The sequence below is a fragment of the Drosophila mauritiana genome, chromosome 3R, assembly GCF_004382145.1.
Source record: "Drosophila mauritiana strain mau12 chromosome 3R, ASM438214v1, whole genome shotgun sequence".
In the NCBI taxonomy this organism is placed as follows: Eukaryota; Metazoa; Arthropoda; class Insecta; order Diptera; family Drosophilidae; genus Drosophila; species Drosophila mauritiana.
In genome coordinates this window covers 3,877,758-4,137,314 of record NC_046670.1, presented here as the reverse complement: position 1 = coordinate 4,137,314, position 259,557 = coordinate 3,877,758, and the positions used below count along the sequence as shown (strand labels likewise).

The 259,557-nt window shown below is 42.2% G+C and overlaps 26 protein-coding genes and 5 non-coding genes across 41 annotated transcripts; 17 read left to right on the top strand and 14 right to left on the bottom strand.

The window, feature by feature from the left end:
- The first annotated feature begins 13,350 nt into the window (after positions 1-13,350).
- Positions 13,351-38,051, top strand: LOC117144860 (homeotic protein Sex combs reduced). Of its 2 annotated transcripts, none has more exons than XM_033310263.1 (3): positions 13,351-13,763; positions 21,181-22,160; positions 37,719-38,051. In XM_033310263.1, exons 2-3 carry the CDS (start codon positions 21,215-21,217, stop codon positions 38,024-38,026), a joined length of 1,254 nt encoding a protein of 417 aa, XP_033166154.1. In that variant the 5' UTR covers positions 13,351-13,763; positions 21,181-21,214; the 3' UTR covers positions 38,027-38,051. The 2 variants fall into 2 exon arrangements, with proteins under 2 accessions (XP_033166154.1, XP_033166155.1); XM_033310264.1 differs by lacking the exon at positions 13,351-13,763 and adding an exon at positions 14,915-15,496.
- A 2,329-nt stretch (positions 38,052-40,380) lies between these two features.
- Trnak-uuu lies at positions 40,381-40,453 on the top strand. Its single transcript has one exon. It is a non-coding gene; the product is annotated as a tRNA-Lys (tRNA).
- A 922-nt stretch (positions 40,454-41,375) lies between these two features.
- On the bottom strand, positions 41,376-41,448 carry Trnak-uuu. Its single transcript has one exon. It is a non-coding gene; the product is annotated as a tRNA-Lys (tRNA).
- A 303-nt stretch (positions 41,449-41,751) lies between these two features.
- Trnak-uuu lies at positions 41,752-41,824 on the bottom strand. Its single transcript has one exon. It is a non-coding gene; the product is annotated as a tRNA-Lys (tRNA).
- Positions 41,825-43,579: 1,755 nt separating this feature from the next.
- On the bottom strand, positions 43,580-43,652 carry Trnak-uuu. Its single transcript has one exon. It is a non-coding gene; the product is annotated as a tRNA-Lys (tRNA).
- Positions 43,653-45,376: 1,724 nt separating this feature from the next.
- Trnak-uuu lies at positions 45,377-45,449 on the bottom strand. The gene has a single exon. It is a non-coding gene; the product is annotated as a tRNA-Lys (tRNA).
- A 17,318-nt stretch (positions 45,450-62,767) lies between these two features.
- LOC117144209 (homeotic protein deformed) lies at positions 62,768-73,359 on the bottom strand. Its single transcript, XM_033309259.1, has 5 exons — positions 72,108-73,359; positions 71,503-71,603; positions 71,260-71,437; positions 63,841-64,220; positions 62,768-63,555 (listed from the first exon to the last, which is right to left on the bottom strand). Exons 1-5 carry the CDS (start codon positions 72,892-72,894, stop codon positions 63,253-63,255), a joined length of 1,749 nt encoding a protein of 582 aa, XP_033165150.1. The 5' UTR covers positions 72,895-73,359; the 3' UTR covers positions 62,768-63,252.
- Positions 73,360-100,636: 27,277 nt separating this feature from the next.
- On the bottom strand, positions 100,637-102,348 carry LOC117144701 (protein amalgam). Of its 2 annotated transcripts, none has more exons than XM_033310029.1 (2): positions 102,251-102,348; positions 100,637-101,927 (listed from the first exon to the last, which is right to left on the bottom strand). In XM_033310029.1, the coding sequence occupies exon 2, from the start codon at positions 101,918-101,920 to the stop codon at positions 100,919-100,921; it is 1,002 nt and encodes a 333-aa protein (XP_033165920.1). In that variant the 5' UTR covers positions 101,921-101,927; positions 102,251-102,348; the 3' UTR covers positions 100,637-100,918. The 2 variants fall into 2 exon arrangements, with proteins under 2 accessions (XP_033165920.1, XP_033165919.1); XM_033310028.1 differs by having other exon boundaries at positions 102,235-102,347.
- Positions 102,349-106,169: 3,821 nt separating this feature from the next.
- Positions 106,170-109,616, top strand: LOC117145164 (homeotic protein bicoid). Of its 3 annotated transcripts, none has more exons than XM_033310711.1 (4): positions 106,170-106,528; positions 107,065-107,140; positions 107,196-108,142; positions 108,525-109,616. In XM_033310711.1, exons 1-4 carry the CDS (start codon positions 106,364-106,366, stop codon positions 108,807-108,809), a joined length of 1,473 nt encoding a protein of 490 aa, XP_033166602.1. In that variant the 5' UTR covers positions 106,170-106,363; the 3' UTR covers positions 108,810-109,616. The 3 variants fall into 3 exon arrangements, with proteins under 3 accessions (XP_033166602.1, XP_033166601.1, XP_033166603.1); XM_033310710.1 differs by having other exon boundaries at positions 107,181-108,142; XM_033310712.1 differs by having other exon boundaries at positions 106,454-106,528; positions 107,043-107,140; positions 107,181-108,142.
- Positions 109,617-111,249: 1,633 nt separating this feature from the next.
- Positions 111,250-112,700, top strand: LOC117145467 (protein zerknuellt 1). The gene is made up of 2 exons (XM_033311140.1): positions 111,250-111,482; positions 111,547-112,700. The coding sequence occupies exons 1-2, from the start codon at positions 111,396-111,398 to the stop codon at positions 112,513-112,515; spliced, it is 1,056 nt and encodes a 351-aa protein (XP_033167031.1). The 5' UTR covers positions 111,250-111,395; the 3' UTR covers positions 112,516-112,700.
- Positions 112,701-117,699: 4,999 nt separating this feature from the next.
- Positions 117,700-118,567, top strand: LOC117145979 (tetratricopeptide repeat protein 12). Its single transcript, XM_033311885.1, has 4 exons — positions 117,700-117,803; positions 117,851-118,117; positions 118,170-118,292; positions 118,360-118,567. The coding sequence occupies exons 1-4, from the start codon at positions 117,700-117,702 to the stop codon at positions 118,565-118,567; spliced, it is 702 nt and encodes a 233-aa protein (XP_033167776.1).
- Positions 118,568-121,799: 3,232 nt separating this feature from the next.
- LOC117143653 (protein zerknuellt 2) lies at positions 121,800-122,767 on the top strand. The gene is made up of 2 exons (XM_033308432.1): positions 121,800-121,903; positions 121,971-122,767. The coding sequence occupies exons 1-2, from the start codon at positions 121,844-121,846 to the stop codon at positions 122,667-122,669; spliced, it is 759 nt and encodes a 252-aa protein (XP_033164323.1). The 5' UTR covers positions 121,800-121,843; the 3' UTR covers positions 122,670-122,767.
- A 1,908-nt stretch (positions 122,768-124,675) lies between these two features.
- On the top strand, positions 124,676-155,870 carry LOC117143349 (homeotic protein proboscipedia). The gene is made up of 9 exons (XM_033308020.1): positions 124,676-124,734; positions 125,686-126,306; positions 136,648-136,662; positions 151,917-152,074; positions 152,249-152,363; positions 152,825-152,956; positions 153,013-153,185; positions 153,411-154,165; positions 154,998-155,870. The coding sequence occupies exons 2-9, from the start codon at positions 125,766-125,768 to the stop codon at positions 155,443-155,445; spliced, it is 2,337 nt and encodes a 778-aa protein (XP_033163911.1). The 5' UTR covers positions 124,676-124,734; positions 125,686-125,765; the 3' UTR covers positions 155,446-155,870.
- A 3,873-nt stretch (positions 155,871-159,743) lies between these two features.
- On the bottom strand, positions 159,744-160,573 carry LOC117144385 (larval cuticle protein A2B-like). Its single transcript, XM_033309519.1, has 2 exons — positions 160,510-160,573; positions 159,744-160,454 (listed from the first exon to the last, which is right to left on the bottom strand). The coding sequence occupies exons 1-2, from the start codon at positions 160,519-160,521 to the stop codon at positions 159,831-159,833; spliced, it is 636 nt and encodes a 211-aa protein (XP_033165410.1). The 5' UTR covers positions 160,522-160,573; the 3' UTR covers positions 159,744-159,830.
- Positions 160,574-161,882: 1,309 nt separating this feature from the next.
- Positions 161,883-168,722, top strand: LOC117145079 (cuticle protein-like). Its single transcript, XM_033310596.1, has 4 exons — positions 161,883-161,955; positions 162,032-162,726; positions 167,890-167,965; positions 168,030-168,722. The coding sequence occupies exons 1-4, from the start codon at positions 161,944-161,946 to the stop codon at positions 168,669-168,671; spliced, it is 1,425 nt and encodes a 474-aa protein (XP_033166487.1). The 5' UTR covers positions 161,883-161,943; the 3' UTR covers positions 168,672-168,722.
- A 2,015-nt stretch (positions 168,723-170,737) lies between these two features.
- LOC117144387 (larval cuticle protein A2B) lies at positions 170,738-171,492 on the bottom strand. Its single transcript, XM_033309521.1, has 2 exons — positions 171,448-171,492; positions 170,738-171,385 (listed from the first exon to the last, which is right to left on the bottom strand). Exons 1-2 carry the CDS (start codon positions 171,457-171,459, stop codon positions 170,798-170,800), a joined length of 600 nt encoding a protein of 199 aa, XP_033165412.1. The 5' UTR covers positions 171,460-171,492; the 3' UTR covers positions 170,738-170,797.
- Positions 171,493-172,534: 1,042 nt separating this feature from the next.
- LOC117144386 (larval cuticle protein A2B) lies at positions 172,535-173,282 on the top strand. Its single transcript, XM_033309520.1, has 2 exons — positions 172,535-172,546; positions 172,668-173,282. Exons 1-2 carry the CDS (start codon positions 172,535-172,537, stop codon positions 173,280-173,282), a joined length of 627 nt encoding a protein of 208 aa, XP_033165411.1.
- Positions 173,283-174,108: 826 nt separating this feature from the next.
- LOC117143719 (larval cuticle protein A2B) lies at positions 174,109-174,737 on the top strand. The gene is made up of 2 exons (XM_033308517.1): positions 174,109-174,172; positions 174,231-174,737. The coding sequence occupies exons 1-2, from the start codon at positions 174,161-174,163 to the stop codon at positions 174,672-174,674; spliced, it is 456 nt and encodes a 151-aa protein (XP_033164408.1). The 5' UTR covers positions 174,109-174,160; the 3' UTR covers positions 174,675-174,737.
- Positions 174,738-176,818: 2,081 nt separating this feature from the next.
- Positions 176,819-177,671, bottom strand: LOC117143928 (larval cuticle protein A2B). The gene is made up of 2 exons (XM_033308845.1): positions 177,621-177,671; positions 176,819-177,421 (listed from the first exon to the last, which is right to left on the bottom strand). The coding sequence occupies exons 1-2, from the start codon at positions 177,630-177,632 to the stop codon at positions 176,867-176,869; spliced, it is 567 nt and encodes a 188-aa protein (XP_033164736.1). The 5' UTR covers positions 177,633-177,671; the 3' UTR covers positions 176,819-176,866.
- Positions 177,672-178,653: 982 nt separating this feature from the next.
- Positions 178,654-179,318, bottom strand: LOC117144740 (pupal cuticle protein Edg-84A; the record flags this gene model as incomplete). The annotated part of the gene is made up of 2 exons (XM_033310093.1): positions 178,654-179,208; positions 179,259-179,318. Coding segments are annotated over 2 exons (615 nt in total), but the record flags the coding sequence as incomplete, so codon positions are not given.
- Positions 179,319-185,563: 6,245 nt separating this feature from the next.
- On the top strand, positions 185,564-202,522 carry LOC117144991 (homeotic protein labial). 2 transcript variants are annotated; one of them, XM_033310462.1, is made up of 3 exons: positions 185,564-187,018; positions 200,909-201,327; positions 201,575-202,522. In XM_033310462.1, the coding sequence occupies exons 1-3, from the start codon at positions 185,794-185,796 to the stop codon at positions 201,842-201,844; spliced, it is 1,914 nt and encodes a 637-aa protein (XP_033166353.1). In that variant the 5' UTR covers positions 185,564-185,793; the 3' UTR covers positions 201,845-202,522. The 2 variants fall into 2 exon arrangements, with proteins under 2 accessions (XP_033166353.1, XP_033166354.1); XM_033310463.1 differs by lacking the exon at positions 185,564-187,018 and adding an exon at positions 200,479-200,780.
- Positions 202,523-203,929: 1,407 nt separating this feature from the next.
- LOC117145722 (methylated-DNA--protein-cysteine methyltransferase) lies at positions 203,930-204,614 on the top strand. The gene has a single exon (XM_033311471.1). The coding sequence runs from the start codon at positions 204,011-204,013 to the stop codon at positions 204,590-204,592; it is 582 nt and encodes a 193-aa protein (XP_033167362.1). The 5' UTR covers positions 203,930-204,010; the 3' UTR covers positions 204,593-204,614.
- LOC117145724 (signal peptidase complex catalytic subunit SEC11A) lies at positions 204,590-206,191 on the bottom strand. Its single transcript, XM_033311473.1, has 4 exons — positions 205,980-206,191; positions 205,650-205,909; positions 204,853-205,030; positions 204,590-204,791 (listed from the first exon to the last, which is right to left on the bottom strand). The coding sequence occupies exons 1-4, from the start codon at positions 206,046-206,048 to the stop codon at positions 204,741-204,743; spliced, it is 558 nt and encodes a 185-aa protein (XP_033167364.1). The 5' UTR covers positions 206,049-206,191; the 3' UTR covers positions 204,590-204,740.
- Positions 206,192-206,671: 480 nt separating this feature from the next.
- On the top strand, positions 206,672-207,863 carry LOC117145723 (probable peptidyl-tRNA hydrolase 2). The gene is made up of 2 exons (XM_033311472.1): positions 206,672-206,964; positions 207,242-207,863. Exons 1-2 carry the CDS (start codon positions 206,776-206,778, stop codon positions 207,611-207,613), a joined length of 561 nt encoding a protein of 186 aa, XP_033167363.1. The 5' UTR covers positions 206,672-206,775; the 3' UTR covers positions 207,614-207,863.
- A 201-nt stretch (positions 207,864-208,064) lies between these two features.
- Positions 208,065-217,255, bottom strand: LOC117145721 (transcription initiation factor TFIID subunit 1). 4 transcript variants are annotated; one of them, XM_033311466.1, is made up of 16 exons: positions 216,969-217,255; positions 216,507-216,814; positions 216,196-216,330; positions 215,929-216,140; positions 215,232-215,863; positions 214,792-215,172; positions 214,022-214,736; positions 213,692-213,964; positions 213,388-213,609; positions 211,431-213,318; positions 211,213-211,355; positions 210,821-211,151; positions 209,963-210,061; positions 209,412-209,606; positions 208,994-209,086; positions 208,065-208,867 (listed from the first exon to the last, which is right to left on the bottom strand). In XM_033311466.1, the coding sequence occupies exons 1-16, from the start codon at positions 217,148-217,150 to the stop codon at positions 208,281-208,283; spliced, it is 6,396 nt and encodes a 2,131-aa protein (XP_033167357.1). In that variant the 5' UTR covers positions 217,151-217,255; the 3' UTR covers positions 208,065-208,280. The 4 variants fall into 4 exon arrangements, with proteins under 4 accessions (XP_033167357.1, XP_033167359.1, XP_033167360.1 ...); XM_033311468.1 differs by lacking the exon at positions 208,994-209,086; XM_033311469.1 differs by lacking the exon at positions 209,963-210,061.
- Positions 217,256-218,452: 1,197 nt separating this feature from the next.
- LOC117145417 (argininosuccinate synthase) lies at positions 218,453-220,515 on the top strand. The gene is made up of 3 exons (XM_033311062.1): positions 218,453-218,661; positions 218,762-219,007; positions 219,643-220,515. The coding sequence occupies exons 1-3, from the start codon at positions 218,491-218,493 to the stop codon at positions 220,483-220,485; spliced, it is 1,260 nt and encodes a 419-aa protein (XP_033166953.1). The 5' UTR covers positions 218,453-218,490; the 3' UTR covers positions 220,486-220,515.
- On the bottom strand, positions 220,370-221,635 carry LOC117145418 (Golgi-associated plant pathogenesis-related protein 1). 3 transcript variants are annotated; one of them, XR_004459722.1, is made up of 6 exons: positions 221,470-221,635; positions 221,277-221,414; positions 221,001-221,221; positions 220,827-220,952; positions 220,640-220,775; positions 220,370-220,457 (listed from the first exon to the last, which is right to left on the bottom strand). XR_004459722.1 is itself a non-coding variant. In XM_033311063.1 (5 exons), the coding sequence occupies exons 1-5, from the start codon at positions 221,518-221,520 to the stop codon at positions 220,694-220,696; spliced, it is 618 nt and encodes a 205-aa protein (XP_033166954.1). In that variant the 5' UTR covers positions 221,521-221,635; the 3' UTR covers positions 220,584-220,693. The 3 variants fall into 3 exon arrangements, 1 of the variants encoding a protein (XP_033166954.1); XR_004459721.1 differs by having other exon boundaries at positions 220,391-220,481; positions 221,470-221,634; XM_033311063.1 differs by lacking the exon at positions 220,370-220,457 and having other exon boundaries at positions 220,584-220,775.
- Positions 221,636-231,516: 9,881 nt separating this feature from the next.
- Positions 231,517-232,541, bottom strand: LOC117144217 (EF-hand calcium-binding domain-containing protein 1). The gene is made up of 3 exons (XM_033309271.1): positions 232,107-232,541; positions 231,944-232,051; positions 231,517-231,884 (listed from the first exon to the last, which is right to left on the bottom strand). The coding sequence occupies exons 1-3, from the start codon at positions 232,458-232,460 to the stop codon at positions 231,684-231,686; spliced, it is 663 nt and encodes a 220-aa protein (XP_033165162.1). The 5' UTR covers positions 232,461-232,541; the 3' UTR covers positions 231,517-231,683.
- Positions 232,542-233,409: 868 nt separating this feature from the next.
- LOC117143990 lies at positions 233,410-234,470 on the top strand. The gene is made up of 3 exons (XM_033308933.1): positions 233,410-233,865; positions 233,922-234,032; positions 234,086-234,470. Exons 1-3 carry the CDS (start codon positions 233,506-233,508, stop codon positions 234,290-234,292), a joined length of 678 nt encoding a protein of 225 aa, XP_033164824.1. The 5' UTR covers positions 233,410-233,505; the 3' UTR covers positions 234,293-234,470.
- Positions 234,471-234,891: 421 nt separating this feature from the next.
- On the top strand, positions 234,892-235,760 carry LOC117144271 (guanylyl cyclase-activating protein 1). The gene is made up of 3 exons (XM_033309372.1): positions 234,892-235,297; positions 235,359-235,466; positions 235,551-235,760. The coding sequence occupies exons 1-3, from the start codon at positions 234,938-234,940 to the stop codon at positions 235,734-235,736; spliced, it is 654 nt and encodes a 217-aa protein (XP_033165263.1). The 5' UTR covers positions 234,892-234,937; the 3' UTR covers positions 235,737-235,760.
- An 18,735-nt stretch (positions 235,761-254,495) lies between these two features.
- On the top strand, positions 254,496-255,495 carry LOC117144193. The gene is made up of 3 exons (XM_033309241.1): positions 254,496-254,819; positions 254,872-255,079; positions 255,216-255,495. Exons 1-3 carry the CDS (start codon positions 254,575-254,577, stop codon positions 255,429-255,431), a joined length of 669 nt encoding a protein of 222 aa, XP_033165132.1. The 5' UTR covers positions 254,496-254,574; the 3' UTR covers positions 255,432-255,495.
- The last annotated feature ends 4,062 nt before the right edge of the window (positions 255,496-259,557 follow it).

Sequence of the window (259,557 nt, the reverse complement as noted above, 5' to 3'; positions counted from 1 at the left end):
AATACTAGTTTATTTTATTTTTCGAGTTATACCTTTAAAAATGATTTTATAATGGCAAAACACCAGAAACATTTTAAAAGCATAATATTGTTGAGAATATAAAACTTGTATGATTTTTTTCGGTAGCTCTATGATATAACCCTCACGTTTTTATATTTTTTTTTAATTTGTAGTAGGAAGCTATAATTTTTAATGGCGAAATGATACAAATAATATATTGGGACATTTTATAAATGTGCGGTTGTGAAAGTGTTCAACTTCAGTTAAATTTGTGGCACAAAACTTGCACAGCTTAGAATCTACATGCTTAATTTCAACATTATATCTCTTATACGGATCAAGAATATATAGTAGGATATATATAGCGTAGGAATCGCTTTCTGTACCTGTTACATTCATTTCAACGAATCTTTTACTCTACAAGTAACGGGTAAAAATACCACAGGCTTTACGATATACTATTCGTCATTCTTTTAGAAACTGAAGGTTATTTCTGGTAATCTACAATTCTACTCCCATCTTAGATTTGCGTAGAACCGATTTCAGGTTTAACTCAGCTAAATTGACTGGTAAAAAAACAATCACTTCGCAGCCACTTTTTTGTTTACATGACTTTCTGATCGGCTTACGCGGCCTCGATAAATTTTATTAGCCACCCCCGTTGAACACCCCTAACATATCGATACTCCTGACATATGTGTGCATGTGCGAATTCTACCCTTACCCCATCCGCATCCTCTGGCAGATTCCATTGTTCCACAAAATTTATGGCGTTTTTCAGTTTGACAGAAGAGACTGCAGTTCGCATCTCTACGATGTCCTCTGATTGCTATATTGCCAGTGAGTGTTAGCCTCCTTTCTGGTTTTGGAGTAAACTTAACAATAAGGGTGTAAAAACTATCCGACCACTTATGTTTAAATATATCAATCAAAGAAAGGAAAAACAGCTCCCCAAAAAATAAAATTCTTAACTTAAATATTTTCTTCTCGTTTTATTAAAATATTGTTAGGATCCCTTTTTAACGCTATAAATAAGGGCGAGAGCTACCATTTTTGACTACGTCTTTGATTTTAGATACCTATTGAATTATACTTTAAAAAGATTAATTAATTAAATTATATTACATGAACTTGGCCTAAGAGTATAAACTATCTTTACTAGCTGTTAATGAATGGTTTGTTTTTGTAAATATTCAATGTTGGGTTTGCGTGGCACAAAGTCACTTAACTTTTTCACTTTCGACCAATTGGATTTCACAAATTTCTCTGTTAAGCTTAATCCAAACCTAGCACATGGTCATATAATACTTTGCCCACCCGGTTCTCCATGGAAATGCAGCGGGCTCAGGTCCAGGACCCGGGCAACTTTAATTGAGTTGTAAGGCCCACATGCGAGTGTCCGACCACAACACACACCCCATCGCAAGTCTGCACCCAAACCCAACATTGAATGCGAATCCGGAGCGCTCGGCCCAAGAACTCGTGCGATTTTATTGTCGAATTAATAAATTACCTTGACAGTGAATCGGGACCATCCCATTGTGCCCGACTAGCTGCATGTCCCTTGTCCCTTATATCCTTTGGAGTTCGAACCCCTCCCCGATTCCTACCATCTTTCCTGCCGTTCTTTCGCTGACGCCGTTGCACATTTTTGGCACTTCCACAGGGGTTACCAGCCAGATACCCATCTACTCGTATAGAGCTAGACAGCCGACGGTTCGGTGGGTCGGTCCGGCAGACTTTTGATAAATGCACGGGAAGGTGAAACAGGCACGCGCCTGGAGGAGGCCAATGTGTTAATTCCCAGCCCTCACATATATTCTGGCTGCTGTTGCAGTCAATCTCATCGTTATTTTCCCCGAAGCAGCGTTATCAGCTGCCGTGGGTCAAGCGAATCCAAAGTGACCAAGATCATTAGGAAACTAAGCTGTCATTTCTTGCCAAAAAGTTGTATACTATTATCCACAATCATTATTAATTATTGAGTTGTCGCCATATAAAACATTATCTGATTAAATTATGCTCAAAATATAAGTATAATATATATATATATGCATATTATAGTAGTTAAAGTAATTCAAACCATTTTAACATTTTTAGAAGTTTATAATTATCTTTTTATTGGGTAATCATTCTTCTGATTGCAACACATTAATATTTCAAGCTTCAAAGGATTGTTATAAATGGCCCAATACAGCACCTGCCAATAATAGAAAAGCTGACTTTTTACATTTTGTTTATACAGATAATGGGGTATTGTTTTTTATTGGCCCATCGATTGGTTATGGTTATCCTGCTGCCTACAGCCGATTAATATTTGAAACTTCAAAAGCCCATTAGAAATGGGCCAATGCAGCACCTGCCAGCCAGTGGGGCATTACATAAGTTATCCCAATAGGATACTCCAGTGTCAGTTGGTCTCGGGAATTGTTTGTTTTCCTAGCTTGAGAAAAATTACGATGATCACATGCTGGGGCCAGTTTCCTTTGAAGTTGCTGCTGATCTCCTCCGGCGGTTTTCTCATTATATACCGAATACCACGTAAATGGGGAAGGGGTGATAAAAACAATCGAGTATATCACACTCATTATCAGAATGAAACAGGCGACGACCCGCTGGGATTAAAATAGTAAAGGGCCGAGAAAAATTATCAACAAACAAAACAAACAAACTGGAGATTGGTGTAAATTCCCCGACTATTCCGATACACCGTCTATATATAGTATCAGCGTCAATCGGTCTAAGGTGGGTTCGGGGATCCCAGCGTGAGGTTTTCTTTGGTTCGGATCGCAGGCAATCAATTTGATTGCCTCAATCGGCGGCTAATTAGTAGCGATGCTCGAGAATTATTCAAAATTTCGTTTGCGTTATGGGATTTGTTTGAGTTAACCATCAAACTGCACGCAGATCGGATCGAGTCGTTAAGTCTGCGCTGGGGAAATCATTTTGATGAATTTGCCAGATGTCTAGATAAATTAAGTAATCTTCAGTTTCCAAAATTCACTTTAGACTGAAGAGAAAGCTAGACAGGATGCATTTCTGAGTGACCTTCGATCGGAGGCCCACCGAGGACTCCTCCGGAGGTCATCTCAATGGGTGGATATAGCGTTTCGTCCTTGGATCGGCACCAATCAAAGTCAAGGATGCCGAGACGCTGTGCTGCTTTTCAGATTTCCTCAATGTTTTGTACAAATATTTTCCCAATGCGTCACGCGTCGCCTGTGTCCTTGGCTTCTGTTCGAGGTCCTGTGCGTCCTACATATCCCTGAATTGCCTGCGATGTCTTGAGCACTGTTGTGTTGACATCGAAGACATCAGGATCAGGCTGTAATTGCTCCTGTCACACTTATTCGAACTGTCCTGCCGCTTTTAAATAGCAATAATGACCCCGTAAGCTGAATGAAATGTAAACTATGCATCGCAATAGTACTGCTAATGGCCCCTAGATATAAATTTCGAACTGTTCAAATCTCAGCTAGGACCTCGTTAACACCTTCTGTTACGGACGCTCCAACTGAGCTCAAAGATTGATGGCTTTTTGCAAAATGTCAGAGTGTCATCACTTAAAATCTATTGATAAATAATGTTATTAAACTTTGTTTATTCTGTGTTTATTTAACCAGGCTCGAAGGTTTTTAATAGTTTAAAAGAAAATTTAGGAGATAATACAATTTGGCCTATAAAATGCAAAGTGATTTTTTTAAAACGGAAATCACAAAATTCACATAACTTTAATCTACAATTTATTGAAGATGAACAACAACTGAATCACATCTTAATGCCCAAGATGGGGTACGCATAAGCATTTCTTTTCCTTTGCAGGGCAGATATGCCCCGTAGCTATTCGACATCGTGGGACATCAACAGCTAATAAGGATAACGTCCATTAACAATGATCGGAACGGAGGTCTCCGGGGAGTTCGACGTAGGCTGTCAATGCGATTCCGCTGACGAGTCGTACGCCGGGGAATCGAAGTCGCGCGCGCTGCTCGGAATTCGGCGAATTCGCTGATGGCATTGGATGGTCTCAGTTTGAATCTCAGAGCTCGCAATCCGAGGTGAAGAACTCAACTGAACTGGACATGAAAGCGAAGGAAGGAGGAAGGGGGCCCCCTGCGGCCTGTTTTATAGTTTTATGATGTGCCAATAATATTTCCGCCTTGGAAACCAATTGCGCTGCTTCTCGGCGAAGGATACGCGGGCAATTAAGACGCTTAAGGACCCATGACACGGTGCATTTACTATCCATAAACAGACGACTCAAGTCGGTCCAAGTCGAGTCGCGCGAGCCTCGTCCTCGATTCGGCCAAGCATTTCCAGTCGCGTCCTTCAACAGAACATCAGTCTAATGCGAGACACACGCGTCTTCCCTTACCAGGTAGGCCTTGATTCGTCCGTGGAAATCAGAGAAATCAGAGGTGGAAATGGCTGGTTCGTGGGCGGGGGCGGTGGAAGGGATTTTCGCTCTGTTTACCCAAAACAGACTTTCCTTCAGCCAACACCCCCGTCTCGCAAGAAATTGAACTGTAATGGCAGTAATGGTTAGGAAAAGGATTAAGATGTCTGACTCCAAGCGTAAAAGACATTTTGTCTGGAAAAAACCATTGAAAAATTGTTTATAACTATATTATAAATTAAGATTATTTCTTAAGTTAACATAAATAAAGTAAAATAAATTAAAAAGATAATCAAAAAACTAAAAACACAACAAAGTATTGCAGGGCAAGTTTTTCTCTTTGATTGAATAATAAGCATTGCATATATATACATATATAGTAACATAATTAATAATAATTTATCACTTAAGTCAATATTTCATATTAACTTTTTTGGAAGAGAGATAAAATATTATATTATCGTGTTTTGAATTGCTTGTACAGCGGAAATATTGGTTTTGTTAATTTATTTTTTGCAAAAAAAATACAATTATAAGATAAACTTAAAAATATATATAATATATATATATATAAATATGTTAATAAAAAATGTTCTTAGTTACTATTTGTTAAAAAAAAATTGTTTTCAATTAAAATCTAAAATTACACTCTAAACCAAAGCATTGCCTACTGCTATTTTAATCCGTCTGATCCGACTTCTTCCGCGAAGCATATTTCCATTTCCCGATTTCGGAATTCGCAACATCTATTCAAAAAATCATAACATCATAAAAATGTTTAAATTCGCGGAAACTTTCACCATTTTTAGGTCATAAAAACGAAAGACTTGTAACGAAAAGTGTGTGGCGTAAATTAGGTCAGTTTTTAGGAAACATTCCAAAACAATGCAGAATGGTGATTTAAATTAGAGCAAACGGCGACTGCGGAAGGGCATGATGCCCAAAACCTTTTGAGAACGCCGGAATTGTTCCTAATCCCCGGATTTGCAATAACGTTGTGAAATATTGTGTAAGAGGTGAAGGTGACGTTTTATTGACTGTCTTCCCGGCTCGTGGGCGGTACCGGGTGAGGGCAGGAACAATGCCACCAGGACAATGCTAACTAGAGCAGTTCCCAGTTAAACAAACATTTACCTCTATTATGCAAACCCATACGTTGCATAGACTTGCATAACCCGGCGCGTCCTTGGGCTTGCTTAATTCGCATGATACGCGCTTATCCCGAGGAACCTGACCCTGCTACAGTTTTGAGTTTTGAGGCTACCAAAGGAGGCCTACTACGGTAAGAAACTCGAGCAGAACTCCTACGACCGCCGGCAGCCTCAATAAATTTTTATTAGGACCTCCGGTCGTAAAGCGATAAAATCATAAATTCGTGTAAAAACTTTTGTGCGTCGCGCATTTTAAATGGAAAACGAGGCCAGGGCCTGAGAACGAGGCCAGGATCTAGAGGAATCCTGGAGGCACTACGGCAAAAAATTGTGTCGCGACCCAAAAAAATGCTCGATTTTTTTAACAATGACGAAAATGCGCGAAACACAAAGGTGAATTCGGTCTAAAACGTTTTTACAGCGCGTCGTTTTTTTTATTGTCCCGCGTATTCTAGTTTCCATTTTTTCCCTCCGAGCGAACAGAGAATTTCTCGAAACCAAACTAGAACTGAGGCACATTTTTTGTGTTCTTTATTTTTTCTAGTTCACGGGAGTATATTTCGACGATTTTTAGCGGAACTGACTTTATGGCAGTCAAGGACGGGTCTGTGGGCCAGGTTCCAGAGATCAGTGTAAATTGTCACAATTTTTTGTAGCAGTTCCGGCGAAGACATCGACAATGGCCTCAAGCGGCGTAGATAACTTGACAACCCTAGGAGGATAATGGAAGTACAGCTACGGACAGTCAACACCCGATGGGAGGCCTATATTAGATGTAGAGCAGGACATAATGACCGGGGGATTTTAATTAAACATTTTGACTAGAAAATCAAGTCAAGTAATCATTTGTTGAACTGCAGTAAGTGGGAGTAGTGTATGAACATTTCCAACAATTACTCCCGTTCCTCATAGAATAAAAGGGTTTTATACATTCATTGAAAAGTATATATCTAAGGAAGGAAGCGTATATATATTCAGCATCGGGATTACTAGCCAATTCGTTCTGGCCATGGCCGTCATGGTCAGTAAGAACGCTGTGATCTCGGGAACTATAAAAGCTAGAAAGTTGTAATTAATCAAATAATAATATCACCAATAAAACCATCAAAAATTGTTACCAATAATTTTTAAATGTGTACTACATGCATATGCTTAATAGACATATTGTCATTTAAGAAACTCGTATGACAGCTTTCAAGGTTTTTAAGAATACTTTTTTTATTTTCTAACGGTTCAGAGAGATTGTAAAATTGTCTTTGGGCACACAAAATTACAATAAAATGCAATGTATCGTATCAAAATCATTATGGATATTAGGTGTTTTCTTTTAACAATCTTTTAAGGGAAATAAAATATATCAATCCAGCCAAAAAGAACTGAGTAACTCACAGAAGAGGGAAAGCTGTCGCATAGAAGCATTGGTGGTTGTTACAAAAAATTGAAAAAGTGCTTAAACTTTTTCAACTTTCTGATGGCAAGATAAGTATTGCTATCATTGTGTTGCCAGGCTTTTGTTGCTGCACATTCGGGTCTCGGCAAAATGTGGCTGCAATTAAAAACTGTTACGCCTCATGCTAATCAGCCCGGGAAATTTTCTGGCGGAGATGGGTGAAACGAAGGCCAATCCCTTCACCAGCAAGGCAGCCAACCAGCCAACTCCGACTCCGAATTCAACTCCAACCTCGAACGAGAAACATGCCAGAGACTGGCGAATGAAAGAATTCATTATTTCAGTTTTAATTGCTTTTTTCATACTTTCGAAATTTCAGCGCCAGGCCGGATTTCCCATCCTATACCCTTCAGCCCCGTATTTCTGCGATTTTGCATGTTCGGGCCACATCTTTCACAACCAACAACTGTTTACAAGAAATTCAATTATGACTTTTAATAACCGACAGCTCGGGTCAAAAAGAGCGTTTAGCTCGGAATGATGGCAAATTGCATGTGACGCTAAACGGCTGCAAAAGAGTCCGCGAAATGATATTTGCACATGGGCGGTGCAGATACGATCGTTGGGTGGTTTGCTTTTGGGGCTGTCTGCAATCCCACCTTTCATGCTGATTTCAGGAATTATTGAGCTTTGTGATGCAGAGAAGCTTACTTAGGTCGTTGTTTCCCACAACCATAACCAAACCGTTTACATACAATTATATGCAATATACAATGAGAGTGATGAATTAAAGTTGTAATGTTCATTGCAAAAGAACTTAACTAAAGAGCTCTTGTCGCTTTTTCTTATAATTCTTCCTTTTTAAAAAGACTGGGATACATACGTCAAAATTCAGTTTAAGTTATTACTTTGTCCACAATTATTATATGTAGCTTGTAAAATGTATTGTAATAGAAACAAGACTAGTTAATTTTACATTTGAAGAAAACTTACGTTTCAGAAACAAGATTCACCGAAAAAAAACGTGAGCCATACCTTCATTGACCCATATTCAGTTCGTATGTTGCATCAGGCTAGTGTGTGTGCCAAGGTGTCTCCGTGCTCGAGTTTATGGGCCTATATGAGTGCTGGGTCATTAATTTTGATCATGCCCAAATATGTGTCAGTCAGTCAGTGAGCGAATCGCACACAGAATTTCCATTTTCAGACACACTGAAAATCCTCCTCCTTCACTGGGTTCTCGTGCACATGTGTCGGCGGGTGCGGAGGAATTTTCTAATTTATTTTTTAGCGTCGGTTCAAGGCTTTTCGTGTTTTGTGTGCTTCACGTTTCAAGTTCGCCAAAGCAAATTGTTAATGGAAATTCACGCGTTCGGAATTATTGATTTTTCTGCTGACGCGTCGGAGGCTGGCTGAAAACTTTCTCCATTGACATTCGAATTGTCCAAATTTGACATGAATGGGACGATTAATGGCCAAGGTCGGTGTTCGATTTGACAGCTCAGATGGGGAATTCCGCCGCCTTGAAACATTTAAATATGTTTGGAGTTGGCATTTGTTTCAAATTTATATCGTACTTTAATGGTTTTGCCGGGAAAACGCTACGTACTTCACTACAAAATAGCGGCACCTGTGAACAGGAGGCTGAAAGAAATGCACGGATATATATTTACAGTTAGATCTGTAAATATATATACAGTGAAAATAGAGTTAAGTGAAAATAGAGTTAATCAGATTAGAACAAATTATTGTTTACATTCTACAAACTAGATTTTGCGAAACCACATGTATTAGTCTGCCCTGGACACAAACCCACCCCTCTATAACTATGGTAGCGCAGACCAGGATGCACTGCTTGCAGCGGTCCTTACAGCAACACTGTTTCAGATACATTGCAGGCAATGTTGCAAATGCAATGTAATGTTGCAATACTTCGCAACATTGTTAAGATGTTCTTTAAAAAAATATTGTGTTCGATATTTAGTTTTCAAGAAATCATTTTTCCTGAAATAACTCCACAATTTCCGCATTACTCTATATTCTGTAAGCAAATAGCTTCACATCAACATTGATGTTGAAGTATATACATATATAGTAAAATTAAAAGACTTTATTAAAATTATTAATTAATTTTTTTTGGCTTAAAAACGCCTGGTATAGTATTAAGTAAGTAAGAAATAAATATTTAAACCATTAAAGGATTTGATAACATGACAGATGAAAAATTGTTTTAGTTCGAATCATTTCCGCAGTTCAGACGAAGGTTGAGTATCTTGAAACCGTGACGAAACTGTCTCATTTGCTAATTCCAAACTCTGCTGCAATCCTTCTTTCCCTTTAATGTGGCCTTGATGAGGTGGACTAATTAAAGCGACGCTGATTAGCGACGGCAGGAGGCCAAAAGTAGAGCAAAAGGACACAATAGAGACACATGTAGCTTAGTCCTGCGTACAAGTGAACGCCCGCATTGTTCACACGCATAGTGTGGGTGAATAAGGATGAAGCTAGGGAACTGCAATAGAAGGATTCCGTTGGCGGCGCGCCGCAGGACGATAATGAACACAAATGAGCCCTGGCTTCGAAAACCGAATTCGAATCGGGCGAAAGGAGTTTCGGCTAAGAAATTGGCAAGCATTTGCTAAAAACTGCTAAACTACATGTTGAACAATGCCAAAAACCTGTTAGAAGGACATTCAGCTGAGAGTTCGACCTTGGCGCAGTATTTCAAGAGCAGCCAGTCGGGAATTTATAGATTTTTTGGTTCCTTCTCTTTTTTTCTGACTATGTATCTTTTGTTGCGATCTGATTGATTGCTGTCAGGATTTTAGCTGGGAACGAATCCTAGGGGCTGCTTGAGAATGAGCAGCTGCACTCCATCCCTTGCCGGCCATTTTAAATATTTCACTACTTAGTTTTCACTTTAAGGATACTTTAAAGTTACTTATAGGTTCGTGGCAACTTTCGCCGCTGTCCTGGAGAATTAATCATTGCACAAGTACGCAGCTTGTGGCTAAAGACATGCGCAACAATCCTCGCCCCCTTCCCCGAGTCCCATTCTCCCACTTTCCCCCCTCCGAAAATCATCTCGTCCTGCAGCAGCTGCTGCCAAAGCGAGAGCAATATACAGTTAAAGCTTTTCCCACTGCGGAAAAAGCTTGGTTATCTGGCTGGCTGGCGATGTGTCCTGATGTTCCTTGTATATGTATTTCGGGGGATGTGTGTATGCGAATAAAAATTCAATCAAAATGGCGTTTGCACGACGTCGGATGCTGTATTGTTTTTACTGTTTTTTGTTGATTTATTTATGCATTCACAGAATGGCTTGGAAATATTGAAAATGGAATCTTTAAAGATCAGATTTAATGCTTTAGCACTTGCATTTTGTATAAATTGAATGTATAATCATTATGTATACAATAGTGTATGTTACATGTTGCAGTAAATTGCAGTTTAAGTAATATAGTGACCTCAAGATATATTCTCATACAGTCTTGAAAAAGCCCAAGCACTTTTAATTGCAAGCTGTTGAATAATTATCTCATGTATCGTTTTAGGTAAGTGTATTACTTTGCATAAAATATATTATTCTGGGGTAAGTGTAAATTTGGGGATTATAACTTTAACAAAGTTGATGTTAATAGTTGTCATATGACTTTAACAAAGTTGATGTCAATAGTTGTTATATGAATGAATCAGGTGGTAAATATTTATATTGAGTTCCTTTTAAAGCTGATTAAAGCCATTTTACACGCATTACATAAAAGCTACATAACAAATTTTAAAATATGCGCGTAAAGATCACATAGTCATAATCTCGTGCCTTACTGCTTCTTTCGTGTACACCAGTGCCTCCTGCCCTGGCTCATTGCTTAAGCTCAGCTGTTGTCTCCTCCTAATGACCTCCAAGGCCCTTCTCCGCAGAACCACTTACCCAGTCTCAAGACCAAGAAGTCCTCCTCCACCCCTAACAACTTGGCCAGCCATCTTGTTCAACTAAGTAGCTCGCCTGACAGCTGAGCAACGTTTGTCATAATCAAATGTGAATGGACTGACACTGACACAGGGGATCTGAGGACCGAGGACTGAAAACTGGTAGCTGCCAAAAAGCAGAGAGAGGAAATTAATTTAAATTGGCCTTTAATGTAAATGCATCTCTCAATGCATCGCCAAGTGCAGTTGGTTCTGTAGGAGTTTGCTCCGCTCCAGATACAGCGTATATCCCGACTAACACCGACTTGTGTTTGCCCCCAAATGGAGGGTATTTATCAACTACTCGTAGACACGGACTACCCATCCTACAACCAATTTCGAGAACCCCCATTTCCATTACGGATGCGTGAAGAACTCAAATGGCAAGGTATTAACGAATTGTCGTGAGTTTGGTTCGGGGAGGGGTATTCATTTTTCTTGGATCGTTTAATTGGAAACTGTTGCTTTTGCAGTTCCGTTGATGCACTGAGGCAAAATCATACTAAAATTAATTTTAGCCTATCTTGTTATTCAAATATAGAAACTGAAAATATTTGATTTAATAAATATTTTGAAGTTTGGAAAAGTAAATATAAAAACTGTCACAAATTGAGTTTTAAAGATGTTACATTGATTTCTATAAGTTTATATAAGTGACTTACAAAAGTTACAAAATTTTTCTTCGTGTTTTTCTATGTTCAGATTTAATTTAAAAATTCCAACTTCGCGTTACGCGCTGTTTTAACTAAAAACAAACTACAAACTCTGCTGATTGTTTCATATTAAAAATTGAGCGAGTGTGTGCGAGGGGCAACATTTACAATCGGAGGCAACATGCAAGCGATGATGAAAAATCGCCTGCAACATGTTGGATGCTGCTGGGGACCCTCCATGGATCTAGAATGGAATGGGATCCGAGCGGATGGTATGCTATGCTATGGATTGGGATACGAAAGTCTGGCTCTGGCTGCCCGCTGGCATCGCCAACATCAACTCCAATTACAGAAGTACACGCAGGCGTCTCTCTTATGATTTCTTTTTTTAGTTTTTCATTTATTTTCCATCTTTTGTTTTTTCTATACTTTATATGCTTTGTGGATGATGCGGGCTAACCATAAAGAGCTGACATGTGTGTTTCAAAAACACAGCGGAAAACATATGGCAAAAATATACGACTCTTTCCTATAAGAAGAACAAATCGCATTGGTTCAGAAACCTAAGCTATAAACTCCGAAATACGTATGTTTAAAATTTGTTTTTTTTTTATAAACTTATATTCGCCGAAATTGCCGATTTAAGTTTCTTGGCTTGGAAAGTAACCGTAAAGTATCACATACATATATTTTTAAGACACTCACTAGAAATACTTAGGCACTGCTCACAATTTAATAAAACAAACTTCTGCTTTTTACATATATTACGAACATACTCGTATGACCTATGCCATTTATGTGTATTTGCATAAAGGTATGTTTGTGGTTTCGCAACATAAACATTTGAATCCAAAAATAAAAATCTAAACAATAATCTCATTCAAAATCTTTCTTGGGTGTGTCTTAACCAGCAACTCATTTTTATGATAAAAATAGCTAATCAACCTTTAAAACTTCGAGACAAACTAATCAATTGAATTCAAATTCAAATGACGCCGAAATCAAACCATATGTTTGTTTAGCTCTGAATGTGATGCTGGATTGTTGGTAGCAAATATGAAATCGACTTTTAATTAAGGCATTTAGCCAAACAAATCAAAATCGTTAAGCCCCGATGCTGAATGAATCATGAGAACTTGAACTTGGCTACGGCCCAAAGAGAACCCGATCCGCAGCCCCGAAACAGACCGATAAATTTAAATTCAGAGACAACTGCCAACGAGCTCGTTTTAAAGGAGGAATAACTTAAGCTTCAGCAGGAGACTTTGCATTTTGCCAGGCCAATAAAAATGGAAATGAACGCGGAGCGGAGCGGAACGTTTATAAAATAATAATGCGAAATAATAATGTGGCGGTGATTTAGCGGAACAGTGCCACGATTGAATACAAATAAAGTGGGGGAGACGCCTAATCTAGGATGATTTCGGCCTAATCTGGAGCGTGAACCGGGGGCAGATGTGTCCTGGAGTGGCTGCCAACTACCTGTTTTTTCTCGCTTTTCTCGTATTTCTCGCTTTTCACGGGAGCGCGCTTTTCCCCAAATCGAGGGAAAAGCTGGAGCGCCATAGGCCGGTTGCCGTGGCACCCTCGTCGCATAAATCAAGGCTGGGGGCGGAGTCTGCCGTGGGAGCAAGTGGGACAGCACGATTTTCGAAAATGCGCACTGTCCGTCCTCTCTCTCGCACTCGCTGGCCGGGTCCTCAAATGATTTACAGTGTTCGAAACGCACACAAAGGCAACGCACTAGAGGGTCGTTTTGTCGGTTTTTATGGCTCAAACGTGAATCGAACGTGGCGCACTTCAGTCGCCAAGCAGCGCGCTCGGTCTTCTGCAAACATAAAAAGATACAGATACACGTTCTCGTGTTCGTACGCGTAGCAATCCGCGAAGTTTCCGCTCGAAAGCCAGTCTTGCGATTCCATGGAAAGCTCTTTGGCGACGGCAAGGTGCCATGGTCTCCCCATAGCGGATACTCTACCGATAAACTCCTTTACATAGGAGCGGAATTACCTACCCACTTGAAATAATTTCTCAAAGTGCTCATTATCGCAAAGAACTAGGATATCAAAGTGCAGTGCTAAAGGCAAATACAATTAATACGAAAATAAAAAATATACAGTGAAGTGCTGGCTAAGAAAACTTATTGAATTTCAACGACTTGTTCGTAGCTTCTGATTGGATTTCCCCAAATCGTTCACATAAAGGTAAGAAAATAGCAAACGTAGAAAAACTAAGCTCTGGATGTAAGAAGAAAATTAAAGAAAGTTTTGCCCTTAAAGGCTTAAATGACACCATCGATATAACATTAAATGGTACTCCAAATGGTTCCTTTTAACCTTTATAAACTTCTTTTCCAGATAATGATTTTTATTTATTGAAACTCAAATCATTCCGAACTAAAACCGCACTGTTATATGTTTTTTAGAAGAATGATGATTTTAGAGTCACATTAACATGCGTTTCAGTTGTCTTCATTTAAACTTCATTTTCATAATTCAAACATATATTTTACCCCAAAAAAATAGAAAACATGACAAGGGGTCAATTATAATAAAATCAATATAGATTATATATTTATACATTTTATATATATATTTTTGTTCAACAAGTTCAGAAAGAAATCGTATCATTTTACATCTTTCCAATACCTCAAAATGTTGTATAAACTAACTGCACATTTAACTAAAATATATGGACAACATTTTAAATATATGTATATTGAATCTTCAGAGACTGTTTTTACTTTTGCGAAGGGCCAAAATGAGTCCTCTTGATTTTATCCCAACTAGCCCAAAAGTACGGAGTTCGAATGTTTATGATTTGGTCCACCGAAATCGATCTCACACGGACAGTGTCGGTGAGAACAATAAGACTTTAGTCGCAGTTCGAAACATGATTTTCGAACTCCCAAATAACGATCTCTCTCAATAAGAACTTGTTCGAAACACGCGAGAGCGGTGTTTTTCGAACTGCCGCTCTTTCGAACTCACACACACACCGATTTGTCGTATTCGTATCCGTGAGATACAATTTGTGGGAACGAATTTCTGGTTTGGCGGTTGATTCGAAACGTTCTTCGCGTCCGCAAAGGTAGTTTCAGCACATGCCTAAGAGCGAGCGAGACGGCGGAGCGGCGCAATGCCCGTTGTCTCTCTCGCACACTTTTCGAATAATGAACGCTGCACTTGGACGACGATATGGAGCTGTATAGCCATATAGCCCTACTTGCTCGTACTCGCAGATACAATTGGACGGGGGAAATGGAGCAGTGTGAGTGAGCCAGAGCGCTGGCGTATCTGTGTTTTTTATTGATGCTCAGAAATTTGAATTATGCCCGAGCAGTCAAAGTGAGACATTGGCGCTTCGAGCACGTATCCGCGGATACACCGGAATAACAAAAAAAAACACAAATAAAAAAAGCTCAAACAGCTCAAACAATCCAACACTCAGCTGTTCCGCGTGTAAAGACCCTCGAATACTGTTCGATTTTAGCGAAAGATGGATGGACTGCAAAGTGCTTGCATCGATGCTGGCGCTGATGGACAGTCATAAATTCGGCGTGAAATTCGCGCAGATACTTAGATACTCGGCCATAGCGCAAATACTTATCGTGATCTGTGACAAATTGCTCGTGTGCGTGTGTGTTTGTGATACCAAAAGCCGTCCAAATCCGTCGCTTAGCCCTTTGCGGCCAATTACCCATTAGAACCATCCAAAACATTCGTCTGCAGGTAGAACGCAAAAGTCTAGCCAGTTTGCCCTCAGGATGCCATCGGATTAATTTCCCAGATATCCGGATGGTTGTGACAATTTTACCTTTGTAATTGTGCACTTTGATTTCCGTACTCAGCATAAGTGAAAATCGTAGTTCAGTGCAGTGAAAATCAGAATACAAACTCACTTCAACGGAGGTGAACGCCGTCGGCTAACTAAAATTGTGAGTAAACGAGTTTAACGGCTGAAGATATTTTAAGCACTTTCGAGCAGGTGAAAACAGTCATGGAAAGGATATTTATACGTTGTCAGTTTTTGTTTTGTATTTTTGGTGTTTTTTTTTTTATGTGTTAAAAACTTGTGTAGAAATATTTGGTTTAAAGCGAATTTTTATTATATTTTTTCTTAACATTTTGATACTATTTTATTTATGAAATAATAAAATTATTATTATTATTATTAAATTATTATTAACAACAAAAAAGTGTTTTGTTCGTATGTACATATTTTTTGAAGTAAAAATATTTTTACCACCTTAGATTTTATTTTTAAGCATGGTTATAATGATTGTCTTCGAATTTCATTGTAATTAGATTTTTTTATTGAAGCAAGAATACTAACAATAGCTCGTTTTCAAAATAAGAAAATACAAATTTTCAAATTGCTTTTATACCTCAATTAAATATTCTTAAAAGCAATCAATTCTTTAAAAAATCAATGAAATATATTTTCATACTTAGTAACCGAACCCCGAAACTACATTTTATATATTTCCCTATATCTGGGCTTTGTTTCTGTATTCTGTTGAAGCAATTTTTCATAAGGTTGCGTGTGCGGTATCAACGCAAGGAATTTTCACTTCATTAAAGCGAAATGCAGCCGCTTTTGAAATAATTAAGAGGCACAAAGGCGAAATGTCACAGCGAATGAAAAATGCCTAACAAGCGCCGCATATAGAAGGTTAATCCAGACACATAGCGTTATATACCGAGCCCAAGTAGGGATAGGGATGAAGAAATGCCCACGATATAGGCTTGGCTACTATCCAGGGAACTCGAACTCATGCTGGCCAAGACGCCATGGGGCGAACCTGAAATTATGTAAAATAAAAGAAGACGCACTGGGCTGGAACTTCATGGGACTTTGCCAATGACCGAGTAAAGACGATGCTCCTGGGCAGTATTCCGCATCCCGGCATGGCATCCCACATGTGCTCTAGTCGTAAGTGGATGAAATTCCACTTGATGTAGGTCACTTTCATTCGCCCATCTCGCCGAGGGTGGGCCAAGATCAAAGAGAGCTGGCTGCATCGATTGCATAATGTGGGCACAACACTGAGACAGTTGCAGGCCCAGTAACAATTCCACTCCGAATTGCAGTCTATACGGCTAATTGAAGGGAAGAGGCCAGTCCAAAGTTCTACGAGTGTCTTCAGCAGCGCTGTAATTTATTTGGCCTGCGCCTGGCGGAGACATTCATCATGGCCTAACCCCGGCTCTTCCTGACGCCCCCCTCAAATATTTCAACTATACTCGTTCATATTTATAAATCAAAATCGCAAGCACGCAAGCTGAAAATTTGTGCTATAGTCGTTGATCTATTGGCCGCAAAAATGGCAGGCTAGAGTAACAAAATGAAAAGACACAAAACCTCCAGACAAATAATAAATACAAAAGAGGTTGGAACAGCATATATTTAATGCCGATTGTTTAAACTTGAAATGAATGTATTGAACCAAACTATTTTACTTCTCATGAATGCAGCGAACAAATACAACTAATACTTGTTATAATAAATCTTAAAGCCCCGCCTCTACCTAAATATATGCTAATAGATGTCCGACAGAACTGCTTTCCAAAAATATGACTACAAATTAAGTTGGCCAAGGATTACCCATAAACAGTGGCAAGACCATGATACATTACACAGTTGAAATGTCCTTGACCAGAAACAGGACTACTGTAAGGATAATTCAGACTCGACCATTGCGCAAAAGATCATAAATTATCGCAGTGGAGAGGCGAGGAGATGACAAGCTGAACCACAAATGGCCGCTTGCAGCGAGGATCGCCATCGATGATTGGTTTTGAGTTGGGAAAACAATTGGAGAACTCATAAAAATTATGAGAGCCATGACAAACAAACAAACAAACCACAAACAGCAACTGTGACGAGGGTTGCCACGGCAGAAGAAGATGCATGTTTGGGGAGTGAGAATAAAGACACAAAAAGATGAAGAGGAATAATATTTATGACTATTTTTATGAGGTGCTTACAAATTTTTATGACTTTTTAATGGGTCCGCACACAGTGTCTGACCCTCTCGCTTCCTCGTGAGCCACCGCATGGGTAGCGTGAGCGGGACAACAAGTGTTGCCAATGAGTGTGACTGCGCGTGCGCAAATACCTTTTATTTATCTTTTTTGTTGTTCTTTTTTTAAGAGTTGAACTCGTGCGTACCGCAGATTGAGGTTCTAGAGCGGCGTGTTTACATGCACACAAGCTACGCCCCTGTTGACAACAAATGCTAAAAATTATGATTTATGGCCAGGGCTCGTTTGGGTAGAAAATCCGTAATGGTGACGACAAACAGCTCGGTGACATTCGTAGGAGAAATAACTGCTTTGGGCGCTTTGTTCGCCCCATAATTAAGATGGTGGCCTCAGGGCCGGTGACGTAGATGATGACGATGACGGAGTGCTAAGGAATGAATGACGGTTCCACGATAGTTGGTTAGGAGAGTCTTTAGGCCAAAACGGATTTGGATACGCTTGAAACTAGATGATGTGAGTAGAACTTGTAAGAGTGGCTAAGCATCTGGATAAAGTACAAAAGATTGTTTAGTTGCACTCAATACTCAATACAATCGGAAAGTTTTAATAACGAAATTATTAGTAATAAACAATTGTGCACTATACTTTACATGCTTCTCATTTTAAATGCTCCTAAGTTGCCTTTTTTTATTTTTCACTTCTGGCATTACTCAAATGAAAATCCTTTTTATAATAAGCTCATATGCTAATCCCAACGACATCTATTGATTATTCAAAAGTTAATCATCTTAATTGGGCAGATGCTCAGCGGCTTGCTCACAAAAAGTTCGAATAGAAGAGTCGAACATACCGTCAATGTCTTGAATGAGGGCCGGGAAAGAAAACCCTTTTCAGCTGTCGCCCGGAAATATTCCCCCAATTGATTTATGGCATCGGCAGACGCATGTGCAACTCAATTGCTGTTTATTTACTCTCACTCTGGCTGACTCCTACCCTCCTCTGTAGTTCAGATAGGGTCTGATCCTACCTGTGGCAATGTGAGATGAAAACGCTGAGGACGGGAAAAGGAAATTCGTTCTGCGGTTTAAGTATCGGGGCAAAAGAGAAATTTCACTCCCATTTGGAGGCATATTAAAAGTGTTTATCTATATAACAAAGGAGGAACAAAAGAAAACTCTGTTGCCCGAGTCCAAAATGTCGCTGAGTTCGATCCCGAAAGAATTGCCATAATTTATGGGTTTCTTATGAGCTCGACCGACGATCGCCAATCTAAGACAACGTCTGTCCCTCCCGCTCTTTCTCTTCTCCTCTCCTCTTCTCTTCACCGTCTCTTTCGTTGCCCGCAAAATTCGCCTGCGTTTTTTATTATTCATGGATTTAATTAACACCAATTGAACCGCTTGTCGCCTCAGCGCCGTTTTAAACTATTTGGAAAACAATTTTCGAACTCGTTTAATTTATGGCTTCTGCGTGTCTTCCCCTCTCACAGTTTTTGGATTTTTTAATTTGCTCAAAATTGAACAGTAAATCGGAGATGGCTCTAGTTATGTTTTCAAAAATGCATCTGGAGAGAAAGTCAATAAATTTGACTATAGCAAGAATGGTATGAAATGAATAGGTAATACTCTAGCACGTTCCTCTGGTAAATTTGTTTACTTATAATTAATAAATTTGTATTAAACTATGACATCGTTAGTGAAATGAAATAAATATTTGATGAAAACTTTGAAAATTCATGTAAGATCGAAAACTTTTGCTGCTCTCAGTACGTTTGCCATCCAATCAATTGCCACCAAATCGATTCGACCCCAGGTTGTTCAAATATCTGCCTGTCAAAGGTTCAAAGTCAGCCAAGACGCTGATCCTATAATTTCGCTGATTTCGGCCTTGTTCGGCTTAAACACGGGCGCTTGTCTACAACTATAATTCTCATATTGCCAGGTCGAAATGGTTTTCTCCAAAGCACCGTTACCGGGGCCTTAAAGCCTATAATCGCTGGAGATCGAACCAAGCCGTGAGGAGGGGGCAGAGACCTGAGGGCAAGTTTACAATATTTCCTTAATTTTTATTTTTTGTTGTGTTTTCCCCGAGAACCCTGCTCATCAAATAAATCTCTGTCCAAAGTTGAGCATTCGCTCCTTGGGTTCTCGGCCAGTTTCGAATGGCGTACGGCGTTTTAATTTAAGCCCAAGTTGAGAGCTCCTTTCATTTGGCCAACATGCTAAAGGGTTAAATTGCCCACTGAATCAAAATTATTGGTTTCAAGCCTCTAAAAAGGGCAGGGAAGTGAGGGGCTTGCATTTGCTGCATTGTTTTTAGCCAATGTTCTCCGTTCTCTGCTGTTTTTGCTTATTTCAATACCCTTTAAGGTGGGTATTATCTACTCACATATACAGATAATTACAAGAGTTTTCCGACTCTCAATACAATTTTCTCAGCCATTCTCAGCCAAGTTTATCTTCAAGTTCCACATATATTGGGTAAATGTAATATTTGGATCGGATCGAAAGGGTATTTTGTAATATATTGAAGCGTATTTTAAATTCGGCTCTTAAACGTAATTTTGCCATCTTCGTTTTTAGTTTTGGGCATGTTCATGTGCAGCGGCCTCGCTTGGCCTCTTTTGCCTTATTGCCTTTTTGCACTTTTTCGGCTCTGGGGCGATTCGAGAGCTCCTTTCCTTCAGCTCCTTTGGAAGCGGAGGGTCAATGCTTTTGTTTGCTATCTGCGCAGCGGAGAATACGAGTTTTCCGCCATTGAACAAACATGCCCAAGACCAAAGCAAAACTGCAATATCTGCGATGGTTGCACCGAGAGGACTGGGTCTGGCCAGCAAGTGCAGCCGCAAGAAGTTTCCGCCAAGTGTGTCCAGAAGAGTGGGCGGTCCCTCGGCATTCTTCGGCCAACAGCTCCAGTACGCCACTTCGGCGGCTGAAATTGCATGCTTAGGCAGCCCCAGCTCTCTCCACCAGCGGAAAATAAGCTCAAAAAAAAAAAACCGACTCTTTACCGTTCTCAAAGAAATAATAATAATAACCAAGTAAAAGGCAAGTGAAATTATCAGCGGTTAAGGAAACACTTTGAGGGAGTAACCAATCAAGAGGCCTGAGTGGGAAAGAGGATTTTGGGTTAAGTTTCTTTAAAATCTTGAAAAAAGCTTGCTTAGCTCGTTTGTTCAACAGGTATTACTATTCTGTTGCTCAAAATCTTAAAGAAGTTTCATTATATTTTATAAGAAAATTCTGTTAAAAATGGATCATGCAAATAAATATACATGCGAATTTATAACCTCGGGGCTCGTATAGCGATCCCTTTCAAATAAGTTGGAGCCAGGAACTGGCTTCCACTCGGGGTATCTTTACTTAAATGGAAATGCTTAATCCCCCGCAGCTTTTCCAATACAATGTTGCCAATCGCAAAGTGAGATCTCAACGCAAAAGTGAACTGCAAGAAAAATGTATTTGTATTTTCTGAGTCTCTTATCAACTTCTGATCAGTTTATTCAATTTGATGTACGCTACAAAAATATGGCAAAGGTATATTAGCCATCAAAAAGTGTACAATTGCATTATAATTTGTGTTAAGAATTTAAAAAATGCTGGCTCTATTTAATACCCCATCCTCTCATTTCCAGACTCCAATCCACGACTACGACCCCTGGCTTCAGAATGGATCCCGACTGCTTTGCGATGTCCTCGTATCAGTTCGTCAACTCGCTGGCCTCCTGTTATCCGCAGCAGATGAATCCGCAGCAGAATCACCCGGGAGCGGGCAATTCGAGCACGGGTGGTAGCGGAGGAGGGGCGGGCGGTAGCGGGGGCGTGGTGCCCAGCGGCGGGGCGAACGGTGGTCAGGGCAGTGCGGGGGCGGCCACTCCGGGTGCGAACGATTACTTCCCAGCCGCGGCGGCCTATACGCCTAACCTATACCCAAACACTCCGCAGGCCCACTACGCCAATCAGGCGGCATACGGCGGACAGGGAAACCCGGATATGGTGGACTACACCCAGCTGCAGCCGCAGCGACTGCTCCTACAGCAGCAGCAGCAACAGCAGCAGCAGCAACATGCCCATGCAGCGGCAGCAGTTGCTGCCCAGCAGCAGCAGCAACTCGCCCAGCAGCAACACCCGCAACAGCAGCAACAGCAGCAGCAGGCGAACATCAGTTGCAAGTACGCCAACGATCCAGTGACGCCGGGCGGAAGTGGGGGCGGGGGTGTTTCCGGTAGCAACAACAACAACAATAGCGCCAACAGCAACAACAACAACAGCCAGTCTCTAGCCAGTCCACAGGATCTGTCCACCAGGGACATATCGCCCAAGCTGTCGCCCAGCTCAGTGGTGGAGAGTGTGGCCCGATCGCTGAACAAGGGCGTCCTGGGCGGAAGCTTGGCGGCCGCCGCTGCCGCCGCCGGTTTGAACAACAACCACAGCGGATCGGGAGTGTCCGGAGGTCCTGGGAACGTCAATGTTCCCATGCACAGTCCTGGGGGCGGGGAATCGGACTCCGAGAGCGATAGCGGCAATGAGGCGGGCAGTAGCCAGAACAGCGGCAACGGAAAGAAGAACCCGCCGCAGATATATCCGTGGATGAAGCGAGTGCATCTCGGAACGAGTGAGTACTATTTAAATTACGTTAATAAGTGGCAAAACAATTCCTTATCTGAAAATCTTAGAATATGTTCATGTAGATGAGATCCGTAATTCCTAAGTAAAATGTTTTTTTATGTACTTATCACTTTACTGACGGCAACTTAATATCGAATTAGTTAGAAATGAGCTCTATAAATCAACATCCATCCACCGATAGCTTACCTCAATCGGTGCGTCATTGAGTGCTCATTACCACTTCTGCGAGACACTTGCCTCACTCACTGGGACTAGGTGTTGCAACTGCCAACCAGCAATCTTCATTGGGCAGAAAATCTTGCCTAGTGCTTAGCACCAAATTGTCTGGCAAACTGTGCCCGCGGTGAATCTTGTCAAAATACATAAACAATAACAACATTTCCCTCGCACTTACGCTCTCCGGATTTTCTCCAGATCGAAGGGGGGTGGGGAACGAAGGAACGCTGCGTGAAAACTCGACCGCGAAAATCGTAGCTCGTGAAAATTGTAAACAAACGTGAAGCGATCCGATCCCGCAGCTAAGGCCGGCCGACTCCCACAATAACTCATAATACCGCCGTAGATACAAATACAGATGCCGATACAGATACGGATATATATATAGGTATCAGGGCAGACAGATACTGCGGCTTGATATAAATCTCAGCACCTCGCTCGGTTTATATTTAAATTTAACAGAACAAATTTCCACCCGAAACTTGTTGGGCTGGAAAATTGTGAACGAAAAATTGTTCGGTGATTTTTCATCATGTCTCTGGCGCGCACACAGATTTTTCTTTCTGCCATCCCCGCCTCCGTCGGATTCCCCCATATTTCCACCTTTTCTGACCCATCGACAGGGCAACTCACGAAGTTGTTTTGGGGATCCAAAGTATAATCAAATTATTGAGAAAATTCTTTAAATTCGCCGTTGGTTGGGGGAGATTAATTGGATTGCAAATAGTTTGACATTTGCATGGATCTGACTGGCTGCAATCTTACCTGCAGCTCGTTTATTATTTTAGTTAAAAAATAATTAAATATTTCTGTTCGGGTATAAATCATTACAATCAGGTTGTGGGAAATATTTTGGCGAGTCTCGGCGGGTGTCCCATAAATCAAATAGCGCACTCATTAGCTCATCGAATGACACGTGAATTTATTCTATAATCGAATTAAATATAGGGGATTTCTCCCGCTGAAAGGGTTAATTGCTAATTGCTGGCCAGTATTTTGCATTTCCATATATGTATGCTTATTCAACCAGCTCTTGACAACCCGAAATCACAACATGTCAGCCAATTAAAGAGTCGCTGAAGTGCTGCCACATGTACTGCATATTTATAGATAGTCGCAACGCCAACAAGTCAACAGATACAGATTCATATTGACTAACAACTTGGCTGATTTTCCATTCCGATTCGCGGGAAAACTCGTTCTCCATTCGGCTCCAATCAATGGGGCACATTGTTATTATTTATGTATCTGTTACTCATGGCAGCCGGGCAATAACAACAAGAACGGCGCGCATTTGTTATGCAAATTGCAGCAAGTGGAAGCGTGGAAGGAATTGATTGCAGCGGGGTGCAGTAATGAAGAGCATGAACTTCAAGAGACATGAATGAAGTAGGCTCAGTTGCAGATACATTTGCAGATCATATGTATGGCAGAAGCACTCAGAGATCTGAACGCAGGAAATCGTGTATTTCTGCCGGGGGAGAGCTCGTGTATCTGGGCATCTCCGTCTGGCTCTGCCATTTTCCCTGAGTTTTCATGCATCGCCGAGATTTAATTACTTTCTTAATCATATTCGGTTGAGGGCAATGTGAAAGGCAGCCATCTATACAACTATGTGCAGCTATATCTTTTAATATATAATTATATCTCCTGGAAACAGAAACAACTGTAATTGATCTTTGAGTCTATTATGTTAAAGATACATTGAAGCCGTGCAATTAAGTGTAAATATATCGTCGGATTTAATTTTAATTCTACTTGTTTCTCTATGGAATATAGAACTATGTGCAGTTATACCTTTCGGTAACCCTGCACTTAATTGCCCTCTTCTTTAGGAACACAAAAGTCAACAGCCTGGTGGACAATTAGGCTAGGCTCTTTTATCGTCCCAGAGCACAACTTAATTTTCGACAGCAAATGTCTTTATTAGAATTTATTGCAGGGTGTGTTGGCATGTGCAGGATGTTCTATAATTGCCGCCGAACTAAAAATCCCTATTAAAAAACGCTGTTGCAGGTGCCAAGCAGCGCAAATGCCAATAATAAAGGGCAATCTTGAGGGTAGCATCTAAAAAACAGGCGCTGATTAAAGTCCAGTGAATATAACAGCAGCAGCAGCAGCAGCAAAGGCAACAACCAACATCATGTTAACAATTATGCAAATTTCGAGTGCATGTTGCTCTTGTGGGGAGAAGGGGCCGAGGCCCAGGGGGAGTGGCAGGGGCCCGGCTGATTGCATATAATCACGTCAAGTTGTTACTGTGGCAACCATTTTATAATGCAAAGAAAAAACGCCAGTTCAGACGCCATCTTCAGAGCGAGGAGATCGAGGCGAGGCTGTCTGAATTCTGCGAAACACTTTTCGCAACTATACTTTTTAAGAGCTCCTGGCATCAAGTATCTGCCAATAAGCAGAAGAAGCTGCATGTTTGGTTAATATCGCATGCAGCCTTGTGAAGTCGTTTGGCATTCATTTGGGAAATTCATTCCCTAATTGACAAGACCAAAGCTGGCAGACCTCCAAGCAGATCATCAAAAGATGTCAGCCAGCGGATACCTGCCGCACATTTAGATTCAGATACAGATTCAACGATACTCATGCTGCCTGCCGAAATGTCAAAAGCTTTTTTATCCGCCGCTCCCACTTTCCATATGCATATTGACAATTTGTTGACATTTCTATCTGAACTTTTTTTATTCAAGCAGGCCGCTCCCCAATTAGTGGGCTGCTTTATATTTATACAATCTGCCAGGCTATACATTTAAATTATTCCCCCCATAGTGGCCCCAGCAGAGCCTTAAGTTGGCGGCTAATTGCACATAAAAATATATTCAGGCTTGCATGCAAGTTTTTCTTTAGAAATTTCCATAAATTGCACACAATTCGTGTAATTACCGAATATCGTGTCAATAATGGTAACCAAACAGTAGAATGAAAACAGAAGCTGTACCAAAAATGGAGAGTCCAGAAAAATAAATATAATGCGCTGGAAAACGCAACGCTAAAAGTCTATTTTATAAATCTAAATTGCAAATATCTGTAGTTCTATTTCGCTTGCCGATCGTGCCGTTCATCCCGAAGGCTTTGGCCACTCGATGCCGCAGATGCCAGGATGCTGCACAAAATTAATAGTTTGCAAACGAGTTGAATGCCAGATACAAGATACACGACGGTCGCTGCCAGGCAGCAGAATGCATCAGCCTCTCAGACTGCAAATACACTGATCCAAAAAACCAAATTGAAGCTTAATCCAGATTCAAGACTGGTTTCGTTGAGGAAATGGAGCTTCGACATTAGAAATATCCTTCCATTCTAGAGATGGAAACAAGTTAGATATTCTTAATTCAATTTAGTTTGTTTAGGGGGCAGTCCGAAATTCTGAATTTGTTAGGTATCTTTTAAGATGCCTGTACATAATTATGCTTTATAGTTACAGCTTATAACAGAGCTCCATGATCTGCCTTCATCCTGTGCGAAATTAATTGAAAGCAATGAAATTAAAGCTAATTCGCATAGCAAAGATCTGCATCACATAAAGTGATTGTTTTAAAAAGTTCTTGAATGGGGACTGCGTTTTTCTCTGTATGGGAACTGGGGTTGAGTTCCCGATCTCGGAAATGGTCTGGGGTGTCGCTGTCTGCTGGTGGACCTGCTGTTGCAGATCCAGCTCCTGCCGCCATGCTGCTTTTGCGCCTGCCAGTCGGAATCCGGAGATGGAGAAGCTGAAGCTGCAGATGCAGAGCCAGAGCCAGCGCCCGGCACTCGCTGCTCAATTACATTTTCATTAACTTGGGACACGACTTTTCAAATAGCTACGTTTAATCATAATGATTGTTATTACTTTTATTTCGGTGCTCTGCGCGCTGCGTTCTAAGGTCCACGAAAATGAAAATGATTTTTATAATGCCCACCGCGCGAGGTGAATGCAAAATGCCAGACATCGGCGCAAGGTGCTGAAAGTGCAGTAGAACATAAATTTATTTCGCCGCTCCTCCGGCTCCCAGATGACGATGATGGCTCTTGCCCAAGCCAAAGCCCATTATTAGCCAACTCTGCGTTATTCTGGGCCGCTATTAGGAGCCTGAAAACAGAAGTGCCTGTCGAATTGTTTCGCACCAAGCGTCACATTTTGGCACACGAAATACAGAGTGTATTTCGCTGGCGATTGTTCTTAATGAATTCGGTGCCCAATTCAGTTTTCGGGGGATGCTGCTAAGCGAACTCATCACTCTGCTTGAATTGAAATTCATTCGGCTTTAAGTTGGCCAGATACGGGCACTGACAGAGAAGAAAAGCCGCACAACACAGGGCTACATAAAAATTGTAATAACATTGATTAAGATTACCTCGCCGGAAGAGATCATTTCTGTAGAGAAAATGTTTTATTTGAATTTAAAAAATTTGATTTTATTTGTGTAAGCAATGCTAAAAAATATTCATTTTACTGTAGTGGTTAATAGAATGTCAACCAAATGATCTTTTTTAAAATATTCAAATTATAATAAAATAAAAATATTGTATATATATTTGTTATTAAAGATTGTGTATAGTTAATGAATATGTAGTACAGTGTGATTAAAATGAGCTGCTCATTAGCGACTAGATTCAGCTAGATATCCCCCACATTTTTTAATTTGTTTGTAGGTCAACTCTAGTGCAGTTCTATATATACATACCTAGTTCGTTCCCGAAGGCATTGTCTGCCTTAAAAATATCACTCATCGGATGGCTCAAATCAGTCTGTGAAGAAAACGCTTTTAAAGCGTCTTCAACTCGACACACACAAAAAAAAGATGAATGATGGCCCGAAGAGCTTGTTGTTTATGAAACTTAGTTGTCCATTGATGCCTTCAAGTGGCAGTCGGCCACATTTTGGCCAAAGTTAATAAAAGCGCATAGAAAGGGGAGAGGGTCTAGAATTCGAGGGAGACAGTAACAATGGGGGCCACTCGCCGCAACAAAGACGGCAATATTTAAGGAGCCAACAATGGCGCCACTAATGACTGATGATGTGCCAGCGCTGATAGATACAGATACATCTGTGGATGCAGCTCGGGAACATACAAACACATATAGATACGGCTTTTACAGAACCATTTTACTTTGATAAGACATTCTAATGGACTTGCACAGCATCCGAAAACTGTTTACTCTTACTTCATTGTTTAGAGAACCACTGGATCGGTCAGTGCATATATCCATATCTGCCAGATACTCGATTGCCGGCTGGGTAGGGGGAATCTTAAATTGCGAATCAAGCAAAGTAATTGCGATTTGAATGGTGAAAAAGTGCGAGCCATAAATTCAACGGAGTGTCACGGCAGCGCTGCAATGCGAATTTATCAAATTCAGTCGCAAATTGGCGCACATCTGCAGATGGCCACGGATTCCCGGATCCCCATCTCTCCAGTATCCACTTCTCACCCAGTTACCGTTTTCCCCTTTTTCTTGGCCTTCTTTGCCGAGATACGCATAGAATATTAATCTCTTTGCGCATTAACTTAAATGAAATGACGCAATGGCGATAAGCGAACCGGACACAGTGGGTCGCAGCGGGAAATTCAGTGATCAAATCTGGGAAATCCCACAAAATCAAGTTAATTTCCTATCTCACTTATCCTGTGATTTCCGAAATTAGGCAACGGTATTTATCTTAATTTGCAGACTTGTTAATAATATTGTTTGACATATTAGATAATTGATCAATTTAAATTTGTAAATTTGAGCAGATAAACGAAGTTTAGATAACATAATATATATTGCGGTGCTCGAATAAACTATTTCAAGTAATTTTATATTTATTAAAACTTTTCAGAACGTTTAAGGCACCTTCTTATTTATTTTTTTAACGCTTTAAGTTATCCACATCGCAACTCAGATGCCCACTGTCCCAAAGCTTAACCAGGAACTGGTACAGTGGGACCTGGTCTCGAGCGCAGACCATTGCTGGGCAGCAAGCAAAACCAAAGTTAAACGAAAACCATCGCAAATCGCATACAATCCGAGATGAAATTGTGAATTATTAATGCAGGCGGCAAAACTATTTGGCTGAGTAGACAAACCCACAAGTGAGCCGGGTTTTTGGATCCCCTCCCCGGATTTTGCCGACTGCGGCCTGAGCAGCGTGTGCTGCCACCTCCTCCATTGAAAATTGAGTTACACGCGTGGTACGGGTGTGTGCGAATGTATCTGGCAGATACATATGTATCTGCTGTCTGCGGCTACGTGCCCCACGAACTGGCTTACATTTCGCAGATTAAAACCGGGCTGCCCGTTGTGTGCCACCTGAAGCCAATTCGATTTAAATGTCTGGCACTTCCACTTGGCTTTTCCTGGCCATATTTCGTACCAGGCATTGAATTGGGGCTTTCTTCCTGTGCATGGCATACTAAAATCGCCGGGGTTCAAGGGTCAGCTCCACGGCTTTACCGCGCCTGTGTGTGTGTGTGTGTTGTCTCCCTTTCGCAGTGACAGCTCGAATGCAATGGCAACAATTGCAATTTGTTGGCAACGTTCTGCCCTGAGGCCCAGGACCACTTCAGCTTGGGCTGGCTTTACTTTCAATACGCTCAAGGTTGCACCGAAAAAAAGAAACTAAAGTTTTTATAAATTTAATTATTAAATTATACGTATGTTTATGCGTATGTTTACAAAATTTATTTAGATCAAAAAGAAAATGAAAAAGTGGCACAAACACACCTGCTTTTTTATGCGATGCTGCCTTCCTTATAGAGTCAAAGTGAACCAACTCGTGAGATATTTCTTCTTGTGCAGTAACAGATACAGATACATTTGCTGCACTTCGCGCTTCATTAAAAGGCGGGCGGCGACTCCCAGCTCCCAGGCCCTTTGGAGCTCCTTCTCCAGCTCCATTTTCAGTTGCCCACTGACGACAGCAAATTTGCACTTTGCTCGAACGGGCAAAAAAGAAGGGTGAGCCGTCGGGGGGAAGGAGTCGAAATTAAAAGATTTTTAAAGACACCTTTGTAGCAAGTTTTGAAAACTTGTTCCGCGCCCAGACTTCACCATCTTCATCTTCATCACCGCAGCCTCGGCTTCAGCCTCCGCCGCTGACTCGTTTCCTCGGGTTTTAATTTTGTTTCTTTTTCACTTTTGTATGCTTTTTTCGTGTTCACATCTTCTCTGACATGTTTGCTGGGCAGCCATGTTGAATACTTTTGTTTTCTAAAAACGAAGCTTGCAAATACATCACTTTTTCCGACAAGTTAGGTTTCAAGATAATTTGGCAGCGCCTGCTGTGTATCTTGTATTTCCATTTAATTAACTAAGCGGCAATTTTTAGACGTGGGCTTGGAACTTATTTATACAAGAACCGGTAGAAAGAATCAATATATACAAATATATGAATTTAATGAATGGCAGAAATCAAGAGACGCTTGACGAAAAAACACCACACAATCTACAGCTCTATTAACAGAAATTCGAATACAACTTTCCGCTTGATTAATGGATCTAAGTAGATCGGCTAATGCCTTGTGTAGTATACTCAATCTCAGCCAATTGACCTGGGCCACCTTTAATGCCTCAATTTCAAATCTGTTTGCTTAGGTTTGCTGTTATGCAACCCAGAGCCAATCAGATAGCTGGATTTAAATGCATCATTAAAACCACATTAACTAGCAAATTAAGTAGTAGTGGAGAATCCGGGGGGCAATACCTCAAACTCGAATGCAAATTGTTTGCCATCCATCTGACGAATCGCAAATGAATTGCCCTGCCTGTGGGGCTCAAGAAATATGGAAGATAATTGAACCTAACGCCATTGACAGTAGCTTTTAGCCCGCTCCCGCCGCACTTTGCATTAATAAAGAATTCATCACAATTACAACAATTGCCACAGGATGCAATTTACAAAGGAAATTATTAATGGAAAGTCAATGAGTGCGACGCGAGTAAATCAAAATCGCGGAGCAAAAAATTCTTCAACGTGCCCGTGATTGATTACAGATCTCCGGTCGGATGTCTGGGGGCCTGGACCTGGACCAGAACCAGAACCAGACCTAAAAGCAGGACCTGTGGTCATCAGCGCCAGTCAAAGACCCCGAGCAGTTAATCATGGGGCTGCGGGAAAATGAAAATGAGCGAGAACTCCAGAAGCCAGACGACGACAATGCCGCATTTTGTAGCGCGTTCATTCAACTGCAGACGACAGGACACTCATTAAAAATGGGTGCACCGCTACCGAGCGCAGGGTATCTCGATCCAGAGGGGTATCTCGGTTGACGCGGTCTTTTCACGGGGGGAGAGCACTCGAAAACACAGAACAGGTTTTCCGCGCAGCTCGGCTAATTTATGTGCGCATGCGCGACGCTCGCTCCCTACTCGGGAGCCCCATAATTAACTGAGGTAGTCATTTTGGATTCGAACACGAACACACTCCCCATCTCGGATGTGTATGGTGTGTGTATGGTGGTCAGCATCTCCTTCTGCCGGGAGAGAACTCTTTAAATCAGAGATAAACGATAATTATCTGAGCGAAAATGCGCGCATAAATAATTTGCAAGAAGTCACATTAAAATTGTATCTAAAAGATACGCCAGGCCTGATAACCACGCCGCTTGGTGGTTCCTCGTTGAGTTTTATGTGGCTCTCGGTCCATTTGCCTGCTCGGACCCTGGGAGCCTGCGCCGCGCCATTAAAAATTAAAAGCTCATTAATTATGCAGATAATTCATTTATTATATTTTCAACACAATACAAGCTACAAGCGGCATAATTTGTTACCCAGCTCATTATGCCAGCGCAGGATTGAGGAATGGTCTTCGGCGGGGCTGGCAACTGTCTCGAATTGAAAACAATTATGGAAAGCTCTCCAAGGGTTGATTGTCTATTGCCGGGGATATACATAACAGCTCAAGGGGCGGGGACAGGTGAAGGGGGTTGGTCGGGGCGTCACGTGTCTCCCGGGGGCGTTTGCTTGGCTTAATCCCCGAAAAGCACTTAAGTCCTGAGTGTCCAATCAACAGGTTGATTTCGATGGTAAGCTTAATTGGCTTTTGATTCGCTGGAGGGAGGTACTTCGAGTTCAAGACAGAATGGGATTAATTATGCAGTTAAAAGTTTGACAGCGCTACGCCGCTACATTTTAAACTTTTAATTTTAAACAAATATTGAACCCTTACACTTAGTACTTAGTAAGTAACTACTTGAAAATCAACTAATTACGTGAATTAAATAAAACAAAACACAAAAATTCGAACATCCTTTAAATTTATGAAGCAAGTCATCGTTTAATTTTCTCTTATATAAAAGCCAATTTCATTTGTTGTTCTTCCAGTTTTATATTGCATAATTTGTAAAAAGATTACCCTAATATAAATATAGTTTTAAGGCTTTTAAGGCTTATTCTTATATTATATTTTTTATGGCCTTGAAATATCGAAGAAGTCTATGCCACCGAAAACCATATGCTTCACTATCTGGACAAAGCTCTCCCCATTCCCTCGGTATACCTCCAAGGTTCGGATCGTTCAATTTGCCAACGAACCGCATCAGCTGTTGGCCAAAAAGTCGAGAACTAGAGCCTGTGGCACATGATGTCATTTCAGTTGAATGGCTTTGAGTAAGTGGAGAAAACGGCGAAAAAGAGCTGGAAATGAAATGCTGGGCATTGTGGCGGCTGTCGGGCTGACGAAACTGAATGTGTTCGTGTTGACAACAAACACGGAATATAAATTGAAAAATGCTTTAAAGCGAAATAATCAATTTACGTCTTGACATAATTTCCATTTTTCACGAAACCAAGCCAAAAGCAGCCACGCGAATGCCCAAAAGCATGGGGGCGGGTTGGGTGGTAAGTGGGAGGGCGCAGGGCAAGGCCACGCACAATTCGCACCACAAAACAAGAAACAATAAACCAAAAAACAATACAAAAAGTTCCCCCCAGGGTCACCAGAAATTGGCTGCATCCCATTTCCTGGAGTGTTTTTAATATTCTTGCCATTTCTCTGACCGCCATCCTGCGACTGCAGCGCTTCCTTTATTTGAATTGTGATTAATGATCAAGCTGGGCTGCTATTCTGCTGTTCTGCTCCTTTTTGCTTGGGAATTCCCACACTATCCATCCCTCATTCCCAGCCAGGTTGTGACAAATATATCCAGACAGAGGCAGACAGTAGTTCTGACTACGATTTAATAGTGCTTTAATGGTCTGTGGACATCGATGGACCCCGAAACACCTGTTGTCCAGCACGTGCTGAATGCCACAAAGTGGGTGGAGTTAGCGGTGGAGGGGGGTAACACTTTCATTATCACAAATGTCACATCATTTGTCGCCTGCCCCCAAAAATAACACACACAAAATGACTCAAGCCTCCGGGCAGCATCATTTATCACCTAAGGAATGCAACGCGCAGCGCAAGATACAGCCTGCCGAATAGAGGGCCAGATACATGCTCAGATAGCCCGGCGACCGCATACTTGATTAATTTTCTTTTTCCGAAAGAAATTAACCCGAGCACTGCACATGTCCCTTCGCGACCCCGCGGCGGCCCCTTTGACTCCTCCATCTGCCTTCTATATCCCTCCGATCGGGTCGGCCGCAGGGTCCAAGATTTATCTCTTCCAGCAGACCTCAAGCGTGGCACCTCCGGCTCTGCGTCTGATTTATTTCTGGAACTGTTCGAGTTCGAAACATATTTTTGAGGCAATTTCAACTTTCAGGGAGCCGCAAAATAGCTCGGAATTCTTTGTCAATTCGAGCGATCTTGGCCGAGATCACTTGTTGTCTTTAATTAGTTCAATTTGTGACAGAATTCTTCTCTGACTCGCTCGCCTCTTATGAGTAATGACCCGCGGCTGGAATTGTGACATTGATAATGGTTTTCGGTTAAACGACTCATTAGCCAGGGGTTCCTGAGTAGCCAACGATGATCGGAAGTGCGTTGATTTATGAACCTGTCGCTTGGACACCAACCTGACTCAACCGATCTGCACAGGGAGTGAACTTGTGTGTTTTTGTAAATACTTTTAGTATATGTTTCTTATCAAGAAATTCGTACTGCCAGTCAATTCATAAATAGGGGGACTCGCGATAATACTGCCATGTTTAAAGTTTACAATTCGCTGTAAAAAGTACAACAAGTTCAAAGTTGTTTTTGCATGATAAGATCAAAACTGAGGCCGCCAGATGATCATGCTCCCGCCGCTCCCCTCGCATCCAAGCACTACCATTCCGTCGGATCCCAGGTGCTGGGATCTTGGAGTGCCGCACACGTTGCTGACTACGATGACGATGTTGAAGCGAAGTGTTTTTTTTTTCGACTGACCAGACGCCGGAGCGTTGACAAATGACCAGTACAAGTGTTTGTGACAAGCCGCAAGTATGTTTTTGTCGTATTTTTTTAATTCTATTTGCGCCACGGATAGCAGAAAACAATTAAACTTCGGCTCGAAAGGCCCTGGTGTCTGACCTACGCCAAAGGTTTTCAGCTTAACTTTGAACCTGGCAGAGACGAGCCGTATGCTAATCCCGTGTCAATCACAGAACTATCGGGGAGTATGCAAAGATACACTGGCGAAACATCGAAGGAACATCCCGAACATCCCGGCCAGACAATGGCAATTTGAATTGCAGAATCGATCCCGATGACACTGCGATCGACAGAGCTCTGGCCGATCGTCACTTAATAAATTCTGAAACAGATTTTGCATGCAGGCCCAAATGGGATGCACCAAAAATTTCAAATTTCCAACTGATATGTTAAGCGGCTGTCAGCCGAAGTTCTCTTAGCCAAGTACACTTGACGTCATCTTACGCGAAATGCAAATGAAGTGACCAACAACGCAGGGATCTTCCAGTCAATACGAAGTGTTGATACTCTGTAAAGCAACGCGTACAAATATGAAACTATGCGTTCATGGTAAAAATTCTATTAAAATAAACGATCCGCAGATACCATTTTACTTATTTTAGATTTCATAGGCTCAACTCCGTTCAACTTTGCATATAACGTCCCTACCCAGAAATAGGGTATTAGTACAAAGGCAACGCCACAAATTCACACACAAGCCGATTCTTCATTCTTGGGGCGATCTGTTTGGGAAATATGTGCACATATATGTTTGTACATGCAAAATCCAATATGTCTATATAGTATTTCACAAATGCCCAGACACAGACAAAGATACAGCGCGAGTCTGAGGCGCTGGCATCCCGATCCGAATCCGAATCCATACCATCCCATCCCATTGAGGTGGCAGGGAAATGGGAACAAACTTGTAAAACGCTTCGAATGTTCGCTCATTGGCGCTGTCAAGAGATCTGGCCCCCTTGGATGCTCCCCCTGCAAGTGATATAAGCACCAGTGATATGACATGCCAGGTGCCGTTGGATCCGAATGCGATGGGGCTGCTTTCGGATGATGCTCTGCCCTGTCAACTCGTTGGGGGCTTTCGCCTTAGATATTGCGCCTGGCCATGACGACAGCGATGCGCTACTTACTCGCATGTAGTTAACCAAAAAATAAAGAAAAACATATACAGAGGTGGTCAAAAGTATTTACACAACGAGCTTTTTTTTCAATTGTCAACTAATTGAAAAAAAAGCTCGTTGTGTAAATACTTTTGACCACCTCTGTATACACATACGTAGTCCGAAGAACACGAGAGAAGGGCCAACAGAGATCGCAGTGTTGACATTCGGCTGGGACTTAACGGGTTGCGGATGTGTGCTGATCTTTAGTCGGAAATCAACAAAATCTGAGTGGGAATTAGTGGCTGATGATGCCTGTGATGGTGATCTTCTATGGAAGGAGGATGATTTGGCATGATGGGGTTAATTTAGATATAATGAGCAAAGGCAATTTTGCTAAAGAAATCTTAACGGTTCCTTGGAAAATACTCTCGTAAAAGATTATAATTTTCAAGAACTATTTTAACATGCACAAATAATAATTATGCATATTATATTCCCTTCAGATGTATGTTTTTATTTAATAGCTATAAAGTTAGGATTTGCAAGTATCCTAAAAGTATCTAAATATATTGTAACATGCCAATTTGCGAGGTACTTTCATAAGACTTTGGGCGACCAAAAGTCTTGAAGATAGCGGCACGCATCCGAAAGATACATTTCGCCATGCTGATACTTTCCCCTCCATTCAGCCTTTGAGTGGTGTAAACAAATTGCTACATATGACAGAAGCATTTGACAATTGTAAATGGTTGGCGGCAGTGCAAGTGTTCAGCTTGTCTTTTGTAGTCTCCCTGCCAGGCAGACTAAAGAAAAAAGATTAAAAAAGAAAGGATGTCGGCGACCCTTGTGGAGAACTATGGCCACAGGATATATTGATTTGGCAGGACGCGTGGGCAAGGTCAGGATTCTTGCTTATCAAATAGTAAAGGGCACTCAAAAACGTCTGCACATCATGCATCAGTCGGAAGTCTGCCAAGTTTTGGGAAAAGTTTGCACCAAAATACAGAAGACGAAGTCCTCTAATGGTAAAGTAGAAATATTACTTGCGGTATCAATTTTGATGGCCTGACTGACAGTTGCAGCATATCGAAATGGGTCAAGACTAGTGCAATTCAATTTGTGGCCACGGACACAACAGTTGACCAAGTAGAAAGAGTCCCTCTCTATTGCCGGCTGATCCGGATGACTGATGGAGCCGATGCCGGTTGTCTGGTTACTGTCTGCTCGCTGTTTACTTGGTCATTAGTTTAAGCCCGTTCAGGATGGCAGCCAGCTGGGGAAGTGCAGGAGCTTTGATGTTGGCGCTATCCCTGCGCTTTGGCCACACTCGCCACACCTAAACTCGCTTTAATTAAATGAGCGGTAATTAATTTCAACTTTAATCAGAAATTCCATTTAGATTTTGGCCGCTGATTGATGTGGCCCGACATCTTCCGCCAACGTCACATCGTAGACCACTAAACTGTGACAGCGGCAACAACGGGGGAAAACTTTTGGAAGTGTGTGGGCGGTTTTCTTTTTTGCGTGTGTGTGTTTTAGTTTTGTTTTTGTTAAATCGGCAACAGTTTGTATCTTTAAGTAGGCAACATGAATGATAAACTTACGTACAACATCAGTTTTATAGGAGACTAAGCTCTACGAAAGAGAATTGCACGATGGGTCTTTTGAATATCAGTTGCACAAATATAGAAATATACTACATAGAGTCAATGAGAGTCAAAACCATTGACTTGAACTCTGATTAAGAATAAACAGCCTGTCCTAAGCCAAACTGCCTTTCATTTAGCAAGTATTCCGTGACCCATATAAACTATGAACCAAGCGAGACAACAATACCCCAAAATCAAAGAGGGACGCACCAGCAGCAAGTCAGCGGTTGCCGTCTATCACATTGACTGACTGCCACACATTTTGCAGATATAAATACTAGAGATACAGATACAGTGTCTATGGCAGAACTGCCGCCGTCTCAGCTCAACTCTTTATTGGAAATCCAAAACAAAGCGGGCGGGCCAATTGAGTTGGCCGTAATAACACGCCACGGTAAATGGCTTTTAAAAGTCTACTTTGCCACAGCACGCCCCCTCATTACGAACGACGCGCTTCGAACGCCCTCGTGCGGTGGTTCCCTCGAATAAAAAAGGAAAACCCGATACAGATGACAGAATAGTTTTCGGGGGCGACTTGCAAAGAACGGTAAATTGTCATTATCTACCGACGATTGCAGATACAAGGATACAAGTTTTCAGCAAGCGACAAACATCTGTCCGGGGTGAGATACCTTCGCTGAACTCCTCGGGCCAAACACAATTCCAGGCATGAACTTTTTCGGGTGCCACCAAATGGCAGTTTGGCACGTCATATTTATGAAAATGAAATGCGCAACGTTGCAGAAAATCACAATATAAATGAGAAAATTAACTGCCTCGAAGCGGTGAGAAACATAGGGGGATTGGGGATATGATGGTGGTGTCCACTTGAACGTTTGACGATTGCCTAGAAACGCCTTGAAATAGTTTACTGCAGAATCAAATGACTTTCGGGTATTCGCAGGTACATAAAAAAGTTTGGAAGGAGTATTTCAACGAAAAGTTTATTCAAAATTAGTTTATTTAATATATATTTATTTAATTCAATTGATTTCAGTTTATATATCATGTTTGAATTTCCTGTTAATCAATAGGTATTCCGATATAAGCCAAGTACTGTTGAAAAGAAAACGACTTAAGAGACCCAAATACTTTATTGAAGCGTTTACTACGTTATTCAGAAACTTTCTTTCTAATTGTTTCTTTTATATAATCAATGTATTGTTTTGCTTTAATATTTAATAAGCACCTCCATTCTTGTATTCCAACTGCAACTTACAAAACTATTCCGGTTTTTCTTCCAGGTACTGTGAATGCCAATGGCGAGACGAAACGACAACGGACCTCATACACCCGCTACCAGACGCTGGAGCTGGAGAAGGAGTTCCACTTCAACCGCTACCTGACCCGCCGCCGCAGGATCGAGATCGCGCATGCCCTGTGTCTCACGGAGCGGCAGATCAAGATCTGGTTCCAGAACCGGCGCATGAAGTGGAAGAAGGAGCACAAGATGGCCTCGATGAACATCGTACCCTACCACATGGGTCCATATGGCCACCCGTACCACCAGTTCGATATCCATCCGTCGCAGTTCGCGCACCTGAGCGCATAGGACGCGTGGCACTTTTCGGGTACTGGTTAGAGACTCAATCAGTTGTATCAGGAACCATATCAGACGGCGGCGGCGGCCTCGGCGGCCAGTGGTTATCAGTCGCAGGACGGCGGTCCAATTGGTGGCGGCTCGGTGGGAGTGGGTGGTGGTGCGGGAGGGCCGGGCACGCTGGCCAACGGTGGCAGCAATGGCAGCGGTCCCAACTCTCTCTTCGCCTCCGCCGCCTCCAGCTCCCAGGCTCCCGACTGCATAAAGTATCCGCAGGAGTTCTGATCTCAGGTTATCATCAGGCAGCAGCATCAGCAGCAGCAGGATAACTCCATGGATCGGAATCAGGAGCGGGACCTCAAACAGCTTTTGGAAACGGACTGTGAGCCCGATCCAGAGATGCAACTGGAGTTCAAGGCGGACATTGTCGAATGCAACTTGTTCTGCTGCTGAGCTTTGTCCGCCTGCCACGCCCCTGCCGCCTCTTGCCTGCCGCCTACCGCCCATCGCCTACCGCCTGTCGCCGCCCGTCGATCAACCAACATCCAGTGATGTTTCTTGTTTGCAACTGATTCGTGTTAAGCTAAGAAACGAGCCATATCCGCATGGTTCGTTTGGGTTTATGATACTGGAGATGGAACCACGAGCAATCGACGTCACTCTTTAAGAAATTAATCATCAACCTTTTACTAGTATTTGTGATACGCTGAGTCTAACATATCAAGATCATATTATTCACGTCGATTTGAATCAATGACATGAGTATGTGATGTTAGTTTGCTGTTGAATGATATGCATATGATTGATATTACTTGTATATGTCCAAGTAAAGTGTTATCCCTCACTCACTTTCTACACCTTTCTATGCGAGTGCTCGAGGGTCCTGCCAGTATGATGAATCTCTTTCTCTAAGCAGTATTCGAAAAGCCGTTAGTTTGTAAGCCTAGCATAATTTTAGCACGTAAGCTGCACGATGAGCAGACAAAGCTGTCGAGTTGAACAAATCTAATATCTGCAATAATTTCAAAGTGATTTCTAATTAACATTAGGTCTTCGTTTGTATCGCCCAATCCCCAACCTTGATCCCAACCAAACCCCCACCCAGCACCCTCCAGGGAGTCCTAAAGAGTGTACTTAATTCCTAGCTAGTAGAGAATATAACTCTAGTTACCCACATAAGGCTTTGTTTAGTTTGTAAATAGCAGAGCGCCCCAGATCGGGGATCGCCTTTTTATGTTTGTGTTTCGTCTTGAAGAGAAAATTTGAAAGTATCTGCAACTGTTTAATTCAATTTATTTTGAGTGTTTGCGTTTATGTTGTTGAAATTGCTCTAGCAGCTTGGAAAATGCTTTACTAATTTTATCAAAAATCAATCGTTTTATTGCCACTGAAGAACAAATTCGGAAGATAAACAGGAAGTAAAATATTTCAAAATTAGCATAGACCTTGCTATAGTAAATCAGAGTTTTCTTTAGAACAGCAGCCGATCCTTCCTCTTTATTTATTCAAAGGCCTCTCAACAATGTCTATAAATTTAATTCGGTAGTTAATCGATACAGTAAGCCAACGAAATTTGATTAAAGCGTGAATTGTTAAAGCCTAAAGCTAAAGGAAACCCATAACCGTAATGTAAAGTAATTATTTATGCTGTACTTTTCGCTAAGCTAAGGTTAGTGCATTCTAGAACTATCGGTAGTATATGTCAACCTAGATCGTAAGCCTAAATTATGTATATCGAATAGCAAGACAAATTTTAGAGAAAACAAATCAGATTGAGCAAGGCAAAGCAAAACGAACAAAACTATGGAAATGAGAGAATCAAAAAAAGTATACCTAGCACAAATTAATTAATCGTTTTTTGTTTCCCCATTTTGTATATTTGTTCAATCTTAGTTTGTACATTTTCGATTGTGTGTTCAATGCAATTGGTCGTAACCACACTGATTTTCGCAATCAATTGAAATAAAAAACCATTTGAAGTTTTGGGTTAAGGGGCACTCACAGTCCGCCAGGACAAAGTGGGCGCAAAATGTTTAACTGCATTCCATGTAAATTAAAATTACGCTACTAATTTTTAATGAAATTCGCATGTATGTATACCTTAATCTGGGTTCGATTGCAATGGCAATTATTAAACAAAAAATGGAATCGAAAACGAAAACAGATAAAACTTCAAGTATAAAACCACAAATCCATTCAAATATAAAAAATAAAAAGTATGTAAACATGTATGAATGAATATGGCATAAAAAATAAAAACTATTTTAAACTGTACACATTTGCGTTCTTTATTTTACGACCATAGATTTAAAATGACTTACCCTGCAGTCTTGTTGGCAATATTTTTTGGCGGATGACGTTTACATGCCCGGATAGCTCAGTCGGTAGAGCATTGGACTTTTAATCCAAGGGTCCAGGGTTCAAGTCCCTGTTCGGGCGGCAATCTTTTTGCCTTTTTTGGAAGTGTCGATTCGAAAGGCAATATCGAAGTTATTATTATCACTTCCTTTTTTATTTTAGAAGCCATTTTATTTATATTGACAAAAATAATTAGCGATAATTTAATAAAAAACAAAAAAAAGGATACTATAAAAGCAAGAAAAAGAAATGTAGCAAAAGATTGTGGTCCAACCGTATCGGTTGGGCTGATAACGGCAGTTCACTCCGGTACGCTGTCCCACTACTGCCTACCACGGGAACTCTTGGCTGCTGGTTTTCACCCCTGGCCCGGTTCATCCCTCCTTAGCCAACCTGAATGCCACGGACTCCTCCATGGCACCCATATTGATGGCAAGCTTAGTGCGGACGTTCCGTCAACATGAGCTAGTCCGCTACACAGTAGATCCCAGCCTCAGGCCATCCCACAATCAGACCTCACAGAAGCGTGATTACAGAAGCTGCCAACCTTCCAGTCGAAAAACGTTCGGCTAAAACTCAGTCACACGCCTCTGGCTTCTATTCGGTTTGGAGGGAACTGCTTTATCGGCGCACCACTCCATCGACACGAAGCAGTCTCGGCGACCGCGTTGCCAACTTCGGTTGATAGAAGCATTTGCAAAATACCTACTTGCTGAAATGGTCGGTACATTCTTAACTATTATAGCTCCAATTTTGAAGTACGGGTGTCAAATTCACTGGGAAATGGCTTACGACAGCCAAATTAATAGGATCCAGGTTATCCAGAATAGGGCTAAGAAATTGGTCACTGGTTGCGAGTTGTATGTGAGAGACACCACCCTGCACAAGGTTTTTAAACTGCACAGATTAAGATAAAGACTTCCTCTGGGAATTAATTGATTATTATTTCCATCTTGTTAACAAAATAATAAAATGTATAAATTTTTTAAATAAAAAATCTGATCGCCCGAACAGGGACTTGAACCCTGGACCCTTGGATTAAAAGTCCAATGCTCTACCGACTGAGCTATCCGGGCTTGGCAGCAGGCGTCGGCGAATTGCCCTGGTATCTATAGGGAAGTACAAGCGAAAAATTGAAATTGGATCCTTATTCAAATCTGTCCGGACAATTTTTGAAGGAACCCTGGCACTTTCACAAGTCTTGCCGTTTTGGCATGAATATCCAGAATCCTTTTTCTCTCTTTGTCTATAGCAAATAAATTATGCCTATTTATATTGCTTAAATCATTCTAAATAAAATAGTTTTTAAATAAAAAAGATATTGATAATTTCGATATTGCCATTCGAATCGATACTTCCAAAAAAGGCAAAAAGATTGCCGCCCGAACAGGGACTTGAACCCTGGACCCTTGGATTAAAAGTCCAATGCTCTACCGACTGAGCTATCCGGGCATATGATCGTCATCCGCAAAAAAACATTACTAATAAGAATATATGTTACGCCAATTTAGATCTATGATTGTAAAATTAAGAACACAAATGTGTTTAAAATATTTTTTTTTTGCCATATTCATTCATCTGTTTTCGTTTTCGATTCCATTTTTTGTTTAATAATTGAATTTCATTAAAAATTAAATTAAATATAAATAAATTGAATTAAACAGTTGCAGATACTTTCAAATTTTCTCTTCAAGACGAAACTTATGCTATACTTACAAACTACTGGCTCGTTTCTTAGCGAGCCATTTCTTGCAGAACAAGTTGCATTCGACAATGTCCGCCTTGAACTCCAGTTGCAGCTCTGGATCGGGCTCACAGTCCGTTTCCAAAAGTTGTTTAAAGTCCCGCTCCTGATTCCGATCCATGGAGTTATCCTGCTGCTGCCTGATGATAACCTGAGATCAAAACTCCTGCGGATACTTGATGCAGTCGGGAGCCTGTTAGCTGGAGGCGGCGGAGGCGAAGAGAGTGTTGCGACCGCCGCCATTGCTGCCACCGTTGGCCAGCGTGCCCAGTTTTGTAAGTTTTGTAAGTTGAAAGTTGCAATACAGGATGGGAGGTGCTTATTAAATATTGTAGCAAAACAATACATTAATAACAAATAACTGCTAACTAAAGTTAGCTGTATCTAAAAATATGAATTACAACAATAACAAAAAAGGACAATGACAGATAACACGTTGTATAAATGTTAGTGTCTACTGACCCTCCTTGAAGGAGATCGAAGAATAAGGACCCTCGGTTGCCTTCTAATATCTCTCATTGGTGGGCGAGTACTGTACAGGGCATATGTGTAGCCGATTCCTGAGGTGCGGTGCCTTAGCCTTTCATGGTAGCGACTTGAGTGCTAAGTTATTTCATCAAATACCGTGGGCAGTTTCAAATCCTTGTGCTTGTGGTGGTGTTTCTCACATACAACTCGCAACCAGTGACCAATCTCGTAGCCCTATTCTTGATAACCTGGATCCTATTGATTTTGCTGTCGCAAGCCAAGCCACAGTTAATTTGACACCCGTACTTCAAAATAGGTGCTAAATAATAGTCACAGAGTGAACCGACCATTTCGGCCAGTAGGTGTATTTTGCTTTGGTCAAATGCTTCTATCAACCGCAATTGGCAACGCGGTCGCCGAGACTGCTTCGTGTCGATGGAGTGGTGCGCCGATAAAGCAGTTCCCTCCAAACCGAATAGAAGCCGGAGGCGTGTGCTTGAGTTTTAGCCGAACGCTTTTCGACTGGAAGGTTGGCAGCTTCTGTAATCACGCTTCTGTGAGGTCTGATTGTGGGATGGCCTGAGGCTGGGATCTACTGTGTAGCGGACTAGCTCATGTTGACGGAACGTCCGCACTAAGCTTGCCATCAATATGGGTGCCATGGAGGAGTCCGTGGCATTCAGGTTGGCTAAGGAGGGATGAACCGGGCCAGGGGTGAAAACCAGCAGCCAAGAGTTCCCGTGGTAGGCAGTAGTGGGACAGCGTACCGGAGTGAACTGCCGTTATCAGCCCAACCGATACGGTTGGACCACAATCTTTTGCTACATTTCTTTTTCTTGCTTTTATAGTATCCTTTTTTTTGTTTTTTATTAAATTATCGCTAATTATTTTTGTCAATATAAATAAAATGGCTTCTAAAATAAAAAAGGAAGTGATAATAATAACTTCGATATTGCCTTTCGAATCGATACTTCCAAAAAAGGCAAAAAGATTGCCGCCCGAACAGGGACTTGAACCCTGGACCCTTGGATTAAAAGTCCAATGCTCTACCGACTGAGCTATCCGGGCATATGATCGTCATCCGCAAAAAAACATTACTAATAAGAATATATGTTACGCCAATTTAGATCTATGATTGTAAAATTAAGAACACAAATGTGTTTAAAATATTTTTTTTTTGCCATATTCATTCATCTGTTTTCGTTTTCGATTCCATTTTTTGTTTAATAATTGAATTTCATTAAAAATTAAATTAAATATAAATAAATTGAATTAAACAGTTGCAGATACTTTCAAATTTTCTCTTCAAGACGAAACTTATGCTATACTTACAAACTACTGGCTCGTTTCTTAGCGAGCCATTTCTTGCAGAACAAGTTGCATTCGACAATGTCCGCCTTGAACTCCAGTTGCAGCTCTGGATCGGGCTCACAGTCCGTTTCCAAAAGTTGTTTAAAGTCCCGCTCCTGATTCCGATCCATGGAGTTATCCTGCTGCTGCCTGATGATAACCTGAGATCAAAACTCCTGCGGATACTTGATGCAGTCGGGAGCCTGTTAGCTGGAGGCGGCGGAGGCGAAGAGAGTGTTGCGACCGCCGCCATTGCTGCCACCGTTGGCCAGCGTGCCCAGTTTTGTAAGTTTTGTAAGTTGAAAGTTGCAATACAGGATGGGAGGTGCTTATTAAATATTGTAGCAAAACAATACATTAATAACAAATAACTGCTAACTAAAGTTAGCTGTATCTAAAAATATGAATTACAACAATAACAAAAAAGGACAATGACAGATAACACGTTGTATAAATGTTAGTGTCTACTGACCCTCCTTGAAGGAGATCGAAGAATAAGGACCCTCGGTTGCCTTCTAATATCTCTCATTGGTGGGCGAGTACTGTACAGGGCATATGTGTAGCCGATTCCTGAGGTGCGGTGCCTTAGCCTTTCATGGTAGCGACTTGAGTGCTAAGTTATTTCATCAAATACCGTGGGCAGTTTCAAATCCTTGTGCTTGTGGTGGTGTTTCTCACATACAACTCGCAACCAGTGACCAATCTCGTAGCCCTATTCTTGATAACCTGGATCCTATTGATTTTGCTGTCGCAAGCCAAGCCACAGTTAATTTGACACCCGTACTTCAAAATAGGTGCTAAATAATAGTCACAGAGTGAACCGACCATTTCGGCCAGTAGGTGTATTTTGCTTTGGTCAAATGCTTCTATCAACCGCAATTGGCAACGCGGTCGCCGAGACTGCTTCGTGTCGATGGAGTGGTGCGCCGATAAAGCAGTTCCCTCCAAACCGAATAGAAGCCGGAGGCGTGTGCTTGAGTTTTAGCCGAACGCTTTTCGACTGGAAGGTTGGCAGCTTCTGTAATCACGCTTCTGTGAGGTCTGATTGTGGGATGGCCTGAGGCTGGGATCTACTGTGTAGCGGACTAGCTCATGTTGACGGAACGTCCGCACTAAGCTTGCCATCAATATGGGTGCCATGGAGGAGTCCGTGGCATTCAGGTTGGCTAAGGAGGGATGAACCGGGCCAGGGGTGAAAACCAGCAGCCAAGAGTTCCCGTGGTAGGCAGTAGTGGGACAGCGTACCGGAGTGAACTGCCGTTATCAGCCCAACCGATACGGTTGGACCACAATCTTTTGCTACATTTCTTTTTCTTGCTTTTATAGTATCCTTTTTTTTGTTTTTTATTAAATTATCGCTTCTAAAATAAAAAAGGAAGTGATAATAATAATTTCGATATTGCCTTTCGAATCGACACTTCCAAAAAAGGCAAAAAGATTGCCGCCCGAACAGGGACTTGAACCCTGGACCCTTGGATTAAAAGTCCAATGCTCTACCGACTGAGCTATCCGGGCATTCAAACGTTAGCCGTCAGAATACGTTTATAAGGTAAACGGCAAGTATTGTTCTTGCAATCATGCATCACCTAAAGAATATTTATAATTGTTCAAATAATATATTTTATTTTTTTCATATGTTGTCTGTTTCATTCTGTTGTCCGCTTTTATTATTTATTTTTTATTATGGTAAATTTGATTCATCAATTATTATATGGGGACTGATGTAATTAAGTATGTATATCCCTCCTTTAATAACATTAATACTTTAAATTACGATTTCTTAGCTCACCGGTAAGTGTGTTGATTAGTTGTCCCTCAATAAAACTACAAAACATTCAGAAAGTATTCGCCTTGGGACTGGAGAATCACCTGTTATATGTCACCACTAACAATGAATCTGCAATTAAGACCCAAATGGTATTAAAAAAAAACATAGTTACAAGAAAATAAATATTTTTGATTAAATATATTATAAAAAGTTTTAAAATGCTTAAAACAAAAACCGTGCGGTGAAAGCTTTGTGTACTGCTTTAAACTGGTTTGTACTGCTTTGCACTAAAACGTGTACGTTCTATCTCTTCCGTATAAATGGAACATTTTCAAATAATGCGCGCTCTGCGCTTGAGTAGCTTAGTTGGTAAAGCGTTGGATTCTTAAATCATAGGTACAATGTTCAAGTCCATGCTCAGATGAACCTCTGTAAAATATGAGATTTAAAATAAAATCACCTTTTTGGCAATACTTTTTGGTAAATGTTCTGTACTAGTAAGTCGTGCATAGCATAAAACGAAACTCGCAACTCGTAGAGAAATCGTACAGTAGTCAGAGCAACATCTAATTGAACCCTCAGGAAATTAGCACCTTTTATTTGTGCTACCATTTACTGTTGACATCGTGGATACACCCAAATTGTGCGACTAACATCGTTGCCTCTGCATTCGGTATCTATAGACACTGCCATATCTTTTACTCCACGGATGTGTGACTGAGAGTTTTCTTAGAGAGTCCGATGTTTGCTAAACTCCGGCGGCAAAACGGAGAGCCCGGGTTTTTATTGTTGGAACTCTTTAAGGTACAGAGAAAAAAACGAATTAGCTTTCCCGAAGTTAATATATGTACGTATCTTATGTATGCATTTGGATGGACTACTTATCAAATTAAATGCTTTACATATATAAGGCGCACGTGGGAATCAAGCGTTAATTTATTTTTTCTCCCTGCGATTGGATACGCTCAAGAATTTTTGACACACTTTCCTGTCCCGCCGAAGACAATGGAGACGGGTGCATATAGTATGTACCGATACCAAATCGTGGCCGCTCTGGTCGATTTAGCAACGGACTTGGATGGATGCTGGCTGTTTGTTACCGCCTGCCAAGTGAACTAGAAAACGAATGCGTTTAATTAGCATTCATTACGACGAATCATCAAATTGCCCCACCGCTCACGATGCAACAATAAAAGCAGGGACGAAAGGCCCGAGAGGAGAAAACGTTTGGTGTACATGCTAATCTACAAAATAAACGCAAATATTTAGATGATAAACCAAAGTCAAGAAACGTTTTCCAAACTGTTCCATGACGTTGGGTGATGTGCCAGGGAGAAATTCCACCAAGGCTGCGACCATTAGCAACCATTTACCATTTACCTGTTGTTGGGCCGGAGGTTCGGGCCATTTCAGGTAGCCATTGCCTAAAAAAGAAAATCCGAAGGGAAATATGGGTCATAAATTAAAAATGGCAAACAAGAATGGGACAATGGCTTTTCCTCGTTAGAGTCGCAGAACTGTTTCGTTCCTCTTTTCATATTTTTCTCGACCGTTTATGACAGATTCTGAAAAAACAAATGGCGAACGTAAAAAATGCATCGGTATTTTTTTTGATTGCATCTGCCTAATGCTGGTACAAAAACTCCTTATGACATTATGTCTTATATATTTATATTTCCTTATATAATGAGATGAAAAATTAATTGTATAGTTAAACGCAGCCAATACTGGTTAATTACAAACGTTATATCAATAATTTGTTAATAAGGAAGGTATTAATAAAATATATAAAGAATAATATACTTTTGGCCAAATTCGGGATTTCAGATTGTTTTAAAATGATTTTGTATTTTTATTACTCCAAATTCAAGACTAACCCGATTCTTTATTGGCCAAAGAGATCCAAATAAAAATCAAAGGCCTCTTCGCATTTAAAAGAAGCTAATTGAAATGTTTGTTATATCGGCTTTCATAACGAAGTTGGCAAATGACTGGACTTAACGTAGCCCCCTTCGATGGCTAACTGTAATTATCAGTGCAACAAATTTGAATTTAACGAGCGCATCAACACCCGACTCCGCCCACAACTTCCCCTCCCCGGTGAATGGGGGCTTGCAGGACCTCTTGAGGACCTCGAGTCTCCCTAGCGAGGATTTTCCTCCGCAAAGCGACGGTCTGATTAATGAGGCTTTAAATATCCCACTTTGATTTCATTCTGAAAACACGCGGAGCGTTCTACTCGCCGCTCCTTCGACGAAGAAGTTTCATTGACTCTCAGCTCGTTGGAGAGTACGAAAGGGAGCAGGGGAGTTCTGCAGGGATACAGATATGTGTATATACATACATGTGTAAGGAGAGCTACGCTGGCCTCGTAAATCGCCGAGTAAACTGAGGACCTCCTCCGCACACACACATACACAAATCTATTGGGCAACTGAGAGCTCTGGAAATAGAGTCCTGGAAAACTTAGAACAGGAGATGCCAACACTTACTGAAACAGTCGAAGAAAAATAAAAAATTCGTTTACGAAAACATCATCATCAACATTATCATATTTATATTATTACTTAATTGTTTTACTTACAGGCCAGGTCTAGAAGTTTAACACTATACATCTACACATCTTAGAATGATTTTAAGTATATCCACTTACTGCAAAAAATACAATTGTTTTTTGTTTAATTAAACAAGGTGCATAATTAAAAACAGCTTATAATTAGACTCTAAGCTGAAACATTTTACAGCTTACAATACACTTGGCATAAACGAAACACGGAAATCGTATCAGTTGCACTGTTTCTCATTGATTCGGAACATTTTTAAATTGCTATTAAATATGGATATAACATTTAAAGCTTTTCTAAAAATTTACATTTGGTAAAGGGGAGAGAAAAAAGGCAAAAAACTTTAACAGTGGAAGAAGGTCTTAACAAATATATTGAAATATTTACTCAAATTTGGAAACAGACAAATATGGGTTATTAAATATATTATATGTAAGTAAAAATCTTTTTATTACCTAACCAGCTAAACTACTAAACGACTGAACTCAAATAGTGTGGTGTAAATGTATTAAACTCTAATGATATATACATATTAAAATAATACAAACTTTTATGTAAAAAAAATACATACATTTTTCTTCAAGTGTGGTCGCGCGGCTCTCTTCTGCAGCCTGGTTCTCTTCGTGGTTGCTCCATACAACGTTCCTGGCCCGATTCTCTCCCTGGAGTTACGTACTTGGGCCACACACAACCCAGATCCAGACCCAGATTCAGATCCCGACGAAGGGCGGGAAGGTGGAAGCGGGAGAGCGGGCATTATGGCTGTTGGCAAAAACACCGCTTACCGCTCGGCGGACGTCGACTGCGCTGAAATGGTGAGCTGAGCTCACTTCAGTTTCAGTTTGAAATTTGACGCCGAGCGCGGCGGAACGTAGAGCGTTCTGCTCACAGACCAAATAAGAAAATGCGGCCATCGCCCGCCGCTGCTTCTGCTGGCGTCGCAGCAGCAATGCGGCCATTATCCTGCAGGAGGCTGCGACCTGATCCCTGGGCCATCCGATTAATAACTCGGCGAAATAAACGAAAAAAAGAACTTGCAATCCAGTGCAGAAACACTCCAGAAACTCGGTGCAAAAGTGTTGAAAATACAGACGAGAAATACCGTCGCATCAATAAATTAATTATCAACCCAGCGCAAATTTTAATAAAGCGGATTTAATTCTGAACTGCAAAGCACATTCCAACCAGGTATGTTCCGAAACTTTACATTTAAACTATAAATTTTCTAAAATAAAAGCTGAGCAAAAGTCACCGTGTCACTACGCATGTGCACTAAAAGGGGCTGAGTGGGTGGCTTGGGGAGGTGGGTTGGTGGGTGGGAAGGTTTGGTAGCTGGATGGCCATAGTCAATTGCCATTTCCAAAGCCTGCGCCTGTCCTCGTTCTGACTCGTCGTCGCCTCTGCGTCAGTGTGTCTGTGTGGGCTCCGGTTCGAGAGTGTGGTGGTGTCGCGAGCGCCCGGAAATGTGCTCCTTTCATCCACTTTTCATTTGCGCAGAGCACACACCGAAAAGCGACCTAACCTCTCACCCCTGCAGTCCCAAAAGTCGGGCGCAGAAAGAACGAACAAAAAAAAAACACGAAACTGAATTTCAACCTCGTTGTCGCGCTATCAGCAGCAACAACAACCCCCTGGCAAAGCGGCCCAACCCCCTTTCCATTCTCCCATTTCCCACTTCCAACTTCCCGCTTAGCAATTTCAATTTCCCCGCTCCTGGTGCAAAACACTTGTCCCGCCATTTAGTGCATGGGTTAAGTAGTATACCGAAATATTAGTGGCTGTGCCCAAGAAGCGGCGACAGCTGCTGCAGGCCACCCACCCACCGTGTTCCCGCAGTGGAATCGGTACCGGGAGGCCAAGACGACGATTATCGGGTCCAGATACGTCGAGTGGCAAAGTGTTAAGCCGCGGGATGGGAGCGGGTTGCGGATGCGGATGAGGCTGATGGCGATGAAGATGGTGACCCAACCCCAAGATTGCTGCGGCGGCTGCATTTGATGCGAGTGCGTACATAGCGAGTTGCAATACATTAAATGCACCGCGAGAAAATGCAAGCTTGATAATATTTCAAAGTCTAAATCGGGTTTGTTAAAATTATACATACATGCACTTTTCCAAGAACTTTTTGAAGCCTTATATTTGGTTTTAAAATGGTGTAAAAGTTTCGCTCTAAACTCTAAATATTAATAGTTAACTGAGACACAGCTGCTTATTAAATGTTTAGAAATACATAATCTACTTTAAAATGTATATGGGCAATCATAACACTGTGGGTTCTTCGAAAACGATACTTACAAAAAGTATACGTATACTTTATAAAAGTATACGTATAAAAGTATGCGTATACGTCATCCTCTTTCCATTTCGCTTTGCTCAGCGGTTAAACTTACTTATTCTCCTGACCAATAAAGCTCAGTGTATTGACTTCTCACTGGGGATAATACAGATGACCAAACATTTGTTTTCCATGTGGCTGCATATAACCCTTTACATAGAGCTGCTGTGCAAATTTCGAGTGGGGCTGCGCGTAAGGTGCGTGCCATTCGATTTCTGGCCAGGGATGCGCAGCAATATGGCACTGCTTTCGCTTCTTGGGGGAAGCCCCTCGGAAGGCCTCTCTTTTCGTAGGAGAAAGCGGCTGCACTCAAACCCAAATAGTTTTATAGACCGTTTTCCGTTTTACCAATTGTTTCTTTGCTCATTTAGTATGCAAATGGTTCGAACTAAAACCGGCTACTGACTAATAAGCAAATGAGCAGGTTACGGCTAACCAAGCTCGCTAGGTCACAGGCTTTATAGGAAAGGCACAACAAATAAGAGTTTATGGCTATTTTATGCATTCGCTGACGTTGGCTATTGAAACCATGGACCGCGGGCCAGCTTTTTTTGACAAATTCGGAGACCTGTTCGTCTCAGAGTTTGGGTGATATCTTTATGAAGGCACTGGCTGTGCCAACAAGTTCGTTTCTTTTCTGTTGGGCTTTGACCTGAATCTGAATCATAAATTTGCCTGGCCTGTTGTATAATTATTCGGATTGTCCACATGGCCCACAAACTGCATGCAATGTTGTCTCAAATTCCTCTGGGCAATTAAACCTTTTACAACGGAGCTAAGCTGGGAAATGTTTGGTGAGAGGGAGTGCCCGAGATTAGATATGAATTTTGAAAAGTTTGCATAGGAAATGTGCTTATAAATATGAAAGAGCTAAGGAAAGTGTCAAGCGTTCTAAGATTCAAATCTGTTGACTGTTAACGAGAAGTCTCTTCCAGTGTTCTGGGTCATTGGGTCAACAAATAATTGAGGCCATGTTGCATAAGTTAAAAGTGCAAGTAGGCAAGCGAATACATAAAGAAGAAGCTTTAATATACTGCTTAATAATTTGTAAGATTTACTATTGTATTTAAATTAAAATTTCGATACGCAGTAAGCAATTTGAAAAAAAATCCCCCAAAAACTAGTAGTGGTCTTAAATTCCAACTTTAAAATTAATGATTCCCAGCCGGGCACTCTGTTAGTTTTTACAAGTTAGCTCCAACGACAGAACAAGACACTGTTGGCGGTCAAAATAAGTCAACCATTTTGGAAACCCCAAAAAACCCCCTGAGAAAAACAGTCACCCCAAAGTTGACCTTGCCACATGCTGTTATTTTTTTATGAGCATATTCCCTTATCGAGTTTCTGATATTAACATACCCTTAGTATCCCTTATCAAACAACCCAATCAACCCCATGACTACTTAGAACCAAAAGGAGCTGGGCTGGGAACTTCTTCCACCTAAATTGGGGTAACTGCAGTATGACATATTTATTGGAATTTCATGCAAATTTTCAAACAATCAGCCAGTCGAGGGGAATCCAGCTGGCCTGCAAACTTGCACTTCATGAAGTGCACAGTGAAGAAAACTTGACGGTATTTGCACCAAAGCTATGCAAATATCTTGCGCTATTAAGTAAAAGCAACGATTTATCGAGAGAAGTTCGAATAATTGTGATTATATTTTATAATATACACTTCATAGTCCTCTGTTCCACAGAACAAACGTACTCCGCCACCTAGTAGCGCATTTCTGTTGCCCGCGCATTTTCATTAAGCCCACTAAAAGATAAATTAAGACACTAAGAATAAATAAAATGCACAAAGAGAAGAAAACAACCGGAGTCGCGAGAGGAAGGCGCGTATTTTTGTAAACAACAAACAGACACCGACAAAATCGGGATAGAATAAAACGGACACGCAGACCGGTATGCGAGCCCCATACGATGCATATGGGGTAGAGATGCGGATACCTACCTATACAGATTCGGATACAGATGTACAGATACAAAATGCCGCAAGCCAGGGCAGGTTCAAAATAAATGCAAAAAAAAAATCGCGGGCCGCGAACCGTTTTCGGAATTTCTTTCTTAGTTCTCTTTTAGCATTTCTACCTGCCTCTCGATATTCGCGGCGAATGGCAGGAAGGTGAAGCAGCAATAATAATATTATTCAGTAAACTGAAACAACCTTGGCCTCCGAAGCTCCCCGCTCTCGATGCATACAACTCAACATGGCAGAGTGCACAGTGGGCCAACGCTGATTGAATAGTGACGTGCAAGCACAATGAACAGTGACACTTGGCACCGAACTGACCAAGGTAAATGATCTGCTACCTTTCCCCTCACCTCACCCCGCCGCAAGACGGCGACTTTGATTTATGTGCGAAGTTGTCTTCTTCATGTGCTAAAAGCAACATTGCAAAAATGTAGCCAGTCATTGCCCCTTTGTGCCGCCGTAACTGTTGCTGGAGGGTCGATGGTTTATGGGTCTGGTCAGGGAATAGGTTAGCAGATGGTGAGGGGGGACACACTGAGGAAAATGACCTAGGTCCTGTGCCGCGTATAGTTCTCATGCGGATAATCAAAATTATTCGAAATGCAAATGAAAGAATGAAAATTAAAATGGTGTAGAGAGTATCCTTACAAAGGAGTACTCACCAATTCCGCCCAGCATCTTGGTTACATTCTTTTTTTCGGTGCACATTCTTTTCTCGCCTTTTCTGCACTTTTCGCGGTACTTCCGGAGGGGATTGCTCTGGGGTTTCTCCTTGTATCTTCCCAGTGTTATTGCATCTTACAGCCGAATATATCCGCTGTGGAGCTACATACTGCCATACAAAGAGAACAAATTGATTGAGTGATTCATTTGGCTTACAGAACTGAGTTATTAGGTTAGTCAAAAGTAATTAATGGACTTCCAAAGCATGCGGTTCGATTGAAAATCGTTTCGGTGTATCTATCAGCGAGTACAAATAGCAAAGGAATTTTCTAAGACTGCCGAAATTATATCTGACTCGCTCGTACATCATACTTATCGGTACAGATAGGGCGGAGTTATCGGGGAAATACTTTGTAAATTAATTAATCAATATGTTTAGCTAACAATGAAAAGGCGATTAAATTTGTCGAATTAAACATGAGAGGCATAACTTACGTTTGTTGTGAGTGTGGACTCAAGTTTTAGTTGTTTGAATTGTATATTGTCATATTGTCTTGCTCAAAAGCAAAAACTTAAGTTTTGTATTTTTAAAACGAAAAGGGGTGACACATATGTATAAAAATATAACTTTACAACACCCGAGTATAAGTGCATTTTCTATCATTAGCATCTCGGCATGACTGTACACAAAGACTGTGAATTGTCGGTTTGGATAACTATACGCTCCCAACCGAAAAATCCTTCGCTCGCTTGAGTGCAAAAAATTAACGACAGATCTATTATTTCCATAATATATTTAATGTTGCCAAATATTTGCGCTGCATTAGCGAGTTTTGGGAGGCCGTCGTGAATGTGTATTTCCTGACGATTTCGCGTTAACTTTTGCTTCTGGCCACGTGAAATCAATTAGCATTTCTGATTCGGGGGTGCTGTTGGGCTGAGGTGATGTAATATATTTTGCGGACTTCGATTTGGCAAGACGGCGATAATTTGGCAAAGGTGCTGAAAAGTGGAGCACTTCGCAGCGAGCTTCAGCTGGATGATCACAAAGGCAAAAGCGCGACTTTGTCCCAGCTGCCTTTCGCCAGCCTGGTCCTTCACCCTTATATTACTCTTTATTCGCTTCCAAAGTCCTTGCTACCCCTTGTGTGTGTACACATAGGAGAGCCCTGTCTCTCGCTCTCTCTCTCTCTCACTCTCTCTCGCTCGCTCTCTGAGAGGCAGGGGTAAAATAAAATCCCGAGCAGCCATGTTGAGGCTGCAAAAAGGACAACAGGGGCTGCAGACAAAGAGGCACCGCAGGCAGACAGAAAGAGAGGGAGCACTAGAGGGTGTGCAAAGTCAAGCGATTCGTCCTCCTTCCTTTGTTTACGCAAGATTTGTTGCCATTACGGTCCTAATCCGGGGATTTCTAGGGTAACCGTAACCCGCCGGCCCCGAAAGGTTTTTGACTTTGCCAGCTTAGTACTGCCGCTTAGTGCTAATGAATCCTGCTAAAAAGTCATTAATTAATTGAAATTTGATTACAGGACAGCCGAACTACATCGGAGCATCTGCCGGAGCGCCGTCCTCCTCCACCCCTGGCCATTACTCAGCAGTCTTAGCAGGGCTTAGTGCTGAATCATCGGCCACGTCGTTACCAATTCACCAATTTTCCGATTTGGAGCACGAACGAGAAGGCTTAAAGAAGTGGCGCCGAGTGCTGGGAACCTCGACTGGCGACAGCGATCCAGGTCGGGAGCTTAGCAAGGCGACTCACTGATTGATTTCAGTGCAAACAGAAGACTTCGCAGCTAGCACCTCGCCCATGGGCAGATCTATCATTCATTAAATGGGTGTCGTGTCTATCCAACTTTCAGGCCTCGCACCCATTTTATCGACGTGAAGAAAGTGCTGTAATCCGCCGGCAATCAATTAGATACAAGCGCTCTAAGCACTCCCGAAGACATCGCGCCGTATCTTATCTTATCGCCGCTTCTTCCGATAAGGTCTGGCATTACCTTTCCGCACTACGTATTTCGGACGGCCTCCTAATCTCGAGTCACTCGGTGAGGTCTTGGCTTCAGTTGGTTTCCAGCGGCGAGGGCGAAGACAACGCGGAGCTGGCTTCTCCGGCGAAAGGCTTCCGTGACTTTCCGGACAGGAACCCCGACTCGAACACGGACACGGAGAGCCCGCGAATGCCTCGATTTAATTGGCAGGCCACGGCGGGCTTTGTAATCACATTTATGGGTCATTCCATAATTTCGAAAGGACTACAGGAAACTGCTAGCCACCGCCGCATCACGTGTGGCACGATAAATATAATTTACCCGAGGCGCATGTAATTGCGGCGCTGCCTAAATTACCCCGCCTTGAACACACACATTGTATATGTTTATTAACATTTTCACTTTTTTTTGCAGCCGCGATTGCCCAGCGGAGTTCATTTCGCCCCAGCGACTGTTCCTCATCAGTTTGCTCCACGTCTACCCTGTAGATCCGAATTTGTTTTATACTAGCTTTAAGGACAAATTCGGTTCTAGAGAGGTTTGTGTGGTTCAATATCCATCGAAAAAGTGTAGCTGATGGCAAGCGATAAAGTGATTTTACAAATAAGTTTTAAGGCCAGAAATGCTGATGTGAACAAATTCGTGCATATGTATTACTCTATTGATAAGATTGCGTTTATTTGTTTAATTAAATTACTCAGCATTCGAAAGAAACTAGAAAGTACAAATCGTGAGAATCCATAAATAATTTCACTGATGCTCCCTCATATAGGCGGTGAAATTTTAATCATTAACACAGAAGATAATAAAATTGTTATACCTTTTTTGGGATGACTCATTTCAATCAAATAATAACAATTACTGTTGCCAACTAACACATTCTTAGTGCTTACCATAAAATCCATGATAATGAATTGCTGTCTTGGCACAATTTTCTTTGGCTTACATTTATAGATAAGAAAACGATGTATTAAAGTTTCACTTTTCAATGCCAGTGATTCAATGGCGAACGAATTTTAAAGAACTTATCACTCATGCTCACCGATAATTAATGTTTTACTTTTAATTTTAGAGTGTTTATCAAATTAATGAACTTAATAATCAAAAATATTTAAGCCTCAGTGTTTAATGTCAATAATTTCTAATAAGCAAACAAGATTTTGCACATGTATTTATGCTGGGAAATAAAACAAACACAGTCGACTGCTGATATGATAAGATGTAATCTATTTTAGAGCTTATTCAAAAATGATGAAGATGAATGTGCGACTTTTTTTTTTTAAATAAGACATATTTTGTCAAAATAAATTTGTATTTTAAAATTTCCTAATTAGGGAAATCTATAATTTAATCTTTGTAGTCATAAGAAAAATATAATATGTTCGACGTATTTAAAATGTTTTATGCAGGCATTAAACTGTAGTTCTTATTATTAAAATCATCAAAGAATACACTGTGCAATCTGCTGACACCAGGAATATTCACATCCTTCAATTGATTAAGCAGCACTTTTCAAATTTCTTGTTACCGGACATGGGACACTTCGTTGTTATTGCTGAATTCTTTGGGTTTCATTTATATTCCTGCCGGCTTCAATTTATTCGATGTGTTGCATGAAATTTACATTCTGACAATTTTGCATACAAATTGCCATTACAATTTCGCAAATGGGTGTGGATGGGCGGTTCTTGGCTACTTGGCTGTATGTGTGTGGAGTATCTGTGTCTGCCCCTCAACAAGGCATTTGGGTCAAGTCAATTGTGTGGCGTCGATTTCTGGTCGTGTTCGTGAGGGGAGGATTGTCAAAGTTTGCAGTTCGGCTAAAATGTCCATGCACTTTGCCCAATTTGCATAGAACGCCACTTGAATCACATCCTTGCCCATTATGTACGGATACCTTTTCGTTGCCGGCAGCAGTTCGAAAGTTCAGTCTGAGTAAGCAGGACACATACAGTAGCGACAGAAAATGGAACACATTCAATGAATATAGCTATAATTTGTTATCTTTTGGCAAACTTTAGCGAAATCAATTTAGATATTAATAACAGCAGTAGCCAACAGTCAACTATGACTCGACAAGGTTCTACGCAACGTTTTGCTGGCATATACACCTAAGAACCTAACTTATTTGAAAATAATATAAGAAGTTATTCTTTTGTTCGACTAATCACTTTAAAACATTCTACATTATAATTGTAAATAAAATCTTCTGAAATAAAAAATATTTTACAAGGGCATATTACAAAGTATATTATTATTCTCGACTGCAAGTCGTATGATGCATATGGTATACATGGTATTCCTTTTCATATCATTTATTGATGGTCTATAAGCTTTTGACATTACGAAAATGTCACGAACAAGTCAATACAGACGGTGCAATCTTCTTTTTGGACGAGGAAGTTCAACGTACACGAAAATGCTCGGTAAAACTTAAAACTCTTAATTAATTTTGCTAAGTTTGTCATCTGGAAATAAAGAGTATTCTACATAAATTTGACCCTTGGTCAGGATCACTACGCAAGAATAACCATGTCTGTATATAAATATGGTAGTCAAGTTTTCGGAAACGATGATTTTATAGGAACTTGTCATTAAGGAATAATCTACATTTTCTTGTTTTTGATTTTTCTCTGTGAGGTCACTGTAAAAAATGATCCAATTTCAAGAATTTTTAATTTAAGTAAATTAAAGGCGTATAATCTTAACAAATTAATTAATTTAGAAAAAACGTAACTTTTTGTGGGTTTTCTTTTAGCGAAAAGGTCGCTGTAAAATAAAATGCTCTTCTGATTGAAAGTTGGTTCATAGAACATGTAGTTAGTCGTGAGCCATATAACAATCAGTCACAAAATAAAACTTTTTCGGTAGCAGAATTTGTTATTTGTAGAGCCACCCGTTTCAAACATGTTTTTCTGTTTTTCTTTGGACTTTGTCCAAATTGTAAATAAATTTGAAAAAGAATTTCATGATTACGTTAACATAGATCAGCGCCATTGTACATTACTGTTGAAAAGCAAGCAGTGCTTTTTTTTCGTTTCCTGTACCTAATTTTGAAAATATTGAACTTTTGTGCCAGTCGCTGGTTTTTATCAGGGGTTGTTTTTCTAGGAATGTTGAGCTCTGTTATTTTGATTATCCAAATTGTAAAATTGTGCAGGTTTGTGTATTAGCTGAATGTGTAAAATTTGCTGATACATTCTACATTTTACAATCAAGTTCGAATAAAAACGAAGCGAATTTGTAGGACCGTACGAGTTCGAATGATTGTAAGCAAGCTCGAAAATGTCATTATGCATTCGAACGAAATTAATATTTAATTATTGACCACAATGTAAATAAACAGCGATTTTAACTTGTTTTCTCAGTAAATTAAAGAATGATATATAAGAAATAACGAATAACATCCTATAAGCTGTCAAGCTAAAACAACAGTTGGGAGCATTAAATATTGTGTAAGAGCTCGTAAAGTGAATATATCTGCTCAAATAAAAATACAAAAAAGTCAAGGCTTGCAAAATAACATAGAAAATATAAGAATCTGTTAGGAAAAACATGTTTTCAAGTGTGTGTACGCATCTATGTATATATTTTTTAGTTGAGCCTGAGACAATGCACGTCAACGAAATAATCAGGAAAGGACATAAAAAATAACATCGTGGCAAAGAACTAAGCGAGCGACTGAAATGACATTGACGGCTATGTGAACGGAATAAAATTTCATCAAAAATGCCACTGTCACAGACACACTTACTCCGCAACGAGGGTAAGAATTGCAAATGGTTGGAATTGCTACTTTCATCTGGGTCCTTTTTGGATTCCGTTCAAGGGGAACTTTCACTCTGGCGCCGTGGTGGTACGAAATCAGAGGGTGAGGGTGGCTGACGAGCGAGTGAGTGTGGATGTGGCCGATGAGGGTGAGAGCACACATCATATATGGGGATTTGCGGACCCTTCAGGTCTTCTCCAGCTGCCATAGCCTTGTCAAGGGGCTGTCAGTAGCAAAAACAATGCCTTCAGATGGCAGCCATGATAGGTACACAGTAAAAGAAACCGCTCCAAAACAGAAATGGTTTCTGTAACATCAGCTTTTCAACTACAGTCTTACAACTAATACAAAAAAGCTAAGGTGTAAAAATAAAATAATTAAAATTAAGATCGGCTATTACCTTAAAATTATTATCTTTCTTACAGTTAAATTCTAAATATTCTCTCTTCAGAGTAGCATCATTCATAAATTGTAGTGTGCCAAAAGGGGATAGAACATATACAAAAAGAAAGTTTAGTATCGTAAAAAGGTGTTGACAATAGTATCGCTGGCTAAGTCTTGTAAGTTCGGAAGGAATAATGTAAAAAATGTGTCTTTCAATTCGAGTATTTTTCTTTCAACGCGAATGAAAATTTAGAAACAGAACGAAAGAAAAAGTCTGAAATAAAGTGAAAAGAAGAGCGTGCTGCTGCATTGTGCAGTTTGATTAATGATCAAATGTCAATTACCGCAGATACTTTTGCTTCTCGGCATTAAAAAAAAAGCTCGCAAAAACAAATGAAATAAGTTTTAGAATGTTTGCTATAGGTCTTATATGTAGAATGTGAGAATAAAATTATATAATATAATATATAATAATATAATATAATATAATATTTGGTTGTATTTGCTTCGTTGACATTTTTTGTTAACATAATTGACTATTGTACTTTTTAATTAGTTTGTAAGCTTATATTCTCAATTTCATTAATATTTCTCAATTTTCATTATAGGCTTAGCGGCAAGATTTCTATCTTCACAATATTCCTAACTTTTGACTTTACGCAGCGGTAGTCAAGGCATATTTTACCTTTGGGATAATCCAGTCTCATCCTCTTTCATCCAGGATTATCCCAACAGAAGTCAAGGGACACGGCCCGGCCCACTGTCTCAACCCTTTGATTAGAGCCTAAAACGATGCCCACATTTTTCGTGAGGCCCTTGCAGGCAGAAAAGGACGAAACAAAGCGGAACAATTAACTGCGTCTACTGTTGCTAATTTCATTTTTGCATACGGAAACAGCGACACGCCCACCGAAAACGCCCACGCGCCTTCGGGCGGCACAAGTGAAGGGATTAGAACGGTAAAGGATTCTCAGCCCCCTCACTGGGTTATGGGACATAGGATACTGGATTTCCAGTTTGAGTTCTCTCCGTACTCCGATTGATGAATGCCGCAGGACATTTTTGGTCTTGCCTGCTACTGTTTTTGCTTCGCTCTCTGTTGACTATTCCAAGAAATGACAGCTAATTGTTTTCACCTTGCCAATTAGTAGGCCATTTAATGCCAAAACAACCCGAAGCCAAAACAAACAACGAGTGGTATCAAAAAGCTGAAGAGGCATCAATTCTCATTAAGTTTGAATTGGAAACAAATTCCAGGGGACAAAGGAGTGCAGCCGCATAAATAAATCAATGTGCAGCCAAGGCCAGAGCCACAATTATGTGCAACAATGCACCTCAAGTGTGGCCCTCGGCAGGAATCAATCAAGTCTCATCACTCAAGTCGCAACTCCAGTCCTCCCTCCCTTTTTCTTGTGTGTTCCCTCTCCTTTTCGATTTAATTAATGCTTGGCCATTTATTAAATTGGCAGCTTAGTCTCCTTCCTCAAACACCCTGGGTAAGCACACTAGCAATGGATATGGTTTTTTAAATAATCGATTTTTCGATCTTTTAGCCAAATGTTCCAATTCACTTATACTGTTTATACAATATATATTCATAATTTTGAAATAATGTTGTTTTAATAATTATTAACCACATAATCCACAATTCTCCATACAATTTTCTTGAGTAGTCTGTAAATTAAAATAAGCTGAGAACTACTTTTTCAACACAGACTGTGATTCCTGTCCGCCTCGAAGGATGCCTGCGGTTGGTCCACCTTGCCACTCCCCTCCACTTGCGTGTTGGCTGCCTGCAACCGATCCAGCCTAATTTGTAACCATTAACCCATGTATTATGTTGGGCATGCGAGTGGCCAGGCAATGGATTGGCTCTTTGAAGCCGCCCTGGGATATAAATGGCCACATGAATGGCTGCGCTGAGTTTTGTCTATTAAAAATCATTTAGAACAAATGGATGCAGGATTTGTGATCTCCTCCAGCTGTTACCAGTAGGTGTGATTTCGTTTCGTTGGAGTAAATGGATTAAATTTCCTAGAAACATACGTATTACCTAAGCGGATTCCGGTTTATATGATGAGGAAACATGCTTCATATTTATGTAGTTTTAGAGTATTATGGTTAAATTTAACTTTTAAAGTGGGGAAAATGTTTCTTTATATGACAGTAAAGGTTATATTATACTAGGACTAAACATTCTCAAACTTTCAATGTGTAAATGGAGCTAAAATGGAATAAAGTTTAACAAAATAAACTAGTTCTTATGAAGCCACATTTTTAAGAGAACTGCCTGCGGTGGGTCCTTGGTAAGGATAAGTGACAAGTGAAGCTTCCGTTGGTCATAATTACGAGTTCCCTTTTCAGGCCTTTTCTCCCTCTCTGAGGAACCCTAAAGTCCCTGTCAAAGTGTTAAATTATTCCCCTAACACGTGCTCATGCTCTCGTAATCACTTTGAGCTGCTAATTTCGACTTCGGCCCAGTCCTCGAGGCAATCTCCCACTTATTTGGCCTGCTCCCTGGACAAGTTCTTGGGTCGTTCCGGTCTATAAGTAGGTCTTAAGCCTTTTATCGCCGGGGGAAGAGTGCGCGCAATTTCCAGTTTCGGGTCCCGGGGCCCAAGGAGCACTACTGATCATTTCGCAATGATAAATTAAGAGCTAAGAGTGTTTCCATGTACCCGGCCGACAATCCACTGCCAAGGATCGGGGGTAGATTGATTATGTCCCCATGTCGGTGGACACTCTCCCGGCGACGCGGGCTTGGGTCATTGTCAACGCAGGCCACGCCTGACTAACCAGCCACAATTTGCAATAGGACCTCGCCTCGAGCCGATTCGGGCGAAGTGAGCTAAGACCAGTTTATCGCACACACTCCCCCGGCAGAGGATCTCCAGTCTCGGAGACGATTTCTTGTTGAACATATTTCCAGAAGCCAACAGGTGCCAATGGGCAGTGATCAATCATTGGCGAATCGATTTTTAATTAAGAACTCTTGTTAGCATTTGGAGAGCCAGCTCCTCTTGGCCTCCTTGGCCACGTTGATTGCCAACAAAGGCCTGTTGAATTCTTTAGCGCGAAATTCCCCCAACAAAGGAGCTCATCTCAAATCGACTCTGAATTTGGCTACCCAGCAGCGTTTGGGCCATGATGTTTAAATTTGTCCTAATTAGTTGACAATGAGCGATGATGAATCAGCGGATTATAGTAGAGCGCACAAGGGTGCACATCTTCATCTGGGATTCATGTAGGTGGGTTAAGAATTTTATATTTGGGGTTTGTTTAACTCATTCAGAAACAATAATTTTCGAGTTATTGGTTTATAAATTAGTTTAAATGCTTTATATGCCACATAAAAAATAATGTTTTTCATTTTGTTTCCATATACAATATATTCTCTTTATTTTGATATACTTCTCGTTAGCGGTTTTATTTGTATCAATAAAATATAAGTACGAACTTACATACATCTAGAGACGCACAACAGATGCCAACTACATTCTTTAATAATAATTATAGTTATCGTAGTTATACAAATAATCAATTATAATGCTAAGTTTATGCCACTTATCTGCTATGACGAATCGTTCTAGGCTTTATACAAACTCTTAAACCTGAATCCTAGGGTGCTTAAGTAAAACTCATATACAACACTTGTGGGGAATTGGGACTACAACATTATAAAATGGGAGTCGTCTACCTAATGGTCGGTCCTTAACTAACTACGTTCACTGTATACTCCGATTTGTCTTTAACCTTGCCTGAAGTTCAAGGTTATCGATTCGAAATGAAAAACAAAAATCTACAAAGAATGATAGGGGTATTTAATTTACAATGCTGAAGTCATCTTGAAGATATTCCTGCTGATTCTACAGGGCCGTCAGATCGTAGTCCTGCTTGATGTGTAGCTGAAGATTGGTCATGAGATCGGATTGTTGCTGCTGTTGATGGTGTCCATGCAGATTCGTGTGACCCATTTGATTGTTATTGTTATTGAGGTTGCTGTTGTTGTTGTTATTGTTATTGCCGCTGCCATTGTTGTTGTTATTGCTGAGGTGCTGCTGAGATCCAGGATAAGAGCTGGTCGTCTCAGGTGCCGCCGGTATATAGGGCGGATTGCCCAGGGACGAGCTGACGTCACCGATACTCTCCAAACTGTCCGAACGAATGCACTGAAACGAGGGATGTATAGGAAATCGATTAAAATGGCGATCATTTGGACCATTATCTATATTTCCCAATAGCAAAGGCATTCATTTCTTAAATTGATTCTTGTATTCATACTTTAATTGATAATATTTAAATGTTAACTTGTTTTAGCACCGCGTTCTAGGCTAAATACAGACTTTTCATTACACTGTTCATTATCAATAAATGCACTCGCAAGAGGGCCGATTCTGGGCAGTAGACGGCCCTTAAGTGCCTGTTCCTGTTGACTTTCAGCACGCTCCACTCACCTCATTCATCACAGGAGTCTGCTGCGCCTGCTGCTGCTGCGACTGCTGCTGCTGCTGCGCTTGCTGCTGCTTTTTGGAGGCGGCCCGCTTGGTGGGTTTCTTGGCTACTGGTGTTGGGTTGCCGTTGGCGTCCACCGTCTTCTTGCGCACGTTCTTGGTGTTGGGCAGCTTGTTGTCCTTCTTCCACTTCATGCGCCTGTTCTGAAACCAGATCTTGATCTGCCGCTCCGACAGAACTAGCGTATGGGCGATCTCGATGCGCCGCCGACGCGTCAGGTAGCGGTTGTAGTGGAACTCCTTTTCCAGCTCCAGGATCTGATGGCGTGTGTAGGCGGTGCGCTGGCGTTTTGGCTCCATTCCCGGCTGATAAGACCCGTTTGCTGCACATAAAAAGACGCAAGTGAATTTTGGTCAGTAAAAACTCCAAATTTTAAATCAATATCAATGCATTATATTCAATAGGTCTTAAATGATACTTAAAAAAAAAAATTAAAAACAAGACTGCCACAACGTTGCAAGTTATTTTCATTTTCCATAAAACCTCCAAAAGTTTAATATATTCGCCGTGTATATCTCGCAGAAGATGCTGGATTTTCATAATTAATGATCGGATGATATTAACAATATTGGGGGTGGGTATGGGGCACCACAATTAATACACTTCAAATTGCGTTCCATAACAGGCCAAGTTCTCAATAAATCTCCGAGATAAGTTGACAACCCTTAAAAGGCCCCCGCCGAAGTTTTCTCGCTTTCACCTTGGAACTGGACAAGTCAATGGAATGGTGGAGCGGGTGGTGCCGCAAGTGGACGGGGCGGTTACGGGTCACAGGACTAGCCCGCGGGCACAGGAAAGAGCCGTGTCAGTTGGGACTAGGATAATTAATCAAAATCAAATGGCGCGCAACTGTTAGGATGTCAGGGCTTGTCCTTGGGCCTCCCGAAAAATTACGCGGCCACAGTTAGTTTTTCCGGCTGGAAAATTAAACACATCTGAGGGTTGCATCCTTCCGCTTCCCCTTTCACTTTCTTACTCAGTTTTCTTTCATTTTTATCGCCGCCAGATAAATGCCTCGCACCTGCCACCCGTCCGAGATGGACATCCAAAATTATACGCGCTCCATCAATTTCAATTTGCTGCCATCTCCGCTGATGTTTCTATCAGAGTTACAGTCCCTCGCACTTCCCGTTCGGAGTTGTGCATTTATAAAAATTTCATTGCTCTGTGACAGACAGCTTTCGATTTGATAGAAATATTTCAATCCCAGCTCGGCCGCCCGAAACTTAGATTAATGATATGTGTCCAGCCAACCGTTGACAGGCCCCCAAAACAGGGGAATGGGGCGTCCGTTGGTCGGGGTGGTCCATCAGAAAAAAGTGAACTAACATGGGTCAGGTCACTGCAGATGTACTGAAGTATAGAGGGAACTGGACAAATGGTCTGAAGAGCTGCTGACAAGTTTTTATTTTGTTTTCTTGTGCCGGAGTGGCATGTCAAAAGTTTGAGTTGGGAGGTGAAAAGACAGCATGAAATTTTTAATAACCTCACAGACGACATCTACGTTTTTCTGTATGAATAAAAGATTTGACTGCAAGGTGTATCAAAACAAGAAGTTTTTTAAGAACATCGCAGAAGCCTAAGACTTAACTTGGACAAAATGTCTGAGATGATGACAAGGTTAAAATGTTTTGTGTATAAATATAAATAAGACTAACATGTAACACTAATCCATCAATTACTGATTTGGGTTGCTAGTGAAAACCCAAAATAACTCGAATATAAAATCAAAAGAAACCCTAGAAGGACAGCAATAAAAACGAACCAAGCCAACTGCAATATCAATTACAAAAACCCCAAAGGAGCAGGGAAGTTAAACAGATAACGAAACAACACCGATCCCAATGTCAGCTGCTCGAAAATGTAGGCGCTGGCGGCGGCGGCATGCTGCGTTAATTCGTTTTTAATAAGTGCGTATCATTTCATTTCAACATTTCAACGAAACTGCCAGGCCGCGCGAAGCGGAAGAACTTCGGTACAGGCCAAAGGAAATCGCAGTGTCATGGCTTAAGACGAAAAACGAAAACGAGAAAGAGTGCCAATTGCATTTAAAACCGGCAAGAATGGCAGCCAATTTAACGAAAATGCCACATCATACAAGGCCAAGGAAATCAAGATTGCACAAGCCCCAGGGGAGACGTTCCTCAAAGGGGATGTTAGGTGGAAAAGTGCTAAAGAGCTGCGAAAAGGAATTGGCGCCCGCGGGTGGACTCGCTGCGTAGGCAGCAGCTGCTGTCCCTTTCGATCCCACACTTTCGTTCGGCGGTCTGAGTCAGTCTGTCGGCATGTTTGTCCCATCCAAAATTTCATATGATTTATCATGCGTTTGTGACTCTACATTTTCATTCAGCCAGAGCGAGGGAGAGCGGATAAAAACTATGTCAGGCATTATTTCATAATCTGCTGTTGTCTGGCGGCCTCATTTGTGGGCTTAAACCAACCCGATTTTGAGGTGCGGTGGCCACCAGACAACTTCCGGGCTTCGGTTCTTTACTTCATTCATTTTGCATTCGAATCGAGAAGATGCCTGAATATAAATGATTAATTGCCAAGCCGATAAGCAGAGAGTGCGTAAATATCTTTGGTTAATCCGAAAAAGAAATTTGACTCGTGCCAACCCGAAACGAACAACAAAATTTGTAATGAAAAATAGAAAGAAATCCACCAAAAATATTTAACGGCTGTCATAATTCATTTATATAAACATTCATCAAAAACATTTATAGCCAGCGTAGAAAAAACGACGAAAACCTGTTCACCTATTAGAGGAAATCGCATTTCGAATGCAGCTAACAAATGCCAAGAAATTAATTTTCGGTCTTCACTAATGAATGCCCAAACGGAGATTGCGCATACGCCGTGTTATCCAGCTGGGTTCTAAGTTTAAAACTTTACTTCGAGCTCGGGGATTTGTTTTTTATTTCTGATATTAAAGTGTGTGAGCTCATGGCAACAACAACAACGAGCTGGGGAAAAAGGCAAGTCAACATTTCAACAACAGCGGGAGCTGCATCAGCAGCTTGTCAAGTGACTTGCAATTTGTGGCAGGCAAATAATAAAAATAAACATGAGCTCATGCTACTTACACATGTACGGGCAGAACACCCAAACCCTCGTGTACATATCACATAAATATATATATACGTTTACATATGTGTAGAATCGTGTTCCAAAGTAAAGTACCCGCAGCACTTGAACTGGTTGCCGAGCTGTGGGAGAATCGTTCTCCAACTCGAATTTTGTTAATTTAAACGCAAATACTTTGCGCGCTTTTCAACTGCTTAGGCCAAGTGAACAACTAAATGGTAAAATATGTTAATTTAAGTAGAGTCGAACGAGCAAAAGTAAAATATAAACTAATTGCACAGGAAGAGCTGAAGATTTACGCGGTTCATGCTTAAAATTGTAGTGCGTTAAAAATTGATTTGAATTTAACACATGGGTTTTGTAATCCACTGAATATACTTTTGTAATCCAAAAATGACTTAAGGTAGATAACTTTAATGTAAATAGTTGTATTTATATATTGACAAAAGCCCTTAAAGCAAAGATTTTTTACTTATTAATTAATTCAAGTAACTGTTTAAAAATCGTTATATTATAGTAGGACATCTTGTGAACTTTTATTTGGACTTTCATTTAAATATAGAAATATTGTTTTTAATACTTTTATAAGATCTACCTTATTTGAGCACAACATTCTTTAAAAAAAAGAAAGTAAAATCCATTCTATTTGAAACGTTTTCTAATCTTGCTATCGATTTCCCATTTGTTAAAAGTATTCGTTTCACTTTCGATTCTGGTACTGAACACTCGAATGACCATCAACAATGTTATTCAACTAAGTCGAAAATCAGCACTTGTCCCAAGATGAATTTGCTTTGTTGTGCTAACGAAATGGAAATAGAATGGATCCGTAAAATCGAGCGAAACCGAAACCGAAAAGACGCCAAAGTGCAGAGTACCAGAAGAAAGACAAGACAAGCTAAGAAGCTCACGACTCAAACTCGAAGACCGACGAACAATGGAGAACGCGTAAGACGACCTTGGAGATTCGTTGCTTTCGAGACAAGAACCCACGAAAACCCCACCGGGTTCGTTTATATTTTTCGTATATGTGCATAGCCCGGTGGACAATGGGCAGAGTGCGGCAGCAGCAATAAAAGCTCCGCTAATTAAAGCCAATTTCAATAATTTGCACAGCTCCAGAGAACTTTATTGGCGTAAATTGCCGAACCAAAACAGAGACGGCAATAAGGGGAGTCAAACATAAATAGAAAAAGAGAGAGAGAGACAGAGTGAGCTAGCGAACAGGGATCGCTAATTATGCTTTGTGAAGAATCCAGCTGAGTCTCAGCTGTTCGTGCCCCATCTGTCATAAAGGCGAACTTCTTAATTTTTACTGCGTCATTTTCATCATTGTCGTGCCCTGCGCCGCCGGTGATTACTCCCCTGATTCCTCGCCCAATGCCACCCCCTTTCCCTTCAATTCGCACTCTTGCGAAGGCGCAATTCCAGCTGAGTTTTTACAGCATCTGCGGCTGAGACTCATGTATCTGAATCCGAATCTGTATCTGTATCTGCGGCTTGCACTTTTTTGCCCGTCTCGGAGGCTTTTCCGCAAGTCATCGGGTAACTGTGACTCTCAGGCCAACTCTGCCTCATGGTGGAAACTTAATCGTGGACTTGCCATTGAAATTCAGGTACAAGGCTGTTCACGTTCCACTGTTCATTGAAAGCGACTATACCGTGTCTATAGCTCAGTGTCTCCCCCTCTATAAACACGAAACTTGTACGAGTTTTTAGCCGCCTCATCTTGAGCCGCCATCGTGCATGAAATCAATATTATTCAGTCAAGACTTCGCACAGAATTTATTCCGTTCAGTTTTGGCATTAGCATGTGGTCAACAAAATCACTTTATGGTATAATTTCATTAAAGTATTGCGTAACTACATATTTAAATATAATTTTACCGATCTAGTGAACCATAATACAGTTCGTCGACTTTACCAATATATGTTTACTTTCCCAATGTTGCATAAAATTGTAATTGTAATTCGATTTGTCCAATCGAATAGACTTACTGAAGTCTGTAAATTATCTAATCAAATAGACTCGAATATTAATATAAGCGCTCTGTTTATTTTGGTCCATCACATCAATCTTAAGAGTTTCAACTGCAACCTGATGCAGACCGATTCCATTAACTTTTCACAACCTTTCAACACTTTTAATGGCACCTATTAAATAATCCACAAATTGCTCTCCAAATGCGATTCACACCTAGCTCCGCTTCTTTCATTCGACGGAGGCACAAGTTTGAAACAAGTTTTAGGCCGCCGCAGGGCCAAAGCAAATTAAATTGGGCAAGAGACCACACGCCACATCAGCGGCATTCATAGTTTGGGCCTTAGTTTCGGGCAAGTGCTAAGCGAGTGTAAGTCATTTGTAAAGGGAACAACATGACACCGGCGGGAACCCGGGGTCACGGGTCTGAGTTTTGGGGCACAACGAGACGACGAAGGAGACGGATGCCAAGACGCTGGATAAGATGATGCACTGGCGATAATCAAGCCCCGTCTTGTTCTCGTGGTCGTGCGCTCATGATAAATGTCACAACATTAACATCAAATGACACGGACCATCCGTCACTCAGTCGGAGTTATACCCTACCGATGGAGGGGCGGGGGCTTGGAATCGGAATCCGAGCATGAGCCCGAAGATAAGTTGGTATGGTGTACCTTGCGACTGTGTCAAATATGCCCCCGAGCGATCGTTTGCTTGTCTGTCTCACTGCGCGCCGCACTACTTCGATATTTCGTTTTTGTTTTTGATTTTTGATGCTGACACTAAGAAAAACTTTCCAAAACAAAGAAAAACAAATGCGGGCTTTGTTGTTTTAATTTAAATATCCCTATATTAGAAATAGCATCTTAGAAACTGTATATTAAAATATAGTTATACCATTGCTTTTATATTTCAGACACTCGATTCCTGCCGTTAAGCTAAATATCATCTTGAAAAAACATGATTCAAACTCCTTTAGTTAGTATTATGTATATTTAGTATATTTACTATTATGTACTATATATTTTTTTCAGTGAAACGACAAATTTCCAGAGTGAAGTAAATCGGGAGTGGGTAGTGGGAACCCGATGAACCGATGAGGCATTTGACAATGAGCGAGTCGGAGTGGCGTTAAGCGAAACGTTATAATTACCCATTTGGGTCAAGGTTATGGTCGAACTGGAGTATCCCTGTGTGCTGTGCTGTGCTAATTAAAAAGCAATCTATCAGTAGTTTCAGACCTCCATCCGATCCTCTGGGAAACGCATTCGTCACCTACTTGCCGCCCCGAGCCATCCCCATTTTGGTTTTATTAAAACAATAAGCGACGACAATCTACAGTTGGCCGTCAGATATTGTTGGTAACACACTCGACACATGGCTGAATGAATTCCCCGTTTGGGGTGTGACAATTAATTAGTAATTATTTCTGCCAGGTCAACACTGTCCACTCAACTCGACTGAGCCCATTCAGTCGGTCTCTGGATCTGGTGAATGAAACCAAGCCAGAAACCTGTTCTCCATGCCCAAGTTGCATTCAGCTTTTGTGCCAAGAATGAGTCGAAAAAGTTTTCGTTGTAGGCCTTAGAAAATTACTGTGAATAGTTCAGAGAGCCTGGAAATTATTTTCTGGGGGCTAAGCATATGAATGGATATTGTCGTATAGATTATTTGTATACATACATATTTTTCAGAAGAGTATTGAAATGATTACGAGTGCTCACTAAAATATCTTCGAGGTTTAGTTTAACGATTGTTTCTTCTTCGACAATACATAGAAGACCATATACGCCGCTATATACAACATTCTCAGGATGATTCTTTACGATGTATCAATTGGCACCGTACCATTCAGCAGTGATTTTATGTCAGTTCAAGTGCTGAAAGAACATCTGAAGAGGCCTAATAACCAGGAGCAGCTTGAAGTGCTGATTGCTGCGAGTGGAACTCACTCAACGTTATGTGCATTATATTATATAGGAGTAGTATGTACAGGAACTTGTCGTTTGGTGAAAACGGTTCGCCCCCCGCCACAAGGCGTGGTACTCTTGATTTTGATTAATGAGCTTGGAGTTGCAGTTTTCTTTTTTAAGTTACTCGGTTGGCTGGTGTCTTTGGCTTTTATTTTGTTTATTTTCATTTTGGATTTCGCCCAGGAACGAACATTACAGGGGCCTGTCAGTGAATCAAGTGGGTGTTGGCAGCTAAGTAATTTAATTAGCATACCCCGAATAATGGGACACGACATGGGCGCGAAGGGAGAGCAGGAGACGAAGAGAAGCTTTCAACTTACCCACTCCCGCCACATGGATCTTCTTCATCCAGGGGTATATGATCCGTTCGCCATCGGTCGTCTCCGCCATCAGATCCTCATCGCTGTCTGAGTCCCCGAGGTCGTCGTCGTTGTCGTTGGAGCCCAGCTCGTCTGGAGACCTATCCAGCATGAGCCGATCCTCCTCTGACATATCGTCCTAAACAAGTCAATCAAGGCCTCGATTAAGCATTCTCTTTTGGCACATCTGCTGCAAGTACTTACGTTTTCGGATCCCATATCATCACACCGCAATCGCATCCCCAGCTCTTGCAGTTGTTGTCCGGCAGGTACAGCTTCTTCTATGCGTTTTTCTAGTTTTAGGCCTGCATGGAATGAAAGTCACTTTAGTTTTGTACAGTGTAATAGGAGTATCGAATTGAAGGGCTTATATATGTACAAAATATAAGAAAATAATATAATATAAGATCTTTTTTAATATTACTATTTGGCACAACAATCTTGCGGGGTTGTTTTAAAAGGTTTTTCTCCATTTGCTCCTTAGGCATATGCCTTAACCCTTGCTTAAGTCATTTTAAAAGGGTTGGATCTACAAATGTAACATGACTTTACTGTGGCACTGATATATAATAAAATAATAACACTATTATAACTTTTAACGAGGCACTTTTACGTAAAATTGGCTGGAATTTTTTAATTGAATATAATGTTGCCAGTTTTAAACATATTAAGGCAATGGCTTTGTTATTTCGATACTAATAAGGATCAATTTATAATCTTCAGATTATTGAAGTGGTACTAAGTATATCCTCCTAACAAATCTCAACGGATTCGAAGTGGCAACAGCAATTCTATAATTATGGTCTCACCTAATTCCTGCAGTCCCAGCGCCGTGTTCGTCGGTGGTTCCGTGGAGGTGCACTGAAGGGGCAAATCCATCATCTGGGAGTGCGGCGAGTGTCCTTGCGAGTGGGTGCTGCCCACACTTCCGTTCGCCGTCCCATAGCCCCCACCATACCCGCCGTAGTATCCATTTGCCGATCCACCCACTGCGCCACCTCCGAGCACTGCCCCACTTCCTCCGCCACCACCGCCATTGCTCGTATTTGGAACGTTTGCCGCCGGGCCGTATCCGTTCGTGGGATCGGAGTGCACCGCTCCTGCGGATATGAATTCGGGGGCGTGGTGCACGTAATAGCCGAGGCTCTGGTGCGGATGGGAGTGTGGATGCGAGTGCGGATGTGAGGGCGGAGTGGCATTGGCATAATTGGAACTGTAACCGCCGGCGGATGCCTGGTGGTGTCCAGATATAGCACTGTTGCTATGGTGGTGCGGTAGTGAGTGGGTGTGCGAATGGGAGTGGCTGTGCGGATTGTGGTGATGCGCCATATAGTCGCTGACCATGTCCGCGGGGTGCATGGAATGCGGATGACCCGTCATCCCACCTGCTCCACCACCTCCGACAGACCCAACACCTGCACCACCGCCGACGGCACCACTCATATGGCCCGTAGAAGCGGTCATCGAATAGTGTCCATTGTAGTGATGATAATCATCGGCCACCGGCGGAAACTTTGGGTCCAAGCCATTGCCCATGGACATGGGACTCTGGACATGATGTGGTGCATGCGGATAACCCATGAGAAAAGAGCTCATGACGGAAGATCTGTTGGATCGGTGTTTACCGTATGCGATTTCCTGGCTATTTCTTTGTCGTTAGATTTTTTCTTGGACACTATCACTTGGTTTGCACATACTCCGAACCTTTTGCTTTTAGTACATTAACTATTGATTAAAGGTGCTGCTTTTATAAGTAGTAATTACTTTTAAGATTGTATTGGTTAAAATAAATCTCGGATTTTTTAATTTTAATAACCAAACATAGGGGTTAGAAGGCTCCCGTTGTCTTCATATTTTCACTTTTATTGTTTTGATTAAACTTTGGTGGCACTTTTTTGTCACTTCTAAAAGCCGTGGGACCTTGCAATTCTAAGAAACTTGATTATGGTGCTATTTTCCGGTTATAAAAAACGTTTTCACTATAAATTTCAATCCCACACAGGGAGAAAAGTCGGACGTTTCGGTCTTACGAGTGCGCTGCGAACACGAACCGTTCCATTCGAGCCGATTTTTTGTTATGCTCGCTGGCAATAACTCTCCGTGCGAGCGAACCTGTTTCGCCACTCTTCGCTCTCGTTTGTTCGCGCTCTCGCTCGCTCTCTCTCACCGCCATTGCCATCAAAACGGGTTTTCACTGCCGAAGCAATCGAAGGACGGCCCACACACACACACAAACAAAGCCATTCATATGTAGCAGCCATGCCGGTTCGCTTTTTCTCACCCTTCGCCTCGTACGCCATTTTCCACCACTGACCACAGTTCTCTCGCAAGCGCGACTGAGAGGGAGCATTGAGGTTAAAGCGGGACGGCCAGATTTTTGGTCACACCCATTGTGAGTTGCGAGAACAGTCAAGGCATACAATATTGAACTAGTTCAAATAAGTATTCTCTAGGAAAATAAAAAGCCATTGCTTAAAACTTTAAAATTTTATTTCCGAGAATGTCACCCTTACTTTACAGTGTATATTTTAATTTTATATTTTAGTAATGTTTTATTTATTTATTTTACAAAATAAGTTTTTGTTACTTTCCAAGGATTAAAAAATTGAAATGACAGTAAGTCGAATAGATAATTAAAAAAAAAAAATTAAAATTAAAGAAAAATTTTGGATATTGCCATAGATAAATAGGACTTCTGAATTGATTCAATGTTATATTTATATCTTGAACAGCACTGTTTAACTATTTACCTACCCTCGACTGTGCGGCCCTCAGACTTACTATTTTGGTTTTATTTTTGCTGTCAGTGTGTGTGCTGGCACCTTCAAAGTCATGGCGCACGCTCGAAAATTGAACTCGGCGAAAAAGTTGTCTGGACCCAAGAAACTCCGCCCATTTTCAGAAGGCTTTCATCGATCCCGGACAAGACGTAAGTGTGGATATGGAGCACACCATTTATTTTCCACTTTCAGAAATGGATTCTGTACGAACGATGCAGAGAACGCGTGGGTAACAACAGTATTGATCGTAAAGAGGGGACGGAACTATTGGATGCCGATTTCTCCGTCTGAATTCAGCTACCGAGTTGGAGAGTCCGAGCTGACTTGCAACAATTTCAATTGAACAACCAACGAATATCACTTTGGCATAATGTTCTCCTCTGTGATTATTGTTGTGGTCTGGCTGGGGTTAAGGCTGTTATTATTGTTGTCATTACTACCGTGATTTTTCCTCCGATGTTGTTGTTATGGCGATGACGAGCACATATTCAAATGAAGCAAGCAAAACGTGGAAAATCAATAGAATGATTGTTGTATAATGCACGTCGAGAAGGTCGGATATTTAACGCTTTAATATTGTTTTTAGTAAATATTTAGACTGATTCATAACAATTCATAATGCGGGTAAATGAAAATATTGTTTGTACTTTTAATTTCGTACTTGCTGCTATGTGGAATATTAATAATTTATTTATTGGTAATGTCGTACAAACTGCTAGTAACTTGTGATTACTTCGCATAACGAATACAACAGCTTTTGAATTTTTCCGAAATATATTTTATATATATTTATATATATTAGAAGGCTGCTGACCCTATAGAGCAAGCCTCCCTAACTCACTTCAAATAAAAGTTAAATTGAGCATAAATTCGTGTCACACTTCTGGAGTGTGTTTCTGAAAGTGACTCTGTCTAATTGCCGAATAATTGGACCGCCCGTAAAACCCACCAAAAATATCTTAACCCCCTCACAATCAGGTCCACGTGCTGTGCCACCTCCGTCACCAGTTCCATATGTGAGCGGTATAGGGGCATGGCCACTAATTAATCGACTTCCAACTGATTCGATTTTGATGGTCACCATCAAAACGTCATTAGGCTAGTTAAGTTTATAAAACTTAAATTTAGTCCGTGGTCCGTCGGTCAGACTCATAGGAGTAAATGTTGGTTTAGGTCTTCATTCCACGTTAAAGTGTTCGAATTAATTGACCAGCGAGTGTTAACTAATGGGAGTTGCATGTTTACTAATTTTACTGTGTGGTTCATTACGCATATTTGTTTACAAATAAGTTTGGTCAAAAACCAAATATATTACATTTCTCGAAATTTTAGAATTCGAAAACTGTCATTTAATTTTGTATTTATTAGAATTTTTTAAGATACAGTGTAGTTCCATATATTTAGTGTGGTAAAAACTTTACAAATATTAAAATCCAAGCAAATTTAACTTTTTAGCAGATAAAATTTCTTTTTATTGTGATTGTATTTTATTTCAAATTTTACTCTTAGCTTCACTTTTCCTTGCGCAATTGGATTCCATCCTTAGCATACTACACTCCTGAATAACCGCTGCCTGAGGACCTTTAAAACTCAGTTGCATTAGCGACTGCTACATCGAATTTTCTCAGTTCTGACGTAGCTCCTTAGGTGGATGGAAGCACTATGTGGGAGGTTTGGGAAAGTAACAGAATGCGCAGGGATAAGGGCTCCGTGAGCCAGCAGGGAGGATGTGGTACAACGAGGATGGCTCGGTTGGGGGACAGTGGGTGTTTGTTGCTATTGCTTGCTCTTTGTCCGGGGCATTTGAGTCCAAATCCCAATTCAGATCCAGCAATCAGTTGCGACTGTCAGGCGGCGGCAGAAGGAAGTTCACTTGCTGCACGAGGCAACACACTGAAACGTGATTAATGATGTCGCATCCACATCCACCGAGGCACATTACGACCACCAATGCGAATACATATAGAGAACCACCATGCTTTGAGTATGGGACTTTCTTTGTTTTCAGCTCGCTTCTTTAAGCCAGCCATCAAAAGTTTGTGATATAAAATTAAGAAGCACTCTACGGCGATCGAATAATATTATGCAAAATGGGTGGAATCCACAGCCACTGATAAGTTCACTAATATTTGCAATTATGTATATGCTAATCATTGGAATGGTAGAAGAGACGCTTAAAACAATTTGTATATTTTGAAAAATTAGGCTTAACTTTAAATTCTTAAAGTTTTTTGAAGTTATTTTGTATTTTTTTTTATTTTTAACCTATGCACTAATGATCGAATTGAAGATAATAATATTAATATATTTATTACACAATAATCATATGGGTATGGGTATATCGTACAGTTTAGTGGTTATGAGTAAAGTATACAGAATATATTGTCTTGATCAGAATCACTTGCTGACCCTTTCTCGACATGACCGTCCACCTATTAGCCCATCTTAAAGGATCAAGAGACTTCAGATTCAACATGGAGATTTTGGAAACACATAACATAACATGCGGCCCAAGTTTGTTTTTTGGCGTTGCCAAAGCGTCATGACTCCCAGCGGTTTTGATACCACTGCAGAGTGTTGTAATTTGATATTTTCACATAGCTGCTAAAGAAATAGTCTGTAATGTGAAACATCACTGAAACCAAAGTCAATACTTTTATATTATATATATTACATATATTTGCCAATCTTAATTAAGTCTTATTTCTGTTGATATAAATTCAATGTAATTTATTTGGTCTTTAAGCCCCATTTTTTAATAAAGCAAAATGAGACAAGTTTTCTTTTCCGTTACATGTCGAGATCTTATAAAACATACGACAAAAAATTTATATTACGAACACACATTCTAATGCCTCTAACGCAGCGATATTTGTTTTAAAAACATTGCAGCTCTCGATTTTTGACAAAACATTAATTAATTCTAAAAGAATATTTTCTTTACAGCGCAAATTTTACCAAAAAAAATTTTGGAATCTTACCATTCAATAGCTTAATAACCGGTATCTTTTTGCCGAGGCATCCGACTAAAGTTCTCTTTTGGTTTAAGCAAACTGCGTGTAGTAACTACATTTAATTAAAAAGAAAAAAACTTGTAGTGTCAAAATACAAACTTATTTTAAACCTAAATTTTTTAAAAGGCGATAGCTTTTTCCCTACTTCTTGTTTCCCATAACCCACCCATTTCCTCCACATAGACAGCCTTCAGTTAGAGGCTGGCATTCCAATCAATCTGGTATGGAAATTGTGTTAACGACATGTTGACAAGTCGACGTAGATTCAGCCTAACCAGGGGAACTCTGGGGATATGGAATGGGTCTGGGGGATTCAGGGATGTTGATTAGCTCGAGACGGAGTGAAAAGCTGGAGGTTCTTCCAGCGAAAACAAGAGGACAATGAAGGCTGCCAGGAATCGTTTGCCAAATGATTGATTGAGTGATTAATGATTGACTGACTAGCTTACTGAACGCCTCTAGAGTGTGTGTCTCTCAGAATTAAAGCCAGTTTTGACTTTTATAGTCATTAAAGTCATATTTACAATACCAATCGAAAGTTTTGCATTCACCTTCCCTCCTCCCCAGAGACCCGAAACAATTAAATGTGGTTCAAAATATCTCAGGCTATTTATCACCGGTTTCAACTGTTTACCTGTCATATTATGCCCAATTCGGGCCTAGATGAACTCCAAGTCTAAGCGGAGATGAATGTTTAACGAAATTTACACTGCGGCTGCTTAAAATAATTACACGAATCACTTAAATGAGTCGAAGTCGATCGCTTTGGGGCTTAAACAAAAAACCTGAGACTGGGACTGGACAGGCACCCATTACCATGACAGATTATCTCTGATTGATTTAATTTTGCTGCACAACTCACCATAATGAAGCCTCCGATGGGGACTCGGAATATCGCGGCGATATATGTTGCATGTGGACCATTTAAAAGCTTCGGGCCAAAAGCGAACCATCGATCGCTTTTTGCCGCCAATCGGTTGGAAAAAATGAACCCCTAATTGCCACGCATTAGCTCCAAAAACTTAAGAAATCTCCTCAAAATTATGCTTAATGATGTTGGCTGTTTACGCATTTTTGTAGCAAAACCATGTCTTCGAGTTCTCTCAAGAAAGTGAGAAGATCTCTGGGAAGATGCCCTTTAGATCGAATAACTTAAAGTGCCATTAAAATATTAACATATCACTGGAAATTTGTCATTCCGAATGCCGTAATTAAGTCATCAAATTAGCAACAATAAAAGGATAATTGTTTTCAAGAACCTCATCTTTCATAAGCTCGCCACAATTATCCATAATTTTGTGAATGACTGTAATAAAATTTCAAAGAAAACGAAAATGAAAATCATCTAATGATGGGATTGATTGAGAAAATTGAATTGATTGAATCATTTGGTAAGTTGTAAACAATGTTACCTATCATATTTTTGCAGTAAGAAATTTATAAATACTTAGTTGACAATCTAACAGGCTTAACGATAGAACAAACGGAAAACTTAGTGTTCTTAAAGTATATATGGTGTATACTTTTTGTCAACCCCTTTCAATAATTCAGCTTTGTTTAGCTTAACTTAAATATAGTTCTAGTAAACTATTTAAGAAATGTAGGGCACTTTTTAAAAGCCTCTTATTGCCCTACATTTCTTATATATTTCTACTTAGTCACGATTTTTTTATTTCAAATAAGTCTCAGTTAAAAGTTTAGAGATTTAGAAAATTCGATAAGTTATATCTTACACCACGAGTTTTTATCGAGTGACCCAATTATACCGTCCAGGAAGTGACTAAACTTTCTTTAAATATTTTTCACACCATGCTTGATAAATCCCCTCAAAACTTGCGCTTATCCATCAAAGAAAGTTTTTCTTTTCGGCTAGTTTGAGCTAAAAACCTTTAATTTAGTGAAACTTTTTGAAGACTGCCGAAGTCGAAGACGAAATGCCAGAAGTGGCTCAGATGGAAGCGGTAGGGCCGACAAGCTTTGCTCAAATTTCCAATTACGTCTGTGTCAATCATAATTAGTAACAACGGCGATTTTTCATTAAAGGGCCAGGGAAATATCGAACGGCAGCTACGGAGAAGAAACCGGAGACCGTAGACCGGAGAATTCAGTTTCTCACACATATCAACCCGCGGGTCGGGAGCATCTAGTAAAATCTGATGGAAACGGGGAGGAGCATAAACATGGCTAAAAGCGAGGCTCAGTTTGTTGTAACATGTAATTTGGTACGGCTAGCTGCCTGGCGGTCTGTTATGAATGTGACTAATTAAATTTAAAGATATCCCAGAGATTATCAATCTTTGAAGCGCATCGAAGATGGCCAGCGAAAAGGAGGAGCTGGGGATGGGTATGGGGATTTCGGATGGTGGTTGGGATTGGGATTATGGATGCGGGGCTGGCAGAACACCAACAAAATTTCACAAGATACAACGCAACGGGAACAACAACAACAAGCATCAGCACCAAGCGAGCACATTTGTTTCATGATTGAAATAATGATTAATGAACGCGCCGCCAAAATTCAATTCGAATTTACTATGTATATGGCCCGGGAGGGATTGGAACCTGGGACTCGCCGAAAAAACCGAATCCACACTTGAAGAACAAGATTGAATGAAGAGTCCTCATTGGAGTCATATGGAAAAAGTGAAATAAAAACAAATTTTAGAATAATTATCAAATTTCTATACTATATTTTATCTGAAACCTATTTCAAGATTTGTTTATATTTTTATAATTTTGTATACTAATATCTATAGAACATAATTTGCTTATGGTTGTTTACCTTTTTTTTTTTATTTATTTACACTTTGTAACCGGATATTATAAACTTTTCTCATAGTGTAAAGCAAGCCAGACGGGACGCCGACCGAGTTCCATGCGTGAAATCCAGTCAGGAGTGGGACGATACGCCCAGAAAGAGAGAGGGCGACTGCAAATGCATGTGGGCTCCATGCTGGTCGAAAGCAACAACTGCACTCGCCGTCCTGGCCAAGACCATCAATTACCGCTTTTTTCAGGTCCAGAGACACAGAGACACTCTCGGTCGCAGTTGCTGGCCCCTCGACGCCCCCTTCATCAACTAACTCACGAACACCTTTTGAGAACGTTTTCATTTTCTGAAATGGCCAAATGGCTTTGTTAACAGCTTTTGTGCAGTGGCTCGGTTAATAAATGTTTATTTAATTGACTGCATATGTTCACGACGCGACTTTCGGACCGCTCCTCTCTAGAAATCCGATTAAGTTCGGGCTCCGTTCGTTCAAACACTCGTAATTATCATCGCGCCTCGCAATTGAGCAATTCATTTGGCTCCTCATGGCGATAAGTACTTGTCTGTAATGCACAGATTAGAAGCCCGCAACAGCACTTGCAATTGCAGCCCGGAATTCGCCGTCTAAATTAATGAACAAAGCCTAATTGTCTGATGATCAGGTTGCACTTTTTCGTTTCGGTTTCTCAAGTCACGCAGCTCGGATTTTATGCGCGGTTTCAATGCCCCTTGTAAAAAGTGAACTCTGGGGAGTATAGAAGTATTGAGAACAGAATATCGCATTTCAAATCCACGAAATATATTATGCATTTTTTTTAACATGTTAGAAGTTGTAATATTCTGCCTAAAATGACTTATTCGTAATACATAACTACTTTTATAAACTTGTATAACTCAGATTTCGTAACCTATTTCTTAACAAATATGTTAATAAAAGAATAAAAAAGAATAATAAAAGATTTAAAAGTAAATATCGTTGCTAAAGGTTCTTATAAATGTAATAAGATGTGTATTTTTTTATCCGTTAATAGTTAAAGATTTGTTGAAAAGTATATAGCAGGCATAAGCGCTTCCGACCCTATAAAGTATATATACTTTTGTTCAGGCTCACTAGTCGACCCGCTTTGGCCATGACCGCCACCCTGTATGACCGCCGTGATGTTTTGTTGGCATTGATCCGGAATTTATTATTATATAATTTATTTTATTTTTATTTGTTTTATTGTCAATTGCTATCGATAGATGAGTAAAAGGTATGTGGTAGTTGAGGAACTCAACTAAAGATTTTTTTCTATTAATCTTAATACAATTTTTGCTACTGTGTTGTTTACTTAAAGCAATAGTTTTTATAGCAAAGGGATTAACAGTTTAGTTCGGGACTTTCTAAAGAGTTGTTTTATAGTCCTTTCTTCGTAGTGAAATCATCTTCAAGAGATGTCATTAAAAACAGCTCAATTTGGCGAAAATTCTCAGCGGTGCCTTAATAAAGTCCTAGAACCAAATCCAATTGATCTCCCTCGGATAAATGCACTCTGCATTTTCCATCCGGAGGAGTAACTTTTGTAAGTGCTTGTCCAAGGGTCCAGGCATGTGTGTCGCCAGGAAAACAAATGATCTCCGCTCGCCAGAGGAACCCAAGCGGGTGAAATTCCTTTATTTTTGTTGGTAAGAAATCCACAGGAAGAGCGGCCAAGGAACGGAGAACTTTTCAATACCAAAAAATGTCAGATAAGTCGGCTCAGCGGCAAACGCAGGCCCATGGGCATAATTAATGATGTGCTCCATATTTACGCATTGGTGTAGGTCTCATGTCTCCCTGAAACTGAAACTTGGACCGCCTGCATGTCCATCGACTGCATGATTTTGGAATTCACCATCTTTCTTTTTTCTACTCCTGGCAAACTGTCACTTTTCTGTATCCGTATCTTTTCTCCGGCGACAAAAGTGACGTGCGTACGTCAGAAACACGTGAGAGAAAGACTTTCCCCGCACCCTGAAGATCAAGGTTCCGATTCCGTTTCCATTTCCATTTCGCAGATGCATCTGCTGGCGACTGCATCGGAGCAGATGCCTGGCATATCTTTTATCTGTCTGGAAACTGGAGAGCCCGCTCCCCAGACCATCACTCATCCGCCCCACCAAAACCCAAAACTTCCCCATTTCCCCACCCGAAACGTAAGACTCCAAGTTGACAGACAGGTGAAGCTTAGTTGTGAGATTTCCGTGCCGCTTTAGTATACTTTATAAGTTTAAGAAATAATATAAAAGTTGGAAGATTAGGAAAAGTTAAAAGAGTTGGCAACATTCACCGAAAAAGTATCTTTTAAAATGAAAGTGTATACCATTTATACCTATAAGGGTATACCATATTTTTAAATATTAAATCAATTAATTTTTTTAATTACTCAACTTTAATTATTATCACAATTAAAATGTTAAAACAGGTTAAGATCAACTCATGTTTTCTTTAACTTAACCATATCTAAGGGCAAGTGAAATTCGTGATGTTAAAATAAAATATTATTTCCTTTATTCTTATCACTTTAATTCCATTTCCTATTGCTGCATTGTGGATGGGGCTGAGGGAAGGAGTGGTTGGTGGGTGGCATTTCTGGGGGGTGCCACCCGCACTCAGCTAATCAACGCGACCTCAAAATGTAAATAAGGCCGAAACCATCGTCGAGGGCTCGGTGGTTCTGGGCAAACATTGTCGCCATTTTCTTGATGCTTTTTTTGGGTTTCCTTCTTGCCCAACCCTGATCCCTTGTATCCTGTTCATCCACTTGGACTTTGCTGCCTGCGTAGCTGTCAGTCAAACCCATGCAAAAGATACTTTTCTTTTCTTTCTCCCTCTGGCTCGCTCCCATTTCGCTTTCTCTGTCGGTTTTCATTTCCCCCACTGTTTTATTTTATTTCTTTCTCTCACTCGGTGTTTTTTCTTCTTTTTTTTTTTGACACATAAAAGGACACGCACCGCGTCACATCATGAAAGGATTGATTAATGATTCGTTGATTTTCGCCCTTATTCTCTTTAGTTACACTTGGGCACATAATCCGCCTCGTCTTCATCGCTTCTATTCTATTTTTGCGGCAGGCAGCAGCAGTTCTCGTGGGTCCGATGTAAAGACTCTGCTGCTAGTCCAATTTTGCGTAAAGTGAGTTTTCAAGAGGAAGTAACCTAGTTTGAGAGTACTGACAGAATCCTCAATTAGAAACTACACGTATAGCATATATCATATGCGGCAAATAGTACTTTGAAAATAATCATGACACAATACGCACCAAAACGTTTTTGCAATAGCTTTGGTCCAGATAAGTCCTTTAAAAACTTCTGCCATTTTTGTTGCCATTTTTACAGCAAGATAGACCATAATCGTCAAGTTCTCAACTAGCGGGATTGCGAACGAGACTTTTCAGCATTTTGGCATATCGATTTGGATTTGTAAAAAATTCAATAGAGCGTGACAGTTTTTTTTTTGTGTACCGATTAAACTATTTAAATTATTTCATAATTTGGAGCGTAGCAGTTTTCGGAGGATTGTTGGAAGGGTTGGCTTAAACATCAGGAATCAAACTTGCTCTTGGTCTATGCCCCTGGAATCTGCATTCTTAATCTTAATATCGTTATATCTTTTATAGTTCCTGAGATCTTCACGTTCATATATCCGACAGACATGGACGTGGTCAGATCGACTCGGCTAGTGATCCTGGCCCAGAATATATATACTTTTTACGGTGTGATGGTATATAGGTCATTCTACCTGCTACATACTTTTAAATGAATGTAGTATGCCCAATTGTTCTACTCGTAACGGGTAACGGGTGCAAATGTATTTGCATTGTCGAAATTTTCACACTATCCTGTGACTAAGCGTTTTTAATAAAAATCAAATGCATTTTCCGCGCTCATTAGCAAACCAAATTTAGGTCAGTCAGCCCCTCAACTTTGCGACTTTTCAAGGAAAAACCATTAAACGAAAACAAATTTTAGCTGAGTGCTGCTCATGAATAAAACAAGAGAAAGAAAGTAATTATCACCGGCCATTTCACACGTGTGAGCCACAAAACCCACATTGAATTCTGGGGCGCAGGATAGTGACAATTAAAAAGGAGAGATGGAATTGGTCTGCTGGGGCGGTGTGGGCTAATGGCCACCCCATTCGAGAAGCCACCCACAGACACCTTAATGAATAGCGCACTTTGACAAAGTGTTGATATTCCAAGTAATTAAAAGGGACTTGGGTAAAGGACACCCACATCCGCACTGACCAATTCCTGGCCTGTGTCCATTCGTTATTAGCAGCTTAGGCAGCTGTTGAGAGCTTTTCATGGGGGATTGTATTTGTGGAAAGTTCGGGGATGGTTTCCGACGTGACATGTGCCCTGTGTGAGTTTCACTTTGTGGGAGTTTCACTAAAGTAAATCAGTTTGGCATTCCACAAACATCAGCAGATTGTGGGCAGTGGCCATTCCTTTGAGAGCCAAACAAACATCAATGTCTACTGTAACGAAAAGGAAATATAAATTCTTCATCGAATTAATTTATTCGATTCGATTCTTATTCTATATACGACAAATATTATAAATTGGTGGTTAAATAGTTTGTGTTTTCATATATTTAAAAATAAGCTTCATATATTAATTAACAATTATAATTGTTTGGTTTGTTAAAACTATGATGATAGTTCTTGTTAGTCTACTTACTTATTTTTTGGAGTGTAGTTCCTTATTTTGGGCCGGCCATTTCTTGTTTTCAGGGGCGGGTCTTGGTGTTTAAAGTGTCGAGTTTAGCGTCTTAAAACTAGAAAAATTACTCGACTCGACATTCATTCCCTTTCTCTACCTACCGGTAATTTTAAAATTCTCTTCTTCGTATCCGTAAAGCGCAGAAGGATGGCCCAAAACGGCGGACAGCGTGGGCAATGGCATCAGCATAACGAAATAAGTCCAGAAGGGGAAGAACTGAAACATTTAAAAGGCGAGTTGCGAAGAAACCTTCATCAACTGTGACTGACAGGTTTTTAAGATGTTCGCACTACCAAACCATTTTTGGATGGAGGGGGCATAACACGATTGCTTAAAAGAAATGAAGACAGCTGTTTTTGTCATGAGAGAGACTTCCAAAAGTTTAAATAATTCTAAAATGTAACAATGACATGTTACCATCTTTAAATATAACAAATCTTTATGGGCTTGGCTTTACCAAAAGCTACTAAAATATTTCTGGGAATGTTATTTTTAACATACTTGTTAAAATTTGTGTTTATTTATTTTGCAACATTTTTAGCATACCTTCAATGATTAGGTCAATAGAAACCTCCATTTTCATCTCAATTTTCCTAATCCGAATTTAAATTCGCTTAATTTTTTTCGAAGTCAATCAAGTACCCTCGAATTCGCTTAGAGTCTTAATGTCGGTTGTAAAATGTAGAATGTAAGTTTTACACTTAAGTTGGTACAAGAACCAGCACTTTTGTCAAATGTAACAAATGTAAACTGCTTGCTTAACTGCTTGTGAGAAAAAACTTTGGTTGGTATACTTGCTAGTATGAAGATTTGATTATTTATAAAAATGAACAAAATTAAGTAAAGTAAATAAATTATTCTCTAACACGAACCACTTTTGCATGTCTAGTTAAATATGGGTAGAAGTGCCATTTATCAGGAGAACTTGGACCTATTGCATAAAATCTCTTCGTATCTATTGTGGAAAATCTATAAGTAAAACAAATATATTTTGTGGGGATCCCACAATATGCGACAAAACTTGTCTTAAGCATTAGCCATTTATCTGAGATTACTAAAATGTTTTGATCAGAAAAATATATAATTAAATATCTTTATAATATGTATAAGAATATTGGTAAAACAATATTTTGATTTATATACTTGCAAGTGATCCACTTTCCTCATTCCAATGGTAAAGAAATTAAAAAAGATTAATTTTTGCAAAGTTTAATTATATGCTGTGATTTATTGGCATAGTTTTATAACATTCACAATTAAAACCCTTAAAAAATACAGTATGCAGCGAGTTCAATATGCCTGACCGAAATAATGAACAACGACAGATGCGACCGAATTCAGAGTAGAATCCGATTCCGAAGTCATAAATCCAGGCATTCAGTTTATGTTAATCCAATAAATATTTTGAACCCCGCACTTGCTGGTGCGGGTAATCAATTTTGTTTGCAAAACAATTTGTATTTATTTGACTGGCTATCGTCCCGAACGGGGGTCCTTCTCAGACTCAGATTCCTTCTTTTACTGTTGCCGTGCTAGTCCATCCTGGGACAAATTTAAAAGCTCAATTTGTCCATTTATGTCAACTTGTCACGCGAAGCAAAATAAAACGAATTAATAAAATGGACAGCGTCGAAGCAGAGAAAGAAATAAAGGACGGACAACCTTGTGGAGGAGGAGAAGGAAGAGGAGCAGGATAAGTACACTGAAAAAGAAATTAAATAAGTTACAAAGTCTTATTAATGCCAAGCAATAGTTGTAATTATATTTATTCTTACATCGCAAATGTTTCCTTTATTGATAACAAATTGGAATACATGTCACATCTTTTAATTACATTTTCACAATTCATAATATACTAATCTTATTTTGGAAGTCTTTCTGAAATGTCAGAAAATATTTGGTATATTGTATAGCAATCGTTGTTTACCTTGAAATTTTCTGCTCTCTGTATGGAGATCCAGGAAGGAAACTAAACGCGTAAAATATATTCAGCAATTGTGTGTCGCGCAGCGCACCAGATACAAAGATACTTCAGCGCGAAGATACGGATACACCATCATTCATCGCTTATGTTAGCTTCGCCGCCCGTTACGCCCCTTTCCCTGGGTTTCCCATCTGAATTTTCCCGCCTGCCTCCGCCGTTGTCCTTTCCCTCCTGCGCTGTTGGCACTGCAGACAAATGGCAAAAACTGTCGCTCATTCGCATAAATCCTGACGAATGATTTCAACGCGCTGGTGAAATGGCTGTGGGTGTTGAACGCGAAAAAGGGGGTGAACGGCGCCGTGAGGAGTTCCACAACAAAAGCAATTATATGTGCGAATCACTTTACGAGGGTCCCACATCTCCCACCCACTTTTCCCTTCCACCCACCGACAATGTGCTGAGGGCTGCAGCGCAAAGCTCAACAAAGGCGAAAAAACAAAGGACATTTCAAAGCGGGTAAAACAAGGAATGGCAACAAGCGAACAACAACAGTTCAAATGACAAAGAAATAGCCAACTCCATAAAAACAACAAGATCTGAGAAAAAACAGAAACCATCCGCATTTTGCAAGCCACCCACACGCTGGATCGTAAAATGGGGGAACGCAGCGAAAATCAAACGATTGTCAATGCGAAAATAAATCGCATTCTTTCATTTTCGTTATTTTGCCAGCACTCGAACCCTGTCATTCCTCCCCAAGGACAACAGCTGCCATAAAAGCAACTTTCGTCCTGACATCCTTGATGAGACGTGAGGCAGTTTTATATCGCTCGGTCTCTGGCATTTGGAAAAGCTAATTCGATTTAAGTTTGCGGTTTAAATCAGAAATATCAGGAGTCATCAATAAAGGAAAATGTGACTTTGTGTCCAGATAAACACATTTATTTTCCACTCCATTTACTGAGATAGTTGTACGCGATAGATGCTCGATATTATAATTGATGTCACACTTGATTTAGCCAGTTTACATAAGAAATTTAGAACTTTGCTGAGATTTTACTGAATGTTTAAATATTTGCCTTTATTTAAACTTATTTCTGGGGGCAATATCCACAATGCTGGAGCTGTGAGCCAACTTAAATATATTAATGTATAGAATATACACAAGTATTTTATATATTCTATCTTTTGTATGTAATTGTCTTAATTTACAGACCTCAAACGAAAATATTTTAAGATAGATATTGCTTAGAATAGGCTGTTAGAATGCGTCTTTGTATGCACTTCCACCACGCCATTTATATCTCAGACTGATAACCAAATAACTGACGTTAAATATGTAATAAACTAGCAACTCATCGCCAAGCTTTAAAATTCTTTTGGCCAACAGAGCGATGACAAATGATATCAAAGTTGTTTCTTCGAAAGTGGAAAGGCTGTAGGAAAAACCAGATGAGGAGGAAGAAAAGCCAAGGAAGCATTAAGCTTTCAGCCAACTTGTCGCAGGTGACTTACCAACTACTTAGCACATAAAACATCAACTCAACTACGGCACGGGAAACGAGAGAACTAGCGGAAGAACCTGTGGAAAACGGAGGGAAAATGCTGCTGGTGTCTGAGCGCTGGCTCAGCAATTGGCGTTGCCTTTTAACGTTTATTAATAATTCAGGCCCACGTAAAAGTTGCGCTTCACTTAGCCGAACTCCCCCGTAAAGTGCTGGAAAACGGTGGAAAATCAGAGGCGAAAATCACAACACGACACGCAGAGGAAGTGAAACCACATACACAAACACGCGGAAGCTATTGTCTGCAGATGCTGTCGGGAAAAGAGAGAAAATTCCGAAAGGAGCTGGGTCAGCTCGCCACGTTTTCCTACATAAATAATTATTTCGATGGGCCTGACGTGGTTCTTTTTTCCTCATTTCCGCGTCCCCGTTGTTTGCTGGGTTATGATGACGTTTATAGGTGGGTCCTGGTACTGGTCCTGCGCCTGATATTATGTATACGCCGCATGGTGTTTGCCTTGTTTATGTCTGGTATTTGCTTTGGGGTTTGATGTCTTTTCCCTTGCCTCGCAATCCATGCTCTTCGCTTTTGTATTTCTGCGGCATAAAAAGGAAAATCAGAGACGCTGAAAGCTAATGTTGAACTTCTGCCAAAAATGGGGTGAAAAATCATATAAAGTGTTAATGGGTAGTGATGTGCAAAATAAACGAGAACTACACTCGTGCGTGTACTAAATCAAAAAATCCTCTTAAAATCAAAAAATCATCGAAAAATTATCTAAAATTTCAGTTTGAAAGTTTTTAAATTGCACTTACACTTTATCTTCATCGAAAAAATATCAGTATCGGAAGTAAAAACAAGAAGAATGCACTACGCTCACGTTTTCGGTTCACTTTTTATTGAGGTTTCTTTCTATCCTGTGAGATACCTGTAGAGACGAGCTTCTGATAATCGAGCCAGCAATCCGACAATGCGCCGAACGCCATTTAAACAAAAGCCCGGAACTACAGGGTAGGTCACGGGAGCGTTACAATTGGAGATCCCATCCGGCGGGCGAGATAGCCGGAAGCAGCCATTCCGCAGTGAAGAAGAACTGCCATAAATATGGTGGAGGAAAACTTTTGGCAGCATATCTGCCTTCGGGGCGTTGAGAAATTTTGTAGAAAAAGTAAAATAACAATTTGGAAAAACACGACAAACTTCGCGCACAGAAACAGAAGCCAGCAAAACGGCAGACAGCCAAGTGTACTTGGGCCAAAAGTTGGTCGTTGGGCGATTTAGTTACTTCTGCGCGGTTCTGGACGTGGGCAGTCGAGCAGATGTCCTGTCGCCCTGGAAGGACACTAAACAAACCCGCTGCCGACCAGCAGCATTCACCTCTAAATACCTACCTTTGTCCTCCGCTCACGTCGCATTTAATATTTAAATTTGTTTGCATTCTTAACCCGTTCCAGGAAATTGTGGGTCTTCACTGGCGTCCTGACGTCCTTGTGTCCTGGAAGGAGGAAAGGTTTGCACAAACTTTATAAGCAGAAATCATAATTTCGAATTCGTATCTACGCTGACCCTGCAATTTACGATTTTGTGTGCGCAAATGTGCAATTAAATGAAAATGAACTTGTTATTTATGTCTTCAGAAACAGGGCGGCCCAAACATCCGCCTGCCACGCCCTGCTCCATTTTAGCTAGCATTTTAATCTGTAATTTACAGCAAAATTGCGTTTATTTATGACGTCGGGCGAAGTGTGCATAATGGGCTTTGGCTTTGGCCCCACCATAACAATAACAGAACTGCGAGTCTATATACTCCACTATCTGATGCATATTCCTCATAAAAACATATGTATTTGCGTTAATTATGTCCCTTTTTGCCGTTGCACTGTGCTTCGCATTAAAAGCAGGCAGCAAAAAGCGGTTTGCTCACATGTGTCCGCCGCAACACCATAAATTAATGGAAGGACAATGGAATGTCCTGGCCAAATTGTTTTCAGATTCAGATTACAACATACACGATAGTTAGTTTCATTAATTGCAACCTCGGCGCATAAATCACAGCCAGCTGAAAGGCATAAACTTTATGATATCTCCCGTGAGATAGCATTTTCGCTCTTGGGTGCATTGCGGATTTAGACAAGCCAATTTAATATAAATTCTTGGGGCGTCTCAGCTGCTTGCAATTCTCGACCCACTTTAATGAAATATTTATTTAACTATGCAACTTTGTTGTTTGATTTAGAACATTCAGATTATTTTTATTTTCATTGAAACAATATATTTTATTCAAAGTCCTCTTTGCATTTAACACATCTTCATAAAGATAAAGCAAAAAAGCTATTCAAATTTAAAATATTTAAATGGATTCATTCCCTGCTCTTTCATTGGTATAGAAAATTGCTTTCTTAACTTTACGATTTCCCATTTTATTAGTCGTTCTCGTAGAATGCACCTGCATAAAATGTGTATTTCCATAATTGAAACCCTTTATCGTGCAATGTATCTGCAACTGCAGTCTGCTGTGGCATTGCATTGCTGCCAAGAAGTCAGGGACTTGGCCAGAGTTGCCGTAAACTTTAATTAAATTAGTTCCACGATTTATCATGGCCCGGCAATCGCTTAAAATGCCCAACGAGCTCGGAATCCTTACCCACTTTTTCCCGGCCCTCATATTTCTTTCCTTCGTTCTCTGTTTTTTCGGTGGTGTTGCATCCTTGTACTGGAATTAAAAGGTCTGCCAGTTCCCATCCCTTATACACATTCCGTTCGGATCCGCTCTTCGTCCTCTGACCCTTTCCGGCTTTTTTCGACTGCACCAGAAGGTCATTCGCTGTGAGTTATGGCCAAAGCGGTTTGGACCACGTACCTCTCTAATGGGCGCGTTTCGACGCAGGCAAAAAAGGCCGCAATATGAACTAATATCAACGGACTGACTGGGGTGCCCAAAAAGTGGTGCACTTAAGTGAAATGTAAGCAAAGTAACTTTAATAATATTTAAAAAAAGAAAGTACAATTTTAAAAAATTACCCATTTTGAATTGTTTAAAATAAGGATATTGCATGGCATATCTCAGTTCTAGTTTGATAGTTAAAGACGCTGACTGGCAGATTCCATGGCTTTGTGGTGAAGTAGATAGAAACTTTACTTCTAATTATAATTCCCCAATTTCAGTATTTTGATTTTTAACGATATTTTCTAAAATTTTGGTTGTGCTTTAAGAATTTAGCTCGCGAAATTTCGCAGTTCCGCCGTTTAATTTTCCATGGAAGTATGTTGCGGAACGTGCCAAAAAAAGTACTTAATGAAAGCCTGGCCAAGAAAAGCGTTGAAATTCGAACGAGGAATGTGGCGAGGCATAAAAAACGGAGGAAAACGAGGGAAAATAATTCGTAGCAGGGCCTGTGCCATTTGTTTTCAATTTGTGCGCTGCACTGAGCACTCGCATTTGATGTTTGCTTTTCCTACTGCGCTTTTCCCGCCCCGCTTTTCCAGCATCCAGCTGTGCTTCCGCTAGCTCACATTTTCACTTAGCCGAGTGCTCCGCCCGTGCTTATATACTCGGTAGTTTTCGGGGGCCGAAAGCAAAATGGCTTCATCGGAAGGCGACTGTAAAAATTCGCCATGAAACTAACGCTTTGAGGTTTGCGAACGGACCTTGCGGGGCATTTCGCACCGAAATGCACCGGATGCAAAAGTAATTTCAGCAGCAGCGTGAGCTCAAGAGTTCTCCGACCAAATCTCCCCCAGAAACCCCCGAAAGCCCCAATCTGAAGCTTTTACGAGAGTAAAATGTTTAAGGTCGCGCTGCGTGTGGCATGGCCAAAGTTTCCCTGGCTGTTGCAAACTTGTAGCAAGAATTCGCGCATAAATTTGGTTAAAATTAAACAGGCATAATTGCATGCCCGATTTGATGGTGCCACTTGGTGATGCACATTGTAAGCGGACATTTCGCGTGGCACTCGCGCAGATAAAGATACATTCTGTAGACGGGCAAGCGCAGATACGGATACATGGCGCAGGGGCCACATTTGCCAGATGCGCCGACTACATACTCAAATATGAATTAGCATAAATTCAAAAGGTAATTAAAATCTCCGACTCGCCTTCCCCACGACCCTTAGCCCCTGCGTGCCCTTTTGGCCGAAAGCGACCCCCATTAGCCATTATCCTGTGCGTGTGAGCCGCATTTATGCAAACGGCCATTTTGGAAAACGCACTGCAAAAGTCCAGACGAATGCATCGAATGGAGTGGAACACGAGCCGGAGTGCATTAAACAATTAATTAGTCGGGGAATTGGAGATTTGTAATTGGTGCATATAAAAGATACTTAAATTAAACGGTTGGCAGACTGATAAGGTTGTGCTCATTGTGGATTCACACATAAAAACAGGGAAAACATATGAGATTTACAGATATCGAGTATCCGAGATGGGATAGTTTAAATAAGTATTAAAAAATCTATGCATACTTAATATTATAGATACTAAAAATATATGGATGCAGTCAAAATAAATATTATGTTTAAGTATTAAAGTATCTAAAGTTTTCAATTGGTTTTTTTTTATTGATTTAAGTTGCAATGCCTTAGTATTTCACTTAGATAAATTTGTACCTGTATTCGTATGATGCTGTTCTATCTCAAGGACTGTGTTATTGAGTCCACGATATTCCGGTTCCCACCATTACCATTTCTCAACAAATATTTACAATGTTCGAGGCGTCACGCCTCCATTCCGTTCCGCTCGAATTTCCAAAACAAGCTGAGCACATAAAATAGAAATGCGCCAACAGCAAATAAAATAGAAACAACAAAAATATACTGAAATTATATGCAAATTTTATGCGACTAGCCTCGGGTTAGACAAAAGTCAGACTAAAGCTTGAATGGAAAAGGGGGCGATGGGAGAAAGTGGCGCAAGAAAGCATCACAAGTGGAAAGTCCAGACACACCTCTTCCTCCTGGCGTTGAATCTTGATACATATATGGGAAAATAAAAATACACGAAATTTTGTGAGGTTGAGGTTAAGAAGCGGGTTGATTCCTCATGTTCTTGTTCAGGAGTAGGACTTTGAATCTGTATTCCCATTTTCACTTTTGCCAGGGCATACAAACAAACCAATATAGAAATAAGTATAAATTGTTGTCATCTTTAAGCCCCTAAATATTAAAATATAGGAAAGAAAACAAAATATTCAACTGCAAATAGTTCTAAACCCCGACTAATTTCCGGTGCAAAGAGATACAGAAATAAATGATACAGAAGCGAAAACCTGTAGCAGATGCCAATTCGTGTTCAGAAGCAGGCTGAGAGCGGATCTAAGGACCCAGCTCCTGGCTGGTGGTCCTGCGGAGTAAAAGTTATGGGCGGCATCAACTGCAGAGCTAGAAGGCTCCTTCTGGCTGGGCCCAATTCAGACAGTAAATTCCGACCGTTCCGCCCCTGCTCGCAGATACGCAATTGCAGATGCGACGATGATGCTGGCGATTGCGGCAGTTTATTTATACCCCCTGGTAAAAGTCAGGGGCGTGCAGAGGGGTCTTTGTGCGCAGGGGCGGGGGGTGGTTGGCAGAAGGGGCACCGCCAGCAGGAGGAGGTTGCTGATGTTTGTCGGCGGAGTCGGTTGCCTGGATGGCAACATTTTAATGTAACCCATGATGCTGCCTCTGCCAACCCAAACCATGAATCTCATCTCCGGGTGTGGGCGTGGCTGCTGGAATAGGGGGCGGTCGGTGTTGGTCGGTGCAGAGTGTGGGATGTGTCCTTGCCGCAGTGTGTGTTTTTTGCTGATAGATATAGATACACGGGTTCCAGCAGCTCGATGTTGCCAAGCGATAGCGATAAAGACGAGCGCGGCGTGCGATGCATGTTATAATGAAAACCCCTTAAACCAAATAATGCGCGCCACCAGTCGCCCACTTGGCCAACCACCCAGCATACCACCCCTCTCTAGTGGATTTACGGGAAGGGCTGGGGAATCCGAAGGATGAGTCGGGGGACGGAGCACCCTATCTGGGACATTCATTACACAGCAGATTCTTCCAGATTCCGCGCAGATAAATTGCTCATCATTTCACATCGGATTTTGGCTTTCTGGCAACAAACAACAGACAGATTCCACCATCAAAAATGCTGCGAAATCTCTCTGAAGCTATGCGGCAGAGTGTGCAAGAAGGTACATAGTTGGCAGAACGTATAAATGAATATGAATGGCATTCCATTCAGGCAAAAAATGAATTTATTATAATCATTGCTGGAAAATTATTCGGGCCCAAGTGTTTATGTTACAGCGACTGGGAAATATAAATGAGCAGTACTTAAAGGCATTTGAAAAAGTAAATGAATTGGAAGAAAAGGGCATTACTCAAATACATAGATAGGTAGTGTTCTTCAATCAATTTAATTTACAAGTACCTAGATAAAAAACTAGCTAACATTAAAGGTGATTATTTAACTTAAAATGCCAAGCAAATATAAACAAGTCTCTGATAGTTATATATAAATAATGGAACTGGGTACCGTACTGGGTACTGACCCACTATAAATCGTGTTCTCCTTTTACCTCACAGAGTTTTAGCCCTATCAAAGACCCCTCATTTTCCTCTGGCTCATTTTGTCATCGAGCACTTAAGTTAGCTGCAGCAAAAACATAATTTAAATGTCAAAAACATAAATATTTTCGAAGCCACGCAGAAACCCAAAAGCTTCTGCTGGCTTCCCCTTCCTGGCCGAAAGCCTCATCCTGTTGGCCCGTTCGCCATTCTGCCAGAAATTGCGGTGGCCCAGAACTTCCGCCAGAAAGCGCCAAAAGAAAAGGAACCACCAAACCACGGAACACATCAGCAGTATCACTGGGTGGCGATGGCGAATAAAGTGCCAGCAGTGCGAAAACTTTTAACATGCAAATGCGTCGCTGGCTTCGCTCTTTGTCTTTTCGTTCATTTTTCCAGGCTGTCCGTCCCTTTTTATTTTAATTTTATTTCGTTTTTAATTTTCACAAAAGGGGACGACCAGAAGCGAACGTGATATCGAAGTTGGCTGAGATAAGTGCCGACAGTTATCTGCCGCACGACCACGCCCCCCCTGGCCACGCCCAACGCGGCCGTCAAGGAAAAGTTTTAATTTCAGTTTGGGCACAGAAATTTTTAACGGCCAGACGCGCCCCGTTTGCATCTGCATCCGTGAGTTTCTCCCGTATCTGTATCTGCATTTTGCATTTTAATTGCAAATGGAAACAGTTATCTAAATTGGTCGAAATATTAAAACGGCGCATCGAGCGGGCTGCCCTTTTTTACGGGCGTGGCCCGCAACGAATCCACCAGATGCGGCCCAACGTGGGACACAAAAAACATTCCGGCGCATTCGAATGCGAACTGCGAAATGCGTTACACATTTTTGGCGCAAGGCCAGCATTCATATTCATAAAAAAGGGTCCATTTAAGCCCTTTTGCGGTGGGGCGCCATCCTGGTCGCCAAATCCGCACCTCATACTGCCTCGGAGTCGTTGGGTGCCACTCGCTGCCCATAAAGAGTTACATATGGTCTTAACTCTTTAAGGCGGATTTAAACAATGGCACAGCCCAAGCAAGCATCAGCTAATTTCATGATGAAGATGTTATAAATACTTTTAATATTATTAATAACTTGTCTTTATTATATGAGCTCTTGACGATACTGCAAGTTCTTAATCTGGCAAATAAGTTTCTGATTAAAATTCGCAGTCCTGACTTGTTCAAATTTATTTAATGTCGGCAAGCATCTAAGCAAGCCCACGCCCTCGATTAATTCGGGTGTCAATGAATCATCAATAGCAGACTCTATAAGCTCCCAAGTTAAGCCGTTCGAAGAATTTGACCAATCCATTTCCGACTTCCGCCTGACTTTGACACTGACCACGCCCCTCGTCGAAAGTTTCCGATCCAAGTTTTGCCATTTAAGGAGATTAAGGATGCCAAATTCGGAGAGAGACGCACACTCTTTGGCAATGCAAATCGTAAATTGAGCTTGTTCCTTTTGTGCACTTGGCTTGGTTTGTTTGGCCAATCGCTCGGGCAATTAGTTAAATTTATTATTTGAGCACGCACCGCAACCGCATCTGCAGGATCCCAGGGGGCGTGGCCGGGCGGCGAGGGCGGGAACAAGGCAGTTTGCATTTGTCTCCGCATGAAAGGATTAATGACAGGCAACAAACAAGCAAACCGAAATCCCACCAAGGCCCCTTCCGTTTCCCGCGCAACCGATGTATGTATGCAATCTTGTCACTCACATTTACTACACTGCGGAAAATAACCTGGAAATTGGGTCATTATGTTTTGAGCAAGAGGCTAGACACTAGTTATACTAGATGCGACTAACAGTTTTTGTTGAAATATTATTTTTCTTCTGAGTAGAAATATAAAAAAGTAAATAATCATTGGGTCTAATCCCAAATAATATAAATTCAGGAACCAACTCACTAACAAAACTCCCACTGTAACATCCATATTTTATTCTCTGCGTACGGACTTTCATTCCGTCGCCATTGTAAATATTTGGCTTTAAGGCACCGCGAGGCTAATTCGTTTTTATGCCCGGACCATGAAATATTTAAATTATTATTTATGGCACAGTTTTTCCCATTTGCATTTGCCATTTTCCATTTTTCCACTCGTGCATCTCCGTCGCTTGCCGCATGTTAACGGATATTGGGGAAAATGGTTATGCATTCGTCCATAAATTGCGCGGGACTTATAAATCAAGCGCGCAAGACTTCAATTAATGCCCCACTATTGCCAGCGATAATTCATTTACTAATTTATCTTTTGCAAACAGAGAGCGGCGTGCCAGCATTAATTACAATGCAATTACTTATGGCGCGCTCTGCGAACATGCTCATAATTATCTGATTGGGGGCGTGACCCTCATTCATTTGCATCTTCTCCGCCCATATTACAACCTCCTTTTGAGAGCCCCATCATAATATGTAAATTTGTGCAGTTACAATCTTCAGAGGGCAATAAAATGGATCTCGTTTGAACATGGCGCGCTACTGCAGACAAGCAGTTTGTGGTGAATTTCGTTTGCAAAACTGCTTGACCAGTGATCTATTGATCGGTTGGCGCAGTTGGCGTCAATTAAATTATATGCTTGTACATTTTTGTACATTTTTTAGCTGAAAACAATAATTATTTTGCAATAAAAATAAAAACAATGTAATCCTGGCTCATACAAATTTATGTCTTTTTCAATCCCAAAAATTTGTCTGTTATTTAATGAAAATATTGGAATGATTAAACCGGATAGAGAAAATTTCGAAGGTGATATCAATTAGAATATGTTTCTGTTCGAGCCTCTTTGTATTATTAAAAAATAATGCAATCTTGATTCATATAATTTTATTACCAAGTCAGCATTATTGTAAAGAACTTTTCGTTACATTGATAAACAAAATTGTATATACAAGGTTTTAAATATGATTCACGTTACGAATCTTAAAACATTGAACAAATTTAATTTAAGGAATCAGTGAGGATTTTAGCATTCCGCTCTTGTGCTTATACCTCCCAAAATATCAAGATGTGTAACGGATAGACGGAAATGGCTAGGGAGACTTGGCTAATGATCATGATCGAGTGTATAATAGAAGAAACTACTTTCGATACTGCTAAATACTTTCATCGAATTTAGATAACCTTTATTTTAGCTATTTTTTATTATACTAGGTCTGAAATTCTTTGGTGTCTAGGTATATAGTTCTAATAGGGTGGAAATCAGAAATGGTGACACCTGCGAATTTTAATCAACTAACTAACTAATACTGAATGTATCTAACGCAGTATTGGATAAATAGTTAAAAGCTACATTAAGTTTTGAATTATCTACCAAAAAGCATTTTGATTATGTACCCTCTTGGTATTAACAATTTTAAAACAGAAAGCAATCGAAATTATTCATCAAAGTAAATTGTTTTTACCGATAAGCCACTTAAATTAATAAATTTAAATTGCCACCATAAACAGAATGGATCACATAATTCGTTCCTGGCAAATTACCAGATACATTTTAGACTTACATTTCTGGCGTCATGCCAAATACAAAGTTGCCAAAAAACCTTTACTTGACAATATAGTCAATATTCACTCAGCTCAAACAAAACTTTTTTTATAAATGAATTTGAGATTTTTAAGAATTTAGATACAAATGATATTATGGACACGTGGTTCATCTTATCCAAGTCAAGGTCCGATCATAATTTTTTCGAATTAGCAAACATTTCATGATAATTTTCAAACACTCCGCACTAGAAACACAGTCTTAAAACACCAAAATCTTGTTTCACTTCAGCACACAATTTGGTGGCTTTGTCAAATCTTCAACGAGATACTCACCCAATCGAATTTCACGTGCCGCTGCCCGCGTTTTATTGTGATGACAGCTCCTTGGCAGTGCATATAGAGTCACAGAGCCGAGCATCATCATCACCAGCCATCATCAACTCGTAAAACCAACACCACGGCCTTTGTTTACAACCGCGTTCGTCGTTGAGGATGTGGAAACAGTGGGAAAATGGGCGCTGGAGCCGCGGAATCTGGGCCACTGCATCCTGGCCAAAAGATCCCAGCCGAATGACCGTCCGTCTGTGGAGGCGGCTCGTTTTGGAATCCAGAGATTGTCGGCGGATTCTGATTCCAGGTTCCAGTAACAGCATCCAATAAAAGTGCAAGTCGGAAGCAGTGTTGACGTTTTTCTAGATTTATTAGCTGAATATGTACGAATATTAGCTAAAAAATATAGCTAGGGTTGAAATGATTTAATAATAAGATGTATGTATACTTTAACTTTATATTGCATATTCGTTTTTGGCAAGCGACCCATATTCAAGACATTCAAGATGTTTTGATCCTACCTTATCCTGCTTAAAGACTAAGTTCGTCATATTCGGATATCCAAAATGAACGGATTTTACAAAATTGTTTATAAATGTTTTGTTTCTAACACGGTATTCTGAATATTTTATATTTTATTTCGCTTATAATATTGTATTTTTTCAATATTTTTATATTATTTTAAGGTCAGAGGATGCGGAAAAGTGTCTAGGATGGCATCACTGGTCCTAAGGTAACCATTTGAGGGAACTGCGCAGGCGTTAACTCTGGCTTCACATCCGCCTCCATCGGGCTGGAATTCGCTGGTGGAGGAGGAACTGAAAGTGGGCTCTCTTTGAAGCCTTTGTCGGGCTCCTTAGCCAGGCCTTACTGTTGCCATTTTCTGTGGCAGGGTGGCGGCAAGGAAAAACATGATTTCCACCCCTAAATTGGCCAGAGTCTCACGTCTGGCGTTCCAATCGACTTTTGCCGACTCTCTCTCAGGGGAGGTTTTGGTCCGAAAATCAATAAAAGTCACGTCGACGTCCATGTTGCTCTGCTCCTGCCGCTGAGGCCTCAACCTCCGACTCCGGCTCCGGCAGACAATGAAATGATGTCCTGGCCAAAGGACGACGGAATGGGATGTCGGATGCGGGGCTGGGAGTTTCAGACGAGGACGCACGTGTTGTCCCTGGACTTCAGGCTCGAATGCGTGCGAGTAGCAGCAACAATACCAATTACAATAAAGACAGACATTTAGCCAGGATTCATTCCGAGGGGTGTCCGCAGGAAGGGAAGCCAGCAGGACATGTGAAAAAAGGAGCTAGGAGCGAGGATGAAAAATTTGCCAAATGTATTCCAGCAACGGGTTTCTAATGGAAACAATTAAGTCATTAGCAAGTGTTGATTTTAGTGAGCGATGAGCCGGGTTGGGGATTTAGTTAAACTAATGTGCTCCGGCCATAATGGAGTCCTTTGGGGACTCCGGCTGGATCCCCGCACAAGCTCCCGAATAGTTAATGTACCAGTGGCAGACCCAGCTCGTTGGGCCGCCTTACAAATGCCTCGTATTTTTCTCAATTACAATGAACAACTTACATTCGGGCTCACTTTTCGCCACACAACCCACTCCGCATTTTGGCCATGTGAGTGTTTACGTCAAGAGGTGAACTGACTGCCATTTTTTAACCATGATTGAAGAGTTAAACGCTGTGGCACTTTGAGCGGGCTCGGTTAACTTTTTGGCAAATGACTTTCGGCAGAGTTAACCGTTGGAATACCAGCTCAGAATGGAGGTTACATGCTGTTTTTGGTGTCAAGGTGGGACCTTTGTGGCTCAGATGGGAGCTTTAAGGAAGTTTTACGCGACTTATCTTGAAAGATCTTTTATTTAGGGCTTGGAAAGTTGAAGCAAAAAAGTTAATGGATTTTTAGGACATTAAGATATATATATTAGCCATCATTCTAACGAAAGTGTGGCTCTTAAAGTGTAAAGTGTGAATGGTTTATTGCTATAAATTTATAAGATCCATGGAGCATTGTGTGTTGTTTAAAAGTGATTAATTTTTCATTTACATCTGCATTTACCATGATTCCTTCTCGATAAAACAATGAAATACTTTTGGCAATGCCTTCTCTCCTTGCTTAGTTTTATTGAATGACGAACCCTTTAGTTTTGTGGCTTTAAGAGGTGTTTATTCTCTCGTGGTATCTAACTTACCCCGTATACAAGCCAACCCAACCACATAGGAAAAGACCGATTAAACTTTATCAGAGAACTTCTTTTATTTACTTAAGCATATTAATGTGTGTTTGCACAAGCCGACGGATGCAGAGCAAAATTCATAAGGCACAAGCGGTGGCTCGATCTCAAGTGTGTCCGAAAATAATGAAGTCTGAATGGGAGCTAATTGAATGAATCATTAATAATATAAACACAGGCCGCATCCGGACTGGCGAATTGCCGAAAAAGCGAGTCGAGAGGCGAAAGTGAGGGTTCCAGTCTTGTTGCGTGGGAATGGAAATCAGACGTTGAGGGCTTATTACGACAAGGAGGGCACTGGAATGACGGTCTGGAAGAGATGCAGTCGCGCATCGGCGTGTCCCAGCTTATTGGTGGCATTGCAGTAGTAGTCCCCGAAGTCCTCCTCGCCCACGCTGTCGATGCGCAGCACAGAGGTTGTGGTTCCCGAGGAGGAGGCGGTGTTGGCCACCTCGTGGTGCCGGCTAGACTGCAGGGGCACTCCGTTCTTGTGCCAAACTACAGTCGGAGCCGGGTAGCCCTGCACGGAGCACTCCAGCTCCGCGGAGTGGGACACCATCTGGGCGATCTTGGGCCTCTGGACGGCAATCTGTGGACGGAACTCCACCTCGACCCGGATCAACCTCTTGTCCGGCTGGCCCTCTCCGTTCTGGGCGATGCAGTAGTAGCCGCCGCGATCCATTCGGTGCACGGCACGAATCCGGAGAGTTGGTTCCGCCAGCAAATGGCCTCCGGCTGGCATCACGGCATTATGTTCGCGAGCCCAGGAGATCGTGGGCTTGGGAAAGCCATTGGCATGGCAGGTCAGCTCCAGATTCTGCCCCTCCGTCACCAGGGTGCTCTTGGGGGTGTTCTCCGCAATCACCGGCGGGGTCTTGATCTGCAGGCTCAGCTTCTTGGTCACCTTCTCCGTGGCCGAAACGAGCACCTGGCACTCGTACGGACCCATGTCACTGACTTCGATGTTCTGAATGCGGAAGGTGTAGATGGCACTTCCGGTCTTGGGTCCTTCGGTGACCGTTACGTTGTACCGCTGGTCGGGCAGACTGAGGATATTCCGCATTGAGAGCACCACCGAGTTGGTGTCCGACTCGCTGGGACGCTTGGCCCAGCTCACGGAGAGCTGTCCCACCTCCTCCACGGTGCAGTTGAACTCCACAGAGTCGCCCACACTGGCCACCACGTCCTTGCTGATCTGGCTGATCACTGGGGCACCAAGCACCGATTCCATGCTGATCGCAAGGCAGATTATAAGACCGATATGAAGCCGCAGACGCGCCATGTCTGGTCTGTAAGAAATCAAAATAGATTTGAGATTTAAAAGTGAATCACTTTATGTTGAGTCTTTTCATCGCCTTAGCCATTCTAAATATTTCGTATGTAATGGAGAACTGCACTTTCAATCCATCTTATATTCTTCGAATTTAAAATAATAAACTAAAACTTCAAATATAGAATAATAATTTAAAGTTCACAAGTATATATTTTACTTTTAAATAAGAAAGAAAGAATTCTGCACACACACTCGCTTTGAGACATTTATAATGCTTGCACACACTTATCAGTTTTATCGTCTTATTTTAATATAATTCATACATTTCTGTTTATTTACAGGATGTTGCTGTTGATTTTGTGACTCTTTTTCCTCGACTATCTCGGTTGTTGTGGGTTCAATGCGCTTCACTTCGCGTTCGGGACTCGACTGAATTGAAAGAGGCGACCGAGCTCGGCTCAAAAATCCGTATCTCTGCTGAGGTTCTGAGTATCTCTATCTGAGAATCGAGTTCTTCTTTTCGTATTCTTCCTGACGCGCCGACGTCGAGGGCTCGGTTTCTCAAGGAAAGTCCCGAAATTTGTACACCGCGAGAATGAGGCAGATAGACATCATTATGATTGATTACCGCGGCTGTGTCTAGACAACGTTGCTTCCTAATCGTTACACTCAAAAAAAGAGAGATAACCTTTGTTTTCTGATATATCAATACTTCTCTTTTTTAATGAATAGGCAGGTAAACGTTAAGGATGTGAAAAAAGATTTTAAATGGCAGTGTTTAGCAAATCAAAATAATTTACATATTATTATTTTACATATTTTTTAACAATCAGTAACAGTTTCTTTCAGTGTATTTGCCGATGAAGAAGTCATCGACGTTTTGGATCTTATCACCCCTCGGTGTACTTTGTCGCCTTCACAGTATTTGTATCTGTGTTTGTTCAGTATCTCTATCTGTATTTTGTATCTGTGTTTGCATTTCAGCTCGTATTTAAATTGTTTACTTGTGCGTGAGTTTGACTTCGGGCTCAGTTATCAATGCACTTTCCTTCTGGCCTTTAATTGATTTGTTTTGCTGCTCGCTGCTGTTGTTTTTGCCTCTGCCTCTGGCCCCCCTGCTCCACCCACTTGACAGCCCCCGCCCCCAAGATAAGCGGTCAGTTGCAAAAACAAAGCTCCAGCTCAAGCGGCGGCAGGCGAACTGAAAGACCGCGTGCGAAATTCAAATTCAAATTTGTGCCGCCATTTGGCCGTAAACGTTTCGGGGTTCGTGGAAGGACAACAAAAGGAGCGGCGGCGGGGTGGGAAAGTTGGAACTCTACCCATTTGGGTGATTTATGGCATGGCGCGCTACTTTCCGCTGGCGGCTAACAACAACATCAATGAGGACGAGCGGTCCCTGGAATATCCTGGCCGCTCTGGAAATGCCAGCGATCCCAGCGCCGTCTCTTTAGTGCTGTCTCTTTTGCGCCGGAGCAGGGGCGCATGCGCGAAAAGGCAAAAACAAGGGGGTGGTGCACAACGCATTGGGTGGGACTTGAATCGAATCCTGCTTCAGCCATGCTGGGAAATTCTGAGGGATATTTAAAGAGCAGCATTCGGGAAATTTAGGCACCTTTAACTTGGCTGTTCATAGAAATTCTTTTATACGGCTGATGGTTAATATGTGTGTGTACTCGAAATATATCATATCATGTTGATTATAGTTGCACTGAAATGAAAAATCATTCCATTATGTAATACAAATTATATTATATCCACTCAGGTTAAATATTTGATACTTGTCTGTATCTCGATCAATTAGTTCCTATGGAAGCTGATTTAAAGATTAAAATTGTCAAATGCCGCTTTATTTGTCAAATTCACTTGTTGTATATAAGCACCGAACCATTCGGAAACTTTCTGCTGCCCAAACGCATTTAATTTTCATATTTCCAGCCCGACTCCTGATCAGCCCCGGGCCAAGTCTCCCCCTAAAACCCATCGAGGTTAACCCGGCTTTACTCTGCGAGATGATTGATGACGACGCTGTCTGTCTGGCGAAGAAATTCCCCCGAAGAGCGACGAAACTATGGCCACAGTTTCTGGAAAATTAAATCACATCTTAAATCGTTTCGGTGACTTCTGCTGAAATGAGGCCGTTCCCATGGGAGAGCAACTGCATCTGTCGTCCGAGCTCGGACCCGCACTCTCACTCGTACTCGTACTCCCCATCTGCCGGAATCCTCGTCTCTGAGTGCACATTCGAATCAGATAATTGTAAATTGTGTAAAATAATAAATTTCCAGTTAACTATCTGCGGACCGCATAGGGTGCTTCTATTCCGTCCCTTTCCCGCTCCCCACAGCCGGCTCTCCTTGGCCTCAGCTGCATCCCGGCAGCGTCATTATGACCATTGCGGCGATGCCTTTTGGATGCAGGTTCAGGTCCTGGTCCAGGTCCTGGCAGGTCCGGCTGCTTCATGCAACGCTCGACTTGGCCCGCCCGAACTGGACACACACCGAAACCGAACGAAAGAGACGGCTAGACGGCGTGCGACAGAGAGGGCTGCCGCTCGCATTCAGGCGCAAGCGGATCCAAAACAGAAAATGTCAAATTTTGTAATTTATTACCCGAATCCTGTTTCTGTCAGTGACTCTTTGGGTGTTTCGCTTCGGCAGCGGCACACACGGGGGCATTCAGCATTCAGGGTCGCCGAGCGGGGAAGGGAGAAGTCCTTTGTCACACACTGCGTGTGAATTTGTGGCCCAGTTCCGCACAGTGGTATCTAGCAGAAACTTTTTTAATATTTCAAAAAAAGCAGGATATTTTAAGGATGCAGTTTTATTTACTATGCGCCCAATAAATACTTTTCTTTTTCTTTCTTTTCTTTAATATATTCCTAAAATGTCAGCTTATACAGAGCTTATTGCTTAGATACGAGTTTAACATAAACAAAGGTATACAATTGGTAAACAGGACCAGAGCTTATATTGTCCTGTTTAATTTGTATTTGTAGTCAGAGTAACCACTGTACCTTTGTGTGTATCCTTGGGCTTTGCCTATGTGAGCGTATTTTGTTTGCCTTTTGGCTGCAGTCCGACTCCGTCGACTGGAGTGTCTGTGAATTGACTTTTGTTGCCAGTTGGCAGCGGCAGAAGCAGCAAAGCCCGGCCAACAGCAACAAGCTCCTGCCAGATCCCAAAAGCAAACACGACAATTATTTGGTAAATGTCATTAAAAAATATTTCACTTAAGGCCTTGTGACACTTGCTTAAAGGTCAACTGGCTCGTTGGGTGTGTTTTAAAATATTAAAGCTTAAGCCAATGCACTGAGCAACTTAATGGTTGTTGTACATCATATTCTTATACGCTAATACATATGTCGAATTTTCCAAATATAGAGCCTTAAAGTAATAATGGCCAATCCTAGCTTAAAATCAAAAATTAGTAGAGTAGAATGATCAAAAGAATAGAACGCTGTAGTTAAGTAACTCGACAACTGATTACCTTTTATTTTTATAATTTTATAATTCACTGTCCTGCAGGTAAAGATAACTATAAGCTATTTTACAATCGATTATATGATATTTTATGTATATATTGAGTGAGAGTTTTCTTTCGTATGTAGTCGTTAGAGATTCCTTGGCAAAACAAACTTAAGCTCCATCATCCTTATTCTTTGTCCCGCGATACAATAGCGAAAAGTATGTAACAGAATAAACTACAAAGTGCACATGTTGTTCAATTCAGGCAACTGAAGCATATTAATATTATTATATTAATTAAAATAAAAATTAAGTGGCACATTCGAGACTTTTCCAAATTATTCCTATATTTGCGATGCCTATTTGTTTATTGTAATATTATGAAGTTCCGAGCAGAGCAAAGGAAGTTTAATTGGCTTTACTTAATTGTTAAAATACGCAAGCTTTTTAATTATTATCTCAAATGCAAATATCTTCTAATAAATAAACCGCCGACCGAATAGAACGTTCACCTTTCGTCAGCGAGCACAACCTTCCAATCCAATCCGACAGAGGGCTCGACAGTGCTATGTTCGAGCGCCCTCTGGCGAATACTCTTTGTACTTATGCAACTTGCAGCGCTGCCGTACTGTTCGACTACGAACTTTTAAATAAGAGGCGAACATTTTAAAATAAAACATCCTAATATTTCTAAATAATATATTGTAGACGTTTATTGATTTTCAAATTACTCAAAAGAAGGTACATCGATGAAAGGCCGCCAATTGTGTCATCTCTACATCTCTTCGCTCATCCCTAAATAACGGCACTCTGCAGATGCGAAGCAGTGGATCGCAAAAACGCAAAATGTGGGCGAAATAAATTCGTGAGCGTCTCAAAAGTAACCGGTTACTGAAAATATAAGAACGTTTCCACACTCCTTTGCCACTTTCCCGAGCGGCGCTAGGAAATACGTAAAAATAACGCGGCGGAGTGTTTGGGGAATATGGCGCAACCACCGCCAGATCAAAACTTTTACCATCATCCGCTGCCCCACTCGCACACACATCCGCATCCGCACTCCCATCCGCATCCGCACTCGCATCCGCACCCACATCACCAACATCCGCAGCTCCAGTTGCCGCCACAATTCCGAAATCCCTTCGATCTGGTGAGTTCCCATCGCCGCAGAGAAGGGTTCTAGTCCCAGGAAAGCTACAGTACAGATTCCCTATGGCGAACAGCCGCAGTCACCCAGTGTGATCAGTGATGACCATAAACATTTATAAATGTGTTTTCAGTGTCTTGTTTGTGATAGCACCTACTTTTAAAGTATCGTAGCCACTCACTGCAGAATCTAAATAACAATTGATATTATCAATCGTTACAGTTATTATATTAATTGTGGGGCTCGTGTGACATATGCTCTTAGTAATTTTCCGAAATGTTCTAAAAGCATAAGGATGTTTCAAACTAAAAGGATGTTTTGGTGCATTGGACGAATGTTGAACCTGTTGCACTTACAGCTTTTTTCATGATCATATCAGTAATGTCTATTTAACAAAAGCCCAACCTATAGTCATTGTGTTTACATTATTGTTATCCTGCATTGCATTGGTGAAAGTAATATTGCAAGCTTCGGTCCCCGAAGCGAATCGTCCTTTCACGTTTTTATATGAAGACAGTGTACCCTTTGATTCTTTGAAGCTTTTCGATGAGCGAACGGGAGCGATAAACTACAACTACATACGCCCGTATCTGCCCAACCAGATGCCCAAGCCAGGTGAGCTCAAAGCCAACAATGTCAGCCATCGTCTTATCAGATGTCTATCCCCCAGAGGAGCTGCCCGACTCCCTGGTGATGCGGCGACCACGTCGCACCCGCACCACCTTTACCAGCTCTCAAATAGCAGAGCTGGAGCAGCACTTTTTGCAGGGACGATACCTCACAGCACCCCGACTGGCGGATCTGTCAGCGAAACTGGCACTGGGCACAGCCCAGGTGAAGATCTGGTTCAAGAACCGTCGGCGTCGTCACAAGATCCAATCGGATCAGCACAAGGACCAGTCCTACGAGGGGATGCCTCTCTCGCCGGGTATGAAACAAAGCGATGGTGATCCCCCCAGCTTGCAGACTCTTAGCTTGGGCGGAGGAGCCACACCCAACGCATTGACTCCGTCGCCCACGCCCTCGACGCCCACTGCACACATGACGGAGCACTACAGCGAGTCCTTCAACGCCTACTACAACTACAATGGAGGCCACAATCACGCCCAGGCCAATCGTCACATGCACATGCAGTATCCCTCCGGAGGGGGACCAGGACCTGGGTCGACCAATGCCAATGGCGGCCAGTTCTTCCAGCAGCAGCAGGTCCATCACCACCAGCAGCAACTACACCACCAGAGCAACCACGTGCCGCACCAGATGCAGCAGCAGCAGCAACAGCAGGCTCAGCAGCAGCAATACCATCACTTTGACTTCCAGCAAAAGCAAGCCAGCGCCTGCCGCGTCCTGGTCAAGGACGAACCGGAGGCCGACTACAACTTCAACAGCTCGTACTACATGCGATCGGCCATGTCTGGCGCCACTGCATCGGCATCCGCTGTGGCCCGAGGCGCTGCCTCGCCGGGCTCCGAGGTCTACGAGCCATTAACACCCAAGAATGACGAAAGTCCGAGTCTGTGTGGCATCGGCATCGGCGGACCCTGCGCCATCGCCGTTGGCGAGACGGAGGCGGCCGACGACATGGACGACGGAACGAGCAAGAAGACAACGCTACAGGTCAGGCATAACCTTATCTGATATTTTTATACTGAGTGTGGCGTTTTTAAATCGAAGCTTTAAGCTTTGTAAAGTGTCTTGTTAGAGATGTTAGTATATTGTCCACCGGTTCTGAAAGTACTACTCTTTCTGATTGATGAGATTTGGGAGCAATCCAATATTTAACATTTTACTTATAAAGTTTTTGTTTTCTAAATTAGACATAGCCTATTTAAAAGTTTTAAAGATATAGCATTTCTTTGATCAGAAAAATGATTTATACATTTTAATAGTGAAAACAGACTCATAGGCTGATGAACATTTGTAGCTATAAATTGTAACTATAATTTAGCAATTTCAATTGAATGTATTTATGTTCTAAGTACGTCATCTCTCTCCTTAGATCTTGGAGCCTTTGAAGGGTCTGGACAAGAGCTGCGACGATGGCAGCAGCGACGACATGAGCACCGGAATAAGAGCCTTAGCAGGAACCGGAAATCGTGGAGCGGCATTTGCCAAATTTGGCAAGCCTTCGCCCCCACAAGGCCCTCAGCTGCCCCTCGGGATGGGGGGCGTGTCCATGGGCGAATCGAACCAATATCAATGCACGATGGATACGATAATGCAAGCGTATAATCCCCATCGGAACGCCGCGGGCAACTCGCAGTTTGCCTACTGCTTCAATTAGCCTGGACGAGAGGCGTGTTAGAGAGTTTCATTAGCTTTAGGTTAACCACTGTTGTTCCTGATTGTACAAATACCAAGCGATTGTAGATATCTACGCGTAGAAAGTTAGGTCTAGTCCTAAGATCCGTGTAAATGGTTCCCAGGGAAGTTTTATGTACTAGCCTAGTCAGCAGGCGACACGGATTCCAGTGCATATCTTAGTGATACTCCAGTTAACTCCATACTTTCCCTGCAATACGCTATTCGCCTCAGATGTATCTGGGTGGTTGCTCCACTAAAGCCCACGAATATCCAGCCAGTTACATTTGAGGCCATTTGGGCTTAAGCGTATTCCATGGAAAGTTTTCGCCCCATATTTCGGAAATTAAATTCCGAGCCAGCAAGAAAATCTTCTCTGTTACAATTTGACATAGCTAAAAACTGTACTAATCAAAATGAAAAATGTTTCTCTTGGGCGTAATCTCATACAATGATTACCCTTAAAGATCGAACATTTAAACAATAATATTTGATATGATATTTTCAATTTCTATGCTATGCCAAAGTGTCTGACATAATCAAACATTTGCACATTCTTTGACCAAGAATAGTCAGCAAATTGTATTTTCAATCAATGCAGACCATATGTTCCAGTTTCGGAGATTTTTTGCTGCCAAACGGAATACTTATAAAAACCCACATTCTATTTACATCACTAAGAAGAGCATTGCAATCTGTTTAGCCTCAAGTTTAATTTTAAAATGGTGCACCTTTGACGTCTCTTTAAGCTTTGTATTTTTAATTACGAAAATATATAAGAACTACTCCACTCGGGTAAATTGTGACTAACTACACAACTTAACAAATTCCGAAGGATACTTAGCCCATATTTCCGTCCCTTTCTAGAATGAACGAAAACAGTATCTGGTTTTCCCGAAAATCTTATGAATTTAAAAATGCACTTTATGGCACATACTCACACATGCCTGCCATAAAATGTGATTCGCGATTTTTCCGCGAACACCCGCGGATCATAAAACTTTTGCACCAGCTGCCTGTGTGTACTCAGCTACCTGAATCCATACTCTTATCGCCTGATCCTCGAGCGGTCGCACTATTTAGGTAGGCACTGTACAGGCAGCTCTTGCGGAGCGCCGCCAGGCAACTTGTTGCCCCTATTTTCTTTGATATAAGTTTTGGAAAATCCAGAAGTCCAATAACGCGGCCTACATGAACGAATGTTGATTGGGTTTCTCCCAGTTCTAGAGTTTTTATTGATCTTGGGCGCGTTTTAGTAGGTGGATTATGGATGTACTGGAAAAACCAAGCTCAGAATCCATTCTTACTTATCACGATGCTTGTTTTCATATGCCCTTCATCACACCTAGTTCAACAACTATAATTAATAAACTACTTTTTAATGCGCCCTTTAAGAACATATATCATATTTCGTCTTTCAAATATCGCGAGATATCGCAAAGTATACATCATTTCGTTTTTTATTAATATTGAAAAGCCTTTTAATTTTGTTCAAGTTTTGTATATTGTAATGAAAATGAAAAACACCCTTCATATTAAATTATTGTAAATACTTTTCGCAATTGCCAAAAATATTTAATACTTTTTTGTTCACAGCGATGTATTAACTTGGTTGTAATTTTCACTTAGGATTTAAATAAGTTAACTAGGTCAACTTAAGTTCAAAAAATTATGTGAATTATAATTTTTAATGAATCTTTTCGACAATTCAAAAAATATTATTTCAAAAATGTTAATATTCATATATAACCTAAGTTAAGATCTTTTCAACTGTACCTCACTCTCGCCGCGACATTTCCACACGGTTATCCCGTTATGACTTTTCCTTTGTTCCAGAGTATTTTTAGCGAATTCTCGGAAGGAGCAAATCCGATAGCGCCAGTAATAAAATTTGCGAACAATTCCCAAGTTCGAGGACTGAGGATAGGAAGGCCCAGGGACCGGAGAACCGAGACAGATTCGCATTCGCCGCGACGAGACTTGAGCATATACTCCTTGGAAGCAAGCAGAGTCATAAACTGTCCAAATCGAGCATGAAACCCCGAGGAGCATCCTTTCTCACAGCGCTGCTTTCATTGCATTATGAGGATAATTGCGGACGGCGAGCGACCAAAAGCCGCGACAACAGCCTCGGTTTCACTTTCAGCGCCGCCACCGGAGTCTCTTTTAACAGGTGCTACAAGTTGGACAACAATCGCCTCGGATCTCCGATCATCATCAGCCCGTCTACCTGGCGAGACTCCGGCTCTTGCGGCCCAGGAACCCTGGAACTGTCTCTCACGCAACGCCAGATCCTGGCAGGATTTCGATCAAAACAAGCCTCTAGATTGCCCATTGCCAATGGCCGGGAGTCGTCGGACTTGGCTAGTCTCCGAGGTGCCAGTCGGGCAGTCCAGCGACGAAGGGATTTACGACTCGCGGGCTTAGGCAAATTTTTTCGCAACGATGCCTCGGCGGAATTGACCTGCTTATGTCGTCTACCTACAGGCCCTCCTATATAAGCATGATGTTTGCTTAGGACGACAGATCATTCCACTTTTGACAGCTCACTCGGCAGTACCAGAAAAAAATGTCATCCGTCATGCACTACTATCCAGTTCACCAGGCTAAAGTCGGCCCCTATCCAGCAGATCCTTCCGAGGTTAAATACAGTGATGTGAGTACTCAGATCAAAAATCGAATATCAGCAATAAACTAATTTTTTGTTTAACCGCTTCCAGTTGATCTATGGTCATCATCACGACGTGAACCCCATCGGTCTGCCTCCCAACTACAACCAGATGAACTCCAACCCCACCACCCTCAACGATCACTGCTCCCCGCAGCAGTTGCATCAGCAGCAGGTGTCCTCCGACGAGAATCTGCCATCCCAGCCCAACCACGACTCGCAGAGGGTGAAGCTGAAGCGATCCCGGACTGCCTTCACCAGTGTCCAACTGGTGGAACTTGAGAACGAGTTCAAGAGCAACATGTATTTGTACAGGACGCGCAGGATTGAGATTGCTCAGCGCTTGTCCCTGTGCGAACGCCAGGTGAAGATCTGGTTCCAGAACCGCCGAATGAAGTTCAAGAAGGACATACAAGGTCACCGCGAGCCCAAGGCCAACACCAAATTGGCTCAACCCCAGGCAGAGCAGAGTGCCCACCGAGGCATAGTAAAGCGCCTCATGTCCTACTCCCAGGATCCCAGGGAGGGCACCGCGGCAGCAGAAAAGCGTCCTATGTTGGCAGTGGCTCCTGTGAATCCCCAGCCAGACTATCAACCCAGCCAGAAAATTAAGACCGAAGCATCAACCAACAACAGCATGTGCTCCAGCGCCGATCTCAGCGAGATCTTGGAGCATCTGGCTCAAACTACAGCTGCACCACAGATCAGCACTGCCACTCCAGGAACATCTGCCAACTCCAGTTCTAGCTCCTCTTCCGGGCACTATTCCTACAACGTGGATTTGGTTCTGCAAAGCATCAAGCAGGATTTGGAGGCAGCGGCCCAGGCTTGGTCCAAGTCGAAATCCGCGCCTATCCTGGCCACTCAATCCTGGCATCCCAGCTCCCAAAGTCAGATCCCCACGAGCGTGCATGCGGCTCCCTCAATGAATCTGTCGTGGGGCGAGCCTGCTGCCAAGTCGAGAAAGCTGAGCGTTAATCACATGAACCCGTGCGTTACCACCTACAATTATCCCAACTAATTTGGAGTTAAATAAGTTATACTAAGTTTTACTATACATTTTTGTTGGAGCTAAGCAACCGTCTCTGGCCCTTGGACGCAAAATTCTAACCCAACTCAGTGACAAAAGCCATGAATATTCTTAGATTATCGTGAAGTTTAACCCTTTTTTTTAATAAATATATATATAAATGCCTCTGTATTGGAATCATAGTTAATAAACTAAAATTCAAATAATACAAAGCAATATTTTCTCAATTTAAAATAATCCTAGCGTCTGCTTGGTTGCCGTACAACTTTTATAAAACTTTGCTTTAGTTACAATCCATTTAGTATCCATAAGCCCACTCCACTCCAAAGTGAACACTTGGCTTCTGAAAAGGAGAAACAAAGGAATGAAGGTGGGGAGGAGAGGAGGAGGGTTAATTTTTAGCATTTAGCTAGTGTCCCAGTTGTCTTCGGTTTCACTTTTGCATTTAATGTCCCATTGCGGGCGACTTGAGGTCAAGTCGAGGAATTTCCATTGCATCGCCCATCTATTAGGGCCCAGAAAAGTGTCAACCGCATTAACTCGGACAGGTCCAGCCCATTCCCCTTCTCCATTCCCAATCCGGATTCGGATCCGGATCCAGGTTCAGTTTCAGTTACAGCGGGTTCCGTTGGTCATCTTGAGCGGCGGACGTGGAGTGTTTGGATTTGATTTATGGACATTTAACCGCACACATTACTTGCTACTGGCTGCGGCGGCTGTCCAGCGTCTTGCAGCGCGGAAATGCGGCACTCAGCCTCAGCTCCAAGGAATTTCCACCAGCCCATCCATCCCTTTGGTCCTTGGTCCGGGCCCTTAGGTGTGGAGTGCTGTGTGTGTGGCAAATTGCTTCCCCTGGGAGGAAATTGTCGCTCGCACTTGCCACGGCCAAAGGACTCGCAGGAAGTGCACTTAGAAAAATAATAGTGCGAATAGTGAGAGCTATTTGCAAATTTTCACATAATCAAAAACATCTAGTATTGTTCAAAAATAATATTTTGCTATACAATTGAACTAGAACTAAACTTGTGTATTTTAATATATGGAAAAAATCGATTTAGTTACAATTCATCAGTTGGGTCACTTTTTAGGAATTACACATTTTCTTATGACAAGTTTAAATTACTTTTATTTTGGAGCTGACGCGGAACACATTTCATGACATGCTTGGGGCCATCCTAGAATATTGAATAAATTTTTTAAAGTGTACCCATGTGGAAGTCACGGGTCAATGCGGAGGACCTTGCACAGGGGGTGAATCCTTGGAATTTTCATGCGCGTTGTTGACATTTCCTGACATGTGGTCCGGTTCGCCTTGGTCCTGGTCTGGTTCTGGTTTGGTTTTGGATCGACCTGCCCTCGCCGGGAGCATGTCCTACACATGTTTGGGTGCTGCCATAATGAATATAGATGCCGCATTGGAGGAGCGTGGGCGTGGCTAATCGCCCGGCAATCAGAGGCAGCTAATCAAACTCGCATAAAAAGCGAACAGCAGGAACAAGTAAACAACTCAGCGCGGCCAGCTTCAATTACGCGAAATGCCAATGTAATAAACATGTCCGACAGCACAGCGCAGATTGTTCCCATTGCTCGAGTGGCCAATTCCTGAGCTCAATCACTCGCTCAGCAGCGGCAACATTGCGGTTTTATTAGCCGGAATAGCGAATTGGCAGCCGGAGCCCTTGGCCCGGAGGCGGGAATCCGGAGCCTTGATGACAACGACATGGCCGCAGTCGCTGCCTGGTCATAACAATAAATTCAGCGGCCGCAACGGAGGCTGGGCGAAAAACATTTCAAATTGTTTCTTGTTAATTAAATTAAATATTCACTTGGGAGTCGCACGCCCACTCCCTATGCCCAACCGCAGCGTTTTGTAATTAGATTGAATCTATAATTTTTATGGCTAATCGCTTCTCGGAAGCTCTTGGCTCTCAACCAAGCTCACCCCACTCCTAAGCAATGAAATTTGGATTCGCGACCAGGACGCGAAATCCAAGTGCTTGAGCTTGGACTCCTTGCGTCAGCCGAGCGAAATGTATTTTGTGTGCAAATGAAATGTCTTCGCTGAGGAATCCCTGCGGTGAAAGTTAATTAAGCGGGTAAAATAAGTTTAATGCATCGTTTTGAGTCCTACATCGAACAGTTTTAACTTACATTTTTTGAGTTGATCTCACAAATTATTAAAATATATTTGCCTATGAACATTTTTGCTTTCCAAATTCATTTGAACCCGGTGCAGCATCATTCGTAAATAATAAAAACCCACCCAAAAGCTACCCATCTGCATTTGACTCATCCTTTTCGGCAATCCTCAGCCCAACGGTTTTGGCTCCAATTTGGATATTTTTGGCACGTTTAAACGTTATGACATTTCACAGACGTGTTAGTCCCTCAACGCCAGCGGCATGGCCAACACCTGTCGTATAAACAAATCGTGCTGGGCCAGAAAAACTTTGCGTCCATTCCACACATGCCGGTGTGTACTGTTGGCCCAAAAAATGTGCACATACTCGTATAGTGAACAGCAGGCATGGGAAGCGCTTCTTATTCTATATTCCACGACAGATTGTGAAAGCGTGAAAAAAAATCACTTCAAAATTTGAATGCCAATTGCCAAGGAGAGGGTCGAGGGTAGTGGAGCATCCTGTGCCCCAAACTGAGATTGTTGGGCTTACAATAGGATTTTCGTTGCCCCAACCGTGATGTTGCAAGCATCTGTTGCTTAATTTATTTCACCTCTACAAAGGGTCTATAATTTTGTATAAAATGGGTTTCTCACTTAAAGGTCAGCCTAACTATTTATGTTTTATCAGTTTAAACGTACTGTGTACCTAAGATCAAGCATCCATTCATTTTATTAAATCCCCTCCCCTCCCTTCTGCCAAAAGGTTGTGGCTTGCAATGATTTTTATCAGTGAATATATTGATTTAGTTGCATAAATGATCAATTAGTATTGTGGTGACTATTGACCCAAATTAAATTTGTTATCATACTATAAAATAAACTCTATTGGATAGTGTGACAGATTTGCTTCTAGGCAATCAAACGGACTCGGTGGGACTTATTTTCCCATAATTTGTAACTGAGGCGGATACTCAATCCCCATCCCGGCGAGCTGTGCCCATTTCACGGATAATTCGGGCATTTCCTCAACCCTCTCCCTCTCAACAGCTGATACGCATACGCAGCATATTCAAGTGACCGCCCATCTGTAGGGTTGGCCGTATTTATGGCCCGTTGGCTGGTGTATTTTTCATCGGTCTAAAACCCATAATTAAATTACGTGGAATTCATTTATAACAATTACGTCGAAATGGCAATCTATGCTGATGATGCCGCCAGGCGGCGAGTTGCTGCCGCAAGGAGCGTACCAACTTTTGCTAACCAACAACGAAATTCGTGCGCAATAAAAAATGCGGTGCGTCATGTGAGCAATTTGGTGTCGTTGTCGTTTGTCCATTTGCTGCTTGCTGGTTTGGTGGCAGGAGCGAAATGGTGCCACAACCAGTTCAGGCTCCTTCTGCCGCACTGCAATTATTTATCCCCGTGCACTCTGCCCCGCCCCTTCCCAGCTAACGTGGCCAAAAGAGCCCGGCGCCTAAGCATGTCCATGTCCGATTGCCGCGTGTGTGCCAGTGTGTACCGGTGTGTCTGAACCGGCTCCTAAATGCCTGGCCCACACGACACAGACACATATCCGCCACCCAGTTCTCGCTCGCCAGGATCCTTTTCGCCACCCCGCCACCCCGCCACCCCACACCCCATGCACCAATGCATGTAATGTGCCAGCGACATGCACTTCCAGGTGAACCATGGGTGCGGGAGCAGGGGGTTGCACATGCACTGGGAGAAGATTATTCAAAATGAGTTTAATAAATATTGCCATGTTCGGAACAGTATAAAATGTCACCATTTGAATTGCGTTTTCTGTTTTCAAAGGAAAAATAAACAATTTAACGCCCTTGACCTCAGAGTTCGGTAAACCCCTCATTGTAGGTACATAGCATCATTAGCAAAATGCCTTTATTTTTTGATTACCTACTGTTTATCTTTAGCATGAATAAAATAATTATAAACCATTTAAAGAATTACCTAATATCGCTTCGTATTGCTTGCTTCGTTTTATACAGTTCTCAAATTTATTGGAAAAATGTACTATTTATATGTATAACAATAAACAATATATTTATGTTGTTATTGCAAATGTTCATATTTTATAACACTATGAAGTGCAATTTTAAAATTTTTCTCACATTTTGGAATGGGCGATTGATATAAAATTTTGATAAAAACATACATATGTATAAAATATATTAAAAGATTAAAATTAAATAAGTAAAAAAGTGTTCTGAAAAACGTAATGTAAACTTTAAAAGTGTAGCGTAAATTCTAAAAGTATTTAAATTTATGTCAAAAACAATTTTTATTGAAATAACTTTATTATACTATAACTTTGTTTTTTTAAGCTAGTTTTGTTAAGTGTAAAGCCTTTTTGATCGGTGAAGGGAGGATTGAGGGGGTAAGTTTCAGTTGTGTTGAGATTGCGGCTCTACTATTATTAGACGCCATTATGTTTTATAGACTATAATTGATCCTTTGAGCCATGCTGAGCTCAACATGCATTTGCGCATTTCTTTATCTTACAAATTGTATGAGATTAAATGAAAAGTAATGTGAGCGTGAGTACGAGTATGACTATCAGCCAGAGTGCTAGTAACAGGGTGTGCAGGTGTGTGTTTCTATGCACCCATAATCATGTAAACGATTCAACGCAAATTACTGGCAAAACCAAAAAAATCAAAGTCGTTATAATTCTGCTTTCGCTACAATAAAAATAAATAAAATAGTTAAATTTTTTTTTTTAATTCAGTACCAATCTGTAGAATAAAGCTATACAAGTTGTTTAATGTTATTTAAAGACTTCTACAAAAAATGTGATAAAAATCTGCTTGCATTTTAATCCATCTCGTAATACTATCGATATTTTTTCCAATGCCCAAAAACATAATGTTGCCACGCAACCAATTGGTTATAAGCCATAAATAGTACAACCCCGAGTTGCCACGCGATTCGTTTGCCCAGCTGGTAAATATTCAGAGTAAACAAACTGCCACAACGGTCAAATCAAAAACAAATATTTATTTGAATCCGAGGGTCATTATTTAATATTTGGGAACATGTACTCCTTGCAACACCCGCAAATCGATGAATGCTTTTTAGATTCCGAATCAACAGTTGAGGAAGTGGTCAGGTTACTCGAAAACCTTCAAGTGCCCAACGAGTAAGTAAGAAACACCAGTGATAAAAATTAGAATACTTTTTATTTAGAGAGGAGGCGGAGGGCCAGGAAAAAGCTGAACGGATTCCCAAATCTCCCACTGAAACAGAGGAGAGTTTTATAATCACAGGGAGGAAATCTCCCATTCCAGTTATTTCCGCACCTACTTCTTCCAAAGAGAAATCAAAGCCCAGAACTTTCACCCGCATAGATCGAAGTAAGGATCGCTTTCCCTTCATGCGCCAGGTGGAAATGGATCTTGATCAGCGCTCAAAAGCTCGCTTGGAAAGGGAACGAGTGGCTCAAAACTTTCGAAAGTGGGTCTGGCTTATTGTATTATAAACTTAATCTACATAACTGCATCTTTAGATTGGGAAACGCAGAGTATCGGAAGGGTAACTACGAGTCTGCTATGAAGATGTACACCGAAGCCATCGAAAATATCCGCGACAGTCACATCCTGTACATAAATCGGGCTCTTTGTTTCATCAAGTGAGCAAACGATATTTGAATTCTATTGGATACTCCTCGACTGACGGCTCCCCTTTTATCCCCATAGATCGGGCAAATTCAAACGAGGCATAGTCGATTGTGATTTTGTTCTGAACAAATTGGACGAGAAGAACCTGAGGGCGTGGATGTATCGCGCCATGGCCTACAAAGGCCTTAACGATGAGTCCAATTTTGAGAACTGTGTAAAATATGCCCGCAAATTCAATTCGAAGCAGATGGATTTCATTGATGATTTCCTGGAAAAGCTAAAATAAAATTGGGGATTGGATGATGGATATCTCGTTGTCTTGAATTTTTGGGAATGACCCAGGCGAATTGAGGTAAAGGTTGCTTTTAACTCCATTCGAGTGGATAGCCACTTGAAATGTTTATTTAAATATAAGACGGCTGTCAAAACGAAGATTAAAGAATTTCGAAATATGCATGTTTCTAGCACTACTATTATACCAACATTAAGCCTAATTCACAGCTTTAAGCAGGAGCAGCACCCGTCTGCGATTTAAAACGCAACCCTATCCCTTGAATGCTTCAAGTGTTGTTTACATATGACAGCAGGAGTATCGTGTTTGGTAGCTCCTCAACTCTTTCGATTCCATTCCGATGTGCCATTCAATCGAAGTCAGGCAGGCACACAGGGCACATCCTCCGCTCCCCCCATCCCGTGGCAACCACCCCGGATGAGGGCAAACAATTCGATGGCGGTAATCAATCTTCCTACACTCTCTGCCAGCTGACAGCTCCGTGGTGTAGAGTCAAATTGCGATCTTTGTTTGTGCCGGGTCCGGGTCTCGGCCAGGACAGCGGACCGGAGAACGGAGACCGGAGACCGTACTGCGAGAAGCTGACACTCGGCGGTGAAATGCCAGTACACTCGAAGAAATATCGAACGAAGGGGTTGCTCGCATAAATAGGAAAGGTGTTACCTATTTACTATTTTCACTTATGTTAAATCTTGTATTCGGAAATATTTTTATATATCAACAATACAGACAAATAAAATACATAACAAGCCAGCAATTAGTTAGCAAATTAGATATTAACTAAATTAAGATATAATAACATTGTAAATAAATATAGCTGTAAGCCCCGTAGCCAATGCTATACTATTTAAGTTAGTCTAGTTTTGTAAACTATTCTACCTATCATGATAAATAAATAAAAATAAAATAAATCGCAATACTCAATGTTATACTAACTTCTTAAATTAAACAATACAACGGTGGTTATTTATGTAATGTAATTCGTTGGGCATGCATATAAGTAACTCAACAAAAGGATGGCCCACTTTATTGATATGTGTTTTTAAGCTTAACTAAGCTTAATATATAACTTTCAGTGCAGATACGGAAGCAGGGGCTTCCAGAGGGTGGAGCACAAACTGGGGGTTGACTGTTCCATTTATGCGTGTCAAAGGTTGCGTGGCACAGCGGAGGGCGACAGATTGAAGCCGAGGCAGGCGACACAAATGTTGTACTTGTCACGGTTGTTGCGGTAGTTGCATCTTGTTCTTGGGTGGGTGTGGGTGTTTTGGGGCAAGGTGTGGGTGTGGGTCATGGGGGAACGCAAAACGGGTCGTCCCAAAATACGTATACACTCATTAATCCCTTCCATTTAACGCCATTATCTGACAGTTATGTCTCCGTTTTATTGCATCTGAACAATAGGAAAAGGCTAAATATATATAAGCATATAGCGCATCAATCAATTGTTTTCCGCAACTCATGGAATGTTTTTACTGCTGGTTTTATGTCAAGCAATCGAGTAAAAATATTTCAATTAGAAATACATTAAGCGACAGTTGATCACGATAAGATCGAAATAATTATCTATTATGGCCATGACAGTCTATACGAAAATAAAAATAATTATTTATGTGTACCAATCGTTGAAGGCCGTTCTTATATATTCAATTCACATGCTCGACATTATTTGATGATACCCAAGTTGTTTATGAGATTTTGCACTCCGGAAATAGCAAAACTTTATCGATAACGAAATTCTACAAGTTTCTATTATTGGCATAATCAAATAACTAATAAAAAGACACGACTCTGTGACAGCTGACGATGAAATATTGTTCCCAAAACAGGGCAAATCTAATATGATCCGAGTGTCCTCATCTCCTTTCCATGTGACACAACACGCCGGCCAAGATGGAAAAGCTGCAGAAAATTTCAATATGCTGGAAATCACTTTATGATGTGATGACACCAATTTATCTGAGCTCACTAAGGAGCAGAGGGGCCTGTCGTTGTGACCACAAAATTGTTCGACCAAATGGCTTGCAAGTTGGCTTCACATCTTAACCATGAATAGGAGCTCTGACTAAATTAAAGATAACCTGGCTTGCAGTCTAGAATTATGAAATGAAATTTAAAGTAAAATCTACAATTTGCTCTTTCTGTAAAGATTGTCTTAGATTGTGCCAAAATGGAGAATGTAGAATCTTACGGATCATCTGATAGGCTCCTCAGGGCTACAATCTCGTCTAAGAGATTTGTTTTCGGGTGGACTTATGCTATTCCCTCCCAGAAGACCTAGTTTTAGTTTACATAAACCCGGGCGATCGTAAATCTGTGCTATATAGCACGTAGCTCGGGGGATATGCCCGATTTTATAGCGGGCGATTGGATTAGTTTGAAGTGACACTCTTTTTACAATCAGGGATCAGGGTCGGATCGGATAGGATCGCTTACCCATGCTAAGCAGGTAGCTCAACCCTTAGATATTCATAACTGACGCGGAAAACCCCGGGAAAAACCAAGGCCTTTCCCGTTCATGACCAAAAGATACCTGGCCGGGGGATTGGGGTCTCCAAGGCATGCAAAATTGCTGGGCTGATCCGTAGGTACGAGTATCAGTGGATATTTTGGATGATTCTAGACAAAGTGAACTTATAACACACTTATTTTCAAATTAAAGTCAGTTTATATTTTTATATATTATTCATCTATATATTATTCATCTATCTCGTACGTCTAAAGCTGATTTACAATTAAAATAATATTTATCTAAGACTTAACTTTTAGGTCATACCTTTAGGTGCCTTGAAAATTTAGATGTACTTTAATTTTTTCATCACAAAATGCTTCAGATCTTAAAATATATTATATTTGACTTTTTGCAAGCATTTATTTAACGAAATATATAAGATTATATAAATAAAATAAATAGATCCAGCCGTAACATTAATATCCCCTGAATAATAGTTCCAGACTAGCCCATTTTAAAGAAGGCTCAAAACGCGACTCACACCGCCAAGTGTGACGCTACTTAGAAGTACGTCCCTTTCTCTGGAGCCTGGAACTCACCTTGATTCGGAGCCAGGCTCAAAAGGACGCGACATCTACCAGCCCAGACCAGCCGTCTGGGAATTCGAAAGTATCGCAGGCGGGACAGGTAGGAACCAATCCGATCCGTCACGACTGGCTTCTGGGGTATATAAGCAAATAAGGAGATTCCAGAGGTATCTAGTTAAAAAACATAGTTCACAGCGAACAGAAGTCAGCAAATCGCGCTCTTCAAGAAAAATGTTTGGAATTCAAAGCGAAAACTATTTTGTGGACAACTACTCAGTCAGTGATTTAATGGTAGGATTTAGAAAAATACTGCTTATTTAAATAAAAACTAATCTTAAATTGATCAACATATTTATAGATGTATCCTTGCGTCGAGTTCAACGTAGAAGCTGCTCCCGTGGCAACAACAAGATCCTCGGAGAAATCGAAGAGGTCTCGCACGGCATTCAGTAGCCATCAGCTAATCGAACTAGAAAGGGAGTTCCATCTCAACAAATATTTAGCCCGAACCAGGCGAATCGAGATATCCCAGCGTTTGGCACTCACAGAGAGACAGGTTAAGATCTGGTTCCAAAATCGTCGCATGAAACTCAAGAAGTCGACCAATAGGAAAGGTGTCATTGGAGAGCTGACCACGTCTATTCCACCTTCTTCCCAGTCGAGCGAAGATCGCCAAAAGGACGAGCAGATCGTGGAGCGTCTCCTTCGATATGCCAGCACAAATGTGGAAACAGCTGCACTCCGGCAGGTTCATAACGGTGTCCTGGAGGAGGGTCAAATTACACCACCCTATCAGAGCTACGACTACCTCCATGAAATTTGTCCTGAGCCCATGGCTCTTCCCCAACTGCCTTTCAATGAATTCGACGAAAACTGGGCGAGTTCTTGGCTGGGTCTTGAGTCAACGATTCCTGTCGCAGAACATGTAATTAAACCCAATACACAGGATCAGCAAATGCTACAGAATTTCTGCTGGGACTCGAATAGCTCTTCTGCTTCATCGGCGGATATTTTGGATGTTGACTATGACTTTATTCAAAATTTGTTAAACTTTTAAATATATCTTTGACTATATGTTTAGGCAACTGTATGTACATATATAATAATTGTATTATACTAGCAATATCTTTCTGTGACTACCTTATTATTACTTATTTTGGAGGAAATAAAATATGTTTTATAATAATTATGTGCATTAATTTTTTCAAATAAAAAAATGCTGCATCATTTGGGAATATATTTTGCGAACTCGATTTTCAAAAATTGCTCCATCAGACAAATCAAATATATTTTAACAATATCAATTTTTGTGGACGATACAGTTGACAAACTAAATTATCTTGACTTGTTTTGTTTTAACATATTTCTAATGACACTGGCTTGTTTTTTTACGCAATGCTTCCATAAAGTTTCTTTCTTTTTACACATACATATTTTTCACAGTTTTAAACAATCTCATGGTGCGCTTCGTCACTACGTAGGCTGCTGATCACATAGCTCCCTTTTATATCTATATCTGTCAGGCAACTTGTCCGCCAGAGCGTCCAAGTCCGAACACCCCCAGCTGCAGTGGAATAATGTGGCAATATTTTTACACCTGTAGTGACACCCGTGTGCATTAAAATCCGCACATAATTACGAACTCTGTGCGGAGTGGATTGGAGAATGTGGCAAAAAGAGGGCGAAAAAGCGGCCAAAAGGCAAAAAGCAATGCCACCAAGATTGACAGGAGAAGAGGCGCCCAAAACAAAAAGAGCGATGAGCGAAGCGAAATGTCAAAAATACCCATACCGAAAGCCAAAAAAGCCGGAGAGCGAGAAACTCGCTACTGTGGCTTTTTCTTCTCATTTTTTAGCTGATGCGGAATGTATAAATAACAAAAACCAAATAAATTCCGTCACAAGCAACACGTTCGCGTTGGAAGTGAAAAAAAGCGAGTGAGGCAAGAAAACGCCGCGGAAATGATGGCCCAAGATACAGGGGTTCCCGAGCTACACGACCGCAAAGATACAAAACAAACTGCCGAGCCGGCCAATCAGAGGGCCGGAGACTTGTGCGCCGGTGTGCGTGAACTCCACCCCCTGGGCTCTGCGCGTAATGGCTATGGTAACCAGTTTCCAGATGGTAGCGCGCATGTGCCGACCAGGAAAAAGCGTGATGGATGCGGTGGCTGTCGCTTAGGCCACTCCTTGATACTGGGTCCCAAAATCCCAGTTCAGTGCGTTCGGTGCTATTGGATGGAATGGTTGTTGGCTGCTCTCTAGCTCTCGGGAACCGCACGAAGCTCCCCAAAAGCCCTCTTTCTCGCTCTCGCTCTGAAACGGTTCGGTGTCTAAAAAATAATATTTAATAAAATGACAGCTACAAAAATAGTTCAAAAATTTTTAAAACTAAAAAGTGATATTATTTAAACTTGAGTTGAAACCAAAAGTTTAAAGATACGGTTGAGAAGCACTTTAGGAACCCCTGGAAAACCGGTTCTGCGCACCTCTTGAAGGCCAGAGAGGGACAGCTAGTGCCCACACGTGTATGAGTGCGAGTGGAGAAAACTATCTCAGACGAATTGCAACGACTGATTGTGTGTCCGTGTGTGGCCATTGCAGCGATCGCAGCGACTCTACACAACTCTACAAAATCAACACATTCCGCATACGCACCGTTGTACAGCGCGTACTCGCACTATCGTCGTTATCGCCGTTTTTTCGTCGGTTGTGTTGGCCTTTCGCGTCGCCATGGCTGCCAAAAGGTGTGTGTAGATGTCGACCTGAAAGCGAAAAACCAACTCCAAACACCACTTGACGGTTGAGCAAACACAACGGTGGCCATATTTACATTCGGATCTGGGTTCCCTCGCCGTCGTCGCGGTTGTCGCCTCTTTTCGCGGCCCACAGATAAGCCCTGACACACTAAAGTTCTACGCAAAACCCGCATCGCGAAAGTTGTGCCGGTTGAAACCAAAAAAAAATAAACAAAAAGTTAAGCCAGTTACTATGAGCGAGTGCAGACAATAGTGAAAACTGTGACCCAAGTGATACAGGTGAAATTTTCCACAAAGAACGCATATGTCAACGTAAGAGGAGAAACATGGAATACAGTGGTCTGTAAATGATCAACTTAATATGGTACGAAATTCCCTTACACATATTTCTTGCCTACATTTAAAAATAGGTGTTTCCTTCAAAATCACGAGAAAATCAATGCGTGTCGTTATTTCGAGTTCAAAACAACATATTAGTATAAAATACGAGTCTCTTAAGTCGTCAAAAAGTGTTTACACCAAACATTTTTTTCTATAATTGCCGGAATTGCGAAATTAGCTATGCGGCGTTTCTTATGTGCTGAGGATATGTTACAGCAATATAACTTTTTCTGTTCAAAATATGTTAAATTACTTACTGACTATCAATCCTTAAAAATAATATACTATCTGCGAACCAAGCCAAGTAACTCTGTTAAATTTTTGTTAAATTGAATATTAAAATATTGTTATGTTAGGCTTTACATTCTTATTGTTAATAGCAGACAAATCTTAATCGGAATTAGGTGGACCAAAATTTAAAATACAGGCGCAACAATCAATACAAGAGCAATAGTAAAAATGCAGACAATAAATACGAAGGCGATAATGATGAATTTCTGGCACAGAACGCTGACAGACTTATTGAAATATAAATTGGAATATGCAATTTAAAAATGGTCAAGTTTTTGACATTTACAATGTGAAAAATTGGATCGCTAATTTTTGAGTAATTCCTAAATCTGCTTTATAACATATTATAAATTCTTGGTAAAAATATTAGAAATAAATCAATTCTTTTTTCAAAGTTTTTGGAATGATTAATGTTCTATGTGATAATCTTATTCTTATTACAATGGTTAATTCGCTAATTTACGTATTTGTATTAAATCTATATGAAATAAACATTGGCGTAATTTAAGTAACGATGCCAGTATTTCTTAAAAGGATAATGAAAAAATTTACGTATTTCGATAATATATATACTTTATATTAAACGTATATACATATATTAATTACATTATTATGAAATTACAAAAATGCCTCTCATTTCCAGGTTCCCAAGCTGAGGAATATCTAATACACTCAGGAATTGAAATAGAAAGAATCTAAATTCAGAAAAAATATATCTAAGCTATGCAAGAAGTCTGCAGCTCCTTGGACACGACCTCGATGGGCACCCAAATCAAATCGGAATCTCCACTGAACCCGCTGCAGGTGCAAACTGGGCAGACGTCCATGCCAGTGGTTGGTTGCGGTGGTGCGGGCGTCGTGGGTGGAGTGGGAGTGGGTGTTGGTCAGCCCGGAATCGGCCAGCAGGGGGTGCCACCTGTGCCGGCGGTGCTCATGGTCAACAAGATGACCCCGAACTGTGATAAACGGAGCGCGGACACGGCCTATTGGATGACAGCATCCGAGGGCGGGTTCATCAATTCGCAGCCGTCGATGGCCGAATTTCTCAACCACCTGAGTCCAGAGAGTCCCAAAATCGGAACACCTGTTGGATCCGGCGCCATCGGCGGAGTAGGCGTCAACGTTAATGTCAATGTCGGCGTCGGAGTCGGATATCCGGTTGGCGTTGTCCCTCAAACGCCGGATGGAATGGACTCGGTGCCGGAGTATCCCTGGATGAAGGAGAAGAAGACATCCCGCAAGAGCAGCAACAACAACAATCAGGGTGAGTCCACATGCACCTTACACTGGGGGAATCACAAAGTATTTAATTTGGCGATCAAACATGTAAAATTTATAAACCATTTTTTGAAGAATAAGCGTCCTCAGTCAATCTAAAACTATTGAATTTCAAAAATTAAATGAAAAGTCAGCTATATTCATAGACATTTTTCCATATTAAACTGATGACCTCAATCAATTGGGTTATCTTATCACGACCACTTTTTCTTGCCGTGTACTGGCTGGTGAAATGCGAAACTCTCATTAATCACGAAATCAATGCAATTTACCTTGCATCAAATGAGGCGCAGCATGGCGGCGCCTTCGCCACTTCCCGTCCAGAAAAACAGGGCCAGAACTCTATGTCCGTACTGCCCGATCCCGATCCCACTCCCAATCCTCCCTGCACCTTTACATCGCCACTCGATCACGCACCGAGAGGGTTCGGCTCCTTTGATGGACAGCTCGGTCTGTGCCGGCAAAGATCTGTTATTTGCGATCATTTGTAACAATTTTCGAGAGCAGAGCGGACCAAGCTGGAAATGTTTCATTTATTTCCCTTCGCTTCGACTCGAGTCGAATGTGTCGATTTCATTTGCGCAAGAAATACGAAAAGCGACGAGCAGAGTACAAAATATAAAAAAAATACAGAAAACTACGGCTGGGCCAGGGATCGAGGCAGCCGCATTTAAAATAAATGAGGTATCAAGGTTGTCCGACCATACGTTTTCCTGTCCGACTTGCCCAAAACCCGAGCCCCTTTCCTCAGAGCGATTGCAACCTGTTATTTGGGTTCATTTGTCAAAATATTTTTTCCTGTCCCCCTTTTTTGCTTTCGATCGAAGGGGACTGCGGATGCGGAGGGAATGCCGCGTTGCACGTTGCAATTGCAAGCCTGTGCGCCGCTGGCGATGTTGCAGCACAGAAAATACGAATTTCATGTCTGCTGCTGCACCATATTAAACCAGTGCCTCCAATCCGCCATCTCTGCGTTCTCCTGGCAACTGAGGCAGGAAAAGTCTGCAAAAGGGACAAAATAGTTTCAATTTATCATTTAATTCTGACACAAGTCGAGAAAATGCTTTAAAGTAACACTTTTTAAGCAAGTCGTACATTTAGGCAAATATTTACTATGACATTTACTGCACGATTAGAACTAATTATTGTAATAATAACGTTCCTTGTATCACAAAAAATGTTGCGTTTATGACAAATTTAGCCATTAGTTTCAAAAACTGATTTAATATGAGAATGATGGAGCTAAATCTTTTATATTAATTTTATCTGTTACTTTTTTAAATCTGCAGTTAATACTTCGTAGCCAATATCTGAAATTCTTGTTGTTAACATAAAATCAAGAAAACAAGTCCATTATAATTAACCTGACCAAACGAAACCAAATGTTTGTGGAGCAGAGAGTGTTCACCGACTTAAACTAATACATTGCCAATTAATATTGACCGCACTCAGCAACCACACATCCTGTTGACAAATGAGCAGGACTAATCCCCTGGATAGTGTGTGTAAGAGTGTGTTTAACCGCCAAATCCCAACACGTGGCCAGTGCGGAGTGGCAAATGGAACCGTCAAGGAACTCCCCAGAGGGGAGAAATCTTTCTCCGGGTCCGGGTCTCCGCTTGCCTCTGGTTTCCCGGAGTGAAAGTGAGCCAATAAATAGCGTGAAGCATTCCGAAGCGCCGCTGAATGGTCAATACATCTTTCACCCACTCCCGGGCACACTATACGAGTATATCTGGATGTGTATGCACGCCGGGTCGAAGGGACGACATGCTGAGCGATATGGATTACAAATGATGTTGTAAATGTCCGTCCGTCGACCATTTGTTTATCTCAGTGTGCGAGCGGACTAGTGTGTTTGTGTTGGTTTAACAGTTTAATTTGTTAACGTTGTCAAATTAATTCCTTGTCAAGTGGTAATCGATCTAAATGATTCTCAGGTGGGCGGATCTGTGAATGGGAAACGGGTAATTCGTTGCCAAAAAATCGCGATTGTAACTATTGGAAGAAGTTAAATATTTTTTATCCATTATTAGGGTAATGGTTCCTTTTATATTTATTCCTATTTCGCATGTAATAACTTCAAGATACTCCAAACAAAATAGGGCCTGTTGAGCCATATCATTAAATGCCGCATTTTGTAAATTCCGTTTCCTGGCTGAAATAACAATTTGAACCGCGCACCTCCACCCCCTTTGCAATCGCACATTGTTTACCGCAAATTGTTCGCAACGCATCCTGAATTTTAATGTGTGCGGCTGAAGTCACATCGCTGAATGGGTTGCACGAGTGGAAAGATGGGTATTTCGCCTCAGAAATTGTTTTGTTAGCCTTTTTACATGAACATGAAGGGGAAGCAATAAAACTTCCGCTCAGTATCAAGTGTTAATTAGGCGTAATGAACTGCAAGAAAAGTTTGTAACTGCCGAGCAACATGTTCGCGTTCTCCCAAGTATCTGCTAGATACGCGAACGGATCTCCCCAGGACACTGCGATACGTTCACTGAAAGGAGCGGCTTTGGGGGTAAACCAATAAAAAACAATTTGACTTCGTTGGCCCTGGCTATTGAGAGGCGGCAATCCATTCGAAGCGCCATCTGTATCATCCACCCCGCGACCATATGTTGCTCCATTGAGAGGAGTAGCAGTTCATCCTGGTCCTGGATGGTTTCGTGGGTGGAAGGGCGGAAGAGCATAAAAAATGCGTGCGGCACGACTCAAAACTTACCCCCCGAGGATTACGATTATAACAAACCATTTATCATAATATTTATGTTGATGCGATGTACTTTTTCTCAATGAAGGTCTCAAAGTCCGCCAGGGTCAGAAAAAAGCGGAGGACAGGGCCAGGTTCGCGGTGCCTTTTATTAATTTTATTTATGATGAGTCATTCGCACATTTATAATTTTAACCTTTACAGTTGAATTCATTCAAAACGAATTCGGCGCGAATGCGAAAAAAGCTGGGGAGCGATAAATATTCAGCGATATTCCTTCATTCAGAATACTCTAAGAAAATCAAAGAGATTTTTGGAAAATCGCATATTCAGAGGGATGAAATGTTTTCATGGTACTCTGATACTGATATCCCATGATTATGTGGCTGACATTAACAAGCTCATATTAACAGAAAAAATATATGGTTGAAAATTATAAAATTTCACAAAGAGTAAATATTTGTTTTGCAACAAATATTGGGGATTTAAATGGAGCGTATCAACAATGCGATGTTTATTTCCACTATCAAATATATAATGCTTTAAAGATTTATCTGATGAATGATAGCTTAGCATGCCACTGGTTTTTTAACGCACAACTCGCTAGATTTTCTATCTTTCGAGAACATCCAAATCAGAATTTAAGTCCTTTTAACGAGAGAACTTCCCGTGGATAACTGCTTTTAAAAGGTAAAATCATGTCGCCGAGCATTAAATTAATTGGCGGTCGTCAAATAATTTTTGAGCACTAATTACGCGTCAAACGATGAAAAACTTCCAGGGCCACGGAAAAGGCTCCAGGAAGGCTCAAGGACTTCCATCTTTTGGGTAAGGAGACCCGTTTTCGGGTCGCTCAATTAATTGTTACGACTTTATTATGGAGATAAGTGCACGGCGTCTTGGCCAGAACAAACAAAGGGTTCTAATTGGCCCACCGCAGCCAGGATAATGCCGGCCAGACGTTTACGCCCCAGAGGGTTTTTCCATATTTTTCTTTCGCTTTTCTTGGCCTATCCCTTTCCAACATGACTCTGAAAAAATCTGTTACAATTAGTTAAGCCTGAGCCGGCGGCTGGCCCAAGTAAATTTTAAGATTATTATTTTCTGCCACATTTTTTGGTAGCTTTTTTCTGCGGTTTTATCTGCAAACTGATTTGTCATTATTTTTAAAGGGAAAAAGGCCCGCGAAATTATTAGAGTTTCTCACGATTTTCGGTGAGTTAAAAATAAAATGTATCTGTTTTATGTTCTTAAGTTTTATCTTTAATGGCAACGTTATAACAAAATTCTTAAAAAAGATTTTTTAAAACTAATATATACCCTGTGAGTTACCAAGAGAGAGTTTTGTAACTTAATCCTGGATTATAGACCACATAATCATTTAGGCAAATCGGCTTCCTGCATTAGGACACTACCCAACTCACTGCCGTTGTCCTTTAATTTTCCCCCAATTTGGTCATTTGAGGTTTTCCCTAAAAACTTTGACGTTAACCAATATCGATTTAATTTTATTTCCACTCATTTAGCTAAAAGCGTTTCAGTAAGAATGGAAATATTTGCCCGCGATTAAATTAAAAAAAAAAACTGGAAAAGAAAAAAGTTGAAAATGGGGAAAAGTGGAGGAGAGAAGCATTTTATGAAATGAATGCACTGACACTCTGGCCTCGCCTTGGAAAAATTTGAATACATTACCGAGGGTTTAGAACTCCCTGCAAATAAACCGCCGGAGCCGGAGCCGCCCCCTCCTCAAGCCCAGGGCACCCCGCCCCTTTTCGGCCAGGACGACGGCATGACAATGACACAAAAGCCGCGCACTTAATCGCCGCGGATCACATTCCGTAAAACCGCGACGATAAAAATTTTTTACGCTCCATTCTTGTGTACTTAGTGGAATGGAAGGACACCACCAACCACTCTACTCCACCACCCGTGGTGGCTGACCCGCCTGTCCGCAATTTCTTCGCCGGAGACGTCTCTGTCCAGTTTCCCGCGCACCAGAAAATCAGATCTGAAATTATTTCAATTTGTACGCGATTTATTTTTATGTCTTTTTTTAGAGAGCCCTCCTTCTCATCAGCAGAGATCCGAGTTTAAACGATTTGTAAACATTTGAATTGGATTTTCGGCCATAAAAATGGCTTGTTTGCGACCTTATCGTAAGGACTGGGCTAAGTTGTCGGCATTAGTGCTATCATAAGTAGGCGAAGTACACCTATATATTTCCGTAACTCAACTCCACGCTAATCGCACTGCATTCCGCTTCACTGAAGTCGCTGGGGGGTCGATTGGTTGCGGTCACTGAGGTGGGGGATGTCCCTAACAACTATAATAAATTAATAAATTACCAAGTTTTTGCATAAAACACAGTTTTACTTATCAATGGGCCAGGCCAACTGCAGTAATTACTAGCTAGGTTCAGTAGAGGGTGTTGCCAAAGACAAATGACTGTAAAAATGTAAAATGCAGCCCAGGCAGTAAATGTCATAAATTATCATCACGCACCAAGTGATTGCCGACTAGAGATTCTGACTTCTGGCTTTTGAGTTGCGCTCCGGTGAGTTGCATAAACAAAGCAAGTCTAGTATAGTATGATGATTCATGAATCAGATATTTACCACTTATATTTACTATATATACAAGCAAATAATGAAAGAAGGAATGTTATTGTGTTTAATTAAAGTATAAGCCTACATAAAACTACCTTAAGTTCTTCACGTACCAACATCATTTCCTGTTGCTTCTCTTTATCTTAGCTGTCAGCACTCGAAACAAGTATGAAAATGTTAAATTTATTTAAAAAAACCACCCACATGTTTAAGTTTTGATTAATGCTACCGAATCTCTCGACAAGGCCACCACATGTAACGGCATTTAAAAGAGCGTGAAAAGTCAACTGGGACGAGCGAAATCCTATCCACACACGTGGTGGCCCAACTCCAGGATAACCCCTGTATCCGTAACCCCTCGATGTGAGGGTGTGATTTAAATAAAACTAATGTTTGTGTGAAAATGGATTTTCTGTTTGTCATCGGCTGTTGACTTCCCCGTGTTTTGTATGCAAGGGGCGAACCGCAGGGCCAAAGGATTTCTTCCGCTCCTGTTCCTGGCCATATTCAAATTCGGCGCCAGCAGCAAACAGATTTAAATTCGCATACGCTTAGCACGTGAATGTGAATCCTTAAGGACGACGGGCAGGAAGAGCGACAACGACGCCGCTTTCCGCCGAGTCATGCATCATATCTACAGCTGCGGAAACCCCTGAATTGGGAGGGGTTCGTCCTCGGGACAGGACTGGATTGGATTGGGTTGGGTTGGCTGCGGCTTGGGTTTTCAACGTGGCTAGATGGGATTTAGAGTGGGGGTGCGTTGAAACTGAAACTGAAGCGGAGAGCGCGCGTGGTTGCCACGTGATTCCGCTGCTCGTAAATTTTCAAGAACTTCCCATACTTTTTAGTGGTTCTTGTAGTTTTTAATTTGTGGCTCGTTGGGCCCTGTTAACAGTTATTATTTATGCGATGTGTGGAGAGATAGCTAAGTTATGGGATATTTTTAGAGCGGATATTGAGTTAGCTACCTGTGATAAGGATGGCAAATATCACCGAACACAGGCTCATTTGCAACCCCGAAAAACAAACCATGAAGAGAGCGATAGATGTCACTTGGGGATGCTTCCCTTAAAATACTCGTATATGTGGGCTTGAGATTCTGCGATTCTGCGTGAGTGAGTGAGTGAGTGTCACAGCATCATCCATCATTTTGGACTTGACCTTTTTCGGGCCGGGCTGAGCTTACGTTTAACGCAGACTAAAGGCGAATCTTTAATTTTGTATTTGCTATCTGGCTGCACATGTTACATCCGATGGATGAAAAGATTGTCCTAGAGGGCGGCAACAGTCCAATGTCAGACAGACCGCATAAACGGCTCTCTGGGAAATCTGCCTTGCAATGTCCCATTGTGAGCTTTCCTGTGCACACATCTCTCTCTATAATATAAAAGCATATTTTCCCACTCGGTTTTCACTTTTGTGTCGTGTTAAAAATGAATTTGTCATCTGTAAACGGTCTGACATGTTTGCCAAAAAATAAATCTCATTCACTCTCCTCCACCTTTGTGATCATCTCATGTCTGGCAAGTCCATTGGGCAATACATCAATTGTTGCTCGGTGGTTGACTTAACTCCTGAACGCAGCTAAGCCAAAGTCCAGAGGTCCCTGATTGATTTGCATTGAAAATCGTGATTTTAATTGACATGCGATGAGCTCAGCAATACAACGCACCAATAATTATGTCAATCTGCTCAGCTCGTTGATCGATGGATTCTGCTTAAAGGGGATGGGGTCGGATTTTTAAAGAAATAAACTTAAATATATAATTTAAACTATTTATTCACCTTTTTTGTTGCCGACTCAATGAGCCGTACAAACTGAAATCATTGAGCACTCGAAACATAAATGTAAACACATGCCCAACGTGGGGGGACTAACACATTTATTTTTGGTGATTACAACTCTTTCGGAGTTATTAATTGAAATTCATACACAGCTCACACAAATGGAACAGATCGGACCGAACGTGCTGGATGAAATACGCCATAAAAATAGCAATAAGTGGGACAATTATGAACCAATAGAGGCGAGCACATATGTAAGGTGGAGGCAGCACATGGGAATCATGGGGCGTGGGCCAACATGGTTCCCCGGGCCATATAATAGCCCCGAATCGCTTAGCTTGAATTCGAAATGGGTGGCCAAAAGGTGGGCCAAAAATGGAGGCCAGTTCGCGGCAGGTGAGCGGTGGGTGGTGATTATTATAAACGCATCGTCCAGATCATTGGCCAAATGGTTTTCGAACAATTTGTTGCTTCGCTGCTGATTGAATGACGGCTATGCGGAGTGGTGGGCTCTGGCTCTAAAGAGCGTGAAATTGATATGCAATTAAAATAATATTTTTCCAGTCGAGCGAAAACGCTCATGATTATTACCGAGAACATATAAAATAATTATTGATATCTCTATATCACGTATAGATTTTTACAGCCACCAGCTGTCAACAAAATGTGCGCGAAATAATAATTTCCATTGATTCGAACCAATTTCGAAAAATTTGTGTATGCCTCGCATTAAAGCCGAGTTCAAGGATTTTGCGCCAGCTCCATTTTCTTCGCTTGTTTTTTAAATTCTTAGAAAGTGCAGAGGGGATAGCAGGCTGAGTGACTGCTGCGGTTAATGGCTTTTGAATGCAAATTCAATTTTATCGCACTCTGTTCACTTTTTAATAAGATTTCCACCCAGCCCCTACCCCATCCCCATCCCCATCGCCATCGCCGACTGTCGGCGAAAGGTGCACTCTGTTGGAAATGAAAATTAGTTGCAAGAGCCAAAAACAAAAAAGAAAGACTGGCACTGAAATGAAATGAAAGCCCAGAGACACGCGACTTGCGACCTGCGAGAAATGCTCTTTGGCGCCACAAGCAAACCTGCCTCTTTCTTTTTTTCCTATAAAAAAGTGGTGGTACTTGTACACTCTTACAAAACTATAAAATGTTCGCTCTTTAATATAGAAAACTTGTATCTCTGTGTGTGTTTCAAATCATATACATATATCAATGGTTTGACAACCGGAACGTTTGCTAAGTAATTATTCAAAATATAGATGTTCCTCATTTCTCCATCTATCACTGAATATCAAAATCGATGAATTTCGGATTTTAAAAATCTTTTCTGATATTTAATATTTAAAAATATTAATGAAAATGTAGTATTTATTTAAGTGCAATGATATTTAAGCAATGAAGATTAAAACGTGCTTCAGTTAGTTTTCAGCCTCATAGGGATGCCATTCGGATTTTGACCTTTATGTGAAAGTTTTACATATATATTTTTTCGAGTGTTTTCTGCTCGAGGGGCACTGCCCACAATCCAACAAATTGCGTTTCGTGTGCGAGAGTGGGTGGGAAAACTGTCAGAATGAATGAGTAGCCCGGTCACACCTACTCCCTGTCAGTCAGGCCCAAAATCGCCCCTAAGCAGCCCCCAAATGGAAATGGCAATTGCAATGCCAAGTTGTCCAAGCCGTTGCCTTGATTCGGGCCCGGGATCGAAAATCGAGAAAATAAGGAACTTTAGAGTGCAAAACGGTCACGGGCAGATACAATACTAGCAGATGGATAGATAGCTCGCTACATTATTTTCAATTAGGTAAATGGTCTTTGGGTATGATTAGAAAGTGTGTTCGGGCTCACTAGGTAATTTAAGGTGGGACTCAGGGGAAAGTTTATAGTGGGAAACAGAAAAGTTCGCATGGCTCAAAGAAAAACGTCCATTTAATGCATTATTCCAATATGATATTCTTGTTTATTTAGGAGAACAGTCTTTTCATTCTTTGAAAAGTAGAGTACTATAGATATTTTTCAATTATAGGCAGCTTTTTGCTGTCCATATATCAACATAAAATCCCTATGAGCTTGAACCGGACGTAACTGCAGCTCCACCCATTAAAGCCAGTTCCATCTTTAACTGAAATAGCCGATCCGGCCCCTCAAAGTGCCAGTCATATTCATGAGCTTCTCATCAGCTGCATATAGAAATGGGAATGCTCGCTGATTATCAAACGAAAATATTTGCTAATCACGCAGCTGCTGCCGCTGCACGAAAATATCAAATATTGCTTATGAAACTGCATAAACTTGGCAGCAGTTCGATGGGAAAGGATGGGGACGGCAGACTAGATGCCAACCCAGTAGGAATTAAGTTCCAGGCTAGACGCTATTATTTCCGACAGCATGATTTTATTTGCCCTGCCCATCACCATCATCATCATCGTCGAGATCCAACCCCTTGCTTGGGAGCTCCACCCTTCGCCGAATAATATACTTCTGAGAGAAGTTTTACGCTTCCTTGAGACTTTCCCGGCTGGGGTTTCCTCCTGGTTTTTTGCCATCGAAACTTCTCAATAAGGAAGTTGGGTTTCAGAACTGAACTGAGTAGCAGTGGGTTTAAGGAAGTACCGCCACTTGACCGCTCGTTACGTGCTGCATGTGTTGACCACTTTAAACCGGCTGGCAAACTTCCGCTTTACGAACTTTGAGGTTAATTATTTTCCACTCTCGATACAAGCCAACTTGAGGAAAGAAAGTTTCTTAGCCGATATTATGTAGTTATGTGTAGTTGGTATCTTGGAGCAACTTTGTCACCGAAAAAAATAAACAAAAAGTGTGTCTTCACATTTTAATATCGGTGCCTTTACGTTGAAGCAGTCAAGTAAGCACCTTTGCAGGTGAATGAAGTCCTTAAATATTTTCACACCTCAATAAGCATTTAACGATTTCTTTATGCATCTAAATGTGTTCCTTTATGCTCATCTCTTTGTTAAAATATCCATTAAATTCCAAGTCAAAGTCAATACTAAAAAAAATTGCAATGAATCGAATGGTAAACATTAAATTGCTTGAAGAAGGAATTTAATCTCCAGTTGACAAAAAATGTTATCTAAAATAGCTAAGCAAAAAATCCAAAATTAGTGTCGGTATAACCTCTGTAATCGTTCGAATTAATATATGATCTTTCCTAATAAACATATTCCTAATTAAGCGCTTTCTTTTCTCGTTTCAGGTGATAACTCCATTAGTAAGTACTTACCCAGCTAAACAAACAATTTCTCACCCATTGCGCAATAGTGCCGACCACAAACCATACGATTCTCCAATTGGCCTGAAACTATAAAAACCAAAAACATTTTGCATTCGTTGTGGGAGAGTCTTCAAGGCGAATCGGCAATTTGAGGTCCCAAACCGCAGCACCCTGATTAAATCTTATTATACCAATTTCGGCCAGCCTACAGGGATCTTTGAAAAACCGCAAAGCGAAAAATGTGAATTATAATTATTGTATAGCAATTTCACTTGAAAATTTGCTTAGCCAAATAATTATATCGTTTCTCGGGAAAGATGTGGCCAAGTTGTGACGACCATTTTCTGTCTCGAAATCATCTAGAGTAGGTTCAAAATCAACCATAAAAACTGAGAAAAAACAGTGCCAATCAAGCGTCGACCATTTTGGAGACGGTTCAACGGAAACACCGCTTTTTCATGTTCGTGACCAAAGTTTAGGTTTATGTTTTTTTTTTGGTGGGTAGGGAAGAGAGATACAGCAACGCAAACACGGCTTAAAATAAAAAACGCAGAGAGGGAACAATACATATTTTACCTGAATTAAATTGAGTAACAAAACACGAAAGTTTTTCTTATATATCTGTGTGCGCGCACATACATACATCGTATAAATAATTTAAGAAATATATGTAGACCAATCTTGTTCGTGTTTTTGTTCGCTGACAAGGGAGAGAGCCGCAAACACGCTACCAGTTTAAGTTTGGCCCACACCACACACACACCACCACACTCGGAAAGCCTCTCTCATTCTCCTTTCGGCTTTGTTGCGGAGGAAATAATTACATGATTGAGGTACTCCACACACACACACACTGGCACGAATACCCACAATGACAAACACTGGGCACCCTCCCCTCCCCAACCCCTCCACGACCACCTACTGCCCACCTCCATGTACATATATATGTATATACACTTTTTTTTTCCCTTTGGTGGTGGTCGTTGTCTGATCGAAAAGAACATGTCAGGTTTCCCGACCTGGCCATTGCACGCCTTGGGTTCCCCGTATGAATGGATGACCGCGCCATGGCGGCTTTTTGTAGCCAGTGGTTGTGGTTCTTGCTGGTCCGCTTTTTGCTCCGTTCAGTTTTTTTGGTCTGTGCACTCGAAAAAATATTCATGGGCTAAGCTGACAGACTGAGGCTAGGATGCAATGACAAGATAAAGCTTAAATGTACATATCCTTAAAGGTGTTTACTTTGATTCTAAGTAGTTGGCCTATATTCAGAGTACATATTCAGAGTTGTAAAGTTCAGACTACATACAATGTTCCATTAGCATCTAATAGATCTAGCAGTTCCTATGGATTTTATGCATCAGAGTCAATTAGAAAACGAGTAGGAAACCCTTCAGTTTTCATATTTAATGCAAATCGTATAAGCTTGCAGGGGAGTTAGAATAGTTTAGCTGATATTATGTAAATTTAATTTTATGGAAACATATTTAGTTCAGCAAGATCATTTGTTTATTTAATTTAGTTAGACCAAGTATTAACTTTCTCGACAACAAAATCAAAATAACTTACGAATTCAAATCTGTAAGTTTGATTAGATGCATAACTATTAAACATACAGTACGCGTTACAAAGTTAATGAAATGTGCTTAAGATATTCCAGATACTCAAATCTTAAGGTGGCATATAGCATTTCTTGTAGTGTATGTAATTCACGCTTAGCCGCAACACTGTCGACTGGCAACTGGCGACGGTTGAAGGTTCTGGCCCAGGGCAATTATTGTATCGCCGGCAATAGCCACCATGCCCACCCTCTCCCTGCCACTGCGACTAACTTACCCCTTGAATCTCCTGCTGGGCCACAAAACGGTAACCACTTTGCTACGAGGTTATACATAAGTGTGTGTGCCAGGAGCAGAGTTGAGGTCAGCGCATTGTCGTGCTGTAATTGGCTGGCTGTGGGGTACTTATTTCACAGGACATAACCAACCCAACTCCCACTCTGGAAGCTAGGCATATGTGACTGTAGTTCTTGTATATTTGCCAAGTCGGTTACCAACCACACAAGGACATTTCAGAGTGTTTATTACTCATTTCGGATATTTTAATTTGATGCACTCAACAACTATTAGTTTCTAAAGAAAATACATCTTCTTTAAAGAATAGTTTTGACCTATTTTTAATATTATCTGAATGAACCTTTTAAATGCCTACCCTTTTTACATAAAATGTATACATCATATATGATCTATTTTATCAATTCCCCAATAAAAGGCCTTTTTCTCGTAATATAATTTGGAACTTCCTCGATGCGCTTCACTCAATAGATCATCTATGATGTACGTATATGCTATTACTCCGACTTGTCAGTCATGAAGATTTCCCATTAATTTTGCCTGACCTCTAAAGTTCCGCCCCCCAAAAGAAGAAGTAGACAAAAAAAGAGACTCTACCCCTGGCCAGAACATCGGAGTCGAATCTTCCCACACCATCCCCCTTGGAAGTGTTTCCATCTGTGGTTTAGTGGCAGGATTAATTTCTAATTTCGCCTAATGTCCAAGAGCTGCCCAGTTCGATGTTTACATTTTGGGTGTCTCGTCTTCTAATTTACCTTGATAAAACGTTACCGTTCGCATTCCCAATTCCATTCCCATTCCCATGCCCTGCCCTGTCCCCGGGCTGTTTTTGTCTCTGCCCCCTGAACGCATTCGAGTCGTAAAGGTAGCCGGACTCGCAGTCGGATTGGGAATCGTAGTCGGAGTCAGGCGGACGCAGAGACCCAGAGACGGAGACGGGCCCACATGTTTGCATCATTAATCATGACGTTTCAGCTCTGACACATTTGGCCGATCGGCGGCAGCGGCAGCGGCTGCAGCAGAAGCAATGGCAAGCGGATTGTAATGAACACGTTTTGTAAGGCAGACAACGGCGAGAAAAACGCGGAGACACAGATACAGATACTGATGCAGAAACAAACCCATAGATTCAGATACAAACGCAGACGCAGACTAAAAGATATGCCCAGAAAGCGGATGGGAGACGACGAGCTTGAGACAGACGCACGTCAGCAGTGGACGGCGACGACTGCGGATGCGTGTGCACTCAGAGATATTTCTTATTCAGATACAAAAATTGTTGTCAAACTACTTGCAAACTACTACAGAAAGTCAGGGTCGAAAATATTTCTGTATGTATCAGAATACAACATAGAATTGTATTTACCTTCCCACTTCTTTATTACTACTTTACCTGAAAGGACTCTTTAGTAAAATAAGGACATCAATTGAGAATGTTACATTTTTTTCCAATATATATATATATATTTTGGTGAAACATTTTTGCAATCAAAAGAGGTTACAATGCAGTTGAGGTAAATTATTCTGAGTGTACCCGATGCGTGCCGAATGACGGGAGAGCGGGCAGAGACAATGGGTCGTTTGAAGACAAATATTTTCACAATGGCAGCAAAAGACAAAAGGAACAAAACCCACAAGCAGCCCAGGCAGAAGGCAACTCATGTAAATATTGGCCAAAACTATTTACGAAACTATTAGCTGCTGTTATGGGCAAGACTAATTGTGCCGCTCCGGGGAGGGTGCCTTTATTAGGCGTGATAAGTCAGAGGCAAAGGGAAGATATGAGGAAGAGTTTCATTTGGATTGCATAAGGACAACGCACAATAATGAGGTTTAAACGATGACATCTCTCAGACACGGTTTCGATTTGTTAAACCGTAAGGAAAGATGTCTGCCTTCATCAAAACGTCAGTAAGCACAGATAAAAGAAGACTATTTTCACATAGTTAAATAGTATGGTGAACTTTAAAAAAGATTTTTAAAATATTATTCGGGGTTAAAGTATAAAAGATTTTCACACATATTTCATCGTTACCTTTTACAGCTAACCAACCACTTTTGTACAAATTTAAACAATGCAGTCCTTAAAGCGCTTTCTCCCTGGCCTCGGCAAGTTTCTGGCTGAAAGGCCATTTGTCCTTGGTATCAGCAGAGCTGCTACTAAACCAAATCTAGGTTGACTTATATACTTCCGTTTCCGGCAGCAAGCATACGCTCCAACTCAGGTCGGATCCCCATCCAAACCTCCGCTTGTGTTCAAGGGATTTTTATGGCCCGCTCTCGGGGAGGGGAGAATGTGAAGCACAGTATGTACTTGGCGCTGAAACAGAATTTTATGCAAATATCCTAATCAAATTCACATTTGAAGTTCAACTGTTTTATCCAAAAGTTTTACATTCTGAAAAAGCCGAGAGCCAAAGCCGGCAGCGTCGTTGTCGTCGTGTGGCAGACGCGCTTGAGACTCGCAGCCAGAAAGATGCCACCCATTTTTAATTTATTTCCACTTTTCCACTAAAAAAAAAGGGAGCCACTCCACCCCCGGAGTCCGGAACCGCCCATACCTTCATCCGCAGCCGTATCCGGTGCGTGCGTCCGGCGGAGTTTGTCGGGGCTTGGGGTTGGTGTTATCGCCGCCCGTTTACTGTCTTCTGTGCACTCGAAAAATGTGACACAATGTTGATCAAACTAACGAATTTTGTGTACTACAAATATATACTATATATACTATACTAAAAGCTTTGAAATCATAGAGCATTGTCTATTCAAAATTCCTTAGTCTTCAAAAAACCCAAAACTTTAATATGTATCTTCTTTTACATTTAAATTTTTTTAAATGCATATAATTTTGCGAGTGTAGCCATATCCTCATCCAAACGAAATCGCAGCGGGGTTTGTCGCCCATATTTTCACTTATCAAAACGCCACCCCAATTGCCTCCCACCGCAAACTTAAGTCTGCATATCTAAAGCGATTAAACAGTTACCGCAACTTCAGCTCCAGAGGCTTCTTAATTCGCTGCAAATTAAAACAAAGAATCGTCTCTCGGCGGACAAAAAAGGATAAAAATTAGTCACTGCGGTGACACTAATTCAGGCCAGGCCCCACATTTTCCCAAACACCCACTCCCCTTTCCCGTCGCTGGCTTATCCCCCTCCTCTTCACGCGAGGATTCGCTGCGCCACTCGGCAACAACTGTGCAACATTCGTGGCATCCTCACCGTCGGGTGATTAATTGCAATTTAAACGGTTTCAATTAAGGCAGTGCGCATCCTTCGCATCCACTGCACTGAGCAGGGCTAACATTTTCGGATCCGTTTTTTCCACCTTTTGTTTTTAATGTATCTTTTCCCTGCGGATGGAATCGATGGCATTGACAGAACCAAATTCACTCGGAATTTGGAAATATTATTGGGAAACATTTAATTTTGAATATGGATTTAATAAAGGCGAGAATCTCTTTAACTTTAGGATAGAAATATGCCTATATCTCCATTTTTATCAGTATCTAGAATGTTAATATTGTATCTGTTGCAATTGTATAGCAATAGTAGGGGATGATTATGCACAAATACTTATGAATTCAAACATGCGATTCATCTATTAAAGAGTTTTAGTGGTTTATTCATATATATTCTCAAACTTCTCAAGCCTCTTACAAATAACCAAATCCATTTTTGGAAGATCGTAATGGGAGGTGATACAATGTCAATGAAAGTATATAAATTGTCATCCCTGCGGACGCCCATTTAATGGTTTCCAATCATTTCATAATCGTTTCATCAATTCGCAGCAATGGCCTGAAATATGGCCAAGCTCTATTGACTTACACCCCATCCGATTGTTATATGTTCGCGTGTCCAGGATATGCATAAATAAGCCAAATAAATGTGTCTATATATCATGCAAACGTAAGTACATACGTTTATGTGTGGCCCGAGGAACTATGTGACATTTAGCATATGTCGCCACCTGTGTGTAATGCCCCGGCAAGAGCTACACATGCAGCTGACACGACCCACGTAAGACCTGAAGTCGGGGGTCGGAAAACCCCCGAAACGGAGTGGGCGCCAAACTTTGACGGGTGGCAAGACAAAATGCAAAACTTTGGCAAAAAGCGAGTTGCTTAGGCAAATTCGTATGTGAAACATTTGGCAGCAGGCGATTTATTTAATGTCTTTGCCATAGAACAAGGACCTCAAGCAGTTCGGGAGGCTAGTGGCAGGCAGTTGCATGTTCCAGTGATTTAAATGATTTATGTCCCAAGACTTTGACTCGAGGGTTAATATCGGCCAGGGAACCAGCCAGAGCAAGCCGACCGAGCAGCAGCAGCTACATCCACAAGAACAACCTGAGCAACAGCAGTAACAGCCACACGAGCAGCATATTTTAGGGGACAAATTCACTCAGCGCACTCAAAACAAAAATATAGAAGAACTAGTGAATAATAGTGGTTTAAAATGAATTATGTTTTTTATACGTATTTTTTATAAAAAATAATCCGCTTGACTTAGGAAGTGACAAGACGGTAAAATTCCTTGTGAATAACATTTACAGGTTCTAACTATTTTTCACACCAAAAAGAATAGCTTTTGATTGTGCAATTTTATTCGTGCCGTCTTGACAAATATTTATTTCAAGTGCACTCGTGGAAAAATGTGCGTATTTTTACTGGTAGAGCCCACTGGCCATAACTCATTTCGGAAAGGCGGCGCTTGTGGCAAATTGAAGGCTACACCACCAGCAGCTCCACCAGAAAGTCCGGCTCCAATCGCACAGCTGCAAGTCGACGAGTTGAAGTTGAACGCATGCGAACACCGTTGAAATTCAATTATCAGCAGTGGCATCACGCATACGCCATGTTGTCGGGGAACGGCCTGGTGCGGACCGGCAATTAAAGCCACTGCCGACGGAGCCGTTAATTAATTTGCATTTGCGACAGGCCAGAAAGCTTGTGCGTTCAGTGGCAGCAGCTAGGCTGAACTGAAACTAAAAACTTGTTGATTGGCCAGCACGACAAATTAAAACTGAAGAAAGCAGGATTAAGTCGAATAGTGACAAGCAGGTGGATTAATTCAAATTTAAAAAAATATAAGTGTTTTAATTACATAAGAATATAAGAAGTAATACCAAGCCTAAAATAGAGTTTTTGAAAAGCTTTTTAGTATTCAAAACGTATTTAGTATTTTTAGTATTCTAAATACGTTAGGGTATAAGTTGCTCGGCCAATGTCAATTAACCAATTTGCGTTAGCCGACAACAAACTTGCTCAGCCATTTTATCGACTGAAGATTTATAGCATTTTTAAATAGTTTTCTGTTGTTGTGGCTCAAATACACTAAGTGGTTTGCGTTGAAAGCTTTGAAAGTAACAAAATGTAAATACTCAAAGTTAATTGGTCAGGTGCCATTAAAACTGGAATGGGATGAGGAAGTATTTAGTTAATACAATCTGTAGTGCGGGGAGTCGCGTAATATAAAAGCATTTAATACATAAATTATTTAGTAAGAAACAATGCCATAATATCATTTATGCTCGATGCAGAAATCTTAGCCATTAGACTATAATGTTTTCAATAAAGTGGACATTAAGTATTAGCAAAGTAATAGCTAAATTATCGGTAGTTTCAGATATAATAATCCAATACAATGGTACTCGAATTAATGTGTACTTGGAATACGGATTTTTTTCATATATTCGGTTTAATTGGATGAGGGAAATTCCTCAAATTGTGGCCACTAGCTACCCCCACTCCGCCGTAAGGTTGTCCATCTTTTTCTCGGTCTCCATTTCTCGTTCTTTACACTCGCAGACTTTTCGCGTTTTCCTTTGGCGTGCCGGAAGTGACTTTTGCTTTTTCTCTTTTTCCTATTTTTTTCACAATGAATATAATTTTTTGCCGCCGGTTGTTGTTGTTATTCTAGGAGCTGTTGTTGCTGTTCGTGTTTAAAATAAGCAAAACTTACGAAGCGATAAAAATGCCGCTTCAAGAAGTGGAAAAAGAATACGACGATGATGGAGGAGAGAACCCAGAACAGGAAAAATCGCAGGCAAAAAACCAAGTTGGCGTGTAAACGGTTTTTGTTTTATTTTTTTCCAGTAATGTTTTTTCCTGCGGCTCCCCAGTAAAATGTACCTTGTGATGTGGCCAGCCGGCTGGGTGGCCAGAGACCCACAGATCCCTCCCCTCCAGATGTAATCCCCCTGCTCGAGAAGTGACGCGGCCACTCTGAAGTTGGCTAAGGGCGATTCACTTGCGAGACAAATGGAAATGAAGCGTTTATTCAGCTTTATTGCGGCGATAAGAAAAAATGAGGCATTATTTCGTTCGTTGTTTCAAGCGGAGTTTCATCTCGAGCTTCGGCGCTTTTTCCAGTCACTCGCACTCCCCCCAATCCGAATTTATATTATTTATTTGTACCCGCGAGTTTTCCATTTGCGCCCTGAGGCGGTGAGCAGTCGGCCTGACCACAGGTCGGGTTTTCCTGCCAGGGACGCGGCAATTTCCTCGAACGTCTCCGGTTTTCTGGTAGCTGACCAGCAGTGAGTTGGCGGTTTCCTTATCCGACCGCCTGGGAATCCGATTGCGAGGGGGTGGTATCCAGTAGCCGGAATTACTTGCATTTAAATGTGACTCAAATCGAGCGGAAATAAATCTGAAAATGCTTCGCCTGGCTGTGGAGACCGAAATGATTATAACTTTAGCAATGAAAATATTGGTCCAACTTACGATGTTTATTTTTTTAGTGCTGCTATTTATGTGAGCTACTTACAGGTTTATTTAGACCTAAAATCCTTATATGTTTGAAATATATTCGTAGAACGTCGACCAAAGCATACACTATCCATTTATTACAGACTCCAATGCTTTTCCCTCCTTTCTCTTAGACCATCACCCCAAATAAAGTCAATTATTATCCGATCCGACTACTGAGAATTTTGTTTTGGTTTCGATTTTCAATAACTCATCAGCAATAAACCGTGAAAATGAACGGTAGCCAGATCAATCAAAGGCCAGAACTTCGCTCCGTTCAACTGAGATCGCGATACAGGCCATACTCGTATAAAATCCGATGGGCAGAGTGGCGTGAAACCAATGCGATCGAACAATGAAACTCCATTGGCAGCGCCAAACTCAAAAGCACCCAAAGCCGCGCATCATTAATTATGCTCAGTGTTGCTCAACAACAAATATAGCAACAAAAGTGGCAGAAGATCGGACACAAAAGCTGTCAGCACACGCTGATCTGTCAAACGCGGCAGCCGAAAAGAAATGCCAGCGACATCGTCAGTCAGTATTTCAGGTCTTCAGTCGCTCTTTCAGCCAGTCAAGCATTCAGTCATCCGGCCATGCAGCCCCTTCTTAGCCGTCGGTACTGCCACTTGGCTTTTGGCTCTTGGCAACGCGACGCTTTTGTTGCAACTCAAACAGAAATATTGATTAATCATAAGGAAACCAGGGGTATATTTCGTCTAGAAGTCCGCCATTGCTGAAGGCGTTGCTGCTACCTATTGCTCTGCATTCGCAGTTAGAGGTGATATCGTGTCGGGCATACTAAAGGCAAACTTCGTGAACTTCTTCAAACTTATTTTCAGATTTTCAATTAATACAAAATAATTTAATTTCTCACTTAACTGGATAACACTACAAAGTGTGTAGTAAACTAAAAAAATTCGTTGCCCAAAAAGCAAGGTTGTAATACAATGTTCACTAAACTATTTTACGTGCAGTGCTTTTCCGGCTCCATTGATGGTGCGTGAGCGGCTGAAAAAGCCGTCGAAATGTGTAATCAACTACCCATCTCTAAGGGGCATTATTCATTCATGGCGAGGTGAATCTGGGTTGGTAGTTGGCTCCAGGAGGTGTCAGAGTCAGACTTCAAACGATCGTAAGCTGATTTTTGGCCTTCAGCTCCGGTATTTGTCATTGTCTGGCCTGCATGAGTGTGAGTGGTGTGTTGTGTGTGCAGGGGCCTTACAATTTACTCGTTAAATAATTTTTCATGCAACTGAGACCGAGGGGACTAATCATTCTCGTTTCTGCGGCTCGAAGGCGGCACGCTTTCTTGTCTATTGTTTGCGAATACCGAGGAGCTTTCCATCGCCCATTGTGCGGACTTCTGTTCGGGAATCCCACAGCGGATCGGCTGGAACTAAGTATTGTCAGCACCTGAAGAGCCGCCTCTTCCAGTGTAATCGCATTCGAGTCGAGCCTTGGTTTAGTTTTGGTACGTACATATATAGTAGACGAAAATCAATTTCCGACGGAGCGAACTCTTAAATCGACATTAATGTTCCATTGACTGCGATGAGGCTTTAAGCAGTTTTTTCCGCTCCCATTTTTAATTCGCTTTCAATCTGGCAGACATGCAAAAACATAATCCACCCCACCCGGAGCACTCTCCACCCCACGGAAATGTAAATTTTACCCCATGAGTGAGGGAGAAGGAGTGCTGGAAAAGTTTCCCTCGCTGATTTTGATTGACAGCTCTTAGCATCCCTGATGGATTTCATATTTTGAGCTCGCAGGACGAAGTGACAGAAGGAGCAGGAGCAGGAGCAGAGCAACGCACCAGGCCAAAATGACAGCCAGCGGGAGTGGTAACCTGGCTTAAGCGGCGGACAAACTTTTTACCAAACGGCTTTCATTTTTCCATGGCAACCGAGAAATATCTTTTCATTTTTTCAGCTCCAGTTCACCCAGCTTCCCTATCCGCCGCAGCTAACACATGTATTGAAAGAGCACAATATATAATACAAATATCGAAAATATTTACAAGCTGCTGGGCCACGCTGAAAGTTTTTCAATTTGAAACGCTTTAAAGTATTTAGCCAAACTCTCTTTTCCCAGGGTGCCATCTCTCATCTGTGTCATTCAATTTCGGAAAAAATTTAAATTGTGAGAAAATCTGGATAAATCATTGAGAGAAATTAAAAACAAACAAGAAACGTTTTTAAAAAGACTATAAATGGTCATCATTGTTTGATTTTCTATTTTCTTTTACTGCTTTTCATAGCCTAATGTGTTTTTGATACAACATCAAAGAGATCAAAAAATATACGAATAAAAACGAGTCAGTAAACTAGCAAAGGTTTTGTACTTGAAATATGAATGGTAATATGGTAATTATTAATTTACAAAAACCATTTAACATTATACAACTATACAAATTTATAAGAACCCCGACTCTTAAACGAAAAAATAAGAGAAGTAAAAACGTATCTTCCTTTAGATTATATTTTCGAACTTCCCCATTCGCGAGACTTACAAAATTAATATTCAAGCAAAACTAGACTCTGAATTATTCTCTTGACCTCTGACCTGCCTTACCACCTATTAGGTAAAAATAATATCGTAAAATATTTCAACATTAATCAAAAATGTTCACACCTCCAGCGGAGCAAACACTGTCCCCATTCAGCTTATGTCCTGGCCAACAATCCTGAGTGTTTAGTTTCTTTGAATTTGTTTTCCCTGTTTGTGTAAATGTTCGTATTGTTGACATTTGCTGGTCATGAAAAGTCATTAAATATATTTCTCTAATTTATCTTTCGACTGTGGCAGCTTTGCTCGGTGGTGGTAATGGCATTAAAGTAAAGTTGGGCCAAGTGAAAAGAAAGCGGAAATGTTTGTCTGGCCACCGATGCTCGGCTAGGCTTGGTTTTGGGACTTCTGCGGTCTGATCTCGGACCACCCACCCTTCAACCCTTTCGTGTCCGCTAATTAAAACTAATCCCGAGGAAAGGACCCGGCCATTCAGGGTGTTGTTATACTTTTCGCATAACTGTCAATCAGTCTCACAATTAAATGATTGAAGACACTCAGCTCGGAGTTTGTTATCCTTTATCCATATACCTCATAAGTTCAAGCTGGGTCCTATGCAACCAAAGATAGATATTTGTATTTGTATAGAGAGCTTGCTTCTTAGTTGGCCTGAGCTGGTTTAGTTTGAATGCATATCAAGTGGATGCAGATACAAAATGTTTCCATGAGAAATTGACTTTTTCCATTGCTCCAAAGACGACGTCGTCGTCAGATGTCTGTTGGCTGTTGTCTTCCTTTGGCCGGAATGATTAATGGTTCTGCTCTTTGCGCATTCGTCGGCCCACACCCGCGGCAACAAAAAGACATCCACATCCACGTCCAGCATTTGTTGCTCCGACTGTATCTGTATCTTTTTGTGCCGTTGAATGAGAAATTCTACTGCATCGCACATCAGCGTTTGGCGTTTGGAGTTTTCAGCTACTGAGCCGCCTCGCCATTGTCTCCCAGTTTTTATTGTGTCTCCCCCCATTTTTGATTGAATCCGCCTCGGCACTTGCAGATACTTGAGCTGATCGCCCGGCCTTTAAAGTTTTAGCCAACTCGCTGTCGCTCAACCGCAGAGAGCACACATAATTTAAGGCCAAGTCAAGGCAAAAGTTCCCCGTCCCCGACTAGACCGACCGAAAACCTACAAGATAAATTGAGGTCATTTTTTGCCAGTGGCCACCTTTGGTCAGTCCGGTGTCCGGCCTGGAGGTCGGGTTCGGGCTCGAGTTCGAGTTCGGGCCTGGGCTTATGCTCTGGTAACGGGTCCACCTTGTTGACCGGCCACAAATGTCCTTAATGTGCATCCTTATGGACTGCGGTCATGTGCAAGTGGTCGAGATGGTCGAGCCCAAAAAATTCCGCCCATCCCCAACTACTTACGTAAGTGTTCACGAGTAGTTAGCGTTAGCCAAACAGCCACGAGTGTACCATTCATTCTGCAAATTCCCTGGCATGTAAGTAAGTGGGGAGCGGATGATTTAGGTGGTGAGGTGGGCAAAGTACACTACAAAGAACAAATACGCGAAAATTGGACTTGAATTTCCTGAGGCACTGATTTATATGACTCCTAATTTATTGGAAATTTAAAATTAAAAATTATTTCATGAAGACCATTTATTTATTTATCCTGACTGAATTCTTTTGGTGACATATGAATTTGCATACAATATAATGGATAATGACCCTTTTTTTCCTGTGTACTGATTATAATATGCATCTGTGGCAAAAAACTTGACCATCCTTGGCGCCTTTGACCATTTGTGCAATTGTTGCAAAATTTACGCTCATTTTAATTTCAGCCCAAAAGAGCGGCAAATGCGTTAAATGTTCCGCTTCTGACCAAACTCTTTCCTGCCGTGTCCGCTTGTGTTTTTGGTGTGTTAGTTCAACCCGAAATATAAACATAAATCCAGTCCTTCAGCAGGAGAGGTGGCGAAAGAAAGGTCCTGTTGGTGGACAACGAGTGCGTTTAAGTGTTAACATGTAAATGATGCTGTTGAAGCAGTTAATAAGTGTATGCCAAGGACTGTAAATCATCAGGAGCGTTTCCTTTCCTTAGATATTAATTTTATTCGCAGAGCAGGGAGGAGATTTACGAGCAAATAATAACCAAGTGATGATTGCGAGAATTAGACTTGGACCTCCTCACCCTCCCACTGAAAAGCATCATTCCCAGTAACCTAATCCAAAGGCAGCTGCAAAGTATCCTTCGCTCGTAGTTTGCTGATAAGTTTCCATTCTGACTTTTCCGGCATTTCATCCATGCTGATGACATTTCCAATGTCTCCCCAGCCCTCTGGCCATGACAAAACAAAATTCATTTTGTAATTTCCAAGCCACCTAGAAAAGGCCAAAGCCAGCCAGCTGTCATTTGGGGAGTTGGCGATGTGGGCTGGATGGTTGGCTGGCTGGTTGGTTGGTTGGTCGGATTCCATTTTGACCAGGCTGCAGAAATTGCACTCAACTTGGCTGCCTAGCATCTTTCCCACTCCCCCCTTCCGCCCATCGACTACCGCCCTCTGGCACTGCCACGCCCTCCGCCCGATTCGGGTTTAGAAAATTATCTTTTTGCTTGTCGTCGCCAAAAAGGAAATCATATTTTCTGCTTTTGTGCACTTTACTTTTCAGTTTTCGTTGGCTGCCTCTGGCTGCCACTGCCTCCAGTTTCAGTTCGCTCGTAAACAGTTTTCGGGTGCAACTTTTGTGCGAAATTTATGCTTTCGTTCCGTATCTGTATCTGGGCACTTTTCGCACAAGTACATGCGACTTGGTCCTGGGAAATGGGAAATGGCCCTTTGCCTGAATCCCTGTGTGTGTGTGTGCGAGTGTGCCCCACCAGGTGGTGTTTATGGCATCCGTTCTGCGAGTATTGATGAAGGAACTCGGGCTCGCATCTGTAATTCAATCAGTGTCTATGTCTGGCTCCTCGTCCTGCTCCTGCCAGGATCCTGTTCCTTTCGCCATTTGCCGCTATTGAGACTCTGTTTACGCAGCTCGTTCAGCTGGAAACGCCATGCTTGTTGCCAAAAGGCAAGTGGCGAAAAAATACAAAAATATTTTGCAATCGCATCAATGCAAATAAGGTGGCAGAATTGAACTGCGGCAAAGGTAGCAAAATGTCCTGTTTCCTAAAATGATATGCGCATTTCATTACTACTCAATGCGAGTTTTATTTAGGGAAAATTTATTTTCACAGTTTAGTGATCCCTATCATTAGAGCTCGTTTTAGTTTCGAGAAGGATGTTTTATCGCGCTTTGGATGGTAGAATATTCAATGGCTCCCGTTGTAGATAAGTTTTCCTCATATATTAGGTTAGGCCTGACTTTTAGATATGATGTCGAAATGGAAGTCTGGCAAAATTGATTATGTATGTAGAAATAACACTTTTTAACTTTACTTAGCACGTTCCAACAACCGTGAACATATTTACCATTGGGATACAATCCTGTTGTCGCGTTAGTTTAATTAATATTATAAACATTCAAGAGCGAAATATTTTCCATATAATGAAGATCAGTTTTTCAAAAAAATTAAATAGATTTCCCTTTGCTATTCAAATTAAGTTTTTCACGCTCCCCCTGCGAGCTATGTACTTTCCACCGAAGCTGCTGGCTGAGGCTTCCGTTTGGTAGCCGAACCACTTGAGAGCCCTGCTGTGGGCACGTCTTTGGCTCACTGATTGATTGATTAGATTTTTGTTAATTACTTAACGCTCGAGCTGCGAGTGTCGCGACTCAGCGGCGAAGGAAAAACGCTCGAGTTGAGCGACTTACGGCGCGGCATCAGCTGCACTTTTCGGCAGGATTGCTGGAGAATGCTGAAAGTTTTCTTATCTAGTTGGGCGAGTTTCGCTGAATTAGTTATGCCCTCTGACGAGCTGATGGATTGATTACGGGCGGAGATAGAGAGGTGGAATCCTCGAAGCACGGCTCCCATCGCGAATGCAATTTGTTGACGCATGTACCACGGCCACGCCCACACGGGGACATGTTGGTGGGAAAACCTCGACGAACAAATAGAAAAAATTGAAAAAAATTTCACATTCACTCCGCAAGTCTCAAACGAACAAAATGCAATTTCTCAATTGCAGCTGAATTCGTTCCAGAAAACGGCCTGCCCCGACGACTCCGCACCGCGTACACCAATACCCAGCTGCTGGAGCTGGAAAAGGAATTCCATTTCAATAAATATTTATGCCGCCCAAGGAGGATCGAGATAGCAGCCAGCCTGGACCTTACGGAGCGACAGGTGAGTGCTCCGCAATGCAATTTATTCCGCTGCATTCGCACACGGCAGCGGAATTCCATTACTCCGCTGACAAATTGCTCACAGCCAGTAGTTCTGGGTGCTCCTTCCCCCCTTTTGCCACTTTTAATTGCACACACCTGGTCGGAACTCAAACTAATCCCATCTCGGTTGCAGGTAAAAGTTTGGTTCCAAAACCGCCGCATGAAGCACAAGAGGCAAACGCTCTCGAAAACGGACGACGAGGACAACAAGGACAGCCTCAAAGGTGACGATGATCAGTCCGATAGTAGTAAGTACAATAACATTTAAATGTGGGTTATATTATCCGACTAACTATTCTACTAACCGTTGATGCACATAAATAAGATATCAGACAAAAGTTTTCGACTCGTTGACCCTAAAAGGATTCAGAATCCAAAGAAAACTGTACCAAAATTTGAACTCGCTCTTGGGGTTTACCAACAAGTTGTTCCACTTTTACTTTTCGGTTTTGCATGGTTTCGCTTCTGAGGCTTTTACGCTGAAGTAAGAGATGGTGTAGCTTATCAATCATTGTCAGAGCATGGGATGGGATGGAACGACTTTTGGCAGGGCGGCCCTCGACGTGCTAACCCCTTTCGCGTGAGAGTTCCGAGTTGGTTCTCGACCCTCCGCTCTCCTCTAAGTCTCCCACTTACGAAAACAAATCATCAATATTCCTGGTCATATACCTACTGATTTGCTTTCATCCTATCTTCCCGTGAAATGCAGACTCCAATTCGAAGAAATCGTGTCAAGGCTGCGAGCTGCCATCCGATGATATACCCGATTCCACGTCAAATTCCCGGGGTCACAACAACAACACGCCGAGCGCCACCAACAACAACCCGAGTGCTGGAAGCCGTAAGTTTTATTATGGAATGTGGTAACATATCTAATGATATTTTAAAAATGACCAGTGACTCCAAACTCGTCCCTGGAAACGGGCATCTCCTCGAACCTGATGGGCAGCACCACCGTATCCGCCTCAAATGTGATCAGCGCCGACTCCAGCGTGGCATCTAGTGTTAGCCTGGACGAGGACATTGAGGAGAGCAGCCCCATCAAAGTGAAGAAGAAAGACGATGGTCAGGTGAGTCAGTCATCTATAGTGGGGGAGTTGCTAATAATAACGTAGGATTAGACGAATGAAACAGGTTAAATATAAGGAATTATATTTCTGATAACTTAGTGCGAATTCTAAGGAGACAATACAATATTTGGGTAGCAATTTAACAACCTTAAATATATTTGGCAAAATGACAATTTACAAATCTTATTTATTTTACTAACAAATTGCTTTAATACTGCACTTCAGGTCATCAAAAAGGAGGCGGTATCCACCTCATCGAAAGCCTCGCCCTTTGGCTATGAAAACTCCACTCCCAGTCTGGTCAGTTTTCGACGGGATTCAGATGCCGCCGCCGTCGGAAATGCACCCACCAGCAAGGCGGTCGGCAAGAAACGATTTCAGAGTGCCGTCAATGCCATTGCCACGCCCACGCCACTTTCGGACAGCAATAGTGGAAACGGAAATGGAAACGGGGGTGGAGGCGGCCCAGCTGGCGGCTACTTTCCAGGCTATTATCCTAGTCCCAAGCAGCAGCAGCAACTGCACCCGCAACAGCAGCAGCTGCCGCAACAGCAACCGCAAGACTACTACGGCAAATACGACATCGAATTCGCCGCCTCGCCGCACCACAATCCGCACAACAAGCAGCAGACGCTGCACGGCGAGTACCTAAGTCCCAAGCCAAGTGCAGCCAATTTTCACCAAAACAGTCAACAGCAGCAGCAGAACGACCAGTTCTACTACAACTACAACGACACTAACGGCACTCCGTACTTGAACCACCAGCAGCAGCACCACCACCACGCACAGCACCACCAGCAGCAGCAGCACCACCAAAACCATGTGGCCGACTTTGAGGCGCCGGTCAACGGACCCAGCAACTTCAACAATGGTGCCTACTACGACAACATGAGTTTTCAACAACAGGCGCAAGCTCACCAACACCAAGCGGTGGTCTTCCAACAGCAGCAGCCTCACCAGCCAGCGGCAATTAACCACCAGTAAGTATCAAGATATCAATCACAATATCTGCTTTATATGCAAGCTTAACCATGCGGTTATGTTAATTCTGTCAACCCCCGCTGTTTAACATGTGTTTTTATGCGGTTAAAAAAGTTGCAATTTAATATTTAAATTATAATAAACATTTTTAACGGCTATGCAGATTTGTTTAATGTAGAATATATTTAATTCGAATATAATTAATTTAATTAAATTTAATATTTAATAGTTCGAGTGCATTCGAAAATATACAAAATTATTTCATATAATTTTGTTGACATAATATAATATGTTTTCCAGTTTTCTGGACATAGTTTTTGCTTAACCATCCATAAGATAAATCACTTTCCAACACTGACTGCTAGTACACAAGCCCCACATGGTTCTGGGCTTCGACAAAAGTTAGCCGAAGCGCAAACCACTTGCGGAGGGTATCACAACTACCAGATTCTGTCTGTCAGCACAAACGCTCTTGCGAAAATCTGTTTGCGTCTAAGACGATTATTTGCCCATTTAAAGCCCAATTATAACTGGCTAAAAGTAATTATTAGCAAAAATGCGTCTCATTAAACGCTGAAATTATCGCACCAGGCCAATCTTTAAAACTATTCGCAATAGACTTGTCTTTCTTATGTTATTAAATTTCAAAATAAAATACGATGTTAAAATAATAACATATCTTAACAGTCAGGATATATATTTTTTAATAATTTAAAGATAAGAATATAGCTTTATTTTGTTGTTTTAAAAGGATATACTCTATGCAATAACCTGTACGTCTGCTATTTGGACCTCGAGTTCTGATCCTTTCTCCTTTTTATCTCGCTACAGGCACATGCATCACCTGGGAAGTGGGGAGACATACAGTGCTCTAGGCCTTCAGATGGAGAACTGCGAGGGCTACAACAACTTTGGGGCCGCCGGAACCGGTGGTGGGTACTACGAGGCGGGTCAGCAACCTCCTGTTCCGGCCACCCACGGCCATGGACACCATCCCCACCACGTGCAGGTGCCGGCTCAGGCGAATGCCCACATCCACGCCCACCACAATTCTGCCGCGATTCCCGGAGGAGTGGGAGTCGGACCGCCGCCGACGCACATCCACGGATTCGCCATCAATGGGGGACCGGCTGGTCAGGGCCAGGCATTCGGAAACAACGGAAGCACTGCAGCTGGGACCGCTGCGATCAGTGGGCTGGAGAACTCCAATAGCTCGGACTTTAACTTTCTGAGCAACCTGGCCAACGACTTTGCGCCGGAATACTACCAACTCAGTTAGTTCATGTAGGAAGTGAGCCAGAGGCCAGTGTAAATATTTGTTAGCCTAATTCGCCGCGTGGGCGTGAGTCTTGTAATTCTATTCAGTGTCGTAGCGTCGTAAGCACTTTGTCCTTAGCACATATCTGTACATAATAAGCTATTCCTCTTTTTAGTCTAATCAAATCCAAACTATCATGATTTTCTATTGGCTTCAAGTCAGATGATGCTCTATCTTAAAATTCCAATTAGAACTACAACAGACAACAAAATTGTAAATAGATAGAAAAATTGAACGACTTTCGCACAAGTCCACATCAATGATTATAAATTACTGAATTATCTTTGATAAACTCGGTTTTGTATATATCTGAAGTAGCTTAAATCAAAAACGTAAACAAACTGTCAATAAATCTTATGTAAAATTATAAATAAAAGTTTGGATCGCTCTGGATCCAAGTGCAATTTCTCAATGAAAAAAATGTAATTTAGAATCCTAAAGCACTCTCAGTTAATTCGATGTTTGTCATGTTCGTATGTTGATCTAAATTTTTCATAATAGTAAACAAATATATATTATAAATATGACTATAAATAATGGAATAGATATCTTTGTAAGGAGAAAGAATAAAAACTAAGTAAGACAAAAAACTTTCAGAATAAAAAATCTTACAAAATACTAAAGACGATTTGGGTTGTATGACGGTTGACATTAACTTAAGTTGCTTTTAATTTAATCCGAAAATAACGAACAAATTGGTTTCAAAAATAATTTATTTCAAGCCATTAATCTTAATGCTTGTCGCTTCAGCGAGCATCTTCTTAATAATACGTGAATAAGAAAATACTTTCGTATGATCAAAACCAACTTTTCAACTGAACAATACATCTTGGCTACAGCGGTGCTCAAAAATTATTTTTATGAGAAAATGGCAAAGGCGTAATTTTTTGGCAATACTATATTGTACATAGTTTTCGACATGACCAATCTTTCGGTTGGTATTTGCTATCCAATTTAAGTCCCAATTGCAGGAAGTCCCATTTGCAGTACCAGGAAATCAACGAGCCACCAAGATAGGTGTACTGAGTAGTCGTTACTAAAACCTAATTTCCCGGCTGAACGGAGTGCGAAGTGATCACCATATGCACGAAACATTCGAGATAACTCTTTTACGAGTTACAGATTAAGTCCCTTTCTTAGTAATAAAATTTAAATTAATAGTGTTTTGAAAAGTTGAGTTTCTCTGGATGACGAAAGCGTCAAAGGCCTTAAAGAAATCGTCTCTACGATGTTTTTAAAGGGTGTTGGGTACTATAAACTCCCTGACATCTTAACATTATACATTATCTCGAAAGAAATAGGCTGACCTCGTTGATTCGATAAATATTATCTACCAAGAAAAATGCCTAGGCCACGGCTCTCGAGGAGTTTGTAATTTGTCAGGGTTAGAGTGGGAGTGGCAAGCTCATCCTTTTAGGTCATTATCAAATCTACAAGCTAATATTACGATAATTAGTTAATCTAATATTTTACTCAAATCTAGAAGGAAATACTTTAGCTATCTAAAAACCTGAAAACCTTTTTAACTTTAAATTTAATTCGGTATTTTGGTGATTCCCATCGGTTCGAAAGTAAAACTATGCCGCTGTACTAGGTCCACAGTGTTTCTTCCGGGCACCCTCTGAATCGGTTATAGACTAACCCCAAAGACAAAACTTCCACTTTTTTCCAACCTTTATCAACTTTTTAGGCCAGCAACGTTTGTTAAAGTATTTGGCATTTGAATAATAAGCTTAGTTAACATTACCACATGGATCAGACAGGCGCTAGTGTTTCTGTTTACAGCATGTTATCTGGCAATATTTCTACATGACCTATACATACATAATACACAATTTGTATCCAAGATTCCCACAACATTTTCCCAAGTTTCAATCCTTTTTTTCAAATTGTGTTAATGCTTTAAAAGGAAACTTTTTCCAATTTTAAATTGTGTTTCCTATCACATTGTTATAGACTTGTTTTTTACATGGTTATTTATTTTTTTTTTTTATCGCACGGGTCCCACGGCCACACCTCCCGCCCAACCGACCGAGGGGCGCTGCCGTGTATCGTACGGCTCGATTCGCGAGTTGATATAGACGCGGTATAAAAAATAGAATAGGAACGAGGAAATGAATATAATGTGGAATAACAACTATGTTAAATATTAGTGTTAGTAGGATCTAATTATGTAATAGAAAAGATAAAATCGATTGTTTTAATAGCGGCAGAGAGTCAAGATTACAGATAATAGGATAAAGTCTATTATAGTCAGAACATAAAACTCTGTAAGGGTCATGCAACTCATATTTAGATCTACAATGATTTAAGATAAGGGGTATATAGTTTCTAGTGAATCTACTTGGAACCGAGAAGTTAAGCCGACTAATCAAGTCGGGACTCTCAACATCCCCACGAATAAGCTTACAAATAAAAACTGTTCCAAGCATAGTTCTACGGTTAGCTAGGGATGGTAAATTAATTAAAAGTAGTCTACTGGAATAAGGGGGTAATATATGGTTTGCATCCCAATTTAGGCGCCGCAAGGCAAAAAGTAAGAAGTTTTTTTGGACCGATTAAATGCGGTCCGAGTGGACTGCGTATTGTGGACTCCAAACAGGTGATCCGTACTCGAGAATCGGACGGACTAACGAAATAAATAAGGTTTTAGTCAAGTAAGGGTCATCAAATTCCTTAGACCACCTTTTTATAAAACCAAGCACATTTATTCAATATAGTGAAACGCTCAAAAGCCCTCCGAGTCACGTCATTAACTAAGAAGATTTCTTTTATCCCGAATTGCACTGCAGGGAACCGAAAAAACATCTAATGCCTTCATGCAAAATAACGACATTTTTAACAAGTGACTAACTAATTTTAATGAGGGTTTACTAAAAGCTTCTTGTATTTTAGCAATTCAATGCAAATAATTTTAATAAGTATACTTGTACTCGTAAATTGCAAGGGTATACAAGATTCGTTGAAAAGTATGTAACATGTGGTAGTGGCTACGCACACGCTTCAGATAAATGTTTTAATTTTTTTTTAATTTATGGCTTTCAATTTATCAGATAAGTAACGGGTATGTGATAATCGAGACAATCAACTATAATATTGTCTTTTATATATTTGTTCGGACACCTTTATAAACTTGCATGAGAAATTGGTTATATATACATAGATATATATTTTGTAACGATTTTTGGGTGTCAGTTGACATATATTTTAAAATAATTAAATGCTATTTGATATCTTAAAAATTGAATTTTAAGAACCAAAACAATAAACAATCTGTTCCAGCATTTAAACACAGTTCACCTGCTATCAGTAGAAGACTTGATCACAACCCGAAAGAAGTTAAACAACGAAATTAAAAGGCAGCTCAATATTGAGAGATGTTAAGGATTTGGTGAGACGATTGTAAACAATTTGCTGGAAAATACTTGAACTTAGCATTGCTCTAAGATCAGGAATCAATAAGCTCGATTCTATTATGAAATACCGTGGTTATGACGTCTATAGTAGTGCTACTTATGAAGGTCACTGCATCTCAGCAGTCAAAAAACCGATGTTTACGTGATAAGTGCTGCAATACGCCGAAATTGCAAACTCCTTCACGAAAGTATGCTGTTTGTGTATGCTTGAACATTTTAAAAGGATTGAACAATCACAGCAAGTTTCATAGATATTTTTTTTTAATGAGGAATATAATTTTCTATGCAATAATTCTAATTAGTATGATTCTATACGAATTTCTTGGAAGTGTACTATTTCTGAATGGACTTAAGTTTGTAGTCCCCTCTATCCCATTGTTTTAATATAAAAAATTGTTGGTAATAGGTACAAGCAAAATGCGAAATGGGAAAGCCGATGAAGTTCCGTCTAGCAAAATCAAATCGAAATCCGGCAAACGAAAAAATCGTTTATATTATATGTCCGTAAATTGCTTTTATAAGCACACATGAATATTTCACACCGATCTGATTATGATTTATTATTCGTTGATAGGATTGGCCAACGTCCAGACCCGAATCGAATCATAGCGGGTGAAGCAAATAGATATCTCAATGGAATGGAACGATTGAAAGAAAAAATTCAATTTTACTTTAAAACTAAAAGTTTGGAATTTCAATGTCGCAGCCTAATTCAATTAATTGGCCACACAGCCACTCTAATTTAGCCCTCACGAAGCAAAAGTAATTAAATTGTATTGGCTCGCGAATCGAATTGAGCCCCAGGAAGTACATATCCTTTGGGACGGATACAATGAAATAACCTTTTTAAATGTGAAATATATGTTTATATTTAGTAGTCGTTCGTAAAACTATAACAAAAAAGGGCTAGTCAATGCGGAATGTCAGTTCTTAGTGATGGTAGGCAACAGCGGGGGCGGCATAGTGAGTGGGAGCAGCGTAGTGGGTAGGAGCAGCATAGGTGGCATACGCAGCGGGGGCAGCATAGTGAGCCACTGGGGCAACAGTCTTGACCACGGCGGGAGCAGCGTAGTGAGCAACTGGAGCAACGGTCTTGACCACAGCGGGAGCAGCGTAGTGGGCGACAGCAGGGGCGGCGTAGTGGGCAACGGGAGCGGCGACGGTCTTCACAACTGGGGCAACGGCGACGGCCTTGACCAGGGGCTCACGGTTCACGACGGCGTTGAATCCGTTGATGGGGTCGGCGGTGTACTGGACGGTCCTCTTGTAGCCGTCGGCGTCGATCAGGGAATACTCGCCGCGGACCACATCTCCATCGCGCTCCTCCACCTGTCCCTTGTTGTCGCCGGTCAGCTTGTCATCGACTCCGTAGGAGAAGCGGTACTGGGGATGGGGGTCGTACTCCTCAGCGGCCTTGACCACGACCTTCTGGGCGACGGCCACGGGGGCGTGTGCGTACGTGGCCACCGCTGGGGCAGCATGGTACACCTGTGGGGCGGCGATGGGGGCATAACCGGCGCTGGCCACGGCGACGAAGGCGAGGGCGAAGACGAACTGTGGAATATATTTGTTAGAGAAACGGGTTATGTTAGGATACCAGAGGACTCACCTTGAATGCCATTTTAAAAGGTTTTTGGAGTCCTGGGTTAGTTCTTTGCGGAAACGGTGCTGAGGGCTGAATGATACGGTTTCTGGCCGGCCAGCGGTTTTATAGCTCCCGCTTGCAGTTTCTGCTCAGGTGAAGCGAGGTGCTTACGCTTGGCCTTCTGAATATCATGCTCCAAATTAGCGCGAAGTCACCGCTCTGCGAAGTCAACGGCAAAGTCGACAGAGACGCCGGCAGAGAACCAAGAGAGGAGAAGGGATTTGCGAATGCGAAATGCAGTTCAATTATTTAGAAAGGATTCGGCGGATTCGCGCGGGATTTCCCTTCTGCCAGGTGCCCACGTTAAAATTGGTAGTTGGGAATGGGTTGCATCTGCTAATAGCGTTTCGATTATCCAAGATTATTAAAGGATGGGATCGTGGATGTCGGATGGGTGGCCTTGATTCGCCCAGACTTCGCAAAAGGGCATTTATTTTGAATGAGGCAGCTATTTTACTATATACAGAAATAATCCATTGTGTAATATATTTTTAACGTCCATGTTGTTCTAAGATCCATAAACGCCAAACACCCAAGTGTATATCCGGTAAATGGTGAGTGTTGATAGAATGTTAGGTATTTAGATTTAGTTAAGTAGTTATGTTCCTTAGGATACTAGCGCATACCCATAGCACAACATAATGTGGCAATTGATTACCAGCTCAGCTTTTAGTTTTTGGAACATTAGTTTTCAGTAGTAATAACCAATTATAAAATGAATGTTAATCTTTTTTTCAATAGTTTTTTCTTATTCAGCTCATTGTAAAGTTCATTCAACTTCTTAAAAGAATGTGTGGTACCTTTTTAAACTTAACTAAGATTACAATTACGAGGGATTACAAATCCGTTCGTTTAATTATAATTATATATTTATAGAGTATTCAAAAAATATTAATCAGATTGCACAGTGAACTCTAAAGATAAGGAAATCTTTGAAAAAACCCACTAAAAATTTGCGATTTGCTCTGTAAGAAAAAAATACATAATCAGTATATCTTCTTAAAGCGATCTTATACAGCGTTATATAACGAAGTAATTAGCCACACATTGCGGCCGGCCAAGCCCTTTCGGTATTAAGCAAACCTTTCCCCAAAGATCTTTCACTCTTTCGGTGCTGACGGGTTTAGAATCTGTGGCCAAAAGCATTTGCACACCCACAGAGCTTAGCGCCGCGAACAGGAAGTACAAGTTATTGCCCGACAACAATCGCAGTCGAGAAGCATTTAATATATTTCGCTGTCACCGCGAAAATAACGCGTGCTGTCGGCGTATTGGGCCAAAGCAGAGCAGAGCTGGCAGCTTGATTTACTATAAAAGTTGTCGATCGGGCACAGAAAAGTATCATTCGCAGATCCAGTTCACTTCTGTAAAGAACTACCAATCAGCACTCCTAGCAACATGGCCTTCAAGGTGAGTCATCTCGATGGAAATCCGGGATCAACTGTATACGAAAATCCGGTTGGATACCTAACGCTCTTGATTTTAGTTCGTCTTCGCCCTCGCCTTCGTCGCCGTGGCCAGCGCCGGTTATGCCCCCATCGCCGCCCCACAGGTGTACCATGCTGCCCCAGCGGTGGCCACCTACGCCCACGCCCCCGTGGCCGTCGCCCAGAAGGTCGTGGTCAAGGCCGCTGAGGAGTACGACCCCCATCCCCAGTACCGCTTCTCCTACGGAGTCGATGACAAGCTGACCGGTGACAACAAGGGACAGGTGGAGGAGCGCGATGGAGATGTGGTCCGCGGCGAGTACTCCCTGATCGACGCCGACGGCTACAAGAGGACCGTCCAGTACACCGCCGACCCCATCAACGGATTCAACGCCGTCGTGAACCGTGAGCCCCTGGTCAAGGCCGTCGCCGTTGCCCCAGTTGTGAAGACCGTCGCCGCTCCCGTTGCCCACTACGCCGCCCCTGCTGTCGCCCACTACGCTGCTCCCGCTGTGGTCAAGACCGTGGCTCCAGTTGCTCACTACGCTGCTCCCGCTGTGGTCAAGACCGTGGCTCCAGTTGCTCACTACGCTGCTCCCGCCGTGGTCAAGACTGTTGCCCCAGTGGCTCACTATGCTGCCCCCGCTGCGTATGCCACCTATGCTGCTCCCACCCACTACGCTGCTCCCACCCACTATGCCGCCCCCGCTGCCACCTACACGTCGTACTCGGCTCCCGCCGTCGCCTACCACCACTAGATCCTGGCTATAATCGACGCTGTACATATATAGAATTGTTGGCTTTATTATTACTGTTCATTTATTTATTGACAGCACCAATAAAAAAATGCATACAAGTATGTAGACATATCTCGAAAGACTAGAGTGTTTTGAGTTGCTTTTTCAGAGGTAGATTCCTGGCAAAGGACTCTCAGAGGTCGTTCACATTGTCCTGTTCTGGTTTGCATTATTTATGTGCTTGTTTTCATAACGAGTTCTTGCCTTCAGTGTGCGAAAAAGTTCACAGACATCGTAGGAGCCAGCCTCGCCGAAGGATTGCTGCAGTCTTAGGGCAATGCAATTCCTGTGGTGCTTTTGGTGGTGCAGTCTGGACTTTTGTTAAGATCCTTCAGGGATGCTGCCAGGGGCAACGAACTGCTTTGGCCTGCTTGATGATTTCGTTACGAATGCGGATCTTGATCCTGATCCCGATCCCCTGTCTGTCTGAAGGGCAGACAAATTTCTGAGCTTTGTGTCGGTCATTTCCATTTAAATGGCAGGACTCGTCCACCGCAATGCAAAGAGAATCCCTTTGTTGTTAATTTTTGTAATATAAAACGGAAATTATGGGGTCATGACTTTACTTGCCGGGTGATAAATGGCCCTACCACTCATCGGGGGAGCTGAGATCTGAAACTCTGACTTTTTCTAGTTTGAGGCAGAGTTTTCCCACAGCTGCCATTGAAAGTTTAGGGGAGCTAGGCAGCGCGCACCTGTTGTTTTTTCTAAAGAACGATTCTGAATTTAGGGCTCAGAGTTCTGAAGGGGCCGTCCAAGGTCAGACTTCGAGTGTAATCTCAGCTAGCCAACTGCTTCCTTCGACATCACCCTTTTTTGAAGCCGAAGTCCGACTAATCAAGTGGAAGATTTCTGATTTTGGGTGCTCCGGCTCGTCGATACGCAGCCAAAACCCTTCTCAACTTAACCATCGTCATTATCATCCAGAGAGCAGAAAACAACAATGCAAACTGACAATGCAACCGGGCAAAAACAGAAAGCACAAGCCCAAGGAAAACAAAGGGAATAGGGACAAAATCAAGAAACATGCCCGACGAAGTGAGTTAAAGGATCGTCGAACCTCAGCGGGGTAAACAGGCTTTTGATCGCCGACTTTCGTATAAATAGCAGGCAGGGACTCCTTGTTGGCTCATTCAGTGTTTTGTGTTGAGTCCGAGAGGTTCGCGATCGGGAGCAGCTTGCGATCGCGCCCTGGGGTCAGTCAGACCAATCCAGCCAGCAAAAACTCACCTTTGGATACAATTATTCTGGATACAGCCTGCATCCACACAACCAAATGGCAGATACGTAGAGGTAAATACAGGGAATGCGTGTTAAATTGAAAGTTACAATAAAATATTTTATTGATTGTTTTCAGAATTAACCCTTCTGTATCGGCCTTGCAGCTGCTAACTAAAGATAATAAAAAAACCTATGGACTCGGCCACCACCACATCCCACATCAGCACCCAGTTGTTGACTATGAACACCCGGATCCGTCCAAGAACTAAAAGCTAGGGCTCCTTCAGGGCTAGCATCTGGTCAGAACTCCTATTGGCACTCATCACGGAACATTGAATCGTTGGAGGCCGCACAACACCGCACATCAGCCATCCACCACCCATCCATCCATCACCCACCAAACGTCGTCTCGGCCCTTTGGACAAAATTTACATTTGAGTTTAAGTTTAGGTGTAAACAATAAACAAAAAACAACAATAGGCTACCAAAAAAAGCGAAAAAATCCCATCGAGTATTTATTTTTCGGGTTCCTATCTGGATTATATCGGCTTATCCGTAATTGATCAGATTGTTAGACGATGATCAAGAACTTTGTCAAAGGTTTAGTTAAATGCCAACAGTTTATTGAACTCGTGGTTGCAGACGTTCTGGAAATTGTTTTATTTCTTAATTGTGACGATTAGTTGTTTGTTCGGCAAGGCATTGTACAATTCTATAAGGTTAATTTAATATTTTTTATAACTATCCTGGACACACCCATATTTTGTACCTTATTCGTCACCTCCGTGACTTTTACTTTGCAGTGCGATCTTAAAAATAGTACTCAAATATTTCGTTATTATCTTACAAGAAAGGCCACCGTACGAACAATAATTTATGTGTATCAAGGTCAGGTCCGGCAGCAAAGCCTATAAACTGTATGTGAGCCGATTGCCACCAGAAGAAATCCAGCAAACAGTCAGCAGATTTCAAAGGTGTACGCACAGGTGCTGCTGCTGTTGGTGTGGCGACTACTGCCAAAATTGAGACATGAATAAAAAATGGTAAGTGGACTGGTTTCTGTGCAAGTTTAATTGGCATTATTCGAGTCGCCGGCTGGACAGCGGTTACTCCGCACTGTAATCGCCATAAACTATTTCCAGCTTAACCCTTGGCAAAGTGCGCTCGCCGATGATTAGGCCAAACAAGTGCCAGTGCTCAAGTGCTCGGCTGGAGTGTTTCCCTCGGAAATTAAGCAAACTAAATTGTAATTAACAGACGTTTTTTCAACAGTTGTCCAACAGAGACAATGCCTTCCAGTTAGCCGGCCGATGACGGTCAGCAGGCTACCGAAGTGATTACTTTTATTATTTTCAATACAAATTCGTTCCGTTGGAATTTTTTAATTCGGCGCAGCATTGACCCCACAGTGGGATTCGTGGCTGGTCAGGGGCGGAAAAGGCTGCTAATTAAATTAAGCCGATCTGAGGGCCACTCCTACTTCCTAGCCTATCCTTCGGGGATACGGCTGTGCCACGGATATACATTTTCCAACATTATTTGGGTTTTAGCCGGCACTCGACTTCGACACCCGGACACCCGGACATCCAAACAGCTCAACCAATTTCCAGCAAACACTCGGCCTGGTGATCAATCTTAAATTTTCACCGCTTCTGTCAGAAATGTGCGTAGTCGACGACATGGGACGACATCGGCATCATGTGGCTTAGTTGTCCTGGTCCAGCACCTCTCTCCCAAATACCTTAAAACGCTGACAGGCAAAACCCAAAATGCTGGTTGACGAATGAGGCCGAGGCGGGTGAGTTTTCTCTGGGGAAAGTCGCAAGAATACCGTCTGCATGCACCCGAAAAACTCCTGAAATGAACCATGAATGGCGGCACTTTTACTAATAAAATATTGTCAAATATGTTATTGCTTCACAGTTATATGTATGTGTAAAATATTTTTTATTTTTAGAATACTTATAATAGTATTAAATATTCATTTCTTAAATGTAAATACATCTAGAAATATTTAAACATATTCAAACATATCTCCAGCCAACCAAAGAAATGCTATCATTGGTCTTTCGGACGCAATTAAGTGCACCATATACTTATACTAAAAAATTATTGGTAAACATATACAACATGCATTGGCAAAATGATTTCAGGTAGGAAAATGCATAAGTAAACGTAAAATATATATGAGTTTCCGAAAGTAAAGCCTTAATTTAATTTAAAGATCATATATATCTTACTGGCTTTATTTCAAACGTATATTTATGATTTTTGTTTTAAATATTAATTTTTCCCTAAATGTAAATGATTTCATTGTAAAGCTGAGTGACATTTCTTAATTAAATCAATTACAAATACAAACAAAGAACTTCCTTCCTTAGGCATTAAAATGCATTAAAATTTCTCGTGGAATTAAAATTTCCCGGGAAAAGAACACATTTGATCGTCATGTGACTAAGCACGTAGGCTAGTAGCGTACTAACTTCCGGTTGGTATTTCATTTTGTATCTAACGGATCTAGTTTACCGGCATTTCCCTTCCAATTCTAGCACCCATTCCTACGATGACTTGGTGGAATAGAAGCGAACGGGAACTGGTTTGACTCGCGGCCAGACGCACGTCAGACGAGATTTGAATCGTTCTTATAATCTGTGGACTCATTGTTTGATTGTCGGGTAATGAGCTCGGACCTTTTGCACAACAATGGCGAGTATCAAATTTGTTAATTAAAGCGTTTGCTTGAAAGTGAAATGAAACTAAATTTAATTGATGTGAATTGAAATTGAAAATGAGTGACTGATTAAATTGGCCTTAAGCGGTCATTGCTACCAGGACTTGTTTTTTAATATATTAATAGATTAGTCGTCACAAATAAATTAAAGTTCCCAGTTAAGATATTTAATATCCAAGCGGGGTTTTTTCATGAGAATCATTTGATAGCTGGATTCATTGATAATAATATCTCTAATTGGTTACGAGTGTGAAAAAGATATTGATATAAAGCTCATAGTCCAATTAAACGTTACGGTAATCAATTTTTATATAAATTAAAATCTACATTGGGCAGTCATTGATTTATTTATCTATTTTATAAATGTACCACAAATGATTTAGTTTAGCCAAAAGAAACATATAATTGTGATACATTTGAGTACTTTTTTACTTTGGCAACGACCTTCAAATGAAATTCTTTCGTCGCCAGCCCCCGCACAATTTATTACATCACTTGGTCGCCGGTTGAGTCACTTTCCTGCCCAATTCGATTTCGACCATGATTGAGCACTTACCAATGCCACAATTATAGCTGTAAAGCTGAGAGCAGAAAGCTTCAACATGAAAGCTCAAACGTTACTTGTTCACTTATCCATGTGAGGTGATCATGCATCTTTTTTGGGTCATTTACCATGGGGAGGATAGAGGAGGTGTGTCTCCAGATGTATGTATTTCTCTATTTTTACCGAGTGTGCGCGTTTGTGTCAAGTGCAATGCTGTTCATCGATCAAGCAGCGATTTATTGGGTTACTTACATGACTTGAGTGTGCCCCACAACCGCAAGCCTCAATCCCCCGATCTTCAAGCCGCTGAACCGCGGCGGGTTGCTCGCTTAAGTCTTTTGTTTGTAACGACTTTGGTTGCTTTGTCCGCTATTCGCCGTCCGTTTCCCATTCATAACAATAGCGAAATGGGTGTGACTCGTGGGTGCAAATCTTTTTGGGTAAATCTAGCGATCGGCGGAGAAGGAGGCATGCAAATGAATTACGATCGAAGTGATTTTTGTAAGCAACCGAGTTAAAAAGTGAAAGAAAGGCCGGCGGAGAGACAATGGGCCAACGAAAATTTCGTCTATAAATACAAATGCATCGGCGGTTCAATTATTATTCAAAGCACGCACTCCACAGAAGGAGGACACAGTCTCGCTTCTTTCGCTCTGCAATTTGCCAACCAACCTCAAACACTCGCCAAATGGCTTTCAAGGTAAGCCAAGGCTGATGTAATTTGCACCTTGGCAACAGACTATACTGATTTCTTACCATTCCAGCTCGTTGCTCTGGTTTCCTGCTGCCTGGCAGCCGTGTCCGCTGGACTTATTCCTGTGGAGCAGCACGAGCAGCATCCCCAGCTGTACCAGGCCCACCAGCCCCAGCATGTGATCTACCAAAAGCAGCACGAGATCCATCCCCACGGCCACGAAGTGTATCCCGATGACCCTCATCCCAAGTACAACTTCGCCTACGATGTGCAGGATGCGCTCTCCGGGGACTCGAAGAGCCAGGTGGAGTCCAGGGATGGTGATGTGGTGCAGGGAGAGTACTCCCTGGATGATGCCGATGGCTTCCGTCGCACTGTAAAGTACACCGCCGATTCCGTCAATGGATTTAATGCCGTTGTGCACCGCGAGCCCCTGGCCCATGTGCACCACAAGGTGGTGGCTGCTGCTCCTGTTCAGTACCACCACGCCCCTGCCGCACCAGCTGCCGTCATCAAGAGCTATTCTTCCCCCTCCCAGGCCTATGTCGCTCCCACCTACGCAGCCCCTGCCTACACCGCCCCCGCCTACACCACCCACCAGGCTGAGCAGCCACAGGAGCAGGAGCACCAGCAGCACCACTATGCCAGCTACGAGTCACCCGCCCACTCCCAGGCCGCCCACGAAGGTCATGAGTACTACCACCACCAGTAAGGGGTTTCCAGCCACAGATCACCTGACAAGCGAAAGTATTATTATCGTGCATCCCATTATGAGAACTCATTTAGCTCATTAACCTAGTTCTGTTGATTAGACGTAACCTGTTTGTAAATATTCTCAATAAAACTTTCACATATTATGTAATATGATTTGTTATGAACTTTCTGGATGTATGATATGCATTAGTTTCAGGATAATTAATTTAAGAAATTGGCATTATTGAAAAGAAAAGGAAATTTCTAAGACAACAATAGTTTGTTTAAAGAAAATTATTCAAATTATTTTGAACAAAGTTAAACAACTTATTGCTTAACTTGAAAAATTCATTTAAAAATACCCTAAAGATTGACTCGGATTTCTTTGGTACCTAAATAAAGTTTCTCAAAAAAACCTTCGAGACTTTGCCACTGGAATGTCAAGGACAGAGCACTGCCAAATGCTCGAATTAATGATTCGCATTATTTCATATCCAAACGCCTTAAGCTGACCTGATTAGGAATGTATTCATATCGATTCGTGTTCTCTAGGGATTACATTCAGCAATAACCATCTCAAGCCAGCTTACCGATCCATGTGAGTCTGCCTTATAAATGAAAAGTGCGTACAAAAAGAACAATTGACATTAATTTTATGAAGTGTGAGATTTACATTTTAAGCACTTGGCTAGTATTTCCCGATTGGTCATGATTAGCGTGGCAATTTAGCGCGAATATGTGTCCGTGCTCGATTTTCGCACTTCAATGGAGAGGGGTAAATCGAGACCGGTTTTTAGACTTGCCAAAATATCCGGTAGCAACAATCGCACTTTTTGCCATTTTAATGTCGCACACAAATTGAATCTCAAATTACTTGGGACATATCAAGTCCGACAACAACTACGTATACGACTATACAGGCTCTGCCGCTGACTCGGACCCGAAATATGTGTGTCCAATTGCGGCCAAGAAATAATTTGCTCCACATTTCCCACACAAAGGTCTAGCGCAACCACATTAGCCAGACCTCTTGGCCTTTCGCTCCTCTTTGTTGGCCAGCTGGGTTGCTCGGCTTGGGCTTGGCTTTGGCAACGGTTGAGTGCCGGCACAGGGGGATAATAATCGACAGCCTCGGCACTGGCCAATGCCCACCTTGGATCCCATTGAAATCACAACATGTGATATCTTGTTAAATACGCTCAAAAATTATGGTATTCTTATTTAAAGCTTAAGGAATCTAGCTTAGGTGAAACTAATTATATACTGGTTATTTGTGGAATGAAAGGTTGAAAAAGCGAACCTATACAATGTGTACATTCTTCATCAGGATCCTGCTCCCTGTCCGTCTAGCTGCTCATACTCAATATGTCGAGAATTATTAAGCAAACTTGATATCTACAGCGTATCTGATAGTCTATTTATTTAGCTTAGTTTGCTCCCCAGGAGTCCCAACTTGTCATAATAATGATAAGATAGCCGCGAAGAGTATATATCATATAGGTTCAACAAAAATATATATAAAATAATATAGTTTACCTATTACTCTCAATAATTACCTTTTATTTAATACTTATAGAGTGAATCTTCTAATTCTAAGTCTTTCAAACTTTGTGTTGACTCTGCAAAGCTGAATTGACAACCATTTTTGCAATACAGCTATTACTATAATGTTTTTTAATAATGTTTTTCCATATAATCCTAGTAGAACAAGTTAAAAGACCAAAAACAAAATTCGAGACATCATCAATACCCTTTCAATTTAATGATGGCTTTAGAAGGGAACATTTTATTTAAGCCAGATATTTGAGAAATATACATATTTTTTTTTTTAAGATTTTGCAGTATTTTGTATAAGTATTATATATGGTTTACACATTCAATTGAAACCCATTAGGGTGTCATTAATAAAAACGCTATGTCCGTGACTCAATTTTATTCGGATAAAACAAATCCGAAATTGTTTCAGCTGCCGTTGATTAATTTCAATAGATGCAGATTTCTTTTCATTAAATTATTCAAATTCCAATAATCCACTGGGTCTTAAAAAAATCAAAAAAAGCATTTGTAAAAATATTTGTGTGTATTTGTAGGAGGCAATTGTAAAACTATAACAGTAATGGGTTGAGAAACGTAAAATGGCAGTTCTTAGTGGTGGTAGGCAACAGCGGGGGCGGCGTAGGAGGTGTAGGTAGCGGGAGCGGCGTAGTGGGCAACTGGAGCCACGGTCTTGACGACAGCAGGAGCAGCGTAGTGGGCAACTGGAGCCACGGTCTTGACCACAGCGGGAGCAGCGTAGTGGGCGACAGCAGGGGCGGCGTAGTGGGCAACGGGAGCTGCGACGGTCTTCACAACTGGGGCAACGGCGACGGCCTTGACCAGGGGCTCACGGTTCACGACGGCGTTGAATCCGTTGATGGGGTCGGCGGTGTACTGGACGGTCCTCTTGTAGCCATCGGCGTCGATCAGGGAGTACTCGCCGCGGACCACGTCACCATCGCGCTCCTCCACCTGGCTCTTGGAGTCTCCGGAGAGCGAGTCCTGAACATCGTAGGCGTACTTGTACTGGGGATGGGGATCGTACTCCTCAGCGGCCTTGGCAAGAACCGGCTGGGCGTGGGCAACGGCGACAGGTGCATGGGCGTAGGTGGCCACGGCGGGGGCGGTGTGGTACACCTGCTGGACGGGCAGAACACCGGCGCTGGCGGCGGCGATCAGGGCGAAAAGGGCGATGAACTGAAAGGGGGATAGCAGTTAGGATGTGGGGTCTTTGGCGGGGCTAAGTCCTCGGGGCGAACCTTGAATGCCATTTTGATTTGGATTGATTTGGCTGCTGCTGCTGTTGGTTGCTGGAAGGCAAAGTGAACTGTGAGGGCTACTGGGCCAACACTTGGCTTATATACCGAGATGGAGCTATTTCTTCAGCCGCTGCTACCATTGAATGGCCGAGCTCGCTTTTGCCGGCTGGCCACGCTCTTGGCGTAATTAGTGCAATTCATTTATGCTAAACGTGTGTGGAGAGGGAAAAGTGAAGCTTGAAGGCGTGCTCAATCTTTGTATCTCTGTGTTTTGTCATCAAATAACTTCAATTTATCCGAGAGATACGGAGAGCGTGCGCTGTGACACCACCGCTTCCTAAATCCAGTTAGCTTACAAGACAGTTAATATTGTGGCAAATAAGTCGCTTAAAAAGAAATTAGTTCAAAACATCTTAGACATCGTGGCTTTATTAAATTTAAATAATTATTTTATCACTCACTATTGATTTCCATAATTTTAAGGTAGTACACAGGAGAACAGCTTGATAACTTGATCAAAACTTTCTTAACACATTTGCATTATTTAATGTAGGTTAATAATGTTTTACAACTTTGTAGGAAGTGAGTTTTTAATATATAATAATCAAATTATGATCCCAACCTAAAATATTCATTATGCCCTACCAAGTCAATATTTTGGATACAAGCTCAAAACATTTTTTATTAATTTGACTGGCAAGTATTTAAACTAATAATATCAGAACAATTATTTCTTTTTTATTATGATCAATTTATTTTGTTGTATTTTCCATTACAACAAAAAAAATTGAATAATATGCTTCCAAGTTTAAGGAAAATAGTAATTAAAATTAGCTTGGCGTAATCAATTAAGTGCAGCTGGTTATTTCGATCGATTGAGCACTTTCAAATTGGCAGAACTGAAGAAGGTGCGTGACAATTTTTACATGCCACCGGCGCCGCTCGAGGTGATGCGCCAAAAATGAATTCCAATTAGGTGTCATCAATGTCACCAAGTAGCGTATAAAATCAACGGCCCACAATGGGCCAGACATTCAGTGTTTGGCTTCGGCTCAAGACAGCAGTTAATCAAATTCATCCAACTACAATGGCCGCAAAGGTTTGTGCGATCAATTTGAGGATAAACGTTCCGGGGGACTACCAGTGGATTACCAGTTTCCTTCGCCTCATATTGACATCGTGGATAAAAGATCCTAAAAAGCGTGTAATTTATTTCACAGATTGTTATCGCTTTGGCTCTGTTCGCCGTGGCCCATGGCGCCGTCCTCAGAACTGCTGCTCCTGTGGCAGTGGCTCCTGCTCCGGTGCCAGTTTTGGCCAAGACTGTTGAGCTGGAGGAGGTTGATCCGCATCCTCAGTACACCTACAGCTACGACGTGCAGGACACGCTTTCTGGCGACAACAAGGGGCACGTGGAGGAGCGCGATGGTGACGTGGTCCGCGGCGAGTACTCCCTGATCGACGCCGATGGCTTCAAGCGCACCGTGACCTACACCGCCGATTCCATTAACGGATTCAACGCCGTCGTCCGCCGTGAACCCGTCGCCGCTGTTGTGGCCGCCGAGCCGGTGGTGAAGGTCGCTGCTCCACTGGTCAAGGCCGCTCCAGTCGCCCCCATCGCCCCTGTCGCCTTGGCCGCACCAGCTCCCATTGTGCGCTCCGCTCCAGTGGCCGTTGCTGCTCCTCTGATCAAGTCCGCTCCCCTGGCAGTTGCCGCTCCCTTCGTCCGCTCCGCCCCTCTGGCGGTGGCTGCTCCCGCTCCTGTTCTGCGTACCGCTGCCTATGCCACGCCTCTGCGGTACACCGCCCCCGCGTACACCGTCGCCCACTTGTAAATACCCATGCGACCTTTGTTATTCTGATAATAATAAAATGGGATTTGTTATGTTAATTTGAATTGTGGTTTTATTTGGGCTTAGAACTTAAGTTATATTTTTGCCAACACAATTGAATTTCAGTTTCAGCATTTCTCAAAGCATTATTAATTATTTCATTCATAATATTACCTCCAAAACCATCAAACGTATATAGTATATCTGCAGATATACTTTTTTTGTTACCCATTCCCACAGTATCATGATTTGACTAGCTATCCGTAAAAAATCCTTATTTAATACCTCAGTTTGTTTGCTTTTCTTAAGCGGACTAGTTAATTCTTGATACTTGAAGTGTGTATTAAATATAAATATATTTATTAAATTCGTCTAATGTGCTTTTCAATTCAAAGTAAGTAATCAGTGTAGGTCAGTTCCAAGCGTGTTGAGCTGCCTGGTAACATGATATACCACTCAAGGCAGAATGGTGAAAGCGTTTGATTCGCAATAGCCCGCGGAGGGTCAGATAGACACCAAAATCCGAGGGTCTCTCCCAAGACACTAAGCCGCACTAGATTTGCATGCGGATTGCGGATTGCATAAAAGTATCTCTGGCCCCCGGCGTGGGCAGTTGTAATTGCCCATATTCCAGTCGATAAAGTAATAAGGTAAATAGCATAGCGGCAATACAATAATAAATGTATAAAATAAAAAGTGACAAAAATGATTTGCCCAGCAGCGAATTAATCAGTTTCAATTCGTTATTCGCATTTTGCCTTTGCACTCGTTCGGCGGGTATAAAAAGCAGTGCTCGTGGTCCAGTAAATCATTCCACAGCTTCACCGTCTTCGCAGCAGTTAACGGATAACCACCACCAGCCCTCCTCCAAGTTCAGAGCCATGGCCTTCAAGGTGGGTAATCCTTACATGACAGCCCGGTCCTTTCAATTACCCCTCATTCCTCCCGCAGTTCCTCGCTGTTCTCGCCCTCGTCTCGGCCGCCAGTGCCGGAGTTCTCCCCGTCCAGCAGGTGTACCACGCCGCCCCCGCCGTGGCCACCTACGCCCATGCACCTGTCGCCGTTGCCCACGCCCAGCCGGTTCTGACCAAGGCCACCGAGGAGTACGATCCCCATCCCCAGTACAAGTTCGCCTACGATGTCCAGGACTCCCTCTCCGGAGACTCCAAGAGCCAGGTGGAGGAGCGCGATGGTGACGTGGTCCATGGCGAGTACTCCCTCATCGATTCCGATGGCTTCAAGCGCATTGTCCAGTACACCTCCGACCCGGTCAACGGATTCAACGCCGTCGTCAACCGCGTGCCCCTGGATCACGTGAAGACCGTGGTGAAGACCGTGGCTCCTGTGGCCGTGGCTGCTGCCCCTATCCCAGTGGCCTACCACCAGCACCACTAAGGAACTCTCCTGCTGATTTGTTGAATCCGTTTGTAGATCAAATAAATTGTTGAATATTTGTAAGCTGAAAGAAATCGAGACGCATTTTTCTTTACGGTTTGTACGGGATTTCGCTCAAAAATTCGCTCAAATCAAAATATTATACATATATTGAAAAAAATATTATAAATCTAAAAATTACAAGTTACCCAAAAACACCCAGTAAACAACTTAAACTCAGGAAACAACTGACCATCAAATGGGAGCTTCACCAGTACCACCGAAGAATCGTCAATGGAGCCGCTTACTCTGCATCACCTTGGCTCCTCTTAAGTCCCTCTCCAGCATATGCACTTTGTAATCAATTTTCTGCCGGTAATAAGTCATTAAGGGCCCAAATTGATCAGGCGTTCGCGTCCGACCCATTTTACACCAATCAACGAAAATTGGGGTAGACATCCGATCGGAAAGAAACGCATCGATCGGAACAATTCAATAAAACCATCTGCGTCGAAGGCTTATTGAATTTAATGCATGTAATGCGGTCCGCTCTCGGAAACCAGTTAAGGTCACTAAGCTGCAGCTTTGAAGTGGCCAGAAACCTTTCGCCAAGTCCCTCGATTATTGGGCTCCACTTGAGAATGATATACGCGACATCATGGGACCCAAATTACATATTCTCCTTATCTGACCAGCCAGCCGCCTTTCCAGCCCGGACAAGTGCAAATATGCCAAGGTACCTCAAGGAGGACAGTAAACAGCGGACAACGGACGGCGAGGGTTAAGGTCAAAGTCAGTTGGCATTGTTAATTACCGTTGGAGCGAACGAACGGACTTGGCTGCCCATTTCCATTCCCATTCCCATGTTTAGCATGTAAGTACATCGGCCCAGAGATCCACGCCACCAGTTCAGATTTAATGGCAGCGCGCATGCGCAACTCGCGGCGAGGCACATAAAGTTAACCAGGCGAATTACAATCATGCTCGTGTCGCATTGAAACCAGACCAGACCAGACCTAAGGCCCCGTTTACACCGGCTCCATGAATGAGTAAACGACTTTGGGGCTTCCCTCTTTCAATTCCAATTTATATGCGCTGGAACCACTTTATGGACCTTACCCTGGTCGCTCTTCTGTCGCGCATTTTGTGCGTTCTTGGACGTGTTGGACTGCGGTTTCGCTGTCCACTTATGCGACATTACTTCATTGTTTCTTTATGGCGGCAGTGAGTGCTATTTTGTCAGTAGCTGTCGCTTAACACGCGTTCTTTCCTTCAGCGGCGACCTTGAAAGTGCTCGTGGGAGAGTGAAAGTGAAAGTTTTGGTTGTAGCGTACCAGAAGTGAATTAAATGAGGATTTTATCTGATTGTAATGTAGTGAATGTGGCAGAGAACAATACAATTTCGATGTTGGGAAACAAAAGAGCGTATTATTTTCACTTCTCATCAAGAGTATTATTTTATGAGGGCATTATAGAAACAACTTTAGACCGTATATTTGCAAGTATATATACCAAGCTAATATGTTCAAAATGCTTAATTCATATCTTTCAAATCATATAGTATTTATCATATCAAAATTATATCATATCTTTACAAAATATCCAAGTAAATAAGTAATTTAGCTGAACGTTTTTAAATGTCTAAGAAAAACAAAAAATATTACTTTCAAAAAATTATTTCTCATATCATATTTTGTACAAAATATCCAAGGAAATGAGTAATGTAGCTGAACGCTTTTAAATGTCTAAGAAAAACAAAAAATATTACTTTCAAAAAATTATTTCCTAAAAAACGTTGTAAATGTTCCAAATCCTTTATCAAAGGTTTGAAAGAGTAAGTTCTTTTTTTAATATTTTCATAATCTTATATGTGCTACGTAAATTTAAGCCCCAAAAAATACAAATTTGAATAGGTTAGGCCATTCATATGATATATCCGACGATTGTCATAATAACATCATTCGTTTGTAGCAAAATAATTGTTGCAAACAGAAGAACTGCTGGTCTGATAATTTGCGATATTAACACCCTTAGTAAAATAAGGTTAACCCGACAGATCCATACCCTGTATAGGTAATGAATTCAAATTCATTTCATTACAATTTTCAAAAGTAATATAAGCCAACTCGATATTCATTCAATTAGATCACATCCTTTATTTCAGTAACAACTAACGGCAATTATCGGGTCGTGGTGGCCTATTCCTGAGCATTTCAATAGGCGTACGAGATAAGAGGCGAAGCGAACTGGGTCTTGACGATGGCGGGTCCAGCGGCGACCAGAGGAGCGGCCTTGACGACGGGCGCGGGGGCGGCGTAGGCGAGGGGAGCTGGGGCAGCGGCGTAGGCGAGAGGTGCTGGGGCGGCGGCGTAGGTGGCGGTCAGGGGGGCGGCACGGACCACGGGGGCAGCGACGGCGGCACGGACAACTGGGGCTGGAGCGGCAACGACAGCAGCAGGAGCGGCGGCCACCAGGGGCTCACGGCGCACCACTGCGTTGAATCCGTTGATGGGATCGGCGGTGTAGTCCACAATGCGACGGTAGCCATCGGCGTCGTTCAGCGAGTACTGGCCCTGGACAACGTCGCCCTCGCGGGTCTCCACCTGGGTCTTCGAGTCGCCAGAGATGGCGTCCTTGACGTCATAGCCGTAGGTGTACTGCGGGTGGGGATCGTACTCCTGTACCTCGGCAACGGCGGCCAGTGGAGCGGCGGCGGGAATGATGCCAGCGCTGGCCACGGCGATGCAGGCGGCGAAAAGAATGGTGAACTGCAATTGTTCAAAAGAGTTTCTCAAATTAGTTTGACTATCTAAAACCGAGGGTTGTTCTTTTTAACTAATGAAGCATTTGTTTAAGCATTAGTTCCAGCTCCAAAAATGTAATAGAAATGGGAAATCGATTTCATTGAACTGATCTGTTGATTCATTGATCATCACTGTCTCCAACACTTTAGAACTGTGTCCTTACTTTGAATGCCATTTTTGGTTGTTTAGGTTGCTCTAGATACCGAATTTGGTGTTGAACTGATTTGAACAGCGTCCAACTGGGGCTTTTATACCGCCTCGATGGCACTCTGCCCGGGTTCGATGTCAGCGACGTGCACTTGCGTCACAGAGCCACGCCGCTCATATCAAATGCGAGACGCTCAAGACTAGAAGCGGCTCTTACTGGTGCGCTTAAGGGGAGCATGGTGGGGGGCGACCGGGCCATAATTTGAGGTAGGACGGCGGTGGGCAGCACGCTGCCAAGGCTGCGCGGTGACAAAGCCGCGGCGAGCATAATGCCTTCTTGATTGAATTGGACTTGAGCGGGCAGCCCAGCCGAATTAATATTGGCCTCAGAAGTCGCATACCCGAACGTGCACTTGGGGTACGGGTCCACGTCCACGTCCCCTGCCCCAGAAACCACCACCCCCACCCCCAATCGATCCAGCAGTAATGATGATCGGCTGCCATTTGCCTGCGCTTTCGAAAAGTGCTCGCTCGCTAATAGCCACCATATCGTATGCAGCGCATGCGCAAATGCATAACAACGGTTTTTCAAATTGGCTGTGCACTTGCCGGCCGAGGCACCCATACCGATTTCCAATCCCAGTCCCCTGGCCAGCAGATTTCGAGTAACCCCACTCCCCCACCGACGACCTTAAACGTTTGTTTGTGCTGGCTGTCGCTCCAGTTGGACGCTAATTGGATTTCGAGCTTAACTTTAGTGCGACACCTCACTTCCGAATGCCCACCCAAAAATAACAGAAGTGATTGCGGATGTTTTGGCGGCATGTGGAATGCCCATGACACGACTTTTAATGTTCTTACATATGGCTTTGGAATCACTATTGTTACTCTTTATAGGATAACCATACTCGTTGTGTATAAGCTTATGTTGTTATAAATGGAAAATATTTATGAGATATAAGATAGGTACTATATATCATATAGTATGAAAAGAAGAAATAAGGAATATATGGTAATCCACAGTTATTTTAAAGAGTTTTATTCGGGTTCTAGAACACATATGAAATGGCATGGGGATGATGGGCATGGTGCACGGTGGTCTTCAGCACGGGAACGTGATGAGAGACGAAGGAATGCGCCGGCGCTGAGTGATGCACGACATGGGTCACTGGGGCATGGTGGACTACTGGTGCAAAGGATCGATGCACCACAGCCGATGCCTGGGAAAGCGGCTTCAGGGCTGGCAACTTCTTCAGAGGCTTTAACTGAACTTTTGGAGCGACTGCTGTAGCCTGTGGTTTCACAACCACCGCGGCACTGGAAAGTGGTTCACGACGCACCACGGCGTTGAATCCACGGACATCATCGGCGGTGTAGTCGACGGTTCGTCTGTAACCATCGGCATCATTCACGCTGTACTGACCGCGGACCACATCGCCATCCCGAGACTCCGATTGGGACTTGACATCTCCTGTCTCTGGATCCTGAACATCATAGTTAAATGAGTACTGCGGATGCGAATCATAGGTGTCCTCACTTCCGGATGATTTCGCGGGCAGTAGACCAGCTTGAGCCAGGCCAATGAGGGTCACAAATATCGCAGTCTGTTCGTGGTCAAGGATTAGATATAGGCCAACACATAAAGAGCACGTACCTTAGTCAACATGCTGAACGTATTTTTAGGTTGAAGAATTAGGTTTCCTCCTGTCGGTAGTTGATTTTACACAAGTTCATTACGGTCCGCACATCGGCTTTTATAGGCAGCTTCCTTGCCGTCGACCCAGTGCCACAGTGCCCTGTTTCTGCATCTGGATCTTAACAAGGTCATCGCGGGGACCTCCAGCCCAGTCACTTTGTAGACCGCCTAATTGGCGTTGAGATGCCCCAACAAGTTTATCGGGCAATCGACAGGTTTTCAGGCCGTTTTTTACTTGCTGTCGGGATATGGGCTCCTTCCATAATTTCGTGGAGTCATTCCTCAACAAAATTCGGCGAATTTTTATGTTTTTTATTAACTCCCTTATTTAAGGACAACTTGCAAATGCAATAATAATCGCCATACTCAAAAAAAATCAATTTACGAAAAATCTATTTCAAATATCTGTCGACCGTCTTAGCGATGCGATTGTAATTAGGACAGGGAACATTTTTATTAAATATTTCCGATTGTTCGCAGACTGCTCAAATATGTCGCCCAAAATATAAGCCTTAATGCAAAGTTTGGCTTATCATATTTTAAATTAATAATGTACTGTTATGGCTCATTTGTTGTAGTATTAGATCGAAATAAAAAACCATTACCTTTTCGGAACAATTTTTGAATAATTATAGTCAGCCCAAAAGTATGCAGGAATATTTTTTCTTTCTGACCAACAGGTGGTGCTAAATTTCCTGATTTCGCTTTCCTTATAAATAAATCAAACAAATTCATACAGGTAACAAAACGGTGTACAAAAATGTTCTATATTGCCTTCGTAAAAATATTCGTTATTCAGTATAAAATGTAAATTTAATATGAATAAATATTAATTAACAAAATGCGTTTAACTATCTTACGAGACTAAAATGATAGCGCCTCAATTGTTTTTTCTTATCTGTTTTCTTCGCTATATTTCAATGCTACGATATTTGTAAATGTTCCAAAAGTATTTTACTTCCACCACGAGACTCACCCAAGTGTCTGCCTGCCTGCCAATCAACAAATAAATCCTATGGCTAAGCATTACTTCGACTTCCTTGTTCAGCTGCTTTGCACAAACATCGTACTTCTCCAGGGAAACAAGGGTAGATAGACTGTTGTAGCAGTAGGGGCTGTTTCATGGAGAAGTCTGCTCCGATTGGTTCGCTTCTGCTGCGAAGCGGATAAAGCGAGTGTGCAGACTGTTGTCTCGCTTTAACTTTATCCGATTCAAAAATGAAAGACTCTGGCCATGCCATAGGATTTTCTTAATGCCGGTTGGCTTTATTATCACTTACAAGCCGGTTTTATCATAAATTTGCATTTTAAACAGTCAAGGTCAATCACAAGTCCTTCTCCTATGTTTATCACGCTCAAATTACACAAAAGATTAAATTAAGTAAACATAATAAGCTTGTCATTTACAATCCATAATCTGTTTATTATCCACTGAAAGAAATTTTGGAAACTGACAAAGTTTTAATAACGCTTTTATTGGTTTTTTCCCAATAGTACTTTATTTTTGGAGCCCATGCAACAAACGCCAATTTGAGGACATTTTAGACGACTCTTTTAATATATCATATAACCATGTCCTAAAGGACACACATATAACATACTTAAAAAATCATCCATAAAAAGATAAAATTGAAATTAAAGTTTTTTGTGAAAATGTGAATTTTAGGGTTTAATACAGCGTGTAGGAGATGTTGTTGCAATGAGAAGGGAAAGATATACATATTTTTCTTTAGTAAACGTTTAACGTAAACTAGTCTCTCACATTTTAAGCTTTCTGCTTAAAACATTCCCGAAAATCATCTTTCTATTACAAATATTGTTAAAGGGGGTATGCGAAGTAATAAGTAAAACAAAAACTGTAATTCATTTTACTTAAGCGAATCTTGATATATGGAAACGTAATAGGAAAAAATCGTCTAATTCGTTCCTTTTGACCGTTTTCAATTTATGTGTGGGGAACTTATTTTAGCTCAATGTATAGACTGTCTAATTAATATATAAAAATTGGAGGAATATTTCATATAGAGAGGAACGAACCAAAAATATGTATGAAAGTAACTCATCTTTGTTGTATCATACTTTTGTAGCAGAAAACTGTAGTATTCTGTTGAACTCCGACGAAAATCATGTCTTATAAATTAAAGTACAAAATATTGGATGTTTATAAAAGGTTGCTTTAGCGGCTGTGGAATATAGCGATTTCTTTTTGGTTAAATTTGAAATTCTTAAATGTAAACCACATGCATTAAGTATTAAGTATTCAATTAGTATAAACGTATGTTTTTATATTTAAATTACATGAATTAAATTAAATTTAAAGTTCTTTGAAGTTTTTGTTCAATGTAAGGTGGATATACTAAGCCATATGGCAAATTTGATTTAACTAAATTTGTATGCTTTGAAAACAATATTAAATACTTAAGAATCGTTTAAATAGATTGAGTAAGTATTTAAAGGGTAATAAATATACGGTCCAATTTTGCACTGTAAAAAAAAAGGAGAAACTTTTACTATGTTTCGAGGCGACTCATGTCGCCGACTGGAAGCCACCGACTTATATTGAGGAATTTCTATAAAAACTCAAAAAATTAGGCGTCGACAATTACAGGTATCAATCAAGAACATACTGATCAAGATCCCCGCAAAGGCGTTTTTGAATTAGCCGAAAAATGAACATGTGATGAATTCAGCAACTGATTGGGGTAGGAAGCTTAAAATCCTATTCATAAACTTAATGAGTTCGCCTGGGCCGAATTTAAATTCAATTAAAGAGGTGGCGTACCAGTTAGGACGACTCTTGGCCCATATGCAACAGGCATCCGTCGCCGTCTCAGCAGAGCCTGATAAACTGAATTTGGTTAATTAATCATTACAGGAGCGAACAAAACGCCCGAGTCAAAAGCTGCACAAAACCGAAAGCCCAGGAAAGAAAACGAAACAAAAAAAATGGCACAAATATCGATTTACCAAAAATTACAAAGGAAACCCGAAAAGTACCGCCAAGTTTTGTTCTTGGAGCGGTGACAGTCGGCGCCGGGCAATCCATCAATTTGGTTGCACTGCCAATTACGCCAGTTACTCGTCACGTCACGTCTCGAAAACCGGCGGACAGCGGACAGCGGACATCGGCCAACGGACACCGAAAACCGGACAGATACGGGCTGCCGTGGGGAGACACCAGGCGGCACTCCAAGTTCTAGAGGTTTTGGAGCTGTGGCTGCGGCGCCCCCATCAACTTGGCGTCAGCTTGTGGTCAGTTTTCCACTATTCCGATCGGCTGTAGAGGCTTGACGCCTCTCGGGGCTGTTGGGAACGTCATCTAGCCCATATATCTTACTTCCGACGCTTTCATGGCGCTAAACAGACGTTGATGGCGCGACTTACAAATCCCCCGAAACCTATAAGGTGCGACGGGCACTTGACTGGACATTTATATGCACTTACAGGTGGTGTGGAAATCGCTTTTATGGTTAATCGATGATGATCTTTACAGATAAACATACATTTATATGGGGATTTAAGTGGATCATAATTGAACAAAGCTCTATCAGATCATGATCAGAAATAATACAGTTTATTGTTAGGGAAAGGGTAAGGAAATCAATGTGGTTTACAAAGGGTAATGCGCATTGTATATAATGCGTATATATACATGTCTTCATTTTATTTTTGAGCGTTTAATTATGTATTTATGTTTATCTTGGAATATTTTTAAATATAGAATGTTTATGTTATAGACTCAGGAGTGTCCATCTCTCGAGCCTACAAAAAATACTGGAAAGTATAGTTGCTTCGAATAGTCAATTCAAATAGGAATTCGTAAAATAAAAATAGAGAACTCTAATGTAATATATCGATAGATATTACAAGCAAGAAATTTTAAAAATATAAAAAAAGTGTTCAAGAGTGCGGTACGAGGAGATCATACGGACAGACGGACATGTCCAGATCAAACCAGCTATTGATCCTGATCAAGAATATATATACTTTATATTTATATACTTTATACTTTTTATGGTTATATTCCTTCTGCCTGTTACATACTTTTCAAAGTATCTAGTATACCCTTTTACTCTAAGGGTAACGGGTACGAAAAGAACTCATTAAAGTCGTTTTATTATAAAGTTTTAAATTTTGAAAAGTCATAAATTTACCATAAACATTATGCTGGATTTGCACAAAAGTGCCTTCGTACTATTAATACTACTATTAGTCTTATCGTAATTTCACCATAAAAGAAAGATCAGAGTATATATAACATGTTTATTGCAGAAATATTTTCGTGTAAGAGTAAACACATAGAGAAAGTAAGGTAACGGTTTGTGCCATATGTACATAAATATAAATACTTATACTTTAATGTTAAAGGCAATAACAACTTTGAGTTCGCCCTTTCGATTGTTAAACACCTTCATTACGAAAAGAAAGATTTGCCGAGGGAGGAAGTATTGCATAACACCCCACAGGAACTGTCAAAAATTATCCCAGTCCTAACTGAATGCTATATGTACATACATATGTATGTGTGCACTGAAAGACACTCGCACGCATCCTGTTACTATTAATTGCTGCTGTCCGAAAATATAACAAATCACCTTGGAGCGTTGGGCAGGACCGCCCGAAAGGACGAAACGAATGGCCACTCCAGCCGACCTCCCCCTCCGAAATTCTCCGTGCGAGTGTAGAGACAAAAACTTGTGAAAATGTCAATCAAGTTGAACAAAAAACGAAAAATTCCCAATCCGAGAGTGGAAGGAGCGAACCTCGAAGTTTTCCAGACAGCCAAAGATGATGCATTGTGCGTGAAAGGTGCATGAAGATATCTGACGGTTGTATCTCTATCCCTGCCAAGTGACAGACCCATACACCGGATAACTCTTAGGGGGCGCCTACGAATTGCATCCCACTGAGTCAGAGTCAAGGTCCGGAGATAATGTCAGGACTCGGAGTCAGTCGGGGTCGGGGAAGTCGTTCGACGACGATTTAAATTCCACAGCGCTGCCATAGATGAGCTGTCATATGTGCAAATGACGATTGACAGCTGCCACAGTCAGCATCCGTTTGCAGCTCCTCCTGGTCGCAACCCCGGGCCGCTCCCAGACCCAAAACCCATTCCTAGTGCCCGGTTCGCATTTCCAATCCCATAGCAAGCTCCTCTTCGTTACCTGTCCGTCAATTCATTTGGGAATTTCGAGGTGCTAAAACGTGCCAAAACCACAAAACAAACACACAACATTGGGTTTCCAGTTAAAACAAGACGTCGACATGAGCATGGCCAGGGGCGTAACTTGCAATACTATCAGCAGGCGGCAGGGGTGGATTAACTTGGACACGAACTGGGCCCAAAACATGTGCGAAAAGATTTTCGGGGCGAAGAGTTGTCTACTATTTCGTATTAATACATCCACATTTTATAATGAGAATTTAATAACACTTGAGATACAATTCAGATGTTTTTAACAGATAGTACTTTAAAAAATGGTTATATAAGGAATTAATAAGAATAGTATTATAAAACAATTTTAGGATTAGAGCGGAGTTTTGAATTAGTTTAAACAAGAAATAATTGGTCTTTAAATTTCCTGCCTGCCATTATATGGCGAAAACAATTTTCGTTTTAAATTCAGACTAATAATGAGATTTTTAGTACACCTATTACGATAATAGGAAATATAACATTTTTCTTATTGGCATATATAAAGTGACTTGTCAATTAGGATGTTTAAAAAAATTCAAAGTAAGATCTAAAACAAGTTTTTTAAATATGCTTAATGTTTTTAGGTGGACCGAAGACCTATATTAGTGTTTCCCATTAATGAAGGATCATTTTAGAGAACTGGTCTTGGTTATATCAACTACTGATCATCCCCAGCCAGTTCCACGCCAGCTCATTGCATAATTTCAAGTCCCTCATAGAACTCCCATCTTGAGTAGCCGTCAATCCGCTCCTGCCATGGCGACTAGCAAAAAAAAAAAACGAGCAAACAGGGAACGAGAAAATCTAAATGGAAACGGCAACTGCCAAAAACCGGTAGTCGATATACGAGTATATGTATATACATATGACTAACCCCGAACCACTGATAAGGGCAGTCATCCGAGGAATCCCAGGGAGCGAGCGAGACGGCAGTCGCAACACGCATGCAGCAACCGCGAGAGGGAGCGGGACCACAGGCAGTCTGCAGAGGGGCGTGGCCAAGACCAGCGGTTGTGCGGTCTGAAAGAAACCGGGTTCGGGCCAGTAATCAGTCACGACTTGGTAAGCGCGCAGGCAGCACGTCGTCGTCGTCATCGCCAACGGGTGTCGTGTTTTCGGTTCGATACAGATAAAACCCACGTCGATAGCCCTCGACCGTCGCGTAATATTCTTAGAAAGCAAACAGCTAAAAAACTATTTGAAGAACTGTGTGGCAAGTGAAGGGTAGTTGAAGGGTAGCTGTATCACTACCGGTTATATCGGAGTGGCCAGAAAGTGTGGTTCCGGCTGGACAATATGATGGACGTAAGCAGCATGTACGGCAACCACCCGCACCACCACCATCCACATGCCAATGCCTACGACGGCTACAGCACCACCACCGCGGCGGCGGCCAACGCCAGCAGCTACTTTGCTCCGCAGCAACACCAGCACCACCTGCAGCAGCAGCAGCAACAGCATCAGCAATTGCAGCAGCAGCAGCACCAGCAGCACCTCACCTACAACGGCTACGAGAGCAGCTCCCCAGGCAACTACTATCCGCAGCAGCAGGCGCAGCTGACACCACCGCCCACCAGCAGCCACCAGGTGGTGCAGCAGCAACAGCATCAGCAGCAGGCGCAGCAGCAACAGCTCTATCCGCACTCGCATCTCTTCAGCCCCAGTGCGGCGGAGTATGGCATCACCACGAGTACGACCACGGGAAATCCGGGCACGCCGCTCCATCCCAGTAGCCACTCTCCGGCTGACTCCTACTACGAAAGCGACTCGGTGCACTCGTACTACGCCACCGCCGCCGTGGCCACAGTTGCTCCACCCAGCAACAGCTCACCTGTCACTGCCGCCAATGCAAGTGCCACCAGCAACACGCAACAACAGCAGCAACAGGCAGCGATCATCAGCTCCGAGAACGGGATGATGTACACCAACCTGGACTGCATGTATCCCACGGCCCAGGCGCAGGCCCCGGTTCACGGATATGCCGGCCAGATCGAGGAGAAGTACGCCGCCGTGCTGCACGCGAGCTATGCACCCGGACTGGTGCTGGAGGATCAGGATCCAATGATGCAGCAGGCCACGCAGTCGCAGATGTGGCACCACCAGCAACACCTGGCCGGCAGCTATGCCCTGGATGCCATGGACTCGCTAGGAATGTACGCCCACATGCACCACGGCCTGCCCCACGGACACCTGGCCAACTTGGCCAGCAATCCGCACCAGCAACAGCCACAAGTCCAGCAGCAACAACAGCAGCAGCAGCCGCACCAGCAACCGCAACACCCGCAGAACCAATCCCCAGCGGCACACCAGCAGCACCACCAGAACTCCGTGTCGCCCAACGGTGGAATGAATCGCCAGCAGCGCGGAGGAGTGATCTCGCCCGGTAGCTCCACTTCCTCCTCCACCTCCGCCTCGAATGGAGCACATCCTGCCAGCACGCAATCAAAGTCGCCGAATCATTCCAGCAGCATCCCGACCTACAAGTGGATGCAGCTCAAGAGGAATGTTCCTAAGCCTCAAGGTAAGTCGAGCTAGAAAGTAAACTCGGAATAGGGTTTTAATGGTTGAATTGAATGATTTTATTCAACTTTTCTTTACTAAAATATCAGAATTTTTATTCCTTTGTTTAAGTATTTTTGGAATATACGCAACGAGTATATATAATAGAATATTGCCGCAAAAATATGTTCTTACTTATATATTCTCTAATCAAATCAGATCATGATATAGGGTTCCGTTCCCTAAAAATTGAAATCTCTTTATATATTTCTAAGACTGCTCAAGTAGTCGTTTGAAATTAAATGCCTGCTAATTGAAAATATTGAAAATCTATATTCGTGGGCAATTCGAATGATGCGCGTTGTATGCGTAGAGTGAAAGTTTAACTGCAAATTTAGAACCCATAGATTAAGCCAAGTTGTTTTATCAAAAATCGATAAAAATAAATTTAATTTGTGCAATTTTTAGTTAAGTTATTCACACATTCTCAGGCATTTTAAATAATGACTGCATTCTAAGGGCCACTAAACGCGTCTCATTAGACAAAGTCTCTGGCAGTTAATGAACATTCTTAGCTAAGTGCCATATTTTAACTTTTCAACTCGTATGGTTCTCTCAATAGATCACATATAGCTTACGGAATATATTAAGTTAATCGGACAGTAATTATGCAAAGAAATTCTATACAGACGTATGCTGTTTTTTTTTTTTTTTTTTTGAAGAAAAGCATAAGAAAGAACCTCAAGTAAATACCAAAAAGCGTAAAACGATGACTTTCAAAACTGATTGACAGGCCAAGATACAAGAATCAGTCAACCAGTAAAACCAGAAGAAGACGAATAAAAATGTGAAAGAAATGACGTCGGGACTAGCAGATTAAACAATATCTTGAGTAAATTTATAAGTAATGCCTATATACCATTTCAAAAACTTGGCCATAAAGAATAGAATGATCACAAGTATGAACAATTAGAACTGCAGAGATATTAGCAAGCATAAAACAAGTGGATGCGTCAGACAAAATGTCAAGAGAGACGTCCAACCGAGGGCATGTCACCTAAAAATATTCCTGTCTCTTCAAATGCCAAAGATTTCTTCAGCCCCCGGCTACAGAATCTCAATTCTCCCCGACCTCCACGCCCCTTTCCGCCTCTCATAACAGTCGCCGTTCTCCTGGACTCTCCTTTGGCACATTTCTTGCATATTTCAGATAATTTTGTCAATGCCTGTGCGGAGTCAGTCAGGTTGTCACTTGTCACATTGGCGAGTGGAGTTTTGTATCTCGGAATTAGCCAGCTAAGAAAATGTATTCGCTTTGATAAAAAAGATTCGAAAAGTCCATATTGTATGCGATAAATAAAACGTCGATTATCCGAAAGAAGCAGCTGCCACTGAAAAAACGAGTATTTTTATTGATACTTCGTGAATTGCATAAAATTCGAGCGTAAGCCTTTAATTGCTTTTCAAAGAGTTTGAGGCCAGCCGAATAAATAAATAAATAGCAACTAACTGAATGGGGCATAGGTGTTTATGGCTCACCCTGAGTTTTGTAATGTACATAATTGTTGGGAAAGGTTGTAGAACAAACTTGAGGTCGCGTTTTGAATGGTTTAATATTTTAGGTTAAATATTTCTATTAATACAGAAAATTATACTACAAAAAATGATATAGTTTAAAGCATGTGGCCATGCTGAAAGGTTTTTCCAATAAAACAAATTGTATTTATTTGTAAAGGGATTAGCTACGCATTTGCTACCCACATTGCCATACTCCAGCCATCCTCCCAAACCTGTTGACCGAATTCATTTGGCCTGTGGGCCTCTGGTAATGCACTTAACCTGTTCATGAATCGAGTTGCACAACTGACGCTGATCGCTGATATCGGAGCATCGAGCCTCGGACCACTTACAGTTCAAACGTTAATCCCCCGGCTACACCAATAATCATACAAATATTTGCTTATTAATGCTGAAAAGTGTCATTTACATGCATCGTTTTCAATTAAACGACGCCACAGAGGCCCGAGTCGAACGCAACCGATCCGAGATCCCAGATTCCAGATCCCAGATCGCCGATCCAAAATCCCCACGCGCCGCACCCAAAACCGAACCTTACAGCTCGAGGCCCAAATACGAGCCCAAAAGCCCCTCGGATGACGCGTGCAAGTGGAACCAGGCGCTAAGATGGGGAGCAGGGTGGGGCAGGGAGGTGTAGATTGCACAGAAAGAAAACTAATTAGTTGAAAATATTAATTGTTATTTCAAAAATATCGCCCACATATTGAATAACTATCATGCTAGCCATCCTTAGGTTTATTTTGTATCAATAAAAAGATCTTTTATAAGATTATTGTAGCTCGGAAATTGTATAGTTTTTATTTTAAGACCTAAGTAGAAGTTCTATAGATTCGATTTGGAATATGGGTTTTCTCTATGTGTTCCAGGGGCGACCGCAAGGCAAACAAACAATTAAAGCGGCTGGGAGATGCAGCTCGAATCCAGAATGAAACTGGCTGCATGGGGCGGGGGCACAATTTGGGGGGCAGGGGCTGCTCCCCGGCATGCCGAACTGGAACTGGAAGTCAAGTTGGCTGTCAGAAAAAATGATTATTTAAATAAGAGTCTCTCGTTTGAGCCTCACTGCAACCGAACTGTCACTGAGCAATGATCTGCTGCCTCGTGGCTCCCCTGGAATCCCTGGGATGCTGGGGCTGCTGGGGCTGCATCTTGGTTTCTGGATACTGGATGCTGGGAGACGCTGCTCGCTGTGAGCACATGCTTGGGTCCATCTGTCATGTCATCCATTTTCAGGCAGGGAAACAGCATAATCAGCAATCGTGGTTATAAATGGTAGCGTTCGACATATTGGCATTCACGCACATACCGACTGGATGTCCGCTGACCAGGCCACGATTCAAAGAGTTCTCTAATGTGTTAATCAGCATTTTTCAGTAACCAGACCGGGATCGGTCGTGGTTGGAGCAGGAAGGAAGACGGGGCTTGCTCCCATTGCCATGAAGATTAATGGACATTTTTACAGGGATTTGTCACTGACTAGGAATTGGTTTAAGATACACAAATACACACGTAGAACTTTCCACTTTTTCAGTTACCAATATCAATCAATGCGCGAAATCTCGAAAATACTTTTGGCAAGATTATGATGACACCTAGATAAAACTAAAATTAGCCAAAGTTGAAAAAATAAACCGACCAAAGAAACGAAAAACTTATCCATCATTCAAATGTCAGTGTTAAGGAATTTAGAAGTCTTTGGAACTAAACGTTTGCCCCATTCGAGTGGAATAAGCTGACACACAGTGTGCGAATGAAAATTAACTTAAATATAAGTTGTACATAATTTGGCTTAAATTAAGTTGTAAAATATTTAGTATCTTTACGAACATTTTTAGTTAATTTCTCACATAACTGGACTCCCACCTTCTCTGATTATCTGCTATCTTCCGAATTTCTATCCCTTATTAGCACCCAACTAAAGTTTTTACGACCTGGTATGGTGATAACTTTGTTTGTTTTTATTAGCCTTTTGATGGGCCCTATCGTAATTGAAAAGTTCCCATCGAGGCGGGTTAGCCTTGTTGTGGTTGAACAGTTTAATTAATGCATGGCAACTGGAGGTTCGCTGCTTTTTCTGTTTCTGTTCCTGTTCGTGTTTTATTGTTTTTTAAACGATCTACCACTTTGTTCGTGAATTTCGCCCACTCCCCGAGAGGCGGGTGGGAATTTCCACACGCAAAGCTACTGCCCAGAAAATATGAAATATGAAAAGAGCTGACAAAAGTGAAGGAAACTCGAATTAACATAAATGTTGTTGGAAAAAAGAAACAGACGAGAACTTTTGGCCAAAAGGCTGCCAAGGTGTTAGTTTTCTGGGCCAGCAGAGTTTCAGAGGTCAGTGGTCAGGGGAGTGGCCAAAGAGGGGTATTCGCTTGGGGTATTCAACATTTATTTGATGTGATGTTTTGATATTTCTTGACACCAACACGCGACGCGGACCGAAGAGCGACGAATGTGCCACAATGAAAACGAAATGAATTAATTACGTGCATTTCAAAACAGAAATTGGTAAGATATATAAACCAGCTAGCGGCGACCGAGAACCCCGAAACAAAGACCCCTGCCCAAAATGAGGCAGACTATTTAAATGAAATGATATTGTGGATAGAAAAGTGACCACCAGGAATGCGAGATAACATCAAACGCTTGCCCAAGCCCTGCCGAACCGAGCCGCACTCAACCTAACCTAACCGAACAGAACTGAGAGCTCGACCGGGAGCCCCGCCCGCCTGTCTGTCACCGACGTCGTCATCGTCACTAGCTGGGGCCTTTGCTGTGGTCCGGGTCACCAGTTGGTTAGGGATCGCAGCGTGAGCGGAGCGAGATCTAAAACACAGCAATAATGAAAAACAATAATGAAAAACAAGTGAGAACGATATAGTCGATTTCATCGACTATCAGATACCCATCGAATATCCATACCCAGTGCTAGGGAGTGGGCGTCTATTGAAATAAACTTGAGCTGTGTTTGCATCTCGAGTTTATACGGATACAAAATATATATGCCTAATAATGCTTTTAAATAAATGGCATTTTTCCTTATAGCAGCCTATGTAATTATGTAATTGTCACTCAAAAACTTTTAGAAGCATCAAGTTAATTAATGATTCATTCAATAAGGAATCAACTACTTTAGTTTTATAGAAAATATATTATTTGTAGGCAATATAGCAGTTCTATTTAAAGCAAAATTTAAGTTGCTGAAAGATTTCTAACAACTTTTTTGTTAAATGTTTTAGGCTCTCCATCACGCTCCCATCGCTATCTTAGGTTTTGGTTCACCTCCTCCAACCTCAACCAAAAACAAAAAAGTCCAATCCGGGACCAAAAAATGTATGGCATGTGTCGTGACAAATTTTGTTCGCTGGCGCGCGCTGAGTTAACATTTTTGAAAGCGTATTATTAAATTTCTTTCCCCTCTCTATGCTTCGCGTTCCCCTTCCCCGCACACCCCTCAGTCCAGGGCGAGGGAAACCCCCGAACCCCAAGGAGCCTAGCCTTGGCCTTAGACTCTTTTGCCCGATCAACGAATCGATTTGTTAGGCGATAAGCCCGGTCAGTACTTACAATAATTACCACTTAAGTAGGACAGGAAAGGGTCAGACTCGGATCCAAATCCCTATCGCCCTCCAAATTACCTTTGCTGCTAACCGAATTCCGTCTGCACTGCCTCCGTGACATTTACACACCTAAAATGTCAGTTTCCATAAGGTTTGACTCGATTCCAGGCGAGTTTCTCGCTACAACATGGGAAGCACATTAGTCCAGTCCGCGTGACAGCCAACGGAGTTTGGAAGGGGAGAAACTAACAGAGCTGCTCCCAAAAAAAAAGGAAGACGGAGCGCTATAGGAGACATTTCAACAATCAATTATCGGATACTAGAATACTTATCTTACGTTCTAGTTTCTAACTGACTTAAGCAACTATTTTGTGATTGAACTATTTCTTGTTCAATAGAAACTTATTAAACTTAAAGATCCAACTATGACTCGAATTTGTATTTTAAAGGCCAGAGAGAGCTTAAATGAAGTCATAAAAGATTTCATAAAGTCTTCCATCAATTTGGCCGAGTTTCAACATACCCTCAGTACTCTGAGGCCAAGGAAAACGAATACGAGTAGAAGAAAATGAAACTGACGTTTCGAAACTGTGAGGCAGCCCAACCACCGCTGCATTAAAGGATATCCCCCAAGGGTGCTCTTTCCCGATGTCCTTGCTGGCGCGGTGTTATGTAATATTAAGCACAAATATACACACTGTGATGATGAGGAGTTGTTTGCCCGAGCGGACATTTGGTGCAAACAGTGCGCCAAAAGCGGAGGATACGGATATCTTATCTGCTGTTTGCATTCGCTTGGCGTTGGCCCAAGGTTCTCCGTTCCTCCACATCCGTATAGCATGGCGTCCCGTATTCCGTTTCCTTCGGCGTCGCTGGCCGCCTTAATACTTTTCAAGTGTATAATTTAGTAAATTATATAAGTATCGCGTTACGTGCCCTGACACAAGCCCAAACACACTCAGCCCCCTCCACGGCGATATCGACGATAAATGCGGCTCAATATCTTTGGGTTGGCCTTTTGTTTTCCCTTCGTTCCGCTTGCAAAATTGCACAATGTCATCGCAGTCTTTCGACTTTCCAGGGAACTTTCGTTCTGATAGGGTTATCAATGTATAGCTAATTGATTGTGATTTATTTGTGACGGGACTTTTGGGGTTCAGCTCTGTCCCTTCCAAACTAAACGCTATTTTTAAGTCGATTTCCTAAAAATATATTTTAACTGAAGTACCACTGGGGGTGCCAGTGAAGTGGATTATCGCTTGCGGAAGTTGTGAAATAAGCCCAAACTGTTATCAAACAAATAATCTTGCCATGACTTAATTAATATTAATTATGCTAAGCATTTACAGATAAATATAGAATTATGCCAATAGCAAAGGTTTATGAAGTGCGGCCCAAGTTCCGAACAGGTCTAAAAACTCTTTTTTGATGGAAAACCCACTCCACTCAAATGGATTTTCGTTGTAAGCGGCGTCGGTATACAAAATACTTTGCGACCTAATGAATCATTTGACGAGACAAACAGTAGTCGGCCAACAATTTAAGCTGTTCCCGAACTGATTTGCGTTTTAAAAAAAGTGGCCAAAACAATGAGACAAATGGTTGGGGCAATGAAAACTTTTGCTCTGCGGTGCTCTTTGAATAGTTGGTCAAAAAGCTCGAGCATTTAGCAATTGATCTGCGAATCAAAGGGACCGCTCTGAGCCCCAGAGCTCCACAATTGTCTCGATTTCCCAGTGTGCGAAGGTGATTTCATTCCAATAATAATTCTCTCCGTACCACCGAACAGTAGATAAAATGGTAAGCGAAAGCTGTCAATTTGAAGTCCCATTGTCGATTTCGATTATTGTTTCCAATTTTACTGCTCTCGCCTCGGACTCCGTTCGACGATACGAGTATCAGGGCACATTAGGGAAGGTGTCCACCACTCCCAACTCCCGATCCCACCGATCTGACCTACCGTAGCGCCGATAACGGCAATGGACGGCGGACGGCGGACGTCGGGCGGCTTTAAAGTGGACATTCTAGTGGCCAGAAAGGTATTAGCCATGAACGCCTGAACTTCAACTTGGCTGCGAGTTGATTTATTTAGTTTTCATTTCGGCCGCTGATGGATGTATCCTATCTATCTTTAGGCTCGGCCACTAGGGACAGAAGGGTGGTATCAGGGTATTAACTGTACGACCCCATACGGGCTTAGTTTAGATTGAAAAGATTTGATTCAATGATTGAGAATTGATGGTGAGCAAAAAGAAATAAGGCGTTGTGGGAATTAGGTACTCAACTATTGATTTATATGCCATGCTCCATAATAAACTCATGGGTAATGCGACATATTAAGTATGCACTCATAAAAGTACATTAAATTAATAAAATTCTTAATAAAATTTTCAATATAGTACATATTACAGCTAAATTCATTTTGCACTGTACCTTTGAATAAACAGAGTACTTTGAACCACATGATTCATGAGTTCATTTCTAAGCCTCGCCACACTCGCCTGTGACAGTTGCAATCCAAGGACAAGCAGAAAATAACACCAAAATTAAAATCTCAACTTTGTAAGAACAGCTAAGCAAAAAATACACAGGGAAGGAAGGAAAAATGATTTATTATATAGAAATTATCTCATGTAAACAAGTCAAGTCAGTTGGCAGTTCGGCTAATGCCACTTGTCTCTTTGCAGGCCCCAAAACCACCGCCCACCCCCTCGCACCAGTCGGTTAAATTTGTTAATTTGTCTAATGAAAATTTATACACACTGATACATTTTTGTGGGGCCTCGGAAAATCCAAAGCAAACCCGAGGCCTATGAGCCAAGTCCCAGATATACGGGCCGAATTGAAGGCGACGGCCTGAAGTCTGAGGCTCGGCGTCTTGTCTGCACGAATTTCCACGGCGGCCACGAAGATTGATGATGACATTAGCATCATTGTCGAAAATATTTCGTTGAGCCAGCGAAAGGACCAAAAGCAGCAACCTTTTCTTGCCAACCACTTGAGAGGCAAAATGTTTTGAAATTTGTTTTGTTGACATTTTAATTTGCAAATACTTGGTGTGTGCGAATATAGACATGGCCGCGTGTGCGAACGAATGAAGCATTAATTGAATTAAATCATCAAAAAGTGGTGGACGGAATAGGGGGCCTGCGGGGCAAGGGCGGGGGTTCCTGGACGGGAGGGGCCATGTCAAGTGGAGCCACTCAAAGTGTTGACTGTCAGCCACACGCACACGCAAGTGGAGTATATAGAAATACATATGTATTCTGGGCCAGCCCACAGTTATTTTTTTTTTTTGGCATTTGGCAGCCATTTTCATTCGAGCCTTTTTTCTTCCTTCTTTTCTTAGACCCTATCAAACACCCTTATTTTGCTCATTTCAACGGCTCTATATATGTATGTGCGATGTAATCGTGTACGAATACAAAAAGGGAAACTATGAACATCCACATCTGCACTTGTGTTCGTGCATTTTCGTTTGGTGATCCGTCATCTTGTCAGAATGTATTATTCGAATTAAGATTTTACTTTTTTTCGCTGCTGCCATTGAATTGAATTAACACAAGACCGAGAGAGCAGCTGTAGCTCGCACAAATGAAAATCCAACCCCCTCCATTTTCACCCACCCCCTGGAATCGGTAATTTCACTACTTACTCACTTCTATTTCTGTGCACACCAGGCACACTCTCTAGTCCAAACTTAAAAATAAATCCCCACCAACAATATTCGACCCAAAAAAAGGCTTTTAGTCGGAAATGTGGAGTTGTCACTGCTATCGGCTGGGGAATAAGAAAGCCACTTCAGCCAATTATCGCCAAAAACGGGATAGATAATCTAGCAAATAATTGTCACACAAAAAAAAAGACTTAAATAAAACAAATCACTGGCAGTACTCATTCTACAACAGGTGATTGAAATATTTTAAATGTAATTAACACTGGAATTAGGTGTACAAAAACGTCATTTAAAACAAAGGCACTTTGCATTATAAGGTTTGTTCTCTATAGAAGCTTCCACGTTATAAACTATAAACTTTTTCCACTTTGCAAGTCATCCAAGTTCTTTCTTAACATTTGGTTATAACCCTCTAGCATATAATCCCAACCATATCACAATCGCCTCGATACAACATGCCTAATTTAATTTTCTCCCTCAAACGCACTTCAGGTCGCCTGTGTTGGGCAATTTCTTATCGGCAAAAAAGTATGTAGTACAAATAATGTCGACAATTTTGATTTTCGGGTCTATCGGATGGCTACCGGAATTCAGCGTAATCTATAGAATGGAAAACACAAGTAGAATAAACAGAAAACAGTAGCCAAAACGTTGCTATTAAGATAACACAAATATGTGCATTCGAGTATCTGTGTAAATATTTAAATCGAGTTTAGTGTTGTCTTGTGTGCGACGGCGACATAATTTTCCAAAAGGCAAACACACGATTGAGATGTTCGATAAGCGAGGGAAAACTTCTTCCGAGCGACACGAGAGACAGTTAACAAGATTAGGAAAATGTGCTCGGGCGCCAGTTGAGACATTTTCCAATTCCAATTCCCCACGGAGCGTTAATATCTGACTCAGACCAGTCCCATTGCTTTCGTTTTGGATGTCTTTCGAAAACCTCGAACCCTTTGTCGAACAATTTCCATGTGTGTTAGACATCGTGACTAATAAGCCGCGGGACGTCTGCTATGCCCATACAAAACTTTCAATTAAGCTGGAAAACTTTGCCTCACCTCTGTGGGGCTGTGGCGGCGGGTTGTACATTTTTTGGGGAACGATGATCTGTAGATACATTTATGAGAATTCGGTTTTTGTGCATTTCACGATTCGTGTTCGAAATGTAGATACCACGATACGACTGCATCATCGCATGACATGTGGAAAAAGTCACGGGTTGACAGGCGGCCAATAAAACTGACAGAATGAATGGACATGGCTCGTGGATTTTCGTATTTTCGACGGGATTATGCCAGTTTAGTCAAGTCAGAGTCCGATTCCGAGTCCGAGGGTCCTAACTTCGGACCTCGGAATGCCAAAGAGTGTTGACTGTGCCTAATTAGCTGGGTCAACCCTCCCCCGAAAAGGGTTATTGGCTGAGATTGCCAACTCAATTAGTGCTGTGTGACCTCCGGTCAGACTGACCAGCGACTTGAACATCTGTCCCGTCCAGTAAGGCCTCCGTTTATTGCAAAATATTATGGTCTATATTGGCTCTTACGCTTCCTTGCGATGGCGGCCATAAATTACCCGCAGGTGATCAATCACTTCGTCACCAAAGCCACCGATCGCCAGCGTTTTTGGTCAGCTTTTCGTGCACTTTTATGGCCCCAGATTAGAGCAGATTCTCAAAACTTTTGCCACATGACGTTGGCGTTGTTGTTGATTTCGATGTTGATGTTGGTGTTGTGTTTAATCAACAATTAAAACAATTTACTTTTAATTGAAATATAATTTTCTATTTGCACTCGAGTTAAATATTATTATCAATTGAGCCGCTGCGGCGGCCAGACGCCGTTCCACGCACTCCGTCCGTCCGACGGGCTCGGTCGCAGGCCCACTTAATCGCCCCAAAACGGACCCCATGTAATGCCACCCGGCTCACAGACTGCCAGCGAGTGTGTGAATGTGGCCGAGTGGGGATCTCCGTAAAGTGGCAGTGGCGCCTGCATAATAGAAGTGATAATATCATTATATCATATCAAAATGGCCGTTCTACGGCGGATGACTCACGACCCGGGGAACTGTACTGTGGCGTGGAATTCAAGGACAGAGAGTAGACTACGGCGATTGAAATTATGTGGGAAATAGATAAAAGCTAACCTACGACGGGCAATTCAATATACCAATCAAATACTATAAGGTGATCTTATTATAAGCCAAAATCCGAATTGCTTTGATTCTTTAAGGTTTTTGTTAGATTTGTTTGAAATCTACATAAGTCTTTTCATAATTTTATTATATATAACTCATGTTATTATACGCTTTTCTTTCACAAAACCTACATTTATAAGTCTGTGATTTTGTTATGCGAATTATTTGGATTATTTTCCATGTGAAACTTTCATAATGAATTACGCTCTTAACTTGGCTAAGACAATCCAGGTTGATTGTTGGTTTTTCACGGATTTTCCCCAATCAACTTTTCACACTAGAACTGTATGATGAACAGAAAGAAATGCAAAAGTCAACAATCGTTTGGCTGCGTTAAACCTGCAACTGTAATTACCGCTAGTTGAGATGTTATCAAGTTACAATGACTTCGCGTGGCGCCCCACGCTGCTGCAGTTACCCCCCTTTTGCCAACCGACTCATCCGCCCCTGCGCTAAATTCTGCTGCATCGACTCTGGTGTTTACATTGATTGTCAACAGTGTCACCTAAGCGCCATGGTGCCAGCCCAACGTCCCACCCACCCCCTCAAGATGGCCTTCAGCAGGGCGGGCGGGGTGCATGCCTCGGAGTTTCCCCACTTTCCACCGCTCCAGCCACCGCGCTCCCGCCGCACCCACCACTCCGAGCACTGAAGTGGAAGCGATCCCCGATAATGCTCTCTAAAACTAATATTACAAAGTAGATATCGGTTGGCGCCGGACAAAAGCGACAGTGCCGCCAACTGGCCGCGACATGTTTGACAACCCGAGCGACACCAGCATCGAGCGAGGCAGCCGTGCCACTAGCGGAGGCCGCACCGTGCCACAGTGAAGCAGGAGATGCGAATAGGACAAGACTTGGGGTTTTACGCTAAAAAGTAAAGTAATAGCTGCAAAGTTAGCTTCGATAACTGCGCGATTTCTGACAAGAATAGAAATATTTTATAAAGTGTGTTACATATATATCTGCTTTTTATTCCAACTAAGCGCATATGCATAGTAAAAACCAAATAATGTTAGTTAAGTTTAGTGGCAATAAAAAAACATCAAAGGTTTAAGTTTTTCCTCGAAGGAAGAAAATCATTATTCATCCATCTCGCAACACGGACTCCATGAACCTAGAACAAGGAATAGATTTTCATGTCCCAAAACTTCAGATCCATGAATAACTTACTAGCCACTCCCACACCACTGTACGGCGATTGGCGGCGGCATATTGACAGGCTAACCGGAATGCAGTAGTAACTCGCAACTGTCACAGTCTGTGCTGCTGTTACTGCTACCGTGATGTGAATGTGAATGTGGATGGTGATTATGATTGTGACTGTGACTGTGTTTGCTTAGTTTGTTTGCCCGCGAGCGGGAAATTCAAATGCAGCCCAAGCCACTCGGCACCGTAATCCTGGGGCTTGTTTTCTTAGACATTCCTGTGTGCATTACGATAGGAGATGTAGAGCCCAGTTCGAGTTCGAGTTCGAGTTTCCAGCCGGACCGGGCTGGGCACTTATCGATCGATCCGCAAACAGCTCCCAAATCCCCGAAAGGTGCGCGCGAGCTACTGTGCGGATAATGCGACTGGATGCCAATTTGGGTGCCAGTAGCACTCGGAGGAGCAGTCATAAATTCATCACTCATTCGGCCGGCCCAGTAAAATGTGTTTATTGCCCGTGGCTTCTGGTTTGATTTATAGCACTCGCAGCGGCCAATTGACTAAAAACTGTTAAACCAAGACGATAACTAAACGGGATCGGGCATTCCATACTAATATGGCCACCAATCGGCACCTTTTGACTTGATCGTCGTCACCATCATCGTAGCCATCATGAGGAAACCCTCGAGGTTGGTGGGTGATGGTCGCATAATGACCATTAATTGGTTGGTGCTATTGAAAAGTTCCTTAAGATTTATGATTGTGCTAAAAGGTTTTTTATGAGCTTCCAGGGCCAACGATTTATGTACCCTACCACACCATAATACTCCATAAATTAAACCAGAAGTTAAACGTAGTATGCAAGCTAGTTTAGTTGCATGGAATCTATTCTTTAAATTTTCCATAAACTTCTTCTATAACGCATTTCGAAATCATTCTTAAGAACTTGCAATTATACGCTTTTCCAATGAGTCAAGACATGACCAAATTTCCGGACTAGCATAGGGTCTTCTCAGGTTCGAGGCAAACCTACAAATATAATCATTCTTGACCCGCCCACGAACCGAAGTGAGAGCTAATATCAGAATCACAGATCCAGGGATACACCAGTAACCGAATGCCCGCTGTCAGGATAATCCCAATATTTTCAAACAAACCTATTGAGCGCATTAAATCCTTCTATGGAAAGGCAAACGGCCAAAAGGAATTATTTTCATCATCGTCGGCTTAGCCACGGGGCGCATGTCAAATTATGAATAAAATGCAAAATCACGCAAACAAGCCAAAAGTCAAACGGAAAGGAGAGAGTTCTTGGCTAGAGGGAGGGAGGGAGGCTTGGGGTAGATGAGCTGGCGAGGATCGGAAATCTCACAATGATTAGCTGCGACAGCTAAGGATCAGCGTTAGGGATCGACCTCCTCACTCCCTTGGCCATGGAACCACAACAAAGAAGAGGACAGAACTCAGTATTACACGGAAGAAAATAATATACTCGTATTGTGTTCAAGATATTAGAAAAGCTAGTTGATAAAACTAAACTTTGATAGATGATTGGAGGATCTAGTATTACGTTTTTTGATTATTTACTTAATAGTTCTATACATTCTGACGAGTTATAAAAGGGTAAATATTATTTCATTGATGTTAACCCTTAGTACATTACTTCCTAACTGAATATCTATTTCCATTTCATAGCTTTATGGTACAAATTTTGCACAGTGTGCCTGACAACCCTCTTTCTTACCTTCCAGCACCGAAACTACCTGCCAGTGGAATCGCCAGCATGCACGACTACCAGATGAATGGACAGCTGGACATGTGCCGCGGCGGAGGAGGCGGCGGCAGCGGCGTCGGGAGCGGTCCCGTGGGCGTTGGGGGCAACGGATCCCCCGGGATCGGAGGCGTCCTTTCCGTGCAGAACTCCCTGATAATGGCGAACAGTGCGGCGGCGGGAAGTGCCCATCCCAACGGCATGGGCGTGGGTCTGGGCGGCGGATCCGGATCCGGACTGAGCAGCTGCAGCCTCTCCAGCAACACCAACAACTCCGGCCGGACGAACTTCACCAACAAGCAGCTGACCGAGCTGGAAAAGGAGTTCCACTTCAATCGCTACTTGACGCGGGCGCGACGCATCGAAATCGCCAATACGTTGCAGCTAAATGAAACGCAGGTGAGAAAAAAAGTATTTAAGAGTATATTTAATAACGTAATTTATTAATTACACCTTAAATTATTTAATTTGTAAGCCTATTCAGACGAATCATTCCACCTTTTAAGGTCTTGAAAAGGGTTTAGTTTCTGTTTTGTTAGTCTATTATTACATTTAGTCTATTATTGCATCATATCCATATGCTTATAATAACTTGAGGCACAAATTTAACTTGGCTTTAACGTGTTTTTTTTCCCTTTGATTGCAGGTCAAAATCTGGTTCCAGAACCGCCGCATGAAGCAGAAGAAGCGCGTGAAGGAGGGCCTCATTCCGGCGGACATCCTGACGCAGCACTCCACGTCCGTGATCAGCGAGAAGCCGCCGCAGCAGCAGCAACAGCAGCAGCAGCCACAGCCGCCGGAGCTGCAGATGAAGTCGCAGGGCAGCGATCTGGGCGGGAATGAGCTGGCCACAGGAGCACCTTCGACGCCCACGACAGCCATGACACTGACTGCACCCACGAGCAAGCAAAGTTGAAGGGCTTTCTTCGATGCTGGTTGTTGTTGTTATGCTATTGTTGTTGCTGCCGCCAAAATATTGACGCATTTCGTTGTGATAAAGTAGTAGAAAGTGCAGAGAGGATCGGAAGGAAATAAACTAAGTAATTAAACAAATAATACATACAAATGAAACACACACATAGCAAATTGAAATCCGTAATCAAACGCTAGCAAACTAGTGGAATCTAGGAGTCTAGGTGCCATATTCATTAACGTAGGGGCTGTAAATACTTACACTTACATTTCGCATTGCCGCAGCTGAAGTTTATTGGACTAGCTTAAACTGAACTCAGGGTTAAATTAAAATGAAACTTACTTAAACGCACGCAGAGCAATTGACAAAATACTGATGCAAACAGAATCAAAACGGAAATCCAAAATCTAAATCTTAACTATTTAAAACTTTCCAATAACTATAGCTAGTAGAACAACTAGTTATATATATTCCACCCGCCACCACAACTCGTCTGTAGTATTATTAGCTAAGTTCTAGGATGCCCGAGTTATTCGTTTTGTGCTTAAAAGTAATCGGTAAATCAATCTTGATGTACATCGACGTCTGTATATTTAATCTAGTCCTAATTGTAATATAATTATAACTGTACACCACTTGTATGAAGAAACAATAAACGAAGCCCGACTGCAAATTGTTAATAAACAATGTGGACACGTTATTGCGAGTGTGGGCGGGCATTACAAACATATATAGTATCTCTAGTAGTATGTACTTATTTTTGCTAATCTCCGAGTTCCAAGTACTCCTCCGATAAGAGAAGTAACATTCGACTGGGAATTTCTACTGGAAAGAGCAGCCCCCCAAACAAACCCAACCCAACCCAAAATACTGCATATGATATCTTGATTAATTGCAGAGCGAGACCCATGGTCAAAATACCATATGCAAATCTATCATTTTATGGACAGACATGGCTGGGGGATTAGGTTATTTTTTCAAATTTATCACATGTTTGTGAAAATGTGAATTTTTCGGGGATTTATTGATCTGCAACAGGAAATGTAGCCAGGAAATTCATCAAACTCCTTTGACCAAAGCGGTTTTGCATATGGTTGATAGATAGGGTTTTAAGACCCCATTATTATAGATTGTAAGAAACCTGAAATCGAAACGAGACTTCATTCTACTGTTTTCGTTGCGAGTGATTCATGATTAAGCCAGTAAATAGTTGCAATTTTCGAAATGATAACGAATACTAGCTTATTTGCCTTTCAAATTAACAGATAAAATTTTACCAAGAATATAAGAATAAAGTAGTTTGTCTTAAACTAATCAAGCTAGTCTCAACAACCACTATTTCAAGAAATTTCCCTTTCGTACATATGTATATCGAGATATGTAAGTTATTTGTTCTTATATTTATTTATTGTTTATTTATACAGAAAAATACAGTTGAGAAACAAAAAGCAGTGAAAAAAAAGAAATGGGCAAAGATAAAAAAAAATACATATATTTTTTAGGGTGCCAAAGAAGTCACTTCTGATTCAACTTAGCAATTAAAAAACAATCTGTGTAGATTTTTTTTTGGTTGAAACATACAAACATTTTTGGCCTCGAAACATAGACTTTTTCCCAATGACTGTGTTAAGTACATCAATAAAATTTACTTACCGATGGAGATGCTTTTGTTTATGAGAAACCTACATTACATTTTCTAGCTTATAAATAAATGAAATTGTTAAAAAGTTTTTGTTAGGAATTTCAGAATTTTAGAAAAAACACCGGAACCCACTAACGCAATCAGCTAATCCTGCCATCAGTCCGATTCGGATTTTCAGAGTCAGGGCAACTGCTACGCCGTTCTTTGGAGAGAGTTTTGAAAAATTAAAGAATATGTATATGAAACCACTTCAGTTTTTAAAAATTATATATATATTTATATGTATAGTGTAAGTAATCGCTGCAAATGACGTACAACTGCGAAACACAATTTTTTATTGCCAAATTGTACCACTGCCATATGGCAGCACTGTAAATTACATGAGCTGAGAGCAACGAGAGTAAGTCCGAAAAGGTTGGTGAAAAGGCTAAGATAACAAAAGCCTGTTTTGGCGCTCTACCTACGGTCACACTGTAGTTTAGCAATCACGAAATTCGTTTAAACTTGACCACGAAATTAAGCGATAAATGACGATGTGGATTAGCCAGAACACCCAAGTTCGTTTGGAGCCACTTAAGGATCCTCCAAAGACCATCCGATACAGTTTCCTGAAGACCAAGTTCGGCCAGATGATGATGGGAGTAATAAGCCCAATATCCGGCGATTCGAAAGACCAAGTCGCAATTGGTGTGCTTCACTTCGTGGATAAGAACAATGTGAGTACCTACAATGAAGTCCAAGAGCGGTGGCCAAAATCCGAACTCTGTAAGGACGATGATGCGGTTAAGTTGGTGGCGGATAAACTGTTCGGAGGCGACAAGGAAAACTCGCAGGCGATTCTCATTGCCATCTATGGAACTGACTTCCAGCTGTCCGTATGGCAAGCTCTGGTGAATATGAAAAGAGGGGAGACCTGCACGTACTCCCAACTGGCCGAGCGCATGGGTCGCCCAACGGCGGTCAGAGCAGTCGCCAGTGCCGTGGCCAAAAATGAGGTGGCTATCCTCATTCCTTGCCACCGGGTTGTGTCCCAAAACGGAGCTTCGAAGTACCACTGGGGCGCAGCCCTCAAGCAGCAGCTGCTGGCCGATGAAAAGTCACAGAACTAGTAAAAATCGTTACTCGTATCTTTATTGAAACTCAACTCCGCACAATGGTCTTACTGTTGGGGTGGTAAGGAATTTGAAAATGCAGACAGGCTCGAGATTGTGCACTTCCTACTTATAAACTGTACCTACAAAATAAGAGCGATCCCCTCTACTCCCGATGCAGCAGCACGAAAATTGCCAAAATAGAGAGAATGGCCCACTGGAAAGTTGGAAATTCGGGCTTAGTGGCGATAAAATAACACAATAGTCCTCAAACTTACCTTAACCTTGGGATATTCGTTCATGAAGATCGTGATGATGCCCACGTAAGGCAGGAAGCCCCTGGCCCGGCCCACAATGTCCTTTTTGGTCAGCCACAGCTGGTTGGGTGCATACAGGCCCCGGTCGTCCACGTTGTTATTGTCGCCCTTGGTCAGGAACTTGACGGATCCATCCTCTCTGTAGAAAAGATTGATTGACTTGATTTTAGTATGTACTCTCGCATGCGGCCCACTTCTTACAATACTCGGGACTCTAATTAACATTTCAGATTATATGTTATTCAAACCAACAAGAAATCATACAGAATACAATTAAAAGGAATCTTGCCCCGTGACTATATAAACCAATTATTTAAAACAATGAAATACTAGCTTAACTTAATGACGTGTCTTATCTGTTTGACCGGCCTAGTTTTAAACCTAAAAATTGTATCTAAAATAAAAAAGGATCTATTCTGTACCGCACGTGAACTATTTTCAAACCCTTTTAGAAAAGATGTAATTCGCATTTTCCTTCACTGCAACAGGAACAGCATACGGGAAAGTCTAAAAATTTACAGAACATTTCATATGCACAGGGTTTTCAAATAGTTAAAAAGCAGGATTACACCAAAGTGGCACTAACTAATTTAGTTTCATTCCCTGGCGATTAGAAACTATGATGCTCATTCCACCTAACTGATAAGGATATAAAATGCCTACTTGAACAGCTAGCACCCAGCATGACATCATGCCCCATGCATCTTAAAAGCTCTTTCCGGGATTGGTTACCATATCCATAGCCCCAGGAAACTCACTTCTCGTGCAGCTTGATGACGCGATGCACAATGGGTATGTCCCTGCCCTCCACCTTGAAGACGACGATCTCGCCGACGCGCACCGGCTCCTCCTTGTAGTTAGTGAGGAAGAGGAGGTCGCCGCGGTGGAAAGCCGGCTCCATGCTGCCACTGAGCACCACCACGATCGGCGACTCGCTGCCGGTGACCACCATCAGGCCCTTCCAGATCATCAGCGCCGAGGAGACGATCATGGCGAAGCTCAGCACCTGGTACAGCGACTGCGGGAAGGAAAGGGCACGGATCAGGATGCTATATGGGTGCATTGCCCGGAGAAGCGGTGCCGCTCACCTGACGCTTGTTCATTCTGTTGAAGTCGCCCAGCATCTCGTCGATCTGCAACATGCTGGCTACGCCCATGGCTGCGGCTGTTTTATTGCGGTGCTTGTGGAGGAATTAGGCTATTTAAATGCAATTGAAAAGGTCCTTAACAAAACTTCTCGGCTTCGTCCACGAAGACAGAAAATTTCCGACACGTATGTTTAGGCGGAGTTGCCAGACGGTGTGTGACGGGTGCGTGTGGATCTTTGTGCAACTATTGTTCGGTCACACTATTGTTTTCCAAAAACTCCCGCCTTTTTTGTGACTTTTTTGGGTTTAAGCATTATTTAATTCTCAGAGTTAAGCTTGTTACTTGCACTCGGCATTAGTTCAAGTAAGTCTTGTATTCTGGTCTTCGTGTTTCCCCTACGAATGTTTAATAAGCTCTAGGATTAAAGGTCACTTTGTACGAAAAATCACAATTTTTATTCGTATACGTCTTAACTTACCAATTTCGCACATTAAAGGCTTATTTACCTTGTTTAATAGTAATATCATATAATTTATATTATAGTGGCAAAAGTCGAATTAATAGCGTGGTAATTACATTAATAGTTCTTAAATATATTTCTGAGTTATCGGTAAATTTTAAAGAGTACCCCATACGCGACAGTGCTGCCAGACCGAGCAATCGATAAGTTAGCGAGTGGCCACCACAGTGTGACCGGAACGTTTTCCGAACTTGGTGTGACTGCAAGCGAAAACGTGAGGTGAGCGCCATCGGTTGCGTTTTCTCGCGAAATATATATCAGCTAAGCGGAGCAAGATGGGCGACAACTTGCTGGATCCGACGCAGCTCATCAATGGGCTGGCTGTGATGCTGTCCTTCTTCGTGGGCTACCGATACGCCCTGAAGCGAGGCGATGCCAAGGACTCCGGCGCCGAGGGAGCGGCGGCCCCGTTCTCGCAGGAATCTTCGGTGTCCAGCGGTTCCGAGGCTTCAGTTTCGGATAAGGTGAGAAGGAAAGGCCTCGGTAGGCATTCAATGGCCCCAATCCACTTGGTACTCTGAACTTATGGTAGACCCAAATCCATCATCGAACGCATACACTTGGGGTCACAATAAAAGTAGTGACATTCTTTGTTGTACGGTAGGAGTTTTCGAACGTCCTACTTAACATACTTTAAAGTATGATTTCTTAACATAAGTGCATATATAGTACAAGCACATTATAATAATTATAATACCAACGCTTGATTTTACAACACAAAACATTTCGTAAACATTGCAGGGCTATGGAGGCTTGAACGACAACTTTAAGATGGTCCTGGTGGTGCGCAACGATCTCAAGATGGGCAAGGGCAAGATTGCCGCCCAGTGTGGCCACGGAGCGGTGGGTGCTTACCAGCGGGCCGTGGTCAGGACTCCTCGACTACTGCAGTCGTGGGAGAACTGCGGTTGCGCCAAGATAGCCGTTCGCGTGGAGAGCGAGGCGGAGCTGATGGCCATCAAGAAGGCAGCCGAGAGACAGCAGCTGAACACATGCCTCATCCGCGACGCCGGTCGCACACAAATAGAGGCCAACTCCAAGACTGTGCTGGCCGTGGGTCCAGCGGCTGCCGCCGACATCGACCGGGTTACCGGCCACCTGAAGTTGCTGTAAGAACCGCACTTCGGAAACTCTCACAGGCCATTGGCATTACTTACTCACTCAAGTGCAACCCGACAATTCACAAAGCAATAGGGCGCATCGGTGGAGCGGTGGAAAGGCTGAGGATGGCGTCATGCCACCGGGTGGAGGACGACTGTGACACGCAAGCTAAGCTAAGATTTACGTTATTACGTTGACTGTGAACCGAGCTATAAAATATTAAACGATTGACAGTCCAGCCTGGAACTGCAATGCTCCGAAACGCATGTTTTTGTATTGGTTCTAGTGGGAAAATCCTAGCTCAAGTAATTAAGAGAAATTCCTTGCTCCAAAACTTTTTAACATATATCTAAAAAATGAAATGTGTCTATTCCAGATTTAATCTATAGGGTTTTTTGAAAAGTAATGATGAGACTTGTTTGTTTCTAGGATTCAAAGTTATGAAAATTATATTTAAAAAATCATTTTTTTAATTAGGTTTAATAAAGTGTAGACATTAACATTAAAAAATTATCGGCATGAACAAGAAATAATTGTTTTTTCAGAGAACATATTGCAGTATTTCAAAATCCGTCAAAACATAATGCATTTTAAAAGTGTATAAAATTGTTTCATAGTGAAGCTCAATCCTATTATTAAATCTATGTTTTATGTTCTAACTAACAATAATTTCTTATCACTAAAACGTCCAGGCATAATCATTGTCTCCATGCGGCGTCTGTTGCTGCTGCAGTTGCTCTGGTTGCAGTGGAGGCATCACTTGGTGCTGCAACTGCTCCATTCCCTGCACTTGTTGGAAGTCTAGCTGCGGTGGCTGCTGGTAGTCGAGATTCGTGGGCTCGTTGGACGAATCCACCATGTAGATCTGCGACTGCGATGCTGCCAGTCCCATCTGCTGATGCTGCAAGGCATAATCCCCGTCGTCGAAGACCTCCTTCTTGATGCGCACTCGGGAACCATCGTCTTCCTCGTCACTCTCCGAAATATCCAGATCATCATCGATGCCCATTCCGTTGTTCATGGTATTGACAGGCATTTCCGTCGCCATTTGCATGGCCATTGAATCGTCCATTCCTAAGGCTGCACCGGAAGCGGCACTTGTGCTGGCTTCGGCGGGATGGTACGGCCCATTATCATCCTGCTCGTGGGAGAGGAAGTTGGTGAAGGCACCCTGCAAGCTGCTGGGCTCGCCGAGGCTCTGGCGCGGCTTGTGCATGGCCAGGAAATCTGAGGGATCGTAGTTGGGGTCCACGTCCATGGATTCATCTGAAATGTTTTGAAAACTCTCATTAGGAAAATCGTACTCAAAGTCCTAATCATATATGGGATTATAGGAGTGGGGACATGGACATCGAGGGCACAACACAAACACGAAGTAAGGATAATAAAGACCTTGCTGCTGTTGAGCATAGTAGCCGCCCACGCCACTCAACTGCACCATTGCTTCGGCCACCTGCTGGCTGTCATCCTCGCCGATCGGCTCCTCTGCTTAGGTGATTTGGGTAAAATCAGAAACAGAAAAAATCCAAACACAGTCAGCGAATTAAAGTGGTTTCTAGATTAGTATTACTCCTCAAAGCGCGTGGCAAGAACCGTATTAAACATAAAAAATTAGAAATTTATAATGGAATTTAATTGAGAATAAACCATAAAGACTATCTAATACCCACCGCCAAACTTTCAGCTGGAAAAATTAATTGTTCTCAAATAATTTGGCAATTTAAAATTCAAAGATCAAACCAAATTATCGTATGCGGTTCTCTTCTAAGAATGAAAATAACTAAGTAAGCCTTAGTATGAATGTACCCACCTGCCATCTGATGAGCATCTATGTCGATCTCTGTCTTGATGTTCTTGGGGTCAAACATTCCATCCATGGCATCGACAGGCGCATTGATACGTTCGCCCTGATCCAAAATGCTGGCCGCATTGTTCTCGTCTTCAGAGACCTCCTGGAAGTCCTCCTCCTCGTCGTCGTCCTCGTCATCTGTGGAGCATTGGAGGTCTAACGGAAACCAAATAATTTTAATAACATATCTTTAATTTTGATCGGAGACAAGTGCATAACCAAATACTGAAAAAAATCAAATCATGTTTAAAATGTACGAAAACGTAGAATTAAATTATAATCTACAATCATGCAAAATGTTAGCTACTAAGCTAAGGATCTATGAATAGTGCTAGTTTGTCATTAAAGCTCGAATATCCAAATCGAAAATGTGGTGCGTCTAAAAAGCTGTGGAACCGGTCAGTAAATTTGAGTTTGGATTTGTTGTGTTGTGTTCAAAAACAAGATGCAAGTGAGTAGTTGTGAGGTGGCTCGCAGGCTTAGTTTCAATTAGTCGGCGATTAGAGGCTTACCTTCATCCAGGAAGTAAGCTTGCGTGTGACTCATGTTTGAGGCAAGGCTGTCCTTCCTCGGACGCCCCCGACCACGCTTAACCGGATTCTGGGATTTGACTAGAAAAAGGTAAAAGTTTTTGCAATTCGTTGGTGGCAACAGTGAAATGTTTGCGGTCTTGGCCCTAATAGATACATCTTGTTACATTTTCGAATATGTATGTGAAAAAGATTTCCCTTTTAAGTTATTAAACAGCAGTTCACTGGCCCTAATAAATCCAAATGTTTATAATAAAAAGACCTGAAAAAGTTGACCAATTTAACATTTAAAGTTAACAATTCGAACAAACCCAAAGACAATTCGCAAATATTTAAACGCAATTGAAATTACGCCAGATATGGGTAAAATCTAGATAGTATATATGGGTCCAAATATGCATATATTACGCACTCATCTTTAAGATGTGCAATACAAATTCTAAGTATGCAAAAATAGGTCATTTTACAATTCCATAAGCTTACTAGACATATATTCATATACATGCATGGCGATCATGTCCAATACCTCAATATCTACATGAATGTCTATACAATGAATCTGATTCCATCCATTCAGAAGATCAGTGTTACTACGCTTAAATTAAAGTAAGTCTGGGATTAGTATAAGCATAAGGATCCTTTCGGATCCGTGTCAACCATAACCGAACGTTCTGAATTCGAAATGTAAAAGAGAGAATGATCAATACCAATAGTTCTTTAGAGGTCCACGAAAGAGTAAATGTAGAAATGGGTATGTATGAGGTTCTAGTAAAGTGCCACAGATCCTTGACCGATCGATAAGGCGAAATAAATTAGTAACTGAAGCCCAAGCCCACTTACCCTCCTCCACGGGGTCGCGCTGTTTGCGGGGCCTACCCCTTCCGCGCTTCACCTCACCGGGACCTGGAGGAGCTGGTTTTCGCACCGCCGGCGCCGAGTGCGACGAACCGGCCTCGGCGCCCATGCTGCGATGGATGGAGTTCGATGAGGAGGCATGCCCCGCATGACCCTCAACGTCGATGTAGTCATCTCCAGGTGAACTGGCCCTACTGCCACGGTCAAAGTTGTAGTCATCATTGCCCCAGGCTTCATCAAACTCCGGTGCATTCTCTCTTGCACGCTCCTGCGTCTTAGCTATGTTATTTTCCAACTGGCCGCAGTGCTCCGAAAACTAGTTTAAAGCAATATCATTGTAAGAACAACGGTGTATATACAGAACAAAAGATACCTACCTCAATTAACTGGGTTTGGGCATACTCCAGTATCTTCTTTGAGAACTTGGTGTAGCGGGTGTCACTGCCGTTGTACTGCTCACAGTTGGTGGCGATCAACTCGATATCAGCCAGATACTCGGCACGACTGTGATAGCGATGAGCTGTTTTTGAAAGCGATGATTAGTATTCACGAGCGATTGACATTTGTTTCCAAAAAAGGATATCTAAAAGCTTACCTTCAATATTTTTGCCGATTGTTTCGAGGTCCATGGGCCGCTTGATAACCGTGTAGTAGTCCTTAACCTGTTTCTTGTTGACAGGCTTAAGGAAAGGCCAGCTCTCTGGTAATTGTTTAATCTGCGAGTGCAGCTTGTCAAAGATAAAGGAGAGCGCAACTTGGTCATCGTCGTCCAGAAGCGGGTTAATTGCCTTCTCGAGGCGCATCAGTTTGTCTTCGCGCTCTGCGAGCAACTCAAAGCAACTGCTGAACATGCGTTGGGCAGCCAAGGTGTATGCACTCTGCGGTCCATTGTAGATCAGCGAGTTGTCCACAATCTGCTTGAGATCCTCGAGGAACATCTCGCGACTCGTGTAGCGCCTTTGGCGAATATACTCCCTCATCGTTTGCAGATCCATGGGCTTGGTCACCACGCGGTAGTAGTCGGGCACCTTTTTCGCGCTTACCGGGAACAGGAAGGGCGATACATCCGGCATAGATCGCAGCTCATTGTGGATAATCTCCAAGATAGAGGACAGTACCACAACGGGGTCTGTGCGCCTGCGATTGGCCGTTTTATTGTGTCGCTGCAGGTAGTCACAATGAAGATCACCGCCCACTCTGCGTTTCTTCTTGCCCATCGCATCTCGGGGAACCTTCAAGGTGAAACCAGAGCTAGATCCGCTGCGACGCTTGCCATCATCACCACCATGGCGCTTGAGAATCTTACTGCTGAGCGTTACTTTAGTGCCATCGACATTCACCAGATCATCGTCATCCATTGTCATCTCCTTTTCGCTCTGCTCGTCAAAATCGTCAGCCAGAGATGGATTCGACTGGGACAGACTGCTTTGCATGCCAGAATACAAGGGACACGCTTTGTTTGTGCGCATGTGACCAACCTGTCCACAGGCGCCGCACTTCAGCTTTAGGTCTGGCTTAAGCTTGAACTTCTTGCGCGAAGGACTGACCTCCTTGTAGCCGCTATCCCGCTCCTTGTGCGAGTGACCGCCCGAGCTCTTAGGATCTCCTAGGGAAGTGGGCATGCCACCTGGCTGCAGCTTCTGGTTCTGAGCCAGCTGAGCCAGGCGTTCGCGCTCCTGGTTGCGCTTGATGCGACGTAGCTGCTCCTGAATGCGTCTCTTTTCGCGTTTCATTTCCTCCTTCTGCTGCTCATCCAGCGTTGCGAACTGCTTGATGAACTGCTCGTCCTTAGTGGTGCGAATCTTGATGTAGGCGTCGATAACTGGTTGCCGCCGCACAGTCTCCACGCGAGTATATTCCTTGCCGTCGTTGCCTCTGAAGGTACGCGTAATGCGAAGGATCCTGCCCTGGTTGTTGGTTGCCAGCATTTGCTGTCCGGGATCCTCCTTTCCTTTGGCTCCCTTGGCTCCTCCACTACCACTTGGTCCGCCGTGTTCTTCGTCAAGCTGGCGAAGCAACTCCTGACGCTCCAGCTCTTCACGTTCCCTTGACAATTGCGTCGAGGTTTTCTTGTTTGACAGCATGTTCTCAAGATTCTTGCCAAGTTCTTCGAGATCAGATTCCTCGGAGGCCGAGGACTCTGCCTCATCAGTGGACAGCACCTCAGAGCTGGCCAGCACTCTGTTTTGCAGATCGAATATGCGCTGGCACTCTTCCTTATAACGCTCCTGATGCTCTGCAATGGAGAACCGGTTGCCACGAGAGAACTTATCCATTCCCTCTTCACCGGCCTTGGCCTTTTCTGTGGACAGGGTGCGCACCACGTCAATGACCTCCCAGCGGGAAAGCTTTTTGATCTCCTCCTCGGGCACCTTGAACTGCCGCAACAGCTCTTTTGCACGCTGGAGTGGCAGCCGACGCAGATCTGCATCTGTTCCTGTGACCGACCGTTTTGGCTGCGACTCTTGCTCCTCCTTTGTTTGCTGTGAAAGTGATTGGAAGAAAAAATATTTAAATAAGTTGGTTTTATATTTTTATGTAAAATATATTACCGTGGGCTTGTTTGGCACTCGAACATATGAAAATCCCTCTCCACATCCCGTTGGATCGGCTGGACCACTCAACTGGAGTAAACACTTTCCCCGCATGGCTTGGATATATGCGCGAGTCGTGTTCCAAGGAGCCACCTTTACTTCGTCGTCAAGCTTCAGTTGCGCCTCCTCGTCGTCATCTTCCTGAGGTGCGAACAAAAACTTCTCTCCATACCCAGCATCCTAAAACGAGAAAAAATAAAATATAGAGCTCAGCAGAACAAGTAAGATTAAACAAGACTTCGCAATGTTTCCAAACACATACCTTTAAGCGTTGTTCCGCCGCGATCATGCTAAAGTACGCGCAACACTGCTCAGGTGACACCATGGCTCGGATCTCCTCCTCGGAGGGAAGGCGAAACTCCGGCTTTATAACCCACCAATTGGAGTCCATGCCTGTTCGCTTGAAGTCGGCACACTGCTTCAGACGCTTGCGGATGCTGCTCTCAGAATGAGCGGGAAAAGCCTGTTTTATATCGTCCATTCGAATGCGGCGCGGGTTGTCGCGACTTTTCCAGAACAGGCGGTAAATAAACACCTGACCAAACAAACAAATTGTTAGCAAGTGAAAGACAGATAAGATCTCTGGACTTACCTGCAGAAAGTCACGGGTGAAGTTGTTGGCCCTTTTGGAGTTCGGACCGGGTACCTCGTACAGCGGACACTCCTGACCCACTGTGTATATTGAATTCACCGACCGTATCCAGTAATTGTTACGCGTGCGAATGACGAGAAAATCGTTGTGAGCCATCTTATGTGGATAAATAGGCGCTCGGTACATGTTGTTCTCAATCGCCTGGATGCACTGGCCAGGATGCAGGATGCCCAGGAAGGGACTGGTGTGCGCAAAGGCCACTTCTCCATAAACAAAATCTTGCGGCCCACTGTCCTTCTCAGCCTTACGCTTGTAGTAGTTCTTTATCTTGGAGCACATGCCCACTTGGTTTATCAGGGGCGGATGCTCTTCGCAGAATTCAGCTAGCACGATGTCTCCGTCCCTTCCGCTTAAATCCTCTGGGTTGCGCATAAAGAAGACGTCTCCGCCACCGGAGGCAATGCGCTCCACTTCGCGCTGTTTCGCCTTCTTTGCGATGGTCTTCAGCAGTGGGAAGACGGGATGAGGGATAGACTGGGCCATTGGCCCGTGGGAGTACTTCTTTAGGGGGGGACGATGGAAGGAGCGAAGCTTCATCGGGCCCATGTGCGTAGGCACAAACGGAGCTCGCAGCTCTACCACCGGAGTCGAGTGCTGAATGAGATTACCGCCCACCTTAAGTCGTAGGGTGGGTTCTGTCTTCGGTGTGTAGTACCTGCAAGGGAATCAAAATCTGCATTCTGCATTCATTGATATATTAAGAGACTTACGTGTCATTGGATATGTTGAAGGGGTCACGGTCAGGACTTTTGGGTGGCGGCGGAGGTGTGTCCTCCGCAAGCACGTTAATCACTCCCGCCTTGCCTAGTAGGATCTTAGACTTCTTTACGTGAGGATGCGGTATCTTAATCTTAGGTGGAGGACCCGTGCTCTTATTGATTTTAGAGGGATCTATGTCATCGGGAATACCCAAAATGATGTTTTCGTCGTTGGGATCCAAAGTGAGTACCTTTGGCTTGGGCACCTTGCTCACTTGCTGGGCATCCCAGATTACCTCATCCTCCCACTTGTAGTATATTAGCTCCTCATTTTCCACTGGAAAAAGGCTATACCAGGTGTCATCGGGTGCCTCCGCAGGCTTTGCTTGAGCACTAAAATCAATTGAAATATTAGTGTAAAATACTTATGAATTCAATTTTCAAATAATTACTTTTGCTGGGCCTTTTTGCTTGATGCTCCCGAACCCTGCTTGGAGCTTCCACTACTGTTTCCCACGGGCATAGACGGTTTTCCCGGCTGGCTAAAGGCGCCTGCCGTTCTCGATCCGCTCGATGGCAACCATCCGGCTGCATTTGTCTTTGAGTTAAGCTTTTGTAGCACCTTGGCCTTGATGTCGTTACCGTCCCAGACCACGTCGTCTTCCCAGTGCAGCTGGGAGACCATGAGAAAGGCATCATCCGCAATGCTTGGATCCTCGACATCATCTTCTGGACTCTTTACACGGCGTTCATCCTTGATCTGCGGCTGAGACGAGGTGCTTGCTGCCTTTGTCTTGAAGCCGTAGTTGAAACCCTCTCCGGAGTCGGGCACCTCTAGCATATCATACCAAATCTGTGCAGGCCCGAACCGCCAGTCAGCCACCTTTGGCTTATGATCGCTGTTCTCGCCGTTGTCGGGTCCTTCTGGACGCACATCCTCGCTGTTGAAGTCGCCCAGCAATTTGTCCTCGTCGTCGGACATGCATTCCGCTGGCGTTGGCTCTGCAGCATAGTGCAGACTGAAGCCTCGCTTTCGTGGCTCCTCAGTATCGCTGGCAGAGTCCGAACCACCAGTGTTTGTCGTCTGAAAGGGTTTACGAGAAGTTTCCTGGTGATCCTGTCCCGTTTAAAAGTACTCTGATATTCTACCTTCTGATCCCTGGATTGATTTCGCTTGCGGCGGCGATTGCGCACGTGTCGCCAGATTTGGGGCAAACTCGTAGGTTTACCCGGTCCGAAGAGACGGGAGAAGCGTAGCACCTTTTGGGGACGAAAGTCCGGAAAGAGCTCACGCACATCCACATTCTGGTACTTGGACGGCAGTATGTCTGCCAGTGGTGTGTCCAGCTTCCGATCCGCATCTTAAAGAAATGAGCATTGACAAAGAATTCTATTATGTTTTCAAATAACTTTTACCCTTTAAATCGGTAGCTTTGGAATCGTCACTGGGACTAGATGCATCATTTGACTTGGCCGGTTCCTCAGTGCCGCTGCCAGAGCCGGAACGCATTGGTGCACTTGGTGGAGGCATTAGTTCCTTGTCGTCCTTAGCTGCAACAAAATGTGAGTTATTCCCTCTGTATAGCAATAGGTCTGAGCCCAAACTGAGCGGTGCAAAATTAATCGTATGTCACTTTGACAGGAAATGCATAGACCTTTTAAAATTTTAGCAATATCCTCTCCTCCCAGTGTGAACTGATTAAATTGTAGATTACGGTCTTACTTACTCAACTTGGCCTCTACTTTGGAAGCGGGAATGGCGTCTTCTAAGTCATCATAGGTGGTTGTTTCCGCGGGCGGAGTGCGTGGGCAGTCCTCGGATAACTCAGTGATGTCAGAGTAGTCTATGGCATCGTCCTGAGCCTTTACAGCGCCATCCTCCCTTTCCTCACTTTTAACGCCCGCTTTGAGCGCATCAAAGGCACTCATTCCTCCGCTGGCACTGGCGGCTGGCTTCTCCTCCTCCTCGTCATCCGACAGAGGCTCGGCCTCCTTGCGGTCGATAACCTCGAGCAGCATAGAATCCAGACCCAATCTGAAAGTTATCCATATGCAATGTGAAATGCAATTAAGAGTGTCTCATATCTTGTGAATTAAGATATACTTGAATGATGCCGTGTTTACATATGTATGTACATACATGTGATGCCACTTGCACTGGGAAAAGATGACTGCATATGTGTACTCACTTGGAAAGGGATCCAATGTTTTCCCGGAGCTCCGCATCGAAACCGGTGCCCCCGCGCCCCTCTCCCTCATCATCTTGCAGCAGTCTGCCCTCGGAGTCGATGTTGCCGAAAAGAATGCCGGTCAAGTCCAATCCGTTGCCGATCGATCCCTCGTCGTCGCTGTTGTCGGATTCCATCTCCATTTCCACGGGCTTACAATGTTTACGCGGCTAAAGTATATTTTCTTCGACGGAGCGTAATTGCATTTTTCACACGCGTAAGTGTGACCGTCGATGGACAAGACAAAGATACCTCATGGCCGCAGCTACCAGAAAACCGCGATTAGATTTGGACAAGGGTTGGGAGCTTGGGGATGCCAGTTGAGTTTTGTACCGAAGGTTGCTGTCCAAATAGAATTGCTCTGTAATATTTATATTTGGCAATTTTGTACCATGGTTGGCCATACGTGGATTTTTATTACAAAAGATACATTACTTTAATATTCGTACTTTTCATTTATATTATAAAATAATTCTGAAAAGCGCTTATCTAAGCCTCCACACACTTAACACGATCACTTGTGCTTGGATCACATTCTATAAAAATATAACTTTATTCATCCAAAAATATTTTATTCAACGCTCCTTGGTGAAAAAATTGGCATGCAAAAGCATTACAATGCCACTTGATAAAAATAAAATAGATTGCGTTAAAAAGTGCAGAAATTAGAATTACAATTCTTAGACCCAAATTTGTGTTGCTGATTTATAACGCTGAAGGAGCTATATTTTTCTATTTTTTTTTCAGATTTTCCAGAAAACGGTAGCAAACTATCATAATTACTGCAGATATCAAAAACTTAAAATCGGGTTTGAGTTTTGATTGCATACTAAAGTAGGCAGAGTTTACAAATTTAGTCATCTTCAAGAATCCGATTTTGAAACTTGTACATAAAATGAATCTACGGTTTTTCAATAGGTTTCGGTTATAAAATGTATTTCCGATAATTAAGCCATCCACAAATTCTTAAACTCTAAAGAATCCTATTAATTCAAGGCAGCTATGAAATTGCATTCATTGACTCAGTTGTACGAAATCCTGGAAAGCAACTGGAGTTTTTGCTAATATTTTTCCGTGTCCGACTTCATTGTACCTGAAATTGGGCTAGCTTATAATTACCTTACCTTTTCCAAGATTTCTGTTCCCAGATATGGTCAAACAACTTACTGGCAATTATATTTACCAAAATCACAGCGAGATCACAGCCAGATCGACTCGGCAAGTTATTCTGATCAAGAAAATAAACACTTTATAGGGTCGGAAACGGTTTCTTCTAGCATACCCTGTACTCTTCGAGTAACGGGTGTTTATCAGCGGCAGCAACATCGCCTTATCATCAGAGGTAAATACAGAGGGAAGCAGGCGTAGGGATTGATAAGCTAGTTTGATTAGACGGAGATTACTCCAAGCTCAACGAGCTAATAATTTTCGAAATGTAGTATTTTTTGCACAAGTGTGACAAGTGGACAGGCATCTGGGAAATATGCCTAAGGAAACCGTAATTTTAGCTTACTCCGGTGGCCTGGACACTAGTTGCATCCTCAAGTGGTTGCTGGACAAGCAGTATGAGGTCATTTGCGTCCTGGCCGATGTAGGCCAGAAGGAAGATTTCACCGCCGCCGAGAAGAAGGCCCTTAAGATTGGCGCAAAAAAGGTTGTGCAACCAGAAGTGTGGCATATGAACGAAATTTACATTTCAGAATTAATTAATTTTTGAATTCTTAAAATATAACTGTTTCGTCCTATCGACTCAGGTTATCGTGGCCGATGTCAAGCAGTCCTTCGTGGAGGACTATATTTGGCCGGCCATACAAATGGGTCTGGTGTACGAGGAGCGCTATCTGCTGGGCACTTCTCTGGCCAGGCCCTGCATCAGTGTAGCCCTGATAGAGGTAGCCCGCGAGTATGGAGCCAAGTACCTGGCCCACGGAGCCACCGGAAAGGGAAACGACCAAGTGCGCTTCGAGTTGTGCGCCTACGCCCTCAAACCGGATCTGAAGGTACGTCCAAACTTTTTAGAGGTATGCGTAATAATTGATTGGTAAGATCCGTCACGGTCAGATTGCCTCTCTTATCAGCCCCTTATCGCACGCCAAGTCAACAATACAGTCGTGCTTACCCAATTTGTCTGACTCTAGCTACGTTTACATCTTTGAGTGTAATCTATAAACAAATCTATGTTACGCTTTTTTTTTTTTTGCTTTGGTTCGGGGTTTGAACCGTACCGATAGAGAAGGTTCCGGTTTAAGAACCGGTTCGTCGACATGCTGATCGAATGTTCCATTTGAAGCCACGGCTTAAAGCCGTTTTGTTTGTTCTTTCGAAATCGCAAAGCTTACACTATTTTTTAGTTTTTCTGCATTTTAAATAAAGTCAAGAGCTTTTTGGTTCGCCATGGTTTCTGTTGCTCAGCCGTAAGAATATGTCATTACAATAAAGTGAACATCAAAATCGATTTATATGAAATAGTTCTAAATTAATGTTCCTCAGAGTGTTAGTAATGTCATAAAGCCCCCATTTCAAGCTACAAATGTATCTTTACTTCAAGTACACTTATTGAATTAATATTAATATACATATGTGATCAAATTTAAAGATTTGACTGTGCTATAAACGAGAAATCGACTTTTTCCAGATCATCGCTCCCTGGAGGGATGTAGAATTCTGCTGCCAGTTTCAAGGTCGACAGGACCTCATTGCCTATGCCCAGCAACACGGCATCGAGGTGAGCGCCAAGCCAGCCACTCCCTGGAGCACCGATGCCAACATCCTGCACATCAGCTACGAGTCCGGAATACTCGAAGATCCCAACACAGTAGCTCCGGAAAATCTCTACGAGATGACAGTCGATCCCATGACTAGGGCTCCGTGTGATCCGATTCGCTTGGTCATTCAATTCGATCGGGGACTACCCAGCAGTGTGGAGGATTTGGCCGGCAGTCGAGTCTACACGAAACCCCTGGAGATGCTAGATTTCCTCAATAGGCTTGGCGGATCCTATGGCATTGGGCGGATTGACATCGTGGAAAATCGCTTTGTAGGACTGAAGTCACGGGGGGTGTACGAGACGCCTGGAGGCACCATCCTCTTTGCTGCTCACCAGGACCTCGAGGTGTTTGCTTTGGACCGCGAAGTACTCCGCACCAAGCAGGTTCTGCGGGATCGCATGGCCGACTACGTGTACAATGGCTTCTGGTTCAGTCCCGAGGCAATTTATGCCCGTAAATGCATCGAGTTGGCTGAGCAGCGGGTCTCCGGAAAGGTCACAGTGGAACTGGCTCCTGGCTATTGCCGTGCAGTCGCCCGAAAGGCGTCGAATGATGTGGGAGCTCTTTACAACGAACAGCTCGTATCTATGGACGTCCACGGTGGCTATGTGCCGCAGGATGCCGGTGGATTTATCGCCATCAATGCGGTCCGAATCAGGGAACATGTCCGAGCGTTCGGTGCCTACGAAGTGCCAACGAAGAAAAACTGAACGAAAAAGCTAGAATAAATTAAAATTTCATATTGTGTGTTCTACTTAAAAGCGAATGCCTCTATGCATTTACAATACATAAACATTTATAATGACCAAACTGAGGCGATAGAATACACATTGCTATATTCCAGCTTACTAAAATTTGACTTACACAAATAATTTTCATTTAAGAAGACTATGACTAGCTAGTTCCAGATAGCAGACATTAATTTTGCCAATTAGTAGACACCAAGAAAAGAATGGACAACAAAAAGACACATCGATTATCCGGACGACTGGCACAGTCTCTGGAACAATACGATTAGGAACAACATTTTTGCCGCATATGCAAATCATACTCTTTTCGTTTGTTTTGTTTCTTTTTTTTCTTTTGTTTTCTCTTCCTGGGAGGAACATTGTCCTTGTACAATCCTTTCACATTTCCAGGTGGAGTGTATCTGACCACGAAAACCCCTTGCAGAGAACTAAGGAACGGTGATCATTTCCGACCGAATAAGAAAATAGGAACTTACTTTATGTTTGCGTCGCCATAGCCCAAGGAAACGGACGACCTCCAAATCATGGCAGTGAAATCTTTAGCCTTGGGGTCTAAGATATCCAATTTTCTTCCTCTATACCAGTTTTTGACACATCTCGACAGTGCTCCCCTCTTAACTTCAAATTTGCAGATGCTTTCTGTGTAATCCTTGTTAGTGGGATCCGAATAGTTAAGAGTCGCCGACTTGGACAGTTTCTGGTGGTTGAACCTCTTAGGCAAGTAGGGTTAGAGGAGCTGGCTTTAATCATACCCAAGCATAACTTTGGCATTCGTTACTGAGTACGTTGTCCAATTTCAATTTTGGGACTCCATGGCGATTTCTTCTCTTGTTTATTTCCCTTAGAACAATTCCGGCATTGTCATAGTTTATGGCAAAGTTCCGATCGAACTGAAATGGATGTTGGATCGTAAGAAGTTACAGGCACGTCAATCTTGTCAAGTACCTCGCTTATTGCTACCAAAAACACAATAACTATAATCCTTATTAAACGCATAGTTTTGAGAAGAGGCTCTTCGGGAGTCTCACTACGAAAATTTTGGCATCTAGTATTTTAACATTGTGGCGTTGTTCTGAAAGGTTTCTGTATGCTCGATTGTACACGCAGAGAAAAAACCGTTCTCAATTGATTTGAGAATTTAGATCTCAAAATCTAGCCAAGATTGAATCATGCTCAGCAAACTCAGATCGATACTGCTTCCGTGTGAAAATGTCAATATTGAGAGCGTATTCTTTTCGAAATCAAGAAGGTTTCATCTCATGAGAATGATGATGCACAACCGATCTCGGTTTTTTTGTCTTTCTCAATTTTGAGAATCTGAGTGTACAAGTTTGAACTAGAATAAGTTGCACTACTTCTTTCACTCAATCTGTGAACCTCAGTAATGTCCAATCAAATTCGAATCAAGTGCAGTCTAGCTGAATAAAATATTTTACTTTGTATGTACATGCACTTCAGATTGGCAAGTACGAGTAGTTGTGTAATTTCTATTGCAATCAATTCGATTGTTTGTTTAATAAATCTGCTGCTCAAGTGTGGCGGCGGGACACTTGCAAAGGCAGTCGAATACACAATTAATGAAATACTATCTTATAAATAAATATACATACATCATTCCCAATATTTGCCGGAGCTGAGACAAAAGCAAACAGAGGAGCCAACACATCTGCTCCAGCATGGATTTCCCAATTGCATTAATCTTGTTTCCGGAGTGGCCCAGGTCCGGCGAAAGACGAGCAAAACAAAAGATGCTTCTTGTGAGTACACAATCGCACATACATAAATGCAAAAACTAATATTATTACAACAAATAAATAGAGGAAAGTCCGACAGCAGCAGAAACACCGGATTGGGTTGTATTTCAGGCGTCTTGGATATTTATACGAGTATGTCCGTCTGCATCTGTGCCTCCGTGTGTAGGCAAACATTGTCCTTCTATTGACATGAATTGATGAGCGAGCAAGACATTTCCCAGCCCAGGGATTCACAGGGCTAACGACGGAGAACCAAGCGATGACAACTTTCGACAGATCCAGAAGCTCCCAAAGGACATCGAGCACCAATATTTGACTTGGTCTCGTTGGCACAACTACTTTGGGATAAGGACATATAAACTGCGGAAATATAAAAGCGGAGAGTTCTGATTAGCGCATGAGGTTGAAAAATAATATTTTTCTAATTATTTTAATTTAGGTGCTTAAATAATGGTTGTATAAGCTTTCAAGATACTGTATCTATTCCTGATGAGCACAAGACCGATTGCTCTTTTTGCATGAAAACCGGAGTGCCGAATTCAACGGAACTCTGCCCCAAAACGCCTTTGTCTGGTGGTCAATCGCATCGCTGGAGCTTGGCAACAAATTCGGGCCTCGAAACCGCGCCTGTGAACCAACTTAACTGAAATCGAACTGAACTCGGGCCTCGTGCAGGCCATCCATCCATATCCATCCATCGGTGCATCCAGGAATCTATCCATCCATCAGTGGCAGATACAATGTTGCTTTTGTGGGCTGCGCTGCCTGCTGGTGGCATACGATCAGAATCAGACAGCGTTGACGCTTCAACTTTGTGCTAAACTGGGCGAGCGGCAAAAAGGGCTTTGGCCCAAATGTGGGCGAATGCAACGCCAGCCCCACAACGCCATAAATGCTGAAAAAGTTAAGCTCTCGGTTTTTGCGGGATTATTTGCGAGCGTTCAAAGGATGTCGTTAGTCCTTTGCGATTCGCAGGCGCAACTTTTGCGAAACTCTGCTTTCTCTCTGGTTTTTGCGGCCCCTGTGTGTATATATATATATGTGTGTGTGTCGCCTTTATTGCCGTGCTGCTTATTGAAGTTGATAAATTGAATCAAAGGTTAACTTTGTGAAAAGTGTGAAGTATGATTAACAACTCAGCGGAAAGCGGCTTAAAGCGCGCATTTAAATGGCTGCTAATTTTCGCCACTTACACGATGATATCCCTCCTAGCTGGGCAAATTGATTAGTCGAACTGTAAACAGAACTCAAGAGACCAGCACCGAATTCTCCAGATACAAAACCGAATGATAAAATAGAAGTCCCTGTAATTGCAAAGAGGAACACGCTCCGTCTCATTCTCTGGACCTGTCTCAAAGCTGTCGGAGCTGGCAACAACAGCACGAAATTTATGGCCAACTTTAACTGGAAACGGGAGCTAGGAGACGAGGTATCCTGGCACGCCCAATACACTTCAGCAAACATAAATTTATTTATGAGCATGTGTCCTCCTCCTGCCCCCCATCCCCACCCTTCTCTGAAACGCACACACGCCCTCCCTCGTTGGGAAGGGAGGAGGAGTCCTTCCGCCAAAGCTCACAAATTGTTTGGGGTGAATTTTAATTGCTCCTCATTGTTTTGATAGCACCCCATACAGCTGCTCCCCCCCGCTCACCATGGCATGGCGGAACTATAGGGATTAGAAAAGTCCTGACCTATGGCTGCGTTTCCAGGACACTTGGGTTTGTAGTTCGTTCTGGAATTTGTAACAAAAAAATGGATAGAAATAGATAGAAAAGCCTAGTTTTTAAGCCTGGTCTTCAACACTATACTTGATTGTAATGCACTTGGTGTTTTTATGGTTCATGCTTTTTAGTTCATTATTCTTGGCCAATGGTTCGGCGATTTGTATTTTATTTGTGCTGTGAAGGAGGAGGATCCTGCCTCATTGTATTCAAGAATTCGTCTTGGTGTCCTCTTTGCAATCCAAGCGAAGTCCTGACCTCTTTCGAGCGCTTTGATTTTAATTATCACGCAGTTGCACTCCCCAGCTGTGCCGTCGCTGTCTCTGTCTCCATGACTCCTGGCTTCTGACTCACGACATCCGACATCGTCCTTCCGATTTCCGGCACCCTGCTCCGGACCTTTCGTCCTGCTCCTTCGCGGCGCCAAAACTATGGGCAAAAGGAATTTTAATATTGAAATTTGTTTGCGCGGGCTTTGTTGTAGTTGCTAGCCCTGCCGTTGGATGCATTCTCATTTTGTAATTAAGTGCAGACAGAAGTTGAAATCAGGTCACTCATACGCCCCATTGGCCGACGGTGTGACGCGGCGTTGTCCGTGAGAAAACTTAATTTTTCAAATGAATGAATTTTCGCGTCCCAGCAGCGGAGGCGCAATGGCTTTTCAAATTATTACACTTGGCAGCAGTGGAGAGCAGCTCCTCTGTTTGTCTTTTTCATTTCCAAGTCGACGGCAGCAGCTGCAGGTAATGTTGAAGGGCCAAGATCTGGGGACGAGCGAAACTAATTAATTTCTGAACATCCCAGGTGGACCTAGGAATTCATACATTTTTTGCGCTGCCGCGGGATGATATTGTTTTCCAGCTCCCTTCCACGTAAATATGCAAATCGCAGAGCGAAACTTTTTCTGTGCAATTGAAATTGAGTTTTAAAGTTTCGAAATCCATTTTAATGCATTTCGCTCCACTCTTTTCCGCGCATGCAGCTCGCAAAGGAAAAGCGGGTAAAAGCCGGGAGCACAAGGTAACTACAAAATTCCAGATACAATTTTACAACAGAATGTTGCCCTGCCAACGCGGCACGTGGAACGTGGCCAGATTATGCTGTATTATCACCTGTAAATCCTTATTGGCAATCAAAACTTTGCCAACAGCGCTGGTCCTGACCAGCTCCAACCTCCCACCTCCCCATTCCACCCATCGCCATCTTTCTCTATTTTTCGTTAGTATTTGTATTTGCTACTTTCAATGGATTTTGTGAAATCTGCGAAATCTGTGCATGCAGGCAAACTTTTAATTTTATTGGAAAACTTGTTGAGTTTTTTCGGCACGGCATATTTTTATGTCCTTAACGAAAAAATGGGTGAGGGTCTTCGGAATCATAAACGTTGTGCTATCAGTTTTCCAATCATTGAAACATTTTTATTTGCGTAATTAATCAAGTTTCCAAGTGCATCTGTAGCAATTAACTTCTTTTTGCCTTCACGCAGATAATTGCCTTAAAAATTACTTATTCCCCAACTATCCCAAACTATTAATAGAGTTCTGGCAACTTAGGTTATTACTTAAATCTGAAGTACCATTCAACCGCTATGCCAAAAATATTTTCGTAAAAAACCCATGCAATCAAAATCAAAATAAGAGTCCTCGCTCAAAAACGACCCAGATATTTTGTTCACACATCCTAAGCCAAGCTCCTAAAGTTCGAATCCGCCTGAATCCGGCTGCTCTGCAATTGATGTCCCAAAGCAATTACCAGCGCATTGTGCCGCTGACAGTGTGGATTTGAGAGGCGGTTAAATGCCGCTCCGGATTATTTTGGCAAGGCCTCAGCCGAACATCGCGGAACTGTTTTGAAGGCTGACAAGCCCCAGTTCGATGTGTGGAAAATTGCACCTTGGCCCACACCTTCGCCTACCAGCTAATCACGCGGGCGGTGGCAAGGATGCAGGACGAGGATGACAGGATGGCAACCGCATCACACGGCACCGCAGCATATTTCCGTCACCGATTGCCTGCCGATTGCATCGACGGCTTGCCAGTCGCCTGGATGCATTGCCATTAAACTGAAAATCCGCAGTCGAGCAATTCTCGCATGTAATGCTGATGTCGACATTTTACTGCTGCTGCTGCCACCGATGCTGCAACTGGCATTGCTGCTGCTACTGCTACTGCTGCTGCTGCTGATGATGCGGGCTCGTGTTTTGCCACAACAGCGCGCCACTGCCAGTGCAGCGACACCTTCTGTGGCAACAAGGAAGCCGGCGCAGACATTTCACCCCATGCCAGGCCATTTGCGTCCCCATTTTTGCTCCCTCATCCTCTGAAAACAGCAGCTCTTAAGCGTGGCAGCTGTTGTTGTTGTTGTTGATGTTGCTGCCACTGCTGCGATCGGCAGCTGCTGCTGTTGTGGATTTTTGCATCGCCCTGCCAAGGGGAACTAAGGACACAGGGCGCAGGATGAGGGGCAACTGCGGAAACTGCAGCAGCAACAGCCATAAAATCCTTTGCAATCAGTTGCATGCAACAAACACTTTGGTTCATGTTCCCACAGCGTCTCCTCCGTCTTTTGTGCAGTGGGCAAAATTAGACGTTGAGTTTGCAACATTCATTGCAACATATTTACATCAAATAAATGTGTGCAAATATTCAATAAATAATTGGACATTTAACGTTTGTGAAAGCACTTAAAAGAGTACTTAATAGTACCTTAAAAATAGGCGAAATGCATTTTCTGTGTATATATTTTGCATAAACAAATATTATTACAGCAGACTATACAGTTTGTTGTAGCTACCATATTTTAATAATTTTTTCTCGGGCTAAACTTTTATTTACAGTGCATCTAAGGCATGGCTTACAGGGGCTTCAGCAATGCGAGGGAATCGAACCCGGAATCAGCGCACAAGCTTGGACCCCAGAAGAGGCCACATTTACGTTTGTCTATTTGGGATTTCTTATCGTTGTTGCTGTGTGAGACACAAACACATACGAAGAAATACAAAACAATTTCCTAATGCTGAGAATTGGCTTTTGTGCAATTTACAGTTCTCGGGTACTTAAAAATAATTTGAAATCTGAAGTGTTGCTGCTTTTCCGATAACTCCCAAATGCGAAATGAATGTGCGCACACTAGACGATGTGAAATTTAAAACTATAACCATGTTGAAATGGTACAAACTTGCTTTTGTAATTGTTTAATCACACCTTAATCACACTTTAAAGTCTGATTTGCTATTAAAATTGAGGTGAAGATTCAAAGGAATTGGCAGTGAATCCTCGAATATTTATTATCTTTCCTAATTAACCTATTAGGAATCCGTATAGCGTAAATAAGCAAATGAATTGTTTGAACCATTGTTTGACATATCACCTACAATGCTGTACATAATTAATCGGTTCACACATTCCAAACTAACAAATATTATATACAATTTCTGTTAGACACAAATGTTGCTAGAAAATCAAAGACAACAGTGTAGTCTAATAAAATTCATTGAAATCCATTTGGATTTCAGCCATTTAAAGTCCGGATTTTCGCCTGACCCACGGATACTATTGAAAGTTGAGCCGAGCTGCCATTGAAGAGATTAAATTCACATTCCATTTCATTTCCTACGTGGATTTGCCTGCGTAACGCAGTTGAAAACTAAACTCCGGGCTAACAACTGTCGGGTGTCCTGATGTCCTGGTGTCCCAGTGTCCTGGCGACGTGTGTAGCTGTCGCACGAAACTATCGAACGGAAAACAGAAAGCCATCAGCCTGATTTGTACCCCAAATGGAATGGTGTGTACGACAAACATTCGGATATGGTATAAAAATCCGCTCGACATCAAAAAACTAGTGAGACACCAAAGCGGGCAAACTTTTTGAATATTTAGCAGAAATGTCAGCGCACAAGAGCGAAGTGGAACAACTGACCGAATCTGAATTTGGATCACAAAAAATGAATGCTGTGCATTGTGGGGCACTGAAAGTGCCGCAGGGCACAGGGTTGCATTTTATCCCTGCGCGGGTCTGCGGGAGAATGGGGAAATATTTTTGGCACTGTCACAACATCCGGCATGCCACATGCACTTCACCATCGCCTGCCAACTGAAGTCGGTTAGTGGCCTCAGCTCTTGGAGTTTCCCCGGAGAAAGGTGGGTACTCCCCGCAGTGCCTGGAAAGCATACTTTAAGATACCACAATTGGGAGAGCGCTGGTGAAATGAATTGTTTGCGGGCAATTATTATTTGAGAAGCATTTTAATGATTCCAGCCACTTAGGGGCGTAATTAGAGCATCTTTGGCAGCAAGCGCCGCACAACGAAGAAGCGCTCCGATTCAGTTGCAGTGGCAATTATAATTTCAATTTTACGATTTTTCAAGTACGAGTTTTCCGCAGCCAAAGTCGGTCTGCAGCTTTTCCGGCACTCTTCCTTTCAGCCCCCCGCTCTCCCAATTGTCTGGCTTTTGTTTATGCCAGTTGTGTGCTACGAAGTGCTTAGTCTTAATTCCGGGCCAAAGACAAAGAAAACGAAACAGTGTGCAGCTGGCTGGGGTGGAAATCGTAGTAACAGATACAGTGCCTGTTGGAAAATATGTTGCATACCTGTGCCCGCACTAAATTTGTGTCCTTAAAATAAAAACTTACTGAAAATATGAAGATGTTTGCGAATAATTATAGTACGGATATGTTATAGTGACTATAAAACACAAGGCAAAATCTTTGGTGGTACAATTGGAACCAACACTGTACATGTGCAGCACCAAGTCCAATTCAGTGCAGCACAGTCGCTTGTGGAAGTTGGTCATACTTAATTGGAGCTTGTGTTGCTCCAAATGAGTTTTTCCCCTCCCTCCCCAACAACACACAATTCAGCACAACAATGGAGCCGCACTCTCCTCGGGGTTCACCGCTCTATCATTAGCACAAAGACCAGGATAATCAAACGACTTCACGTGCCTGAAATGGAATCCGTTTCCGATTTCCTTGCTCGCCCAAAAACCGATTTGATTTGATTTCTCCGTGCCGCCGTGTCAAACGTGTTGGGATCCCTCGTCATCGCCACCGCCCCGAAAAACCCATTGGAAAACATTTACATTTGCACCGACTTGTGCTCGTTAACAAAGGATACATATGTATCTCTTAGATATTTGGCTTTTGTGCTCCGTGCGCGCAATGTGCTCGGAGTTTTTCTTATTCCCCGATGCTTGACTGGATTTAAATGCCGAATTGTCAATGCAGCACACAGCATCCCGAGCGCAAGGATATGTGCTCACCTGTATCTGTAGCCGTAGCTGTATCTCCCGAGTGCGAGGGTGTAATCACTGGTACTTAATATGCAGATGATGACAATGTGACAATCAAACCGATTCCAGGTCGCCTGGCATTCCAGGGTATCAGCCCTCCGCCGCCTGATGTTATGCGAATCGAATTATTATTATCATTGTTATCGTTATCGTAAAAGCAAAGCCAGAATGCGCATTTTCCTCTTCCTTCGACGGCAGATTCGCAGATTCGCCCGGGGCATAAACGCATTAGAGCCTGCCTTGTCGGCACTTTGAATTCTAAAAAGGCAATTTGTTTGCATTATGATTCCTATCTTTCTGTTCGAATGGTTTGTTTTCATTTCGCATTTCTAATGAAAATAAGATATTGGCTAATTCAGATGTTTTAGTCGAGAGAGAAGGTCTAAGTAGAGGTATAACTTTAGCATCGCTAATATCCCGAACATATTACGTAAAACCCATAACGATTTCATTTCATCCACTCACCTGAACTCCGTTAATCGGTTGAATAAGGAGTGTAGTGTCTGTAATTTTGCCGCTCAAAAAAACACAAATTGGTGCCTTAATAGCTGCGGTTAATCATATTTGTAACCGGCGGAGCGTCGGAGGCCAATCTCATGGTAAAAAGTTGGCCCTTTTTTGGTTCCATCCACGCTCTCATTGCGGTCATTTCATTTGGAAAATGCACATTTTCATCTGGCATGTGTTAATGCACTGGGCGGCGGACGGAATGCAGCTGAGTTTGCGGTATAACTTCATAAAAATGCCAACCGGTTGCACTGCAAGATTTACTGCAGTCGGCAAAAAGTGCGGAGGAAAGCAAACCCTTGCCAGTCAAAAGTTTGGTTGCGATAAATGGACTGACGAACGCGAAAGGATAACAGCAGGATATATCGTTCAGGAATACAAATGTGGGGAGCATGTTTGTTTTTGCCCAATTTGTTGCTGCCCTTTTGCGTTTTTGCTCTGTGGCATTGTTTTTTGGTGGGGGGAGCACACTCGAGCCACAAAAGCGAAGGAAAAAAGGAGCAGGGATCGTTGGCCCTCGCAATTTTAACTGAAATGCAACAGGAGGCCGCGTGTTAATGCTGAAAAAGGACAACAAGCCAAGGACCCTTTTGCAGCAAAGTGGCGAAGTCGTGGCGAACTCTGAACTCCAGTGAAAAAAGGAAAAAAACGAAGAAGCAGTGGGGCAGCTCCCAGCTGGATGTCGCGGTCACTTTTCATGCTTTCTACTGAGCCTTTTCAGATCCCTTTTTCATTATCCCGGACCGGGCTCGTGCTGAATTTTCTGGGGCGGGCCAGCAACAAATGTCTGGGGTGAAAGTCACGCGCTGAATTTAATGCCCAGCCAATGCCCCGAAAACGAGGCGTGTCAATGACTCTGGGTCACCAAATTGTTGTGCCAGGCAATCCGATTTCTGGCATTTCTCTGATTGCCCCACACACAACATGATGGCCAACTTTCAGTTCTGCGCTCTCGATTTCGAGGTTACCCATACGCCCGTTGCACGCACAGCAATTGATAGATGGATAGAAATCTGTGGCAGGCCCAATGTCAGAGGAAGGCAACCGCAGCATAGAACTTGTAGTGTCTCGTCTTGGAAATGTTCTTAAACAATTCGCCCAACTGTCGGAGAACTGCCACAAAATTCCAGCTGACAGGATTGGTTTCTGCGGAGAACAAGGCATTTGGATATCACATCCGTTATGTAGTTTCTACTTTATGTTTGGTAAATTCTTTTTTCTGTTTAATTATTCTGATTCTACCAGCTTGCGCTTGGATTTTCGTATATGTAATAGGTTTAATGCTAACAAAAATTAAAACCCAAAGTGTATGATATGTCTGTTTTAGAAGCCAATTTTACTCCGTCAGTTTTGGAAAACCAAATTTGTTAATTTTTTTCTATAGGTTCCCTTTAACTAACTTACGTTTGAAATTCGTTCTCTTTCATCTCCCACCTCCATAGATATAATTTTTGGGGGAACTTAATTAGAATTTAGCTGGGTCTGTGAGCTTTTCTCTTTTTGCCTCCGGAGCCCGCATATGTTGCGCAAATTTAATTGCTCTACAAAGCCGCAAAATAGACAAACAAAAGTTGCCGCACCGCCCACACACAATCGAAAAGCATTTGGAAGGAGTTGAACATGAACACAAGACACAGATTTCGGAACAAAAAACACAACAGTGGAGCCCGCAGTGGCAGTCGCAGTCTGCGGAGGCAATTTCAACTTTTCCCAGTGTGTACTTAATGGAAAATGACTTTATTGTAAGCCGGCTTGCAGGCCTCTAAGCGCCAATTTTCAACACTTGCGCTATTTTATGGAAGCTTTCCTCAGCAGGCTGAGAATGTATACAATTATGCAAAATACAAAGAATTTTCCGCAAGGAACAACCTCCTTTCTTTCTTTTAATATTCACATTCTGGCGGAAACATAGACTCAATGTTGTGGCAGTACGCCACCAGTGATCTGTCCTTGTCATCCGGGAATATTTTACCCAAAAACTCGAGCAGTCCCGGCTGATTCTGTACAATTTCGGAGTACTCTTCAAACGATATCACCCCGTCCTTGTCGGTGTCGAATTTTCCGAATACGAACTCGCACATGTCCTGCACGGAAAAGTGTGTTGAAATGCAAGGATAATTGTCAATAATATCAGTACACTCACCGCTCGCAGCTCGTTGACCTCGTCGTCGTCATCGCCAGTGAAGAATTGTTCAATGGCCACGCCGACCACCTCGCGGTTCAGAACCACAGCACCACCGCTTGTATAAACCTGTAATCCATGGGGAAATTTAATAAAGAAGTAGCTACGATTTCGGAGTAACTACCTCAAATGCGAACTTCATTCGCTCCTGCAGACTTCCGTTGAAGAACACACAGAACAGCCGCATCCAGGCTTCTGGAGAGACTGATCGGCCGTCCTGCGTGATGTTCATCGAAATGCGGTCGATGATGGTCACGTCGAAGATCCCAAAGCTGACGAGGAATAGATTGTACAGCTGGCTGGTGGACATCATGCGGGATCTGTTGTTCAGGGCGTACTTGTAGAACACGATCAGCAAGCTGACCACTTCGCTGGTGGAAAACTCCGTGGAGGCAGCGAAGCTCTTGATCAGAGTACTGTACATGGTGAGGAACTTGTTGTTGGCCATGTCGTCCAGGGTAAGGTCGATGCGGTTCATTGTGTTTTTTAATGGCAATGGTAAACAAGTAATTATTATTTAAAATATTTTTTAAGAGAGTACTGTGTAATGGGGCGTGTGTTTCGGGTGTGTGATGAAAATGCCTAACTTATGAGGCTCTGGCCTGCTTAAAAGGGTGAGGGTTATGCAAGACAAATTGCAAATAGATTGGGTAAGTCGCAGCCGCAGCCCAAGGATTCGCAGGGAATGTAACGAGCGCAATTTAAAAGCGATAAAACAACGCCGCGACATAAAAAATACATCAGCCACGCTACATGGACTACATCTGTCCCCCATTTCGAATAAATATTTGAAACAAACCCGCCTGATGAAACACACAAAGGCTGAGGCAAAAGCTGAAAGCTGTGCGCATGAGAAACGCGAATATAATAATCCAAACAAAAGCGCCGAGATGGGTGTAAAGCCTTCCATGTGGAAATTCGGCGGAAATGGCTGTGTAGCCATTTTGTTTGGGGTAACAAATGTTCGGAATCTCCTTCCCTTTGTTGTGTAATTGTATGCCCCCTTCGGAACATACACACACTCACACGTGCCACGCCCACCGAAATACCAAAAAAATGAGGAGGCGGCTGAGCCGCTCGACACGGCATAATAACAATAAAATAAGTGGGGATGAGGAAAGAGGAAGGAGAGAGGGCGGCAAGGATTCACGCTCCTTAATGTCTCCACAGTTGACATCGCCAAGTGTTGGCGGATTTACAGCCGAGTTGGGCTGGATTTTGGTATGGACTTTTGATTGATATATTTTTCTTACGGTGTTTGGAAGAGACTTACGGCATAAATTTGTTAAGCAAGACAAATGGCGCGGAAACGAAATTGGAAACATTTTAATTCTCATAAAACGCTTAAAGAGGACAACCATATACATTTTCAAATTAAAGAAAAGCAGGCGAAGGAAACATATGCCAACTGCACTAGACATATCCATTAAATCATTATAACTCCTCGATCGATCATCAAACAATATCATATATCCAGTAGTAAAACAAAGTAAAGAGTAGATCACCGTGAGCTTACGTGAACCATGGAAAACCTAGATTCCACTGTCGATAGCACCGAGAACAGCAAGTTCTCGGCATTGTACGGCGGATTGATCAAGGAGATCGCTGCAACCTCGAAAATGTCCACCTTGGACATCACCTGTTTGCTTTGCGTTTACTACAAGTTCGTCAGGTTCAACGGACCTGCAGCCAAGCAGATGAAGAAGAATCAGTTCTACCAGATCTACTTGGTGCTCTTCAACGTGGCCAATGTTCAGGTGATTGAACGCTCCCTTCTGGCCATCACCAAGGATACCAAGTACGTAAGTCCCAGTGCCTGGGTTGATCTCTTTGAGCTGTATACCACAGAGGATCTGGAGCGCCGTATGAAGTTTGCCTTCGAAGTGGGTAGTGGATTGTTTAAGCACTTTTAGAATGCTAATAGGGTTTTTTTTATTAGGTTTATGACACCAAAAACACCGGAGTTATCGATCGCGAGCAGGTGGGCGTGGCATGCGAGAAATTCTTCCACGAAGGCGACGACGAGGATGAACTAATTGAGCTCAGAGCGGTAAGCTTGTTTATAAATTTAAAATAATTTATTACAATTTACAATTTACACAGGACATGACTGAATTTATTATGAAGAAGTTTGATGTGGACAAGGATGGAGTCATTTCGTTTGAGGACTACTCCTCGGTTGTTTCCCAACAGCCCGTTTTGGTTGAGTTCTTGGGCTGGCTATTTCCATCGAACGAAGAAAGGGATCTCATGGCCCATGTTATCAACATGGACTCCATGCTCAATTATTGTAACCCAGACGCAAAATAGGCTTGTCATTTGATTAAGCTTGATCACAATGAATGAGGACCAAATGGATGCCGCAAAAGTAGTTGCTCAAAATTTTTGTATGATTAAAAATTCATAATTTTTATAAGCATGATATATCAAATTTCCACCAACACATTGAAAATAAAGCAAATGTTTCGCGTGAGTTGTCTTAAAATGACTTGCGATTGGTTTTTTTTTAACTTGGTGTATATATAAGGCGATAGAGTGGGCGACTCTATTTGAACTAGCCAAAGTACGGATGCATCATTAGCTCTCCAAAATCTCTATGTTCATATTCTGCAAGGGTTTCTGATCAAGTGGATATTTACACATTAGGGGATACTGTATGAGTAAAGAAGGACTATAAGGACGCGCGATGAGCCGTGTTGGATACTTATATTATTCCAATAGCCAAAAGCCCAAACAAAAGCGAAGCAGGAAGCCTTTGATTTTGTACTTGAAAGCTATATCAAGCATTGTTATTCAAAATTCATTATTATTATTCAACCACAACATAACACAAAATACAAAAAAAATTAAAAAAGAAAACACACAAAAATAAAAAGTTTCAATAAAAGCAAAAGTACCAAAAAAAAAAACAACCATTACAAATATATAAAAAACCAAAAAAAAAAGAATTAAGCTATGGAAAACCTAGACGCCACCATAGATAGCATGGAGAACAGTCGGTTTGCAGCGCTCTATGGGAGTTTGATCAAGGAGTTAACCCTAACTTCGGAGTTGTCCCAGACGGACATCACCTGTTTGCTCGTCGTTTATTACAAGTTCTCAAAGGCCAACGGACCGCAGTGCAAGCAGATGACCAAGAAGCAGTTCTATCAGATCTTCTTGGTGCTCTTCAACGTGGCCAGTGTCCAGGTGATCGAACGCACTCTGCTCGCCATCACAAAGGATACGAAGTATGTCAGTCCCAGGGCCTGGATTCACCTCTTCCATCTCTACACAACCAATGACATTCAAGTGCGAATGCGATTTGCCTTCGAGGTCAGTCCTGGTATCCTTAAGTAAATTTGTATCGAAAATACTTTGAGACGTTTTCCCACAGGTCTATGATACCAAAGGCACTGGCGTTATTGATCGCGAGCAAGTTGGCACGGCTTGTGAAAAATTTTTTTACGGCGAAGACGAAGATGAACTTAACGAACTTAAGGCGGTAAGTAAAAATAATTACTCTTCACTTGAAGTGGTAATTAAAACAACTGGATGGATATTACTAATTAACCATCTGATTCTTTAGGACATGACCGAGTTCCTCATGAAGAAGTTTGATCTGGACAAGGACGGAGTCATTTCCTACGAGGACTATTCTACTGTCGTGGAACAGCAGCCAATTTTAGTGGAGTTCTTAGGTTGGTTATTTCCATCAAAGGAGGACAAAAATCTTATGGCCCATTGTATTAACCTGCATCTTAAAATGAATTAAACATGATATTGGTGGTCTTGAACAAGTGTTTACTGAATAGTTCCCTTTTTTCGAATGCTATAGTCCCAGCCCTAGTCTAAACATTGAGCGATACTTTTTATTTAGGCCTTAAAATGCCAATTCTAAATATTGCTTTTGACCAGCGGCATCTGAATTAAAGCGATAACTCTTACTGTGGCTTATAGTGGCCCAAGCTCACCTTCACTGCGGGCATTTGTGGTCGGCTGGGGTCCTCGACCCAGTTGAAGGCATCTCATAATTATATGATTCACCACAGCCGCACATTCCACAGTGGATGGGATTGCAGTGCCTGTCGGAAGTGGAAGTCGGTTAAGTAGCTCATTAACTTCAATACGTTTGATTACATTACGTACGGTTTTGTGCGGTGTTCAGGCCAAACAATTTGAGAATTGTGTGTAATGTGCTCTGGCTTTTCCGCCCGCCCTCTTCATCTGATAATTTGCCCGATTCAATTGGCATTTGCAAGTATTTGGGACACGGCTAAGCCACTGAATGCTCACGTATTTGCCATGATTTGGCATTTATGCAGTGGCATTATGTGATTCGAATTGATTTACATTAATTGCTGCCAGCGGGCGGCTTAGTTACCCACCAAATCCTCAAAAATCTGCACTCGACACCATAGTTAAGTCACAGCAACTTCTAGTTTCATTTAAACTACGGAAAACGGGTTGGCTTGATCGACTCGCCTGGCTGCAGTTGACAACTTCCAGTCTGGAAACCCCATATCAACGGTCTAAGCCAGCATGTGGCCTCGGGACTTGAGTTGGCCAGAACTCCTGGCCCTCCCAGTTGGCCTTTTGTTGAACAGTCCGCCCTCCGTCGTCGGCCGTCGGCCAACATGTTTGAGTCTCGCTGGCATCAACATTAATTATCCCTGATAGTAATCATGCAATTTGTACGTGAGCCTGAGCCTCAACCGAGCTAGCGCTCCTCCGGCCATCGGCATCCATGCTGCGGTCTTTATTGTGGCATTAACAGCAGCATCCGCATGGCCTGCAGCCCCGGCAGCATCATTACGCTCATTATTGTCGTCAAAGGCGTGCAGGGCGTTCCGCCGGAGGCCAGGAGAACCGTGGAACCTGAGAACCAGGGAGGTGGAGACCAGCCGACCTGGAGGAGTGGCAGTCGGTCTGGAGATCCGGGGACAATGCGCGTTTGATGAATTGCATTAGGACATGTATGTAATTATAATCAATTAACCCGGGTGGGCATATGGTGCTCAGCAATTTAGAGGACAGATGAGTAAGGTAGAGCTTATGGGACTCGATACCTATGCTTTTAAAGGTGTAGTTAATATTTCTAAATATCGTTTGATTATTTTTCTCCTATGTTTCATTTTCTTAAATTTGAATAATAATTTGTAGGTCCTTGCAACACTTCCAATGATCATTATATTTCAACTTAATCATCTTGACTCTACTCCCACAGAAGCAAACGTTTAAATATAGCTTAAGCATGGCTCTCATCACCTAGAATACACCTAAGAAACCCCAATTTCCAAATTGTATCTCGGAAATCTAACCGCAGTCCATTGACAATCCTTGGTGATGGCGACAAGTGACTTTTGGGCTATCAATGACCAAGCCGAGTTGGCAAAGCAAACAAACCATTTAGCTCAGTGGACAATGCAAACTTTGGGGCCAAACGGGGCGGAAAAGTCGACCCGCTGCAATTTTCGATTAAAATTCCAGTTTGCAATTCAATTAAACACTAATTAAAAGACATTTTTCCGCCAAGCGTTCCCTTTGACAACTTGCCTCACTCACTCGCCACTGCCACTGCCACTGCCACTTTCTCCACTCTCCCCCAGAGAAATGTCCGTTTTGTCTCGGGCTTTTCCCCGGGGATCTGGGGGCTGTCAAAGCGGCAGCGGAAGTTAGGCCACCCACTCGGGATAAGGCGACTCGACAAATGCGCACAAACTGTGATAAATGAAGGCGAATCGAGGGGCCACTAGGTGCAGGAAGATGAAGGACGGGGCGGGCGGGTCCTGGCATAATGAATGCCATGGAAGAGCCGGCAAGATAAAACACAAGGAAAACGAACCGAAGCAAAGGGACACAGACAGGAGGCCAAGGAATCAAAGCCAAGTATTTTTTGCTGCATTTCTGCACCGGCTTTTGGCTTTGACTTTCTCTGTGACAGTGTAAGCGACTGAGTTAATTTCTGGCCATCTCAAAGGTTCACGGAATTTGAGTTCGTTAAAGTAAATTTCATCTCCGCAACTTTTTCGTCCTGTGCCTTCGTCCTCACACTCGTCCTTTCACTATACCGGGTGGCAACTACTTTGTGGCAAATTGAGAAGGGAAACACAAACAAATCCGGTTAAAAGGCAATAGCGTTTGTCAATTGTATCTCAAGCAGTGGCTGAAAAACTGTGTGTTTTTCTACTTCAGAATTTTTTTTTTGAAAAAATTCACTGAGTAACATGTCCACTTTAAAGGAGGAGGGTTAAGAGTCTTTAATGAGTTTTTAAATTTGTTTAATAGAAAAAGAGAAATATTATTAGTTATTATCAGAAAACTTTAACTAATCTCTTTTAGAATTCTTACATTATGTTTTTTTATCAGAAATTTAATTTTCAGAAATATTTTTCAGTTTTGAAGGTATTAAGATAGCGTTAGTCCATCACCCATCCTTTAACCAAATTGTAATAAATTTACTGTAAATCCAAAAGTTAACTTTCTTACTTGTCTTTCAAATCCTAAAAATCGATAATAATTACAGCATTCAATATGCTAATTATCAATTTCACTGACTAACAAGCGAACTGCCCCGAATTAATTACCAGAGCTCAGAACTTTGGCTAATTACCCGCTATTTTGTGGCGAATTTTTCAATGCGATGCAAAAATGTCGGCCAAGTTAGAGCGACTAAGTAGAGCTCGCATCTGAGTGCAGCTCAAAGTCAGGAGCCGTCAAAGACGGAGCGCTTTCCATTATCCGCTTGGCTGTGCTCGTCAAAGCTCGGAGCGGATGAACTGGCGGATGCATCCTGGCAGGAGGGGCGACGATGAAGTGGGCTCGGGGACTCGGGGACCAGCGCCTTGTCCTGGCCAGAAATATTGGATGGCAATTTGTCGGAAACTGCTTAATTGCATCGCAGCTCAATTTTGCAACCCTTTGCCATTTTCCCCGTTTTTTTTTCCTTTTCGTGCCAAACTTTTTTGCTCTCGACATCGAGCCAGCTAAACGCCTGTGTATATCTTTTCATTGACGGCTTAGTTGCATATCATTATGATAAAAGTTCAAATTATTGGCAATTTTTTGTGTCCCGGCATGGCCAGCACATTTTTTGGCCCTGCCGCGACCTTCAGCCCTTCGAAAGTTTTGTTTTCTTTTGTTGCCCTTACAATTGCTATTTTTTACGCGGTGCCTCTCAGCGCACTGAGTCCGGCTAATGCCGTAATCCGATTTGGGATTGGAAATTCATAGAATTTTCATAAAAAAAAGCAAACAAAGGAAAAATGAGAACAAAAAAACATGCACACCAATAATAATTGCCAGGACATGGCAACGGCAACGCAAACATAAAAAAAAACTCAGAGTACGGACGTGATCCTCGATGGGGAAAAATGCGGAAGTGGGTCCGCATAAATTTTGAACTAATTACAATTTCAGTGTCCGGCACATTCCCATGCACTCGCTGCAAACGAACAATCAATGCAAAAACTATAACAATTAAAAATACAAAAGTAAATACTAGAAAAAACGGGGCAAAGAAGCCACTTTCAAAAAATAAAATGACAGAGCTTACGATTTGGTCAGGTGAGATTTTTAAGTTGCATATTTGGGTACCCTTACTTTAAGTTTCCTTAAATTTTCATTATTACAAAAGTATTTTCTGGTGATAGCATCCTAGTTTTGGAATTTGCATCTTAACAAAATTAGAGATTCTTTATATTGATAGTTGAAAAGTAATCCTATTTATCTGTATTTACAAAATTTTACATTTACAAAATCGATTCTTATAACCAGCATTCTAGGGTATATCAAACACAGGGCATCACGGTAAGATTACAGTTTTCGGGGAGTGCCCTTAATGGCTGGGACTTGGTACATGAACCCACACATTTCGATAGGGGAAGGAAGTCCTGCAGCTTTGTGTGTGCGTTTGGGCTTTTGGCTTTATGCTGTTAAACCCATTTGGTGGGCCGAATGCCGTCTGCTCGACCACAGTGGAAACTCATTAATTTATTCTTCGTTTCGTTTGTTGAACTTAAAATAACAGCGTTAATCCGCTTAGCGCTGCCATTCAACTAAAAACAACGCCGAGAACAACAGCTGGTGAAGGCTTTTCGTCTGGCTCAATCACTTGGTACACTTAAAAAAAAACCCTAAGTATAAAGGCAAAATAAAAATAAAATGTAAGTCTCTCCTGGCTTCATTGAATTGTAGAACAACTTATATATTTAACTTATTTATAGCTTATCTACCTTAGCCTTTTTAAGTGCCTTGTTGTATAGTTATGCTGCCATCTCTTTCGCTGACTATATTCCCGTCTCCTTCGCCGGCGGTGTTTCAGCATTCAGTGGACTGCGGTTTCCACTGGCAATGACGATGGCGATGGGGATGGGAATGGGGATGGCTATGACGATGACAGTGACAATGTCGCGCCGCCTACAAACAAAATGAATTAAGGAAACCGCAATGACATAGTTACAGTGGCAAACTCTGACACACTCACACCGAGGACTTATCCATAAGTGTGTGTGTGTGTGTGTGTGTGTTAGCTCTCAAGTTTTAAGCTGACTTCAAGTTGTTGGCGAACTCCGGGACAAGAAGTCAAGTAATGACCCGAAAGCCAATGGAGGAAGCACTTGGCAGTGGATTCAACTCGCAAATGCAAGTAAAACTTTAATCCTTCAAAAATAAATTTCCGGAAACTCGTTACCTACCTTAATATCAATACGGTGTTTCTCGAGGAGCTCGAACTATTGAGCTTAGGAATCCATTCTTGGGGTTTGCTTTCATACAAAGCTATAAACAAATCTGGTAGGACCCACACAAGCAGCTCTATATATAAATACATACATATGACTATATATATATCTTAGCATCACCTTTGTTTTGGGTCTGCCGAACAACTCAATGCGCATAATTTCATTTTTTCTCCATTTTCATGGGGGACTTGAAGGCCAGACTCTTGGGTCTCCTAAGACAATCGAAATTCGATAATATTCGTGTGGGAAAAAAGAAAATAACAGCAAGGGAGCGATGGGGCTGTAACCAAAGAAAGTGCCGCAGGACACACAAACGGGTCAGCAAAAGGAGCAAGCCGGGTGCCAGAGCGAAAGCCCATCAAAATAAACTACAGCTTAGCTTTGAAATTCGATGACAGAAGGGGAAAATGTGGAGCCTGGAGGATGCGAAATACAGAGTATAAAAAACAATGAAAATGCCCCGAATGCATGCTAAATAGAGAATTTACGTAAATGGATTTCTAGGCATTTTCGCATTTTAGCCTGGGAATTGAATATAAACTTTGTCCGTCTCGCTCTCCCTCTCTCTCCCTCTGTCTGTCTGTCTGTCCCTGTCTCTGAGTTTGTGTCCTTTTCTGTCCATCGCAGAGCAAACCGACATGTGAGTGCGAGTGTGTGGGTGTGTGCGTGTGGTGTACCAACATTAATAGGCCAAGTTTAGGCAAAGATTTCGTTTTATTATGTGCAAATTTATGAAAGCCTTTGGGCCAGGACCCTAGCATTTTAATCGTTGCTCCTTGCTGAAGGCCCGGGCATTTATGTACTTATATACCCTGCCGGCAGCCCTCTGCTCTGCGATCCGGCCACTTTGCCAGCCAGTGGGCTGTGGTGAAGGAATAATTGGATATCCTTGTTACTTATTTACAGTCCTTCTCGGCACTGCACTGCAACTGCCCCACTCTGACAGCTCCGACTCGGACTTGGACTCTTGGATTTGGTCTCGGACTTGCAGCTCCGAGGGCTGCGACTGACGTTGACGTTTGTTAGCTTTTCAAAATGCTTTAAGTAAGTTTAATGGCTTCCCTAAGCTGTCCCGAAAGTGCTGCAAAGTATCCATGGCAATGGAGCAAGCTGGGCCGTAAATGTTTCACTAGATGGTCGTTTTACATTTCCTGCTAGGCAACCATTTGATACACTATGCATTACCGTCTGCTCATGGGAAATAATGTTGTTTCTATAATGTTCCTGTTTTTTATTTAGAATAAACTTGAATGATTTGTAATGTATTTCATTTTAAGCAAGAACTTATCTGAAATTAAGTTACCTTGAATGGTTTGATAGTGACCTATTGAAAGAAAGGATTGGTCCCATTAGTAAAGTATAAACTATACAGTACCACTACTAATATTTTCATCGGTTTATTCTGCAGATATTTCCAATCTTTTATCATTAAGAAGTTCAATTATCATAAATTTTTGAAGGTAATTCGCTTTATTTCGAGCTCTATACCTTGTAGTACCCTTTCCATATTCCCCATCACCTTTCCCAATAGCAAACATCTGTTGACTTTATTTATTATCCTGTGCCATCCACTGGGTCAATGATACGTGCCTCGGGCAGTGTGTCTTCCAATGCACTGTAAAATTCAGTTGATTGCTTCCCATGTTTGTATCCTCGTTTCCTCGTGCCGTCCACACCCGCTGCAGAAATCCGGCAGGATGACAAACAAAGACGGCAATTCCAGATATTTTTTCACCAACTCGCTGTGCTTCCGTGTTTAGCAGTTCTCGGCTTCCGCTGTTGCTTCACTTGCTCCCTGCTGCTCCTCGGAATGCTCCTCCGCACCCACACCCACACTATTCCGATGCGCTTTTCCAGCCCGCAGGATGTTGGCTGGGGACGAAGACGAGGTCGTTCAGCAGGGGCGACAATCTCAAATGGGAATTAGCGCGGTCTGTAATAAGGATCGCCGACGCAATCGCCGGGCGCACAATCATTGGCCTGTGTAAACCTGCACTTAGCGTGGTCATCGGTCCGCATGTACTGCGAGTCCTGCGAGTCCTGCATCCTGCGGATACGCCACTGTGCATCCCAGCTGGGCGCAAATGGTGGCACGCTTTGTGGGGCTTTCGCCTCGCCGGCTAATTCCCAAATGGATGTTTAGTGTAAGTCGACCCACTTCGCCCCATTCCTTTTACAGGGTACTCGAGGCACTAAGAGACTTACTAAGCTCGCGGAATGATTTTAAAAACCAATGCATTACTTATGCTTCGGCGTATTAAGGTGGATTATCAAAATGTAGTAACTAAATAGGACGAATTACATGGGCCCAATGGTTTTGGCTTTTTGATTATAAAAACAGTGTTTATTTTCTAGCTAAAAATAATTTATTTTATAGCCATAAATCACTTATGCAGAATATGATGTAAGATGGAATGATTATAGTAGGGGGTAGTTTGGACAGTTATTTCATTAGTTTTATAAAGGTAAAGTATTTAATCATTAAGAATATTTACTTAAATGTTATAAGCTTTTGTTCTAAAATTGCCTTCTGATTCCTCTATTGACCAAGACCAACAATAGAATACTGGGTATCCCACTGTTGGATCACTTTCTCCCAACCTTCTTAGGTGTCTCCACGGTGGCATCCCTGTCGCCAGTCGCCATTGTTCGCAGCTTTAGCCGCGTCCTCTTTATGTTTTGCTTAATTTCTCTTTCTCTTTTGCTTGCTTTTGTTTTTGTGGCGGCTTTGGGTCCAGTCTTGGATCCAGCGTAATTACGTTGCTTGTTATTGTTGACAAAGTCGCCATCGCCATCGCTATCCCCGTGACCATTCCCAACGCCATCGCCATAGCCATCGAGTCCCTCCTTCACAGATTTAGAGTCCCAACTCGAGTCGCACATTGTTGCTTATTTCTGCTTAAAACTTAATGACACTTTTAGTTAATTATCGCGGTGGATTTGCAAAATTAAGCGATTCGGGCATAATTACAAGGGATTATGTGGCCAGATTTTTTCCACTCCTCCTTTTAAGCCCTCGACCGCAGTGGTTGAAGGACCTGGGACAGCAGATTTCCACTTTGATGGCGCATAAATTAATTCTGCCTTTTCGGTTAAACACAATTTGCCATTTATTTAAAAGGTTTGTTTTTAAAGTAGCTTGACTCTAAATATTTTACCACACCTTGGCCCTTTAACATTTTCCTTTCTTCGTCCTTTTTCTTGGCCAGGAGTGCAGCAAGGCCAACTTGAGCAAATAATTTGTGCGTTAAGCTTAACGCAAACCCACACAAAAAAGAGAAAACCTGAAACCGCAGGAGAAACTTTTTAGACAACAATTTCGCAAAACTTTTCACAAGTGCTGCAAGTCGTACCTCCAGCAGAGGAGAAGAAGGATGTTGGCAAAAATGCCGAATGTCGATGTGGATGTGGATGTGGCTGCAGATGCGGATGAGAATGCGGCAACTTGTATTTGCCCACTTAGACAACGAACGAGTTAAAATTTATAGGTATTTCGGCCAAAATCTCGCCGAGTATAAACCACTTAGGCTGGGGCCCCGAAAGTGGGCGTGGCCAGCCACTTTTCGAGCATTCTCTTACCTCGAAGCAGCAGCACTTTTGGCTGCCGCTGCACTCGCAGCGCATAAATCAGCCATGAAGAGCAGCCAAGTGGCAGGACCCCGGTCCACGCGTATGTGGTTATGTGAGTGTCCACGTCCGTGTTACCAAAAGGCAGGTGGCACAGCCGAAATGGTTCTTAAGACTGCCGAGATATGCTTAAATGCAGGTGCGTGCCGTTGCAGCACTTCCATACCCAGTGATTTTGCTTCAGGATAAGTGAAGGTTATAAGTGACGGTTAACTTTCTCTGCAAGCGTATTGAAACATGATATCAAAACTAAGTTGAGTTTTTCGGAATATAGGAACATTAATTGAACATAGTTATTATATATCTCTTTAAGCATTGAAGCTGAGTTACTCTAGATCTGTTAAATATTAAAATACAAATGATATATTTTCATATTATATTCAATTGCACGCAATACGATCCAAAAACCAATCTTGCCATCTTACAAAGAGCACCTTTTTAAAGCAGCTACCTGTACCGCATCTCTCGAACCGTCTTAAACTTTTTGTTTTAAGTAAAACTTTGCATGTATTTCAGTGTGCTCACTTCTCACTACATTGCCTTTTAAGCGGAAATATTGAAGGCAAACTATAAATATAGCGAATAACAATAAATTGTGAGAACCAACAAACAAACAACAGCAACATACAAAGGTCCTGGGGCCAGGAGAGCACTTACCCGTAGGCTTCAGGCAAACATAAAGAAGATTTCATTTAATTTCTGTGGTCATCCAGCTGGAGTGGTCTGGCTCGCCTTTTCGAGTGCTCGAGTGGCGGGAAAAAATCAGCATAGAACTGCATCGAAAGGCGTGGCCAAAATGGGGTAACAGGTGGAGCGGAAGGTAGTGCGGGGGGACCTGTAAGTGGATCCAGATCCAACATGAGTTGCATTTGCATACAAAGAGCTTTTACTGTTCTTCTGCCGTTGTCATTTCTTTATTGCACTCCTGCCCCACTGAAAGGATACCGCACACACACGCACACACACCCGCACATGCATGCATGTCCAGCCGCTTATGCATACAACTTTGTCATGTATGTGTGGGATGACAGGCTATTTAATAGTTACCTGTTCTTTGGCCAAACTGCTCCTCATCTTCCGCAATGAAGTCTACGAAACTTCCCAAGAATAGCTTTTAAATGTGCTTGGGAGGAATTTCTGAATGCGGTCTGGCTCTGTGGATGCGATTATGTTACGCAAACAAAGCATAAACCACTTTTAGTTGATAACATCGACGAATGTTGCATTTTCGTAGCATACTTTTTGGCTTACTCGAGTGTGTGGATCAGAGAACTGCAGCGAGCCACTGCACTAATGTTTAACTAGAGATTTAAACATGAACTTCACCTAACTTCACTATATTATATATACTGTGTTGTAGGTAATTCAATTCTTGTTTATTTGAATGTAATCTTAAAGTGCACTTTTGCGCACTTTTTTGTAATTAACGTTTTTAGGTCCCAACTTCAGATTAACAAATGCGGAAATGTTTAAAATTTGGTGCTCTGCTGAGAGAGTAAACGTGGAAGAGAGAAGACAATACTGGATATACAAAAAATATCAATAGCTGAGATGATAATGAGGACAGATTAAAAATACAATGCAAAAACTTTTGCTATAGATTGTCGCAAAAGTGGACTGCTTGCAAAAGAAATCTGAAGCTATTTAAAAGAAAGTATACAGATTGGCTTAAAATGGAGACCGTCAATGCCTTATAAATTATCGAGTGGAAGAACTCAGAGAAGAAAGGCGTCAAGTTTGGTGTAATCGGTGTATCGTCTGTTGTTTAAATTTTTTGCATTCGTACTCATACAGTTTGGGCTATAAATATAGGTACAAGCATGTTCGTTACAGATGTTAGTGTTTTATTTAATCTGGTTAACAACAGTGGTTAATATTTTTGAAGTCGTTTCCGTAGTCGGTACCGTACTCGGCCCCGTCCTTGCTGTTGCTCCTTTTACTCTCCTCAAACTGTTTGCCCAGTTTGCGTATTTATTATTCTCAGGTTATCTATGATGAAGTGCCATGTGAAATATTTAAATCCTCCAGCCAGTTGTTATATTTGTAGTATCACTAACCAGAAACTGTGTAGCCATAATCATATAGACTAAGCGTATTCATTTTAATCGATCGAGTATCTGGATCAGTATTCATGAGAAGCGTTAAGATCCTATCTGTAACCGGAAATTAAGCTGGGCTTGAAATTTTCCCAGGCTCGACTTTATCCCGGGAAGTTGACCACTTGAGCGGATTTTTCGGGGGAACAGCATAGTTAACAGCTGCGACAGATTCCTTTGAGCCCCTGTCCTGAGCCCAATGGACATCCGGCGCTGGTTTAATAATTTAATTTTTCACCACCCGCTTTTTTTCTTTTTCGGTGCACCCAACTTGGCCAGGAATTCATCGGCGTCCATTGGCAGCAGCTATATACTATTTATACAGGCGGGCTGCTGCCCGTGGATAGAGCCGGTTCCGACTGGTCCTGGCTCTGACCGAGAGCATTGAGGCCCAGCCAAGCAGAAACTTGGCAAACAAAACCGGATGCGTGGGCAAAGGAACTGGGGGACGTCTTCAAGTTTAAGTTGCCCGGAAATTGTCTGTTGTAGCGATATCCTGCAGCGTTTTTATATTCGCGTTATGAACTTGTGCCCGTCCGGGAATTTCTGTGCGTGTGTTTGAGTTTGGATGGATTAATAGCAGCAACGTCTGCCGCACGCGCTGACCCCAATGGAAGCTCCTCGTTCCTGAATGCGCCTCCTGCCCGGACCACTTCCTTACCTTCAGCTTCATCATGGTCATCATAATTTTCTCCACTTTTTTCCCAACTCTGCTGGTGTCTTTTAGCTTTGTCCGTTTGTTTGTTTGTTTCGTTTTTCCCTCCTTTCACCGTGTGCGTGTCTTGCGAAAGTTTTAATTAATTTTCATATTTTGCGCAGGGGAAGTGTCCGAGTGAGGAGATGCGGCCAAATGCCCTGGGGCGTTTTCCGAAAGCGAAATTTCCCTTTTGGCCAGCGAGAACTGGACAGGTTCATTCGAGCCTTGAGCTATTTCAGTTTGTTAGTTTTTGCCATAAATTCCATAAATGGAATGCAAACGATAAGTTGGGTAATCGAGCACATGCAATTTTTAGGGACATTGAATCATAAGATACGACTTTTGTAATGTAACTTTTGTACAAAATGAACTACCAATAATTTAAGAGATCTCTTAACTCATTTTCATTTGATTGATATAATTGGTTACTAGTTTGTTTCTGATTAAGGGGTTTTGCACGATGCCTTAAATAGAAAAGCAATCTTTAGAAAGCTAAAACTGTTTTTAAGTGGAGAAACTGCCAACGTGTGGTTACTTATTTTTATGCAACTCTGACTCTGCCCGGAATTTGGTTAGCAGCTTTCCAGGAACGTGCTCATCCTCTCAAGAGCTGCTGAAATTGCTGCCAACAATGGTGAAATTTAGCAGAGCAAAACGGATGTTCATTTGGCATTTGGCTCCCACACACACTTTCCGGATGCCAACGGCCAAGGAATGTTTCCGGAATTATTTATCGAAGCGAATGCAGCCGAGGTGCACATTAAATGTCAAAATTTATAAGCACAACGCACTGACTCCGAAAACTCTTTGCGTTTGCTTGCTGCGTTACTGTTGTCGTCGAGGTGCACTTTATGATGTCTCCTTAGCCGCATTTGGGATTTGGCTGGGTCGTCGTGAAAGGGCCCATCTAGGTTAGCCGTTCGGTTGGCTGGACAGCTTTATCTGCGGCGAAAGTGGCTGGATATTTCAGGGTGGAGAGCGGCGATGCTGTGCACACATTTTTGGCTTCTATTTTACAGCTGCACAGTGGGCATGCACTTGAAGGTGTGTTGCGATTTCTTAACCATTTTCTAGAAATTGGAATTAACCACTTTTAAAAGTGTGGCCTCGAATATTTAAACAGCATTGTTTACAATTTATTCATGAAGCTTGCTAGATTTTATATTGCACAGATATCCAAAAGCATATTTAAAAATAATTCCAATTGTTCTTATAAACACCATACATTGTTCCATCACAGCGTGTGACCACAATTTTATTATTAATTTCTTGCAATCAATTTTTTGACCATCTCCGTTCGATTTCATTGGATTCGAACTTGGAACGGGTGTTTGCGGCTTGAATTCGTTTCCACGCGGGACCTCAGCGCCATTTCCATTTTTCATCCCTCACACTTGTCTTGCTGCGATGATCGCAGCGCTTTTGTCGTCATCAGACGGGCATCCTCGTCCTCATCGCCAACCCATTCGCGTCCCAAAGTCGCTGTCCTGGCCATTGTCGTTCATCCTGCGTCCTTATCGTTCAGACTCTTGCAAGCCGCCGCTGACTCTAAATAATCCTTTCCATGCGACACAAAAAATAAAGGAACACACACAGAACAGTGGCAGCCGCCGCAGATGAGACGAGTTCGCCGGCGGAGGGGCATTGCGAGAGGGGGGCTGTAAAATCCAAGTTAGTGCGCATAAATCAAGCCTTTAAAACGTGCCTCGCAACCGAAATGTCCGCCAAGGAAGGATGCAACCCACCGCCGCCCACCGCCACCCACGGGTCCACCCACCATCACCGCCCACCACCACCCACTCCGCAGCTGCTCCACTCTTCCGTAGCCACAACGTCGTCGCAGCCATCGACGTTGCCCCAGAAGTTGTGGTGGTTCAGTTTTCCGTATGCAATTTTATGCAACTGTGGCACATCCGCCTCTTTTTCCATGGAATAGCCGTCCTTCCATCCCCGACCCGAATGAGATATCCACCCACCCAGCCTGCGGTCGCATGTCTGAAATTGTTTACAACTGCATAAAATTTATAATCTTGAAGAATTTATATATTTATTTATTCCGAGCCGTTCATTACTGAGCAGGAGGAGCAGGGGCACCAAATCGGGAACATTCAACATATGGATTGCAGGGCGTTGAGCGTAGCAAGGAGTAGCCAGCCAGCAAATTTAGACGCAGCAATTCTGTTAATTGAATATTTTTCAGCGCTAGAAATCATAAAGCCTGCCAAATTAAGTAAGGATTTGCTCACGAAGATATGATTTTATTTCTTGATTTGACGTAATTATTACTGAAGCGTTTGCAATATTCAGACAAAGCTCCGCCCTCTCAGGGCTTAAATTTTAATTAAATTTCGATTGCGCATTGCCGGGGGAATTGCAAACAGTGCAGAGACAGAACACTTTGCTCTGATGAATAACAAAAATAATTACAAATATCAATTTAAAGCAAACAAATTGCCACAAAGTCGAACAACACGCAACATCAACACATCTTAGGTGTAAATCCAATAGTAATTGAATTTCTTTGAAAAGGTTCAAATGAAATTGACAATTTCCATAAGCACTCGAAAGTCAGTTGTTTGAATTCAATTAACAAAAAATTGTGTTAGCTTATAGTGTCCAAATCACATATCAAATGGCCAGATATCAATGGCCCTTTACACATTCGAGACAACAAACCAACCAACCAACTGTTAGCTGTGAAAATGCAGTGAAACTGCAAGAAGTGGTAGGAAAAGTGCTTCAAAATTTTGGCCTCAACTTACCCCTTACACTTCCTCTCCGACTCCGAATGCGGTGGAGCATATTTGCAGTCCGTTTGGATCATTTCCATGACGAAAGCGAAAGTGAAGACAAATGAAAGTCGTGCGCAGGAATACATTAAAATGAGACTTCCTTTGACCGGGTCGGAAGTGAAAGCCCGCTCCCTGCATTATAAATATTCATGCAGTGAACTTATATATCTGGATCCATAACATTTCGCAGCCCTAAGGACTCAAGAAATGTAGGTGAAATGCGAATTGTGAGGTTGGAGTTTAAGGGAGTGTTTTTGCATATCAATGCGGATTTAAGAGGTCGATAGAAATGCTTCCCATCGTAAATAGTATATATACTCTTGGTCAGACTCATATCCTAGTAGAGCTGACTCTGTCCGTTCATGTGTCCGTTCATCTGTCCGTATAAACGTCGAGATCTCAGAAACTACATATTTAAGCTAGAACGTTAGGATTAGGCAGATCAATTCCCATTTCTATAAGTATGCTAAACAAATTTTAAAATGGCCCTGATATTTATTAACTTTGATATATTTTTTTATAGTCCCTGACTCTATGCACCGCACGCATCCTTTTGTTAAATCCATTTGCACCTTGCTGACTTTTTACTTTGTCGAATTTATCGACCCACGAATCCATCCGTGGAGCGGCCAAACATTTGCATCTGTCATTACTCCGGCTGGGTCAAGCGGGCGGTGCTGGGTGCTCTGGATCGAATCGGTTTTATGGAATCATAAAAGTAATTAATTGATATATGCGTGCTGGCGTAATTGCCCGGCCAGTGGAAGTGCGAGGGCAAAGTGCGGAGATAAAGAGCACCGGGAATACGAACAAAAATATGCAAGGGGATGCGTAATGAAAGCATTGCAATTTTTCAGCTTTTTGCCGCCACTTTACCCCATAATCCCCCAAGAGGCCAAGGCCACTGGAACCGCGTTCGAGAACGGATGCGGATTCGGATCCGTGTTCGTGGTCCGGGGCCCGTTACGGATATTACGTAATGAAAGTTAACAATTACGCCCCCGTGCGTGGGCTTCAATTAAATTTTTGAGTTGTGGCCGTTTTTATTGTAACTGATAATAGCATTGTAATGACACTCGGACACCCCGGCCAGTCCTGCGTCTCCAGGTCGCCACATGGAGTTAAGCGGGCATCCCCGTCGTTGCTGCAGTCCAGCATTTTAATTATCCCATTGTGTGGCATGTGAATGCGGATGGTTGCGGGGTGGGCCAGGCCATATTGAATCGCATGTGGCGTGAAATTGCCGAGAAATCGGGCAAACAAAAATCTCAGAAATGTTCAGCGTTAATGGCTGTGAGATCGATTTGGAGCAGCATCTCCATACCCAGCCGTGAATGGCGTGGATTTAAATTAGCGCCGAGGGGAATTGGTATGTGCATACGAGCCACCGCAACCACCAGTTGAGGATTGGCTGGCAACCATGGGTGACGCATTTCCGCTGGGCATGAGGCTGTTATCAACAATTAATTAAATAAAGGCCCGATCATTAGGCCACGATTTGTGGGGCGTTTCCGCTTCCGCAAAGAGCTGACCCCAACACCCACGTTACTGGAATATTCCGCACACACACACACATGTAGCACTTCACCCAAAAGGCAGGACTTGGCCACGGTTCGGGCGGATAGCTTCAGAACTCCGGCAATTCACACTCAGATCAAAATATTGTAATAATATAATATTTAATTATTGTTAATTACTTATAATTAGCAATTCGTTTTAGAGTGCAGGATATAGGAATGCTTTTAAAAACAAAGAAGGAAGATAGCTTGAACGTATCTACGCATATATATCACCTGGCAGTTATCAAAATGAAAAGATTCTATGAATATGAAGCAATTAGTCCATTTTTTTATGTTTAATAAATATATTCGCTACTCGAAGAGAAGAAGGATTACTATATTCATTGTAAAATATAGAAGAATGCGTTTCCGATCCTGTAAATAATATATATATTGTATATATGATCAGGATCACTAGCCGAGTCGATGCTCCTAAGGATGTAAAATAATGATGTTCGTAGGCACCAAATGAAGAAAGTTCTTAAAGTTCTAATTAAAAGCTAATACTTATATTGAAATCATTATGTTTATGTGAACAACATTTTTAAACTATCAACAAAATGCTGGCCTCTGTAACTTGCTTTAAATATCTCCAATTGTTTTACATTCCCCACAAACCGTAATAATTATCACCGTACCGACTTTGTTAAGCTCAGAAGAATAATAATTTATTCTGCGTGTACCACAATATGTGGCAATGAGCACCCCCACATGCACATCGCCTCCGGTCGGACATGGTTGCCTCCTGATGGCGGTGGCATCGGTTGTGTTTGCTGCTGCTGCTCCTCCGGCTGCTGCGTTTCTTGGTGGCCGTGCCATATCATCATTATTGTTGTTACTGCCGACTGTGATTTGTTGGCATCGTTACTGTTGTCGCTCTCAGCAAACTGGGCATAAATCGTGCACACCTACATTATGCTGCGATAAATCTGTAATGACCAGAACAGACCAACCGACCAACCAACCGACCAACCATCCAGCCAACCGAGACCATATAGCCATCCAAACAACTGGACAGCACCAGTAGGTCATGTGAGTGTGCGCTCAAGTTAATTTGCGTGTGTTTAAATGTGCGTAATTATTGTTTATCTACCATGCCATACAATTTAACCGCAGTCGGGGTTTTTATATCAATTGCAATCTATTGAAATATTTAAAATGAACAGGAGTACAAGCCAATTAAGAGGCGAGTATCAGTGTGTTTGGCTGCAAAGAGGAATAATGTTATTTTATCGGAAGTTGTGTGGCACAATAACGAGCATTGAACTAAGTCAGAGTTCAACCAGTTTGTTTTTAAATCGAAAGAACTTATACATAACACCTGTATTTATGTCAATACCTTTAGTGTCAAGTCATGTCTTATGTTATAAAAGCTTGAATAATTAAATTTGACTCCCAGTAGATGAGAAACCAAGGCTCAGTTGACGTTCGCTTTACCTTATCTTATCAAAGGAAAACTTTCGTTCTCAAGCACAAACAACTTGAGTGCAAAATGCGCCTGCAATAAAATTAGTATGAACATGCAACAAATTTACAGAAATATTCTGCTTAAATCATTTGTATAATTTCATTCCCATTTCCCCGTTGGCAGGCTCCCATTCCTTGAGTGCCATGTGAAACTTTCACCTTTGCTGGTTGCTGCGGGTGAGTTGTGAGTTCTGAGGGGCGTGGCATTCGCCAGCCTCGCAGTCAGCTTGGAGTAATTAAGTTAATTTGTCTTGGACGTCGGGCCAGAGATTTCAACTTTTTCATCATGTCCCTGTTAGCAGGCGTACGTTGATTACGCTGCACATTAATTTAACCATTTCATTCTGTCATTTTATTACGCGAGCGACTGGCAGGGGCTCCAAGTACTACCCCCTATCAATTGCAACTTTAATAAACTCTTTGCTCAAATTATATTTACGAGGGTCACAAAGTGCGGAAAAATTGACGAGGAGAGCCGTGGCTTGGGAAAAGGCAGCTTCGTAGGCAGCATATTTCGCCAATGTGCCCAAGAAGATACGCTGCCATGTCTGTCACTGTTCAAGTGCACTGAAAACATTTCTAGCCAGTTGCACATTGAACAAATTTAGTATATTTTGAAGGTGTTACTACCTTTTATATTCAATTCTATATTATATATTATATATATTTTGTTCTTAAGTATTCGCTCTTTCCGACTTCACCAACATACCAATTTATATTATGTGCATATGTTCAATATGCAAGAATAATTACTTTTAGCTAGTTATTAAATTAAAATAAGTCTAAACACTATAAATTTTGGTACTCTTTTATTTTTTCACTGTAAATATGGGGCACCATTAAGCTCCATTTTGATACTTAAAACTTTGCGGCATTGCTGCTTGTGGCAGCAGCAGCAGCAGCAACATCCGCAGCTGCAGCTGCAACTCCAACGACGACAGCGACTGCAACTCGCGCCCAGCGAAAGGCGACGTAATTTTTAATAGTTTCGCAATTAAATCGTAAAATTTAACAACTTTGCGCACTTCTTAACGAAATTGCGCAGCCAGCGAAACTGACACTGATGCATTTCCGGTTAGCCAGCAGGACTAAGGGGAAGTGGAGGGGGTAAGCGGCGTAGGGAGTGGCAAACTGCATTGCGCTTAATGAGAAAATTTCGCCCGAAAAACTTTTTTACCCCACGCGCTTTTCATGCTGTTTGCGTTGATGCGTTGTTTGCTTGTTTGTTTGTTGCTGCCGCTGCTCAACTTGCAACTTCCAACTTTCGCTTTCATATCTTTATTTTCGAATTACTTTGCTGCTACGCTTACGTATTTTTAAACAAGCACCACATTAATTATTTTACTCCAACAAAACAGAGTTGAAAACACTGAAGAAACTTGTAGTTGCACACTGTTCATGAATCGAATTGAAAGTTAACATCGAAAGTAGCAGGAAAATGAGACATTTATATTTTACTAACTAATTATCGTTAAATATATATTAGTTTTTTTTAGCGGATTTGATAATATTTTCAATTTAACGGTAATTTGCTCGCAGTAAGCTTTGTTACGCTTATCAGAATTAGTCTGAAAGGCCCAAAGTCCATATGTAGAAACTAAGTAACGGGGGAACCCGCTGAAAAGTCCAAGGAAATGAGCCAAATCAGCGAACTAACCCACATAAGCCGCATAAGCCAAACCAATCAGTCGGACGGAAGTGATGAGGATCGGCTTCGCCGTGCGAATTTTCCGGTTTACCCAAAACCGCTACCAGATCGAGATTTGAGCTACAAAGTTGATGAAAATGAGTTCACAATGGTGGAGAAGGCTGCCTTGCGAAATGCCTGGCGTTTAATTGAGCCATTTCAGCGCCGATTTGGCAAGGATAATTTCTACAGGTATGCTATAATGATTTGATTTACTATTTCACCTCTCATTTGAGCGACCTAGATTCCTTACGAGCAACGAGGATCTCATAAACTTCTTCAGGAAAGACGGAAAGATTAACCTAAGCAAGCTGCATGGGCATGCCATGGCAATGATGAAGCTGATGTCAAGGCTGGTCCAAACACTGGATTGCAATCTAGCCTTCCGCTTGGCCTTGGATGAGAATCTTCCCACACATCTCAAGAATGGCATCGATCCCGAGTACATGAGGGTAAGTACTTTTGTTTAAAGCCCTGATGCACTTTCAGTAAAATCAGGAAATTAAATTTAAAAGTAAATACTTGCCAGTATGGTGGTTTTACACTTTTGTTTCAATGTTTCCTTCTTTACCTTAAATTCAATTTAAGATGCTGGCCACCGCACTGAAGAGATATATCCTTGAGTCTTCCGTTATCGAAAATCACAACTCCTGTTCACTAAGCAATGGTCTGTCCCGTCTGGTGGAGATCGTCGGGGAGTACGCCGTTGTGGATGTGGCCAGAAAAAGAGCCATGTCCACTGCCCTCAGGACGACTGTGGACGATGCTGGCAATCGTATTGTCAAGGTTGCTTTGGGCACTTAAACGGGAACAAAAATAATGCAAATACCTATATTGTACAGATATTGCTTGAAGCAAAAATAAAATTAAATTGTGAATTAGAACCTATGAGCTTACTATTGTACTTCTTAAAAGAAATCATATTGCAGGAAAGAAACAATTTCAAATACCAAAAATGGTTTACTTGCTATTCTGATCCGTGAGGTAAAAAATATCTTTTTTGAAAATTTTTAAAGGGAAATTTAAAAATATAGAAAGAAAGTATAGATTTGGTTAGAAACCTTGATTTAAGCCAATCCTTGGTTTTCCATGCTTTGCTAACCACTCCCCAGACTCCGATTGCCTCGCATCCCTGGACAAAGGAAACGGAGATTTTTTTGGAAATCGACCCCTGCCATGCATCACAGAGGGACCGAAGCGAATTGGCAACTAATCTAAGGCCTCCGCACTCACATGCATATAAATCCAGCAACCACAGACAGATTTCGCCACAGTTGCAGGCGGTGACCGGGCAGGCACCTCAAATTAAATTAAGCCATAATTTATTTCCCATGGAGACGGGCGAGGAGAAACACCAGCCCACAGAGCTCAAAATTCAAATGCCCAACAAAAATATGGCACTAAGAGCTCCTGCTTCTGCAGCGGTTAAAACACACACACACACACTCGGGGAAAAGAGGAGCCAGCTGAGAGGAGGATTTATTGGAATTCCATCAATGGCGAGGCAGGAACTCCTCTGTTCCCAATTCGCATGGCAGGCATCCCACTGTGACCCGCACGAACTCTAACTGCAGGACATGCTTTGGACATCAGTGATGCGAAGCGCAGATTACGAAAGGAAGCTGACCGGAATTACAGCAAATAGCTATCTCGCTAATCTTTTAAAAAACATGCAAGAAGAATGTCCTATGAGTACATTTTACAGATTTTGAATATCAGATGATTATCATCATACAAGGGTACTTCATCTTAATTGAAGTTCAGGGATCTCTGCTCCCTTTCAAATTATGATCAAACGTCTTTGTTTAAAAAAAGGACTTATTTGTGGAACAAATTGTTATTGATATACGCAGTTCGACTTTAGCCATCAATAGCCAGACGTTTTGGACGTCACCTCCGATTAGAAGTGCAAGCCAGTTTCCTTTCGCAGGCGGGGACTAGGACAGGAGGGAACTTTGTGACCCGCAGGAGGCACGGGATTGGCACGACGAGGGACTTTGGCACGGATGGCTCATCATAAATACAAAGCAGGCCAGCGCTTTGTCAGGCAGCCTTCGACACTTTTATTGGCCCGGTCTGTCGGGGTGGACTGCTGGCCATTCTGCAGGAGAATCCCCCATTTCCGGGTAAGGGGTGGCCGTCATCGATATGCCAGCAGCATCCTGCACTTGCCGCTGCTCCTTGCTATTTCGCCCCCGGATCCGCCGCCTCCGGCTTCTTCCTGCTAGCTCTGGACCTGTTCTTTGTGCCAGGCAAATGAAATTGAAAATTTTTATGATGCCAACACCAGGGTAGCAAATAGAATGTTGAAAATTTAAGCAGCTGCATAAAGTTGGTTAATCCGCCAGCTGATTAAGACGAGATTGAGCAGCGCCCGGGTCGGACACCTCTTGACATTAATGGCGAAGTCAAAGCCAAAGTCTGTATAATTTTTATGACCACCGATGGGCTACACGTGCTGCTCGAAAATGTTTATGGCGCCCACTGTGGAAACTGGAAGCTGTGGAAAAGTGCAGCTCGAATATTTTCTAGGGCGGAACTCTTGAGCTAAACGAGTTAGCATTTCGGGGCGAAGGGCGTTCGGAAAAGTAGCTGGCAAGTAACAAGCTTAACCGCAAAAGTTTTAAATAAACTTTTGTTGCTGTTGTTCCTGGCAAAAATATATTTACAGAATGCGTCCGCGCGAGCGGCATAACTATAACTTCCGATTCCGTTGGCTGGCTTTGGCTGGGAATGTAAATGGGTGTGTGGATGGGCCGTGGGACCCGCTGCCTTGTAATACAGTTAAATATAAATTCAAAAAATATATACGAGTGTGCGGGGGAGTTTGGCGCAAGCAACTTTGTTTGCCACTATTTTCCTTGTCGGTTTTTACTTTTTACTTTCTGCTTTTTCGCCTTGCCCATCTTTTTCTGCTCTCCTCGCCCGCTTTTTTCCCAGGCTTTCGTTACTTATGCAATTTGCATGAGGCGGCAAACACCCACGAACAACTAACAAGTCTGCTATGCAACAACAGCAACATCGGGCGCAACAACAACAACAACAGCGATGGGAGACGCAGGCAAACTTCCGCCTGATGAATAAGTGTCTCACGCCCCCGCCTCTCTACCAGTGGGCGTGGCCGTGTTTGCTCCATGTTTAGTTTGTTTAACTGTACGCAGCGCACAACAATAATAAAAACAGCTTCCTAATTGAGAAAATAAAAATCAACAGCAAGGATAACTGCCTGAGCGACGACAATGGGCAGAACTCCGTCAAAATAAAGTTCATATTTCCTTACACGACAATCGGAGACATTTGTAATGACGAACTCTTCTAGCTTTTTATAAATTTCTATAATTAAGCTGCGAAGCTGTTATTGTAAATTGCTACCTCTAATATAAATATCTTCCAACAGCTTTTAACAACAATTTTAGTGACGATTTGTCTATATTTTTATCATTCATTAAAAGTTATAAGCAAATTTGTAGCAGCCACCAGGTGTCGCGTTTGTGTAAATCGACTCGTTGCACTTCAATTAGCTCGAGAACACGGGTACGTATGGTTAAGTTACTCAACTGGTGCGTTCATTCTTTTTTGTCTTTGTCTTAATTCGGACCATAACAACAACATTTATAGATTTATATTTATATACCATTCCTTAGAAGCAAATTTTAATAAGGTGAAAACGATATGCATGCAGTGATATTGCTGTAAAGTTAACTTGAGAAGGTAGCGCTTAAACAAGAAAGGCTGGTATATAAGCTGCCCCCGGCTTGTCCATCTCATTTAACCCATTGTACCAATGTGGGGAAACGGCAGCTTCAGGATGAAAAGGATCTGCAGCTGGAGCTGCAACTGCAGCGCGGTGAAGCCGCATTCTGGCATAAATTTAACGCCGCACAAGTCGGACTTCCGGTCAGAGCGACCGCCATGTTGTTATGCATGCAGTCTGCGCCTGCAAAAATGCAGTTTAACCGAAAGAATGAAACGGGAGCTGGGCCAACCCAACGGCTACAAAAGGACCGAACAGCACCAGGCACCAAGCACCACTGGACCAGAGCGTTTCCAAATGAAGTTATAGCAATGCTGATAGCCAAACGAGGGGCGCGGACCCATATTAATTTCTGCTATCTCGGCGACGCTTTACATGCGTACTGCAAATGCTGTTGTGCGCGCAGTTCTGGCAATAAATTTGATTTGTTTAGCAATTTGTTGCATATCGCATTGCGCATACGCCCCGTACATCCATCTCGCCGTCCGCCGCTGTCGTCATCGCTCTAGCCTTCAGTTGCTTTAACGATGAATAACGCTCTTTCCTGGTTTTCCCCAGTCAGCCAGTCGTCTATTTGTTGTTCGGTGTTTTCATGTTCCGGCTACATGCGACATTTTATCCACTCCCATTGACAATAATTTATATTGAAATGTCACTGCAACTGCTGCAGTCTCTCAATCTGAATAGAGGGTGAGATTGCATTAGTTGCCAGTACCGCATTTAATTTTTGGCCAAAGTTATTACGCGTCGCGAAAAGTAAATTAACTTTTCGCCGGCATTGCTATTTCATTAAAAAGAGAATATTGAAATGGTCTGCATGGACCATAGATTTCAGTCAGCACTTCCCGATTGGTGACACTTGCAACAAACTAGCCCGGGCCCTTTAAGTATCCCTCAGCACGCTATTGATGAAAGTTGGTGGCATCTTTGCGTGCACTTTATAATTAATAACAATTTAGCATGCACTTAATTTTAATTATTACTCAATTAGGTCAGCGCCATTATACTTTAAGCACACTGCAGATAATTAAGCGAGGGCGAAATTAAACAATTTCCAGCCCCGCGACTGAAGTCCTACCAACGAGACACAACGCCCCGCGACTTGGCTTCGTCCTTTTCCGGAGTGGCGCCTCCGCGTTTCCGTTCTGTCTGTGGGCTAGGTCATTAGGGATGGTT

Coding starts and splice junctions, on each gene's coding strand:
- LOC117144860 (XM_033310263.1), top strand. CDS start 21,215: ATGGATCCCGACTGCTTTGCGATGTCCTCGTATCAGTTCGTCAACTCG. Junction 22,161..37,718: donor GCGAGTGCATCTCGGAACGA/GTGAGTACTATT, acceptor TTTTTCTTCCAG/GTACTGTGAATGCCAATGGC.
- LOC117144209 (XM_033309259.1), bottom strand. CDS start 72,894: ATGAGCTCTTTTCTCATGGGTTATCCGCATGCACCACATCATGTCCAG. Junction 71,438..71,502: donor ATGATATGGGATCCGAAAAC/GTAAGTACTTGC, acceptor TGACTTGTTTAG/GACGATATGTCAGAGGAGGA. Junction 63,556..63,840: donor AGACTCCTGTGATGAATGAG/GTGAGTGGAGCG, acceptor CCCTCGTTTCAG/TGCATTCGTTCGGACAGTTT.
- LOC117144701 (XM_033310029.1), bottom strand. CDS start 101,920: ATGGCGCGTCTGCGGCTTCATATCGGTCTTATAATCTGCCTTGCGATC.
- LOC117145164 (XM_033310710.1), top strand. CDS start 106,364: ATGGCGCAACCACCGCCAGATCAAAACTTTTACCATCATCCGCTGCCC. Junction 106,529..107,064: donor TCCGAAATCCCTTCGATCTG/GTGAGTTCCCAT, acceptor GATTCTTTGAAG/CTTTTCGATGAGCGAACGGG. Junction 108,143..108,524: donor GCAAGAAGACAACGCTACAG/GTCAGGCATAAC, acceptor CTCTCTCCTTAG/ATCTTGGAGCCTTTGAAGGG.
- LOC117145467 (XM_033311140.1), top strand. CDS start 111,396: ATGTCATCCGTCATGCACTACTATCCAGTTCACCAGGCTAAAGTCGGC. Junction 111,483..111,546: donor CCGAGGTTAAATACAGTGAT/GTGAGTACTCAG, acceptor AACCGCTTCCAG/TTGATCTATGGTCATCATCA.
- LOC117145979 (XM_033311885.1), top strand. CDS start 117,700: ATGTACTCCTTGCAACACCCGCAAATCGATGAATGCTTTTTAGATTCC. Junction 117,804..117,850: donor AACCTTCAAGTGCCCAACGA/GTAAGTAAGAAA, acceptor CTTTTTATTTAG/AGAGGAGGCGGAGGGCCAGG. Junction 118,118..118,169: donor GTGGCTCAAAACTTTCGAAA/GTGGGTCTGGCT, acceptor CTGCATCTTTAG/ATTGGGAAACGCAGAGTATC.
- LOC117143653 (XM_033308432.1), top strand. CDS start 121,844: ATGTTTGGAATTCAAAGCGAAAACTATTTTGTGGACAACTACTCAGTC. Junction 121,904..121,970: donor ACTCAGTCAGTGATTTAATG/GTAGGATTTAGA, acceptor ACATATTTATAG/ATGTATCCTTGCGTCGAGTT.
- LOC117143349 (XM_033308020.1), top strand. CDS start 125,766: ATGCAAGAAGTCTGCAGCTCCTTGGACACGACCTCGATGGGCACCCAA. Junction 152,364..152,824: donor CGATGATCAGTCCGATAGTA/GTAAGTACAATA, acceptor CGTGAAATGCAG/ACTCCAATTCGAAGAAATCG. Junction 154,166..154,997: donor CCAGCGGCAATTAACCACCA/GTAAGTATCAAG, acceptor ATCTCGCTACAG/GCACATGCATCACCTGGGAA.
- LOC117145079 (XM_033310596.1), top strand. Junction 162,727..167,889: donor CCCGCCGTCGCCTACCACCA/CTAGATCCTGGC, acceptor CGCACTCCACAG/AAGGAGGACACAGTCTCGCT. Junction 167,966..168,029: donor CTCGCCAAATGGCTTTCAAG/GTAAGCCAAGGC, acceptor TTACCATTCCAG/CTCGTTGCTCTGGTTTCCTG.
- LOC117144991 (XM_033310462.1), top strand. CDS start 185,794: ATGATGGACGTAAGCAGCATGTACGGCAACCACCCGCACCACCACCAT. Junction 187,019..200,908: donor GAATGTTCCTAAGCCTCAAG/GTAAGTCGAGCT, acceptor CTTACCTTCCAG/CACCGAAACTACCTGCCAGT. Junction 201,328..201,574: donor TGCAGCTAAATGAAACGCAG/GTGAGAAAAAAA, acceptor CTTTGATTGCAG/GTCAAAATCTGGTTCCAGAA.
- LOC117145722 (XM_033311471.1), top strand. CDS start 204,011: ATGACGATGTGGATTAGCCAGAACACCCAAGTTCGTTTGGAGCCACTT.
- LOC117145724 (XM_033311473.1), bottom strand. CDS start 206,048: ATGGGCGTAGCCAGCATGTTGCAGATCGACGAGATGCTGGGCGACTTC. Junction 205,910..205,979: donor ACAGAATGAACAAGCGTCAG/GTGAGCGGCACC, acceptor TCCTTCCCGCAG/TCGCTGTACCAGGTGCTGAG. Junction 205,031..205,649: donor GTCATCAAGCTGCACGAGAA/GTGAGTTTCCTG, acceptor TCTTTTCTACAG/AGAGGATGGATCCGTCAAGT.
- LOC117145723 (XM_033311472.1), top strand. CDS start 206,776: ATGGGCGACAACTTGCTGGATCCGACGCAGCTCATCAATGGGCTGGCT. Junction 206,965..207,241: donor AGGCTTCAGTTTCGGATAAG/GTGAGAAGGAAA, acceptor TAAACATTGCAG/GGCTATGGAGGCTTGAACGA.
- LOC117145721 (XM_033311466.1), bottom strand. CDS start 217,150: ATGGAGATGGAATCCGACAACAGCGACGACGAGGGATCGATCGGCAAC. Junction 211,152..211,212: donor CCCAAACCCAGTTAATTGAG/GTAGGTATCTTT, acceptor GCTTTAAACTAG/TTTTCGGAGCACTGCGGCCA. Junction 210,062..210,820: donor GCGCGACCCCGTGGAGGAGG/GTAAGTGGGCTT, acceptor ACCTTTTTCTAG/TCAAATCCCAGAATCCGGTT.
- LOC117145417 (XM_033311062.1), top strand. CDS start 218,491: ATGCCTAAGGAAACCGTAATTTTAGCTTACTCCGGTGGCCTGGACACT. Junction 218,662..218,761: donor TTAAGATTGGCGCAAAAAAG/GTTGTGCAACCA, acceptor CTATCGACTCAG/GTTATCGTGGCCGATGTCAA. Junction 219,008..219,642: donor CCCTCAAACCGGATCTGAAG/GTACGTCCAAAC, acceptor GACTTTTTCCAG/ATCATCGCTCCCTGGAGGGA.
- LOC117145418 (XM_033311063.1), bottom strand. CDS start 221,520: ATGCGTTTAATAAGGATTATAGTTATTGTGTTTTTGGTAGCAATAAGC. Junction 221,222..221,276: donor AATGCCAAAGTTATGCTTGG/GTATGATTAAAG, acceptor TTCAACCACCAG/AAACTGTCCAAGTCGGCGAC. Junction 220,953..221,000: donor TATGGCGACGCAAACATAAA/GTAAGTTCCTAT, acceptor ACCGTTCCTTAG/TTCTCTGCAAGGGGTTTTCG.
- LOC117144217 (XM_033309271.1), bottom strand. CDS start 232,460: ATGAACCGCATCGACCTTACCCTGGACGACATGGCCAACAACAAGTTC. Junction 232,052..232,106: donor GAATGAAGTTCGCATTTGAG/GTAGTTACTCCG, acceptor CATGGATTACAG/GTTTATACAAGCGGTGGTGC. Junction 231,885..231,943: donor AGGTCAACGAGCTGCGAGCG/GTGAGTGTACTG, acceptor TTTTCCGTGCAG/GACATGTGCGAGTTCGTATT.
- LOC117143990 (XM_033308933.1), top strand. CDS start 233,506: ATGGAAAACCTAGATTCCACTGTCGATAGCACCGAGAACAGCAAGTTC. Junction 233,866..233,921: donor GTATGAAGTTTGCCTTCGAA/GTGGGTAGTGGA, acceptor TTTTTTTATTAG/GTTTATGACACCAAAAACAC. Junction 234,033..234,085: donor AACTAATTGAGCTCAGAGCG/GTAAGCTTGTTT, acceptor CAATTTACACAG/GACATGACTGAATTTATTAT.
- LOC117144271 (XM_033309372.1), top strand. CDS start 234,938: ATGGAAAACCTAGACGCCACCATAGATAGCATGGAGAACAGTCGGTTT. Junction 235,298..235,358: donor GAATGCGATTTGCCTTCGAG/GTCAGTCCTGGT, acceptor GTTTTCCCACAG/GTCTATGATACCAAAGGCAC. Junction 235,467..235,550: donor AACTTAACGAACTTAAGGCG/GTAAGTAAAAAT, acceptor CTGATTCTTTAG/GACATGACCGAGTTCCTCAT.
- LOC117144193 (XM_033309241.1), top strand. CDS start 254,575: ATGAGCCAAATCAGCGAACTAACCCACATAAGCCGCATAAGCCAAACC. Junction 254,820..254,871: donor GGCAAGGATAATTTCTACAG/GTATGCTATAAT, acceptor TGAGCGACCTAG/ATTCCTTACGAGCAACGAGG. Junction 255,080..255,215: donor TCGATCCCGAGTACATGAGG/GTAAGTACTTTT, acceptor ATTCAATTTAAG/ATGCTGGCCACCGCACTGAA.